We start from the raw sequence: 246348 nt of genomic DNA on the forward strand, positions 1-246348 counted from the left end.
CCTCAAATCTCCACCTACCACTCTGAGCCTCCATTTATAGCTCACTCCTGCAACAACCTCACTACAGTCATTGATAAATTGTGATTTCGATTTTCATAATTCCTTCTCCATTTATGAGCTAATATTCTATTGAAAAGAGCTTCCCCTTCTCCACTATTATTTTCCCTGCATTCATCACTGGTTTGTTAATATACGTCATCAGTATGGACTCCACTCATGGGTTTCTATTTTGCTCACTCAGTGGTAATCTGCCAGTATCATTGGTACTGGGGTACCATTGCATCCAGATGCTCAGCAGACAGAACTATGTTACATGTAAATTTTCTGTGCCACCAAAGTAGCAGCACTCGAATATAAACTTCCTCAGCAAGGCAACTTACTTCTATAGAAGGGTGTGTCTCTCAAATGGAGCAATCGTGAGTGCACAACTAAAGGGAGGGGAAGGGGTTCTTATTCCTGATGCAGGTAGCCCCTACTGCTGTGCCATTCCAATATTGGCTAAGGTTAGACCACACAGTCTAAGCAAATTCCAACTGGCTACTTTAAAAAGAGTAGGGGTACAAGCCAGAGAGGCCGGGTGGGTAGTGTGGGTAACCCCACATATAGGCACCGAGGTATGAGAGCTAAGCAGAACCCTGGCACAGTTAGGGCTTGAGGAATATCTCACTTTATAGTGTTACTACTCAGCTATTTCCTTTTATAACCATATATTAGTTTATAGAAATATGGCTCCCTTTATATAATCCTCTCTATATAATCATATAATAGTTGACAGTATGAGTGCCTAAAGAATATTTCCCTACATATATACCTATAATTATATCTTAGTTCATAATTGGAGGAATACCTAGAGTGGACACAGTACAGAGTATGAATTAAGGAATAAGCAGCTTATAATTGGAGGAATGCCTAGAGCAGACAGTGCAGAGCATGATTTAAGGGAAAAACAGTTACACCAGGACAAGAATCCACGGCCCAGGCAGCAGCGTTCAGTATCGTAAAGATACCCACCGTATGGCAGGCATGGGGGCGAAAGCAGCCACTCCTCCTGATAAAGGAGTTGTAGGACCTTGCTCCAGTTCTTGTGGAAGGCTGCCCTCTGAACAGCAATCCACCTTGGTGACTGTGAACTTTATTAGCTCTTGCTACTGTGCTGCTCGAAAAGCATCTTCCCGTAGAAGCCATTGGAAGCTGCCAGAAGGTGGCAGTAACCTTGACAGCTCTGTCACTGCTGTGTGACTTAAAGCATCCTCCTATAAATCTTCTTAGAAGTAGTTTGCCCATAGATAGAAGTATCGCACACGGCACCCTCTTCACTGCGCACGGCCCACCTTCAAGCCTCGGTGACCTAATGGGGGTGGACCCCTTACTGCACACAGCCCTTTCCTTCATGGGAACGGGCCCCTTGCTGCGCACTGTCCACCTCCTGGCCTAGGTGACCTAATGGGGGTGGACCCCATGTTTTATTGCTCACAACCCTATCATTATCCTTAAAGATGATTTCACTCGCTGCCCTGCCCCCTAACCTATACACAATAAATACTCACGCTTCTGGACATTCAGGGCCTTGCCTGACTCCACTCTTACGTGACGTGGCCCCCCGAGCCCAGCTGTATTTTCTTTGTACTTCTGTGTCCTGTCTCTTTATTTCTCGGATCCTGCGCCTCAGCACAGCATAAGGCTCACCCCACGACCCTGTGGGGTCCCCAGCCCTACAGGTAGTTTAGCAGGAAGAACAGTTAGGGAACTAGTCAGAACAGACAACCAGAGCAGGTGACTGGAATGAGTCAGGACAGAACATGGGAACAGGGGAACCGATGTGAACTACTGATTAGAACTGCTGGGAAAGCTTGTTTGCTGAAACTACAAGGAAGCTAAACTTTAAAATGGAAAATTAAAGAATAAGAGAGATGAACATATTGACACACTGAATCATAGAAGAGAAACTTGGAGTTCACTATATCTAACAACTAGAAAAATGTGCTTTTATGCACATATACCTACATACATGCGCATACACATGGAACTATCTCTCTATATATACATAATTTAAAAAATGAGTTCACATTAACACTTCCAGTTCCAATCCAATACTTCAGTGTTCTTCTTAGCCTTCCCTCCTCCATATTTTTACCTTCTCCAACAACAGGAAACCTGGCTTTCACTGTCCCCATTATATTTAATGTGCGGTATAACCTCCAAAAGGAAGCAGTGCAGAGCATGTTCTCGCACACTCCACAGTGAGACGTATTTAAGGTATTGGGGAGGATCCAAAAGCAGGAGAAGGTAGCACTTTCCTCCGAAACCAGGAAGATTGGAACTTTGCAGTTGTGCACGGGAGCACTCGGAATGACTCTCCAGAGAAAACAGCACTTTTCCTTGTCTACAGACTTTTTCTTGTCTACAAGAATGAAAGATGGAGGGGTAATGAAAGGTCACAGGAGACTGAGGGGTATATTAGCAAAAATCTAAGAGCCAAGCAGGACCTACAGTTAGACGGACACTTACAAGATTGAGCTGCTGCAGGGCCTCACTTAGGCTCTGCTTTCTGCAGGCATTAACCACAGGGAGCGGCCGGAAGCCCCAGGCTCACACAGAGGGAAGCTGAGGACACTGGGGGCTGACTGGTAGGCAACATGAGAACTTCTCTTCAATCTAGTTTACATTGTTGGGTCAACCACCGGATGGCACATGGTACAGGATTTTTTTGTGTGGCTTATATTTACGCAAGTCTCTGTAGGATGTGATCCTACAACTTCCCAGTAGAGGAAAGTTGCAAAAGGGCTCACGTTCCCTTTCTGTGTCAACAAGGCAATTACCTGCTCTTGTGTTGAGACTTAGTTTGGAATGAAAGGTGGTGTTACGAGCATTAACCGGTTGCATATTCACAATCAACACAATTTGGTGCTGTGGCAAACCACGGACTGTGAAGAGTATGAAAAGGGAACCACTCCTATCCCTTGGTTGGGGTTCACCGCCCTTGCCCGGAGTCGAGTGTTTTATCTATGTGATATAATCTCCACATACATATGCACACAAAATTATGCAGACACAGGAACTAGGGGAGAGGGACGCCTGTGTAAAGGTGACCCTGCTTCGGGCCGTTTGCTTATTCATTCACTACTTGCCAGTGTCCTACTTCGTTACAAATTCACTAAACATTTCCTTGGAACGCACCGAATATGCTCAAAAGCAGTCAAGTAGGATGTGCTTTGCTACTGTTTGGCTTGAAGTTTCCCTGAAAAGACTATAAAACAAATACGACTCACTCGATGGTATTCACCGGAAAATACAGCGATCGATCAGCTGTGTTTCTGAGTTAACCGAAAAGTGATCTCAGGAAGGACTCACAGGCAAGGCCCACACCCGTCGTCCGGAACAGCTACCGACAGCTGCCCGCCACGGGGACGCGGGCGGCAACGCCGCGCGGGGCCCGGGGCGGGGGTCCCGAGGGTCCCCGGCGCCCCCGGCGCGCCTGCCGCTGTCTGCGCGGCTCTGCCGGCACCGCGCACGGAGGGCCTCCGGGATTCCAGGCGTCTCCGGTGCCAACGGAACCGTGTCCGAGCGGCCCGGCTCGCGGCCGAGCCGTCAGTGCCGAGAGCCCCGACGAGCGGGGCGGGCAGGGCCACGGCGCAGCGCTCTCCCTCCGGAACGCGCGGCAGCCGGATCCCGCGAGACTCCGCGAGAGCCACGACCTCGCACGCAAACCACGCGACCTCGCCCGGAAAACACAAAGACTCCCGCCAACAACGCCCGTCCGCCTCCGGCGGGTGGGGCCCTCGTCGCCGGTGCTCGCGGCCGCACAGCCGCCGCAGACGGGGCCGCCGGACCCCCGGCCCCCCGCCGCCCTCGCCGCGCTCAGCGGCCGCGCACCGCGCCCCCTGCCGCGCCCACCCTCACGCCTGCCGGCTGCTCCCACAGGCGGTCGGCCTTTGGGTTTGGCGACTTCCCGAGCTTCCGAGAGCGCAGCCACACACCCGGGAGCCGCCTCGGGAGTCCCAAGACGGGGCGCGACCCAGAGCCAGAGCAGCCCGCGGGCCCCGAGGCTACCGGGGAGTGGGGAGGGTGCCGCGCGCGCCTCGAAGGCGACCCCGCCTGTCCCCGCCCCGGGCGGCCGCGCGCCAATGGACAGCGCCCTGCCTGCCGACGCCGGGCGCCTGCCCCGCCCACTCCAGTAGTCGTCGGCCCTGCCCACGGCCCGCCTCGCGCGGTGACGTCACGCGGGCCCCGCCCACTCCGGCGGCGCGCCCAGCCCCCTGCCCACGCTGCGCCCGCCCCGCGTGATGACGTCGCCGTCCCGGGCGGAGGCGGGCGTGCGGCGGAGCCGCGTCCCCTCAGAGGGGCGCCGGCGCGGAGCTGAGCCGCCCGGGATCCGCGCGAGCACGCAGCCCGCCTCGGCCGGGAGGGCGGCGCGGCACGGCGGGGCGATGAGCGGCGCCCGGGGCGAGGGCCCGGAGGCGGGTGTCGACGGGGCCGGGGGCCGCGCGGCGCCCGAGAACCCCGGGGGCGTGCTGAGCGCGGAGCTGCCCGGGCTGCTGGCGCAGCTGGCGCGGAGCTTCGCGCTGCTGCTGCCCGTGTACGCGCTGGGCTACCTGGGGCTCAGCTTCAGCTGGGTGCTGCTGGCGCTCGCGCTGCTCGCCTGGTGCCGCCGCAGCCGCGGCCTCAAGGCCCTGCGTCTGTGCCGCGCGCTGGCGCTGCTGGAGGACGAGGAGCGCGCCGTGCGCCTGGGGGTGCGCGCCTGCGACCTGCCCGCCTGGGTGAGTGCAGATCCCGGCCCGCCCTGACCCCTGACCCCTGGCCCCTGACCCGAGCCCCGGGCCGCGATCCCCCTCGTCCTGGCAGGCGCTCTCCTCCTGGCGGCCTGCCCGCCTGGGTGGGTGTAGACCCCGGCCCAGTCCGGGGCCCCTGTTCCCCACCCACCCCGGTGCAGGCAGGCGCTCCGCTGCCGCCTGGGCGAATGCACAGCCCTGCCCCGGCCCTCGGGCCCGTTCCCGCGACCTGCCAGCCTGGGTGCGGACCCCGCCCCGCCCCGGTCCCCGGCCCCCGGCCCCGGCCCCCAGCCTGTCGGTGCAGCCGCTCCACTCCCCGCGACCTGCCCGCCTGGGTGAGTGCAGACCCCAGCCCCTCCGCGGCCCCCGACCCCCTGCCTGCGAACCTGTCCGCCTGGAGCCGTCGCCCGCCGCTCCCGCCCGAGTCCTGAGCGCTTGGTGCCCTCCCGAGGTCCGAGTGGCGTCCCCCGTCTGCCTCCCCGCCTGCCCAGGCTCCGAGTCCGGGGCGCGTCTGCCCTGGCGAGGCCTCCCCTCGCCGTCCCACACATCTTCCCAGAGACCCATCCTCACAAAGCCCTCTTCCCTGTCCCGGCCCGCGGACCCCGCGGCAGGTACCGGGCATGGTGCCCCGTCTTCGGCCGCGAGCCTGCCCGGAGCGCGCGCTCTCTCTTGGCTTCCACGGGGTCTCCTTAGGGTCCTGAGCGCCAGTTCGGCTCTCGGAGCGCCCAGGGCTCTTCTCGTGCCGGTTCCCAGCGCCCTGCGAGCCTGGACATGCTCCTGTGGCTTCAGCTTTTCCTTCTCTCTGTTTTAATAAAATGTAATGACAGCTGGTGGGGGAGAAGTTAACTTTTTCTTCTAGTCAGAGAAAACTCACTCATGTCCTGGTTGTTTCTGACGCAGTTCATGGGCAGTGAGTGACTCAGGAAAGAGGTGGAGATAATACATAATTGAAAGATTGTTTCACTTTTTTGCAAGTGTAATTGTGAGACCGAGCATTTTTATACAGGGTCGACCTGAATCCAGCGTGAATCTGTGTGCGTGTGTGTGTGGCAGGAAGCTTTGGGAGAGTCATAGTATTATTTTATTTTTAACTCCGGCAATTCTCTACCTCATTTATTTATGGACTACAGACACGAAGAGTTGGCTTCATATTTTTTTTTTTTTTTTTTTTTTTTGTCATTCCCTAATTCTTAGCCATGACTTGGCGTCACATCTTCACATTGCAAGAAATGGGATTTTAATGATGCTTCCGTTAGGCTTAATGTAAACTTTGGGGTGAAGGTGGCCAGCAATGGGTTTCGGAAAGGTCATCATTTTCCCTTAGAGGAGAAAGGGTCCCTGTTTCCAGTCAGGAGACACATGGGAAGTGAGGCATGACACAATGGCAAACAAGAATTAGAAAGTAGGCGTGCCCAAGACAAGAAGATAGTAGATGCTGCTTTGTGACGGCAGATTCCAATTGGAGTAAGAATACTAACAGTAGGCCGGGCGCGGTGGCTCAAGCCTGTAATCCCAGCACTTTGGGAGGCCGAGGCGGGTGGATCACGAGGTCAATAGATCGAGACCATCCTGGTCAACATGGTGAAACCCCGTCTCTACTAAAAATACAAAACATTAGCTGGGCATGGTGGCGCATGCCTGTAATCCCAGCTACTCAGGAGACTGAGGCAGGAGAATTGCCTGAACCCAGGAGGCGGAGGTAGCGGTGAGCCGAGATCGCGCCATTGCACTCCAGCCTGGGTAACAAGAGCGAAACTCCGTCTCAAAAAAAAAAAAAAAAAAAAAAAAAAAAAAGAATATTAACAGTAAGGGGGCTTGGGAATTTACAATTCTGCCCTTGCGTGGTGAGCATGTGGGACAGTCGTATTTCGAGAACCAAAGTAACTGGCATGATACAGCTTTTAGCTAGCAGCAAGAAAAACCCAAGGGGCCTATAGAAAACAGGAAGTTTGAGGAGCCAAGGTAGGAAAAACCAAGAATAGAAGAGGTGCGCTTTGCAAATGCAAAAGGACTTTAATTAAAGTGGCGTTTCGTGTCTGTGTTACACTCAGATACATAATATTTGGAAGTAGCTAAAAACGGAGTCCATTACCATCCATTACCAAAACAGCAGCGTAATCAGTGCTGAAATTTGCAGGAAGTGATGATGCTGATTTTCATAGATACTTGGTTCATTGGCTAATATCAAATTTGCTTGTAAAAATCTTTGTGGGCCGGGCGCGGTGGCTCACGCCTGTAATCCCAGCTTTGGGAGGCCGAGGCGGGCAGATCATGAGGTCAAGAGATCAAAACCATTCTGGCCAACATGGTGAAACCCCGTCTCTACTAAAAAATACAAAAATTAGCTGGGTATGATGGCACGCGCCTGTAGTCTTAGCTACTTGGGAGGCTGAGGCAGGAGAATTGCTTGAACCCGCGAGGTGGAGGTTGCAGTGAGCCGAGATTGCGCACTGCACTCCAGCCTGGTGCCTGGCGACAGAGCAAGACTCCATCTCATACAAACAAACAAACAAACAAGCAAAACAGAACAAAATACTTTGTGAAATAGACTATTTTCTCATGATAAATTAACAGATGCAGTTGCTGCTCTATTGAAGAACTGAAAATCTTTAAAAAAAAAAAAAAAAGTACAAAAGTAATTTAGCCGAAGAATCTTCTTGAGTTCTTTATCTGTGTGACTTCAACTGATGAATCATAATGTTCATCTGATGAAGAATTTATACTTTCTTGTTGCCCAAGCTGGAGTACAATGGCATGATCTCAGCTCACTGCAGCCTCTGCCTCCCAGGTTCAAGTGATTAACCTGCCTCAGCCTCCTGAGTAGCTAGAACTACAAGCGTGTACCACCATGCCCACCTAATTTTTGTGTTTTTAGTAGAGACGGGGTTTCACCATGTTGGCCAGGATTGTCTCAATCTCTTGACCTTGTTGTGATCCACCGCCTCGGCCTCCCAAAGTTCGATTACAGGCGTGAGCCATCACACCCTGCCAAAAATTTGTATTTTCTCCAGAATGTTTTTCTTGTTTATTCCAAATTTGTACCTGAGCCCATACCACACATGGGTAGACTTCAATGTGCCTGTGTTGCTTAAGACAGTTCTTGAAGGATTCACATGTAACTTGACAGTGATTATGTTCGGAGTTTTAGAGAGGTTTTTAAAGTATCTTTTAAATTGGTTGGGCATGGAGGTGTGCAGCCTGTAGTCCCAGCTACTTGGGAGGCTGAGGCAGGAGAATCACTTGCAGGAGAATTGCTTGAACCTGGGAGGCAAAAGTTGTAGTGAGCCAAGATCCTGCCGCTGCACTCCAGCCTAGGTGACAGAATGAGACTCAGTCTCAAAAAAAGAAAAAAAAATAATTATATATATATGTATCTTTCAGTTATACTATGTATTTTATTATGTTTATTAAAAGTGTAATATATTTTATTTTAGTAATAAAACCAGCAGGTTGCATGGTCTCAAAGTGTGCCTGAAATTGTGCTGTGCCGCAGGGGTTGTGAAGGTGGTCAGAGCACATCAATGATAGAAGAAACCATGAATAAGGAAAGTTAAGGTTTCAATTATTACTTGCACTTTGGGTTTGTTTTTTGTTTTCTTCTTTCTTTCTCTCTTTCTTTCTTTTTTCTTTTGTTTTCTTTCTTCTTTTTTTTTTTTTTTTTTTTTTTTTTTTTTTGAGACAGCATTACACTCTTGTTGTCCAGACTGGAGTGCAATGGCACGATCTCGGACATCCCTCCTGGGTTCAAGCGAATCTCCCGCCTCAGCCTCCTGAGTAGCTGGGATTACAGGCATGAGCCACCATGCCCTGCTAATTTTTGTATTTTTAGTAGAGACAGGGTTTTGCCGTATTGGCCAGGCTGGTCTCGAACTCCTGACATTGTGATCTGCTCGCCTTAGCCTCCCAAAATGCTGGGATATTAGGCGTGAGCCACTGTGCCCAGCTGTTTTCATTTTTCTAAAGATGAGTTCTTACCATGTTGTCCAGGCTGATCTCAAGCTTCTGGCCCCAAGGGATCCTCCCACTTAGACTTTCTAAAGAGCTGGGATTACAAGTGTGAGCCACCATGCCTGGCCAATTTTGCTGGTACTTTGATTTTTACTGTACATACATAGATTCTTGGGGTTTCTGAACTTTGGGCTGGTGTTTTGCCTTGAACGGGAAGTGTTTGTACATTCCAAAGACGATACTCATCTTCATACTGTATTGTTGCCAACTGTGAATTCATAGCAGAGTGGAAACATAGGAAAGCATGAATTAATGAGATAGTGATTGCCAAACCTCACCTTTGGATATAGTCACTGACAGCTTTTCTTATTTTTTCTGAGTAAAAACTTATGCTGGATATGGAAATGAGATAGAGTATTAATACTTTGAGAAAAATTATATACTTTTTTTTTTTTTTGAGATGAAGTTTCGCTCTTGTTTCCCAGGCTGGAGTGCAATGGCGCGATCTCGGCTCACCGCAACCTCCGCCTCCTGGGTTCAGGCAATTCTCCTGCCTCAGCCTCCTGAGTAGCTGGGATTACAGGCACGAGCCACCATGCCCAGCTAATGTTTTGTATTTTTAGTAGAGACGGGGTTTCACCATGTTGACCAGGATGGTCTCGATCTCTTGACCTCGTGATCCACCCGCCTCGGCCTCCCAAAGTGCTGGGATTACAGGCGTGAGCCACCGCTCCCGGCCTATATACTGTTTTTTATTGAGACTATTAGGATATGAAAAATGGCTCTCACGTAACTGTGATAATTCTGTAGGAGTTTGGTCCTACAGCTTTAATATAAACAGTATTATTATTCTTCACTTGTTTTCCCATAAACAGTTATGTTGCAGCCGTTGAGGTTAAAGGCCTGGCAGGCCTTTCAAAGATGAATTGAGGACAAGGCTTTTTGTTAAGTGTCTACCCTGTGTTAATGGGCCCTGGACAATTAGACTACTTTGGATGAAGGAAGAGAAGATTTTTTTTCTTATTTATTTTTAGTTTATTTTATTTTCAAGACTGAGTCTTACTGTGTCCCCCATGCTGGAGTGTAGTGGCATGATCTCGGCTCACGGATTCAAGTGATTCTCCTGCCTCAGCTTCCCAAGTAGCTGGGATTTCAGGTGCCTGTCACCATGCCTAGCTAATTTTTGTGTTTTTAGTAGAGACAGGGTTTCACCATGTTGGCCAGGTTGTTCTCGAACTCCTGACCTCAGGTGATCCACAGCCTTGGATTCCCAAAGTGCTGGGATTACAGATGTGAGCCACCCAGTCTTTTTTTTTTTTTTTTTTTTTTAAAGAGATGTGGTTCTCGATGGATTCCCCAGGCTGGTCTTGAACTCTTGGGCTCAAGCAATCCTCCTATGTGAGCCTCCTAAGTAGCTGGGATTACAGATGCATGCCACCATGCTCAGGGCTGTACAGAAGATTTTTGAATAATTTGTATAGGGATAAATAAGGGCAATTTATCATTACTGTTTTTATTTATTTTAAAATACTAGATCTTGATAGAATAATGTCTGACTCTATTCTCCTTTTACCGTTGCCAATAAATGCTGATTCTATGGCCGCAAGTAAATACCCAAACCTGTCATGGATAATACTACTTAACTGTTCTGACAGTTGGTCTTTTATTACCCTCATACTTGGATTATTGAGAATTAAAGCATATTAGCTTCCTTGGTTATGTTGTTCTGTACTTTGGTATACAAACTTTCTCTGGGGAGAGCTTTCTTCCCATTACCTTTCTGGGAAGTTCAGGAGAATTCACCTCTAGGCAAAATAGTCTAAGAACCAAATGAATAAAAGAAAATACTGCCCTGTGGTCTCATGTAAAGAAAGGGCAAATATTTATTTTTTATTCTCAGTGTTAATCATTGACTTAATACTTTAATAAAATGTTGTGAAGACTTGTAACTGAAAATAGTTGGCACAGCTAATTCAGGAGCCACAATTTAGCTATTTTAAACGAGTGCTACTTTAGCACCTGAATCCCAGAGTGATCATGTGGTTTGAGGAAATGCTAGAGTCCTCATCGTAGATACTGCCCTGCGGACGGAGATGCTGCTGTGGGTTTCTTGTTTACACCCACACTGAGGCTGCATCGCAAAGGGGAAAGGATGTGACCGTTGCACTGCTTCAGTTCTGTGGTCTCAGTGCTTCATTCAGTTAGAACATTAATGCCCCGGCCGGGCGCGGTGGCTCAAGCCTGTAATCCCAGCACTTTGGGAGGCCGAGGCGGGTGGATCACGAGGTCAAGAGATCGAGACCATCCTGGTCAACATGGTGAAACCCCGTCTCTACTAAAAATACAAAAAAAATTAGCTGGGCATGGTGGCGTGTGCCTGTAATCCCAGCTACTCAGGAGGCTGAGGCAGGATAATTGCCTAAACCCAGGAGGCGGAGGTTGCGGTGAGCCGAGATCGTGCCATTGCACTCCAGCCTGGGTAACAAGAGCGAAACTCCGTCTCAAAAAAAAAAAAAAAAAAAAGAAAGTGTTAGGTATCTAAAAAAAAAGAAAGTGTTAGGTATAGGAATAAAAAAACTAGGTAAATATTTTTTAACTTAAACCTGATACTACTTTATTTATTTATTTATTTTCTGAGCTGTAGTCTCACTGTGTTACCCAAGTTGGCCTGGAACTCCTGAGCTCAAGGGATCCTCCTGCTTCAGCCTCCTGAGTAGCTGGGATTACAGGTGTGAGCCTTTGTACCCAGCTCTAATATTGCTTTATTTTTTAATTTTATAAATCTATTTGAATATTTTTAATACTTGTAGTAGAGCCAAGGTCTTGCTATGTTGCCCAATCTGATCTCAAGCTCCTGGGCTCAAGTGATTCTCCCATCTCAGCACTTCCAAAGTGCTCTGATTACAGGTGTGAGCCACCACATCCAGCCTATAGTATTACTTTAAGCACTGACACTGTGTTATGTTGGCTTAAACAAATACAAATTTTAATTGCATAACAATAGAAATCATGCTTCAAAAATATAAAAAATCTAAGTCTGTTTTTCTGTGAGTTATTCCAAACTCTTAATTCCGATTCAAGTTGTCAGTATATAATCATCACATATGTTTGAGTAGTTTAGCTTATGGATTGGTTTGTTTCCTGTTAGGTACATTCTATTAGAGCGTGTTTTCATCATGTATTATATAATACATTACATTGTAGTCTTTTGTGGTTTCTTGCATTTTGTTACGGTTTGGCAAGTCATGATCTTTTTCAGTTTTTGTTTGTTTGTTTGTTTTTTTGAGACAGAGTTTCGCTCTTGTTACCCAGGCTGGAGTGCAATGGCGCGATCTCGGCTCACCGCAACCTCCGCCTCCTGGGTTCAGGCCATTCTCCTGCCTCAGCCTCCTGAGTAGCTGGGATTACAGGCACGCGCCACCATGCCCAGCTAATTTTTTTTTTTTGGATTTTTTAGTAGAGACGGGGTTTCACCATGTTGACCGGGATGGTCTCGATCTTTCGACCTCGTGATCCACCTGCCTCGGCCTCCCAAAGTGCTGGGATTACAGGCTTGAGCCACCGCGCCCGGCCTCTTTTTCAGTTTTTATGACAATTCTTTCTCAGAGGAATTTTATTTTTTCATTTAAAGATCTCAGGACCCACTATATGCAGAGTATTGTGCCAACAAAAGTGTATGAAGTCATCCTGTCTTCATATTTACACTCTTCTCAGAGTAGTTAGAACAGGCATCTGGGAGGCAGGCTGTGGCAATGCCCCCAGTCTCACGGTGGTTCCGAAAAAAGGAGCAGGGAGGGCTTGATGGTAAATAAGGGGGCGTGTTATACACTTACGGACATGTTAGGGAAGGGCTGCTATTCCTATCCAAGGGCATGGCCTTGTGTTCAGTGGCAACAGCGAAATACAGAGTGCATGAGGTGGAAATCGTGGGCATGTTCTGTGGGTTGGAAGCATCAGAGCCTCGTGAGCAGCCTTGTAGAGGATGGTTGCAAAGGTGGATTTCTGAGCTGTCTCATCTGGAGGGAACTCCATGGCAGTTCTGGTAGGGTTGTAACTCTTCCACCTGGTAGGAGGCTGCACTGAGCTTGTGACTTTGGGCCCAGCAGTAAGGAATGGAAGTGGTCCCACTAGACCCCAGCCCAGGTCCCCAGGAGTGAGGAGTAGAAGTGCTCCTTCTAGATGGCTGGCCCAGGCCCTCAGGGGAGTTGTGATCTATATGGTGTGAGGACTTGGGTGTTAATACTATTATGCTTTTAAGAAAGAGTTTGGACATGATAAGGGGTGAAAGCAGTGACGTATTCAGATCTAAGCTTGTGAAATCAGAAAAGGAAAGCTACTGTGTAATGCAGTATAGTTCTGTTCTTGCTGTAGCTACCAGAAAACTCATAGCCAGAATTATTGCTGAGTTGTTGGGCCCTGTACTACTGTAATAGCTGGGAATACCCATCGCACCTTTCTTCAAATAGATGATGTTCTTTTACTCTCAATGATCTTATTGTGCCTTGAACACTGAGTCACCTCATGTTCTTTTGGAGTTGGGTGGGGCATAGTTCTTACACAGATGGTGAATATGGTGGTAGTTGTCTTTTGCATGGGATCATTTTTCCATAAAGCACGTTTTATTTATGGAGCTTTTTCCTGAGTCTTTTTCCCTGTCACTGATTTTTTTCTTCATGTATTTTTCTTAACTGTTTTTAAAGTTCTATAATGTTTGTTAAAGCAAACTATTTATTTTTCTGAATTTTTCCTGGATCACATTTTAAGAAACTAGCCCAATTTATATGTAAGGTTTAAAAATGAGTATGAATTTATGAACATTTATTAGGAATTTGCTATGTTCTAGGTGCTATGTTCCAGGTACTGTGCTAGGTGCTGGTGACACAAAATATGTGTCAGACAAGGCCTTAAACTCAGAAATTTACCAACTGGCAATAACACAACAAATCTGTTTAATCCTAGCTTTAGTTATGGTATGAATTGGTGGGTTTTTTTAAAAAAATTGTTATTTGTTTATTTTTGACACAAAGTCTTGCTCTGTTGTCCAGACTGGAGTGCAGGTGGCACAATCATAGTTCACTGCAGCCTCAAACTGCTGGGCTGTTACCCCTCCCAGGTCAGTCTCCCTAGTAGTTTGGACTACAGGCATGCACCACCACACCTCGCTAATTTTAAAAAATTTTTTTGTAGAGAGGGGGTCTCGCCAAGTTAACCAGACTGGTCTTGAAAAAGCGATCCTCTGGCGTGTACCTCCCAAAGGTCTGGGAATACAGGCATGAGCCATTGCACCTGGCTATTGTTATTCTTTAACTGATAAAAGTATTATTTTTAGTGTGTTCAGCCTGTTTTGAAAATGTATACATTGTGGAATTTGCTAAATCAAGCTAATTAACAAATGTATTATGTCACATGCTTAACCATTTTTGGTGGAGAAACACTAGAAAATCTGATTTTTCAAGAATATATGACATCATTGCCAGCTATAGTTACAGTGTTGTACCATAGATCTCTTGAATTTATTCCTCATAATTGAAATGTTCTATCCTTTGGCTGATATCTCTAGACTCTCCCCCATTCTTTTAGTAAAAGTAATACATATTCATTTTTTTAAAAAATCCGAGAAAAAATGTGTTAATACCATCTAAAATACCAAACCATCTGTAATGGTAGTTGGTGGAAAATTATAAATTGAATAGGGTTTAACGGATTATAGCAGTGTCTAGATCAAAGTATCAATACATGGCTGGGCGCGGTGATTCACGCCTGTAATCCCAGCACTTTGGGAGGTTGAGGCAGGCAGATCAGGAGGTCAGGAGTTCGAGACCAGCCTGGCCAACATGGTGAAAACCCATCTCTACTAAAAATACAAAAGTTAGCCAGGTGTGGTGGCACACGCCTGTAATCCTAGCTACTCGGGAGGCTGAGGCAAGAGAATCACTTGAACTGGGAGGCAGTGGTTGCAGTGAGCTGAGACTGTGCCATTGCACTCCAGCCTGGGCGACAGAACAACAGCAATAAAAAGAATCCCTTTCTAACATTAAAAAAAAAAAAAAAAAAAGGAGGGAAGGAGGGAGGGAAGGAGGGAGGGAAGGAGGGAGGGAGGGGAAAGTATCAGTACAAAGTAAGAAGCACAGCCCACTTGCTCTTGTGTATCCACAGCAGCAGTGTCCTTTGGGGTAACAACTTTAGTTTTGTGCCTGGTGACCGCATACTAGAATTGGTGAATAACCATACCAACAGCAGCTGTGGAAATACTAATATGATGGTTTTCATTACACTTCCTTTATGACTTGTAACATTGTTGAAACAGCTTGATTCTTTTTAAAAATTTGTTCAGTTACATAGTGAAGTCTCCATCTTTCTATTTTTAATGAACATGCACTTGTATTTTTCTTCATTTCTTAGTTTATGGCTAGACAGGTTTTAAAAACATAATTTTTCTGATTTGAGAAGAAAGCATGCTCATTGAAGAATAAGCTTTGGAGAAGAATGAAGAGGAGAAAAGTCACCTGCAATTCTACTTACTAGTGATCACCATTGGCAACATTTGGTGGATTTTCCTCATCTTTTAATGACATGTTTGGATGTATATGTGTGTGTATAGTATCCTCCTTTCTTAAATGCTGTATTATGGATATTATGTTATTCTTCAGTAATATGAGTTTGACTATTGCAGTATCATCTGCCTTGTGGAACTACCAGGCTTTATTTAAATGATGTCTGATAGACATTTGAAAAACTAGATTGTTGAGAAGAGATAAAAATAGAATTTGAGATATTTAATTTCCTACTCTTTTTAAGTTATGAATACTTAACTTACTTGAGCTATTTATTAGATCTGTGTCTAGGATATATGCATTATTTTTGAACTCATTAGACTGGCATGTTAATTTCATAAGCAAAAGTCTGGCCATGGAAGGCAGTGTTTGTTTTTGCATGGTATGATATTAAAAGACAGAAGATTTATCCCCATCGCTTTTTATCTGAATAACCTTTGGAAGAAAACATTCCCTCCATAATGAGTCACAGATTCAGATGGCTTTTCTTCCCTGTGCTGTGTTGGTATATTAAAATTTGTTAACAGTTACAAGTATTTTTAACTGCAGTGGTTTCGTGTAGTATAATTGAGTGATGGCTACTTTGAGGTTCCTGAGATGACTCGCTGATTTGGTTTGTCCTTGCCTGGATGTGACCAGTCACGTGCCCAGTGGCTGTTTGAGTGGGCTGCCTTCATCCCTGTGGGGTGTGCTGAGGCATGGCTGCTGGTGTCTGGTTAGCTTTGAGACTCCCACCGTCTCTGCAGAGCCCACAGTTGGGCCCCTAGTTCTGGTGTGTGTGGGTTCCGCCCTGAGACCCACCCCTTTCTAACACCGTGCCCTTGGGTGAGTCAGGCACAACTTTTAGAGAACCTTGTTTCCTCTCCGGTTTCATGGGGGTTGAGCCTGACTCTGTGCTGTGGTTATGAGGTGGAATGGGGAGAAGCCAGTCACACTGGACATGGGCGGACAGCAGGCAGTGAGACGTGTCCTCAGGTCAGCCATCTGAGTCACAGGCCCGAAGACGCACAGCTGTGACCGATGCTCCCCTTGCAGGCAAGTCCTGGTGTAGCCTTTGCTACCTCCCTCCCCCACTTCTGCTGAAATGGAACAGATGAGCCCTGGGGTTTTTCTTTGTTTCTGTTCCACTGTGGTTTGTTTATGTTGTTGCTAAGAATTTATCTACCATAATGCTTTGTTATTATTAACACTTGCAAGTATGTATGCCTTAAAATTTCACTTTCTCTCACTTTTTCTCTGTATATCCCTAAAAGAATATCCGAGGAGCCTACACTGTCACTTGTCTTCCTTGCCTTGATTTGCTCTGTGTCTTCATCCTTAAAACAAATACTGTTCCAAGGACATGGCTCATCCTTCTTGGCTCCACTTCCGGGAGACACCCTGATGCCATAGATAATGATAGTTAATTTTCCATTTTGTACATATATATAACATTTAATTATTCTAATATTCATTAACTTCCTTGTCCAAATAAGTGCTGGTTAGTGACTAAAAAGTGGGGTTTTGAAAGTGCACATCGTATTTCGGGGTCGGTTGTAATAGTTTAATTTTAACATGTATCATGTGAAGTTGTTTCCTTCTGTTTATGTCTGAGGAATTGATACGTTTTAAGTTTCCCAGAATAAGGTAGATCTGTAGAAATTAAATCCAGTGACAAGGGAGGAGAACATTATCTGACTTGCTTTATGCCATAAATATTATACTGGAGTATACATTATATGCTAGTTTTTGGGTATGGTGCTCACATTTCAAGAACCAGTATCAAATTGCTAAAATTATTAATCTGAATGATACTTTCACCTTTTTTTATGAAATTTTGTTACATATTTTTAAAAGCATTTAGTTTAATCTGTAAACCAAAAGTATCTGAAACAAGTCTCAATTAATTTAGTATTTCATTTTGCTAGGGTTAATGTGCCCAAGGTGGTTGACCTGTAAGTTTTAGGGAGACATAAGGTATAAATCAATACATGTAAGCTGTACATTGGTTTAGAAATGTGGGACAACTGGAAGCCGGTCTGGGGCAGGGGCGCTCCAGATCATAGCTGGACTCAAAGATTTTTCTGACTGGCAGTTGGTTGAGTTGCTGTCTAGAGACCTGGAATCAATAGAAAGGAATGTATGGATTACCTTGTGGAGACCAAGGTTTCATTGTACAGATGAAGCCTGCTACCTGCAGGCTTCAGAGAGAATAAATAGATGATAAATGTTTCCTGTCAGACTTGGAGTCTGTTGTGTCAGTCTTAAGGTCTGTGTTGATGGTAATTGTAATGAGGTGTGTCTGATGCTCCCCCCACCATCATGGCCTAAAGTAGTTTTACAGGTTAACTTTGGAATGCCCCTGGCAGAGAGGAGGGACTGTTCACTTAGTTGGGGGTATAGAATTTTACTTTTGGTTTTACTTGGTACCCAATTTGTAAGTTGTTATATAAAGCTGATGTTGACATTCATACACAATCAGAGCCTACTGAGATCATTAACTTGTTTCATTTGTGTTACAAGTCTTTAAATGGCTACTAAGTGCATAAGTAAAATTTGTTAACAGTGTCTGCCTTAATATCTGAGTGCTGGAATTTTGAAACCAAAACCCCAAACATAATCTAATACAAAGTAACAATACTATTCCTACTTATTCCTCCCTTGTTCCTCCTCGCACATATAAAGATCTTGGAATTTATCCATGAATTGATTTCATGTAATAACGAATGGTGTTGTGTGTGAAGCGAAGTTTTAAAAGAAATGCTCCGTAGATGTTAACATCATTCCTGGAGCAGTAGGGAAACGATGACATGGTCATTCTTGCTCTGTGTTAGGGCCACTGTGACAAAGTGCCATAAACTTGGTGGCTTCAAACAACATGCTTATCTTCTAATGGTTCTGGAGGCCAGAAGTCCAAAATCAATCCCCCTGGGCTAAAATGAAGGGCCGGGCAGGTCATGCACTCTGGAGGCTCCAGGGAGAAGCTTTTCCTGCTTTTCTAGCTTCTCAGCCTGCCGCATTCCATAGCTGCAAGCCCTTCTCCCTTCAGACAGAGCCGGCAGCTGCTTCCAGCCTCATAGGGCTTTTCTGCTTTCTGTTTTGTCAAACCTCTGTTCCTCCCTCTTTTTTTCTTTTCCGTAGACAAGGGTCGAGGCTGGAGTGCAGTTGCATGATCATAGCTCACTGCAGTCTTGATCTCCTGGACTCAAGAACCCCTTCCACTTCAGCCTCTTGAGTATCTGGGACTACAGGCCTGCAGATAGCTTAATTAGCAAATTAGATTAGCTAATTTGCTAATTTTTATTTTTTTTTTAATTATTATTTTTTTAAGAAGGGGTTTCACCATGTTGGTCAGGCTGGTCTTGAACTCCCAACCTCAGGTGATCCGCCCGCCTTGGCCTCCAAAGTGCTTGGATTCCAGGCGTGAGCCACCGTGCCCGGCCTGCTAATTTGCTAATTTTAAAAATTTTTTGTCTCACTGTGTTGCCAAGGCGAAATTTCCTCCCTTTTTAAGAATATTGGGGATTGCATTTAGGGCCTCCATGGGTAATCCACCACCACCACCAAAGAACTTTTATTTTATCACATCTGCAGCATTCTTTTTTGCTGTATAAGGCAACACTCACAAATTCCAGAGATTAGGACGTGACCATCTTTTGAGGGCTGTTACTCAGCTTCCCATACAACCCTGTATCTTGGAGCATTCAGGAGCCAGGAAGGCTCAGTTCTAGCACTTTTCCTGTGCCTTAACATCTCAGAAATCAGATTTATTTTACAAGGGTGTCATTGTTAATGGACAGTGCTCTTAGTGGCACCTAAAGTGTTGGTGCAGCTTATAATGGATCACATCTTGGATTCAATACTGAGGTGTTTTTTTCCCCCCATTTTTTACTGTAGCCCTGGTGCCTGAGGTTGGATGTGGTCTTTCAGAGGTGGAATAAGCAAATCCACAGAGGATGAGGAGGAGCTGTGCAGTGGGAAGAAGGATTAGGAACTGTTGGGAACTGAGATGACCACAGGAAGCAGCACCATGAGTTACACGAGCGGAAGAGTTGGGGCTTGATCCCTAGACACAGGGCAGCTTCCAGCTACCAACTAGAGGGATGTGTCCCTATTTAAAAGGGGGATTTAGCAAGATACATTTGGCAGGGATATCCAGAGGGACTGGGGGCACAGATCTAAGCATGAAGGGGAAGGAACACCCGAATCTCATGGGAATACCTTTGGGGAGGAAGGAAGATAGGTGAGTGAGCTGGGGATGGGAACAACAACCCCAGGGTATAGAAATAATGCTAGAACGATAGGAGCAGTAGTTTGAAGCTGGGGCTGGGGTGGGAGATTTAGTCTTTAATGTTGGTGTAAGAAACCCAAGGAAGTTACTAGAGGAGTCAGTGCAAAGCCAGAGCCTCGCTGGTGAGACAGGAGGCAGGCAAGGGAGAGAGGAGGAAGATTGTGTGCGTAGCTTCACAAGGGCTGACTGCACTAGGAGGAGTGTAACAGAAATCCTGTGGAGATCAAACGGGAATGTGCTTAGCACTCATTGCAGGCTGTCTTCTAAACTCTTCACACAGAAGTCATTTAAAACTCACAGCTAACCTGCCACCTTCGCTTTATAGGTAAGGAAACAAGCCCTGCTAATGTCAGAGGTGAGCAGAAGCAGCCCTTGACCTGTGAGGTCTGAGACCGCTGTGCATTCTCTGCTCTCCTCTCGATGGCAGTGGAGGAGGAACTGGGGACTCGGCACCATCCAGGTCATTTTTACAACCCGGAGAGAATTGTGTGTCGTCTCTGCTGTTACAGGAGGAGTTAAGGTCTGAGAGACTCTGTACAGTAGTCACCCCAGTAGAAGTCAGGTGACCCCGCCTGGCCGTACTCCGTGCCCAGCCTGTAACACCTGTGCTTGTGGAAGGCACCAGAGATGCCAGCGCGGTGGCGGGTTACTGTTTCCAGAACAGCAAAACCAATGCAAGTGAATGACCCGCCTCCTTGTTGGCCAGTGGGAGCTTCTCTGGGTGTTTTAAGCTTATATACTATCAGCATTCTTAAATACATTATGAGGTGACAACCAGACTGCCATATATTTTTGAAATGTTTTTGATCTGTGAGAGTGATCAGGACTAGTAACAGAAGGGCTGTCCCTAGTCTTTGTTTCTTTCTTGCTGTTACACATTTTGTCCTGGATTATTTTCCTCCTGCCTGAAGAACTAACTTTAGTATTTCTTTTGGTGCAAGTCTGCCAGCAGTGGATTTTCTCTATTTTTGTCTGGAAAGGTATTTACTTCACTTTCACTTTCTTAAATTAATAGACTTCATTTTTCAAAACAACTCTGGGTTTCCAGAAAAATTGAGCAGATAATACAGAGCCCCCACATCCCTTACAATTTCCTGTCCTACATTTGTCACAACTAATGAACCCACATTGATATATTTAACAATATTAACTGAACCCCACGGTTTACAGTGTGGCTTATTCTCTGTATGGAGCACTCTGTGGGTCTTGACAAATGGTTAATGTCACGAATTAACCATTACAGTGTCACAAAATAGTGTCCCTGCCCTAAAAAATCTGCGTTTCAGCACTTCTTCTCCGTCTGCCTGTGCTCACTGATCGCATCGTTTTGCCCATTCTAGAATGTCATATATTGGAATTATAAAGTATTGGCTTTTTCAGATTGTTTTATTTCACTTAGAAATATACATTTTAGGTTTGTGTATATCTTTTCTTTGCTTGATAGCTGTTTTCTTTGTTTTATTCTTATTGCAGTAAATTCAGATAACATAAAACCATTTTAAATGACACAGTTCAGTGCCATTTAGTACCTTTACATGAGGTGTAATTGTCACTTCTGTCTGGTTCCAAAACATTTTCTCTGCCCCAAAAGGAACCCTGTTTTGTGCCCATTAGCAGTCATGCCCCATCTCCGCTCCCCCAACCCATGGCAACCGTGTCTGCTTTGTCTCTGTGGCTTTACCTGTTCTGGATATTTCATGTGAATGGAGGCTTGTTAATATCTGTGTGATCTTCTATGTGTGGCTTCTTTCAGTTATAGTGTAGTTTTGAGGTTCATTTGCATTGTAGTGTACACCAGTGTATCATCTCTTTAAAGCTGAATATTCCTGTATGCGGCTGCACCACAGTTTGTTGATCCATTCATCCACGGATGGTCATTTGGGTTGTTTCCACCTGAATATTGTGAATGCTGCTGCTATAAAATGAGGCTGTTGTGAATGGTACTGCTATAAACATTGATGTACGAGTTTTTGTTTGAATACCCATTTTCAGTTCTTCCAAGTATACACCTAGGAATAGAATTGTTGGGTTGATATTTACCATTTTGACGAATGCCATACTATTTTCACAATGCCTAAACCATTTTACATTCTCACCATCCATGTATGAATGTGGACTTCCTCCACATCCTTGCCAACACTTGTTTTTTTCTGTTTTTTATTGTTACTGCTGTCCTAGTGGATGTAAAGTGGGATTTGTGGCTCTGGCTTACATTTCCCTGTTGATGAACTCATGCCACCTTCACGTGACTGTGCATTTCTTCCATCTCCACATTCAGTTAGATCGTTTGGTAGCTTGAAATTGGCCATGGCGGGAATATTCACACCTTGGAAGTTAGTGGTTTCAGGGAAGTGGCTATGAGCAGGAGCTGGCCAAGCCCATCCCTGCTCTGAAGCCTGTCCTCCTCCAGAGAGACTCCCGTGGCCTTTGGAAGGCAGAGTGGGAGCAGGCTGGCTTCTTCAGGGCAATTCGGAGCCCGCCTGCGGAAGCTCTGGCTGCCCCTGATCATTTCCTATCTAAAGCCCAGCCCTCCCGATGTTGTGACTCAGAATCTGCAGTGTTTCCTACGTGCCCCCTGGTCTGTCCCAACGTCAAGTTTGTGCTTTCTCAGTACAACATGCTTTTGCCAAAAGCTCTATTTTGCTCCTTGAAGGTTAGCTTCTTGCCCTGGGTAGCTTAGGAACTTAGCAAACTCCTCTTCAGAGAGTTTGTACCCTTCTTCTCGCCTCCCTCTCTCAGGGATCTGGGCCCTTCAGGTTCTGGTTGTTCAACTGACCAGACTCCAGTTCTTGTCCCGCCAGTCTCCCGAGACAGCCATCAGCCCTGCTGTCTTCTTGAAATCTCAGCCACATTTTTCTGGATTTCTCAACCTCTTGTAGCACAACCTAGAAGAACAGCCACGTGAAGTTGACTCCCTACTCTGTGGTCTCCACCTCCCCTGAATCCTGCAGTGTTCCCAGTGTTTTCAGGTGTGTGCGTGAGCTCTGGCAGGCTGTGCACGTGTGCGTGAGCTTGTGTTCATGTGCCTGTGTGCTCCTGTGTTTTCAGGTGTGTGTGGGGTTCATCTTTATGGTCTCACCAAATAGTTCTGATGTGTTTCTCAGTGTTTAACTGATTTGGCAGATAATTTGGGACTCACAGTGGAATGGCTTTGCCCCTCATTTATCATTGAGGCTGAGCCATATGCTCTTTAAGGACCAGATAGATCGCTGAGGTACCTTTGTTGGTTGGTTAAGCCATGAACAAGGAGCTCTGAATTAGGCCACTGATTTACTGCTGGTCCTCTGGCTTTACTTACTTTGTTCTGTTATTATTTGGGGAAGTATCTGACTAAAGTCAGTGGGCCATGGTAAAAGCAGTATGTGTTTTAGAGATTGAGATATTCATTTCTTTTCCTTAATTTTAATTTTCTTTCTTTTTTTCTTTTCTTAAAACAGCTGTATTGAGATATAATTCACGTACCATGCAGTCCAGCCATTTAAACCATGCAATTAACTATTTTTCAGTATTTTCTCATGAATGTGCAACCATCACCAAAATTTCTTAGTAGAACCTTTTGTCTTCCCTAAAGAAGGCCTATACCCGTTAGCCCAGAATCCTCAGACCCCTCCACTGCTCTCCCCGTCAGGTCCACACTAGCCACCCACTAATTCACTTTGTCTCTATAGGAAGGCACCTGCATATCCTTTGTAAATGAAATCTTACAACATGTATCTTTGTGATGAGTTTCTTTCTTTTTTTAAAAAAAAATATTTGTTCAAGACAGGTCTCGCTCTGTCACCCAGGCTGGAGTGCAATGACGCGATGATAGCCCATTGCAGCCTCCACTTCCCAAGCTGAAGTGATCCTTCCATCTGAGCCTCTTGAACAGTTGGGACCACAGGTGTGCACCACCGTGCACAGTTAATTTTTTTTTTTTTTGAGTTGGAGTTTCGCTCTTGTTACCCAGGCTGGAGTGCAATGGCGCTATCTAGGCTCACCACAGCCTCCGCCTCCTGGGTTCAGGCAGTTCTCCTGCCTCAGCCTCCTAGTAGCTGTGATTACAGGCACGCAAGAGATGGGATCTCACTGTATTGGACTGCTCTCGAACTTCTGGGTTCAAGTGATCTTCCTGCCTCTCAGCCTTCCAAAGTGCTGGGATTATAGACATGACACACACCATGCCCGACCCACTTCTTTCAATTACTAGATAATGTAACACATATTAGTGTTTTGTTTCCTTGTATTAACAAATAATTCTGTTGTATGAAAAGGCTGCATTTTGTTTAGCTGTTTATTAAGTAGTGATCCTTTGAGTTGTTTCTACTTTTTGGCAAATATAAATCATGCTGCTGTGAGCATTCATGTACAATTTTAATCTGGATGTGTGTTTTCCTTTTTCTTGTGTATATACCTGTGGGTAGAGTGGGTCATACGGTACCTCTGTGTTTACATATTGTGAAGATCTGCTAAATTGTTTTTCAGAGGGTTACCACTGGCAACAAATGAGAGTTTCGATTTCCCCATGTCTTCATCAAAACTTCTTGTTAAAATGAAAAGCTCAGACAAATTAAGTTTAACGTAGTTTAATTGAGCAAAGAACAATTCACGAATTGGGCAGGCCTTGAATGAGAATAGGTTCAGGGAGGCTGCAGTGCATCCATGTGGTGGAAGAACATTTATGAGCAGAAAAAGAAAGTGAGGTTCAGAAACAGCCAGCTGGGTTACAGTTCTGCATTTGCCTTACTTTGATGTGGTTTGAACAGTTGGCTGCCTGTGATTGGCTGAAACCTGATGATTGGCATTAGGCTCAGTCTGATTACACATCCAGTTAGGAAACCTTTAGGCTGAACTTAAAATAATATGTAAGGAGGCAGCTTTAGGCTGAATTTAACGTTGTCTACGTTTTTATTTTAACTATCCTAGTGGACACAAAGTGATATCTCATTGTGATTTGATTGATACTTCTCTAACTGAGAATGTTGAGCATCTTTTCCCATGCTCATTGGCCATTTTATATCCTCTTTGGAGAAGTGTTTATATAAATACCTTTTTTTTTTTTTTTTTTTTTTTTTGAGAGGGAGTCTCGCTCTGTCACCAGTCTGGAGTGCAGTGGCGCAGTCTTGGCTCACTGCAATCTCTACCTCCCAGATTCAAGCAATTCTCCTGCCTCAGCCTCCCAAGTAGTTGGGACTACAGGCATGTGTAACCACACCCAGCTAATTTTTGTATTCTTAGTAATTTTTGTAATAAGTAATTTTGTAATTTAGTAATTTTTGTAACGAGGTTTCACTGCGTTGGGCAGGATGGTCTCAATCTCCTGACCTCTTGATTTGCCCGCCTAGCAAAGTGCTAGGATTACAAGTGTGAGCCACTGCCCCCAGCCACTTTTGCCCATTTTTTAATTGGGTTAATGTGATCCAAAGTTTACTACAATAGTCCTTTCTTATCTGTGTGGTATGTTTTCCAAGACCCTCAGTAAAATGGGGTAGTACCAAACCGAATTGCTGTCAATTAGAAGAGCTGTTTTTTCTTCTACCCACAAATTTATGTGTTGATTTATTATTTTTTTTTGAGACAGAGTCTCCTGTCACCGAGGCTGGTGTGTAGTAGCGCTATCTCAGCTCACTGCAACCTCTGCCTCCCCAGTTCAAGCAATTCTCGTGCCTCAGCCCGTCCCAAGTAGTTGGGATTACAGGCTCCCACCACCATGCCTGGCTGAATTTTTTTTTTTTTTTAGTAGAGATGGGATTTTGCTCTGTGGGCCAGCGTGATCTTGAACTCCTGACCTCAAGTGATACACCCAGCATAGCCTCCCAAAGTGCTGGGATTACAGGCAAAGTGCTGGGATAGGTGTCAGCCACTATGTCAGGCCCCAGCCACAAATTGAATGCCTTTTCCATCTTAAAGTTTGACATGTGACAGCAAAACTAGCATGAAATTATTTTTCCTTCTTGAGTTTCACAGATGGAAGATTTGTTCTTACATCTAAGCAACCTCAGCGTGTGATACTTTTTCTTTCCTTAGCAAGTCAAGAACTTTTGCCTTTTCACTTAAAGGAAGCTTATGGCTTCTCTGAATTGCCAGCATCACTACTCATATATTTTGGGCCATCATTAAGTAAAATAAGGTTGACTTGAACACGAGCTCAGCAATACCACAACACTTGAGCTGATCACTAAGACAGCTCAGGTGAGGGGATAGGAGCACGTGCCATGTGAACATGCTGGGCAGAGCGGGCTCATGTCTCCAGCAGGATGGGGTAAGATTTCATCACCCTACTCAGAACAGCATGCCACTGATGAATTGTTTATTTCTGGAAGTTTCCATTTAGTATTTTCTGACCTTGGTTGACTGCGGGTAACCGAAGTCCCAGAAAGTAGCAATGTAGATAAGTAGGGAATGTCTGTAAATAGGTAACAAATTGGAGGTCAGTGGGTTCAGTTTTCAAACTCTTTAGTTACCCCAATTTTAAGATTTGGGGCATTTACAATAAAAAAAGGAATGTTTGGCAGACATTTTTCTGCACCTGGAGCTGCGGGGCCTGCTCTCTGGGAGGCCGCACGGCCCCGCCCTGCAGTGCTGTCCTTTTGCCGGTGTGCGCGTGTCCCATTCAGCGGGCAGCAAGCCCAGCTCATGGCCTGGCCTCCTGTTTGTTTTTACGGCCAATGAATAGCTTTTACATTTTTTAATAGCTGGAGGAAAGTAATTTGTGTCAGGTGAAAATGTTATGAAATTCAAATTTCAGTGACATATTAAAGTTCTGTTGGAACACAGCCATGCTTATTAGTCAACACACCACTGTGGTTGAATAGTTGTGACAGAGACCTCACGGCCCACAAGTGCCCCGTGTATTTCCTGTCTGACAGTTGATAGGGAATGTGTAACAGCAAACAGCAGTGTGGCACACAGGCTATACCCGGGAAAGATGTTCTGCAGCCTGGGTGTCAAGCATCCAGTAATGGCCATATTCAGGAAAAAAGTCCTAGTGTTTTCACATGCCTGATTATTTACTGTTTCTTCATTGTGTACAAATAAAGAATTAAAAAGAAAACAGGTTTTAGGGTGGTAAATTTCTGACTTCCTTCTCATAACGAGATAATTTACTATCTGCACGAGAATAAAGTTAAGCTCTTAGGAGATATATAAACTTATTTCTGAAAATATAAAATTCATAAATCATAAATCCAGTGTTACTTCTGAATCCATGTAGATAGATTTTTAGTATTCCTGTCACTTCTGTAATTATAAGGGATTTTATATAACCCTGTTTTTACAATCTCATATAGTTTCTCTTTTTATATGTATATTAGAATAAACTATATACACTGTATATATAGAGCGTCACAAAAAGCTGGATTGATTTTAGATAGTATACAAAATATATGCAATTCAGTGCTGCAGTTGCCCATCTATCTTTTAATCCATTCCAGTCAAAAGATAAGCATGTAAATTTGAATTAATATTCATTTGATTTAAATTTAAGATAAAAACAACCAGATTGTCTCAGGTGTTTTAGTGAAGGAGATGAGAAGACAGATTTCCTACTCTTGGGCTCGTTTTAACTTGTGTTACTGATGTAACTCGTGCTAGAACTTCAGCTTAAATCATCAAATAATTTACTTACGTGACTTTTCTTGCTAAAAGCAGAGACAGGAAAATGTCTAAAGGACTTCAGACTGTTGTGAGAATATGCTTCAAATCTTGGGAAAATACTATTCATAGGCATGTGTTTATATGTAAGGTATTAAGTCTGTCGACATTAGTGTTTTCATGAAGAGAGATTCTGTTCTGAGTAGAAGCTATGAGGCGTTCTTGTTTTGACTCTGCCATTGAATATTAGTCCTGGCTAAAATTCTCCAGTCACTTCACGCATGCATTGAAAAGGGATTTAACTCCTTTCAAAAATAAATGGATAAATGATTCTATATCAGATGTCACATGAAATTCAGGGTACGTTCAAATATACATTAAAACTAAGAATTGGATTTCAAGTAATTTAGACAGCTTTGTTATGGAAGGTATGCTGGGATAAACGTTTTTAAATTTTTCTTTTACTCTCTTTTACAAAAATAGATAATGGTCACTTGTACAATGAAGAAATAGCAACAAAGTGTTGAAAATAGCGTGGAAGCCTTCTTTCTCTAGGCCAGTACTTCTATACCGCGTGTGTAAGCACAGGCCCTGCTACTGCTCTTCTCCTTCAGCCCAGAAGAGCCGTGCGTCCCTGGGGCCCATGGTCATCACAGCTGTGGCTCAGCCATCATACCTCTCGTTGGCAGGCAGTCCTTATTTTAAACTGTTAGGAGTTTTAGGTGACATAAGAAAGCAACAGGCTGGGCATGGTGGCTCAAGCCTGTAATCCCAGCACTTTGGGAGGCCGAGGTGGGTGGATCACGAGGTCGAGAGATCGAGACCATCCTGGTCAACATGGTGACACCCCGTCTCTACTAAAAATACAAAAAACTAGCTGGGCGTGGTGGCGCGTGCCTGTAATCCCAGCTACTTAGGAGGCTGAGGCAGGAGAATTGCCTGAGCCCGGGAGGCGGAGGTTGCGGTGAGCCGAGATCGCGCCATTGCACTCCAGCCTGGGCAACAAGAGCGAAACTCCGTCTCAAAAAAAAAAAAAAAAAAGAAAGCAACAATTTGCTGTAGCCCTGGTAGACAACACCGTTTGGTTTGTGGTGAGGCAGTCAAGGAGTGACTGATCACTGCCTGTGTTCTCAGTTAAAAACTTTAGGGATATTAGTGTCTTTTCAGATTTCCTAGTGAAGTTTCTCATTAATGTAAAAATCACTGGGGAGAACTTTGAAAATGTTTTCTGTTAAGAAATGACCTTAAACAGATGGATTTTTAAGCAATGTCACTGCACCAAAGCGTTCTTTTTGGTGTATCCAGTTACTCTGTTGCAGTAATCGAAGAGAGAAAATTAACAACCTTGTGGGTTTTGTAGAAGATCAGTTGCTTTATTTACTATGTGAATTAATTGATTGCCTGCTTTTTTGTTTGTATTTCTTTTTCTTTCTTTCTTTCTTTTTTCCCCGAGATGGAGTCTCGCTCTGTCACCCAGGCTGCAGTGCAGTGGCATGATCTTGGCTCACTGCAACCTCTGCCTCCCAGGTTCAAGTGATTCTCCTGCCTCCGCCTCCCAAGTAGCTGGGACTACAGACATGTACCACCACGCCCAGCTAATTTTTTGTGTTTTTAGTAGAGATAGGGTTTCACCGTGTTACCCAGGATTGTCTCGATCTCCTCACCTTGTGATCCACCTGCCTCAGCCTCCCAAAGTGCTGGGATTACAGGCCGATTGCTTGCTTTTTATGTAGACAAGAAATAGATTAAAACGGGTGTTTGGGATAATTTCCTTTTACTATTTAAAGTAGTAATTTGACCATACTGTGACAGTTTATTACAGAATTGACAGATGTTTTTAGATTCCTGTCTACCTTCCTAACCTTGAATACTTTCTTTGCAGAAGCAGCTATTTGGATAAAGCATTCTAATGTCTTTGAAAAAAATACCATTATTAAGATTTCTGACCTGCTTTTTCAGTTTCCGTGAATACTGACCAAAGTCTCTACAAAACACAGGAGACGGGCAGTTAGGATTTCAGGATCTTGAGGAGGGATAGATAGTTTGGGAGATGAGTAAAGGCATTTGATTATACAAAGATGAGAAGGCACAGATTTGTGTTGGTACCAAATTACATTTAAGTCACTTTCCTCTGCTAACTTCAGCAGCCCAGCTGAAGGGGCGAGCAGAGATCCCACTGGTGTGGAGAGGTAACAGGTGCTCTGTCAGATCTTCATGGCTTGCAGTTCTAAACATTTAAACACCGTGTGCCTGGAAGTCTTGTCCACTGTCAGGAATTCTGTCCCGAATATTTTTTTCTCATCGTAATCTGATAATATGAAGAGGTGGTTCTGAGTTGCTTTTCCCCAGGCACCACGTAAGTGCTTCTCTCCCCTCCAGTGTAGGACACCAGCCTTCTTGGAAAGCACTGAATGGAGTCTTGGGTTTCTCATGCTCCTCACCTTTATCAGCCGTCCCGAGTCGCGGCTGCTCCAGGAATGTGTTGTGTGTGTGTTAGAACCTCAGACTCCCTTTGGTTGTGCTGCATGTGAACCAACATTTTCTGGGCAGTTGTAACTTTCTGCAAGCCTTTTTGACCATTTGCACCGACTTTACTTCATATGCAGACAGAACAATACAAAACATTTTAAATATTTAGCGTATTTAGTTTATATTTCCCTGGACTGAATTCTGTGAATGCCAGCCACGTCTGTCAAAGTAAACCTGCAGTATGCTGCGCGCTCCCAAGTCAGAGTGTGGCGTGTTGCTCGCACAAAGGCTTCTAGAAAGCAGAGTCTCCGATTTCTCTTGCCGTGTAACTGATAGAGAAGAGGCGCCTCATGCTCTTGTAGAGCCGTGGTTCACCTGTCCTCTTCGCCGTATCTATTCTGTTTTTGAGATTCTGTGGATTTCAGACAAGGAAACAAAGCTACCTGCTTAGATTTTTTTTTTTTTTTTCCATTTTATAGGCTTAAAGTAGACTTGCCACATGGTGTAGGAAGGTTGGTGTTTTCAGATGGCCAGTGAATGGGTGACCCCGTGACTTAGGTGTGCTCTGGGAACAGTGGGGTTGACGCCCACCTGTGCTGGTGGGGCCTGCCCCCGGGCACACTCTCGGATGCTGTGCCAGTGGCTCAGATTCCTTCTTCCTTCCCCTTTAGTTGTGGTCCAAGAGAGGGAAAGAATTCTTCCCTGCAACCAGCCATTGCTTCAAGTAAGAACTTTGTGTGTTTTGTTTTTTTCTTTTTAAAATAGTACCTAAAGGATTATGCAGCATTGAGCAAAGCTCAAATCCTTCTTGGAATGAGGAAGAATCTTGAGTAAATGGACTTGATTCACAAGTTCATGATTTCAGGTTTAATGGTGTTTTGTTTCTAAAAGAATCATTTTATCAGTTTATGTTTTAAATTTTAAAGTTATTAAATCAGCAGTGCCTCAGGTGTAATAGAATTAGACATAGCATCTTTGTATTTTCTCACATTACCTATCTAAACTTACTCTAGGTTTCTACTTTAGAAAAGGAATGAGTCAACAGGATTAATTGATAACCGCATGTTTCAGTGTTACAAAGCCTAATGGAATTTAAAAATTACTCTTCTACGTTCCCTGTGAAGTACCTCCTGTACCTTTTTTTTTGTAATTAAAAATGCTTACTTCGGCTGGATATGGTGACTCCCACCTGTCAGCACTTGTGGGAGGATCACTTGAGGCCAGGAGTTTGAGACCAGCGTGGTGAACATGGCAAAACCCCGTCTCTACTAAAACTACACAAATTAGCCAGTTGCGCTGGGAGGGCACCTGTAGTCCCAGCTACTTGAGAGGCTGAGGCAGGAGAATCGCTTGAACCCAGAGGCGGAGGTTGTAGTGAGCCAAGATTACACCACTGCATTCCAGCCAGAGTGACAGAGTGAGACTCTACCTCAAAAAAAAAAAAAAAAAAAAAAAAAAAAAATGCTTATATCATGCATAGGACATGGAATTTATGAACAATAAAATCCTATGCAAGTTCTAATTTTTAATACTGGTCTTCAAGGAGAGTGTTGTTGGAAGAAATACATTTATTTTATTTTATTTTTATTTTAAATGTTAGCTCCCAATTTTTTTTTTAATGTTTGGAAATGGGAAGAATATGATTTAATTGTCAAAAAAAAATTGACCGTTTATGTCAGTTCCATCCTGTATACTTCAGCAGGACATAACAGGAAGGACTCTGGAGTCCTTTGGATCTGGATATCTTTATTCTACCTGTTCCCCTGAGGCATTTTGTTATCTGTTAGATGGAGCCAGTAATTGTTAAAAGGTTCTGGTGAGGATTAAACAAGAGTTCCTGGAGCACAGTTCAATATTCTGTCTTTGCATGTTTGTTTTAATTTTTCTAAACAAAACAACTTCAGTAATAGCAGCATACTAGAATCTAAAATATGCCTTTGTTCTTTTAAAAGATAACATTAAAAGATTTTTACAGGTGGTGTCAATTCAAATATAATAGAATCTTTAATCATACAATGATTATTTCTAGTTCATAGAAATAATATAAATATAAAAATTTGTTTTATAATAAGAACTTAAGAGTTGTTTTGTTTTTTTTTTCATCGAGTCTAGCTCTGTTGCCCAGGCTGGAGTGCAGTGGCGCGATCTCGGCTCACTGCAACCTCTGCCTCTTGGGTTCAAGCGATTCTTCTGCCTCAGCCTCCCAGGTAGCAGGGATTACAGGCACCCACCACTACGCCCAGCTAACTTACACATTTTTAGTAGAGATGGGGTTTCACTGTGTTGACCAGGCTGGTCTTGAACTCCTGACCTGTCCTGGCCTCCCAAACTGCTGGGATTACCAGCATGAGCCCCTGCACCTGGCCCTGAGTCTTTTTTTCAAGTTGAAAGATAAGATTTAAAACCAAATACGTGTTCCTGTGTTCCTGTGTGACGTAGGACCGTGTTTTTTAGGATCCCTGTACGAACCAGTCTTTCTCTGTGATGTTTGTGCCACTTTAGATTCTGTTTTATGCAACATAAGCAAATGTTTATGAATATGTATTAGTGAGAAGCAGATTTTTGACTTAGTAAACAGAATTTAAAATTTGGTAACAGATTTGCTTTGTTCAAATTTGATATATATTCTGTTTCTCAATTTCTTTGGCACTTTGGAATAATCACTCATAAATTAAAACGTCAGAACTATTGAATGCCTTGATGGAATATCACTACTAAGAGGTGGCTTGATTTTCCAAACCATCTTGTGTAAATTCTAACACAGTGAGACAGTTCACTTGTATTCAAAGGTTACTTGTGCAGAGAGTTTCTCTGTTTATTCCAGAATAGAGTGGGATACTACAGGCAGCTCCTCCCATGCTCCTGCTCTATCACTGTCTCACTGCAGGCGTGGGGCCCGCTCCCCCCACGCTCCTGCCCCATCACTGTCTCACTGCAGGCGTGGGGCCCACTCCTCCCACGCTCCTGCCCCATCACTGTCTCACTGCAGGCGTGGGGCCCGCTCCTCCCACGCTCCTGCCCCATCACTGTCTCACTGCAGGCGTGGGGCCCACTCCTCCCACGCTCCTGCCCCATCACTGTCTCACTGCAGGCGTGGGGCCCGCTCCTCCCACGCTCCTGCCCCATCACTGTCTCACTGCAGGCGTGGGGCCCGCTCCCCCCACGCTTCTGCTCCATCACTGTCTCACTGCAGGCGTGGGGCCCACTCCTCCCACGCTCTGTCTGACTGCAGGCGTGGGGCCCACTCCTCCACGCTCCTGCCCCATCACTGTCTCACTGCAGGCGTGGGGCCCGCTCCTCCCACGCTCCTGCTCCATCACTGTCTCAACTGCAGGCGTGGGGCCCGCTCCTCCCACGCTCCTGCTCCATCACTGTCTCACTGCAGGCGTGGGGCCCGCTCCTCCCACGCTCCTGCTCCATCACTGTCTCACTGCAGGCGTGGGGCCCGCTCCTCCCACGCTCCTGCCCCATCACTGTCTCACTGCAGGCGTGGGGCCCGCTCCTCCCATGCTCCTGCCCCATCACTGTCACACTGCAGGCGTGCCCGCTCCTCCCACGCTCTGTCTGACTGCAGGCGTGGGGCCCGCTCCTCCCACGCTCTGTCTGACTGCAGGCGTGGGGCCCGCTCCTCCCACACTCCTGCCCCATCACTGTCTCACTGCAGGTGTGGGTGCCACCCGTTGCCTGTGCAACATCAGCAGCCCCTGAATGGCACCGAAAGCACCTGCAGAAAACATCAGCCATGATCTGATGTTCCCGCTTCCTCTCCTATTACTCCTCCCATCTCCTCAACTAGCCACAGTAAATGACTTGTAATTATTTTTGCTTAGAATATTTTCTTTGCCTAGTTTAAGAAATAGGAAAAATCTAAAATTTTTCTACTCTCACATTCAATAAAACACTTCACCTCTAGTCACCAAAAGGTGCATGGGTTTTTTTCCCCCCACACATGAAGCGTTCTTCAGCAGACCCTAACTGGGTGTCCTGTAATTCAACTGGTTTCTTATACTTTCTATCTGGAGATAGCATCAGATCCCACGGGTAAGGGTTCAGTCCCACAAGACTGTCCCCCCCTCTTCAGGTACCATTCACAAATGTAGATTGTCACCTGTACTTCTGACCAGTCGGCTCTAAAAGGGGGTTCCCACAGCCCCATCTTGGGTTTGATTTACTAGAGGGCTCACAGAACTCAGGGAAACACTTTCCTCACATTAAATGGATGATTATAGAGGTTATTACAAATGGTACAGATGAAGAGATGCATGGGAGAGGGGGGAGGAAGGGGTGTGGGCTTCTTGTGTCCCCTCCCAGATGTGCCACACTCCAGAGGTTGCCCTCCTGGAAGCTCTTTTAACCCTGTCCTTTTGGGTTTTGATGGAGGCTCTGCTAAGTAGCCATGATCGATTAAATTATTAGTCATAGGGGATCAGGTTAACCTTCAGCACCTCTTTACTTCCCAGAGGTGGTGTGTGTGTCGGTGGGGGGGGACTGAAAGTTCCACCCGTCTAATGACATGGTTGGTTCCCCTGCAACCAGCCCTCATCCTGAGGCTGTCCAGAAGCCCACCAAGGGTCACCTCATTAGAACAAAGGTGCTCCTATTACCCAAGAAATTCCAAGGGATTTAGTACTGCTCTGTGGGGAATCAGGGATGAGAGACCAAATATTAGAACAAGAGATTGTCCTAGCACTTCTACCTACAAGGGGTTTTAGGAGTTCTATATTAGGTTCTAGGGACAGAGACGAAATATATATTCCTTATTATTTCACACCTGGCCAAGCCCAGCTCACGTATGCCCTGTTTCTGATTTTTTTTTTTTTTTTTTTTTTTTTTGAGATGGAGTCTCACTCTGTCGCCCAGGCTTGAGTGCAGTGGTGAGCTCTCAGCCCACTGTAACCACCACCTGCTGGGTTCAAGCAATTCTTCTGCCTCAGCCTCCCGAGTAGCTGGGACTACAGGCGCACACCACCAAGCCTGGCTATTTTTTTTTTTTTTTTTTTTTTTTTTTTGTAATTTTAGTAGAGACAGGGTTTCACTATGCAGGTCAGGCTGGTCTTGAACTCCTGACCTCATGATCCACCCACCTCAGCTTCCCAAAGTGCTTGAATTACAGGCATGAACCACCGTGCCTGGCCTATGGCCTAAATCTTCCATGCACCTTTCCAGGTAGCAGCAGACTCTCTCTCTTCTGCTGGCACTTCTCTCTCTCCTGGTCTCCCCAAACCAACCCCTCCTCCAGCCATGACCCTCCCAAGGACAGCAGCATGAGCCTCCCAAGGACTAGCATTTCTGCTAGACCTGGAGGAAGTGCTTGATAAATAGGTTCTTCAGAAAGAACAGTCAACACGTGCAGGAGATTAAATATGGCCCAGTAACTAATAAACTCAGAACTCTCAACTGTCAGGACTTATAACTGGTGTATGACTGAGTAGTGAAACTTTATTATTATTACATAAGTATAATTCTATAGGTGATTCTGGGACTGGTATATGTTTAGCTCTATGGTGTCACTCAGGCATTAAGGATGCCAGGATGAGGAGGACTTTACTAGCATACTGTCAGACCAAATTTGAGAAATATCAGTAAACTTAGAGAAATCTAATGTTAGAGAAGGAAGAATGTTTTCATTTTGGAATATTTTTTACAGGAGTCATTTTATCACTTGATGTTCTGAGGGCCAGGTGTGGTGACTCACAGCTGTAATCCCAGCACTTTGGGAGGCCCAGGCAGGTGGATCACCTGAGGTCAGGAGTTCAAGACCAGCCTGACCAACCCGGAGAAACTCCGTCTCGACTAAAAAGTTGATGTTTCAAAAATTTTTCTTTCCAAATCATATTTGGAGTATATTACTTTTGTTGAAAGATAATCCTGTTTCCAAGTATCATTCTCATTTAATATAATTAAAATATGGTTTAATTTATGAAAATTGCACTTTCACATAATTTTGGTCATTTGTTATATAAAAATAGTACTTCTGTACTAGAAACATTTTATTAATTTTAATCCTAAATTACAGTATTAATTCATGCATACAAGGATTTCAGAAGTATAGAAATACATAGAGGGAAACATAAGGGCCAAGTCTCCTCATTACTAGTTTTGTACATATTCTTGCAAACTTCTTTTCTGTGTGTTTATAAGCATGTGTAACTTATATTAGAACATGTTTCTATATACACATGCATATGCATATGATGTTTTCAAGAATATGTGGCCTCTTAATTTTCATTGGTTGGAAAATCTGACTATATCTTGTTTTTTGGTGTTGTTTTGTTTTTGAGACAGAGTCTCACTCTGTTCCCCAGGCTGGTGTGCAGTGGTGCAATCTTGGCTCACTGCAACCTCACCTACCAGGTTCAAGCAATTCTCCTGCCTCAGCCTCCAGAGTAGCTGGGACTATAGGCACCTGCAACTGTGCCAGCTAATTTTTCTTATTTTCAGTAGAGACAGGATTTTGCTGTGTTGGCCAGGCTGGTCTCTAACTTCTGGCCTCAAGTAATCTGCCCATCGCAGCCTCCCAAAGTGCTGAGATAATAGGCATGAGTCCCTGCGCCTGGCTTGTAGTAATTTCTTATAATTTATGAAGACCTTACTAGAAAGTAGAAGTTCATCTGATGGTATTTACAAATATGGATTTGCTGCTGTGTATTTATTGGAAAACATGAGGACTAATACTTATTGCCCTAGTTGGCAAATTCAGTGACTGATCCTGTATCAGTAGGAATTCTCTGATGCTGAGAAGATGAGAGGAGGACCTCTCAAAAGGCCTGGTGTTTGTAAGAGATGGGCTTGGAGGCAGGAAGTGAGGGCTCTGCCCTGATGCCCTTGAGGAGCGTTTACGGAGTGGTGTAACCACGCTGGTCTGTGGCGACTGAAAGTCCAGGCGCTGCGGGTTGGAGGAGGGAGTGATTGGATTCGGGTGGTGTCCTGGATAAGAGGTTATCTGGAGCGGAGAAGAGCTGATTGTCAAGGAAGAACTGGCAGAGGAGGAGGGAGGAAAAAGAAGTAAATAGAGAAGAATACAGTTCTGTGTAAGGAGCCATAATGGTTTTGGTAGAATTTAACAGCAGCATAGTAAAAGTGAGATTTGTATGTTGTAAACTGGAGAAAATGTGACTTGAGGTAGTAGATCTTTGAAGATCAAGCTGGAGAAGTTGAACTGTTTGTTAAACAAGTAGAAGTTCATGGCGTTGACTAAGGTAAATGGAAATGAAATTTCTGTGTTCTAGAGTAATTGTTCTGGTAGCTAAGTTTAGTATTGTTGGGAAGCTGGGCAAGGAGACGCCTGCAAAGGAAGCAGGTGTAGACAGTCACAGCATCCAAGAAAGGGCAGGTGCATCTGGGCTCTGGGTTTACTCGGAAGTTAGAGGGAAGGAGCACATCTAGGACGCAGCCCTGGCTGTCCCCACATAGAAGGTGCTCCAGGTTTGCCTTCTGTCCTTTCTGTCTCCGTCACTGGTGGTTGGATTCAGAGGGAAAGGAGCAGCAAAGGAGGTGACCCCACAGTGACTTGCTACTTGGGCAGGACCACAGTTCAACACCTGCCTTAGTGTTGAGCAGACCCTTGGGTGGAGCCAGATCCGACTTAGAGTATTGAACTTCTTTACTGCACTGTGAAGAAATGGCAGAATTCAACTGCATGCTTGGTTTTGTGACCCAGTTTGGCTAGTCTAACAAGCCCTCCAGTTGTCTTCACCCCATCCCCACATTTCTTCCTGCTCTTTGGGTAAGGCAGCCCCCTCCTTGTACCCCAGGCCCCCCTGCTCAGAATAGGCCTCGACAGTGGCAGAGGCACCTCCCTTGGATTGGAGCAAATGCCTCTGGCAGCAACTTTTCCCGATCTCCGGCTTCTTGAATATTGTCTTTCCCAACTTTTAAGCCTTTTTCTTAATTCTGGAAAGTTGCTATTCCTTTGTTTTTTTCCAGAATGGAGTCAAGCTGACTTAATTTAGGAACAGATTCACCCTAGACCATGCCGTGATTCAAGCAGATTAAATGCTTCCTGTCAAGGAGCATCAGAGTGAGGCCTGCCTAGGTTTCTGGTCCAGAGGAGGCAGAAGCTCCAGCCTCTCCCTGCAGAGCGCTCAAGGCCAGTGAGTGTGGCCACAGGGTGCTGGCTGGCTGTAGCCAGGATGTGTGTCTTGATGATGGCCTCTGGGGGACCCAGAATTAGCTGCTGGGCCCCATTTTCTCATATACAAACATGAGAGAGGCTGAATAGGAAAGAAACCATCTTAGCAGAGAACACCCACCCCCATGAGAACATTCTCTGCCCAGCTCCTGCAGAGGCTGGTCTGGCTTCTGCAGGGCTGTCTGTCATTGGCTCAAGTACTTTGTGCTTAGGAAAGTAACTCATGGCAGTTCCACACCTCAGAACATTTCTCTGATCACATCTCAGTTACCTGTCCACAGTCGCCTGTGACCGTTGAAGCCTAAACCAAAAACGTGGTTGCCGGAGCATTCATGTGGAGTATGTGCTCTTCCTTCTTTGAAAGCTCCTCATTTGTGACCACAACGGCTTTGGCCCTCCTCTGCAAGGGTGTTTTATTTTTGCCCCAATGACAGAGAAAATATTTTCTTTCCCTTTTTTCCGGACACGGGGTCTCACTTTGTCACTGAGGCTGGAGAGCAGTGGTTCAGTCATGGCACACAGGCATCTGGAACTGCCAGGCAGAAGTGATCCTCCCGCCTCAGCCTCCTGAGTAGCTGGGACTGGGACTGCAGGTGTGCACCACCATGTCTGGCTAGTTAAAACATTTTTTTTAGAGACAGAATCTCACGAGGCTTGTCTTGACCATCTTATCTTGGACATCTTGTTGCCTAGGCTTGTCTTGAACATCTTGTCTCAAGCGATCCTCCTGCCTCAGCCTTCCAGTGTGTTGGGATTACCAGCATGAGCCAGTGTGCCTGGTCCACATTTTTTCTAAATAGGTTTCTTTTCTCCTTTCTTTGAGACAGAGTCTCGTTCTGTCGCCCAGGCTGGAGTGCAATGGCACAGTCTCAGCTCACTGCAACCTCCACTTCCCAAGTTCAAGCAATTCTCCTGCCTCAGCCTCCCAAGTAGCTGGGATTACAGGCATACGGCACCACACCCAGCTAATTTTTATATTTTAGTAGAGATGGAGTTTCACCATGTTGTCCAGGCTGCTCTCAAACTCCTGACCTTGTGACCCACCTGCCTTGGTCTCCCAAAGTGCTGGAATTACAGGCTTTGGGAGACCAGGAGTGAGCCACCACTCCTGGCTACTCTTTGCATCTTTTTTTGTTTGTTTGTTTGAAATAGACTCTCCTTCTGTCACCCAGGCTGGAGTGCAGTGGCATGATCTCCACTCACTACAACCTCTGCCTCCCAGGTTTAAGCAACTCTCCTGCCTCAGCTTCCCGAGTAACTGGGATCACAGGTATCTACTACCACACCTGGCAAAGTTTGGCATTTTTAGCAGAGGCAGGATTTCACCATGTTGGCCAGGCTGGTCTTGAACTCCTGGCTTTAAGTAATCCATCTGCCTCAGCCTCGCAAAGTGTTGGGATTACAGGTGTGAGCCATCGCCTGGCTCTAAATAGGTTTATTTCCCTATATGAACCATTTTCCAGTATCCAGGCCCTCCCTGGAGAACTGTAATGGGGATGCCTATCTGGGTGAAGGTGGGAGATGGTGTGGAGAGAAGCCAACTGAGGAAAAAATGTGTCTTGGCTAGTTTCGGTCAAAAGAGAAAAGCAAAAGGGAAGAGTGAATTTTATTTTATATTTTTTACTTTATTTTACGGAATATCGTTAATGTTGTCCAGACTAGGGTGCAGTGCTAATCACAAGCATGATTGCAGACAAGCTCCTGGGCTCATGTGATACTCTCGAGTAGCTGGGACTTACAGGTGTGTGCCACCACACTGGCCTGGAAAGGGCAGAACTCTGAGCCTAGATTTCCAGAACACAATGAAAATACTACTGAAAGATTAGAAACATGGTTTTTTAAAAAGGAAGAGGTCAATTTTTTATGATGTTTCGGATTCCAGTGACTTTCCTCTGGACAGTGGGGTGCAGGTGGCATTTGTCCACACTCGACTTTTCTGCTCATGGTGTTCTCAGGATAGAAAGAGCTGGAGTGCCATGCATTTCACTTTCCCTCCTTGGAGACCAGTGTCCAAAGCTTTAGAGCAGAGTATTTTAAAGAAGCATCATGTAAACATGGGACATAGGATGAGAATATGAAATTGCCTGCTTGATGTTTTATTTACAGTTGTTGGGAGTTAATAAGTCATATGTGTCTTTTTCTCCTAGGTTCATTTTCCAGACACTGAAAGAGCAGAATGGCTAAATAAGGTAAGAGTAGAGTATACCAAATACCATCTATCAGTGGAATTGGAGGATGAGATACCATCTTTCCATATTTGGGAATTTGCATGTTGGTAACATTTAAGCTTGTTTGTACTTTAGTGGGTTGGCTTCTGCTCCCAAAGACCTCAATCATAACTAACACATTTTTTTTCCTTTCCAGAGAGTGAGAACTGTGTCTTTGACTTGAGAAAAGTATAGGCATGTTCATATTTGTATCTCTGGCCATGTGTCTTCTTTTCTGAACAGCCAGGACTCAAAGCAGCTTTGTAATAATTGTAAGCTTTAAGAAGCATTACAAAGAAAGAAATAACTTTCAAGAAACCGAGTAATCAATAACAATTTCTTTTTTTTTTTTTTTTTTTGAGATAGAATCTTGCTCTGTTGCCGAGGCTGGAGAGTAATGGAGCAATCTCGGCTCACCACAACCTCCGCCTCCCAGGTTCAAGCTGCCTCACCCTCCCAAGTAGCTGGGATTACAGGCATGTGCTACCATGCCCGGCTAATTATGTATTTTTAGTAGAGACGGGGTTTTTCCATGTTGGTTAGGCTGGTCTCCAACACCCCACCTTAGGTGATCTGCCCACCTTGGCCTCCCAAAGTGCTGGGATTATGGGCGTGAACCACCGTGCCTGGCCAACAATCATTTTTTTGAAGGTTGTGGTTTTAGAGTAGTATGCCTTGAATGAGGTCTCTTTTATCTCTGTATTTGATGCATCTTTAGGACCACACAGTGAACTCATGTTGATGATCACTTACAGTGCTAGAAGTTCTGCTGTAGAAAAAAAAAAAAATAGGTGTTTATTAATACTCATACAGTTTAAGAAAGTTTTCAGCAACAAATTTAAACCACAGGATTTTTAGCAATCTTTAAGTGTGCTGACATACTTAAACAGAATATTTAACCAGAATAAGTAGTTTCTGCAACATACTGGTTAATCAGTTGTTGGTTTTTCTAATAACTTCTTAGAATTTAGATCATGTTGATTTTGTATAACAAGAAGATCCTCCTCTCCTTTATTTTTAAAACCAGGTTTTGGTCAGCTACGAGCGTTTCTCATGAGCACTCGTGTGTGTCATGCATTACAGCATTTTGTTTAACCTGAGTTCTTTTTCCTCTCCAGACCGTAAAACACATGTGGCCTTTCATTTGCCAATTTATAGAGAAGTTGTTTCGAGAAACTATAGAACCAGCCGTGCGGGGAGCAAACACCCACCTTAGCACCTTCAGTTTCACGAGGATCGACATGGGCCAGCAGGTCAGTTTCCTCTTAAGTGCCTTAATGTGTGCACACAGTCAGACTACGGTGAAAACATGAAAAATATTTTCTTTTCTATTCCTCTTTTTTTTTTTTTTTTTTTTTTTTTAAGACGGAGGCCTCACTGTGTCGCCCAGCCTGGCCTCAAAGTCCTAGGCTCAAGTGATCTTTCCACCTCAGCCTCCCAAGTAGCTGGGTATATCTTTTTTAAACAACTTCATCTGGGCACAGTGGTTCACACCTGTGATCCCATCACTTGGGGAGGCCTGAGCTTAAGAGTTTGAGACCAGCCTGGCCAACAAAGTGGGACCCCAACTCTACAAAAAAAATTTTTAAAGTTAGCTGGGTGTGGTGGCACATGTGTGCAGTCTGAGCTGCACGAGAGGCTGAGGCAGGAGGATCACTTGAACCCCAGGAGGTTGAGCCTGCAGTGAGCCATGATCACACCACTGCACTCCAGCCTGAGTGACAGAGGGTGACCCTATCTCAGAAAACAGACAGCTTCAAATTATGTTCTGGAGAAAACTGTTCACTGAAAAGGTCTGCGGGGTGCACCTGCAGTTCCCACTCAGGCTCTGCCTCCAGCCAGGGTGCCTTTCCTGTCTCTGTCACTCAGTCTCCACCTCCAGCCACGGTGCCCTTTCCCATTTCTCGGGAGGCCGTCCTGCTGTCTTCTTGCCTGTCCTGCTGCCCTCTCGCCCACAGTGTCCTTCCCGTCTCTGTCACTCAGGCTCCACCTCCAGCCACGGTGCCCTTTCCCGTCTCTCGGGAGGCCGTCCTGCTGTCTTCTTGCTTGTCCTGCTGCCCTCTCGCCCACAGTGTCCTTCCCGTCTCTGTCACTCAGGCTCCACCTCCAGCCACGGTGCCCTTTCCCGTCTCTCGGGAGGCCGTCCTGCTGTCTTCTTGCTTGTCCTGCTGCCCTCTCGCCCACAGTGTCCTTCCCGTCTCTGTCACTCAGGCTCCACCTCCAGCCACGGTGCCCTTTCCCATCTCTCGGGAGGCCGTCCTGCTGTCTTCTTGCTTGTCCTGCTGCCCTCTCGCCCACAGTGTCCTTCCCGTCTCTGTCACTCAGGCTCCGCCTCCCACCATGGTGTCTTTCTCCCGTCTCTGTCGGGAGGCCGTCCTGCTGCCCTCTCACCTGTGGTGCTGTCTTGGCCATGTCAGCCTCCATACATGGCTTCTCTTTAACCCTAACTTTCTTTGCATAACGTGTCTTTCTGCTGCACCTTCTTCTGTCAGCATGCCCTTTTCGGAAGCAGTAGTTTTACGTAGTCTTTCCTGTGGGAGAGTTTGATCTGTGAATTCATGCTAAATGTGCAGTAATTGACAAGCTTACGGTGTTTATCCCTTTCGGGATGTTAAAAGAAAAGACAATTAATGACTCTAATGCTGGTATGGTAGGCATAACATTAACTACGCAGGTGGAAGGAAAGACAGATTTTGTTAATGGAGTCACGTTATATAAAAAGAAAAGCTGCTACTTCCTAATAACACTTCTGGAAAAAGCCTCAAGGGTACATTTAGTTGATCATGGTAAGTTTTCCTTTTTTATTTTATGTTTTTAAATCGGTATTATATAAATAGCAATAGTCCGAGGTAACGTTGTTTTATATGCCTACAGACTCCAGACGTCACAGTTCTTGTAAACACACACACAATCCACACACGCTGGTGCACACAGCAGAGTCCACACACAGATGTCACCGCATGGTGTGCTCAGGATTATGATTGATGTGGCTGCGGGAGGAGTCTGGCATGGCTGCTGTGTGTTTGTCACCTGTCAGTGGGCGCCAGTGTCCACCCCATGCTCTACAGGCTGCTGGCCACCTTTCTCCATCAGAGCTGACTTTCTGTGTGCAGAGACTGCCCCATCTCAGAGGCAATTACTCCAGACCCAGCGCCTCCTGTGCGGCCTCATGTGTGGCTCTGCCTATATGTGCTGCTGCTCTTCCTGTGATGAGCCTGAGACGTGGCCATCCTGTGCGAGAGCCCATGTCTCTGCACAGGACACCTGTGGGACACTTTTAGTGTTGACTTTACCTTTCAGCACCTAAAATGGTAACCACAGATGGGGAAAAAAAACGCAATTAGAAGTTAAAGTGCCATGTGAATGCAAGTAAAAATCCCAGTGACAAGTTAAATGCTGTAAAGCAAGGGCTGTGTGCTGTGTCTGTCCATGGCCAGGTCATAATGTTTTAGCTCTAATCCACCTAACGTCTTTGTGGCATAATTTCCTGCTGTCCCTCCCTTTTACAGCCCTTTAGCCAGGTGAAAACCATCTTAGCTCCAGGGCTGTAGAGTCAGGTCAAAGGCTACATTTAGACTGCAGACCATAGTCTGTTAATTCCCTAAGTTACAGCATGCTCATGTTTGTGGTTATTTAAAATTCCAGCCTCGGCCTCGTGCAGTGGCTCACCCTTGTAATCCCAGCACTTTGGGAGGCCGAGGAGGGTGGATCACGAGGTCAAGAGATCGAGACCATCCTGGTCAACATGGTGAAACCCCGTCTCTACTAAAAATACAAAAAATTAACTGGGCATGGTGGCACGTGCCTGTAATCCCATCTACTCAGGAGGCTGAGGCAGGAGAATGCCTGAACCCAGGAGGCGGAGGTTGTGGTGAGCCGAGATCGCGCCATTGCACTCCAGCCTGGGTAATGAGCGAAACTCCGCCTAAAAAAAAAAAAAAAAAATTCCAGCCTCAGTCGGGTTTACTTTAGGAATAATTTAAATGTGTTCGAGTTCCCTCACACACACTTTAAGCTTGATACCAATTGAATAAGAAGCTCCTTGGTGAATAGCAAGAGTATTAAGAGGAATGCTGATTCAGTAAAGATAGCTTTGGCATTTTCATCTACTGTACCAATGTCTTAAAAATGGCAAAACCAGGCTTTCTGATGAAGGGATGGATAGAATGGCATTCAGAGTCCTGTGCAGGGTCCTTGGCCAGCCTGTGTGCTGACCGAGACTCGCAGGCGGCGGGATGGTGTTGCCTCCAGGTGTTTGTCCTTCATTAGGTAATGCCCGGTCATCTGCAGTGGGTTGGTCCCGAATCTCTATGTCATTCGGCAAGTATGTTATCTGATGCACATGATGCATGTGCCGTTTTCACTTGTTAGCATAGCTTGTTGGTTTTTTCTCAGCGCAGTCTGTACATGGCTTAGCTAGTATAAAGAAGAAGCCTGGAAACTTGGGAGCATAGGAGGTGGCTAGACTCTCAAGTAAAGGCTTAGAGTTTGATTTGACAGCTAGTTGAGAGGTGTGATTTTAATACACTCAAGCTTGTCCAAGTAAGCAGTGTACTGTAGAGGTAAAGTGTTTCTTTCTTTTTTGAGACAGGGTCTCACTCTGTCACCCAGGCTGGAGTACAGTGGTGTGATCACTGCTCACTGCAACCTCAACCTCCCAGGCTCAAGGGATTCCCCCTACTTCCACCTCCCAAGTAACTGGGACTACAGGTGCATGCCATCATGCCTGGGTAATTTTTGTATTTTTTGTAGAGATGGGGTCTTCACTAAGGCTGGTCTCAAACTCCTAGGCTCAAGTGGTTCTTCTGCCTCAGTCTGCCAAAGTGCTGAGATTACAGCTTTGAATCATTGTGCCTGGTTTTTTGTTTGTTTTAAGAGGTGGGGTTTCACACTGTTGCCTCGTCTAGAGTACAGTGGCACAATAATAGTTCACTGCAGCCTCAAACTCCTGTGTTCAAGCAGTTGCCCCACCTCAGCCTCCTAAGGAGCTAGAACTACAAGCCTGCACTACCATCTTAACTAATTTTTTTATTTTTTGTAGAGGTGGGGTTTCCCCATGTTGCCTAGGCTGATTTCAGTCACCTGGCTTCAAGGAATTCTTTGCCTTCGTATCCCAAAGTGTTGGAATTACAGACCTGAGCCTCTATGCCTGGATGTGAAACTCTTAAGAAATAAAAAATCATGAGACGTAAAGAATAAATGAAAGGAGGTTATGTTTCAAACACAGTAGTAAGGATGGAGTTGAGGGAGAGGGTCAAGTTAAATGGTAAGAGACAAGAGTAAGAAGCTTGAAAAGAGCAAGTGTGTAATGCTACCTGTGCTGGCGACAGTCAGACCTAGTGCTCGCTGATTACTGTGAGCAAGGCAGGCACTACACTCTTGACGTTTATTTTGTCACCAAATTTCACAGTAATCTTATGAAAAAGAGGCCGTTATTGTCTGCAGCTCATGAGAAGAAGCTGAGGAACGGGTTAAATAGTTGAAAATCAAGCTGCACTCTGTTTTGAAGGCAGAATTTTAATTCCTGTTGTAGTCTGAAACTTAAAGCTTGTTCTCTTTATACTGTGTTACAAGGTTTGATTTTTTTTTTTTTTTAACCTCTGTATTTTAAAATAAGCTAATTCTTATTTCAGCCCCTCAGGATCAATGGTGTTAAGGTATATACTGAAAATGTAGACAAGAGACAAATTATTTTGGACCTTCAGATTAGGTAAGTTTTTATTTGTTGTATTTGTGTCATGGTTAATGGTGTGTAATATCACTTAGTTGTACCTGTAAGGTGGAGGATACAGTGAGCATACGTCAAACCTGCTGTGGTTGGAATTCGACTAAATTCTTGTTAGACATCCAAATATTATTTCCCTTCTGGGTCCAGTTTCTAGTAGCCTGGATAATTGCCATTCATAAAATGTGTTACATAAAAAGAAGTTAAAGACACCACAAGAAAACTGTGGACCAGTTTTTATGAACATTGATTCAAAAATCCTTAACAAAATACTAACAAACTAAATTTAGCAGCATATTAAAAGTATTTTCTCAGCTCACCATGCCAAAAAATAATTTTTTTAAAAAAGGATTTTACACCATGACCAAATGGGATTTATTCCCGGAATGTAAAGATGATTCAGCACACAAAAATCAGTTGATGTAGTACACCACATTAACAGGAAGGGAAAAACCGAATCACGTGATTACCTCAGTGGATGCAGAAAAGGCATTTAACAAAATTCAGCACTCTTTCATGATGAAAACACTCAATGAACTAGGAATAGAAGGAAACTTATCTCAACATAATAAAAACCATATAAGAAAAACCCACAGTTAACATTATACTCAGTGGTCAAAAACCGAAAGCTTTTTCTTTAAAATCAGGAACACTGCAAGGACGCCCTCTTTCACTGCTTCTCTTCAACACAATATTGGGAGTTCTAGTTGGAACAGTTAGGCAAGAAGCAAAGCTCATCCAGGTTGGAAAGGAAGAAAGACATGTTTGTGAGTGTGTGCATGCGTGCACCTTTGTTTTTGGTTTTTGGTTTGTTTTTTTTGAGACAGGGTCTTGGCTTATCATTCAGGCTGGAGTAGAGTGGTGCAGTCTTGGCTCACTGCAGCTTCGACCTCCTGGGATCAAGCGATCTTCCCACCTCAGCCTCCTGAGTAACTGGGACTACAGGTGCATGCCATCATGTGTGGCTAATTTTTGTATTTTGTGTGGAGATGGGTTTCGCTATTTTTACCAGGCTGGTCCAAACTCCTGGGCTCAAGCGATCCACCCACCTTGGCCTTCCAAAGTTCTGGGATCACAGCCATGAGCAACTGCACCCAGTGGGAGGACTTAATCTTTCTGGTTACAGATGAGATGATCTCATATGTAGAAAACCCTAAAGATTACAGCAAAAAAAACAAAAAAACAAAAAAAAAAACTCTTGGAACTAAAAAATGAATTCAGCAAAGTAGCAGGATATTAAGTGAACCCACTAAAATCGGTTGCATTTTTATACACTGACAATGAACAATCTAAAAAGAAAATGAAACAGTTTCATTTATAATAGAATCAAAAAGAATAAAATACTTAGGAATAAACTTAACTAAGGAGGAGAAAGACTTATAGACTGAAAACTAAAATATTGCCGAAAGAAATCAAAGAAGATACAAATAATTAACAAAACATTCTTTTTTAATTAATGGATTGGAAAACTTAATATTGTTTAGATATTAATACCACCTAAAGCAATCCGGGATTTAATGCATTCCCTGTAATCATGAATAAGCAGTCATCATCCAGAATAGATAGAGCACTCCTGAAATTCAACAACAGAACAACCAAACAGCCCTATTCAAAAATGTAGAAAGAACTTGAATAGACACTTCTCCAGGGAAGATATACAAATGGCTAGTAAGTACATGAAGAGACACTGACCGCTAACCATTAGGCTAATGCAAATCTAGACCATAATGAAATACCATCTAACACCTATTAGAATGGCTACTGCCGAAGGAAACCCAGAAAACAACAGGTGTTGGTGAGGTGGAGAAATGGGAGTCCTTGTGCACTGTTGGTGGACATGTGAATTGGTACTGCTGCTGTGGAAACAGTTTGGCAGTTCCTCAACGCCTTAAACAAAATTACCGTGTGGTCCAGAAACTCGTCTTCTGTTGTACATACCTGAAAGAATCGAGAGCAGGACTCGAGCAGATATTTGCACACCCACATTCTTAGCAGCATTATTTACAGTAGCTAAAAGGCGGAAGCAGCTCAAGTGTCCGTGGGCTGATGAGTGGGTAAGCAAAATGTGGCCTGTATGACGTGGCCTTAAAAACAAGGGCCTCCTGCTCCAGGCTGCCACATGCTGGACTGCGAGGACCTCATGCTGGAGGACGCAAGCCAGACACAAAGGGGCAGCATCTGCGTAATTCCACTTGAGTGAGGTTCCGGGAGGAGTCAGACTCATAGACACAGAAGGAGAATGCTGGTTGCCAAGGCCTGGGAGCAGAAGGAATGGGCAGTTAGTGTTTAATGGGGGAAGAGTCTTCATTTTGCAAGATGAAGAATGTTCTGGAGATGGATGGTAGTGATGGTTGCATATTATGGATGTATTTATTACCACTGAGTTGTACACTTAAAAATGTTAATGAGGGTAGATTTTCTGTGTGTTTAATTAAATTTATTTATGTTATTTATTTGAAACTGAGTCTTGTTCTATCACCCAGGCTGGAGTGCAGTGGTGCAATCTTGGCTCACCGCAACCCCCACCTCTTGGATTCAAGCAATTATTCTGCCTCCCGAGTAGCTGGGATTACAGGCACATGCCACCACACCAGGCTAATTTTTATATTTTTAGTAGAGACAAGGTTTCCCCCTTTTTGGCCAGGTTGGTGTTGAACTCCTGACCTAAAGTGATTTGCCTGCCTCCGCCTCCCAAATTGCCAAGATTACAGGCCTTAGCCACCGTGCCCAGCCAATTTTTGGTGTATTTTAATACAGTATTTTGCATCCGAAAAAAAAATTGAAGATCTGCCAACCACCATGCCTAGCATAATAAAAATAGGCTTCCTTTGCTCCCCCGCCCCCAACTAACCCCAATAGGGTCTCACTGTTGCCCAGGCTGGAGGGCAGGGGTGCAACTGTGCTCAAAAGTGGGCTTTCCTTCTCTTTTGTCCCCATCCTTCCATGAGCTTGCTCAGGGCTTCCCGCCCTGTGTGGGGCCTCACAACACACCGTGTGGTGCGCAGTGAGTGCTGTGCACTCCGAACAACCATGTGGTATCTAGCAGCTCAGTGTTGTATGCTTTTTTAGATCCTTGACTAAGGATCATTTTATTAAAATGATCATCTTTGCGTTTCCGAAGTGTGTAAATATAGTGAATGTACAGAGTTGGTACCAGGTTGCCTTTATTTCAGAAAGAAGCATAGCCTTGCTTCAATCTAATATGAAGAAAATCTGCATCTTTAAAATAGTTGTTGCTAGGGCAAACATCATTGTCATCAGTGGAATAAAAGAAGTGTCCCATGTATGTCTCAGGTCAGGTTATGATCCAGGAGGGACTGTCCACTGGGCTGATACTGGGCTTCAGGAGGGTGGAAGCTGTCTAGTGTCCTCAGCGCCAAGCAAGTTCATCAGTCAGTGGACACCATTCTGAAGTTGAAGTCTGGTTTCATGGTTAGCTGCCATAACTTATGCAAAGTGTCCTGCTCAGATTTGTGTGTCTGAACAAATAGGCATTCTACTTTGCTCTGAGTTCTAGACGAACACTTTAACTAAATTGGCACTTTAATTGGAGGGAGTAACTGAAAAGCATTAGAAAATAAAATGATCAAGGCCGGCTGCGGTGGCCCATGTCTGTTAATCCTAGCAGTTTGGGAAGCCAAGGTGAGTGGACCCCTTGAGGTCAGGAGTTCGAGACCAGCCTTTCCAACATCTACTAAAAATACAAAAAGTAGCTGGGCATGGTGGCGCACACCTGTAATCCCCACTACTCGGGAGGCTGACGTGGGAGAATTGCTTGAACCTTGATGGCGACCGTTGCAGTGAATCATCGCACCACTGCACTCCAGCCTGGGCGACAGAGCGAGACTTCGTCTCAAAGAAAAGAAAATGATCAAGTCATAGGATGAAGAAAAGGAAAGTTTTTAAAATACTTTTGTAACAGGTTATTGGTGATTTTACCAACTAGTAGAGAGCAATTCTCAGTGAGAAGAATCTGTAGGCATTGGCTTTAACACCAGGACAATAAATATTGGAAGAAACTTATCCCAGATTCCTCTTGTAACAATTTTGCTTATCTGCGTAGACCTTCCCTTTCTAGGATTTATCAAACTTCCCCACAAACGTTGTCAGGGAGGAGTGTGACGTCCTACCTCTATGAGCCAAGGGTGGGGATCAGCGCATACACTAACCCATGCAAAAAGTATTTGACATTTCACGTTGATATTAAAAATGGATGCAAATCTTTCCTTTAGCATTATGTTTGTTTCATATTAATATTTGAAATGACTTAATCATTGAATAAAATTAAGGCCCCAAACAGATGCACTGTTTCTAGTCTTTGATGTTACAGAGGCCTGGGGCACTGTGAGATATTTCATGTTTGGGAAGCAAAGTGTGAAAGTTACTTGTGTGAAATAAAATTAAACTTTTTAATGTTGTAAGGTGAGGAAAACTACATTGCACCAAAAGACTGCTTCAGAAGTTGCACTTTGTTATTTACAGTTTCTTTTGAACATGGATATTTATATTTAGTTAAGATTTTTATACATAAGACCACCACCAACAACATTTATTTATTAATTGATAAAGAGTATTCCTCCCAGTGTCATAGCAGTGTTGTATCTGATGACAGCCTGCAGACCTGGACCAGTAAAATTCCATGATGTGATAGGCCACATTTTATGGTTTTTACCTATGATCTGATTTTGGTTGCTTTACTGTCATTGTATTCAGAGTATATATCTTGCAGGTCTATATTGATTAAGAAAATAGTTCATTTCACTCACATTATGTAATGCAGAATTTTTTCTTTGTTAGTTTTGTAGGAAATTGTGAGATTGATTTGGAGATCAAACGCTATTTTTGTAGAGCTGGTGTGAAAAGTATTCAGGTAAGTTTAAAAAAAAGTTGGTAGTTTTCTAAAGTTCTTTAAGCTATATTCAAAAAGAAAATCAAGAAGTTTTTTAGCTTGGAATTTTTCTGAAGTTCAGTTTTTAACTGTAGGTCATATCAACTAAGCCACATGCTCAGAAGTTACTAAGATGTACATGCAAACTCCTTGAGTTAAGTGGCCCTGCAGAATTGTTTTCTGTTACCTGTTTTTGTTTCCTGTTTGAGTTTAGATTCATGGTACCATGCGGGTGATTCTGGAACCGTTGATTGGAGATATGCCTTTAGTTGGAGCTTTGTCTGTCTTCTTCCTTAGGAAACCAGTAAGTCCATATTTATTTCATTTTGTTCCCCATTCGAGACAGAAATACATATCCATGGAAGAATATATAAGCAGAGAAACAAAATTTTATCAACTCATTGTCCATTTCTGTTTCATGAATCTTGTGGGGTTTTGGTATCTCTTTGTGCCTTAACTGAGAGTTTACCTCTTGATAAGCAGCTCTCTTTCCTGATTATAAAAATGTTACAAAAATTTGAAAACAGACTTCTTCAGAAGTGTAGGTCTTAGCTCACATTTTATTTAGCACCTCACTTAATGTGATTTATAGATATTTTCTCATTTAATCCTAACTATTAAATATTAATATTTCCTTTTACTGTTCAGAAACTGAGATTTTTTTCCCTTATTTTTCCAAATCATACAACTAGTAAGAGCCCGTGTACAGATCCAGTTTAGTCTGTCACAGAGCTCATGGACACTGTTGAGAAGACTCACCTGTAAACCTACCTCTTTCCCTTCCAGAGATGAGTGCTGCCATCATTTGGCTGCACCTCCTTCCTCATTTGGGGTGTGTTTAATGAACTGTACACACAGTTTTATATACAGGTTGAATATTTCTTATCAGAGATGCTTGGGACCATATGTGTGTCAGTTTTTATGCTATTTGCATTAGACTCCAGTGAGTATTTCCTTTGAGCATGATGCTAGTACTCAAAAAGTTTCTGACACTGAAGCATTTTGGATTTTTAGATTAGGGATACTGAACCTGTACTCTGTGTGTGTGTGTGTGTGTGTGTGTTGTGTGTGTGTGTGTTTTAAGTAGTTAATACTTGCTGTTTCCTATTTCCCAAAAAACCAAGACAACAGAACTGTCACTCCTACTAGACTCCTCCCTCCTTACCTGGGCTCCTGCAGCCTCTGTCTGGTGCCTCCCTTTGCCACCTTCCGTGTTCATTGTTGTCTGGGTAATCTTCTCCAGGTGCGCACTGCCCATATGGTTGGTTGTCTCTCCCGGGCAGATGAGATTGTGGTGATTTAGACGGGCTCTCCCTTTCCAGCCTGATTTCCCCCTGCTGTCCCAGTGAGCATCCCAGTCTTCACAAATCATACCCTAGGAAAAGTAGCCGCCTGCACCTCACTCCTGCCTTCTCATATCTTTTCCTTTGCTGCAGAAGGCTTTCTTTGCCCCTTTTGTTTCACTTACTTTCAGCAGTTTCTGCACAGGTATTGTTAGCTCTTTGAAAGCAAGGACCATAACTCTCCTTAGAGCAGGTATCCTCAAACTGCAGCCCGCAGGCCGCATGCAGCCCCCTGAGTCCATTTATCCGGACCCCCCCGCCGCATTTCAGGAAGGGGCACTTCTTTCATTGGTGGTCAGTGAGAGGAGCACAGTATGTGGCGGCCCTCCAACAGTCTGAGGGACAGTGAACTGGCGCCCTGTGTAAAAAGTTTGGGGATGCCTGCCTTGGAGTTTGGTAAACGATGAATTGATCTGTTTCTGAAATATCTCTTCAAGATGTGCCGTTGATGAGTCCTTTGTGGAGATACCTTCAACATCATATAATTTAAAGGAGGAATATTAAGTCATGTAATTTGATTCAAGTAACTTATTTTAAAATGTTATTTGGCTTTTAAAATACGGGTTTATCTACACCTGTCATAAACTTAAGTTTACGACAGGTTGAACTTTTTCTGTATGAAAACAAAATAAGTGCCATCACTTTCTGTTACGAATAAAATCACTGTTCTGATTTTCTTATCACTAAAATAATGAGCTTATTTTGAATCGAATTTAAGTACACAAAACATGAGACCATCCAAAAACTTCTAGGTCATCTCTGTCAAATTTTACTGTTAAAATTTCAGGAAGTTAAGAGATAAGATTTAAAATTCATGGTATTTTTTTTTTTTTTACATGTCAGTTGTTAAAAGTCCAGTATGTTTAAGAAACCACCTTCATTATTGACCAAAAGATCCCCACTAATCTTAACAAATTGCTAAGTATTTTTAACTTACTCATTTTTAGCCAGGGACATTTTTAACCAATTAGGGAAAACATTCATTTCAGAATGTAACAAAATCCAAATCTTTAAATCTTCCTTAGCATTTAATAGTACTCTTACTTAGTTTGGAACTTCTATAGATGACTTTACTTTTAAAATAACCTATTAACTTCCAAATGAAATTTTGTGCTCAGAAAAGAAGGATGGGGCTGCAAAGTTCAGAATCACTCATTTCCTTATATGGTGAGTAAAGTAATCAAACATGTGCTTCAGTGAAAAGGAAATTTTTCAGTTTCTTTTACTGGAAAATATGAGAACAGAGTTCACTGTTGGCTGCCAAGTAATTCCTCCTCATGCCAAGTAATTCCTTCTAGAAAGATATTTCTAGAAGGGTTTTTTTATTTTGTGTGCTTCTTTTTACTATCTGGATGATTTAGAAACCGTTATGAAACCTTTACACATTTTTCTACTTGTTGGTTTGTTTAACTCTTGCAATGTAGAACTTGTCAAAGAGGAAAAAAAACCATCAACATTGCTGAAGTGATGAACTTGGAGCAGAGGTGAAGAAGGGAGCACAGTGCCTTGGTTAGGTGACAGGAGTGTGTGTTGGACAGCCTGGCTTTCCACTCCCAGTTCTTTCTCTTACTGTATCGTTTGAACAACTTATTTCTCCAAGCCTCAGTTTTCCCATCTGTAAAATGGGCATGACAGTATCACACAATTAAATCTGAAAATTAAATGTCAATGAACGTAAACTACTTAGTACAATACCTAACACCTAGTAAGTCTTCAGATTAAGCATTTTAGTAAAGTCATGACACTAGAGGTGTTTGGCGTTTTTTTGTTTTTGTTTTTGTTTTTGTTTTTTTTGAGACAGAGTTTTACTCTTGTCTTCCAGGGTGGGGTGCAATGACATGATCTCGGCTCACTGCAACCTCTGCCTCCCAGGTTCGAGCAGTTCTCCTGCCTCAGCCTCAGCCTCCCAAGTAGCTGAGATTACAGGGACCCACCACCATGCTAGGCTACTTTTTTCTATTTTTAGTAGAGATGGGGTTTTTCCATGTTGGCCAGGTTGGTCTCGAACTCATGACCTCAGGTAATCTACCCACCTCAGGCTCCCAAAGTGCTGGAATTACAGGCGTAAGCCACCACACCTGGCCACTAGAGGTGAATTATAGGTAAGGAGAAGAGCTTGGATAAATGTTCTGATAAGAACTGGAGCAACTGGCATTTGCCATTGGCTGTGCATAGGGAATCACTCTCACTTGGTAGTTGTTGGGCAGTATACAGTTTTAAGGTTGTTTCAAAGACCTTAGTCTTGTTTAGATTATCCCTTGACTAGAGGGGATCCAGGGGGTCTTTCCCAAAACATCCCTTAGAAATGGTCCTAAGCAGCTCGGCATGATGGCTCACACCTGTAATCTTAGCACTTTGGTAGGCCAAGGTGAGCAGATCATGAGCTTGGGAGTTCCAGACCAGCCAGGCCAACATAGTGAAACCCCCATTTCTACTAAAAATACAAAAAATTAGCCAGGTGTGGTGGTGGGTGCCTGCAATCCCAGCTACTCAGGAGGCTGAGGCAGGAGAATCACTTGAACCCAGGAGGTAGAGGTTGCAGTGAGCCAAGATCCATTGCACTCTAGCCCGGGCAACAGCGCAGGACTCCGTCTCTAAAAATAAAAAAATGGTTCTAGGCTTACTGCAAGCATGTTCATCCAGCCACAATCAGGGTCTTCCAGTTGAATGTGGAGGTACTGGCATCTTTTGAACCACAGATGCCATTTCTTCCTCTGTAAAAATGGAAACAGTGTCTTCTGTTACGGGAAGAAATTGAATCCTATTAGCCAAGGACTCCAGAAATTGATGTGGCTTAAGCAAATGGGGTAAAAAGGAGAGGAATTTATTTAAAAAATAAATAGCGTATATTGATGTCTCATGAAACATATACAGGGGACTGCAGTTGAGTCTCAGGAACAGAATGGAACCAGGAATTTGAAAGCCTTTGAGACTGTCTCCACCTCTGCGTTCCCCTCTCCCTCTGAGACTCATGCCATCTGGTTCTGCAGTCCACGTGTGGAATAGCATGCCTGCCAGCATTCCAGAGAAAGCATTGAGTCTTCCTGCATCCTCAGCCTCTCCCCTCCCCATTCCAGCTGGGTCAGATACTGACCCCTGGACCAGCTGGGGGTAGGAAGGTGGCAGCGTTTGAACAGGGCTCCCAGAAGCCCATTCCTTACAGCTTTGCAGGTGAGGCAGGAGGAGGGATTTCAGGCTGGCCGGTGGCTCAGGACGTCAGCTCTCCCTTGTGGTCAAGAATGAAGCTCTCAGAAGTCCTGGGACTTAAAAACATAAGAAAAACATTCTTGAAGTTGACAACCCAAATCTGCGAAATAAAAAACTGGAGAAAGGTGGGAACCCTGAGTTTGTATTTCCAACGGACTTCAGGTGATTCTTGTTCTGACCGTGGAGCTTCATGCACCCAGGATGCCAGGCATGTGCTCAGCACGTGCTCAGGTGCTGGGCTGCAGTCCCGGAACTGTTAACGTTATCTCATCCGTCACAACGGAACATGGAGAAGAGGGGCACCTCTGTGGTCTTCCTGAAATGCATGGATACGTTTGTGTCCTTCCAGTTGAAACCTGACATTGTTTGATGTTTGTTGACCCTGGTACACGTTCTGCTTCTCAAAGAAGAGCCACAGCAGCTCAGAGGTGACTTCTTGTCCTTTGGAAATGGCGTGTTCCACTGGCTTTTCAGCTTCCTGAAATAGCTTCATCATCCAGAGGCAAAAGCTCCCAGCATCCTGAGGCGTGTGTTGCGGGGAGGGAGGGGCACGCTAATTTTAGTTGCGTTTCCAAAGGCGCCTTCTAAAGCCCAGCCTTGATCAGGCCCTGCTGGTGGCTTCTGCGTGATGCCCTCGTGTAGAGCGCTGTGGAGCCTCCCTGTCTCTCACAGCCATCTTGTCCTTCCCACGCACTCGTTCTCGCACACGCTTGTTCACACACTTGTCTGCACACATTCTCACACTTCACACATGCTTGTTCTCACACACTTGTTTCCACTCTTTGCACACTCATCACACTTGTTCTGACACATGCTTGTTCTTTCACACTTGTCTGCACACTCACTTGTTCTCATGCTTTCACACGTCTGCACACTCATTCACACTTGTTCTGACACATGCGTGTTCTTTCACACTTGTCTGCACACTTGTTCTCACATGCTTTCACACTTGTCTGCACACTCATCACACTTGTTCTGACACATGCTTGTTCTTTCACACTTGTCTGCATACTTGTTCTCACATGTTTTCACACTTGTCTGCACACTCACACTTGTTCTCACGCATATTCTTTCACACTTGTTCACATGCTTCCACATTTGCACACATTCTCTCATGCTTGTCCACATTCACACTTGTTCACACACGCTTGTTCTCACGTCCTCACACTTGCCTGCACACTCATTCACACTTGTTCTCACATGCTCATCCTCACATGCTTGTTCTCACATGCTCATTCACACACATTTGTTCTCACACTTGTCTTCTCACTTGTCCACATTCTCACACTTCACACATTCTCTCACTTGTTCTCACATACTTGTTCTCACACACATGCTTGTTCTCACACTTGTCCACACTTGTTCTCTCAGTTCTTTCACACTTGTTCTCATTCTCGTGTTTCACACTTGGCCTCACGTTTTCATTCTCACCTCATGCAAACACATTTTTACACTTGTGCTCACATGCTTGCTCTTCCATACTCGTTCTCACACACTTGTTCTCATGCACTAGTTCACACCCATTCTCATACTTGTGCTTTTGTGCTCTTCCCCTTCATTCCACTTGTTCTCACACTTGTTCTTTCATACTTGTGTTTTCTTTGTTCTCACTTCGTGTTCTCATTCCTTGTCATACATACTTGTTCTTTCAGTCATTCTCACTTTGTTCTCACACACTCCCACTTTCACACTAGTTTTCACTCATTCTCACATTTTCTCACTTGTTTCACTTGCACTCATTTCACACTCACACTTTATCACAGACTATTCTCACACAGTTTTCATACACTCCCACTTATTTCACTCCCGTTCTCACACATTCTCATAATTTCACATTCACACTTATTTCACACTCGTGTTCTCACACTCCTCACACCTCTCACTGTTCTCACATGCATTCATACTTGTCACATTCACACTTGTTATTTCACAGTTCTCACACTCACAACTATCAGTTTGTTCTCACATTCTCATACTTCCACATTCACACGTGTTACTCATACTTGTTCTCACACACTTATCACACTTTGTTCACACACATTCTTTTCGCTCACATTTGCACTTGTTATTTCGCAGTTACACTTGTTCTCACACTCCTCACACCTATCACACTTTGTTCTCACACATTCTCATACTTTGATATCCAGACTTTACTCTCACACTTGTTCTCACACACCTCACACTTATCACAGTTTTGTCACACATCCTATTTTCTCTCACATTCACACTTGTTACTTCACACACTTATTCTCACACACACCTATCACACTTTGTTCTCACATACGTTCTGTTGCATTCACATTTATTTTACTATCACTTGTTTTCATACTCCTCACTCCTATCACACTTGGTTCTCACATTCTCATACTTTCTGTCACATTCATACTTATTTCATGGTCATACTTGTTCTCACACTTCACACCTATCACACTTTGTTCTCACACACATTCTCATACTGTCATTCACACTGTTATTTTACACTCACACTTGTTCTCACAGACTCACACCTCACACTTTGTTCTCACACACATTGTTTCTCACATTTACACTTATTTCACTCGTTCTCACACACCTTTCACACTTGTTATTTCACTCACACTTGTTCTTAACACACCTCACACCTATCACACTTTGTTCTCACACATTCTCATACTTTCTGACATACTTGTTATTTCACACTCACACTTGTTCTTACTCCTCACAGCTATCACACTGTTCTCACACACATTCTCATACTTTCTGACATACTTGTTATTTCACACTCACACTTTTTACTCCTCACACTTTGTTCTCACACACATTCTCATACTTTCACATTCATATTTGTTATTTCACACTCACACTTGTTCTCACACCACAGCTATCACACTTTTCTCACACACTTTCTCATACTTTCACATTCACACTTGTTATTTCACTCACACTTGTTCTCACCTATCGCTGTTCTCACACTTGTTCTCTTGCACTTGTTCTCACATACATTCTATCTCACCCTCGTTCTCTTATGTTCTCACACACTCACACTCTTGTTCTCACACTTATTTTCCCTTTCACGCTCATTCTCACATTTGTTCTTTGTCCCTTTTTCTCACACAGACTCATACTTAGCCTCTTACATGATTGTCCTCTCACACCTTCTCTCTCATACACATGTTCTCTTTCTCTTCTCACTCGCTCCCTCCTTCATTACACCCTCTGGCTCTTGCTCCTTCACCTTTCACCATGCTCAGGAACAGACCTTTTAGTGCCTTCAACATGGGGACCCCTTTGCCTGGTGCCTTCTTTCTAGCCTTAAAATCTCTTTTCCTTTCAACACCGAGTCCTTTCCTTCCACGGTTCCTGCTCCTGGCTCCCTGACGAGTTTCTCTGAACTTACAGCACTTAAATGTATCACAGTCTTTTTAGCAAAAAGACATGCACACATCTCACGTGTGCATGCCCTCTGTCACCTGACAAGCTTATGAAAAAACTGCCTTGTTTTGTGTTTTTAATACTCCATAGTTGATAGTTAATATTCTTTTTGATATTTTATTCTAGACAAAGTAATGAAGTTGTTTTTCTGAAATGATTCTAAGATACGTAGTCGAAAACAGTCTCTGCTTGTTTGGTCAGTTGTGCTTTGATTATAGATGTTCCTCATCTGAGATTAAAGTGGGACAAAACTTCAAAAGTAAAAGGATAAATATTGGCTGTGATGCTTACATGGCACAGGTGCTAGTCCTTGATAGTGGTGAGAAAGATCTTCATTGCCCAAAGGGATTTCCAGGGAAGGAAGCCCTCAGGTGGTGACTGCAGTCACCATCACATTGTCTGGTGGCAGGCGAGGGGCTTAGAGCCAGCTGGCAGCTTCTGTGCATTGTCTGACTTCGTTCCCACAGGACTGCCTTTAGTCTTGTTCCCATATTACTGGTGAGGAAAAGAAAGTCCAGAGAGTGTCTTTAAAATGGAAACTTTGGTAGGGATAGTTCTAGTATTGAAATTTATTTTCTAAAATCTCCAAAATTGTATTTTAAAGTTTAGAAATTTTATTCTTTAATGATTTGTCTAGTAGGTGATCATTCTCAATGAGAGATTTGGAAATGGGTATTTAGGGTGTCAGAATAATGGGGACTGGAGCCCCTATTGCCATTTAGTGGCAGAATCCAAGATGCTGACCATTTAAATGTCCTGTGCCTGTCAGTCTTGTGCAACAGAGATTGGCCCCACTCTAGAGCCAAGAACCCCCTGTTCAGAAGCTCAGCATAGCCTCTGTAAGCAAATACCACCTGAGTCAAGGTAGCTAGGCTTAGAAGCAAATACGGGCTGGGGCTCTCTGCCGGTCATTTCACAGAGAGAGACTTCGAAGCAAGTGAGAAGTCAGTGAGTAAGATGAGGCACAGCAGAGGTAGGAGCAGATTGAATGGTTTCGAGCAGGAGGGGTCGCAGCACCATCTGCACAGCCATCCTTAAAAACCAGTCGTTTCTTCCCACGTGGGTCGAGTGAACAGATGAGGACCTCATTCTGTCCTGGGCTTATCTAGTTATGAAGATTACTTACAAGACCTACAGATAAGATTATTTACTCTAGGTCTTGGTTTTCTTAACTGTAAAACTAAAAGAAATGATTTTCTCAGTTCTAGGACTATAAATTTGAAGGCCCACTTTTTAACCTAGTTTTATATGTAATTTTCAAAGTGTATGTCTATTTGGCTTCTTTTTTTTTTTCTTGAGATGGAGTCTTGTTCTGCTGCCCAGGCTAGAGTGCGGTGACTGTTCACAGAAACAATCATAGAGTATAGTGCACTACCACAGCCTCAAACTCCTGGGCTCACAGAGTCCTTGTGCTGCCACACCTGCCTCTTTTCTTTGTTTTTTAGCTTATTCCGATAACCCTTTATGCTCTTTGCTATAAATAGAAACTTCTTCCTACATTTGATGCCTTTGATCTTTTGTTTTGATAGGCAAGAAGGCATCTTTCAGGTTTCTAGATAGCCTTAAGGAAGTTTCATCTAGATATTATGTCTACAAGAAGAGCATTAATACTACCCACTTTGGGAGATTTTACTCCAACTTTGGGCAGTTTTTATCATCTAAAATCTAGGGAAACGTTTATGTCAGTGCCCTCCCAGGCCTTTGGAGTCTTCATGTAACAGGAGGCTAGTGGTTTGTCAGCTGTAAAGTCACATCTTCTGTTTCTTTAAACAGAAACATACTTTTTAATCTAAACAAGTGGGTACTTTTCTTGGGACCATCTTAAAAAACAGTGGAGGCCAGCCAGTCACACAGTGTGATGTCACTTTTACATAACACCTTTATACACGATATTAAAAAGTAGGTTTCCTGCAGCAGCTACAACCATGTTTTGTACTCTGTGGATTCGAGTCTTGGTGAGGAACAGCAGTGCCTCCGCAAAACGCTGATGAGTCGGCTGGAGAGAGAGAGTGCCACCATTCTGGGTTGTAATTCTGATGGACTACATAGGATGTTAACACTGCTAATGGAAACATTTTTCAGATTGCTACATGGAATAATAGTATGAAATGTGAAATTTCAGGAATAGGAGGAATAAATTCTTCCATTATTTTCCTCCATCCACTTTGTACATTTTAAAAAATAGCCTGCAACTAGTTATATTTGCCATTTCCCCCCTCCCCCCGTTTTATCCACAATGCAATTAAGTTGGGTAAAGCCATTGTCTATGTTTCATGTAAATATATTAACAGGTCTGCAAACACCAACTGAAATTAGCTTTATACTAACTTTTTCTAGTTGGTCCTTGTTTCACACAACTATTTTAACAAGTCCAAAAATACCACATAGCTACGTGGAACCATATTTAAATCTTATTATAACATGAATTTCAAGTATTTTACTTTGCAGACTTCTCCTTGAAAGATAGTGACATTGAAAAATGCTGTTAGGAGAGTTGTTAATTCTGTTTCCCAAAACTTCCTGGATAAAACAATTCTGTCTTAATGCTATTAAGACCATATTAGGTGGTTTTTCTTTTAGTTATGAGACTGACGTATGTAATACGGATTCAACATTTAAGAAGAAAGTGTTCATAGGCACAGCCCACTTTATTGTGTTTTGCTTTATTGCACTTTATAGATAGTGTGTTTTTACTAGTTGAAGGTTTATGGCAGCCCTCTGATAAGCAAGGCAAGCCTGTCCATGCTGTGAGGTGAACAGCATGTGCTCACTTCATGCCTCTGTGTCAACTTTTGGCAATTCTCACAGTATTTCACACTTTTTCTTTATTACTGTATCTGTGACTGTGATCTGTGATCAGTGATCTTTGGTGTTCTTAGTGTAATTGTTTTGGGGCATCACAAGCCATGTTTGTGTAAGATGGCAGATTAGTCCATTCTCATACTGCTATAAAGATACTACCTGAGACTGGGTAATTTATAAAGAAAGGAGGGTCAATTGACTCAAGGTTCTGCATGGCTGGGGAGGTCTCAGGAAACTTATAGTCATGGCAGAAGGCAAAGGGGAAGTGAAGCGTGTCTCACATAGTGCCAGGAGAGAGAATGCCCAGGAGAAGCAGCCACTTTTAAAACCATCAGAACGTGTGAGAACTTCCTCACTATCATGAGAATAGCATGGGAGAAGCTGCCCCCATGCCAATTACCTCCTCCCAGGTCCCTTTTTTGACATGTGGAGATTACAGTTCCACATGAGATTTGGGTGGGGACACAGAGCCAAAGCATATAAAATGGCCAAGTTAATTGATAAATGTGGTGTCTTCTGACCCACTGACTGTTCTTCTGTCTCTCCCTCGCCTGGATTTCCCTATTCCCTCAGACATAACAATACTGAAATTAGGCCAGTCAACAGCCCTGCAGTGGCCTTTAAGTATTCAAGTGAAAGAAAGAGTTGCACGCCTCTCACTTTCAGTCAGAAGCTAGAAATCAGCCAAGCTTGGTGGCTCATGCCTGTAATCCCACCACTTTTGGAGGCCGAGTGGGGGCAGATCACCTGAGGTCAGTTTGAGACCAGCCTGGCCAACATAGTGGAAACCCCATCTACTAAAAAAAATAAAAATAAAAAAATAAAAAAAAAATATTAGCTGGCATGGTAGTGCACACCTGAAGTCCCAGCTACTCGGGAGGTTGAGGCAGGAGAATCACTTGAACCTGGGAGGCGGAGGTTGCAGTGAGCCAAGATCACAGCATTGCACTCCAGTCTGGGTGACAGAGTGAGACTCCCAAAAAAAAAAAAAAAAAAAAGCAAAGCTAGCAATGATTAAGCTTAGTGAGGAAGCCATGTTTAAAGCCAGTGTAGGCTGAAGGCTAAGCCTCTTGTGCCAAACAGCCAAATTGTAAATGCAAAGGAAAAGTTCTTGAGGGAAAATAAAAGTGCTGCTCCAGTGAACGCACCAATGATAGAGAAGCAGCCTTCTTGCTGATAGGGAAGAAGTTTTAGTGCCTGGACAGATGGTCAGCCCAGACCTTATGTTTCCTTAAGCTAGAACCTGTTCCACAGCAAAGTCCTAACTGTCTTCAGTTCTGTGAAGACTGACAGAGGTGAGGAAGTTGCAGAAGAGAAGTTTGAAGATGTTGGTTTATGAGGTTCAAGAAAAAACGCCATCTCTGTAACATAAAAATGCAAGGTAAAGTAGCAAGTTATCTAGAAGATTAGCTAAGATCGTTAATCAAGGTGGCTCCACTAAACAACAGATTTTCTTTTCTTTTTTTTTTTAGACAGAGTTTCGCTCTTGTTACCCAGGCTGGAGTGCAGTGGTGCGATCTTGGCTCACTGCAACCTCTGCTTCCTGGGTTCAGGCAATTCTTCTGCCTCAGCCTCCTTAGTAGCTGGGATTACAGGCACGCGCCACCATGCCCAGCTAATGTTTTGTATTTTTAGTAGAGACAGGGTTTCACCATGTTGACCAGGATGGTCTCGATCTCTCGACCTCGTGATCCACCCGCCTCGGCCTCCTAAAGTGCTGGGATTATAGGCGTGAGCCACTGCTCCTGGCCCCAGATTTTCAATGTATATTAAACATCCTTCTGTTAGAAGAAGATACCATCTAGAACTTTTCCAGCTAGAGAGAAGTCAGTGCCTGACTTCAAGGCTTCAAAAGACAAGCTATCTTGTCACAGCTAATGCAGGTGATGACTTGAAGTGGAAGTAAGCACTCATTTCTCATTCTGAAAACCCCAGAGCCCTTAAGAATCATGCTAAATCTAAACTGCCTGTTCTGTGTACCTGGAAAAACAAAGCTGCATGGCAGCATATCTATTTACAGCCTGGTTTACCGAATATTTTAAGCCCACCATTGAGACCTACTGCTCAGAAAAAAAATCGTCCCTTTGAATATAACTGCTCATTGACAGTGCATCTGGTCACCCAAGAGCTCTGATGTAGATGTACAAGATAAATGTTGTTGTTGTTGTTGTTTTGAGATGGAGTTTTGCTCTTGTTACCCAGGCTGGAGTGCAATGGTGCAACCTTGGCTCACCGCAACCTCCGCCTCCTGGGTTCAGGCAATTCTCCTGCCTCAGCCTCCTGAGTGCTGGGATTACAGGCTTGAGCCACCACGCCCGGCGATAAATGTTGTTTTTATACCTGTTGACACTTCATCCATTCTGCAGCCCAGGGATCAAGGAGAAATTTCAACTTTCAAGTCTTACTATTTAAGAAATAACATTTTGTAAGATGATAGCTCCCACAGACAGTGATTCCTCTGATGGATTTGGGCAAAGTAAGTCAAAAACCTCCTGGAAAGGATTCACCACCCTAGATGCCATTGAGAACACTTGTGTTTCTTGGGAAGGGGACAAAATATGAACATTAATAGGAGTTTGAAAGAAGCTGATGCCAACTCTCATGGATGACTTTGAGGGGTTCAAGACTTCCGTAGAAGAAGGAACTGCAGGTGGAATGGAAATGGTGAGATAACTCTAAAAACCTAAAATGCAATTAAAAAAAAAGAAAAAAAAAAAAAAAGAAGTGGAGCCTGAAGATGGGACTGAATTGCTGCTGTCCCAGGATCAAACTTGCAGGACAAGAAGTTGCTTCTTATGACTAACAATGAAAGTGGTTTCTTGAGATGGAATCTACTCCTGGTGAAGATGCTGCAAACATTTTTGAAATAACAATAAGCAATTTAGAATATCACATAAATTTAGTTGATAAGGCAGGACAGGGTTTGAGAGTGTGACTCCATTTTGAAATAAGTTCTGCTGTGGGTAAAATGCTATCAAACAGCATGGCATGCTACAGAGAAATCTTTTCTGAAAGGCAGAGTCTATTGATACAGCAGACTTCACTGTTGTCTTATTTTAAGACATTGTCACAATCACCCTAGCCTTCAGCAACCACCACCCTGGTCAGTCAGCAACCATCAAACACTGAGACAAAACCCTCTACCAGCCAGATTATCACTCGCTGAAGGCTTAGGTGATTGTTAGCATTTTTCAGCAATAAAGTGTTTTAAAATAAAGATATGTACATTTTTTAAAAGATACAGTGCTGGGCCGGGCGCGGTGGCTCAAGCCTGTAATCCCAGCACTTTGGGAGGCCGTGGCGGGTGTATCACGAGGTCGAGAGATCGAGACCATCCTGGTCAACATGGTGAAACCCCGTCTCTACTAAAAATACAAAAAACTAGCTGGGCGTGGTGGCGCGTGCCTGTAATCCCAGCTACTCAGGAGGCTGAGGCAGGAGAATTGCCTGAACCCAGGAGGCGGAGGTTGCGGTGAGCCGAGATCATGCCATTGCACTCCAGCCTGGGTAACAAGAGCGAAAACTCCGTCTCAAAAAAAAAAAAAAAAAAAGATACAGTGCTGTTTTGCACTTAACAGACTATGGTATAAACATAACTTAATATGCATTGGGAAACCAAAAAATGTGTGTGATTTACATATTGCAATATTCCCTTTACTGCACTGCTCTAGAACCCAGCCTGCAATATCTCTGAGGCATGCCTGTATAGGAAAAGTTCTTTTTTTTTGAGATGGAGTCTCACTCTGTTGCCAGGCTGGAGTGTAACCTCCGACCTCCTGGTTCAAGTGGTTCTCCTGCCTCAACCTCCTGAGTGGGATTGCATGCACACACCAACACTCCCAGCTAATGTTTGTGGGGGTTTTTTTAGCAGAGTCAGGGTTTCACCATGTTGGCCAGGATGGTCTCAATCTCCTGACCCCATGGTCTGCCCGCCTTCGCCTTCCAAAGAGCTGAGATTACAGACGTGAGTCGTGCAGGGCCGGAAAATTCTGTCTTTATTAAATAGCATCTTTGAATTGTATTCTCTCCACTGTTCTTTTAACTACAATGGCCTCACCTAGTTTTATGTAGCAGCTTACCAGCCACTGTCCTTCTCACAGCTGTTCTTCCCTGAAGTTCATGTGGCTCTTGTGTCTCATGGCTCTGCAGATGGAGCAGTCACCATTGGGTGTCCTCTGACGTTTCGCTGTGTGAGGTGCTTGCATTTTAACCTGTCGATTGCAAGATTCTGTGCTGTATCTTTGATACGTTCTTATTTCCTGAAGTAGATTTGTGATCAGGAGTGACAGCCTCCAGAACTAAATGATAGAATCCTGTTATAATGCCCTTTTAAATCTTAGTTTTCTCATAACAGGTATTTTTGTATGACCAGAATATTTTCTTGTGGCAGGGAGTACCTGTTCCTTTTTAAGGTCTGTAAGAGAAAAGAGAAGGAAAATAAGCTCTGAAATAAGCGTTTATAAATGTATTCATGTGATTTAGAATGTAGAGGTTTAGGCAGGTGGTTCAGTGGGTGGACTAGGGAAAATACACTTACTTTCAGGGGGATGATGTTTGCAGTCCAGTTCGAAGATTGGTTGCCTGTTTTTTCCTTCCTGATTTATATATATATATTTCATTTCTGTTACACTGAGAAATCTTGGTCTTTCAGCATCTTAAAAATTGTTGCCTTTTTTTTTTCCAGTTCTTTTTAGTTTTCGTCTATCCAGAAGAATCTTGACTCTTCCGCTTCGTATTTACTTACAACCACCACTTCCTAAAGGGATTTGAGCAGTTTTGTTACTCAGCTATATGGGGAATTGAGATCAGGCAATTTTACTTAGAATTTCTTCTGCAAATATAGAACACAAGTAATTATACTATGTGCTGTTGCTGTTTTGGTAGGAAAAACAGTATTTCTAATCAATAGTTTTTACCAATCCACATCTGCTTAATGGAATCTTAGCTAACCGTAAGGGAATTATTCTAAGATAAACACAGATGTCAAATGATTGGGGGTAGAGCATGGTCTGATAATTGGAAAATACAAAGTAAAACAATGATAAAGTTCCATTATTTAACCGCCACATTGGTAGGGTTTTTGTATTGTTTTTGGTGAGGAATGTGAAAAGGACAGCTTTATACACTTCTGGTGGGAATATAAATGGGTTCAGTATTTTTGGAGGGCAGATAGGTACTATTGACATTAAAAATGAGCGTTAAGTCTTTGAGCCCAAAATCTCGCTTTTTGAATGCTAGTCTGCATATGTATACAAGAACATGTATGTAAAAAGACAGTCCCTGAATCATTGTTTGTAATTACAGTAAAGAGAAATTGTCAGAATTCTAAGTGTCCTTCCATAGGAGAATAGTAAATAAATTATTTTATGATTTTCCTCGAGAAAACTGTGACTTTATCAAAAAACAAAAAGAGGCAGTTCTCCATGTACCACCAAAGAAAGATGTCCTTGGTATGTTACAAAGGATGAAGGGTGTACGTCTGTGTTTTGTTCATAAAGAAACAAGCCTTTGTGTACCGGATTTGATAATTGGAAATTGTTTGGAACTTAATATTTTGCCCTTGTTTTAAAACAGCTTTTAGAAATTAACTGGACAGGACTGACGAATCTTCTGGATATCCCTGGATTGAAGTAAGTCTCAATGTCCGGTCCCCAAGGCTTAGCCTGTCGACGGCATCTTGTGCATTTTCTGTGTCTTGACAACGGCATGAGAATGTTAAGACCTGCGTCTGCCAGGTGAATGGGTCCCTTCTCCACAGGCTGTCATGAGAAATGAGCAGAGGGCACAGGGGCTTTGTTCTGCCCACAGAGAGCTACTTGGAGGCAGCGAGCCAGGGCGGGAGGACTCTGAGTGCCAGACTGAGCACTCGCCCATCATTGGCTTTTGTTTACCACAAGGCGTCTTCCTGCCCTTGGCATTTTAGAAAAGTAGAGACCTTTTAATATTTTGTAAACCAGTTTGCAAATGTGGTTTTTAATATCTTCTCAGAAACAATAAAGGATACTTTAAAAGCAAATGCTTTTCAGCGTCTCTCCAGCCTCCAGCTACCCCACCATTTCTGCCTTTTTTTTTTTTTTTTTTTTTTTAACCTTTATTCCATTCCTATTTGAAAGGGGTTGGGGTCAGTATGGACTTCTCTAGGATTCTTGAGTGTGAAAGGTGAGGAACTTGAAGTTTCATATCATTTCAGTGGGAGTCCCTTCATTATTCCATAGCAATCTCGTGTCTAAAACAGGAGGAAAATGTTCTGTAACAAGCATCTGAGGCCCTGGAGGGTGCGTCCCTGCTCAGAGACAAGGAGTCATTCTAGTTGCCATGGTCCTGTTACCTGAAACAGAGCATGGGGCTGTGGATGGCAGACCTGTGGGTCCCCACCAAATAGGAAGTTTCAAAATTACAGCCTCCGAGTGCTTTTGCTGGCTTACCGTTTTATTTCAAAGTTAAAATGCATCACCTGTGGGTTACAGTTGTATGTTTCTAGTGGTTATTTTCTAGTATGATTTGTTTTTCCTAAAATAGTTTAGAAAATTTCAGACTATTGTTCTTTTATTCCTGCATGTTTGTTTATGCCTCTGAATTGGGCTTTCTAAAGAGTTTTGTTACATTATTAGGGAAAAATTAGGACTTTACTTATCTGAAATACAGTCAGAATAATAGTCCTTTTTAGGTGCTGTGGTTTACTGGATGTAGAAAAATGCTGTAATCTTTGAAAGATCTGTGGAAAGCAAGCACAACTTTAAAAGATTGGTTAGAGTTCATTAAGATTCTGGTTGCAAGCAACAAACCTGACTCAGATAGTCTTACATAGGTAAATAAGTAATTTTTTTTTTTTTTTTTTTGAGATGGAATCTTGCTCTGTTGCTCATGCTAGAATGCAGTGGCTTGATCTCAGCTCACTACAAGCTCTGCCTCCCAGGATCAAGCAATTCTGCCTGCCTCAGCCTCCCAAGTAGCTGGGATTACAGGTGCCCGCCACCATGCCCAGCTAATTTTTGTATTTTTTTTTTAGGAGCAGCGGGGTTTCGCCATGTTGGCCAGGCTGCACTCCTTGACCTCAGGTGAACTACCTGCCTCGACCTCCCAAAGTACTGGGATTACAGGCATGAGCCACTGCACCAAGCCGGCAAATAATATTTTTAAAAGGCAGTTTACCAGCGCCTGCCCTGAGCCAGCCACAGCTCTTCGAGCATGGGACACAGCTGTGCTTGTTTCCTGGCTCAGCAGCTGGTAAGCTGGCATGTTTTCTGAGGGGTTTCAGGTGGAGCCTGTGTTGGGCACTGGAAGGGCTCTCCCTCCCCAGCTCCTGACCCACGCAGGGTGGGCGTGTTCCTTGTGGACTTGTTTTCAGGCAGGCTCTTGCTGTGCCTGCAGCTACAAGCCTTTAGTCTGCGGACTTAGCTGCCTTTCCCACCAGGTCATGGGCTGGCTTGTCTGTGTCTGCCACCCTTGGACAGGTTCCTGTGACTCCGATGATCAGGTTCCAATCTCATGCACACCCCTGGAGAAGGCAAAGAAATAGATTACTTGCTTGGAAAAAAATCCAGTGAAAGAGGGTATCCCCCAAAGCAAAAATTTTCACTAGAAATAGAGGAATAAACAATGTGTAGCCAAACAGAACAAACATCCACACAGTTAAGAATAGAAAAAAGTATTTGATTTTGCCTTCCTTCAGTATTATAGGAGGAGTGAAATAAGACAGCATTATTGAGCATCTACTCTGTAAATATCATCATACTAATATTGGCAACCTGAAAGGGCAAAGTCAAAGACTGTGTTCTGCCCCGGCAAGCCTACCATTTGAGGAAGTTGATCCCTGATTCATTTTATTTAAAAGGCATTCACACACACCCATGTAAATACAGACATGCACATACATACATGTCTCCATTCTAATAATTTATATGTAGGCTCTTTTTATACAGTAGTCGTTTCTGGCTATTTTATTTTTATTATTTATTTATTTATTTATTTAGAGATCTCACTGTGTTGCTAAGGCTGGCTTCAACTCCCTAGCCTCAAGGGCTCTTCCTGCCTCAGCCTCCCAAGTAGCTGGACTATGGATGTGTACCACCGCACCCAGCTTCTGTTGTCTTATATGTAGATTTTATATATGTCATACAAAAGTATACTTCTATATGTATATATAGAATTATGTCATTAAAAATACTTACCTAACATAAATACACATACATTATTCAAAAAATAGGCTGTTGTATAAAAAGGAGATGTAAAAATATTTATAAGTTTATATGTGTAGGTATATATAATTTATACATAATTATACAGATTTTATGTAATACAACTATGTTTACATAAATGTTATGTACTGAAATTTAATAGATATGTATGTAAAATTGGAGCTACTAGTTCTCAGTCTTTCTATCAAATAAATCACAGCTGTAACAACCCTTAGGTTATAAAAGTGAATATTAAATAACTATGAGGCCAGGTGCGGTGGCTCACGCCTGTAGTCTCAGCACTTAGGAAAGCCGAGACGGGTGGATAACCTGAGGTCAGGAGTTCAAGACCAGCCTGGCCAATGTGGTGAAATCCCATCTTTTTACTGAAAATACAAAAATTAGCCAGGCTTGGGCACACGCCTGTAATCCAGCTATTTGAGAGGCTGAGACAGGAGAATTGCTTAGAACCTGGGAGGTGGAAGTTGCAGTAAACCGAGATCACACCATTGCCTTGCAGCCGGGGCAACAGAGTTAGACTCCATCTCAAAAAAAATAATAATGACAAGTAACTATGAACTTAACATAATGAAATCTTGTTCCAACCTTTATAAAATGTGCATCCACATGCTATATTAATTGATTACAAAAAGAAACCCCAGACAATACTAAGAATAATGTCTGAATTCCTTCACTACACCATAACTATTAAATATCCCTGTCATGTTTTGATAAGTGGCCCTAAGCCGAGTGTTGAAGGTGTAAGAAGGGCAGAGATTATGGTGGAAACAAAATATGGGTGATGAGTAGTCGTGGTTCCGAAGGACATACAGGGAACTAGTGATTCCCAAGAAAGTAATCACTGCAGGTGACTCTTCTGTGGAGGCCTAGGGGAGCAGCATCACACCCGACAGTTTGCGGACTTGCAGGTGTACTGGATTGAGAAGGTGCAGAGAGGGGAGCCCCGCCAGGGAGGTCTGTCAGAGCAGCTGTGGCCTCTGAGGCCAGGAGTCTGTGCAGGAGGAAGGTGGATGGGCCCTGCCCTGAGTGGTGAACACACAGCCGGTGTCTGTTGGCTGAAGCCCTCCGAATCTCGGAGAGTATTAACCGTCTGAGTAACTGACATGTTCATAAGTAGTTTTATATATGGTTTTTCTTTTTGGGGGTTTTAAAAGTTTTTTTCCCATATTAAACTGAAAAGTCCTTGAAGTGCTGGGTCATCACATGTGGACACTTTCTTGCAGTGGGTGCTCAGACATTGTTTGTTGACTGTTGATGATTACCACTGTCTCGGTGGGTATTTTTGTGTGTAATTACTTACGTATGTTAATAATTTTAGCATCTAAAACATTACTGGAGAGAAGTAAAGCACTTTTGCAACTTCACAGTTCAGGTAAAGGTGTTATACAGCAATGAAACTTAACGTTTATAAATGTTTTTAAAAGTGCTATCATATACACATTATTTAATTCTCACATTTACCCTAAAGAATAGGATATATGTATATATGCTTGCTTAAATAGAGATGGGAGGGGTCTCGCTATGTTGCCCAGGCTAGTCTCCCACTCCTGGGCTCAAGCGATCTTCCCACCTTAGCCTCCCCAAAATGTTTGGATTACAGGTGTGAGGCAGCATGGCCGGCCAAAAAAGATCTATTAAAAGTATATCTTGACCAGGGGTGGTGACTCATGCCTGTAATCCTGGCACTTTGGGAGACCAAGGCAGGTGGATGACCTGAGGTCACCTGAGACCAGCCTGACCAACATGGTGAACCCCATCTCTACTTAAAATACTAAATTAGCTGGGCATGGTGGTGGGCACCTGTAATCCCAGCCACTTGAGAGGCTGAGGCAGGAGAATTGCTTAAACCCCAGTGCAGGTTGTAGTGAGCCGAGATTGTGCTGTTATACTCTAGCCTGGATAACAGAGCAGGATTCCGTCTCAAAAAAGAAAAAGTACGTTTTTTCCTTTAGCCTACTCAATTTTATTCACCTTACTGATTTTGCTGTGCAGTGATGTATAGTATCAAAATTATTAATGTGTTCAGTACTCAAAAGTGTTGGATAATGGGTAAAAAGAAAGCAAACTAAGTTCTCTTCAGTGGGGGCTAGTGTACAACAGCAGAGAAATGGAATATGTGCATATGAACATGGATGGGGCCCGTGAATGTTATATTATTCTCTGTACTTCTATGTATGTTTGAAATATTTTGTTAAATTAATGAGTCATATTTTAGTAATTATGTATAAATTCTATGATGAAGTAGGAATATATGAAATTTTGTTTAGGAAATTTGATTACTTGTGCAATAACTAGAATTTTACCTTATGTTCTCCGAATAAATTCTCTATCAATAGTCATCACAGTAGTATTACAGCTAAAGTGTTGAAATGCTTTTTTTAAATACTGCACAGGAGAAATTAGATAACTCCTACTCTGTAAATAAATGGGACATTATATCATATCTGTGGTAAGTGTTGTCAAAGGTGAGGGAAGTGTTCACGTGTCTGACAGTCCATTTGTTCTTTTTGTCTCCCAACCAACAGTGGTTTATCAGATACTATCATTTCGGATATAATATCAAATTATCTGGTGCTTCCCAATCGAATCACCGTTCCTCTTGTCAGTGAAGTTCAGATAGCTCAGTTGCGGTTTCCTGTACCAAAGGTAAGCGTGTCCTGGCATCCGTTCACATTTAAAAACATCTTGGAGGCTGGTCCGGGGGCAGTGGTGTTTACAACTAAGTGATCACAACCAGTTATAGATTGCTCTGTTCCTTCTCCACTCCCACTGCTTCACTTGACTGGCCTTTAAAAAAGAAAAAAAAAAAAATCTTGGAGGCCTGCATGCCTGTGGGTGTGGCGTTGGATGTTGTGACTCTTTTGTCTCCCCAGCAGCCAGCTTGCACCTGGGTCTTGATGCATTGCCTGCTTGTCCGTCACTCTCCTTAAGATACTTGACTGATTTACGCAGACCCTAAAGCTTGTCATGGAGACAACAGGACGATTCTGTCTCCATAGCTGTGTTCTTCAAAGCGCCGATAGGGATTTAAATCTGCAGAGGTACACAGCACAGACATCTTAGTTACCTCAGAAGGCAAACACAGCATTTGTTTTTATTAGAATGGACAGCCCTCAGCAACAAGCCCCAGTTTTCCTGGCAGTCATGATGAGGCTTCATGTAATAATTTGTATATTTTCTCTCAGAGTTAGAATTCCATTGTCTCTGAAGCCATTTAATGAGTAACCTGGTAGAAGAAGCAATTATATAACAGCTGACCTGGATAAAATGGAAAGAACAAACCTAGATTTTTGTCACAGCTCTCAAGTTTAGCTGTAGCTTTGTTTTTGTGGGCACATTGTTTGGCATTCTTTGTTTTTGTGGCCACAGTTTCGTCATCTGTAAAATGGGACAGTACCCAGCACACAGCACTGAGTTGCAGATATTGAAGTCACCTTCATTTGAGCAAACTAAATAACTGCAAAGTAGTAGTCAAGAACGTGAAATTCCTCCTGATTGTGGAAGGGGTGGGTGGAGTGAAGGATCTCTCACAGGCTAAGTAAGAAGAGCTTGTCAGCAGCTCAGATGGTGGATTCCATGTCTGTTTTGTCTGTGTGGACTTGACTCCAGAAGCCAGGTGAGCAATTGTGCTATGGTGGTGTCTGTAGTAAGCAGTGCACACCACACTATTGATTTTTACTAAAACGGGATGTGGTAAGTTGGTCCCGTTTCTGTGGGTATATTGTTTTTGTTTTTGTTTTCTGAAGTAGAAGTAGGTCACCTTCTCCTGATGCCTTTTTACTTTTTCTGGTTTAATTAGATCTAAGTAATGGTACGAAAATTAACAAACATGCATAGGCATCCTTACATTTTTTAAGAGTAACAATATGCCAGTTAATTTGGTGCTTAAACTGGTTATATCGTTGGCATTCAACAGATTTAATGTGACACTGTACATTAGAAAAGAATGTCTTTTTCCCTAACTTCTGACGCTCACCTCTGGAAATGAAGGAGTCCCTTTACATGTGGACATTCTTGTGCTCCTCTTAGGCTCTGAGTGCAGGTGAGCACCTGAGCATGCCTGGATCTGGCTGCCTTTAGCTACATGGGCTTAGCAGCCAGTGCCATCAAGAGATGCGGCCAGATTATCTCAGCTTCAGACATACGAAAATATCAGCAAGAGCTGCTTCGAGTTTTTGAAGTGTGTTCATCTGTGGAGGGACATGTATTCCTGTGCTGATTGAGTCAGGAATATCACTGCGTAATTTTAAAGAAGGATGTGTGGGGGCAGAATGCTTCCTACCAAAAAAGGTGACTTGAGTATCTTTGTTTGCTTTGGAAGAAATAAGAGTGAATTTTTTTTTTTCTTTTATCAATAAAACAGTATTTTAGGGAAAGGACTATGTTTGTTTGTTTTGAGACAGGATCTCACTATCACCCAGGCTGGAGTGCAGTGTTGGGATCTCAGCTCACTGAAAGCTCTGCTTCCTGGGTTCAAGTGATTCTCTCACTCCAGCCTCCCGAGCAGCTGGGACTGTAGGCATGCGCCACCATACCTGGCTGATTTTTTGTACTTTTGGTAGAGATGGCGTTCGTCATGTTGGCCAGCCTGGTCTTAAACTCCTGGCCTCAAGTGATCTGCCCACCTCTGCCTCCCAAAGTGCTGGGATCACAGGTGTGAGCCATTGTGCCTAGCCAGGACTGTTTTTAGAGTTTATGAATAATACATATTTCAAAGTTTTAGTTTTTTCCTCTCTAAAATAAGTGTAATCACAGTATTTCATAGGATTATTCTAAAAATGGAACGGCATAATTACTGCATGTCTAGTGCTTAGTAACAGGTCTGATGGAACCTCTCATGTTATTACTCACTGTAGCACCAGGCTCTAGTAGAGCTTGGTAGCCTGTGTTACCAGCCCCCGTGAGATAAGCACGGTGCTGTGCTGGGTCCTCTGCACTCTGTGTCGCTCTGCCAGAAGCACTCTCCAGGGCTGCATAGGCTGCCCGTCCTCGTGTCTCTGTGGAGGGGCCATCCCTCCAGAAGCCCATCTCTTCTTGCCTGAGCCAGCCCCACCCGGGCATTCCTGCCTTGCCCTGCTCTTGTTTTTCTTAGCATCTGCTGCCTCCTGTACACGTTTACTGCTTTTTGCCGCTGCTGGGATGTACTCAGCTGCAGAAGAGAGCCTTTATTCCCTCTGCACCCCCCGTTCTCAAGACAGGGTCAGGCATGTAGCTATCTTCCACTCCAGTTAAATGAGCCAGCCAAGGGTCTAAACTTTAGTTTGTTCTTCTTTTCAGGGTGTTCTAAGGATACATTTTATTGAAGCTCAGGATCTTCAGGGGAAAGACACTTACCTTAAGGGACTTGTCAAGGGAAAGTCGGACCCCTATGGAATCATTAGAGTTGGCAACCAAATCTTCCAAAGCAAAGTCATCAAAGAGAACCTCAGTCCAAAGTGGAATGAAGTATATGAGGTGGGCCATGTGTCAGCTGTGTCACTGGGGTGGTGGGTTGAGCCCTGAGCGTGGTGGCCGAGCCCTCCTTCCAGCACAGTCATGTGGGAGTGTGACTGATTTTGACCATCATTTAAATGTTCTTTGTTTCATTTCCCATCTTTTAAAAAGTATTGTACCTTCTCTCCCTACTTTACAACATTCTTGTCATGCCAACAAGTAATAAACCTTAACTGCATAATGCTATTACGCTAAATGATCAGCAAAATATTTTTCGTAATGTGAGTTGTTTGTCTTTCTAAGTTTAAAATGTTACGTGAGGTTATTAATGCAGTAAATGCAAAAATGAGGTTAGTTATATACCTCCTTGAAAGCCTTTTGTTAAATTAATCAGGACATCTTTTGCAGACACAGTTGCTGATAATAAATAGAAATTAAAATTAAAAAGTCAGTTCATCTTCACATGTCAAAGAATAGAGATCCACATGGTTTTTAATAACCACTCCACTGAAAAGACACCTTCATCTGTTTACCCAGAGAGGCCTAGGCTATTCAGGTCAGCATTACAAACAGTGCTATACAAGTATGTGAGTGTCTCTTTCTTTACTCACCCAAGTTTTCCCCAGATAAAGCTCTTTAAAGTGCAATTGCTGGATGAAGAGGTGTGTATTTTTAAGGGCTGAACTGTCTTTCTAGAACTGCCCTACAGTGCAGCCATAGTAGTGTGATTTGTACTCTACCAGTTTCCTCTCCCCTACTCCTCTGTCAGTCTGGTCTCTTGCCAGTTTCTTACTCTGCGTGGTACTAAGCAGGTAACTTGCGGTTATTCCAAGGACTAGAGAGATGTGTCCCAGAGCTTTGGTCTGGCTCATGCCTTGCACCAAGCTTGGGGGTGACGTCCTATGACTTTGTTTTGGAGTGATTGAACTTGACCCATTGGGACCCAACCCAGGATCCCTAGAAGCAAACACAGTAGACTGTTACTGTGTGGCAGGTGTTTCATTGACCTCCTGTCACCAAGAGGTATGTGTGATTCAACAATAAAAAAATAAATGGGCTGGGCGCGGTGGCTCAAGCCTGTAATCCCAGCACTTTGGGAGGCCGAGGTGGGTGGATCACGAGGTCAAGAGATCGAGACCATCCTGGTCAACATGGTGAAACCCTGTCTCTACTAAAAATACAAAAAAATTAGCTGAGCATGGTGGCACGTGCCTGTAATCCCAGCTACTCAGGAGGCTGAGGAAGGGGAATTGCCTGAACCCAGGAGGCGGAGGTTGCGGTGAGCCGAGATCGCGCCATTGCACTCCAGCCTGGGTAACAAGAGCGAAACTCCATCTCAAAAAAAAAAAAAAAAAAGTGCTTTAAAAAAGGATTTACCGGCCAGGCACGATGGCTCATGCCTGTAATCCCAGCACTTTGGGAGGCCAAGGTGGGTGCATCACTTAAGTTCAGGAGTTTGAGGCCAGCCTGGCCAATATGGTGAGACCCCATCTCTACTAAAAATACCAAAATTAGCTGGGCATGGTGGTGCACAACTGTTATCCCAGCTACTTGGGAGGCCAAGGCAATAGAATCGCTTGAACGCGGGAGGCAGAGGTTGCAGTGAGCTGAGATTGCACCACTGCACTCTAGCCTGGGTGGCAGAGTGAGACTCTATCTCTAAATAAATAAATAGGATTTACCACCAGAGAAAAGTACATGGTCATATTTACTACAGTCGTCATACTCAGTGTGTGACTGTGTTAGTAAAAATGCAATTAACTACTAACCATTAATGTTTTAGGCTTTAGTGTATGAACATCCTGGACAAGAATTAGAGATTGAGCTCTTTGATGAAGACCCAGACAAGGATGACTTTTTAGGAAGGTAAACAAAACCCTTGGTGGTTATTGGAGGAGGGCCTAGGGTTGGTCTTGTTTTGTTTTGTTTTAATAATAAAAAATATGTTTTAAAGTATTTTTATATACTTTTATGTGTTAAATGGTTCTCAGATATAACAATTGTTTCACTTTAGATTTCTTAAAACATTTTTATTCCTATGTTTCACATTTAAGAGAAGAGAATCTTCTAGATCTGTGCTGACCATTACTGCAGCCACTAGCCTTAAAGTTAAGTTAAAAACTCTTCCTGAGTGGCACTCTCTTTGTTTACAAGGTTTAATAGCTACATGCAGAACCTGCCCCTGTACTGAGTTCTAGTGGACACTTCTATTCCAGGTTGCAGCAATGGGTTTTTTAAGTTTTTTGAGTTGCTGGATTAATTTTTGTCAGGATATAGTAATTTACATTGGGAAAATAAATGTTCATTTGTTCACTTCAATTGAACAACTAGTATAGCTTTAAAAATAAGCTTTTAAAAAGGTTATTGTATGACCACTATTTGTTAATGATGTCAGTTATTTCTAATATATTTAACCTAATTAAGTTATTGTTTGATTGAATTTATTGTGGCAGAAAAGATGTAGAGATTGAATACGTTGGAGAGGTTCATACCTCATCAAGAATGGCCTTGCATGTTGTGTCCTGACTTCAGAGTTTTGTAGATTTCCTAGGACAACTAGGAACAGTTGAGAGATTTTAAGCCAGACAGTGATAGATCAGCCGTGCAGTCCAGAAAAATCAGTGCGTGGATTGGGTTGTCGGGGCCTGAGCTTAGAGACTGGCAGACCAAATAGGAGAACGTGTCCTAGACCAGGACCAGGAGAAGGTGGTGTAGAAATACACTGTTGGGCGGAAGAGGCTATAAGAAAAAGGGAGTATAATCATCCCATCTAGCCGTATCTGGTGTCTGGGGATGGTGCCAGTCTTAGAAGCAGAGGAGGTTTAGGGAACTGGAATGGGCGTCTTTTCAGACTTGCAAAGTGAGAGCTTCCATTAGGCTTGAGGCAGCATGGGTCTAGAGCCTGGGAGCAAGGACCAGAGAAGGTGAGATTAGCGTTCACTCTGTGAGTGATGGAGTCCACAGCAACGTGCAACCCTACCAAGAGGACGTATAAAGTAAGAGGGTCGAGATGCTTTTAAACATTTTATGATGCATATAACACTATAGGGAAAATGAGTTGTTTTTGTTTTTTACAGCTCTAACTTCACCTGGGCCAAACGCAGTATTCTGAGCTCACAGAAACTCCACCTCACTCTCCTTTACTCTCCTGACACTGGGGGTGAGCTGGAGGAAACTCGTGCAAGAATAGTCTGTTCCTTGATAAATTACTAGCGTTTTGTTGCATTTTTGGAGTGCTTGCGCATAGACAAATAAATGCTTAAGGTTGTTTCCGGAAGAAATGTGTTTCTATGTTCTAAAGTTGTTGTATTATTATTTTTATAGTCTTATGATTGATCTTATTGAAGTTGAAAAGGAGCGCCTTTTAGATGAAGTAAGTTTCCCTGGAGTGTCGGTCTATTTACAGCTGTTGACTAAGTCCCTGCCCTGTGCTGGAGAAGCCGCGAGCCACCACTTCAGCGTCACACAGTGTAGGAATGCCAATTAATATGACATGAGCAGCATTTTCTTCACAAACACTCAGAATTTAGACCTTTTAGAAATAGCAAATGAAAAGAAACAAATTCAAGAGTCCAATCAGGTGTGTGTTGAGTACCTACCATATGCTCGGAATTCTTAGTAATATGAAGCATAAACTGACTTTATTGCAGACAAACATGTAATCCTCTGCAGGAGTTAGGGCAGGACTGTGTGAGACACCCCCTAGCAGTGGAGATTTTCAGATGGTTGGAGGGAATCATGGATAAGCTACAGTGTGGTCAGTGAGGCGTCTCATGGGAGAGATGCCTGTAGAGATGGTGGAAATCCATGGCAAGGAGACTCAACTTCCACCTTTTGTTGCTATGAGAATAGAAAGTATCAAAAAGGAAATGTTTATGGTGGCCTCTAAAAGATGGAAAGATTTAGATAAATGAAGCAAAATTAAACAGAAGCATTGAATTCTGCTGCTTTCATGATCACACGTTTCCCTCCCTTGAGTGTTCAGCATTCATTGGCCATGATATCTCCTTGTCTTGGGAGTGCCAGGCACTGAGTGGATAGTCCTGCTCATGACTTCTATCACTTAGCATTTCAGGAGCATCGTTGATTAATTATTTCGTGGCTTTTCAGCTGATACAACTGTATACTATTTTATTAATTAATAGATAGTGATATATAGTGATGAATTCGAACAAACAGATTATTTGATACTGAAATTCAGTGTTTGGAATCATTATTGTGTTATCTCTTGCCCTGTACGTTCCATTAAAGGCCATTTGGTGGGGCATGCTTGCCCACATCTGTGGTTCTAGCTGCTGGGGAGGTTGAGGCAGGAGGATCAGTTGAGCCCAGCCTGGGCAACATAGCAAGACCTCCATCTCAAAAAAAAGAAGTCCATTCATAGAAGACTTTTCTGTCTCTAGGTATTGCTAGAAAACATTTGAGTTCTTATGTGTAAAGTAGAGATAATACTACTACTTGACTTAGGGTTCCTGTGGGGTCGAGGGCTTGGTGTATGTAAAGCACTTAGAATGGTCTGCTCACCCCTGCCTCTGCCATTGTCTCCAAACGTGAGGTCACAGGCATCCACAGAGCGTGGAGCTGGATATGATGAGGCTCAGTCTTCATGTCACTGAGAACTGTTGATGCCTCACAGTTAGTGAACAGCATGTAGCATTTGTAGAGACTGGGTTGAATTTGGATTTTTGATTCAGAAGAACTTTGCTGAACTTAAGCATTTTCTCTTCAGTGGTTCACTCTGGACGAGGTTCCCAAGGGGAAGCTGCACTTGAGACTGGAGTGGCTCACGCTAATACCAAATGCATCGAACCTCGATAAGGTGCTGTGAAGGGTTTTCTCTTGAAAACTGCTCAACCAACTATGCGTCATTAACGGATATTGGTCTCTTTAAGTTGTGTTACTACTTTATTTTTTTAACAATTATAACAGTAATTTTCATTATTGTGTAATAATTCACTACAGTAGCATCAGGGATAAATTAAAGATAATGGAATTTTTCTTAAGATAATGGAATTTTTTAAATGAAATTTTATAGGTCATTCACACCTGTTTTATGAGATCTTCAGTTCTGTGCTTGTTGTATTACAGGGATTAGAGCCAGAAATCACCTGAGTGCTTAATTCAGTTGATCTATATGGAATGATAGTCTTGTTATTTAAAAGTTAGTTATTGTTTTAGTTCTATCTCTATTGCATGGATTGGATGGTTTCTCACATTTCTTATTTTTAATGTAATCAATATTCTAGAATCAGGAATCATCTCCAATCCTATGGAAACATGGCTGCTAAGGCTTTTTTCCTTTCCCTTTAGGTGCTAACTGACATCAAAGCTGACAAAGACCAAGCCAGCGATGGTCTTTCTTCTGCATTGCTGATCTTGTACTTGGATTCAGCAAGGAACCTTCCAGTAGGTAACACAGTGGTAACACATTGGGGTGCTTCCTTCCTAGCAGCTGCTCTGGCTCATAACCACTGCTTTTTGCAGCACTCTGCGTCACCTGTTCTCGTCTTGTGTTTTCGCTTCACATCCTTTCACGTCCTAGGGCAAGAGAGTGGCAGCGAAGAGGAGAGTGTTAGTGTTTGCTCTGGGAGTGCATGTATTTACATTTACATGTTTAGTTGGATTTATCCAGTACATAGGAAAAGAAGATGACTAGTGGTTAGGAGAAGATGACCCTCTAGAAAATCACTAAGTATTAAAACTTAGTTGCCTTAGGATGGAAATTGTCTCTATTTGAAATGAGAATAAAATGAAGCAGCTCTGATTACAAAATCCAGACTCATCCTGGCTGTCACAGGGCTGTGTGTGAGCTGCTGGGCCCTGGTGATCCCCAGGACATCAGGTGGCAGAATGGTGCTGCTGCACGAGCGTGCGGCCTCTGGGTGCCTGGGATGTTTCTAAGAACAAAAGGAAACCTTGTTTTGGAATGATCTGCCAAGTACAAGACACTCTGCCTAAAAGCATATACTTTTGCTTGTATCAGAATTGTTTCATTCTTAGAGAAAAACTGGAAAATGCTGTTTTATAGGTAATGACTGTAACCACAGAGAAGGAAGATCTCAGGGCTAATTCAGTCTTGGGAGGCGTAGTGTGACCTCCCGCCACCCTGCCTTAAACCCCACTGCTGAGGGCAGTGGTGTCGGCCTTCGTCGTGTCTTCTTGTTGGACGGTTCTTTGGAGTGCCCATGCACTTGCTGACGAGACACTCAGTCTTTTATTTCATCACGTCCACGGCTGCTTTTGTTGGAGGAGAGACTGCTGCCGCCGATGCAGAAGTTTCTTTCCTCCCAAAGTTGTCGGCTGCATAATTCTTCCTCCACAGTAAATACTCACCCACCCAAGGGCATTTGTAAACAAATCATCTTCCTGCGTTTTTCCTCCCTTTGTCAGTGTTTACCAGGGAAATAGGAAGGAAGGCAAAGAAGCGTTGAACTCGCTTCTCAACACACATTATGGACCTAAGTTACAGCCTTTCACCCCCACGCAGTCTCGCCTTGCCACGGTCAGACTGCGCTCCGCAGTTCACCAGATGCACACCCTTAGCTTCCTCCAGCACCTTCCACGTTCTGAAAACTGCATTTTCTTGAGCTTTGCCCAGAAACGAAGTAAATATTTGTGCATCCGTTCCTTTTATTTAAGGTTACCTACAATTAAGATATGATTGATCACTTATATTTAATACTGGGAGGATGTGATTGTACTTTTTGTTGTATGTAATTATATATATTTGTACTGTTTATTTCAATGAAGCTTTCTTGACTGATTTTGACTTCTTAAATTCTTACATTTCTCTTAAAGTATTTACCTTAGCCTTCGACCAGTCTTTCAGTCTAAAGTCTATGACTTTGTTACAATTTCAATTTGGAAAAAGTTATTTCATTAAGTATTTAATCTTTCCATAGAATTTCTATACAGTAGAATGTTTCACTTTTAGCCACAGTAATGTTTGTTATAAAGTCTTCCATAATGCCTGATGGAAGTGAATTTGCTTTCTATTTTAGGGTAGAGAGAATAGTATCAGTGAATTAGATACAAAGGATTAGGCCTCTTTAGAACTGTGTGTTTTGCCACATTAAATTGAAGTTTGAATAATGTCACATAAGAAAAAAAAAAACCCAAAGAGAATGTGTTGATCTTCTGTTAAAAGGGCACTTTGTGCATGGAATGTTCTGTGGCCATCAGAGGCAAAGCATCTTTGCAGAGCGTGCCGGGCACTGGATTAAGGGGCGTCCCCGCGAGCTGCGGGATTCTTTGGCTCTGCCTCTGCACTGTTTGTGGTGTTCCTGGTGCTCTCATTGACCACAATCCACCATTCTCTGCTTTCTCCCCCGGCTCCACTGCCCTAAGAGCATCTACGAGGGAAGCTTTGGGTGTGGCTACTTAAAAGAGAGGCGAGCATCGGGACTAGTGTTTTGTGAAAATACCACCTCAGTCTATAGAGCACTATTTGTGAGTCCTCTGGGGTTCTTTCTTCCTTTGTCTGTTTGGAGACTGCCAGAATGTGGACTGGAACTTCTAACGCAGTTGGCTGGCGGTGGACTGATGTCGCATGCTTTTATTTCCTTGCATGATTTTAATTATTGTGTGTTCATTTTGTGCTTGTTTTGTGAAACGTAACACTGTTGTAACATTGGTGAGAACATCTGACAATGAGATGAACAGCCCTGGTGAGTGGAGAAACAGCCTTCCGTTCCTAAACTGCTACCGGCTCATTAAAAAAAAGCTCTTCTGAGGAAGAAAGGAAGCCATAATGATTAAAGTTCATTTTCTTGTGGTTCATGTCAATGTGAGATGTAGATTTTTTGGTAAACGTTCTCAAAACTGTTTAAAAAACTGCTATTCCTTCCCTTTTCCCCCCACTCCTTTTTTTTTTTTTTTTAATTTGAGATGGAGAATTTGCTCTTCTTGCCCAGGCTGGAGTGCAATGGTGTGGTCTATGCCAACTGCAACCTCCGCCTCGGGGGGTTCAAGCAATTCTCCTGGCACAGCCTCCCAAGTAGCTGGGATTATAGGCACCTGCCACCATTCCCGGCTAATTTTTGTATTTTTGGTAGAAACAGAGTTTCACCATGTTGGCCAGGCTGATCTCAAACTCCTGACCTCATGCAATCCTCCTGCCTCAGCCTCCCAAAGTGCCGAGATTACAGTTGTGAGCCACCACACCTGGCCTTCTATCCCCTCCTGACCAAACACGGAAGAGTCAGAACCAGGGTTTTCTTTGAAAACCCTGCTGTGTAATCAACTCTCAGTCACTTGGGGGATGGTCATGAGAAGACAGAAATATGCCCATTTTTTAATAAAAATTTGCCTTCTCTCACAGGGTTTACCTGGAACTTCTAAGGGAGAAGAAAACTATTTAAGTTTGTGATTCGCTTTCTTTTAAAACACATAAAGAACGTCCTGGAGTGGATAATCGAGCATATCTTTGTTCCCGTCTCATTAGATGTTGCCTGTGTCTGTATGTCTGGCACCTGGACTCCTGTGCTGTTGTTGGTGACTTTGCTTCAATAGAGAGCCATTTTCACTTGCTTTAGGGTCACACGGGCCAGCAGCGTCTTAGTCATTAGCCTAGAAAGTCACTTTGCATACTTCATCCAGTAGTCAGTGAGATTCCTTTGGCCCAGTTGTCCCTTATTAGAGTAGTGATAGTGCTTTGCATTTTTGTAGAGTTTTCATTTCTGTTTCCAAAAGATTTCCCTATGCATTCTCAGTTTATTCTTATTTTGTTAAAGTAGCAGGAGGGGAGGGGGCAAAACTTGAAGAGCAAATATTTTGCCCTGTCTTACAGATGAGGAAAATTAAGACCCTGAAGGGCTAGATGAGCTGTTCAGAGTCACACCAGTAATAAGTGGTAACCATGGTCTCTCTGACTGTCTACTCATACATGTCTAAGGCCTTTTAAAAAGTCAGAATGAGGTCAGTGGTGCATAATGGCAGCACATTCTGTTACTTTTGAGAAAATAATTTTCTGCTTCTGGTAATTGTTAGCAGAACATTTCATCGTAGACTGGTATAAATGTGACAACATCGCTCCACTGTGTAAATTGTTAGTTTATCTCCAATAGCTTTTCCAAGTTGCTTTTTCCCATTCTACAGCTGCCTTTTGCAGAAAGGAAATATCTCTGAACTCAGATCAGGAGGGTGACCAAAATCAGCTTTCCTGCGGCATTATCAAAGAAACCTGATGTGCTTCATTGTTAGAACATATGCATCACCTAAGATGTCCTGTAAAATAAATTCGAACTTTTTTTCCCACGCATTGGTTTTCAAATGAAGTCAGATCAGTGCTTCCTCCTTTTTCCCCAGAAGGCTGAGACCATTTTGCTGTCACTGTAAAGGCTTTGACAGCTGGCAACCCAATGCTGTCTTATTCCTGTCGCTTAAAGTCACCTTTAATTCCAGTTCCAGAAGTGCATTACCACCAGCATTCCCCGTCTGCAAACTTAAAGGAATTTCTCCTAGGCTGGAGACGACCACTTCGTCATGTGGACTCTTAGAACTTTGCCCTCCTCCTTTTGATCAAATCCTGGGCTTTCATTTCAGGCTTTAACAAGAAGGACTTTCTCTGACTTGTAGTGGCCAGCTTTGGCATCTTAAGCCTGATATGACAGCGTACTTAATAAGCATGTTCCAGGAGCCAGGCAGGGGTCTCAGGGTGCCAGATGTTTAATCTCCAGACCCTCATTATCACTTTACAGATAAGGAAATTCAGACAGCACCAAGAACCCAGATGACGCAGACTAGAGATTCCCAGGCATGGTGTTATGGCAGAACTGGGATTAGAATTCAGTGTGGACCCAGATTCTGGGTGCTTGGCACCTCCTGTCCACTCCACCCTAGTACAAAGCAAATTTATTATCACTTTATTAAGTTTATAGGTTAATAAGTCTGTGTGTGGAATTCATCTGAGGTGAATAGTATCTGCACTAATGCCTTAAACACAGCAGTGCTAGCTGGATAATAGTCACCACTGTGGAGGGCCTCAGGCCTGTTGATGCTAGGTGTCTTGTGCGAGTTATTTTGGCTGTCATTAAAAAAAAAAAAAAAAAGACTAGGTCAGTGGCTCACTCCTGTAATCCCAGCACTTTGGGAGGCCCAGGTGGGCGGATCATGAGGCCAGGAGATTGAGACCATCCTGGCCAACATGGTGAAACCCCATCTCTACTAAAAATATATATATATAAAATTAGCCAGGCATGGTGGTGCATGCCTGTAGTTATAGCTATTCCAGAGGTTGAGGTGGAGAATGGCTTGAACCCGGGAAACGGAGGTTGCAGTGAGCCAAGATCATGCTACTGCACTCCAGCCTGGTGACAAAGCAAGACTCCATCTAAAATAAATAAATAAATAAATAAACAAAGAAACCACAGGTTGCTACCACTGCCTCCTGATGGGCAGTAACCCAAGGCCACAAGACATGTAACTCCAGAGGCCCCCTGATGGGGCACCTGCCTGAAGCACTTGCATAGTCTAGTACATCTCATCCCCAGAGCCACACAGCTGTCCACAGCCTTATATGGCTTCTCCTGCAACCACTACCCACACGCCACAGCCTCTCTCCTTGTTCTACTTCAGTTGATGCATGTTAGAATAAGTGTCTTGGGTACAGGCCATATCTATCCAAAAGTGGGCCTCAGGAAGGGTTCTTAGGATATCTGAAGAATGTCAGTCTGCGAACTTCAGGGCAGCAGAGTTCCCATCCTCACTGTACATGAGCACCTGGAGTTGTGTGAAGAATGCCCTTGTCCAGGCTCCACCCAGTGATGGACACAGTGGATCCAGGGACCTTTGAGAGCTCCACCAGCAGCTTTGGGTCACGTGGAATTCCTACCTGTCTACATGTTCCATCTTCTCTCCTGGCCTGGCCTGCCAGTCATGGAAGATTGAGAGGCTAATTATTAATCTTTCAGCATTATAAAATCTTCTGTTTAGTAAAAAAAATAAATAATAAAAAAACCAGTTAGGCTTGTCACAAGTTTGAAGTTAATTACAGTTAAAATGATAAATTACTTAATCTTGAATACTAGTCCTAGAAGGATCTTGCAAAACAACATAGTCTTGCCCTTTTGAGGGCAAGAAACGAATGAATTGAAAAAAAAATCAATCAAAGTAAACATAAAACCTATAATCATATATTTAGAGCCCAAGAAGCTTCTGCAGGGATCCAGCCAGCCTGACTCCTACCCCTGAAAAGGACGCTGGGTGTTGGGTGGGAAGGTGCGTCTCAGCAGCTTTTCCAGGACCTGACCGTGCTTGAGAGTGACTGGGACAGCTGTGCACCATTGATTGTACTTCAGATAAAACCTTTAATAATGATGGGTATTTTAGGTGTTTATTCAGGCAAAGAATAGTAAATAGAACCCTTTCCTAAAGTCTCACTCTTATATTTTTAAAACCACAAAGGATCAGGAGGGTGGGGGTAGTAAAAAATTATTAGTCATAGAGGAAAAGGAGGAGTCTTTTGGTATTTATAGATTAAAGGTTCATTCTAAGAGAAAGTCTTGTGCATAAAGAATTTTGTAGGTGGCTTTTTGGTTGGTTGTGTAATTGGTGGTTTTGTTTAAAGATTTTTCTTTGTTTATTCCCATAAATTGTCATGTCTTTAACCTTACATAAACTTCATTGCATGTTTTATTAACCCTTGGCATATTCGTTTTCTTCTGACTTGAAAGAGTAACCCATTAGAATTTAACCCCGATGTCTTGAAGAAGACTGCAGTTCAGAGAGCTTTAAAGGTAAACTAATAGTTTTCCCTTCAGGTTACAAAGTTAATTAAAACATATTGAAAGAGATGATACTTTGTCTCATAAGTTTATTGGCAAATTACCTCCCATATTAATATAGTAATTAATTGTCTAGTAGAAGAGATCCTACTTTTGTTATCGAATAATTAGTAGTTAGAACAATTTAAGTCCACTTTGAAGGTAAATTTAATAAAGTACTAATATGATTAATTATTTTCCTGTTGGCCTTAGGTAATTCTCTCTAAGGTGATTCAAATATGTCTTATTTTAATTGGATTTGAATTTGTGAAAATTGTGATGTAGAAGTTCTATTTAAAATCTTAACTGGCCGGGCATGGTGGCTCATGCCTGTAATCCCAGCACTTTGGGAGGCTGAGGTGGATGGATCACGAGATCAAGAGATCGAGACTATCCTGGTCAACAAGGTGAAACCCCCGTCTCTATTAAAAATACAAAAATTAGCTGGGCGTGGTGGTGCGTGCCTGTAATCCCAGCTACTAGGGAGGCTGAGGCAGGAGAATTGCTCGAACCCAGGAGGCGGAGCTTGCGGTGAGCCGAGATCGCGCCATTGCACTCCAGCCTGGGTAATGAGCGAAACTCTGTCTAAAGAAAAAGAAAAGATCTTAACTGATGTTTAGATCATGACTTAAAGGTATGCCTTGTGAACTGTGAATATACATTTAAATATCACCTCTTCCAATATAATGAGTTAGGGTCATCTCTGAGTCAGCAACTTCATGGCTTTTGGTGCTGCTCGGTTGGGTGATAGATCTTTTAAGAGGCTATAAACTTCATTAAATGAGGTCTATTGAAAACTAAGCTCCACTCCCTAAAATATGACATTTGCCTGTGTTCTCTGGTAAATTGGTAAACGTTTTCTTATGACTTAACGTTTTATTATTTTTTCTCTAATTTCTTTGAACATTTTAGGCTTAAATTTGGGGATGGGGAGGCCGGGAATTTTTAATGTAATTATTTAAAGAAAATTTTATCCCAAAGAAGTTGGAATCATTTTAAACCAGTTTCATCTGGCAAAATGAGTTAGATTTCAAAAGTGCAGGAGACTGGCAGAGTCTGCTTTTTAGTGTAGTGTTTGCGAACCCTCACTTCATCCTGCACCAGGGAAATAAGATCTGGGTTACTAGGGCTTCCTCCTGTGGAGTACTAGTTAGCACAGTAGTGGAAATAACTGTGCCCTCCAGAACACTGAAAGGAATTACCTAGACACTCTTCTTTGCTACCTGAAGGTTATTGACCAAGAGAGCATAACATTAAAGCCAAGGGCCCTGAAATCAGACTGGATTTGAATTGCAGCCCAGCTATTCACCAAGCAGTGTGACCTCCAACAAGATACTTAATCCACTCTGTTTTGTTATTTATGGAATGGAAGGAGTATCTTCTTCATGGAATTATTGAACACATTAAATAAATATTGTAATTGTTATGTTATTACATTAGCTCATTTGGGTTCCAAAAATGCCCATTTTGTAAATATGCATGAGATTCAAATAGAGGCAATAGTTAGGTCTCAATAATTAAGTGATAAATAGAGCTGTTTAAGTTCAAGACAGTCTGACATATGCTTATATGTTCATTATACTTTGTGCCTTTGAGTTGTACTGATGTATTTTGAACATTGCATCATGGTAGAAAACTTAATAATTTAACCTTATTTCATCGAATTGAAAACATCCATTTTAAGATGCACCATTATTTTATGAACCACTAAGATTTTTAAATGTCGTTAAGTTTTGACAGTGTTTATTTTATACATAGAGAATTTTAGACTTAGGATAAATGGAGTTTTATCATGTCACTGACAGTTATACCTAAACAGAAAATATAAGCAACATAAATCGGTTAGGGCAGTGATAACTCTCACTACTGCCAGCCTCAATATATACCCCAAAAAGGTATATATTATCATCGATTTAAGTTTCATTCTGTTTTCAGGGATGTTAGAAAGTTGCAAGAAAAGTATATATTTTAAAACTGATGACCAGGCATGGTGGGTCACACCTGTAATCCCAGCACTTTGGGAGGCTGAGACAGGCAGATCATTTGAGGTCAGGAGTCCCAGACCAGCCTGGGCAACACGGTGAAACCCCGTCTCTACTGAAAATACAAAAATTATCTGGCATGGTGGCAGGTGCGTGTAATCCCAGCTGCTTGGGAGGCTGAGGCAGGAGAATCACTTGAACCCAGGAGGCAGTGATCTTGCAGTGAGCCAATGCCACTGCATTCCTGCCTGGGCAACAAGAATGAAACTGTCTCCAAAAAAAAAAAAAAAAAAAAAAACTGATAAGACGCAGTCAATCTAAATGAGTGGCTACTTTTTCAGAGATGAAATGTTTATGTTAGTTAAGAAACGAGCTATGTTAGTTAAGAAGCAAGCTCGGCTTCTGTATCTTTAATTATAGAACTGACTTACCAGTACCAGTAATTGGTCTCCCTCTAAATTCAGGGATTTCTGGCCCGGGGCTCTGCCATGAGCTACCTGTGGCTCCAGCCCAAGGGGTGGACACAGCCTCCTATGAGGCCAGAAGTTAATTACTTGGCTGGGGCTGACTGCAAGGGAGGTTTGCAAACAAAATCTTTATTTACAGAGGTCTTGTGCTTAGCTAAAACTTGGGAATTCTAATATTAAAGGAAAAAGGAGAAAATTAACTTAGGAGGAAATTAGTATTCTCTGCCACAGTAATCTGTAGCCTTGGAAACTTTTTCAACAGTATTTATTTTATTTTGCAGAATTCATTCACATCAAAAAGATGAACCAGAAAATAAATTATCGCAGTAGGTTTGAGCTAGTAATTTTTTTTCCAATAATGATAGGATTTTGACACCTATTTCTGTCATTGCTGTAGTGTTGAGGCTTCACTCTAAAATTATGTAACTCAAAAATGTTTTTGTGACCTTCTAATTAATTCCACTAACACAGATATTTAACTGCATCTTCTTGTGGGGCTAAGTTATAAATAAACCTCATGTCACACGTATGTGCTGTTTTACTCTTCTCCTATCAACTCTCTGTGCTAATGTATACTTCTTACCATTTTTCCTTTTCCTGAATTTTTCTTCATACTTATATCTGCTTAATTTATTGTGATTCTAAACTGATGTTTATTCTTCCAGTCAAAATTGTTTAGCAGCTGGTAAGCAAGATTTGATACCTGAAAGCTTAAAAATGCTCAAACAGAAGACACTAAGACTGAAAAACTATATATCTGACACTCTGTACTATTTTTATTCCAACCAGAGAAATAATCTGAATTTTAAATTCTTTTACATTTGTCCTTTCTTGTGGTTTTTTGTTTCCATTAATTGTACTTTATTCGTTTTTATCATCTTCATAAATAAAAGAACTTTCGAAAACTGTGATTAACATTAAGAGTTTTTAGAAAATTCAGTTTTCCAAAGTAGTTTGCTTTAAAAATACAAGACCCTAACCTTTAAAATTTGTGTGTAAATGAACCTTTTCCTTAATTTATTTCATGGCAGATGTAGTTATGGTTTGGGATGTGGGTAGCATATGTTCTCCCATTACATTTTTCCCAGATGTTTCCAGAAGTATCAGAGATAAATAAAAATAACTACTAATGTAAGCCAATAATTTTGGTTTTGGTTAAGACCCATTTCAAAATGTGTTTGTTTATTTTGTCTGTTTTCTGTTTGTTTTGGGTAGTCGGGAAAGAAAATAAGCAGCAACCCAAACCCTCTTGTCCAGATGTCAGTTGGGCACAAGGCCCAGGAAAGCAAGGTAAGGTGCCGGCGGGCCTCCGCACTCAGCCTCGGTGCTTGTCACGTGGGCTCTGTCTGCGTTGCCGTCTCACCTGGGGCGTGGGGCTCCGGGCTGCAAAATGCATTCAGTTGTGTGATAGCGTGGGCGTTGAGATAATGGCTTTTCAGATCTTTTCCTTTTTTCTTGAATCAGTCATTTGATAGATAACCAGCTACTTGATTTAATAAGAAATATACTGTTCATTTTTAAAAATAACTTTAGCGGCTGGATGTGGTGGCTCACACCTGTAATCCCAGCACTTTGGGAGGCCGAGGTGGGTGGATCACTTGGGGTCAGGAATTCAAGACCAGTCTGGTCAATATGGTGAAACCCCGTCTCTACTAAAAATACAAAAATTAGCCAGGCATGGTGGCAGGCACCTGTAATCCCAGCTAATTGGGAGGCCGAGGCAGGAGAATCACTTGAACTTAGAGGCAGAGGTTGCAGTGAGCTGAGATTACACCACTGCACTGCAGCCTGGGCAACAGAGCAAGTCTCCGTCTCAGAAAACAAAACATTACATTGTTCCCAGATGTTCCCAGAAGTATCAGAGAGAAATAAAAATAACTACTAATATAAGCTACTATTATATAACTACTATCATATATATATATAATCATTTATATGTAGTAGTTTATAGTATATATATAATATTAATGAATAGTAATATAAGCTACTATTAATAACTACTAATATAAACTATTATTAGAAAATAATAGATGAATGTGCTGTTGCTTTATGAGTAGACACATGGGAACAAATCCTAAGTTTGTCTTGAGCGCTCTGTAAATATTAGAAAGATAACCAACAGTGCTTAAAATTCAACCAGTGCTGTTAGTTTCCTTACTGGAGAAGGAATGTTTTAGAAATTACCCAAAGCTATAGGCCGTCACTCACTGGGAAGTGTTAGAAGTTGAAGAGACGTTCCCCTGTGCAGCACCCTCCTCAGGTTGGAGGAACTGTCACATTGGTGCAAATGTAATTGCAGAACCGAGGCCGGGCCACACACTCAAAGCCTTTATCAGTGGACACAGGTTGGGGCCTTGTAACACACTCCAAAGGCTTTAGACTGTCTCTTTATCTTTCGAACACTTTCACAGTCTAGTTAATAGTGCATACCAGCAAATACATGTCTTGGGATTTAAAGTCATCCTAAGCTTCTAGTTTGTTGTTTTGTCTTCTTTTTATTTTTCATCCTAAGCTTCTAAACACATTAAATGAATAGCCCTTTTCCACAGAAACTATCACAGAGTTGGTAACTGGGTATTTCTTCCAGATTCGATACAAAACCAACGAACCTGTGTGGGAAGAAAACTTCACTTTCTTCATTCACAATCCCAAGCGCCAGGACCTTGAAGTTGAGGTATTTTATTTGCATTTTTTTTAACGAATGTGTTGAGAATTAATTGACTGTGTATAATTTGCCAAGTCGTGACCCCTGTATACACCTGGGAATCCATCGCCACAATCAAGAGAATTAGTAGACTGTCCCCAAGCTCCCTTGTTCTCTCTGTACCCGGACCTCCTCCCAGGCGCACAGACCTGCCCTCCGTCACTGTAGATTGCTGTTCATGTTCTCTAGGATTTTATATAAATAGCCTTACACGGTATGACTCTTGTTGTCCGTATTCTCTCGTGATAATCACTTGGAGGTTTACCTGTGTTGTTGCAGATATCCACAGTTTGCCTTTTTTTATTGCTGAGTAGTATTTACGGAAATACCACAATTTGTTCATCCATTCACCTGTGAATAAGGCATGGATAAGAGATTGGATTCTTTCCAGTTTAGACCTGTTAAACAGATAAATCTGCTCTGCATATCATGTTCAAGACTGTGTTTACATACGCCTTCATTCTCTGGTGTAAAATACCCCGGAGCAGAAAGCCGCATTCGTGTTTAGCTTATTGATAAACTGCCAAGTTGTTTTCCAAAGAGATCGCGCCACGTTACGTGCCCGCTAAAGTGAGTGTGAGCTGAGCTGCCTCTGTGTCTTGCTCGTGCTGTGTTGTTGGTGGGTAGATGGGGGTGTTTCCTGGTGATCGGTGCTTTCAGTATCATCACTAATGACGATGAGCATCTTTTTATGTTTGTTTGCAGCCTGTGTATCTTCTGCGGTGAAATGTCTATTCAGTTTTTTTGCCTGTCTTTTTTGTTAGGTTATTTGTCTTCTTAATACTGAATTTGTAAGACTTTTTGTTTTTTTTTTTCCTTTTTTTAAATTTTTAATTTTTTGTTCTTTTTGAGACAGTGTCTCTGTCTCCCAGGCTGGAGTGCAGTGGCGCAATCTTGGTCACTGCAACTCCACCTCCCAGGTTCAAGCGATTCTTCTGCCTCAGCCTCACGAGTAGCTGGGATTACAGGTGTGTACCACCACACCTGGCTAATTTTTGTATTTTTAGTGGAGATGGGGTTTTGCCATGTTAGCCAGGCTGGTCCTGAACTCCTGTGTTCAAATGATCCGCCCACCTTGACCTCCCAATTATAGGTGTGAGCCATTGTGCCCTGCCTCTTTGTTTTTGTGGCAGGGTTTCACTCTGTTACCCAGGCTGGAGTGTGGTGGCATAATCACAAATCACTGTAGCCTCAACCTCCCAGGCTCAAGCAATCCACCCACCCTGGCCTCCAGAGCAGCTGGGACTACAGGCAGGTACCACCACGCCTGGCCAATTCTTTTTTTTTTTTTTTTTTTTTGAGAGATGGAGTCTCACTTGTTGCTCAGACTGTTCTCAAACTCCTGGGTCCACGTGGTGTGATGCTCCTGTTTCAGCTTCCCAAAGTGCTGGGATCATAGTTGTGAGCCACTGTGCCCAGCGTCTCTTTCATATATATGGCTGTGTAATTGTTCAGCAGTTGTGCAGTTGTTTAATCTTTGTTAAAAAGATCATTCTTGGCCCTAATTTATTAGCTTAGCAACTTTCCAGAAGTTTAGTTGCCCATATGTGTGGCTGTATTTCTGGAATTCCCTTTTTTCTGTTCTATATGCCGGTCTTTATGCCAGTATCATACTGTCTTTATCAGTGCTATATAAATCAATCTTTATTTTTTTGTTTGTTTGTTTGTTTGTTTGTTTGTTTGTTTTTTGAGACGGAGTTTCGCTCTTGTTGCCCAGGCTGGAGTGCAATGGCGCGATCTCGGCTCACCGCAACCTCCGCCTCCTGGGCTCAGGCAATTCTCCTGCCTCAGCCTCCTGAGTAGCTGGGATTACAGGCACGCGCCACCATGCCCAGCTAGTTTTTTGTATTTTTAGTAGAGGCGGGGTTTCACCATGTTGACCAGGATGGTCTCGATCTCTCGACCTCGTGATCCACCCGCCTCGGCCTCCCAAAGTGCTGGGATTACAGGCTTGAGCCACCACGCCCGGCCTTTTATTTTTTATTTATTTATTTATTTTTGAGGCAGGGTCTCACTTTGTCACCCAGGCTGGAGTGCAGTGGTGCAGTCATGGCTCACTGCAGCGTTGCCCTCTTGGGCTCAAGCAATCCTCACACCTCAGCATCCCAATGTAGTGCCAGTGGCTGGCACTACAGGTGCATGCCACCACACCCAACTAATTTTTCTGTTTTGGGGTGTGTGTATGTGTGTGTGTGTGAAGACGGGGTTTCACCATATTGCCCAGACTGGTCTCAAACTCCTGAGCTCAGGCCAGCCTCCCACTTGGCCTCCCAAAGTGTTGGGATTATAGGCGTGAGCCATCGTGCCTAGACTGTCTTCTCTCTTCTTCCTGATAAGTCTTATAAGATGTTTATTGATTTTATTTTCTCAAGGAACCAATTTTTTGTTTAATTATCATTATTGCTTTTCTTTTACTATTTCATTGATTTCTACTATGATCATTATTATTTCAATCCCAATTACTTCGGGTCTTGTTTGCTTCTCTTTTCCTAGTTTCTTAAGAAGCCTGAGACTTTTTTTTTTTTTTAATAATGTAAGCATTTACTCCAATAAATTTCACTTTAAGTTCTGCTTTAGCTACATCTCACAAATTTTGACTTGTGGTTTTATTTTCCCTTCTTTTAATGTCCCTTTACATTACTACTATTTCCTTAATTTCCCTTTCAGTTTATTCCTTTGACCCATGCATGAGTTATTTATTGAAAGGTCTGTTACTTAGTTTCCATATGTTTGGGGATTTTTAAAAATCTTTCTATTATTGATTCCAATTTCATTTCATAGTGGTCAGAGTACATACTTTGTATGCTGTGAGCCCTTTTACATTTGAGACAGGCTTTGGAGCCCAGAGCACTGCCTGTCCTGGGACACGTTCCACATGCACCTGCAGGCTGTGTGCCTTTCTGGTATTGGCGAGTGTCTCGTGAATGCCAGCAGCTCGCAGTGGTTGGTGGCATTGCCCAGGTCCTCTGGGGCTTTACTAGCTCTCCATCTACCTCTCATTATCAGGTATGAGGAATGTGATGTTTACATCTCTGATGTACCTGAATTTATCTTTTTTCCTCAGCCTCTGTTTTTGCGTCTTGTGTCTTGAACCTTTCTGATAGATGTGTGTGAACAGCTGGGCTCCTGAAAGTGCCACAGAGACCTGGTCATGCTGGGCTTGCTTGCCCAGCCTTCTCTCATTATTCTGTATTGGTTGTTTTATTAGGTTGGTACAAAAGTAATTGTGGTTTTTGCCACTGAAGCTGCAGTTACTTTTGCACCAACCTGATGCATTTACATTCTGTTTTTTCAAAAGGATTTGTGTTTTGTCTAGCTGGTTTTTCCTTCATAAACTATACTCCTATATTCTCAAAATAATCTATGCTTACTGGAACTTGGATTTTAAAAATAACTTTTTGCCGGGCGCGGTGGCTCAAGCCTGTAATCCCAGCACTTTGGGAGGCCGAGGCGGGTGGATCACAAGGTCGAGAGATCGAGACCATCCTGGTCAACATGGTGAAACCCCGTCTCTACTAAAAATACAAAAAAAATTAGCTGGGCATGGTGGCACGTGCCTGTAATCCCAGCTACTCAGGAGGCTGAGGCAGGAGAATTGCCTGAGCCCAGGAGGCGGAGGTTGCGGTGAGCCGAGATCGCGCCATTGCACTCCAGCCTGGGTAACAAGAGCAAAACTCCGTCTCAAAAAAAAAAAAAAAAAAAAAAAAAATAACTTTTTAAGTTCTACAGACATTGTCATGGTTGATTATAGTTTAAAAGGAAATAAGCAATCAAGCTTTTAGGTTTTCCTGTTAATTTCTCTGACCATTTTTGCATAGCCTGAGAAACCTTCAGAGTTCTTACGTGATTAAATTATTTTATATTACAGCCATCTAACAGGAATAATTCCTATTGCATAGATACTGCAGAAAGTTATTATTCAGGAAAAAGAGGCTGGGCACAGTGACTCACACTTGTAATCTCAGCACTTTGGAAGGCTGAGTGTGATCTCAGCACAATGGGAGGATCACTTGAGGCCAAGAGTTTGAGACCAACCTGGGCAACGTAGTGAGATCCTGTCTCTACTTTTTAAAGCAAAGGAAAAATTGTCTTGAATTTAAAGCAAATGCTGCAAATTTTCTTTAATGTGGCTTTTGAATAGGGAAAGCCTAAAAGATACTTAGAAATGTATTGTCTCCATAAATGTCATAAGTAGAAACTTTATACAGCGTTATGAATGTGTTTCCACCAATTTCCCAGGGGTTAAAGACAGGTAGACTATTGCCTATTAACCCAGGGTTCTCCTAACTGATTGGTCATTATTGTCATTACTGCTTTTCTCATTTGTCATTATTGTATCATTTCTTTCTGTGCTTATCGTAATCTATGATGAGGAAATAGCAGATATTTTGCTTGTTAACAGTGCTTTGTGTCTTTCTCAGGAAATTTTGTACGATGTGAGTCATTATGGAAACACTACTTAAGAGAATATGGCGGAAATATGTTTGGGTTTTTTAAAATATCTTTCTTACAGACTAATACTGTCTGTGGACCTTTACATTTGTTTTTTTCTTTTCTTTTCTTTTTTAGTTTTCTCTGTTCTTCAGGCATTCGAGTTCAGCTGCTTGTTTATTTGTTTGTTTGGTTGGTTGGTTGTTTTTGAGACAGTCTCGTTCTGTCACCCAGGCTGGAGTGCAGTGGTGCAATCTTGGCTCATTACAACCTCCTCCCCTCCCAGGTTCAAGTGATTCTCAGGCCTCAGCTTCCCAAGTAGGTGGGACTACAAGCCCCTGCCTATTTTTTTTTTTTTTTGTATTTTTAGTAGAGATGGGGTTTCGCCATGTTGGCTAGGCTGGTCTCGAACCCCTGGCATCAGGTGCTCTGCCTGCCTTGGCCTCCGAAAGTGCTGGGATTATAGGCTTGAGCCACTGCGTCTGGCCCCTTTATATGTTTTCTGAGTTCGTATCTCTGAGGACAAAGGGTCAGGAGCTTAGATACCAGAACGGTCCTGCAGATATTATCCTAGTTATGCCACTGTTTCCACCCGGTGTTTTGCAGGTCAGAGACGAGCAGCACCAGTGTTCGCTGGGGAACCTGCAGATCCCCCTCAGCCAGCTGCTCACCAGTGAGGACATGACACTGAATCAGCGCTTCCAACTCAGCAACTCGGGTCCAAACAGCACTATCAAGATGAAGATTGCGCTCCGGGTATCGTGTTGTCCTGCAGTGAACACCGTAGGGGATGGGGAGGCAGATGCTGGCAGGGATGCTCGTGGGCTCTGAGCAGGAGGCAGGTGAAGAAAGCTCTGTGTCAGCGGCAGCTCTGGGCCATAGGAGGGTGCCGGCGTAGGGAGGAAATGCTTTTGGGGCACCAGAGGGCGCCGGGGAGGAGACACAGGCTGGACCCAGCCATAGAACAGGCCACGTTTCCAGGTTTCCTTAGCTGGCCTACGGCTACTCAGAGTTCTGTCCTGTGAGCCCAGCCAACCTTACCGTTACCCTTTGGCCCAAGAAGTGTTACTGTTGGTATCAACAAGGTTTTCTCCTAAGGCTAAGTTTTCAAAGGTTGTTCAGGAGAGAAAATTTAATAAAACTCCACAAGACAGTAGGACTTACAGGAAAAAAAAAATTTTTGTCCAAAATAAACCATGATGCATTTGTAAATAGCTAAGCAAATGTTGAAGGTAAAACTGGCAAACAAATGGGTAAATACTAAAATTTATGAATCAAAGAAATGCAAATTAAAATGAAGTGCCAGCTTTTTTAGAAAATTAAAACAGATGTCTTCTATTGAGGGGGCAATGGGAACAGCCTCCTTGCTCCTGGCAGAGACTGGGGGTGTCACACACCCCTCCACAGGGAGATGCAGCATCCCTGAGCCACTCATCTGAGGGTTCCTTAGCTTGTCTGACTTTTGTTTTAGTGATACAAAGTATGGGGAGACCAGGAACATAAAAATGTTCACCGCAGCGTTATTTCCTAAAAGCAGAAAAAACTTCAAGCATCACAGTCACCGCAGAGTGGAGCAATTTACAAGGTATACACTCTGCTCAAGCCAGCCTGGGACCAGCTCCTGTGCTCACACAGCTGGGAGACCCCAGGCCCTGTGGGTACCTGTACAAGGTATACACTCTGCTCAAGCCAGCCTGGGACCAGCTTCTGTGCTCACACAGCTGGGAGACCCCAGGCCCTGTGGGTAGCCCCTGCTCCTGCACTCATGCCAGGTTGTTCGGGGTGATCTTGTTGGATAGCAGCAGAGGTTCTGGACTTAATTCTTTCCTCTGGAGGCTCCACGTGGAAACCACCTATGTAGAATATGGTGGATTTGGTCTTCTGTCTAGGAAGTGCAGTTCTGGGCTTTGCAGTAAAAACATTGTCCTGCAATTGTGTAGAAATATGTGCAAATGGAAGAGACTACAGGAATACACAGAAGTGCTGTAGGGGGCTCCTTGACTGAGACGTGGCCTCGGGAGGCTGGAGGAACTTCTGCTCAGGTTGTGTGGCCACAGAGGGTCAGCTTCAGGGGGCTGGCCTTCTCTTCCACAGCAGGCTTATCACTGCTGCCACCCTCTTGCCGCCACCAGAGGCTGAAGACACAGGCATTGAAGTTGCCCCAGCTACTTGGCAGGCTGACTGGGGAGGATCTCTTGAGGCCGGGAGCTTGGGGTATAATGCGCAACAGTTGTGCCTGTGGACAGCCATGACACTCGGCCTGCGAAGCTTAGCAAGACCCATCTCTAGGGGAAAAAATGGTGTTTGCATCACAGAAGTGATATTTTGGTTACTTACACTTTCCTTTAAAAAAAAAAAGTTTTGAGCTAAGTGTTAAGTGTTTGCAGATAAAGACATCCCAAGCTGTTCCAGGGTTAGGGTGTTACCAGTGTCGCCACGTTGAATTTTTATGTTCATCTTCACCCCTAGGTGCTCCGTCTCGAAAAGCGAGAGAGACCTCCAGACCACCGGCACTCGGCTCAAGTCAAACGGCCCTCGGTGTCCAAAGAGGGGAGGAGAACATCTGTCAGATCTCACATCTCCGGGTCTCCAGGCCCTGGCGGCAGCGACACAGCTCCATCCGCACCAGTCACTGGGGGCGGCGATAAGCCTGGTGTGGAAGAAAAGGCCCAGCCCCCTGAGGCCGTCCCTCAGGGGCTGCAGGACGTGGGCAGAGGCCCCTCCAGCCTCCTGGGCTCCCCAGGCCACGTCTCGGTCAAGGAGCCCACCCCCAGCATCGCCTCAGACATCTCGCTCCCCATCGCCACACAGGAGCTGCGGCAAAGGCTGAGGCAGCTGGAAAAGTAACTAAGTGCCACCACGTGGTTTCTCATCATCAGCGCACCTAACGCTGCAGAGCGCAAGGCCGGCTTGCTTTGGGGAGGGAGCTGGGAGACCGCAGGCCCTGTGGTATTTGCTGCTTATAATAAGGACACTGGTTTTTTTGTTGTTGTTTTTTTGGTTTTTTGGTTTTTTTGAGACGGAGTTTCGCTCTTGTTCCCCAGGCTGGAGTGCAATGGCGCGATCTCGGCTCACCGCAACCTCCGCCTCCTGGGCTCAGGCAATTCTCCTGCCTCAGCCTCCTGAGTAGCTGGGATTACAGGCACGCGCCACCATGCCCAGCTAATTTTTTGTATTTTTAGTAGAGACGGAGTTTCACCATGTTGACCAGGATGGGCTCGATCTCTTGACCTCGTGATCCACCCGCCTCGGCCTCCCAAAGTGCTGGGATTACAGGCGTGAGCCACCGCGCCCGGCCAAGGACACTGGTTTTAACCTTGCGTGCTCAATTGGCGTAATCTTTTTATTTATTTATTTATTTTATTTTTATTTTTTTTAAAGACGGGGTTTCACCGTGTTGGTCAGGCTGGTCTTGAACTCCTGACCTCAGGTGATCCACCCACCTTGGCCTCCCAAAGTGCTGGGATTACAGACCTGAGCCACCGCGCCCGGCCCTCAATTGGCATAATCTTAGGGTAACTGGAAGAACTTGAGAGTGTGCTGCTGTTAGTGCTCACTGCATCTGGGACTTTCGAAATGAAACCTGCCATTTTCAAGGATTTAATCATTTAAAGATGAGAACATGATGGCATAATAGGTTTCACAAATAGGAAAGAGAAAGACAAGAGGCGGTGTCGGGACACTGCTGTGTGCCTGGGCTCCTGCTAGGAAGGCAGACGCAAAGCCAGCCTGCAGGCCTCGCTGCGCTGCCTGAGGAGCCCTGACCTCCCCTTGCGTGAGGACAGAGCTTGCTCTTCCGCACAGTCAGATCCCATCACCACTGCCCGGTCTCTCTTGTTTGTCTTCGGATATGTCTATGTGAGTTCCTGATTTAAGCCCCATGACTCATAGGTGTGTTAAGGGTTTCTTTAGATAAGGAGGAAGAAGTCATCTGTAGTTATCACAAGCTTCAGATGTTAACCTTTTCCTCTTGGTGGAAGAAGCAAAATTGACCTTTGAAATAGTTCTCCCTGTGTGTTGTTATAAGAGGTGTGTTGAGTGGTAAGAAAACGGTAAAAGAAAGGGAGGCAAAGGTGGAAGCATGTTTGCTTCTGAGCCGTTAGGAAAAGCACATGCAGACTGTGGGGCTGGCACAGCCACCCTCCTCTGAGCCACACTCACTTTTTTCTTTCATGCTTTCTCATGTCCAAACTATTTTAGAATAAAGAAAACATTCTTTCTCTCTTGCTCCAAAAGGAAATAGAATTTTAAACAAGGAACCACTTTTTCTCAGGGGCTCAGTGACAACTGGTCTTGTTCTGTGGCCCTACTCAGGAAGTAGAAATTACCTCAGGGGCCACAGAACAATACGAGTTGTCATTTCGTGGATCTGTGTTCCTTCCTTGAGCAGAGAGAAACTGAAGGAAGCGTGCTGTGGTCTCATCAGATGGAAAGGGAGCGCGTGGCTTGCATGAGGCTTTGAGGCGGGACATGCAGATTTGGGTAAGACAGGCTAGAAATTTATCAAGAACCACAGAGCTGATGCTTGTATTAAGGACACTGTGGTTCTAACCTCGGGTGCTCAACTGGTGAATTATAAGATCTGCACATTAGAAAGGAGACTGTTTCTTTATAGAGTTGCAGGCTGTAGATGAGCCAGCCTGACAGGCTGGAAAGCAGGCACCTCGGAGGAGGAGGAAGGATAGGGCGGGAGCTTGGTGCAGAGCACACGTCCTCGGCAGGTTCCAGGAGCAGCTGTGACCGCCACAGAGCGCACAGCCTCTGTAGAACAGCCAGCAGCAGTCCATGGCCAGGATCTGTCGTCAGGAGAAAGTTCTGAAAGTTCAGCCTCATGTCAGTCAAAGCTGCGTCACCGCGGTGGAGCAGGGGTCAGTGAGTCGGCGTCTGGACCAGGACAGGGTGTGGTTGCTTTAACACTGCTGCTCTCGAGGCGGGTGCTTGTTTAGCTGCTGGAGAAAGAGACGCCTTGTGCCAAGTAGAACCCAGCTTATTCCTTAAGTGTAGGGCGTGGAGCTTACCCTTGCCTGGGATGGCCCCAGGTCTTCTTTGTAGCCTGGCATCTTACCGTCATGAAGAGTGCGTTCCTTCAGTCTTCAGATCTCTGTTGTAGCATTAACGCTGGTCAGTTGTTGTGTCTAAACTGCAGAGGGTGGAGTATAACCTCCTATCCTGTCGCGGTCAGGAACTCAACGTTTAAGATTTCTCTGGGGTCCCCTGCGTCCGCTCATTAGGGGTGGGGTGGGGGCTTAGGATTTCATTTTTAGTTCTGAGGGCCCTAACTTAAAAATTGTCAGTTGACTGGGCGTGGTGGCTCACGCCTGTAATCCCAGCCCTTTGGGAGGCCAAGGCAGGCGGATCACCTGAGGTCAGGAGTTCAAGACCAGCCTGGCCAACATGGTGAATCCCTGTCTCTACTAAAAATACAAAAAATTAGCTGCGCATGGTGGCGGGCACCTGTGATGCCAGATACTCGGGAGGTTGAGTCAGGAGAATCACTTGAACCTAGGAGGTGGAGTTTGCATTGAGCCGAGATTGTGCTGTTGCACTGCAGCCTGGGCAACGAGCAAAACTGTCTCAAAAAACCTGTCAGTTTTGAATAATGAATTTATATTGAGCCTTCAAGTGAAATATTCATCTGGTTGACTCGTACCCAGAAGTTTCAGATGTTTAAGTTCATCGGTAATTTGACTTTTTTTTTAAATCAGAATGAAGTTATCTTATTGTGTACTTTGGACCAGTGAGTCACAGAGTTTTCCAGTCCCAGGCAAGCTGGTGACTTTCTGCTCTTTTCCCACAGCGGGACGACCCTGGGACAGTCTCCACTGGGGCAGATCCAGCTGACCATCCGGCACAGCTCGCAGAGAAACAAGCTGATCGTGGTTGTGCATACCTGCAGGTGGGGGCCGGATCGCCAAGCACCCACTGCTGAGCTGCTGAGTGTAGACGCTGGATAGGATGACACAGACAACTGCCTATAGCATTACCAAATAGCTATTTAGGTTTGATTTCGAAAGGACAAAGCAATCAGACCCTTAGAGCCGGTGCTTATAAAGGGTGTCACTGCCTCATGCGGCACATGACAATGTTTTGGTCATCAATGTACAGCAGTCCCCTAAGATTGTACCATATTTTTACTGTACCTTTTCTGTGTTTAAATACATGAATGTGTTATGTCACAATTGTCTGCAGTATTCAGCACAGTAGCATATGATACAAATGGGTAGCTTAGAACAGGAGGAATATATATATATATATGTATTTATTTTTTTTTTGGAGGCAGTTTCACTTTGTCACCCAGGCTTGAGTGCAGTGGTGCGATCTCGGCTCACTGCAACCTCCGCTTCCTGGGTTCAGGTGATTCTTCTGCCTCAGTCACCCAAGTAGTTGGTATTACAGGTGTGCACCACCTCGCCTGGCTAACTTGTATTTTTAGTAGACACTGAGTTTTACCATGTTGGCCAGGCCTTCTGAATAGCTGGGACTATAGGTGGAAGCCACCAGGCCTGGCTAATTTTTAATTTTTTTGTGGAGACGCTGGTCTGGCGTCCCAAAGCACTGGGATTATAGACATGAGCCACCATGCCTGGCCTAATCAGGAAAACTTTAACTTGTTCATTATATTTTAATCAGTATAAAGTCAGGTGACACTGTTGCTTTATTTATTTATTTATTTATTTTTTTGAGACGGAGTTTCACTCTTGTTACCCAGGCTGGAGTGCAATGCCGCGATCTCGGCTCACCGCAACCTCCGCCTCCTGGGTTCAGGCAATTCTCCTGCCTCAGCCTCCTGAGTAGCTGGGATTATAGGCACACGCCACCATGCCCAGCTAATTTTTTATATTTTTAGTAGAGTCGGGGTTTCACCATGTTGACCAGGATGGTCTCGATCTCTTGACCTCGTGATCCACCCGCCTCGGCCTCCCGAAGTGCTGGGATTACAGGCTTGAGCCACCGCGCCCGGTGACACTGTTGCTTTAATTGCATTTGGTTAACGATGATACTGTGGGCTTAGGAGCTATTTTCCTTTTATGCAATATTCTCTGTCCCATTAGTGGTTTAAAATGCGATATAAAAATTGGGAGCTTATAAATAGCTGTAGGAAACATTGGAAAAATTAGTGCCGTTTGGAAAGATGCTATACCTGTAGAGTTCCACAAATCACTCTTGAGAAGTTCGTATGTTCTTGCCACTAAGATAATGACCATGGAGGATACTGTTTTAGAGGAGTCTAGCAAAACAATGCCTACTGTACTTTGGATTCAGTCAGCAAGTGAAGAGTGTGGGAGCCTGTGTAACTGGCCACTTGACCATGTGTATTGCAAAGGAGGTAGGCAGCCCAGGCAGGTCTGTGGGCATCTCCTGGGGGCCTGGCTCGCTTGGCTGCGAGAGAGAAAGTGGCAGAAGCATTGTGAAAAGACAGCTGTCACTCTGTGTTACAAGCGGAGACCAGGGACTTAGAATGTCCTCCGAACTCTGGGCTCTAGAAATGGAAGCAGAAGTCGCCGCTGAAAGCCACTAAAAAGTTTGGGAGATGCCACCAGGCAGCTGTCGGGGAGGCAGAAGTGTTTCATGCATTCTGTTCTTACTTCTCGGTTTTTGGATAAATATGAAATCAGAGCTTGATAAAGCACATCTGAATGGGCTGCCAGTTCTCTCTTTCTGAATCCTAATACATAGTCTTCTCGGTTTGTGTTGTAAGAAACCTCATTGCCTTCTCTGAAGACGGCTCTGACCCCTACGTCCGCATGTATTTATTACCAGACAAGAGGCGATCAGGAAGGAGGAAAACACATGTGTCAAAGAAAACATTAAATCCAGTGTTTGATCAAAGGTACGATATTTTATCCAGCAGAGGATAGACTGCCTGGTTGAAATGATGGATCAGAAGGCCCATGACTGGAGCTCATAAATCAGCTGTTAAGAAGTTCAGTCAGAAACCAAATTTTAGCAAACATACTTCTCAAAACAAATAAGCATTTTGAACTTCATGAAGAAGCTCTAAACATAATAAATTTAAGTTATAAACCCTGCGGACAGGGAGAATAATGATTAAGTAAAGATCAAGTTACCAATGGCCCTGAATAACTCATTTTTGGGGGTAACAACTATGTTATCAATTAAAACTGAGAATTGAAGGATACATATATTTTTAATTTTATTTTAAAATAACAGTAAGCCCCAAACATCTTAAAATATGACATGCTGGAAAAACAGCTGTATTTCCAAAAACAAAAAACCTAATAATGAAAAGAATGATATTGTTCTGCATTGCTGCTAATCTCTTTAGTGGTCTGGCTTAAGAGAGGCTGGAGTCTGCTTCTGTGGTCAGGCTGATTTGGTGACCTCTTAAGAGGGTCTCAGAGACCCCCCCAAGGGTCGTTGGTCCCAACTTAAAGAGCCACCAATCTGTACCAGTTTGGTATCTTGCATAATTGTCGCCGGTGCTTCAAAACCCACCCGTGTTTTGGGAAATGATAATACAGTTGGATGGTGTTGCTGTTTGCTAATTCAGTTAACATTTCATCTGTAAACATCCTCCCCATTCGTTGTACGTCCATAGCAGTAGCTTTACCACGCATTAGAAACTGGCAGGCATGCGTCAACCCCTGATGGGAGTATGCAAAGTGCTTCTACCCATCTGAAGCATTTAAACATCTGGAGACTCCACATGCCCACCTGCATTTCCAGCACTGTGGCCTGGGGCAGGCACCCCCAGTCCCAGCAGACGCCCTACAGATGCTTTAGTGCAGCATCTGGCTGCGCATCAGGAGTGCTTCAGAGGCCTTCTCCCTCCTGCGAAGCTGCGAGCACGAACTTCTTTTATTGGAGATAGTGGAGAAAGGGTCTGAAGGCTAAACCAGAGTGACTGGAAAGCCTGTGTGAGTGGGCTGTTACGGAATGGCTGTTGTGTCAACACTGTCCCATATTTTAACCCCCAGGAAGAGTCAGGCGTGTTCAGAGATGCTCCTCACCCACTCGCAAGTAAGCCAGGGACGGTGGGACCCAAACATCTGTGGGATGCCAGAGCCTTCGCTTATGTGTGGGAAATGATGAAAAAACGTTGGTTCTTAAGTCTTCCTGAAACGCCAGATTAAAACATTTAGTAGAAGAACTGTTTTATAATAGAAAACAAACATGACATTTGGAATGGTTTCATGAGCAGAAATGACATTTTTAATTACAAGAAAATAGAGCAGAATGGTGGATAAAATTAAGTTAGGCTCTTGTTTCCTGTTTCAGCTTTGATTTCAGTGTTTCGTTACCGGAGGTGCAAAGGAGAACTCTCGACGTCGCCGTGAAGAACAGTGGCGGCTTCCTGTCCAAAGACAAAGGGCTCCTTGGCAAAGTAAGTGCTACAGCGAATCCTCCCTCAGTTCCGGCGGTTTGTAAACATTGAACGTTTACCTACAGTGTGTGTTCAGACCATATCTGTGTAAGCAGAAAGGGTGAACTTACCAGGTCAGTGCTTGCTTATAAATTGTGGGCTGTAAAGACAGTCAACTAAAACATCTGTGCTTTCTGAAGATGTTTTAAGTTATTTTAATTTTTTTACCTATTCAGATTATTGATTCATTAATTGTACTAATACCATGAACTTCTAGTAGAAGAAAAGGTGATTATTTTTAAGTATTCAAATTTTTGTTCAAGTATCACATTGAAGGGAAATACACAGGAAAATAGTCTCTTAAAATTCTGTCTCCTCAACTGGCGGCACTGCTCTTTTTCTGAAATTCATCGGCTTTATTGATCTTCCAGTCTTTGTTCATATTCACATTTAACTTTGGCACGTGGGGATAGGTGAGTTAAGAGTGAACGTAGGGCTCAGCTAGGGAAGAGGAGATTTGAGTCACAGGTGTCTTTTGTCAGCTGTGCTACCGTGGAGGGCACATGGGCCAACACACCTGTGAATCTTCTCCACTGATGCTCCATCATAGCTAAATTTTAAGACTGCTGGTTGCATGAAGGATTTCTTAGATATAGTCACCCATACAGATCACAGGTGCTCACAGGGGTAGGAAAGACTGAAGAAATAAGATCCCGGGCCAGGCATGGTGGCTCACGCCTATAATCCCAGTACTTTGGGAGACCAAGATGGGGAGGTCAGGAGTTTGAGACCAGACTGGCCAATGTGGTGAAACACTGTGTCTACTAAAAATAGAAAAATTAGCCAGGCTTGGTGGCATGCACTTACAGTCCCAAGCTACTTAGGAGGATGAGGCAGGAGAATCGCTTGAACCCGGCAGGTGGGAGTTGCAGTAAGCCGAGATCATGCCACTGCACTGCAGCCTGGACAACAGAGTGAGACTGTGTCTCAAAAATAATAATAGGAACCTCCAAAAAAGGAGAGTCCATATTCTAGATGAAGATAGACGATTAGAGAGTTGAGAAGAGGTGGTAAAAGATCTAAAAGACATTGCTTTAGCCTTTCTTTCTTTCTCTCTCTCCTTCTCTCCTTCCCTCCCTCCTTTTTCTTTCTTTGGAGGCAGGGTCTCTAGAAGTACAGGCTGAAGTACAGTGACACAATCATGGCTCACTGCAGCTTTGAATACCTGGGCTTAAGCAATCCTGTCTCAGCCTCCAGAGTTGCTGGGACCATGGTGCGTGCCAGCATGCCCAGATAATTTTTTTTTTTTTTTTTAATTTTTAGTAGAGACAAGGTTTCACTGTCTTGCCCAAGCTGTTCTCAAACTCCTGTGCTTAAGTGATCCTCCTGTCTTGGCCTCCCAAAGTGCTGGGATTATAGGCGTGAGCCAGCGCCCCAAGCCCAGGCTACTTTAACAGACTACTGTTTTTAAAACCCACAGGTATTGGTTGCTCTGGCATCTGAAGACCTTGCCAAAGGCTGGACCCAGTGGTGAGTGTCCCTGCTGCAGACAGAGAACCCCAGCCTGTAGCTAAAAATGCCTTCTGGGGCCCGGTGGGTAGCGTCCCCCACAGACGGGGCGGAACCCAACGTGCATCTGACAGACTTTTCATACTTGGCCCTGCGTGTGTCACCACCTTCCCTCACTGTCTTTCTCAGGTATGACCTCACGGAAGACGGGACGAGGCCTCAGGCCATGACATAGCCGCACCAGGCGGGAGGGAGGCACCCTCCTCAGCGGAGCACCTCCCCCTCCACCCGGAACACACCCTCTCACAGACGTACCAATGTTATTTTTATAATTTCATGTATTTAGTTATACATACCTTAATAGTTTTATAAAATTGTTGACATTTTAGGCAAATTTGACCAATATTATCGTTAAATTTTGTATGTTGGATTTCCTCTAGGATTTCGCCAGTTCCTACAATGTGCAATAGGGTGGTGATAGCCCTTGTGTCTGTGGACTCTGCTCAGCTGTGTCTGTAGGAGGCGGGTGTGTCTGTGCTTTATTATGGCCTTGTTTATACATCACTCAGTATCCTATGCCATGTAAATAGATTCTATTTTTTATAATCTTTACATGCTGGTTTAAATGCAGAAGAAAATAGATCAAGGAAATATATATTTTCTTCTAAAACTTAATAAATTCTTGTGACAAATAATCATTTTCCTCTTTGCAGCAAAAAGTTCTCAGTGACCTATTTTGTGGTATTTCTTTTTAAAAAGAAAAGCTGAAAGATAAAATGTTAGTATGTTTCTGCCCATTATGAATGATGAAATAAAGTAATCAAAATATTAACATTTTCATAAATATAAGGATGTATTATTGAGAAGTAAGTTGAAGGGCTTATAAAGAAAAATGTTTTATAACTGAGTAATATAAGATATTAAGAGAATTGTCATGGTTCATAAATTATATTGTACTAATCTGAAATTTCCTACATAAAAATGAAATGTCTTGTTTATTTTAATTGCTGTTATAAGTTACTTATGAAACAGTATACAGACACCTTGTTCTTTTCCTAAAATAGAAGAACAGACTTTCAATATTAGCAATTAAGCTACTGCCAAATAGTCATGGGCTTTGGGAATTTTCAGTGTCTTCCCAGCCTGTAGAAAACAGAAAGTGCACATTGTCCTTTTAAAGGTTGTGAGGTAGACTGGGATGCGTCGCTAGGAAATTGCATTAGAAATTGAAAGCTCGATCTCTCATTATTGTCAGGAACACGTAGTGTGACATCACACAGAGGATGTGGGGACTGTGAGCCGATGTGCACCGGCCACCACCAGGGTTGGGGCGCCACAGCTGCGAGCACAGCCCCGGCTGCTCTCAACAGCCACTTCCTAGCTGCCTCACTTTATGCCACGACTAACCTTAATGTTGGGATGGGATGCTGTTACGCAATGTTTATTCTGTTTAGACTATTGAAAGCGTGTTTATGTACTTGAGAGTCCCCCGACCTCCTTCGAGGCGAGGCTCTGCTGCAGTGCCCTAGGCTGTGCACAGTGTCTGTAGAGAAAGAATGCGCATATGTAGATGGTTAAGTGCATATTGTAAGCTCTGTGCTGAAAATGGCTTCTGCAGCCATGAGAACATCTTAAAACTATGTATAAATGTACTGAGGAAAATACAGCTTTGTAGTTGAAATCAGAGCTCTTAGCTTGTTTCATGGAACTATGTAACTTGTGGGTAACTCACATGACCAAGCAAACCAAAGTGCCTGTGGCAGAGGCTGGTGGCTGTCTCCACCTGCCTCTCCCTTCTAGCAGATTGTGATTTTGTTTCGTGTATAACTTACTCTTTGAACCGTGGGTTTACTTATAATGGAGTCTGTAGCTTTACCCCACATTTCATGTAATCATAAGACTAATCTGTCTTCTACATGATGGCATTTGACTGTAAAGCCTCTTTATACACCACTCCCAATGTTAGTGTATAGCGTTATTCGGGAAGCATATGAATACATTTAAAGACACATATGAACCTGTATGCACACAGATTTAACTATGATATTTATGGAAGATAGGTAACAACATTAAATCTAGTTGCTTTCCCATGCTATTAGAGTTTTGAAGGTTTTTAAAAAATTAGGTATGCTGAAAGTCTTCTGTCATAGTCTATAAAGAAGTGCTCATCGAAATTGTAGCAGCCAGTAATTTTTACCAGCATCCCGTCCCTCTGAGCTGTGCAGTCCCGTGTCGTCTGCTCCATGCGTAGTTTCCTTGATGGAATGCTTTGTTTAAGCACTGAGGCAGAGTGGACACAGCTGCAGGTACAAAGCGCAGAGGAAGCGGTGGAGCAGCACCGTGCCTGCCGAGGCAGGGGAGTTGGGAGAGCCGCCTCGGGGCTGGAGGTCCGGAGGGGCTTGCCTCCAGTAGCCATCCCCGTTCTCTTTAAAAGGAAGGAAGGAAGCGGGGTGATTCTGAGGCACCGAAGTACCTCCCAGGCGCTTCGCACTCCAGGATCCCAGTGACGTCAGACACGCTTGAGTTCTGAAAATGTTAATTTTCAGTTTTGATCAGTTTAAGAAAAGGGAATTTTATCTTTTTTACCTTGAGCCAAGCCAGTGAAAGGAAAGTTAATTAACTTAGTAAATTTGAAGTGTAGCTGTCTTAGCTCGTCATGTGGGTTCTTATCCTGTGCCTTAAAGTAGGAAGATGTTTCCAAGTTCATATTAAAATAGAAGCAGCCAGTTGGGTGCAGTGGCTCATGCTGAGCACTTTGAGAGGCCGAGGCAGGCGGATCACCCAAGGGCAGGAGTTCGAGACCACCCAGGCTAATATGGCAAAATCATGTCTCTACTAAAAATACAAAAATTAACTGGGCGTGGTTGTGGGCGCCTGTAATCCCAGCTAGTACTTGGGAGGGTGAGGAGGGAGAATTGCTTGAACCCAGGAGCAGATCGCGCCATTGCACTCCAGCCTGGGCAACAGAGCAAGACTCCATCTCAGTCACTAAGTATATCAATAAGTAAAGTAGAAGCAGCAGCTTTGTCGCCGTGTTCACTTACCGTGGTCGGTAAGAACTCCTTTTTGTCAGCCCTCCTTTTCAGGCACCTAAACCAAATGCAGGCCTGTGTGCAGCTGGGTGGTTACTCTGCGGTTGCCGCCTTTATTCCACCTGCAGCTGGACTCCCCACTGCACATGGAGAGCAATATTGGAGGCGGGGGTAAAACTTGGAGACGGTCCTTTCTGTTCAGCTAATTTCACATGACAGTGCATGTATTTATTCAATAAAACTTTGATGTTGGCTCACTTGTGATTTGTTTTTTGTCTTTTGAAGGGAATGTCCAGTGTGCAGTCAGCTCATGGGAAAGGAGACGTGTCCTGTTTCCATTTGCTCGCCGCACTTGCACTGTCAGAACAGCTGACGTTCTTCCCGTTTCCCGTCTCAGTCTTGACTGTCCTCTGCCTAGCACATTACACTCTGCATGTTGAAAACGGCTCTTCTAAAGGATCGTCATGAGTAGAAAACATAGACTTTAAATGTGATTTTTAACCAGGGCACTGAGAAGTGCAGCGGGGGCTGCTAAGATGTCTGAACATCTGAACACACTGAGGGTGATACTGGAGTATCCCTTACGGGTCCATTTGTTACTGGTAGTTGGGACTGATTCAGTGAGCCCTTGTTTTCCGCCTAGCGGCTCAGCATTGAACACTCTGCACCTCCTTTCTCCTTTGTAGGGCTGTTGGCCCCGCAGGGTCGTGGGGTGTCCCTTATGCTGTGCTGAGGTACAGGATCCGAGAAGTCGAGACAGGACACTGAAGAACTGGAGAAGAGCAGCTGAACTTGTGGGGGCCATGCCACCTATGAGCGGAGGCAGGCGAGGCCCCGGGTGTGCAGAAGTGTCTGTATTTATTAGGTACAAGCAGCGGGCAGGGTTGTGAGTGAGGTCATCATCTATATGTTTAGTGATAGGACATACATAATCATGGGAGTCACAAGCGAGGGGGCCACCCCATTATGTCACCTGGGCAGAGAGGTGGGCCATGAGCAGTAAGGGGCCGTGCCGTGTGCAGTAGTAGAGGGTCGTGTACAGAAAAGGGGTCCACCCTTATTAGGTCACCGAGGCAAGGAGGTGGGCTGTGTGCAGCAGGTGTCATGTGCAACACTTCTTAACTGGGGGCTGGAGACTTCAGAGGGTTTCTAGTGGAAGGATACCGTAAGCCAGTGCAGTGGGAGCTGACAGACTTGTGCTGTTCTCAAGGTATTTATGGGAGGGTGATTTGAGCTAACACAGAAGGGAGAAAAGACTGACAGGGTGTACAGCCGCCGTGACTGCTCACACCAGAGGGGTTCTTCTCCCTCGGTTATTTGCGGGATCTCAGGCCTGAGGCCTCCTTTCCACAGGAACTGGATGCAAGGTACTACAACTCCTCTATCAGAAGGGGAGGCTCTTGCTCCAAGCCTGCCATACAGCGTATGCCCTTTCAGGCAGGGACGCCACCGCCTGGGTCTTTGGTTCTTGTCCTGGTCTGGCTGTTTTCCCATGTACTGCTTCTGTTCTGTGACTGCTCTGGGCATTCCTCCTACTACAGACTACTATATGGTTCTATGGAAGGATTCTGTAAATCAGCACTAAATGTGTTGGTACAGCTCTGACTACATCTATTATATGATTATGTAGAAAGATTATATGGGACTAAGTGTGATTATATATATAAATTAGATATAAGTAATCAGTGGGTTATACTTCAGGCACTGATTGTGCCTGGGGTCTGCACAGTTCTCCTTCCTTGGTGCCCCTGTGGGTGTTACCCACACTGCTCGATCATGGGCCATCTTTCCATGGCCTCTGTAATGCTTTCATCTGTATTTTCCTTGTAAGTTATTGGGCATTTCTGAGGTCTCACTGTCTTCTGCTCGAACCAGACTCAGTATTGGTATAATGCAGATTTTTGTTCTGTTCCCTTTATATTTGTATTTGATGTTTTGATGCCATCACTACTCTGGTTTCCATATGTGTGTCACGGATACAGATGTTCTCTGAGCCCGGGACCCTTCACCCCACTGCTTCCCTGTCCTCTGTGTCACGGAGACCTCAAGGCCCACCCTTTGTCCATCTGTCTGTTTATCATCTGTCTTGGTGCTGGAGCTGAGACCTGGATAGCACGGGCCACCTCCCACCACCTCAGCACATGTGCGGATACCAAGTCCTTGAGCTCTAACTGGAGAGGGTATCCACGTCAGCTGTGTCCCCTCAGTTCAAGCCACCATTACTCTGCCAACAATGTCGACTCCCCATTCTCAGTATTTATCCCCTGCCTGCTCCATTTTCCATACAACAGCCAGGGGAATCTTTCAAACACAAATCTGCACTCATGCTCTACTGTGTTCCATTGCTCAAAACCAAGAGCATTTCCCAACTCCCAAAGCTGAGTGTTTCTGATTCTGGTAGGACCCTCACCCCCATACTTAAACCATGCTGCTTCTGTCAGTTCCACAGAACACACACATGCCCTTCCACACTACACCTCCAGGGATGCTCCTTCCCAGCCAAGCCCCTCCACACCTGCTCCAACCCCTCCAGCCCCTCCACACCTGCTACAACCCCCCCAGCTCCTCCACCCCTGCTCAAACCCTCCCCCCGGCACTTACACTCCAACCCCTCTGACCCCCCTGCACCTCCACACTTGCTCTAACCCCACCAGCACCTCCACCCCTGCTCCTCCCCCAGCACCTCCACACCTGCTCCTCCCCCAGCACCTCTACACCTGCTCCTCCCCCAGCACCTCCACCCCTGCTCCTCCCCCAGCACCTCCACACCTGCTCCTCCCCCAGCACCTCCACACCTGCTCCTCCCCCAGCACCTCTACACCTGCTCCTCCCCCAGCACCTCCACCCCTGCTCCTCCCCCAGCACCTCCACGCCTGCTCCTCCCCCAACACCTCCACACCTGCTCCTCCCCCAGCACCTCCACACCTGCTCCAACCCCCTCCAGCTCCTCCACACCTGCTTCAGCCCCCCCAGCACCTCCACACTTGCTCTAACCCCATCAGCACCTCCACGCCTGCTCCTCCCCCAGCACCTCCACGCCTGCTCCTCCCCCAGCACCTCCACACCTGCTCCTTTGGAAGCTGTAGCTGATATTATTTGATTGGTTAAAATCTTTCAGTATCTCTCCTTCTAAAAACAAAGGACCATGGATACTACAACTCAGTGTGTGTTCTTCCAGAGTTTTAGTTACAATCTTTTTCAATGCAAAAAAGTCATAATCACTTTATAGTGATTGTTAATAATATCTAAGGCATATTATTGGCAATAAGATTGGCAATTTCTGTGCTTGTTTTTATTTCTTGGATTCTATACCTTTCCTTGAGTAGACTTTTCTTCTTTAATAATTCTTTAGTGGGAGTCTCTGTGTACTAGTTCCCTTGGTGTTTTAAGGACTGATAATGTCTTTATTTGCCTTTTTCCTTGAATAATTAGCTGGCTGGTTATTAAATTCTGAGTTGGCAGTTACTTTTCTCCAGCACTTGCCTTCTGGGTATTTACTGTCGATGATTATTGTTTGTAATAATCTTCACACCCAATAATTATTAAATCATTCACACCTCATTAAGCAGTCTGTCTTTTCTGTCTGAAAGGTTTTAGGCTTTTAAAAATAGCTTAATGTTCTACAAGTCCATTGTAACTTACATAGGTATGGATTTATCTTAATTCTTATGATTGCATAGTATATAATATCAATTTTTTTTTTTTTTAACTGAGATGTAGCTTTGCTTTTGTTGCCCAGGTTTGAGTGCTATGGCAAGATCTCTGCTCACGGCAAAGTCTACTTCCCGGGTTCAAGCGATTCTCCTGCCTGAACCTCCTGAGTAGCTGGGATTACAGGTGCCAACCACCATACCCAGCTAATTTTTGTACTTGTAGTAGAGACAGGGTTTCACCATGTTGGCCAGGCTGGTCTTGAACTCCTGGCCTCAAGCGATCTGCCCGCTTTGGCCTCCTTGTAATCCCAGCACCCCTCACTCCCAAAGTGCTGGGATGACAAGTGTTAGCCACCAAGCCTGGCTACTATCAATCTTAAGAAACACAGTTTTTTCTAAATTCTGGAGAATTTTCAGCTGATATTTTATTGTATATTTCTTTTCCAGCGATTCTCCAGTTTACTCATCTAGAACTGCTTACAGAGCATATTGGAAGTTCTAAATTTATTTTCCATGTCTGTTAACCACTCTTGTATATACATATATTCCTTTTTTTAAAAAAATTTCTGTGCTGGGCTCTGGTCAAAATCCTCAGTTGTGAGTTGCAGTTCACTAATTTGTTCTTCCATTTTTCTCCAGTCTAGAGTTTATATCAACTATTAATTGTTAATTTCAACACTATATTTGTGATTTCCAAAATAAGTAATTATGTTTCCTAGCTACCTGTTCCCATTGTATTTTCCCCTTTTTTTTTTTTTTAATTGAGACACAGAGTCTTGCTCTGTCACCCAGGCTGAAATGCAGTGGCGCGATCTTGGCTCATCGCAACCTCCGCCTTCCAGGTTCAAGTGATTCTCCTGCCTCAGCCTCCTGAGTAGCTGGAACTACAGGTGCGTGCCACCATGCCCGGCTAATTTTCTGTATTTTTAGTAGAGACGAGGTTTCACCGTGTTAACCAGCATGGTCTTGATCTTCTGACCTCATGATTCGTCCACCTCGGCCTCCCAAAGTGCTGGGATTACAGGCGTGAGTTACTGCACCCAGCCTATTTTCCTTTATTTTTTTACTTTTTTTTTTTTAAATTTGAAACAGAGTTTCACTCTGTCTCCCAGGCTGGAGTGTAGTGGCACAATTGCAACCACTGCACTCTCTGCCTCCCAGTTCAAGTGATTCTCCTGCCTCAGCCTGCAAAGTAGCTGGCATTATAGGTGCCCAGCACGGCACTCAGCTAATTTTTGTATTTTTAGTAGAGACAGGGTTTCACTGTGTTAGCCAGTCTGGTCTCGAAATTCTGACCTCAAGAGTTCCACCCCAATCGTCCTCCCAAAGTGCCAGGATCACAGGTGTGTGAACCACGGCGCCCGGCCCCTGTTCTCCTTTTACTCTTGTGTTTTTTTTTTTTTTGCCTTTTATGCATGGGTGGTCAGTCCTTTATTTATCTCTTAGAATATCCCAAACATAATTATTTAGATTGTCAGAGAATCCTAGTTCATATTCTGATTGTTCATTATGTTATCTGTCTTCCTTGTTCTATTTGCTCACATGTTTTAATATGGCCGGAAGCCCCGCCCCCTTTTTTTTCTTTTGAGACAGGGTCTTGCTCTGTCACCCAGGCTGGAGTGCAGTGGTGTGATCATAGCACACTTCATTCTCGAACTCTGGGCTCAGATCTTTCTATTTTAGCCTCCAGAATAGCTGGAACCATAGGTGTGTGCCACCATGCCCAGCTAAATTTTTTTTCTTTTAGTAGAGATGGAATCTTACTGTGTTTCCCCGGCTGGTCTTGAACTCCTGGCTTCAAGCAATTCTCCTGCCTCAGCTTCTTAAAGTACTAGGATTACAGGTGTGAGCCACTGCCACCAGTCCTGGAAAGTCCCTTTTGATTAGGAAGTATCTCTCTCTGCCTCTCTCTCTCTCCCTCCCCTGCTCTTTTCTCTCCTCTCTTCCTTCCTCCTTTGTGCTCTCTCTTTCTTCTTTCTCTGCTCATTTCCCACCACCTGTTCCCTCAGCATCTGTGCAAGGGCACACATACCCAATCATTGCCATCCTAGCCCCAGATTCAGATCCAGATCTTTTTTCTTAATTTTCAAATTATTATCAATACATAATAGTTGTAGATATTTATAGGATACATGTAATATTTTGATACTGTGAATGCCAAATATCTGAGACAGGTCTCAGTCAATTTAGTTGTTGTTTTTTGTTTGTTTTGAGACAGAGTCTCACTCTGTCACCAGGCTGGAGTGCAGTGATGCAATCTCAGCTCATTGCAACCTCCGCCTTCTGGGTTCAAGTGATTCTCATGCCTCAGCCTCCCGATGAGCTGGGGCTACAGATGTGCATCACGACACCTGACTAACTTTTGCATTTTTAGTAAAGACAGGGTTTTACCATTTTCCCAGGCTGGTCTTGAACTTCTGGCCTCAAATAATCTACCCACTTCAGCCTCCCAAAATACTGGGATTACACATGTGGGCAACCACGTCCGGCCAGTCTCAGTGAATTTAGAAAGTTTATTTTTCGAAGGTTGAGGATATGTGCCCATGACACGGCCTCAAGAAGTCCTGAGATGTGTGCCCGAGGTGGTCGGGGGTACGGTTTGCTTTTATACATTTTAGGGAGATATGAGACATCAGTATGTGTAATATGTGCTTTGGTTCAGTCCAGTAAGGAAGGACAATGGGAAGTGGGAGCTTCCAGGTTAGAAGCAGATAAAAGACAAAAGATTGCATTCTCCTGAGTCCTTGACCAGCCTTCCACTGAATACACTATTGAGCCTGTTCAGTGAATCTGCATTTTTACATAAACAGTAGGGGAGCAGGAGCAAGGAGATATGCATTTGTGTCGGGAGCCTCAGAGGGATGACTTTGCACGGAATGGGAGGCAGGTGTGTCCTGAGCAGTTCCCGCTTGACTTTTCCCTTTAGCTTAGTGATTTTGGGGCCCCAAGATTGATTTTCCTTTCACGATACAGACAGTGTGTAATAAATCAGGGTAATTGGGGTATCGCCTCCCCAAGCACGTATCGTCTCTGTGGTAGGAACTGTCTCAGTGGACTTGGAGGCTTGTTTTGCCAAGGCTGAGGACACGTCCAGGAAAAGGAGACACAGGCCACCTTAGGGTCTGTGCCCCATGCTTTTTCCACAGAGGAGTCTGAGGTGTGATTGGCTTGTAACACAAAGGATGAATACCTGCAGTGATGGAAAAATAACAGAGGGAGGGTTTGAGGACTTGAATATTTACAGGGGAAAGAACTGGGCAGTGGGAAAGAGGAACATCCAGTGAGCCTTGTCTTTACAGTGAGGAGGGGGTCCATAGGCCGGGTCTCGTGGGAGGTGGAGGGTGAGTTGTCTTTTCTTTGTCCATACCGGTGAAGACAAGCTGGTAATTTACATTGTCAGGTGAGGGAGGCCCCTGGGGAGGCAGGTGGGATTCTACCTTGCCGTTGTCTGCTCGCCAACAAAAGCGGAAAGGCAGTTTTTGCTATTCTGTTCCCAGGCCTCACTTTTCCCTTTGACTGAGTGAGTAAGAGGTCCTGAGAGTTTATTTTCCTTTCACAGAACATTCCAATTTCACTCTTAGTTATTTTGACATACAGAATCAATGATTGTTAACCATAGTCATCCTATAGTGCAACCAAACACGAGCTCTTACTGCTTCTAACTGAATTTTTGCACCCATTAACCATCTCCTAAAGGACATTTCAGACTCCCACTCCTTGGGGATATTTGGGATGTCGGTGGAACAGCCTACGTGTCTAAGCAAAGAGATCTCACGTGGCTGCTGGTCAGGAGTCTGTATCGGGATCCTCCATCTCCCTGGCCCGTGGTCCCTGGAAATGTACATAGGCACCAGGTTGATGAGAGTTACCAGCTTCTCTTCCAGGACAAGCAGGGACAGCCTTGCTGCAGGCTGTGAGCCCAGACCCAGTCTTTGTTCTCCTGGAGGCACTGGAAGGCCTCAGACCCTGGGGAACCACCTTTCTACCGCACTCCTGGTCTCGGGACCCTTCCTCTCCACGTCCCTCCCGTTCCCTTTATGCTCCATGGGCCGCGCGAGGCATTTTTTGTTTTCTCTGTTTGTATCTCACCTGCCATAGCTGTTTGGAGCAGAGGAAGTGAGTGGGTGAAAGAATGCCTTTCCTGTACCAGTGCAGCCAAACATCTCAACACACGTGATATGTGCGAGCACAGAACGGGCTTCCCAAGGTCACCTGTGGAGGTGCTATGGCAGGTAACCGAAGCCTGTTCTCATCTCAAGAGGATCCTTGATTCCACCAGGTGTTGTTACAGTCACTGCTGATACATTGCTGCATTTATTTATTTTAGTTTTTTGAGAGTCTTGCTCTGTCGCCCAGCGGGGAGTGCAGAGGTGCAATCTCAGCTCACTGCAACCTCTGCCTCCTGGGTTCTAGCGATTCTCCTGCCTCAGCCTCCCAAGTAGCCGGGATTACAGTAGGCACACACCACCACGCCTGGCTAATTTTTAGATTTTTAGTAGAACTAGGGTTTCACCGTGTTGGTCAGGCTGGTTTCGAACTCCTGACCTCAAGTGATTTGCCCACCGTGCCCAGCCATCCTGTTGAAGCTTTAAAGCTTGGAGATGCACCAAATTTCATTTGTTTCTGTATAGTATTGGATAATTCTAGTTATTTTAGCTCTGTCTTATTCCAGGTAAGGATCCCGGCTCTTAGAGAAAATGACTTGCCCAAGGTCTCATGGCTGGTGGCTGAGCCAGCACAGCAGGAACTCAGCTGACCCCACCAGCCTGTGCTGTAGACGCAGCAGAATGGCAGTTACCCACAAAGATGTAAGCCAGAAGTACAGCCAAATCTAAATCCAACAAAATAATTGCGATGAAATCATCTTTAATCAGATTAAATGGGTTGATGACACTGTACTTTAGTTACTTTACAAAACTGTATCTCAGTATCACAAAAATATCTGGACCATACCTTAAATTTAATTCTCCCGGCCAGGCGCGGTGGCTCATGCCTGTAATCCTAGCACTTTGGGAGGCCAAGGTAGGTGGATCATCTGAGGTCAGGAGTTCAAGACCAGCCTTGCCATCATGGTGAAACCCCATCTTTAAAAAAAAAATTTAATTCTTCCATAATGGCTAATAATGATAGTTTCTCTATTCCATAAAGAATCATACAGGAAAACAGCCAACAGAATATTGGATAGACAGAATATATGATATAAAATTATAAAAGAGGACAGAGGGCACCTGTGAATTCGGATAAGACAAGACTAATTGCTCGGCCATATACAGTAGATGCTCTTAAAATGTATATTCCTGGAAAAGACTACAAAAGACAAGTTTGTTTTGTTTTGTTTTGTTTTGAGACGGAGTTTCCCTCGTTACCCAGGCTGGAGTGCAATGGCGCGATCTCGGCTCACCGCAACCTCCGCCTCCTGGGTTCAGGCAATTCTCCTGCCTCAGCCTCCTGAGTAGCTGGGATTACAGGCACGCGCCACCATGCCCAGCTGATTTTTTATATTTTTAGTAGGATGGGGTTTCACCATGTTGACCAGGATGGTCTCGATCGCTTGACCTCATGATCTACCCGCCTTGGCCTCCCAAAGTGCTGGGATTAGAGGCTTGAGCCACTGCGCCCGGCCTCTTTTTTTTTTTTTAAGGTTGAGTTTTGCTCCTGTTGCCCAGGCTGGAGTGCGATGGTGCAGTCTCAGCTCAGCACAACTTCCACCTCCCAGGTTCAAGCGATTCTCCTACCTCAGCCTCCCTAGCAGCTGGACTACTGACATGCGCCACCATGCCTGGCTAATTTTGTATTTTTATTTTTATTTCATTTTTAAGATGGGGCTTCACCATGATGGCTAGGCTGGTCTTGAACTCCTGACCTCAGGTGATCCATCCACCTCGGCCTCACAAAGTGCTAGGATTACAGGCGTGAGCCACAGTGCCTGGCCCAATTTTTTATTTTTAGTAGAGACGAGGTTTTCCCACATTGGTCAGGCTAGTCTCAAACTCCTGACCTCAGGTGATCCACCCACCTCGGCTTCCCAAAGTACTGGGATTACAGGCGTGAGCCACTGTACCTGGCCACAAGTCTTACTTGTAAGTAGAGAGAACATTATAAGAGAACATTATAAAAAGGGCACTGATTTCTGACCAAGGGGTCAGTGGCCGAATACTGAATAGAAATCACTAGTTGACATCATCAAATGTACCTGGCGTGTGAGTGAGCACTCTGAAGGACAGCCGTGCTCCAGAACCTCCCTCTCCCTGACCCATACACTGCCCTGTCGTGACCCCGTTTCCTCCTCTGGCTCTGCCGAACGACTCCCTCACCCAGTGGGCACGAATTTCTCTACCTGTCCATTCAATGAGCACCTGCTGCATTCAGGGTGCTGGGGTGCTGTGCTAAGTGCTGGGGAACAATGCACAGTAAGCAATGTCGTACGTAAATACATAATTAGAAGCTCTGAGACAAGTGCTGTGACCCGTCCAGGGCACTCAGAGGCCACGCTGGGGTGGAGGGGGCATTTCTGAGACTGAGGGCTCAGTATCTTGAGGGAAATTACATTTTAGCTGAGATCTGAGAGGCAGGTGAGGTTTATCTAGGGAGGAGAGGAGCAAGTGTGTACCGGGTGGGGCTGCAGAGCTCCTCAGGAGGAGAAGCTGGAGGATCTGTGGGACTTTGCGGTTGTCCAGGGCACTGCAGAGGCCGGGAAGCGGACGGGCCAGGCTGGATCGCGAGGGTCGCCACATTTGCCCGAAACCTGGGAGCGAGTGCTGACAGGCAGCTGGCAAGGGCCCAACAATGGTCAGGCTCACATTTTCCAGGTGCCTCATTTAAGAGAAGGCTGAGGAGCAAGTGGGAAAATAGATGGAAGTGTGTAGGGGTTTTGCAGTTTTAGCTTTAGAGGTGGGTTTCTGATCCATTTTGAGTTCGCTGCTGTTGTATGGCACAAGGTGGGGTCAGATTTTTTTCATATGTGTACTCAGTAGTTTCAGCACCATTAGAACATTCTATTTTCATCAACTAGCTATGACCTGAAAGACCCATGCGCACACCTTTGTTGCAGCACCAGGAGAATAGGTACGAGAGTGCTCCTGGGAGACATTTCTACACCAGGAAAGCCGGCAGGGACTTAGCATCTCACGGCAGGGCCTGCAGACCACATAATCACATGCCATAGACACAGCTCTTCCTTAGCCAGCCCCCGCCCACATGCAGGAAGAGCAGAGCAGGGCAGGCTGGAGCAGAGAGACAAAAGTTAAAATATCTTTCTTCTGCAAATTTGACCAAAATACATGGCTACCTGGACACATTGTTGGGGCCCTCCCAAGTGCCCTACCATCAGCCTTATCAGCTGCACAGTAAATCAGGTTTCATTTCATTCAAACCCTGTGTTAGTGTCAGGATGAGAAGGCACTGAAGCTCACTGTTAAGATGGCCAAGACCTCTGGGTGCCGACAGAGCTCTGAGTCTGTCCTCACGGCCCCTGCTCTGAGCATCCAGTGTGAAGGACACAGCAGGTGAGGGGAGTGTGGAGGGCAGGCCTAGGAAGGCAGGCAGCCAGGGACAGCAGCCGCCCATGGCATGCTGTTGAGAGCCTCCTTGGTGGGGTAGATCATTTTAGTGACATAGACATGTCATTTGCAGCTAGTGTGTGCTTGAGCTAACTTCATTGGTATGCATAGACATACAGTTTGTGCCAAAGGGTTCAGTAATTCTGTAATTCTTTTTTTTTTTTTTTTTTTTTTTTTGAGACGGAGTTTCGCTCTTGTTACCCAGGCTGGAGTGCAATGGCGCGATCTCGGCTCACCGCAACCTCCGCCTCCCGGGTTCAGGCAATTCTCCTGCCTCAGCCTCCCGAGTAGCTGGGATTACAGGCACGTGCCACCATGCCCAGCTAATATTTTGTTTTTTTTTTTGTTGTTGTTGTTTTTTTTGAGACGGAGTTTCGCTCTTGTTACCCAGGCTGGAGTGCAATGGCACGATCTTGGCTCACCGCAACCTCCGCCTCCTGGGTTCAGGCAATTCTGCCTCAGCCTCCTGAGTAGCTGGGATTACAGGCACACGCCACCACGCCCAGCTAATGTTTTGTATTTTTAGTAGAGACGGTGTTTCACCATGTTGACCCGGTGGTCTCCATCTCTTGACCTTGTGATCCACCCACCTCGGCCTCCCAAAGTGCTGGGATTATAGGCGTGAGCCGCCCGGCCTCTGCAACAGCTTCTCATACAGTTTGGCTGTGTCCACACCCAAATCTCATCTTGAATTGTAATCCCCACAATTCCCATAATCCACATGTGTGAAGGGAGAGGCCAGGTGGAGGTAACTAATCATGGGCGTGGTTTCATCTATGTTGTTCTCATGATAGCGGGTTCTCACCACATCTGATGGTTTTATAAGGGGCTCTTTACACTTACTCCTTCCACTTCTTGCTCCTATCGCCTTGTGAAGAAGACTGTGTTTGCTTACCCTTCCATGGTGATGCAGAACTGTGAGTCAATTACACTTCGATCCTTTTTAAATTACCCAGTCCTCGGGTATTTATAGCAATATGAGAACAGACAAATACAGCTTCCCATGTACCCGAGAGACTCCTCCCCTTCTTGGAGCCAGTGGCTCACTCTGGGACCTGTGTGGCCCTGGAGACCCCGCCTTTGGTGTGACAGAGCCCTCATAGCTGCCCTGCACTGTGGGGTTTTGCCCAGGGTGGCTTTGAAATGGTTACTTTAACTAGGATCCCGTGAAGTTCCTAGCTAATGACTTCTTGTTGGTTTAGCTTATTTTCCAAGTTATAATTATCATAGTTATAAATCTTGTATTTTCTTATACAGGCAGGGGAGGGGTTTCTGAGAAGCTGATAAGAATGGTTTCCTGCCGGGCGCGGTGGCTCAAGCCTGTAATCCCAGCACTTTGGGAGGCCGAGGCGGGTGGATCACGAGGTCGAGAGATCGAGACCATCCTGGTCAACATGGTGAAACCCCGTCTCTACTAAAAATACAAAAAATTAGCTGGGCATGGTGGCGCGTGCCTGTAATCCCAGCTACTCAGGAGGCTGAGGCAGAAGAATTGCCTGAACCCAGGAGGCGGAGGTTGCGGTGAGCCGAGATCGCGCCATTGCACTCCAGCCTGGGTAACAAGAGCGAAACTCCGTCTCGAGAAAAAAAAAAAAAAAAAAAAAAAAAAAAAAAAAGAATGGTTTCCTTTGGAGCAGAGGCCCGAGTGTTCAGGGGGGTCGCAGAAGACTCTTCTGTATACCTTCTTCTTGCCATGTGAGTTTGAATCATGAGATTGTGTTACTTGTGCAATTCAAAATAAACTGAAAACCCTTCATACCCTATGCTTGGCTCACTATGAAAGATATATTTTTATCAAAGATATTTTTGCCAAGTTTTATACCCTTTGAGACTTAGTTTTATATTGCCTTGCCATTTGGTTCAACTTTAATTCTATAAACCATTTTCTCATTAACCACATTGTAAGGTTTTTTTGTTTTTGTTTTTGTTTTTGTTTTTTTGAGATGGAGTTTCGCTCTTGTTGCCCAGTTGCCCAGGGTTGAGTGCAGTGGCACGATCTGGGCCCACCGCAACCTCCGCCTGCCAGATTCAAGCGATTCTCCTGCCTCGGTCTCCTGAGCAGCTGGGATTATAGGCATGTGCCACCACGCCTGGCTAATTTTGTATTTTTAGTAGAGACGGGGTTTCTCCATGTTGGTCAGGTTGGTCTTGAACTCCCGACTTCAGGTGATCTGCCCACTTCGGCCTCCCAAAGTGCTGGGATTACAGACGTGAACCACCACACTGAGCCTATTGTAAGGTTTTAAGAACACAGATGATCTCATGACTCATTCATTCATTTATTCAGAAAATATTTTCTTCAAGCATCTAAAATGTGCCAGGCCTTATGTCATGGATGTAGGACCAAGGACGACACAGCCCTTGACGTGGAGGAGCTAAGGAGGCCTGTGGTAGGGAGCTAAGAGATTGCATTACAGTGAGGGTCATGGGGTTTAGAAAATAAACTACTACAGAAGGCAAAGCTTGAGCTCTGTTCTAGAGGCGTGTGGCTTATTTGCTGTCAAAGGCACATTAATGCCCACTGAGTAGTGATGGCAGCAGGAGGCATACATGTTCCTAGGCAGGAAGGGGCAGGTCCCTGGTGAAACTCCACCTTCGAGCCAGGGATGGCCTGAAGCTTGTGGGCCAGGCTGCCAATTGCTGGTGAAGTCCGAGATCCAGAGAGAGAACTTCTTTGATGCCTTTCAGCCAATCAAGTGGTGATTTTTCCAGGCCTGCCCATGGGCCAATCAGCATGCATTTCCTCCTGTCCATGGACCAATCAACATGCACTTCTTCCTTTCTGAGCCCATAAAACCCCCAGACAATCAGACTCAGGACCCTGGTTGGGACTACCTGCCTTTGGGTAGGAGCTACCCGCTTCGAGTCCTCTCTCTGCTGAGAGCTGTTTGGCCAGCTCTTCCTTGCTCACCCGCCAGTTGTCTGCCTAACCTCATTCTTCCTGGATGTGGAACAAGAACTTGGAACCTGCGGAATGGTGGGAGAAAAAGGAGCTGTAATACTTTCTTGGCCAGCTTGTGGAGCTGCACGTGGAGTCAAAGCGGATGTAACACGTTCCTGGCCAGCTCACCAAGCTGCGGGTGGTTACAGCTACCAGACTGAGGGAGTGAAGAAGGGCGAGCCTTCTAGGGACCCAGACCTTGGGATTTCTCAAGCCAGAGCTATAACGGTATCTCTGTTGGTGCTCAATGCCACCCCATGCAACGGGAAACAGCAGTGGGGCCAGGCCAGCCTAGGAGCCATGGACAAGTGGGGCAGCGGGGCCAAAAGAGCTGTAACACAAATGAGGTGTAACACACTGCTCCGGAAACACGACCCCCTGCTCACCATGCTGTGGGTGATGAGAAGGAGAGAAGACCTGTGACCCTTCTGGGAGCCCAGACCTCACAGGCTGTGACACACTGTAATCCCCTTTGGGGCTCTGTGGTTCCTGGCATCTCTGAGCTTTCGGGCACCACCATATTCCCCTTGTCCAGATGCTGGTGCGCACAGTGGAAGCCACTTGTGGTACCTCTTGTCGAGCCACAGCCTCGTATGGAGCCGGCAGCTGTGAGCACTGCACTACACAGACATTTAGGCCTCATAACAACAGGCTCAGTACTTAAGTAGGTCCCATTTGATAGCTGAGGAAACTGAGGCTGTCATCCATGGCCTGTCGAAGGTCACCAGCTAGTGAGCACAGAACCAAGTTAGCCCAGGAGGTGCAGCTTCAGAGCTCATATGCGTAACTTGAGACTTCTTATTCAGAAGCAGAACCACCAGAAACAAACAGATGGCTGATTGGAGGAGAGACAGGCATAAGGAAAGGGGCAGGATTCAGGGGTGGGAGGGGAAGTTGATTTCCGTTTGGGATGCATGTCAGCATCAGCGTGGGAGAAGGCAGTGAGCTGTTGAAAATTCTGGCGTTCAATTTCTATATATATTTATATAAAAAGAAGATTCTGGAGTTCAGAAATAACCGTGTCCTACAAATCCAGATGCAGAGGGTACTGCTCGAAGGTGGCCGTTTGCACCTTGGATGTGAAGGAAATTGCTGAGAAGAATGCAGTGAGAAGGTGGGAGGGGGGCACCAAAATTCAAGGAACTGCAGGGAAGGAGATGTCTAGGTATGGGCGGAGGGGGAGGTCAGCGGTGGCTGCAGCCCGAGGATGAAACAGCTGATGCTAGATGTCGGCCACTTGTTGACAAGTGTCCTGGATTCAGCAGGCTCTGACTGGGTTTCCTCTCCCCACTGCAGCCTGCCTCGCTTCACTGTTGCAAGCTTCCTAGGAAACCAGTCCTCTACCTGCTATAATTTTATATTACTTGTTGAAATGATATTCCAACAGTACTAGAAACATTTTTTATATACTAGGCTAAATAAAACACATTTAAATATTAATGTCACCCATTTATTTTTATTTTTCTAATGTGCTCACTAGAAATTTACGATTGCACTTGTGGCTCCCATGATGTTCCTATTGGGTGGTCCTGTGCTCCCACAGTGGCAGCGGCTTCAATCTTGCCGAGACCTCCGGTTTGAGTTCAGCCAGGAAAACATGCCACACTAGACATCTCAAGCATGAAAGAACATAGCTGCAGGGAACGCCAAGTCCCCACAGAGGGATGCAGAGCACGGTGGTAAAGAGAACCGTTTTCTAAGAATTTGCTTTCAATAAAAATTGGGAACGCCCAGTCAAGTTATTCGCTGACTCAAAGTAAAACATTTGCTAGATCAGTGTGTGATTTTGACATTTAAGTCCAAAGAACTGAATGATACTGCTACTGCTCCCGCACAGCTGGGCGCCTTCCAGGGTCCCAGAGGAGGCCTCTCCCCCTCCACCCCGCGGGCAGCTGACCTGCTGGGGGCCGCACCTGCTGGAGGCGCAACCGCAGAGGAGGCACCTGTTGGGGCCGCAGCTTCCCGAGGGGCGGGGCCCTGCGGGGAAGCGCCTGCCCAGTGCGCATCTGCGGGGCGCGCCGCCCGCTGCTGGTGCAGGCTGCGGACCGCCCGGACAGGTGCCCCTCGGCAGGGAGGGCGGTCACGGGGACCAGGCCGGGGTGGGTCCTCCCGGGGATCCTGACGGGGCCCCGTGGCCTCTCCCGGTCCCGAACCTTCTCTCCTTCCTGTCCCCGTCCCTCCCTTCCTCTCTTTCCTCCGTCCCCTAGAACCGCCCGCTCGCAGCGACGCGCGACCCGCCCCGCCCCGCCCCGCCCCGCCCCGCGCCGCCCTCTCCAGCACCGGACGCGCACGAGCGCGCAGTTTCCGTCGGCGCGCGCACTGTGCACCGGGCCCCCCCACCCCGGCTGTGGCGCCGCGCGTGCGCGTTCCGCTGTGCGCCGCAGGGCACTGGGCTAAGCGGCCGAGGCCGCACCCCAGGGGGCGGGGCATAGACAGGAGGCGGGCCTGCCGGGCGTGTGGGCGGGGCGGGACCTGGGGCGGGGCGGGGCGGGGCCTGAGGCTCGCGGCGCCCAGCTCTCGCGAGAGCGGCGCTTGATGACGACAGTGAGGGCGGGGCGCGTCCGGGGCGCCGGCGGGTGCGTTTGAATCTGGTCCGAGCGCGGGAAACGGCGGTTCCGGGCGCCCAGGTGAGAGCTGCGGTGCGGATCCGGGGTTGGGGTCAGAGCAGGGGCTGGGAGCCCCTCCTGGGCGGGCCGGGGTCCCGGCCTCCGCTGTCCTAAGGAGGGGGCCGGGCAGAGCGCGGGCGGTGCTGCCTCCGATCGGACCGGACGGAACCGGGGGCCCCGGGCCCCCCCTCTGCCGACCGCGGCGACACCCGTTCTTCGTGTCCACGTCAGACGGAAATCCCAGCCCCGCGCGCGGGCACCGCCCTCAGAGAGCGACCCCTCAGCCCCGGGCGTGGGCACTGCCCTCAGAGAGCGACCCCTCAGCCCCGGGCGTGGGCACTGCCCTCAGAGAGCGACCTCTCAGCCCCGGGTGTGGGCACCGCCCTCAGAGAGCGACCCCTCAGCCCCGGGTGTGGGCACTGCCCTCAGAGAGTGACCCCTCAGCCCCGGGTGTGGGCACTGCCCTCAGAGAGTGACCCCTCAGCCCCGGGTGTGGGCACTGCCCTCAGAGAGCGACCCCTCAGCCCCGGGTGTGGGCACTGCCCTCAGAGAGCGACCTCTCAGCCCCGGGTGTGGGCACCGCCCTCAGAGAGCGACCCCTCAGCCCCGGGTGTGGGCACTGCCCTCAGAGAGCGACCCCTCAGCCCCGGGCGTGGGCACTGCCCTCAGAGAGCGACCCCTCAGCCCCGGGTGTGGGCACTGCCCTCAGAGAGCGACCCCTCAGCCCCGAGCATGGGCACTGCCCTCAGAGAGCGACCCCTCAGCCCCGGGCGTGGGCACTGCCCTCAGAGAGCGACCCCTCAGCCCCGGGTGTGGGCACTGCCCTCAGAGAGCGACCCCTCAGCCCCGGGTGTGGGCACTGCCCTCAGAGAGCGACCCCTCAGCCCCGAGCATGGGCACTGCCCTCAGAGAGCGACCCTTCAGCCCCGGGTGTGGGCACTGCCCTCAGAGAGCGACCTCTCAGCCCCGGGCATGGGCACTGCCCTCAGAGAGCGACCCCTCAGCCCCGGGCATGGGCACTGCCCTCAGAGAGCGACCCCTCAGCCCCGGGCATGGGCACTGCCCTCAGAGAGCGACCCCTCAGCCCCGGGCGTGGGCACTGCCCTCAGAGAGCGACCCCTCAGCCCCGGGTGTGGGCACCGCCCTCAGAGAGCGACCCCTCAGCCCCGGGTGTGGGCACTGCCCTCAGAGAGCGACCCCTCAGCCCCGGGCGTGGGCACTGCCCTCAGAGAGCGACCCCTCAGCCCCGGGTGTGGGCACCGCCCTCAGAGAGCGACCCCTCAGCCCTGGATATGGGCACTGCCCTCAGAGAGCGACCCCTCAGCCCCGGGTGTGGGCACCGCCCTCAGAGAGCGACCCCTCAGCCCCGGGCGTGGGCACTGCCCTCAGAGAGCGACCCCTCAGCCCCGGGCATGGGCACCGCCCTCAGAGAGCGACCCCTCAGCCCCGGGCATGGGCACTGCCCTCAGAGAGCGACCTCTCAGCCCCGGGTGTGGGCACCGCCCTCAGAGAGCGACCCCTCAGCCCTGGATATGGGCACTGCCCTCAGAGAGCGACCCCTCAGCCCCGGGCATGGGCACTGCCCTCAGAGAGCGACCCCTCAGCCCCGGGCATGGGCACTGCCCTCAGAGAGCGACCCCTCAGCCCTGGGCATGGGCGCTGCCCTCAGAGAGCGTCCCCCGAGCCCCGGGTGTGGGCGCTGCCCTCAGAAACTATTCCCCCAGCTGTGGACATGGGCCTTGGTCTCGGAGACATCAGTCGCCTGAACTCTTGCTGCTGGTTTGGTGCCTCCTGTGTCCATGAGGAAGGAGTTTGGGGGTGGAGCGGGGGTCACAGGCAGTGAGAAGGCTACAGGGATTTCTTCTTCGTAATGCCCGTCTTGGTTCAGTGCCAGAGACCTGTGCGAAGAGTTGCCTGCTCTTCGGACTGATGACTGGATGGTGAGGTGACTTCTTACCTTGGAAGTAGCATTCTGGCTGCAGGCCTGAGGTCTTATGCACGTATGGTACAGGAAACACGGCATATTGCCACTCTGGGAGATTAGAAAACTATTAAAAAATTACAGTCACTCATATAAGAGAGAACATGGGAAATATGGGAGTAAGTGTGGTAGTCTAGAGGAAGTATATTACTGTATGTTGGACTAAAATGCCAAAGAGGTACACTTGGAAATACAGCAAACAAGAAAAGTGACCACAGCTCTGAAAAAGTGGAGTGTTCACACACTTGCCAGGAGGAGATGTTTAACTGCATGTGTTCGCTGCACCTTGTTGGATTATTTTTCTAGAATCCTGAATTTGTCCTGGCCACTATTCCTTATGCTTGTTGCTGGCCACTCTCCCTTTCCTCCCCATTTTCTTTGTCAGTAAAAAGTGTGCCAGCCATGCTTGATTTAAAGAGGGAGACAAGTTGTCGTTGGGCAATTTTATCATTGCATGAGCATCACAGAGTGCACTTGCCTACACCTAGATGATGTAGCCTGCACACATAGGCTGTATTTGTATGGTGGCACCTACTGCTCGTAGAATGTTACTGTACTGAATACTGCAGGCAACTGTAACAGTAGTATTTGTATAGCTAAACATATCTAAGCATAGAAAAGGCACAGTAAAGATATTGTAATCTTATGGGACCACCGTCATATATATGATCTGTTGTTGACTGACTGTTATGTGGTACATGACTGTAGTTCATAGTTCAGCCATTTGAGTTGAGTAATGAGGTGACCAGACTTTACTGTTAACTTATGTGGGGAGTCATTACACTGAGGTTATTTTCTGCTTTGTTCAATTTAGACATTAAAATCTAGTATTATATGTTTAAGATGACTCTCTATCCCCATAATTACTGCCAGTAGTTTTTCATATTGCTCTATTTATAATGGTGCAAGTAGTTTTTATTTATTTTTAGGGTTGGGGGGGGTCCTACTGCAAATATGTTCCATCATTTGCTATTACCTCATCTTTAGGTTGATATCTTTTGAGTGGGGCACCAATAGCTCCAGGTGTTGTGAATGTGAATTAGAATTTCCTGGAGAAACACTGGCAGCGTGGGAGGTATACAAAGTCTCCTGAGCTCATTATCCCGAAGGGTTGGGAGGAGGGTGCTGTGGTTGAGCACATTAGACTAATGAAGAGTCTAACAAGATCCCAGGTGACCCCAGGGCCACTGTTCTGCATCTCACTTTGAATAACAGAATGACACTAACAGTGGGATTTTTTTTGATGGAGGAATGGCCTTTCGAAAGGGAGCATCTTCAGAATCTAGCAGCTGGGATCAGATTATTCTTTTGTTGAATCAACTCAGATCTGCCAAGACAGCATCTTGCTAAGGTACTAAAAAGGGAGAGATGGTGGTGAGCTTCCTAAGGCTATTTGGATTTCACCCTCCTTAGTTGGTAATTTTATTAACAGTTGTTGATAAAATATCATTAATGTCATGATATTAACATCCCCAGTAAAGGAAATAAGTAAATTGTTTTTCAAATATCATAACTGGTTTTATGTCAGAATATTTTTAGAAACTGTCTACCATACGTGGTTCAGAAATTTTCTTGCAGTTCTTGGATGTTAATATCAAATTAAATCTTATAGGAAAAGATATATTTGCAAGTGTTTCAGTATGATTGTGTTTTCCACTAGGGTTAAAAAATAAATGCCATTTGAACAGTTCCATCTGTCATGGAAAAACGTGAGACATTCGTACAAGCCGTGTCTAAGGAGCTGGTTGGAGAGTTTTTGCAATTTGTTCAACTTGATGTAAGTTTCATGTTTTAGTTTTGTTGTGATTTTTGACTGTGAATATGAAATATGTTCTAAAATCATTATGTCTCCAAACAAAACATAGTTATCTCAGTGAATCCTTAGAGACCAATGTTTATTTGAAAGAAGGAAACCAAACCCTTTATACTCAAATCTACCCGCTGGTGGGCTAAGCTAAAATATAAAAGATGAACAGAAGTTAACCAGTCAAAGAGGGCTGTTATGGGGAAGGACCCATCTAACCAAGAAGGTGACTCTGAGGACTGGAGAAGGCTTGTTGTGTTTGAATTTGAAGTTCAACAGGAAGGCAGAAGATGAGGCTAGCGGATAAGCTATGCGGGCCTCTACCAGATGTTTGAAGCAGGGAGTCAGCTGTAGGCAAGGGAGAAAGAGAGCAAAAGAGGAGAGAGAACTAGTGGACAAAATAGAGGTAAGGAGAAAAATACGGTTTGCTTTTTGGAAATATTCCTCTGGCTGCAAGTGAAAAGTATGTCAAAGGGATATATTTAAGAGACTAACCTCTGAGGTCCTGCTCATAAAGATGGTTGAATTAGGATCTGGAAATGGGAAGCTGCTTGGAAGTAGAGTGATGGCATTATTGGATTGATTGGATATGGGGAAGGGCACAGGCATCTGACTGTGTAATACCATTCAGCAAGCTCTTGACTGTGGGAAGAGGGCGGATTCAAGGGAGAAGGTGGTTCCATTTTAGAGGTGGTAGATGACTGCTGGTGGGATGTGCACCAACAGATGGCCAGTAGTCACACCTGCACGTCTGAATACCAGGGGAAAGGCCTGGCCTAGAGACAGGTTGGGCATGGAACCCTAAGTCGTGGGAATGCCTGCCGTTATCTCTCTAGTGTTTCAGAGAAAAGGGCCTCGGACAGAGCTCTGGAGCCAGCGTTGGAGGCACTGACTCTGAAATACAAAAGTATCTTTGGGGCAGAAGACCCTTAGCATACTTGTCTCACTTGCTCTTATTATGTGGTGAAAATCAAACTAGTGACAACAAAGAATTAGAGAAGAATCTAATAATGAATTTGTTACTAGTAACATTTAAGAAATTGGTTTTCTTTATAAGAGAAATCAGCTTATATGTTTTGGTATTATAAAATGATACCCTGTAAACTGAAAAATAATCATAAACTCACAGGCATCTTGTCACCATAGAAGTGTTTATAAGAGCAAATTAGTTAGATACGATGTAAATGTCTGCTTTAGCAGTAGCAGTGTATATAACTTGTACTGGAAATGCAATATATACACATTTTAAAGTCTAAAGATTGCTGTTGCAAAGTGCATACCATAATGTTAACAAAAGCTCAGGAAACTAAATTGAAAATCAAAGGTAAAAATAGTAAGTCAAAATCACACTGGTAGTCACAATGACAAGTGCCCTTCTGGTGTGCATCATTTCCAGCCATCCCTGTTGTGTGCCAACCAGCCTTTGCGGTGTTGCTGGGCAGCCAGCAGATATCTCAGGAGAATTCTGAATTAGTCCTTATACTAATGAGGCGTTAACTCTGGTTTATCAACAATAAGCTTTATTGACACTTAACAGTTCAGCTTAGTACCTAGTCACTGTATGGCTCTTAAAGGTAAAAATGAAAATTTGTAGGATTGTGCATCACATGGTTTCATCAAGTTGAATGACATAAATGTCATTTTATATAATTATGATGTTTTCCCATAGTTCAATTTGATAAGAACTTAAAAGTCTGAGGCTTATCAGGGAAACCTCTCCAAGTACGATTAGTTCTGCTATAATTCAACACATGCATTTCCAACAATCACTGCACTCTGCAGAATTGGTTAAAAAAAATCCCAGAGATTATGGGGAAAATGGAGGTTGAGGGGCAACACTGAAAAATTTGCCAGTAACACATTAGAAACAGATAGGAACCTAATAAAACAGTAGCATAATTTTATATGTTAAATCACTGAGAAATACATAAATACTACAGTAAGCATGGCACTTTAGCTTGAAAAATATTTAAATTCTATAGTTGGAAGTGGGTGCCTATGCTTCCAGGATATACCTGCTCCTCTGTGCGTAAGAGGAAGAAAATGAGGTAGAACAGAGGAGAAAAAGACAAACTAGGCAGAGGGAAATAGGGAGCATTAGAGAGCACAGTGGGCTTGGGAAGAGCACAGTGAAGTGGGGTGGGGCCTTTGGGTCATAGTGGGTGAGGGGCACAATGTGTGTCCCGGGTGTGAATGGACTGAGCTGCTAGGTGTCTGAGATATGTTTCATGGGATCCTCGTGGCTCCAGTCAGTGGGTGCAGTTTTCTGCATTTACCTGGTTAAATTTCTTGTCAGCTTGATGAAACCACTTGATGCACAGCAGAACTGATTATACTGTGTGCCCTTGTCCTTCTTGGAGAATCACTGATGGGGAGTGGGACACAGCACTGAGGAGAATTCCATCATTTAACAAACATGTCCTGAATGCCTTCTGTATGCCAGACACTGCACCGAGAGTTGGGGTTGTAGTACACAGAAAGCAAAGTTTCTGCACAAATGGGGATTTATGTTCTGATGGTAGAGGAAGAAAAACAAGACACATGTATAAATAATAAAGCAGGTAGAGGTTGGGTGCAGTGACTCACGCCTGTAATCCCAGACCTTTAGGAGGCTGAGGCAGGAGGATCGTTTGAGGCCAGGAGTTTAACACCAGCCTGGGCAACATAGTGAAACCTCGTCTCTACAGTAATGTTAAAAAATTGACCAAGTGTAGTGGCTTGTGCCTGTGGTCTCAACTACTTGGGAAGCTGAGGCAGGAGAATCACTTAGGCCAGGAGTTTGAGGTTGCAGTGAGCTATGATTGTGTAACTGCACTCCTGCCTGGGTGACAAAGCAAGACCCTGTCTCAAAAAAAAAAAATAGGCTGGGCGCGGTGGCTCACGCCTGTAATCCCAGCACTTTGGGAGGCCAAGGCGGGTGGATCACGAAGTCAAGAGATCGAGACCATCCTCGTCAACATGGTGAAACCCCGTCTCTACTAAGACAAAAAAATTAGCCGGGCATGGTGGCGCGTGCCTGTAATCTCAGCTACTCAGGAGGCTGAGGCAGGAGAATTGCCTGAACCCGGGAGGCGGAGGTTGCGGTGAGCCAAGATCACGCCATTGCACTCCAGCCTGGGTAACAAGAGCAAAACTCCGTCTCAAAAAAAGAAAAATAAATAAATAAATAAAACCAAAAAGATACTACTAACTACTACTAAGAAAGTAAGTAGAAGTTGGGAATGATGGAGTGGCTAAAGAAAACCTCAGAGGAGATGATATTTGATCAGAGTTGGTACAGTCAAATGATTCTTGCTGAGGATATGTTCTGAGAAATGCATCATTAGGTAATTTCATTGTTGTGTGACTATCCTAAAGTGTGCTTACATATACCCAGTTGGGAGTAGCCCACTTATACACTTGGGTTAGATGGTACAGTACCATCCCAGGCTACAAACCTATATAACACGTTACTGTACTGTAGGGCTGTTGGCCCCACTGGATTGTGGGGTGTCCCTTATGCTATGCTCAGGTGCAGGATCTGAGAAGTAAAGAGACAGGACACTGAAGAACTGGAGAAGAGCAGTTGGACTCTGGGAGGCCATGCCACCTATGAGCGGAGACAGGCAAGGTCCCGAATGCCCAGAAGCATCTGTATTTATTAGGTGCAAGCAGGGGGCAGGGTCATGTGTGAGGTCATCATCTGTAGGCTTAGTGATAGGGCATACATAATCACATGAGTCACAAGCGAGGAGGCCACCCCATTATGTCACCTGGGCAGAGAGGTGGGCTCTGTGCAGTAGGGGCCCGTGCCATGCACAGTAGTAGAGGTTCGTGTACAGAAAAGGGGTCCACCCCCATTAGGTCACCAAGGCAAGGAGGTGGGCTGTGTGCAACAGGTGTTGTGCACAACACTTCTTATCTGGGGGCTGGAGACTTCAGAGGGTTTCTAATAGAAAGATACTGTAAGCCAATGCAATGGGAACTGACAGACTTATGCTCTTCTATTAAGATATTTATGGGAGGATGATTTGAGCTAACACAGAAGGGAGAAAAGACTGACAGGGTGTACAGCCGCCGTGACTGCTCACACCAGAGGGGTTCTTCTCCCTCGGTTATTTGCGGGATCTCAGGCCTGAGGCCTACTTTCCACAGGAACTGGATGCAAGGTACTTACAACTCCTCTATCAGAAGGGGAGGCTCTTGCTCCAAGCCTGCCATACAGCGTATGCCCTTTCAGGCAGGGACGCCACCGCCTGGGTCTTTGGTTCTTGTCCTGGTCTGGCTGTTTTCCCATGTACTGCTTCTGTTCTGTGACTGCTCTGGGCATTCCTCCTACTACAGACTACTATATGGTTCTATGGAAGGATTCTGTAAATCAGCACTAAATGTGTTGGTACAGCTCTGACTACATCTATTATATGATTATATAGAAAGATTATGTGGGACTAAGTATGATTATATATATAAGCTAGATATAAGTAATCAGTGAGTTATATTTCCGGCACTGATTGTGCCTGGGGTCTGCACAGTTCTTCCTTGGTGCCCATGCGGGTGTTACCCACACTGTACTGGATACTATAGGCATAGTATTATAACACAATGGTAAATGTGTATCTAAACAGGATAAGGTACAGTAAAAATACAGCATAAAACATAAAGAATGATACACCTGAATAGGGTACTTACTATGACTAGAGGTTGCAGAAGTGGAAGTTGTTCTTTGAGTAAGTGAGTAGTGAGTAAATATGAAGGCCTAATACTTCACTGTACACTACCGTAAACTATAAACACATTATACTCGGGCTATAGTAATTTTATATAAAACATTTTTCTTCAATAAGAAATTAACTTTAGCTTACTGTAACTGTTATATTTCATAAATTTTTTAAAAATTTAAACTTTTAAAATCTTTTATAAGTTAGCTTAAAACACAAACTCATTTTGCTTTAAAAAGAACCTTTATTTTATTTTATTTTATTTATTTTTATTTATTTTATTTTATTTTCATTGTGGGTTTTTTTTTTTTTTGAGACGGAGTTTTTGCTCGTTACCCAGGCTGGAGTGCAATGGCGCAATCTCGGCTCACCACAACCTCCGCCTCCTGGGTTCAGGCAATTCTCCTGCCTCAGCCTCCTGAGTAGCTGGGATTACAGGCACGTGCCACCATGCCCAGCTAATTTTTTGTATTTTTAGTAGAGACGGGGTTTCACCATGTTGACCAGGATGGTCTCGATCTCTCGACCTCGTGATCCACCCGCCTCGGCCTCCCAAAGTGCTGGGATTACAGGCTTGAGCCACCGCGCCCGGCTATTTTATTTTATTTTGTTTTATTTTTTGAGACGGAGTTTCGCTCTTGTCACCCAGGCTGGAGTGCAATGGCACGATCTCGGCTCACCGCAACCTCCGCCTCGTGGGCTCAGGCAATTCTCCTGCCTCAGCCTCCTGAGTAGCTGGGATTACAGGCACACGCCACCACGCCAAGCTAATGTTTTGTATTTTTAGTAGAGACGGGGTTTCACCATGTTGACCAGGATGGTCTCGATCTCTTGACCTCGTGATCCACCCGCCTCGGCCTCCCAAAGTGCTGGGATTACAGGCTTGAGCCACCGAGCCCGGCTGTATTTTATTTTCATTTTTATATTCAGGGGTACATGTGCAGGTTTGTTACATAGGTCATCTTGTATCATGGGGGTTTATTGTACAGATTATTTCATCACCCAGGTTTTTTTTTTTTTTTTTTTTTTTTTTTTTTGAGATGGAGTTTTGCTCTTGTTGCCTAGGCTGGAGTGCAATAGCACAATTTCAGCTCACCGTGACCTCCGCCTCCTGGATTCAAGTGATTCGATTCTCCTGCCTTAGCCTCCCGAGTAGCTGGGACTACAGGCATGTGCCACCACACCTGGCTAATTTTTGTATTTTTAGTAGAGATGGGATTTCTCCATGTTGATCGGGCTGGTCTCAAACTCCTGACCTCAGGTGATCCGCCTGCCTTGGCCTTCAAAAGTGCTGGGATGACAGGCGTGAGCCACCTGGCCCTGCCATCACGCAGGTATGAAGCGTACTATCCATTAATCTTTCCTGATCCTTTCCCTTCTCCTACCCTCCACCCTCCAGTAGGCCGGTGTCTGTTGTTCCCCTGTGTCCATGTGTTCTCATAATTTCACTCCTACCTATAAGTGAGAACATGGTGAATTTGGTTTTCTGTTACTGTGTTAGTTTGCTATGGATAATGGCCTCCAGCTCCAGCCATGTCCCTGCAACGGACTTGATCTCATTCTTTTTTTATATCTGCATAGTATTCCGTGGTGTATATGTACCACATTTTCTTTATCCAGTCTATCATTGATGGGCATTTAGGTTTATTCCATGTCTTTGCTAAAAATCCTTTTTTTTTTTGAGATGGAGTTTTGCACTTGTTACCCAGGCTGGAGTGCAATGGCGCGATCTCGGCTCACCGCAACCTCCGCCTCGTGGGTTCAGGCAATTCTCCTGCCTCAGCCTCCTGAGTAGCTGGGATTACAGACGCATGCCACCATGCCCAGCTAATTTTTTGTATTTTTAGTAGAGACGGGGTTTCACCATGTTGATCAGGATGATCTCGATCTCTTGACCTCGTGAACCTCTCGCCTCGGCCTCCCAAAGTGCTGGAATTACAGGCTTGAGCTACCACGCCCGGCCTATTTCATAAGCTTTTTTCTCTTCCCTCCTGCCTTTTTTTTTTTTTTTTTTTTTTTTGAGACAGGGTCTAGCTCTGTTGCCCAGGCTAGAGTGCGGTGGCACTGTCTCGGCTCACTGCAACGTCTGCCTCCTGGGTTCAAGCAATTCTCCTGCCTCAGCCTCCTGAGTAGCTGGGATTACAGGCACATACTACCACACCTGGCTAATTTTTGTATTTTTAGTAGAGACGGGGTTTTACCATGTTGGCCAGACTGGTCTCAAACCCCTGACCTCAGGTGATTCACCTGCCTTGGCCTTCCAAAGTGCTGGGATGACAGGTGTGAGCCACTGTGCCTTGCCATGTATTTTTACTTTTTAAACTTTTTTTGTTAAAAACTAAGACGCAAACACACACATTAGCATTAACCTATACCAAGTCAGGATCATCACTATCACTGTGTTCCATCATAACATCTTGTCCCAGTGGAAGGTCTTCAAGGGCAATAACAGACATGCAGCTGTCATGTCATCTCCTATGATAACAGTGTTTTCTTCTGGAATTTCTCTTAAAGCACCTGCCTAAGGCTAGTTTACAGTTAACTTAAAAAAAACAATGTGAAAGGAATACACTTTGAAACACTGATAAAAAAAAATAGGTTTGTTTATACCAACATTGCCACAAACTTTAAAAGATTAAAAGATTAATCATTGCCACAAAGTGATTAATCTTTTAAACTATGATGTTTTGGTAGCCATGACATCACTAGGTGTTAAGATCAGAGATCCAAATGGGCCATGTAGAGATTTGGGAAAAGAAGATTCTAGACAAAAGGAATGGGAAAGGCTGAGACCCTGAGGCAGGGCACACTTGGGAAGCTAAGGGTGTGGACTTACCAACAAGGAGGAGGAGCGTGGCAGGGTTAGGGTGGAGAAGCAATTTCTTTCCTGTTGAAATAATTGCTAAGTTAAAAGTTGGAAAAGAAATTCAAAGGAATCATGAATACTTCTGAATCACCTATCCCCAGATTTACCAGTTGTTACCACTTGCCACATTTTCTTTATTATTCTTTGTATTTACATTTTTTAAAATCACTTGAGTCAGTTGAAGGCATTGCGCCTCTTTATCGCTAAACGTTTCAGTTTGTATTTTTCTTTTTTTTTTTTTTTTTTTTTTGAGACGGAGTTTCGCTCTTGTTACCCAGGCTGGAGTGCAATGGCACGATCTCGGCTCACCGCAACCTCCGCCTCCTGGGCTCAGGCAATTCTCCTGCCTCAGCCTCCTGAGTAGCTGGGATTACAGGCACCCACCACCATGCCCAGCTAATTTTTTTTGTATTTTTAGTAGAGACGGGGTTTCACCATGTTGACCAGGATGGTCTCGATCTCTTGACCTTGTGATCCACCCGCCTCGGCCTCCCAAAGTGCTGGGATTACAGGCTTGAGCCACTGCGCCCGGCCATCAGTTTGTATTTTTCTAAATTAAAGGTATTCTCTTATATAACCATATTAAAATCCTCAAAATGGGAAATTTAACATTGTGGATGATCCTGTTAAATAACCCTCTGCAGCCTATGTTCTCTCCTCTTGAATCTGGATTGGGCTTGTGCCTGCTTTGATGGACGGAATATTGAAGAAGTGGCCTTCAGAAAATTTGGCAGCTTCTACTTCTCTTTGGAGCCCCTGGTTGTCATGTAAGAAGTTCAGGATCACTCCCTGCTGGAGAGAGAAGAGACCACACACAAAGGCTAGAGGATGAGACGGCAGAAGGAGACCTCATTAGTGGGCACCAAAGTGCCAGACATTCAACACCCAGCTGCCTCCTTAAGCACAGGCATGAGACCCTAAGAGTTGGCATCTGATTCATGAGATACAGTAAAATTGTTGCTTTATGCTACCAAGTTTTTTTATTATACAACAAGACTTACGCTGCTTCATAACACTTTGTGCCAGTCACAAGAGAATAGCTCCCTCTGGGCATGTAGACTACAAAAAGGCACCCATGCTGGGCACAGGTGGCCAGGCACTGACATAGGGAAGAGAGGCTCTGCAGGATTTTCACCCCATTAGCCCCTCAGCCTCTACGCTTTGTACAGCACAGGGCTGCACGACTCTGCAGCCTGGTGCTAGAGGAGGTTGTGGAGGGATGCCCACAGGCAGCTCACTAGTCTGCATGTGTTCTTCCTAACTGCTGGGCTTTTGTGTTGCCCTGCCTTTGCCCAGTGTCCTATGGCCCTAGGGGCCTGGGCTGTCACTGCTAATGTAGCAGTGCCAGGCAATGACTACCCCAAGGCCACTCTGGGGAGAGGTGGAACATTTTGATATTTGAACAGCTTTTGTCCCTCATCCTTTCCTCGCCCTTCCAGCCAGCTCTCTTCTGTCATAGGCAACAGCCACTCATTTCTCACATACCCAGCTACTCATTTCTCACATACCCAGCTCCAGACAGCCTTCAGTGAAGCTGGGCGTGTCCCATTTTGTTGCTGTTGTTTTGTTACTGAAACCTGTCTCACTCTCATTTCTTCAGGATTAATTTTTCAGGAAGGAGTTAGCAGCCCATCCTAGTTTGTTGAACAGGTGGATGGGCAGCTATTTCTTTTCCTTCAGGCTATACCCTTCAGCATATACCTCTACTAGATTTTAACAGTCTGTTGGTTGTTATTCTTGCCCCTAGACTGTGAGCTTACTCAGGGCAGGGTAGGATCTGATTCATCTCTCTGCCCTAACCATCAGTCAACTAATATTTCCTCATGTAAGCATCATGAATCAGCCCAGTCATTTCACTGGTCACTTTCAGTCACCAGTTTGCCCTGAATAGAAAAAACATCTTGATCTTTGAACACAGCAGCTATAGTCTGTTACCCAGGCTAGGACCCCAGCACCCAAACTGTCCATTAATGTACTGGAAAATTACCGTTAATGGACTTAAGTGGGCCATTAACTTGTTGTTTTTGAATAATCAAGGCATAAAGAATTATTCAACTGTTCATGATTGAATGTCTTGTCTCTAGGCAGATCAAGATACTGTCTAAGGTCAAAAATTTGAGAGCTGGTCTGTGTTTGCACATGATTGACAGGCAAAGGGCTAAGGAAAAGGAAGAGGAGAAATGAAGGGGAGGAGGGTCAAGGAAACGAGAGAAGACAGGAGGTAAGAGTGAACAAGTGGAGGCAGAAAAAGAGCTAGATGAAAGATGGAGGAGTGCTAAGAGGAGAAAACAAACGCCAGTGCAGGTGAGGAGCTAGGAGAGCAGGAAGAGAGGGAGAGGGAGGGATGGAGGGCTTATGAGATATCTTTACTCTAGTTTCTCCATCTTACTGTTTTGTATGACTGATAGATTTGACGAGTGCGAGTGGCTGTTTTGTGGCATAGCCTTCATTTTGCATCTGTTGAGGATCTTATTAAATTTTAGTGTGCATTTTGTCAGGAACTGCTTAACAGCGTTAGGTCCTCGGTGCTGTCAAGATAGGAAGTTCATGGTGTGGTCTGTCTGTCCCAGTGTGGGTAGGTGTCTGCCAGGTCTCTTCTGGGAGCCTTCCTCTGTGGGAAAGTGGTGACATTGTAATGTCCTGCTGCCCACGAGGCTTCTACCCACTTGTTTTAGCATCTTCTGATAATTCTTGCTAGAGTCCATAATTATTGTGATGGCTATAAAACTGGGATTTTCTAACCCTGTATTGCATCTATAGTTATTCACTGACATTCTAGAGCGTGCAGGTGCTATTAATTAATGGTTTGCCGGGTGCGGTGGCTCAAGCCTGTAATCCCAGCACTTTGGGAGGCCGAGGCGGGTGGATCACAGGGTCAAGAGATCAAGACCATCCTGGTCAACATGGTGAAACCCCGTCTCTACTAAAAATACAAAAAAGTAGCTGGGCATGGTGGCACATGCCTGTAATCCGAGCTACTCAGGAGGCTGAGGCAGGAGAATTGCCTGAACCCAGGAGGCGGAGGTTGCGGTGAGCCAAGATCGTGCCATTGCACTCCAGGCTGGGTAACAAGAGCGAAACTCAGTCTCAAAAAATAAAAAACAAACAAATGGTTTGATATTTATTATCCGTATGCCCTCCTTGATTTTTTTCTTTTTAGAGACAGGCTCCTGCTATGTTGCCCAGGCTAGAGTGCAATGGTACAATCACAGCTCACTGCAGCCCTTTCTCCCAGAGTGCCTGGCTTGGCCTTGTTGATTCTTATTTTATTCAATTGGTTATAATCCATCACTGTCACTTTTTGGTGGTCACATTATCCCAAATTTGGCTACAGGGAGTCCCTTTAACTGGATTCTATGCCCTTTTGATGAGGGCCTCTATTCGCTCCATCAAAGAGTAGATGAGGTTATCTCAGTAAGAGGAAATGGATGTAGAGGGTTTTTGGGGGAGATCTGAAATCTTGCTGGCTAGTGGGAGAGAATGATATTGAGGGATGAGTAGGAGGTGGTGTCAAGGGCCCGCATGGGGCTGAAATCCGTGGCCACAGTATTATTATGCCATTGTTACTGAACTTTAGCCGGCTTTTGTAATCTAATTCTGAGTTTGGAGATGGTGGACTTTTGGGTCCCATTTAGGGGAGGTTTTGCTGAGTGGGTGAAATTTTAAACTCCACAGATTAGGATACTAGGAAAAGAATAGGTGGAAAATCCCCCTGCTTCTTCCCTTTTAGGAATGGGTTTTGAATACTGCAACCAACTCTTGAACTTGTAATGAAGTTTAAACTTTTAATGACATTATGAAAAGGATATAATTAATTTTTTTGTATTTGAAATGTGACACTTGCTATTTATGTTACAGAAAGAGGCCTCTGATCCTTTCAGCCTAAATGAATTACTGGATGAATTATCAAGGAAACAGAAAGAAGAATTATGGCAAAGACTGAAGGATTTATTGACAAATGTGTTGTTAGAAAGCCCGGTGGATGGGTGGCAGGTAGTGGAGGCACAGGGTGAAGATAATATGGAGACAGAACATGGCTCAAAAATGGTAGTATTTGTTTTTCAAAAATGAGCAACATTTTTTCCCTTTTTTTTTGTTAAATAACTGTTGTGTATCATTGAATTTTACATTAAGACAAATTTTGAAGTTAGAAGTTAAGAATTTTAGTTCAGTCTGTTTGTTGTAGTCTTATTCACTTTGCAACCCTACTGTTATTAATCTAATACTAAATATTGCTGTTCTTTTAGGATGATTGACTAGTATTCAACTTTAATTCTTTTTGAATAAGCTAGAATTTTGACTTGATTTTTAGGAAATTTGTAACTGAAATTTTTTCTAAAAACTGATTTTAAGTTGATGATTTTAATTCATTCGTGCTTTGATTTCTCATTTATAGAGAAAAAGCATAGAAATAATTTATGCAATTACATCTGTGATTCTTGCTTCTGTATATGTAATAAATGAAAATGAGAACTACGAAGCCTTACTGGAATGTGTTATTATATTAAATGGTAAGTTGACTTTGTTATAAATGGTATTTTTAAATGTGGGCGTTGAAATGATGCTTTGTAAAAGGAAGCTAGTTGTTTTCATGAGCATTGTTGAATTCAGTAGCAGAAGTGATGTACAGATATAGCTTTGCAGTCAAGTTCTTTTTCTTCAGTTAGAATAGGAGCGTACCTACGTAAGGACTGTCCTGAATACTTATTTATTTAATATTCTTTTTTTTTTTTTTTTTTTTTTGAGACAGAGTTTCGCTCTTGTTACCCAGGCTGGAGTGCAATGGCGCGATCTCGGCTCACCACAACCTCCGCCTCCTGGGTTCAGGCAATTCTCCTGCCTCAGCCTCCTGAGTAGCTGAGATTACAGGCACGCGCCGCCATGCCCAGCTAATTTTTTGTATTTTTAGTAGAGATGGGGTTTCACCATGTTGACCAGGATGGTCTCGATCTCTTGACCTTGTGATCTACCCGCCTCAGCCTCCCAAAGTGCTGGGATTACAGGCGTGAGCCACCGCGCCCGGCTTTTTTTTTTTTTTAAGAGACAGAATCTCGCCCTGTTGTCCAAGCTGGAGTGCAGTGGCATGATCCCAGCTCACTGTAGCCTTAACCTTCTGGGCTCTAGTGATACTCTTACCTCAGCCTCCTAAGTAGCTGGGCCCATAGGCACATGCTGTTTTTTTGTTTTTGTTTTTGTTTTTTGTTAGAGACAGGATCTCACTCTGTTGCTCAGGTTGGTCTCAAACTCCTGGGTTCAAATGATCCTCCCGCCTTGCCCTGGCAAAGTGCTGGGAATACATGCATGAGCCATCATGTCTGGCCCAATTAGTTTAAGCTCCATTCAGATGTTACAGATGGTGAGATGGGCAGTACTCAGTAACTAACTGCTATTGTTTGCAGGTTTTCCAGGGAAATCTTTCACTTACTGGACCAATGATCAAAAACTTGTTTAGAGGAAAATACCTGATTATGTGATTACCACTGCTAGATAGTGTCAACTTAACCAAGAATTTGTGACATTGAATTTTTTTCTTTAAGTATGTTATGAACATGATCTGAGGAGTAATAGTTGACTCCTAGGGGAGTTTTACTGTACTGAAATTTAAATGATGGTACTTCTCAAATTTTAACAAAACTGTAAAACTTATTAATTTAGGAGGTACATTAGTCGATAAGTTAATGAAAATATTTGATTATGAAATATATAAAAATTATATTTACAAAAGATGTAAAATATATTAATGATACTTAAGAAAAATTTTCACATACCCTCATCCCTCGCTGTGCCAGTGTAATTAATTTCATGTGACAAATTATCTCATCAACCTTCTCATTCTTAGCATCACTTGGATTTATGTATCTGTTTCATAGTACATTGTTTTATTCTGAATTCTTGAGTTGGAACACAGTGTCTTATTAAAAAATCACCCCTAATCAGGATGAAAATAGCTCCTAAATGGTTTGTGAATTTTACTATGAGTTTATTTGTACAGTCTGCAAATAACTGGTGAAATGATTAGTGCTGACACTGTAGTTGCTATCAACTTCCCAGTTAATTCAGGAATGTTATATTCGTGTAATGGCATTCAGACACCTACAGATTATGAGTATTAGTAGTATTAATTATGGAGCTTTTCTGTTAATAAAAGCACTGTAGTTTTTGTATTCATTATGGTAATTGCTTTTACTGTTTTTCACCTCTGAACCGAAATCTCAGGCCAGCACATTGAGGGAGCGCAGTGGATTATTGCACAGTAGAGCCGTCGTGGCTCTGCGTTAACAGGGTTAGCACTGGTGTTGACATTGAGGCTTGGCTAGCCTCAGCACCTGCCTTCCTGAAGTTGGAGATTTAGGCAGTATGATCTCTCGGAGTCTTTCGGCTCCAAAAATCTTTTTTCTATTGTGTCTGTGGAGTCTCTTTTTATAATAATTGTCAAACAGTTTTTTAGTTAACATTATTTGCATTTTATAATTAATGTATATAAATCTTTGGCAAATTAAACATAAACTAATATTTGCTCAGCAAAGCTGTAAATAATGTGTAAAGTCATAATACTCTAAACTGTTGAATCTGAAGTAATAAGAATTTGCCCTACTAATTGGAAAATTACTGTGCTGTATTTTAGGTATTTTATATGCATTACCTGAGTCTGAACGAAAACTACAGAGTTCTATTCAGGATTTGTGTGTTACCTGGTGGGAGAAAGGCCTGCCTGCTAAGGAAGACACAGGAAAGACAGCCTTTGTCATGTTACTGAGGAGGAGTCTGGAGACTAAGACAGTATGCTCACTTTTTTTTCTTTTTTCTTTTTTTTTAGGAACAGGGTCTCTCTCCATTACTCAAGCTGGAGTGCAGTTGGCATGATCATACCTCACTACAGCCTCAAACTCCTGGGCTCTAGTAGTCCTCCTGCCTCAGCCTCTGGAGTAGCTGGGACTGCAGGAGTACACCACCTACCTAAGACTTTGTTTTAAAATGTCTTTCTAACATTCTAAACCTGTGCTACTCAATGTAGTAGCCACTAGCCACCGAAGGCTATTTATATTTTTTTATTTTATTTTTTTTGAGACGGAGTTTCGCTCTTGTTACCCAGGCTGGAGTGCAATGGCGCGATCTCGGCTCACCACAACCTCTGCCTCCTGGGTTCAGGAAATTCTCCTGCCTCAGCCTCCCGAGTAGCTGGGATTACAGGCATGTGCCACCATGCCCAGCTAATTTTTTGTATTTTTAGTAGAGACGGGGTTTCACCTTGTTGACCAGGATGGTCTCGATCTCTTGACCTCGTGATCCACCTGCCTCGGCCTCCCAAAGTGCTGGGATTACAGGCTTGAGCCACCGCGCCCAGCCACAGAAGGCTATTTAAATTTCAAGTTAAAAATTACAAATTCACTCCCTCAGTTGCACTAGTCACATTTTATTAGCTCTACAGCAAAGTGCAGCTAATGTCTACTGCACTGTACAGTTCAGATGTATAATGTCTTCATTATTGAGGAAGTTCTTGAACTTACAGGATTTTTTATTTTTTTTCCCCTACGTTTTAAAAAACAATGTTCTGTAGCCGGGCGCGGTGGCTCACACCTATAATCCCAACACTTTGGGAGGCCGAGGCAGGTGGATCATGAGGTCAAGAGATCGAGACCATCCTGGTCAACATGGTGAAACCCCATCTCTACTAAAAAAAAAAATACAAAAAATTAGCTGGGCATGGTGGCACGTGCCTGTAATCCCAGCTACTCGGGAGGCTGACGCAGGAGAATTGCCTGAACTCAGGAGGCAGAGGTTGCGGTGAGCTGAGATCGTGCCATTGCACTCCAGCCTGGGTAACAAGAGCGAAACTCCGTCTTAAAAAAAAAAAAAAATGTTCTGTAGAGCTACAGGTGGTATTTGCAGATTTTAAAATCTGTTTTTATTTGTCATTTTCTAATCTTTGATGAATCAACTAGAATTACCATTATTTATGACATAAAATATACTTGATTTGAAATATGACTTTACTGTTCATGAAAAAAAGTATAACATTTTTTATGCCATTCCTAGGGTGCAGACATATGTCGGCTTTGGCGTATCCATCAAGCTTTATATTGCTTTGATTATGATTTGGAGGAAAGTAGAGAAATTAAAGATATGTTACTTGAGTGCTTCATAAATATTAATTATATCAAGAAAGAAGAGGTAAATAGGTGTTTCTTTTTTGGTCTGTTTGTGAGCTACTTCTTAATAGATATTTCTCCTGTGTTCACATGGTTCCTGTTTGTACCACACTTGGTGTTGCCGTGAAAGTCAACTTAGCTACCAGGAGCTATTATATTTACTGCACATCATTTTTATTGCACGGAAGTACTAGAGCAAACATTTTACAAGTCTTTGCTTATTTCATCATTAAATTGGATGGTAACAGGTGGTTGTGTGAATCCTGGGGGAGCCATAATTGCGTTTTAAATTAAGAATGATTAAAAACAAGGTTGAGAAAGCACTTGTCTGTGAATGAGATCTGGCTTTCTGCCCTAATTCCACTTTAATTGGCATATATTCAAAACTATCATCCCATAGTATCCTCCATTTCTTTCTTCTGCCCATCCTGTAAATCCAGAGAGGCTTCTGGCCTGATGCTGCACTACCTGTCCTAGAGTCAACTCCCATATGTGACTACTGAGCACCTGCAATGGGGCCCATGTGAACTGAGATTAGCCATAACTATAAAATACACATGGATTTGAGGAAAGAAATGAGTATAAAATAGTTCATTAACAATTTTTGTTTTATACTTAATATAATACACAGTTTTAGATATATTGCTTTACATAAAATATATTATTAAAATTAATCTTCTTTTGTTAACATGACTACTAGAGAATTAAGAATTATAGAAAGGCTCACATAGTTCTTTTTTTCGGGACCTTCTGCGGTTGTTTACTGAGTTTTGGCTATATGCCCAGGCAGGGGTCAGTGGAGACTAGAGCAAGCCTTTGCTTTTGGGCACTTATGGTGCAGCAGGTACATATCTGAGTCAGAAGGAGGAAGTCACCCCTCCTCTCTGAAGGAGGTGGAGAAGGTCTTCAGAGGAAGAGGAGGACCAGCTCTGAGATACGGAATAAATTTCCTCCAGGTCTCACAGCTGTTCAGTGGCAGAGACAGAACTGGACCCCGGCAGGCCGTCTGCAGTCAGCTAGACAAAGGGCCATATGATTGGAACTGAGACCTTCAGCTCCTGGGGTCCTTGTTTGTTCTTGGTCAGGCCTTTCAGCCTCAGTGTTTTCTTCTGTAAAATAGGAGCAAGTTACTCCTTCACACGATTGCTGTGAGAAACAGATGAGGTGATAGGGATCAAACCACAGCCCAGGTGCTGATGGTTAAGAGCCCTTGGGGTGGGCTGCCCTGTGCCATCGTTGTTACAAAGATGCTGGACCACAGCCTGTGCCCCACACATCTCCAGGATTGTCCCCAAATATGATGGATTCAAACAATAAACTATTTTATGTTGACTTACACATAAGCAGTTGTTGAATCATACTTGTCATGTATGTGTGCAGGTATATAACATATGCATAAATATACGTATGTGTTACAACCCCTACTGTCTTTAAAAAATTGATGTGCTCCTTTGAATTTAAGATATCTAAACTTAGTTTCCTAATTAATTATTAATTTGGTCAGGTCAGTTTTCGGTCATTCTGAGTAAACCATAAACATCTTGTACTGTACTGACAGATTACTTCTAGTGATATTATTATTATTATTATTATTTATTTATTTATTTATTTATTTTTTACCTTGCCTGTTGTTTACCCTGGATTTGAATAAAAATGTATTGCATTTCTGTAGGATTCCAGTTCTGTGCAGTGGTGTGCTGGTAAGAGATAAAGGTGCTATTCACTGAGATAATTCTTGATAGATGTAGTTTATGAACTCTATAAAGTGTAAATATTCATTCTTTTTAGGTTCAGATGTATAATATAGTAGCATGCATGTAATGTATGCTACTACAAATATGTTATGTACTATATTATGTACTACATACATAATACATCACAAATTATGTACTACATACATAAATACGTCATAAATACCTGATGTATTTATGACTTGAACACTGTGTATTTCGAAATTCTAGCTTGGCAAACACTTAGCCTTTTAACTATATGAGTCCTCAGTTTTCTCATTTATACCTGAGAAGGTGAAACAAAACGAGATATTCAACTCCATTCTCACCCACCTACTTAAAGCTTTCTTTCATTTGCGATTATGTAGCCATCCACGACAGGGCCAGAATGAGATGTTTATGGACCCGTGGTTATTGTCTCTGGTCTCTCTCTCTACACCTGTGGTCCTTGACGACAGAGGTGCTCAGTGTAGTGGCTGCTTGGCCCTGGGGGAGGAGGCTTGTATGGCCCCCAGCTATGCAGGCCCCACAAACAGTTCAACTTGTGCATGTGCTGTCAATTATAATTACATGTGCCTTCTTTTTAGCAATAGCAATGTTTAGCTTACTTGACGTTCAAATAATTGTTATTTGGAACTTTTTATTTGGTGGCAATTTAAACATATCCCTTTTTTTATTTGTAGGGAAGAAGATTTCTTAGTTCTCTCTTCAACTGGAATATAAACTTTATCAAAATGATCCATGGGACCATTAAAAACCAGTTACAGGGATTACAAAAGTAAGTATTAAAGGTAATTAAGATTTTGTGCTGTCTTCATCTGGTTTTGAAAGATTCCATTTGCTCCAACTTTTTAAAGTTATAGTAATAGATTGGAAGCTTTAGAAATATGTTATTTATTATGTACTATTGTATCAATGGGTAGCTTTTTCCTTCTATAGGAAATTATTATTTTCCAGTGGTGACCACTGAAATTAAGGTTTTAATTTGTGGTAGTTCTTTAAATAGTTAAAATAGTGTCCAGTTGAACCTTAGCCTTGCTCATAATAAAACCATGCCAATGGTACTTTGAATGCAATGTGTGCTTTTTGGTTGCACATGGCCTGTCCTGTATGGCTTCTTGGAAGAGCCTGTGGACTGTGCAGGAGCAGCAGGGAATGTTGCAGTCCTGACTCTCTCACTCCATACATGATGGAGATGTCAGGTGGATGCTTGCTATTTGCCAGGCACAAGGCAAAGTACTTCATTTGCTCTAGTGCTGAGTACTTAGTCTGCATTTTAAAATTTAATCCTCGCAACTCTCTTTCGAGGTAGGCTTTGGTTACTAAATTTCCCAATGTCAGGCAACTGTATAAATACCAAGTTGGGATTTGATTCTGGATCTCTGATTACAGTGCTCCTTTTGTATACTAGATTGCTTTTTTATATTTCCGTATCTTCACAATATTTGAATTGAACTAATAGATTTCTAAAGTTATGATTCTTAAGTTGGTACTGGTATTTTAGGGCTTCTTGAACCTGAGGAATTGATAGCATGAAAAGTCCAAAATGACTCCAAGTTGACAATTTGTTTATATTTAAATATTTTTGACTTTAGAATTGGACTTACACACTCATGGTTTCACAGAAAATAATAAAGTTCTAGGTAAGCCTTGACTGAGAAGGAGGAAATGGTTTGTCACTTCGGTTTTCCTTCCAAAACCTTTTCCGTTTTCTACTTTTTGCCCAGGTAGATAACCTATTTCTGTAGATAATTTGCAAAGCACTGGTTTAATCTGAGTTTATTTTTCGCTATGGTTAGAGAGTAGCTGAAATGATACATGTTGAAAGTATAATTCTTTAAATTTGCATTAAAACTATTTTGATCTTTTTAAATAGGTCTTTGATGGTATACATTGCAGAAATTTATTTCAGAGCTTGGAAAAAGGCTTCAGGGAAAATACTGGAGGTATTTTCATTTTATTAAATGTTAACACTTATTTTTATTATAATTTAGTTACTAAATAAGTAGTCAAAGGAGGGTTAAGATCTGTGTTTATGCATCCTGTCAAAATAAAGCCAAATAATTAAAATCTGTTTGATGGGGAGTCCAGTCGCTTGCTAAGATCTGTGGTTTGTGGGTGGTAGGACTGTGCTCTATCAGCTGGGAGGGAGCTCTGACCCTGATCCTTCCAACCACATGTGGTCACTGGGCATTTGGGATGTGGCCAGTCCAAATCGAGATGTGTTGTAAGTGTAAGAAACATACCAGATTTCAAAGACCTGATATAGAAAAAATATGAAGTATCTCAGTACTTTTTAAAAATGTTGAGTAGATGTTGAAATGATAGTCGTTTGGATGTATTAGGCTAAATGTAGTTGACCTTTTGTATCTGTGGGTTTCGCATCCATGGATTCAACCAACCAAGGACAGAAAATATTTGGGAAAAAAAATGTATCTGTACTTAACATGTACAGCCTTTTTTTTTCTTGTCATCACTCCCTAAACATGTAATGTCACAACTATTTACATAACATTGACATTGTATTAAGTATTATAAGTAATCTAGAGATGATTTAAAGTGTGCAGGAGATGTGCGTAGGTTATATGCAGGTACTACTCCACTTAATATGAGGAATTTGAGCATCTGCAGACTCTGGCATCCAAGGGAGGTCCTAGAACTGATCCCCTATGGATACCAAGGGATGCCTGTGTAATACTAAAATAATTTTTCCTGTTTCTTTTGTCTGTTTTTAATGCAGCCACTAGAACATTTAAAATTGCGTCTGTGGCTTGCATTCAGTTTCTATTGGATAGTGCTGTTCAGGAACTTCAAGTCACCTCTTTTAGTTACATTATTTTCGAAAATTTGAAGGTATTTTCTTCGACTCTGGGTAACTCTGGTGACTACATAGTATTTATGTTATGAAGATAGGGCTATGTAATCCACAAACCCAACCCAACATCCAGACACCCTTTTGGACAAAAGAAAGTGTCTTCGTTTTCCATTATATTTTTCTTGTACTAGGTTTTCAATCATTTTTCTTTTACTCTGAGAATAAAATTTTTACTCTAAGTCAGAAAGGAGCCTCTCACTACCCTGTGTTCTATCTTGACTTTTCATTCCTCTTTGGAGAGCAGGCCCTGCACTGATGGGCAGAGAGAGGCACTTGCAGGGTGGACAGAGGCTGCCCCACGTTTGGAGTTTACTTCTGTCCTCTCTGCTCCTCTGCACAACTTACACTTGATTTATGTTGCCAAGGTTTATCACTGACTTCTAGAAAATAAAAAAGAGGCCAGTCACGGTGGCTCACACCTCTAATCCCAGCACTGTGGGAGGCCGAGGCGGGTGGATCATCTGAGATCAAGAGTTTGAGACCTGAGTTGGCTTGGCCAACATGGCTGTCTCTACAAAAAATAAAATAAAAACTATTTGACTCGATGTATACAAAATTGATACCAACAACATGTATTTCTCAGTCTCACTCCCTTCCTTTCTGCTCTCCCTCTCTTTAAGATTTTCCGGCAAATTCCAGACCTGACATTTCATTTCTGTATACTACTTTATTCGTCTCTCAAAAATGTGGTTATAGAATGCCATTGTAAGACCTAAAACTGAGAGTAAATCCTTGGTATTTTTAAAAAATAGTCAAGCCACATTAAAATTTTTCCAATGATCTCAAAGTGTTTCCTTAGTTTTTTGAATTAGCATTCAACAGGTTTCCCCATGACAGTTGCCTGTTATACCATTAAAATTGCTTATTCTAGAGCCTGCCTCCTTCCTTTTCTTTTTTTTTTTTAAAAACCTATGCATTGGCATGTGAGGAAATTGGACCAATTGTCCTATAGAATGTAGCATTCTGGTAGTTAGCTCTAAAGCAGGCATCCCCAAACGACGGCCCATGGGCCACATGTGGCCCCCTGAGGCCGTTTATCCGGCCCCCCACCGCACTTGAGGAAAGGGCACCTCTTTCATTGGTGGTCAGTGAGAGGAGCACAGTATGTGGTGGCCCTCCAACGGTCTGAGGGACAGTGAACTGGCCTCCTGTGTAAAAAGTTTGGGGACGCCTGCTCTAAAGGTTTGGATTCAACTTTTATGGCACAACTAATTTCCCAGGTAGTGCTGTGTATCTCATCTTGCATTGCAAGTCAGACAATGTGTGGTTGTCCCACATTAAGTGATGCTAAGTGTCTTCAGGTGAAAAATATTTTCAAATACAATGGAGAAGAGGAACTTGAGCATCTGTAGAATCTGGTTTGTATTAGTATTAACCCTAGAAGGGTTTCCTTAGGTCCCTCCCTAAAGCCATAGAAATCTCACACGTGTGAGGGCAGGCATAGAGTACAGGTGCAAACCATGGGGTCCACTGGGGTTTTTTGCTACTCTTACAGGCTAGGCCTTTCCCCAGTTGCTGCACTCTGAGTACCATTAGTGCATGGGGCTGATGAGGGGCTTCCTACACCTTCCTTGCTTAGCCCTTCTCAATGTGGCCCTGAAAGATCTTTTTTTTTTTTTTTTAAGATGGTCGATATACCACCTCAGAACATGCCACATTAGAAAGATCTTATTTACAGCATCCACTGTAGAGGTAGTTCTGTTTTAATTCTGTGGAGGCTGTTGGAACAAATCCCATCTTCTGAAGGTTGTCCAGGTCAGTGTCGAGTCAGAAGAGGGGGCTTCCCACTCAACATGCACCCAGTCTCTGGAATTTGTCTGATTTGAACTAGCCTTTAGTGGTAGGTGGAAGCTTACCTTGCCATTTGGCACAGAGTTGACATTTCATCAAATAAAAAGAAGCTAAGCATTCTCCATATATGAAAACCACAGGAATTCTAAGAAACATGGACTTGCAGTAAGAAAGCTTGGACAAAAGGATGCAGGCTTTTTCCTCATGAAATGTAAGATGGACAGATCAGACTCTTCTTGTATTCGGAGGCTACACTGCTTGTCAGGTCGTCAGTAGGACTCACACACACCAAGTGCTTTGCATTGCATTTGTTATTTCAGACAATTGAAAATGATTGCATCCAGGACTTCATGTTCCACGGGATACACCTTCCAAGGAGGTCTCCAGTGCACTCCAAAGTGCGGGAGGTAAGATTGTGAACAGACTGTTTTTGAAATAATGTTTCCTCTGTTTTGCTTTTAGATGATTGTTTCGGTTAAATTTTAAAATTAAGTTAAGCTTTCACAGACATCAGTTGGGATTTCTCAGGACATTGATATTCGATGTCTGGCAGTTTTATTCCTGCCACCAAAGTTTTAATGAGGAAAGCAAAGGTGCATTGTTGTTGAGATGGTCAGTATTGTATTTGAATGACCTTAAATTAACAGTTTCTAATGGCCACTATCATTTTTTTCAAACATCTTAGAGAGTATTTGAAATTACTCTTTATTATTTTACATATTAAATTCCAATTTTGCTGTTCTGCAAACCAAATGAATAAATGTTTTGATTATTTCTTTTGATATTTTGTAAAGGTAATTTCAGAATTAAGATATGAACTTTACCTTTATATTAATAATTATAAATTGATTAGATAAGATTCTATCATCAGTGTCATTACTACACTGATAGGTGTGTGATGGATCATAAGGATCCTGGCAGGAGGAATGGGAAAATCTGGTTTGCTGTGTTTGGTTAAATTAAGCGGTTACTGTTGATCAGTGTTCTAACCCATGAGATGCCTTGTTTGCTTGCTGTTAGTTTTGGCAATCACATAAGAAACCAAGTGAATGAAGACTACCCATTTCTTTGTTTTGTTGTATAGTGAAACTACTGCATTTATAGAATAAATATGCTACTTAATTTTGAATGTATAAGAAAATGTTTCTTTGCATTATTAATGATTTAAGTTATACAAGGATAAAGAACCCAGAGATTTATCTAGACCAAGCTTTCTAGAGGATTTAAAAATTGTGATTGCGTATATTTAGGATAAATATATTCAAGGAACTTCCTGTCCTACCCCCACTACCCTATCCCCAGTCTCAGTGTGGCTTTATTTAGTTGTAGTCAGTTTGGGTTATTTCACATACATGATTTGGTGTTTCAGATTTTATTTAGTAGAAAGAATTGCATCATATTAAACTACATATGTTTATGTAAACTGTATATTTATGTTTATTTAAACTATATGTATAGTTTATATGTAAATGATGTACATTTCAATATGTTATTTTCTGCCATGGTGGTCTGAGTAGTTAAGATATCATAAGAATAGATATCACTATTTGGTAAATTTATGGAAATTATGCACAAAAAGAATTTAAAGGGAGAATATTAGATTTCACTCAAGTGAATTGTGTTACTCAACTCCAAGTAATTGTTTTATCACTGCTTATAACACATTGTAGTTTCTTCCTCAAATTGTTTTTATTTGATAAATAATAAATTTATCTGATAAATCATTTTATTGATATTGAAAGGTGGTGCTTCACACATCATTTGAAATTAAAAATCTCCATATTGTTGATGAAAATGTTTTAGAATTATAATTATATAATTATAATTAATGTTATAATGGTAGCAAAGCTCTAAATATACTGAAAGCCACTGAATTGTTTTCTTTAAAAGAGTGGATTTTATGATATATGAGTTAATTCTTAAGCTGTTTAGAAAATCTTTCTATGAAGCAAGTATACTGTTGATATCAATACTTAATAGTATTATACACGAAAAGCAAACTATAGAGTAATTTCACTTAGCACTATCAAAAAAACCTCCAAAATAATAATCAGAAAAAAATAATCCCCATACTGTAGTTCTTCTAGGGTAAAGTTGATACAAGCTCACTTAAAGTATAGGCTATTTTTTTTTTCTTTTTTTTTTTTTTCTGAAACGGAGTTTCGCTCTTGTTACCCTGGCTGGAGTGCAATGGTGCCATCTCGGCTCACCGCAACCTCCGCCTCCCGGGTTCAGGCAATTCTCCTGCCTCAGCCTCCTGAGTAGCTGGGATTACAGGCACATGCCACCATGTCCAGCTGATTTTTTGTACTTTTAGTAGAGACGGGGTTTCACCATGTTGACCAGGATGGTCTCTATCTCTCGACCTTGTGATCCACCCGCCTCGGCCTCCCAAAGTGCTGGGATTACAGGCTTGAGCCACCGCGCCCGGCCAAGTATAGGCTATTGTTTTACAGCTTGTTTAATTTTGCAAAAATTTCATTTCTCAGTAGTTAAGTTTAGTCCCAAAAGGTGTGAATAGGGAAGTAAGGCAAAATTGATTGTTGTTAGGGACATGACTCTACAAAGAATTTTGGGAAGATTCTGACTGAAAAAGAATTGGGTAGGAAAAGAAGAATGAAAGCTACAAGAATGATCATTTTCTGATTTTTCCTAAGTTTTGGGAGGAACCTGATACCTAAAGTAATCTTGTATAGTGAAGGGTCACCTTGTTACAAAGTCATGGAACAGTTACCAGGTGCTGGTAATAAAGAGATTTAGTTAGCCTTTTGGTACAAGCATGAGCTCTAAGAACCACTCGGGAATCTCCTTTACGTGCTCCCCTTCTGCGTTTTATCCTGAAGGTCAGAGGTGTAAACGAGTCTTTTTTTGGGGGTTATGTGGCTGTTGGCAGAATAGCAGAAACTGGAACCCAAACCGTTTTATTGCCCAAGGCCGTTAATCTTTTTCTTTCAGCTGTGGATTTCTTTCTTGTGATTGACTGCATTTAGTACTGTCCTATGTCCATTGAAGTTACTCCTGCTAAAGAATTTTCATGACATGTGGGTGCCAGCCAGAGCCTACTTGTGGTGAAGAGAACAATTCTCCCTGTTGCTCTTTTCAAATGCTTTTGTTGTTGTTATTAATGCCTTCCTTTTCCGTTTTTTTTTTTGGTCCTTAGGTTCTGAGTTACTTTCATCATCAAAAGAAAGTTCGGCAGGGAGTGGAAGAGATGCTTTATAGATTATATAAACCCATTCTTTGGAGAGGACTAAAGGTATAAATTTTAAGTAGCTTATCGGTGTTTAGAATGTACTGCTTGAGCTTTTGAATGCAGTAAACTCTAATTCAAAATTGTAATAAAATAGTAAAAATAAGACTAGAGACTGAGTGCTTTGTGAAATTTTTGAACAAATGTTTTTTTCTCTTATTACAAGCATTTCTTGGTTCCGTTTAACTGGAAATCTGGCTTGGTTTAGTGCTAACTACACAGTTATTTTGAAGTAACCATGTTTGGGTAAGGAGGTTAGAGACATGCCATAAAGCAAACCAGTTGAGGCTGCGGGTGGTCTGTAGTGCTGGCCTGGGCTGTCCAGCTCCTGGAGATGTAACAAACACACATGACTTTCAATGCAGACACCTGGTATCTTTAGTGAGGATGTGGGGTGACCACTTCTTAGTGACATGAAGTGGGCTTTGAAGTGAGGAAGCTTGATCTTTTCTTACTATCTATTGACATTGAACTGAGCCAAGTTTGGTCAATTTAAATATTATAATTGTTTGTAATTTGAAAATAAATCTGTATCAAAATAATTAAAGTCTTGCTTTGGGAACACTGTACTCAAGTCTTTGTGTGTTAACTCTTTGGGATTTTGAAATACTCTTCTTTTATTATTATAGGCCAGAAACTCTGAAGTTCGATCAAATGCTGCATTGTTGTTTGTTGAAGCATTTCCTATTAGGGACCCAAGTTTTCACGCTGTTGAAATGGACAGTGAAATTCAGAAACAGTTTGAAGAGCTCTATGTACGTACTTCAGGTGGTCAAGCTTCTTACAGATACCAGCTTTGTCCAGGCTACGGCACGTACTGCTTGTGTGTCCCCACCTCCCCTGTAACAGCCGGAGCTCTGCTCCCATAGGGTATGGTTTCTAAACCTGGAGTATTCTTCAGAGAGATGCCAGTTCTCCCTGGGGCCTTCTGCAACAGTGTGGACCCATGGTGTCTTTTTCTGCTTTTGAAACATTTAATTATTTATTACTGTCTGCGGTTTTAAACATTTTATGCATGTGTTTATTGTTTCCCCAGTGGAGAGATGATGTCATATAGTGGGTAAAGCACATGCTCTGGTGTCAGCCATGTCAGCCACCTGCTCTCTGGGGTCAGATTTTACCACTCTCACTTAATAGGTGTGTAGTTTTGGGCAAGTCACTTAACTTCTCTGTGTCTTTCTCTGTAAGTGGAATCGGGATCTTGCCTATCATAAAGGTGTTGAGTGGCATAATGATCAAACAGTGATTATATTTCGGGGCAAGCTTACAAATAATGACTGTGGCAGTTGGTTTTTCAGATGAGGTGTTAGGATGTTAAGATGTGGCATTTATTTCTAAGGGGTATTATGAATTCTTTTCATCTGCTTAGTCTGTGTTTCCTAAAACAGGGTAAGCAGTGCATATTATTTACTGTCCTAAGTAGTAATGTTTTAGGAAACAGGGACAGCAAAATGCTATTGTAATGCTGTTGCCTGTGCTTCTGAAATGCTCCCTTTTTTTTATTTTCTAACTTACAGAAAAACTGACATGTAGAAAGTTGAAATAATAGTATATTAGGCCCTCATGGTGGCTCACACCTGTAATCCCAATGCGGTGGGAGGACTATTTGAGGCCAGGAGTTCGAAACCAGCCTGGGCAACATAGTAAGACCTCATTTCTACAAAAAGTTAAAAAAAACAACAACAAAAAAAACAGCCTGGTGTGGTGGTGCATGCTTGTGGTCCCAGCTACTTGGGAGGCTTCAGCCCAGGAGGTCAAGGCTACAGTGAGCCATGATTACATAACTGCACCCCAGCCTGGGTGACAGAGTGAGATCCTGTCTTACAAAAAAAGTGTAGTAAATATCTGTATACTTCTTTATGCACACACACACTCACACACACACACACACACACACACACCCATAAATGAAGTCATTAGTATTTTGCTGTGTACATTATGTATATTTATCTACAATTCCTTTTTTTTTTTTTTTTAAGATTCCTTACTTAAAATTTTTATTTTATTATTATTTTTTAGAACCAAAGTTGTGCTCTGTCTCCTAGGCTGGAGTCCAGTGGCATGATCATTACTTACTGCGGCCTCAAATAGGAGGATCACCTGAGCCAAGGAGGTCAAGGCTACAGTGAACCATGATTATACCACTGCACTCCAGCCTGGGCAATAGAGCGAGACCGTGTCTCTTATTTCAAAAAGATAAAAAAACTGTGGACAACAAAATTTTAATTTCATGTAATTTTCGCGTCATAAAATGATAGTTTGTTCATTTTTTCCAATCATTAAGAAGTATGAACCATTCTTAGCACTGTAGGCTGTGTAGGAGCAGGTACCGGCTGGGTCTGGCCTGCAGCATTGTTCCCCAAAGCTGGCTGAGAGCTCCTGTCCTGGATGCTGCATCTCTCAAGGCTTTAACTTGACCTTTAGATGGATATTAGGCTCTTTCATGAGGAGACTAAGGAGGCGATCTGATAAATAAGTAAGAGCTAATCTGATAAATAAGTAAGGTGATCTGATAAATAAGTGGTTATTTCCTGTGTCTTCCGTGTACCTTAACTGTTCTCTCATGCTTTGTGCTCTATTGGTATTCCTTAAACCTGAGTAATGTGGAGAAACTTTTTTTAGAAAATAAAAAAGGGTCTAGGTGCAGTGGCTCACACCTGTAACCCCAACGCTTTGAGAGGCTGAGCCGGAGGATTGTTTGAGCAATCCTGGGCAACATGGCAAAACCCTGTCTCTACCAATAAAAATAAAAATGATAGCCTGGCACTGTGGCGTATGCCTTTAGTCCCACCTACTCGGGAGGCTGAAGTGGGAGGATCGCTTGAGGTTGGAAGTTCAAGGCTGCAGTGAGCTGAGATTGTGCTACTGCACTTCAGCCTGGGTGACACAGCAAGACCCTGTTTTAAAAAAGAAGAGGACTCAATGTTTGTAAATAGAGATGTGACAGAAACAGCATTGGAAATCGTGTGCTATCATTTTGAGTGATTATCTGGTAATGGTGTAATTGCAAACGGATATGGGCACTGAGCCCAGAGAGGATGTGGTTGTAAGGTGATTGTCCAGAATATCTTTTTATTTTTAAAGATTATTATTGAAAGTAATTCATAGAAAACAAAATACATAAAAACTTCTGAATCCCAAGGACAAGCCCTGAGATTCCTAAAGTTATTTTCTAATTTTTGTTTTATTTTTGTCATCTTTTTTTCTTGCTGTTTGCTTTTTCTTAAATGGCTGATCATCTTTTCCATTTTTTTTTTTTTTGAGACAGAGTTTCGCTCTTGTTACCCAGGCTGGAGTGCAATGGCACGATCTCGGCTCACCGCAACCTCTGCCTCCTGGGTTCAGGCAATTCTCCTGCCTCAGCCTCCTGAGTAGCTGGGATTACAGGCACGCGCCACCATGCCCAGCTGATTTTTTGTATTTTTAGTAGAGACGGGGTTTCACTATGTTGACCAGGATGGTCTCGATCTCTTGACCTCGTGATCCACCCACCTCGGCCTCCCAAAGTGCTGGGATTACAGGTGGGAGCCACCACGCCCGGCTCATCTTTTCCATTTTTATTTTTGGATAAAGGATTGGGTTGGTAAGATAGTTAGCAGGTGTTCCTCTAGTTGTGTAGACTTGTGTCTCAGGTTTGCCTAAATGAGCAGAGTCCAACAGCAGGTAGGTAGGCTCTCCTTCGTTTCTGTGGAGAAGGAGCAGGCACGCAGGTGACTCCTTGCTACCTAAGTACAAAGGGCCCTTTCCTTCTGAGTGGCATTGCTCTCCCTTCTTTTCCATTTTGGAAGCTTAGAGTTATTGCTGGCTCTTTATTTGTTGTTCTTTGTCTGTTGCCCAGTATTTATTTCAGGAACTCTTCCTGGCAGATTACACACTTTGTTTAGAAACCATTTTTAAGTCTTAGGCTGGGTGTGGTGGCTCACACCTGTAATCCTAGCACTCTGGGAGGCCGAGGCTGGCAGATCCGTAGGTCAGGAGTTTGAGACCAGCCTGATCAACATGGTGAAACCCCGTGTCTACTAAAAATGCAAAAACTAGCTGAGTGTGGTGGTGGGCACCTATAATCCCAGCTACTCAGGAGGCTGAGGCAGGAGAATCACTTGAACCCGGGAGGCGGAGGTTTCAGTGAGCTGAGATCAGCCCACTGCACTCCAGCCTGGGTGACAGAGCAAGACTCCATCTCAAAAAGAAAGGAAGACTTTATCCTGGGCAGGCACATCCTTGCTCCTGAACTCCTGCTGGCCTGTACATCTCATCAGGAGTTTTTTGCAGCCCTTGTCCCAAACACCTCAGCCTCTCTTCTCTATAACCTGGACTCTGGGTTCGGGGCTGATGTGAGCTCTCTGAGGTAACAGCCTCCTGTCTTTAGAGCACCCTCACTTAGGAATGTCTAGGTTACAAACTTTTATGCTCTTTTCTCCATGAATCTGTTTCTTATTCCCTTTCTTTCTTCCAGAAATTTCTTCATGTTTTTGTTTTCTGTTATTGCTAAGAACTTTTCTCTATTATTTGTCATTTTGGTCAAATTTGGGGGAGGAGACGGGGTAAATGATTAATTTTAACTTGAAGCATTTTCTAATTTAAAAAGTAGTAAGAAAAAAGAAAGTGGTAAGAATTCTGTTGTGTTTTTCAACATTCCTAATAGAAAATGTCATGCATAATAAAAAAAAGACTGGAGTAATAACCCCTGTGTGCCCACAACACAGTTTTACTCATTGCTGACTAATCCCAATCCAATTTCTTCCCGTCTTGAAACATTTGGGACACCCATCATATCATCTCAGCTCTAAATGGGTCAGAATGTTTTGGTAAAAGGTAATCTTTTTTTAAAAATCATGCCGTGATCAAAGCTAAAGATAAATGAGCCGGGCGCGGTGGCTCAAGCCTGTAATCCCAGCACTATGGGAGGCCAAGGCGGGTGGATCACGAGGTCAAGAGATCGAGACCATCCTGGTCAACATGGTGAAACCCCGTCTCTACTCAAAATACAAAAAATTAGCTGGGCATGGTGGCACGTGCCTGTAATCCCAGCTACTCAGGAGGTGAGGCAGGAGAATTGCCTGAACCCAGGAGGCGGAGGTTGCGGTGAGCCAAGATCGCGCCATTGCACTCCAGCCTGGGCAACAACAGCGAAACTCCATCTCAAAAAAAAAAAAAAAAAAAAAAGATAAATGAACAATGATTCCTTAATGTCTTGGGGTACCCATTTGTTGTTCCCATTTTCTCATTTTGTTTGAACGTTTCTCTAAGGACCATGTGCTGCGACTAACTGACATACGGCTTAAGTCTCCTGGACCATGGGCTCCCTCGCCACAATCTTGCTGTGTTTTGTTTTCTTAAAACTTGCTATTTTTGTTGTTATCGAAGGAGCCAGATTATTCTATGACATTTTCAGCAGTCTGGATTTTATAGAACCCATTCCTGTGATGCCATTAGTGTGTTTCTTTGCCCTTTGTGTTTCCTATAAACTGGTGGTTCAATGAGACAGTTGATCTGATTCATGTTTTTCTTTGGGGTTTTGTTGCAGACATTATTTCCTGGTGATGCTGAGTGTTCCCATTGGGGTGCTTACTGCCTCATTGTCTACTTTTGAATGTTTAGTGCCACTGATGATCGTGGTCTGGATCAGTTCATTACAAGTAGAATTATTTTATTCTGGGCTCTAAAATGCATTACAGCATTTTAGAATTCAAAAGATGGTGTACGTGGGCCATGCCTAATCTGAACACCTGCCATGGTCAGCTGAGTCTGCAGATCTCACTGAATGACAGAGCTGGTTTTGAGGCCCTGCTGTCGGGATGTGGCAAATAAGGAATCACATGTTTCTAGCTTGATCTTCTTAGATACTCTGCTTTAAAAGTGACAGCAAGTAATTTCAGGTCTAGGAATCCATATGTGTCCAGTGTTTCTATGCTCGAAGTTTCTCTGATTAAGTTACAAATCCCCAAGTGCTCTTGTGTGAAGCAGATGTTGAAATGAAGGGAATTAAGTCAAGGTTTTTAAGCCTTTCTCCCCTCCTACTTATAGAGCCTTTTAGAAGATCCTTATCCGATGGTCCGTTCCACAGGGATCCTTGGTGTTTGTAAAATAACTTCCAAGTACTGGGAAATGATGCCCCCGACCATTCTTATTGACCTCCTGAAGAAGGTGACTGGAGAACTGGCATTTGACATGAGCTCAGCTGATGTTCGTTGTTCTGTCTTTAAGGTAAGATTTTTAAAATTATGTAAGGAATGTCTATTTATTGTAGAATAATTAGAACAGGTGTCCCCAAACTACAGCCTGCGGGCTGCATGTGGCCCCCTGAGGCCATTTATCCAGCCCCCCTCTGCACTTCAGGAAGGGGCACCTCTTTCATTGGTGGTCAGTGAGAGGAGCACAGTATGTGGCAGCCCTCCAACAGTCTGAGGGACAGTGAACTGGCCCCCTGTGTAAGAAGTTTGGGGATGCCTGAATTAGAAAAACAGAAAAAGAAAAAGATTAATATAATACCTGTAATCCTACTCCACAAAGATAACATTTTTGACATTTTGTTTTATATCCAAAGTAAGGTTTTTAAAAACCAAATTAAAAGTGTTTTCTACAAAAAATGACTACTTGAACTAATAATTTTTAGTGTTAGGAGGGAAGGGATCCCAGTACCGTTGAATTTATTCTTTTTTGTCTCTTTGTGCAATGTCTTGGAGAAATGCTTTGCATAGAACCTTGTACATAGACTATATTTGGATTCACTTGAGTAATTTTTTAGTATCTCCCACCCATCACCAACACCAATAGTAGCTCAAACTTTGCAAGAGGAACTCACGTTTTATTTTCTAAGCAACTTGAACTGTCTTAGGTTTATAGAAATTATAATATGTATGTTAGATGGTAGTGAGGTGGCCGTTGATCTTTTCTTCCCCCTAACTTTGGTGAGAAAATGCAAGATGGCTGGATGTGGAATGAACCAGAGGGAGGGGGCTACCCAGGCTGCAATAACAAATGGGTTTGGAGAATCTGTAAAGCTCTCAGAGAGGCCAATTCAGAGAATTTCGTAAAAGCCTGTGAGATGACCTAAGAAGAAATGATCTCACTTTCCCACTACTGGAATCAACTGTTTAGAAGCTCTGACTCCGCTGAGCACAAAGCAGGTGACTTCTTCTTCTCTCATGTGCAAAACAGACATTTTCAGAGTGGCTCTCTGGCCTTACAGCCATGACCCAGTGGGGGCTCCTGTGGATCTTCCTCCCCACTTCTCAGGAACCTGCTTGCTTATTTTCTGTATTTGAAAAGTTTTCTGGGCTAGGTGCAATGGCTCACGCCTGTAATCGCAGCACTTTGGGAGGCCAGAGCAGGTGGATTGCTTGAGTTCATGAGCCCGAGATCAGCCTGAGCAGAGTGGCAAAACCCTGTCTCTACAAAAATACAAAAAAACAAATTAGCCAGGCATGTTGGTGTGCACCTGTGTAGTCCCAGCTACTTGGGAGGCTGAGGTGGGAAGATGACTTGAGCCTGGGAAGTGAGGTTGGAGTTAGCCGAGATTGTGCCACTGCACTCCAGCCTGGGTGGCACAGCCAGACCTTGTCTCAAAAAAAATTTTTTTTTCTGTGCATGTTCAACCTCTTCCTCTCAGAAGTATCCTTCCTATAGGTTTGTAAGCATGTTCACATCTTCATCTGAGGCAGAGGCTGCTCTAGATCTCCTCATTGCGGAAATATATTCTGAGGAGCATGTCTGTGTTTGCTGAGTGATCAGACATTTGGGCTCATGCCTATTGCTCTGCCGTAATTGTTAGGAACAGCCTTCTTACTCTCAAGAGAGTCTTAGTTCAGTGGTCCAGTGGTCACCTAAATGTTCTGTCTCCATTTCCTGCTATTCCCCAGTCCACTGTAAAGCATCTTTTATGTCCACTGTTACAGTAAAGCATTTCTAGCCAAGGTTAATTTCATGTGACCGCTTCACTAGACTTTTGATCTCTGAGCAGAATTCATTCCTAGAACATTCCTTTGTCCTTCTGGATGTTGTTGTAAACCCACAGTCCCTCTTCTTCCTCTTTGTTTTTGGTTGAATGCTCTTATTCTTTAAGTGCTGGCTGAAGAGTCAGGGACCCATGTGCTTCTTGTACCCACCTTGCTCTGAGTGCAGTTTACATGAGGCTGGTTCCAGTTTACAGACAAACGTCTTCTTGAGAGCTCTGCTCAGGTGACCAAAAGGTAGCTCTGAGATTAAGATTATCCACAGCATGCATATGAGGAAGTGCTCCTGGGATGCGCACCTGTGGAAGGGAGGGTACTTCAAGCCATGACACACCCTGGGAAGGCCTCGTGCAGACCCACAGGCAGCTCTGGAGCTGGCACAGCAAGCCCTTTAGCCTGGGCCCATGCTGATCCACCATTGCATACTGGCTGCCCAGGAAGAAGGCATTTTCTTCAGGAGGCCATCCCCAGGCATTCTGATGGCAAGGGCAGCTCAGCAGCCCCAGGACAGCTGGGGTGAGTACTTCCTTTCTGGTAGAGCCTTGGTGGCATGTCATAGCAACCACCCTGTCTCCTCTGCTGAGTTACTTCCCATTTTTTCCAAACCTGCTGCCATCTAAGAGTTTTATTTATTTTCCTCTCTCCCCCTTGCTCCTCTTTTTCTCCTTGAAGTAGTGATGCCGCCTGCTGAGTTGCTCACTCGCATGCTGTTCTTGCTTCCTCCTCCTTCACCCAAGTCCTGTCTTTCCGTTCCTGGAGTTCTCTGAAGTTCACCTGCTCCTTCCTGTGGTTGTCACCCAAAGCGGCTGCAGCTCCCTGGCCAGTCTTCTCTTGGTCCTGATCTTATGATCACAGTCTGCTGCTTTCATGCTTCTGAGGAAACCCTTGCAGGGCCCAGATGGGTTGCCTGTTAGGAAAGATTGGTGGGCTCTGGATTAAAGGAAGAGTTAGCAGAGAATCTACAGAAGAAAGATTGCAGGAGAATTAGGAGAACACAGTGTTGTAGCAGGAGCCACAGGGGCTGTGGGATGTTGGGGAGCTGGCAAGGTAGGTGGTGGCCAGTGGCCACTGGGAGGGCAGGTCAGGGGGAGACTGTGGACACAGCTGGAGCAGGTGATTCAAATTAGACTGCCCTAGAGCACAGTGCTTTGGAAGAAGAGCTGTATTTTTAAAAAATGATCGTCATTAAAATATATGTTTTTGGCATGCTGTGTATACTTTTAACAAAAACCTGTGAAAACGTCCTTTCTCCTGAAACTGGACGGAGAAGGCAGTAGAGCTTAAGCAGTGCTGGAGCTCAAGGGCCCAGTCTGAGCCTTGGCCTATGGAGAAGCACCACCTGTTACATGGGTACTATAGTCAGCTGAGAGAGCGTTCGAGTCACACACGCTGGTTCTGTCGCCTCCCATCCTCATGCAGTATTGAGTCAGGAAATGTAGAGTTCTTGGACCTGGTGCCTTTGGAGACCATGTGACCAGTAGGCATTCTGTGTTTCTTTCAACTCAAAAATCCTCTAAAATTTAGCTAAGAGAGAGCATCGAAGATTTCTTTTATAATTGATTTAATCTTATTTGAACAAAATGATGGATGGACCAAATAGCAGTGGTTGGAACTATACCAGTTCGCTACAAGTATGCCTTTTGGCTGGTCCGGGTGCAGTGGTGTTTACAAGTAATCGATCACAACCAGTTACAGATTGCTTTGTTCCTTCTCCACTCCCACTGCTTCACTTGACTGGCCTTTAAAAAAAAAAAAAGTATGCCTTTTATATGAAATAGTTCTAGAAAAAATGTTATTTTCTGTAAGTACATTTGTTTAACTAGTAGTTCCAGTAAAGATGGAAACAAATGTTTTCTTTAAGTTTTCCCACCTGAACCTTTCATTGGCATGTTCTGATTTTGAACTGTTTTCTTTCTGTTGCAGTGTCTGCCAATGATATTGGATAACAAACTGAGCCACCCATTGTTAGAGCAGCTCCTGCCAACTCTCAGATACAGTCTCCACGACAATTCGGAGAAAGTGAGAGTGGCTTTTGTGGACATGCTGTTGAAGATCAAAGCTGTGAGGGCTGCTAAGGTAGGATGAACAGGGTTTTCTCATTTAAGACATGAAATAGGGACATGTGTTCATCAACAGAAAGTAAGTAGTTTTAATTCCACATTTTAAACTGATAACTGATATTCTTTGATCAGTTGTCTCTGTCATAAAATTTTGTTTTTGGTTTTTCATCAAAGGTTCTAGAAATATTATCAATGTGCATTTTCTTTTTGAAAGACTTTAATGTAGGCGCCCCCTGCCTTCCATTATATATATATATATATTTTTTTTTAATTTTAATTTTATTTTATTTTATTGCATTTTAGGTTTCGGGGTACATGTGATGAACATGCAAGATTGTTGCATAGGTACACACATGGCAGTGTGGTTTGCTGCCTTCCGTCCCCTCACCTGTATCTGTCATTTCTCCCCATGCTCTCTCTTCCCACTTCCCACCCCCCGCCCCTCCCCCATTTCCCCCCAACAGACCCCAGTGTGTAGTGCTCCCCTCCCTGTGTCCTTGTGTTCTCATTGTTCAACACCCGCCTATGAGTGAGAATATACGGTGTTTGATTTTCTGCTCTTGTGTCAGTTTGCTGAGAATGATGGTTTCCAGGTTCATCCATGTCCCTACAAAGGACGTGAACTCATCCTTTTTGATGGCTGCGTAATATTCCATGGTGTATATGTACCACATTTTCCCTATCCAGTCTATCATCGTTGGGCATTTGGGTTGGTTCCAGGTCTTTGCTATTGTAAACAGTGCTGCAATGAACATTCGTGTGCACGTGTCCTTGTAGTAGAATGATTTATAATCCTTTGGATATATACCCAGTAATGGGATTGCTGGGTCAAATGGGATTTTCATTTTAAACTGATAACTGATATTCTTTGATCAGTTATCTCTATCATAAAATTTTGTTTGTTTTTGGTTTTTCATCAAAGGTTCTAGAAATATTATCAATGTGCATTTTCTTTTTGAAAGACTTTAATGTAGGCGCCCCCTGCCTTCCATTATATATATATATATATATATATATATATATATTTTTGTTTTGTTTTGTTTTTGTTTTTGTTTTTTTGAGGAGGAGTTTCACTCTTGTTACCCAGGCTGGAGTGCAATGGCGTGATCTCGATCTCGGCTCACCGCAACCTCCGCCTCCTGGGTTCAGGCAATTCTCCTGCCTCAGCCTCCTGAGTAGCTGGGATTACAGGCACACGCCACCATGCCCAGCTAATTTTTGTATTTTTAGTAGAGACGGGGTTTCACCATGTTGACCAGGATGGTCTCGATCTCTTGACCTCGTGATCCACCCGCCTTGACCTCCCAAAGTGCTGGGATTACAGGCTTGAGCCACCGCGCCCGGCCCTTCCATTATATTTTTATCGTGTATGAAGGTTTTCACTGAGATGCTTCGTGTGATATTTGGATACCTGGCAACTGTTGAGTATGAGCCATCTCCCACCCCCCTGCCCCCACACAGAATGATGGAAGGAAATACCTGCTTTATGAGAGATATGTGTGTTGGTGTTTTATAAACTACTGAAGTGATTGTTCTCTTTCAGCTCTAGTTCTGTGCAGCTTTTGGCTGGGAATGTTGCTTATCATGTTCTTGACTTCATTATTATTTGATACCATTGTGAGCTTTCTTTCTCCACACAGTATTTCTCAGAAATTTACTTCAAAAGCTGTTCTGCTTTGGTACGGGATCCAGAAACAGCCTGACGTGGCAGAATGTAGGGTCAACCAGACAGATTTGTATATTCATAAGAGAAGTGGTGCTGTGTGGCCATAAAAATAGTAAGGAAGAACTTTTTGTGGGGCTTCTTTGGAAAGGCCTCTAAGATATAGAAGTATAAAAGCATAGTGTAGATGTGGTTCTAGTGTGCTACCAGCTGAATAAAATGGAGACATATGTGTATGTAAGTATTGCTCAGATATGGGTAAAATATGCTTTGAAGAGAACAAGAATTTAGTGTCAATTGCTTGGGGTAATGAGGTGAAGGGGAGACAGGGTCTCACTCTGATGCATAGGCGAGACAGGGTCTCACTCTGATGCATAGGCTAGAGTGTAGTGGTGTGATCTTGGCTCACTGCAACCTCAAGCCATCATCATCCGTACTCAGCCTCCCAAGTAGCTAGGACTACAGGACTGTGCCACCATGTCTGGCTAATTTTTGTAGTTTTTGTAGGGATGGGATTTTGCCATGTTGCCCAGGCTGGTCTTGAACTCCTGAGCTCAAGTGATCTGCCCACCTTGTCCTCCCAAAGTGCTGGGATTACAGATGTGAGCCACCATGCCCAGGCAATTATGGGAATCTTGTAGTACATATTACTTTGTGTGTTTTGAGTTTTGAACTGTGCATTTTTTTGTTAGAAGAAAACAAAGAATATTTTGAGTGATCAATGTAGTATTAATACCCAATGTCATATCTAATTGAGTTACTTTGATGCTTTTGTTGAAAATCGTTGACCATGTGTGTGGTCCTTTTCTGGACTCAGTCCTGTTCCTGTTGATTCATTTGTTCTGTGTGGATTTTTTTTTTTTTTTTTTTTTTTGAGACGGAGTTTCGCCCTTGTTACCCAGGCTGGAGTGCAATGGCGCGATCTCGGCTCACCGCAACCTCCGCCTCCTGGGTTCAGGCAATTCTCCTGCCTCAGCCTCCTGAGTAGCTGGGATTACAGGCACGTGCCACCATGCCCAGCTAATTTTTTGCACTTTTAGTAGAGACGGGGTTTCACCATGTTGACCAGGATGGTCTCGATCTCTCGACCTCGTGATCCACCTGCCTCGGCCTCCCAAAGTGCTGGGATTACAGGCTTGAGCCACCGCGCCCGGCCTTTCTTTTTTTTGAGATGGAGTCGTGCTCTGATGCCCAGACTGGAGTGCAGGGGTGCAATCTCAGCTCACTGCAACTTCTGCCTTCCGGATTCAAGTGATTCTCCTGACTCAGCCTCCCAAGTAGCTGGGACTACAGGCACACACTGCCATGCCCAGCTAATTTTTTATATTTTAGAAGAGAGAGAATTTCACCGTGTTCCCCAGGCTGGTCTCGAACTCCTGAGCTCAGGCAATCTACCTGCCTCGGCCCCCCAAAGTGCCACAATTACAGGCATGAGCCACCGTGCCTGGCCTTCTGTGTGGATATGACAAAGTCTTACAGTGCATATTCTCCAGCTTTGTTGTTGTTCTTTCAAAATTCTTTGGCTACTTTAGGTCCTTTGCATTTCATATAAATTTTAGAGTAATAGCCAGGTGTGGTGGCTCATGCCTGTAATCCTAGCACTATGGGAGGCTGAAGTGGGAGGATCACTTGAGCTCAGAAATGTGAGACCAGCCTGGGCAACATAGTGAGATCTTGTCTCTTAAAAAAAAAAATAGAGTAAGCATGTTAATTTTTGTTGTCGTTGTTTTTGAGACAGAGTCTTGCCCTGTCACTCAGGCTGGAGTGCAGTGGTGCAATCTCCACCTCTCAGATTCAAGTGATTCTCCTACCTCAGCCTCCTGAGTAGCTGAGACTACAGGCATGTGCCACCATGCCTAGCTAATTTTTTTTTGTGTTTTTAGTAGAGACAGGTTTCGTTATGTTGGCCAGGTTGGTCTCAAGCTCCTGATCTCAGGGTGATCCACCTGCCTTGGTCTCCTAAAGTGTTGGGATTACAGGCGTGAGCCACTGCATCTGGCCAATCATGTCAATTTTAATAAAAATACTGGCTGCAATTTTTTAGTCTATTAAAACTGTAGTTTTGTGCTTTGACTCTGTTGGTTAGAATGTAAATTAGTTCAACCATTGTGGAAGACATTGTGGCAATTCTTCAAAGACCTAGAGGCAGAAATACCATTTGACCCAGCAATTCCATTACTAGGTATATACCCAAAGGAATTCAAGTCATTTCATTATAAAGATATATGTATGTGTATGTTCACTGCAGCACTATTCACAATAGCAAAGACTTGGAGCTAACCTAAATGCCCTTCAGTGATAAACTGGATAAAGAAAATGTGGTACATATATATTATGGAATACTATGCAGCCCTAAAAAGGAATGGGGTCATATCCTTTGCAGGGACTGGATGGAGCTGGAAGCTATTATCCTCAGCAAACTCACATAGGAGCAGAAAACCAAATATCGCACGTTATGTTCTCACTTATAAGTAAGAGCTGAATGATGAGAACACATGGACACATTGTAGGGAACAACACATACTGGGACCTGTTAGAGGGTGGAGGGTAGGAGGAGGCAGAGCATCAGGAAGAATGGCTAATGGATGCTGGGCTTGATACCTAGGTGATGAGATGATCTGTGTAGCAGTAGCAAATTACCACGGCACACATTTACTTATGTAACAAACCTGCACATCCTGCATGTGTACCCCTGAATAAATGCTGGACCAGAAAACAAAGTAGACTTTCTGGCAATTATTGGAGAAAAACAACTTTCTGTGAATATTTTTAATTTTTTTGTTTTAATTTTGAATTTCGAATTTTCAAACATATATAAAAGCAGAGACACTAATATAGTGAATTAGATGTACTCATCACCCAGCTTCAACAATTACTGGTAGGTACGATCTTGTTTTATCGAAACCTTATCCAGGCCATAATGCCAGACTATTTTGAAATAAGTCCCAGATGTTATGTTGTTTCCTTTGTATTTCAGAATGTATCTCTACAAGATAAGCACTTAAAAACCACTCTACCATTATTTTGCAAAAAGCAAATGAATAACTCTTTAGTAAAACAAAACAAAACTACCTGGTAGTAGGTAAGGAAGGCAGAGGGACACAGGGTCTCTGGCCAACCAGGGAGTTTGAGTGTCAGAGCAGAGAAAGAAGGCATAATGTTTGCATTTTGCATTTCAGTCCTTATCTCTGCAAGTGCAAGGCAGAGAGCCATTTGTTCATGAGGTCTCTGAAAAGGTTTGTGATGGGCACGCAAGCTGATTTCCCTTGAAAAGTTAAGGTTACAGAATGACATGCGTGCAAAGAGGCAGTCTGACTGGCTAGAGAGCAGCTGTTGGAGCTGACTGGAGGGCATTGTCTATGGGCACGAATGACCTGGCAGCGTGAAACCAGGCTGCTGGGCCTGGTGTTCACACCTCAGTAACTGTTGTGTTGGCCCAGTGGGGGGTCTTGTATATGCAGCTCTAGAAGGAATGAGAGTTACACCGTCTCTTTGTTTCCTTTGTTAGCTGTGGTAGGCCTGGGATGCTGAGCTGAGCCCAGTGGTCCAGGAGATGTCAGCACTCTCCCTTCAATCCATTGTCCTCTTTTAAATTTTTTTTGAGTCTCACTGTATTGCCCAGGCTGGCCTCAAACTCCTGGCCTCAAGCAGTCCTCCTGCCTTGGACTCCTCAGGTGCTGGAACTACAGGCGGGAGCCACTGTGTCCAGCCAGAGTCTACTTCTACTTCTACTTCTACAGCAGTGTGTGGCCCGTGCAGCTCTGATCCATGCATTTGTATGATGCTGAAAGGCAGCATGACAGACTAGATAAAAGTGCTATGGTCTTGTGCTTAATCACTCTAAGCCCTGCTTCTTACCTGGAAAGTGGGGATACTAATATCTGTGCTGGGGGTAGTTACAGAAATAGAGTAAATAGTGGCTCAGACATTTTGTTCTATGCTTGACATACTCAGGCATTTCCAGAAAGGTTGGTTGCCAACAGCACTGTACTTGCAGGCCTGCTGATGCCATGTTCAGGGCTCAGTATCTCACTCTCAGAAGTAAGCACCTGTTAGGGCTGGAGCCTGTGGCCAGGAGGCTTTTGTGTGTTGGGATGGGCAGAAGAGGCCCAGGGTGGAGGTGGACAGAGTTGTTTGCTGGTCATAATGTGAGTCCTAGTGTTTTTCACTTTCTTGTTCTCTTAAACCTTGACAGCACAACCTCTCACCCTTAGATAACAGGTCTCCAGTCCCTTAATTTCCAAGGCTTCAATCAGGTTTGGCAGAAGATTCTTGTCCCTGTGGCTGTGGTTGAGAGCTGCAAACCTTGGCTCTGGCTGCTTGAAGTACTGGGGTAATGCTCAGTTCCAATGCTAGAATGTGAGGAAAATGCCCAGTGTGGGATTTGGGGTTATCGTCTTTACTATAGTAAGTTTTTCAGAAATACCAAGAAGTGCCTGAGTGGAATTATCTCAGGGGCACTTCAGGAGGCAGTAATAATGACAGTGTTGGATACTGCAGATTTTGTCTGAGTTGAGGGCGTACATATGTCTATTTGAATTTGCAGTATGTGATCATGACCTTGGCAAACAGCTTCAGTGAGGGTGGACTGCAATGTCCATGGGGCAGGAGGTGGGGTCTGGAGGTGGAGGTGGCGTGCAGGCACACTTAGGAGCAGGTCGGTTGACAATGGGAAGGGAAGGAGGCGGGAGCCATGAGATGGGAACCTCAGGTTGAGTTTTGCATGTGGATTTTTGTTCTAAGAGTTGGGATGATGTGAAAATACTTAAATGCTGATGAGAAAGATCCAATTGAAAATACTAGGGATTGGGCTGGGCGCGGTGGCTCACGCCTGTAATCCCAGCACTTTGGGAGGCCAAGGCGGGTGGATCACAAGGTCAAGAGATAGAGACCATGGCGAAACCCCATCTCTACTAAAAAATACAAAAATTAGCTGGGTGTAGTGGTGCGCCCCTGCGGTCCTAGCTACTTGGGAGGCTGAGGCAAGAGAATTGCTTGAATCTGGGAAGTGGAGGTTGCAGTGAGCCGAGATCGCACCACTGCACTCTGGCCTGGTGCCTGGCAACAGAGCGAGACTCTGTTTGAAAATGAAAAATAAAAAGAAAATACTAGGGATTGGTCCTTGGAGAAGGTCCATGAGAAAAATGCAAGGTCGAGGGTTTCACCTGCCATGCAGGTAAGGAACCTGAGGCCGGGGCTTGACCTAATGCCTTTCAATTTTGCTTTGTCTCCTTCTGTATTTTTCTCTTGTCTTGAATTTCTTGTGCAGAAGATTGGTGCTTGCTTTCTGTAGGTGCTTCGAATGCTTTTGAGAAGAGGGACACTGATCAGTTCTGATTTTTGCAGGTTGTCTGGAGGCTGCATGTGAGATGGGTTGAGTGAGATGAGACTAGGCTGTGGGGGTCCATGATGATCTGGGCAGGCTTATCTCAGAGGAGGAGCCACTGTGCATGGGACAGGCAGCCTGGGGGTTCAGGAGTGATGCTCCTGCCTCTCAGACAGGAGATGGAGTGTCCATGTCAAAAACTTCACATATGTTTTTACTCACTTTTCACATTAGTGGGCCAAAAGTTAAGGTACTTTAAGAAATTTTAAAAAATATTAATTGACAATCATAGCTGTCATTGGAGAGTTTCCTGTATGTCAGTCGTGGGGCTAAGTAATTTTAATTAACCCTCTCAGCAACCTTATACTTGGGTACTTTATATAATAGTACTTTTAAAAACATAGGTTTGTTAATTCTAATTTCTCTACAGAAAACTCACAGATTCTGGTGTAGTCATTTGAAGTGAATTTTCTTGAATATAAAAAAATTAGTTCCTGCCGGGCGCGGTGGCTCAAGCCTGTAATCCCAGCACTTTGGGAGGCCGAGGCGGGTGGATCACGAGGTCAAGAGATCGAGACCATCCTGGTCAACATGGTGAAACCCCGTCTCTACTAAAAAATACAAAAAATTAGCTGGGCGTGGTGGCGCGTGCCTGTAATCCCAGCTGTTCAGGAGGCTGAGGCAGGAGAATTGCCTGAACCCAGGAGGCGGAGGTTGTGGTGAGCCGAGAACGCGTCATTGCACTCCAGCCTGAGTAACAAGAGCGAAACTCCGTCTCAAAAAAAAAAATTAATTCCTTTATTTGTTATGCTCTGGAAATTTTGCTTAAGCTGTTTTTAAGGTTATAGGCACAATTGATTATTTCCTTCAGCATATGTGCTTTTTGCAGTTTTGGAAAATATGCCCCATGGAGCACATTCTGGTTCGTCTGGAAACTGATTCTCGACCCGTGTCTCGGCGCCTGGTGAGCCTCATCTTTAATTCTTTCCTGCCTGTGAATCAGCCAGAGGAGGTCTGGTGCGAGCGCTGTGTCACCCTGGTGCAAATGAACCATGCTGCTGCCAGGAGGTTTTATCAGTATGCCCACGAACAGACTGCCTGCACCAACATAGGTAGGAAGCACTGCTGCTTCTCCGTTCTCGTTATGTTTCCCCAAAGGTATAATACAACTTACAGAGTTCAATATTTGTCATTTTAATAAGCTTCGTATTTAACACATTTCTTAATGATTTCCCTTAAAATAGTATTTTTAACTAATTGGGATTATAATTTCACTACCTTTGTAGAAGAAACACATCCATTAATTTTTGTTTATGTTAAACATTTCAGCAAAGCTGATTCATGTTATTCGTCACTGCTTAAATGCCTGTATCCAGAGGGCAGTGAGAGAGCCTGCGGAGGAGGAGGAGGAGGAGGAGGAGGAGAAGGAAGAGAAGGAGGGGGACGGAAGGGAGAAGGAGAACGTGAGCGTGAGTAGAGCAGGGCCGGGCCGGGCAGATGCTGCATCAGTAGCATCACTCCTGTGGGCTGTGACGTTAGGAATACTCCTGGTTTTTCTTTTTTCCTTTAGTATTGTTAATTAAACAAGTTATTTTGGAAGGTCATAAATAATGTTTTTGAAAGAACTGCTATGTATCCTTTGTAGTTCATTTTGGAGCTCAGGTAGGACTTAATATAGAAGAAAAATTCTTAACAGTCACATCTTATCCCAGATTTTCTTTGCCATAAATGTCTCTGTGTTTCAGTTCAACCCTGGGTGTAATGTGGCTGGATTGGATTCTGAGTACTCCCATATTTTTCAAAGTATAATTTAAAGGGACAATTTCTTCAGAATCCAAAGTAACCAATTATATTAGAAGAAAATAATGTTTAAGACTAGACATACTTGTTACTTATAAGCATTATCTTAAGCTTCTAAACTCTTCTGCTTGTGGACATCTAAAGTAAGATTTTGGGGTCATTTTGCAATGCCCAGCTATATTAAGAAACTGGACTTTAAAAGAAAATCACAGAACACGGTTTGCCTTGTGCTGAGGCACAGTGCTGGTGTGCTCCTCTAACAGCTGGTCCTGAGCCAAGTGCTTCTGGGTCTGGCCCCATGGTGGCCTACCTAGCAAGGGCAGCAGACGGCTCACCCAGGCTCTGCTTATGCCCCATGGTGCCTTCTCCTCCATCTCCTGCCACACCCTGATGGGACACCAGCCCAGCCCCTCAGTCAGTTATGCTGGGTTGATACTGTTCAGAAGGAACTTACCGAAAACATACGGGAAATTGATGTGAAATAGAGAAACGAGTTCAGCGAGAGGGAGGGCCACTTCCATCTTCACAGCCATTGGACAGGCCACCTCCCTGGGCTCACTGCACCCTCACTGCCAGTGTTCAGAGCTTCAGAGCTGGTTCTGCTCTTGGGTTTGGTAGAGTTTGAGTTTCTTCTCTTTAGGGCTTTTCCCTCAATATACGTTAGTTGTATGACAGGCCTCCACAGCAGGGATTGTTGGCAGGTCTGGCCGTGTGTCTGTGCTGGTGAGTGGGCATGTCCGCTTACTGGCATGCAGCCACTATGCACTTGTGTGTGTGGCTTGCAGTGTTGACAGTGTGGGACTGCTGGCTCTCGGTAGAAGAGGAATTTGTTAGAGTGCGTTTGTGGTTTCAAATGAACATTCAGGTACGCTACCGACATATGTTCGGGAAAATGTAAGTAGGTCTATTTATTTTAAAACAAACTAAAGCCCATTATCTCGTGCTAGTCGATTATAGTCAGTCATTATTCCAGCCTCTCAGGCTGTGTTCTGCCTGCCTGTAGGGTGGAGTTGGCCAACCAGACTGCATCCTTGCTGTGACCTGATAGGCTGGGTTTTGGCGGCTGAGTTTCAGTAGCAGTCACCTTGGAGGAAAGTAGGCTTTATCATTCCCTTTTCCCTGCATGGAGATTTCTGGCGAAACGTGATGTCTTTCAATAAAGCAGAACAGTGAAAAAGACATGTTTTTTTTTTTTTGAGACGGAGTTTCGCTCTTGTTACCCAGGCTGGAGTGCAATGGCGCAATCTCGGCTCACCGCAACCTCCGCCTCCTGGGTTCAGGCAATTCTCCTGCCTCAGCCTCCTGAGTAGCTGGGATTACAGGCACGCACCACCATGCCTAGCTAGTTTTTTGTATTTTTAGTAGAGACGGGGTTTCACCATGTTGACCAGGATGGTCTCCATCTCTTGACCTCGTGATCCACCCGCCTCGGCCTCCCAAAGTGCTGGGATTACAGGCTTGAGCCACCGCACCTGGCCTAAAAAGACATGTTTTTAAATGTGGTGTTATGTTCCTATATGGAGACAATAATTCATATGATTTTATTTTTAGGGTTTTCTTCATATAAACTGTTTATTTAAAGGATATAGAGTTAGTTTGGAATTTATAACCTGGGTGAGCATTTAAAAATAAATTTACCTCCCTAGGAGATTCTAAAGTAGAGAATAAAAGACATGAAAATAAGACTGATAATCTTTACATTTTTGCGTGAGAGCTGTAGTTCCTAGATGCTATCTTTTAATAGTTGTTGTGATTAGATTCTTTCACAATAAAATTATTTTTATTTTAGGTTCTGGACAAAACACTGTCAGTAAATGATGTTGCATGCATGGCAGGTTTACTAGAAATCATTGTGATTCTCTGGAAAAGTATTCACAGAAGTATGGAAAATAATAAAGAGGCCAAAGTTTACACCATTAACAAGTTTGCCTCTGTGCTTCCCGAGTATCTGAAAGTGTTTAAGGTAAGTCTTGAACTATACTTGTAAGCAAGATATATTAAGGTTATTTTGTTTAGAATTTAGCAAAAGTTCTCAAACATGTTTACCTCCCTGGATCTGTTTTCTTACCTGTAAAATGAGAGTGTTGGACTAGTGCTTACCTTGCAGTAGTTAATTTCTCTCACTCCTCTTGAGGGTGGAGACCTTATGTCTCTTTCTGCTTCCATATCCTCAGCACCCAGAGAAATGTCTCAGGTAAGCACTTGATTCTTCTGCCTCCAGTGGTCAGCGACAGTATTTCAGAATTAAATTTGATTTGCAGGGGTTTGAGAAAGAATTTTGTGAACATGGAGGGACAGTAGCACCCAAGTTTTGTGGGCAGTTTTACTTAGGCACCTGAAGGCACCCAGTAAGCAAATATGTCCTTGGAGTATTTGAGCTATGTGTGTTATTGGGGCAAACAGTTGTTTGTTTTTCTTTTTTAAACAAAAGATTATTTATTCATTTATTTTATTTTTTTTATTTTATTTATTTATTTTTTTTTGAGACGGAGTTTCGCTCTTGTTACCCAGGCTGGCGTGCAATAGCACGATCTCGGCTCACCGCAACCTCCGCCTCCTGGGTTCAGGCAATTCTCCTGCCTCAGCCTCCTGAGTAACTAGGATTACAGGCACGCACCACCATGCCCAGCTAATTTTTGTATTTTTAGTAGAGACGGGGTTTCACCATGTTGACCAGGATGGTCTCGATCTCTTGACCTCGTGATCCACCCGCCTCGGCCTCCCAAAGTGCTGGGATTACAGGCTTGAGCCACCGTACCCGGCTCATTTATTTTTTGAGATGGAGTCTCGCTCTGTCACCCAGGCTGGAGTGCAGTGGCACAATCTCGGCTCATTGCAACCTCTGCCTTCTGGGTTCAAGCAGTTCTCCTGCCTCAGCCTCCTGCGTAGCTGGTACTACAGGCCCACGCTGCCAGGCCTGGCTAAGTTTTTATATTTTAGTAGAGACAGGACTTTGGACCACCTAGCTTTTCTAACCCTGTTTGCATGACTGTCAGGACTCTGAGCTTCATTCTGCTTTCTGACGTGAAAGTATGACCTGTCCACAAAAGCAGATCATCTCAGTTGTTAAGTTATATTAATCTGTTTTCATGCTGCTGATAAAAGACATACCTCAGACTGGATAATTTTTAAAGAAAAAGAGGTTTAATGGACTCACAGTTCCATATGGCTGGGGAGGCCTCACAATCATGGTGGAAGGCAGAAGGCATGTCTTACAAGGTGGCAGGCAGAGAGAAAATGAGAGCCAAGCAAAAAGGGCTCTGATAAAACTATCAGATCTTGTGAGACTTATTCACTATCAGAAGAACAGTATGGGAGAAACCACCCCCATGATTTAGTTTTCTACCACCGGGTCCCTCCCATAACAAGCGGGGGGTGGGGGGGGTGGAATTATGGGAGCTACAATTAAAGATGAGATTTGGGTGGGAACACAGCCAAACCATAATTTACCAGTAAATGGAAAAGCTCATTAGCTGGGCGTGGTAGCTCACACCTATAATCCCAGCACTTTGGGAGGCCAAAGCAGGAGTATTGCTTCAGGCTGGGATTTAGAGAACAGCCTGGGTAACATAGCAAGACCTCATCTCTACAAAAAATTTAAAGAATTAGCTGGGCCTGGTGGCATGTGCCTGTGATCTCAGCTATGTGGGAGGCTGAGGCAGGATTGCTTGAGCCCATAGTTTGAGACTGCAGTAAACTGTGATCATACCACTGCACTCACTCCAGCTCTGGCAACAGACTGAGACCCTGCCTCTTTAAGAAAAAAAGGAAGAAAGCTGAAATAATGACCTGGGGCTGAGAAACCAGCATTATTTCAGAATATGAACAGACGCCCATATAGAACACCAGGTGGGTTGCCAGGCAGGGCAGCTGTGGCCTTCGGGTCTTGGAAACCCTCAGAGTGTCTTGGATTCAGTTAATTCTGAGTATGTCTGGTAAGAGGCCTCTCCACCACTAGGGAAAATTGCTTCCTTCTCTAAGTAAAGAGATGATGGCTGGGCCACACAGATGGAATTGGCCATCATTATCAGTCTACTTGTAACATTGAGGAAGTATTTTCTCTCCTATTGTTAGTTGGGGGTAAGGGTGGGATCACTGTGAATACAAATTAATTTACTAATCAAATTTTGATTTTGGTCTGTTTCTGTTTCATGTATAGTTTCAGGGAAATTATTATTTTTAGGATCCACCATGTCCTCATTCTCCCAGCCAAGAATATCTCTGGAGTGTTCTTGATGAAGGCTGAATGGACCCCTATTTACCTATTGTTTTAATAATAATAATAATATAGCTGCAATTTACTAAGCAGTTAGGACACTGTAGGTACTATACAGGGGTTCTGTGTGGTGCAGTTCACTTAGTTCTTCCGATATCCCCATTATTTGTTTTGCAAAGGAAGAAACTGAGTCTAGAGCTTGACTGTTCTCCTCTGTGCTGTCGGCTCTGGGGCTGTAGAATCTGACTCGGTCTAGATTTGGCTCAGTAGCCTCAAAGCTTACATTTTTTTTTTTTTTTTTGGAGACGGAGTCTTGTTCTTATCGCCCAGGCTGGAGTGCAGTGGCACAGCCTTGGCTTATTGCAACCTCTGCCTCCTGGGTTCGGGCGGTTCTCTTGCCTCAGCCTCATAAAGTAGCTGGATTACAGGCATGAGCCACCAGTGTTGGCCAGGCTGATCTTGAACTTCTAACCTCAGGTGATCCTCCTGCCGCAGCCTCCCGAAGTGTTGGGATTACAGGTGTGAGCCAGTGTTCCTGGCCCTGTACTTTTATTTTGTTGTTGTTAGATGTAATTTGCCCTGTTGCCCAGGCTGGAGTGAATGAATGCCCACTGTAGCCTCTAACTCTTGGCCTCATGCAGTCACCCTACCTATGCCTCCCAAAGGGTTTGGGATTACAAGCGTGAGCCACCACGCCCTGCTGCATTTTCCATTGAACTATATTGTCTTCCTAAAGAATTCTGATTTTGTTTTATAACATTTTCTCTGAATAGTTTCTTTCTCTTGAGATTTATGTTCAGGATACCAAGTATATAGAGTTAATTTTTTTCCCTTTTATCAGTGTTGTTTTTTAAAGTAGATTCAACTCATGACAGCATATGATTTTGTTTACTCTGCTTACTGGCATATTCCCAGGGTCTAGATTGGTACTGGGTATATAGCAGGTGCTTAATCAATATTTGCAAAATAGTAAAATGTTATATAGAATTTCCATAACACTTATCAAGTAATTTTCTTTGCCTCTCAAACATGAGGCTGGTTTGTTTTTCCTTTGAACATGGAAAGGACTACCATGATTCTTCTTGAGCAATTTTAATAGTAAGTTATTAGGAATTTATGTAGAGAGACTTTCAGAATTTATAGTGTTTACAAACCCTGTTTTGTTTTTCTTTTTATGCTCTTAGGATGATCGCTGCAAGATCCCTTTATTCATGCTAATGTCCTTTATGCCGGCTTCTGCTGTCCCTCCATTCAGGTATTTGCTCTATTTTTCAGTACAGTGGTAAAGTAGGAATCCTGTCCATTGTTGTGCTGAATTATTAAGTCATGCCAGCAGACCATAGCATTTAGCTTTCAGCTTACTGTGGCTTCTTCTGCCCTTCCCTCTCCCTGTGGTAGGGAAAATATCAGGATGTGATTTTTAATGGGCCCTAAGTTGGTACATAATGAAAGACGAGACTGCATGGAACTGAAACTATGACTCCACTTAAATCTGGGGTTATTCTTAGCACTCGGTGTGGCAGGTTCTGGAGCACAAATCCACCGTTGGTCACATGTGGCTCTGAGCACCTGGGCTGTGGCTATCTGAGCTGAGTTGTGCTATGAGTACAAAATACACATGGAGTCAGCCTTCGTGCAAAAGGAAGAATATGAAATATTGATTACATGTTAAAATCATATTTTGGATAGTTTGGATTAAATAAGATTATGTTATTGAAATTAGTTTCACCTGTTTCTCTTTGTGTTTTAAAATGTGGTACTAGAAACATTTTAATTACATTTGTGGCTTGGCTTTTGTATCTCACATAATATTTTTTATTAGAGCTCTACAGTGTTGTCGATTATCTCAGTAAAAATTATTTTTATTCATATTTATGGAAGAAAAAATATTTTGATATTAAACAAAAATTGTTCTTCAAGGGTAGGAACTCTTGCTCTAGAATCTGACAGATGGCACAGAAACAGAAAGATGAGGGCTTTGTGTGGCTGTAGGCCCTGCTCCTTCAGCGTCCAGAGCTGGTCCCAGGTCTTGTGGTGGGATGCAGCTGTGCAGCCATTGTTGGAAACTGTATTTATTCCTGCATTTGAGAGCATGGGATTGCTAATGTATTAACAAGGGCTTATGCACCTCAAGTTTTAGCTTCTTGATTTTCTTCACCTTTTGAGAAAGTGGGGGAGTTTCTGATGAAATGCTTGATCTGATTTTCCATCTGACATTTTCAGCTGTGGTGTGATTGCCACTCTGAGAAGCCAGGAGGAGGGCGCTGTGGACAAGAGCTATTGCACTTTGTTGGATTGCCTCTGCTCCTGGGGGCAAGTGGGCCACATTCTGGAGCTTGTTGACAACTGGCTGCCCACAGAGCATGCTCAGGCCAAGGTAGGTTCACACCATGTTTCTCTAAAATTGGGTGAGTGAGGATAACTGTGTATTAGAAATTATATGCTTTTCTAGGGACGTGTTTTTCATTATCTGATGATGCTTTTCATGATCAGTTTCTCTCTCTCTCTCCTTTCAGAGCAACGCAGCTTCTAAACGTAGGGTCCGGATCCATGACACACGCCCAGTCAAACCTGAATTGGCGTTGGTCTACATTGAGTATCTGCTGACACATCCAAAGAATCGTGAGTGCCTGCTCTCTGCGCCCCGGAAGAAACTTAACCATCTTTTGAAAGCCCTTGAAACATCAAAGGTAACTGTGCCCTGACAGTTGAGTGGTTTCCTATGATAGGTGTGTGGTAAATCAAGATGTGAAGCTATCGTATTTACAGTGCTATACGAGCGTTCTGGCTGGAACAGACTTGAGAGTGATCATGTCACCTCATTGAGTTGGTACATGGCACTGAGCCTGGCCGGGGCAAGGTTGGGAGTCAAGTCCCAGTTGACAAGTGTCCAGAACTCTCGCATTTCTGTTGCACCTGCTAGGGTGCTAGGACTTGGGAGGATGGCCCGAGTTTCTCAGAACACATCCTTTGTAGGAGACATGTCACACATCCTTCCATGTGAACACTCAACCCCTGCAGTCCTTGGTAGTTTTTTCTGGTAATGTTTGGAGGGCATTTCTTGGGAATCCAGTGTGTTCCCAGCTGTCCCACAGAGGCTGTCATCTCTTTCTGTCCTCCAGGCGCCAGACCTCTGAACACCCTGTTATGCTGCCCTCAAGTGTGACTGTACCAGAAGCAAAGCGTCAGCAGAGCAGGGCCAGGCAGATGGGGAGGATGGGGCCTGGTCATGAGGCATGGAGGGGACAGGTGGTGCTGCGTGCAGGGCAGGGGCTGTGGATGGTGATGTGAGCCTGCTTACCTGGCGGTACATTTTCCCATGCCACCCAGCAGCTCATGTCCAGGTGCGGAGTGGTTCCAGCCTGCCTTCCCATAGTTCTTGCTGTACAGGGTGTGGTGGTGCCTTGGCAGTCAACATGTGGTCCTTGGGTTTTTTCCATTACAGGCAGATCTAGAGTCATTTCTGCAGCTACCAGGTGGGAAGCCTCGTGTCTTCAGTGAAGCGGCTGCTCTGCGAGCCTTTGGTCTTCACTGTCGCCTGAGCATCCATCTTCAGCACAAGGTGCGCCTGTTCCTGGCCCTTTGTTAGGACGATACACAACGCTCTTTTTGTTACTGATTTATCTTCTTGTTTTTGGACAGTTCTGCTCAGAAGGAAAACTGTATTTGTCCATTTTGGAAGACACTGGCTTTTGGTTAGAAAGCAAAATTTTATCTTTTATTCAAGATCAAGAAGAAGACTATCTGAAGCGTCATAGAGTCATTTATCAGCAAATTATTCAGGTTAGGGGTTTTAAGAAACAGAAACCTTTCTCTTTACCAAGTTTCTTTTGTTTCAGGATTTCATTTTCTGCTTTAGAGTGGTAATTTTAGACATTAATGTTACTCTTCTTAACAACGTACAGTGACATGTATCTAACTCTCTAGAGTGTATCTTTTCGCAAAGCATAAACTGCCTAATTTTAGTGTAATTGTACACATTACATATAACAGGTGTTATGTTTGTGGAATTACATAAAATATGTCTCTAGATTTCCTATGAAAACAATAAGAATTAGTGTATCTTTATGAAAATTCCTTTATAAAACATCTTTGTAAAATCTGCTGTATGAGATAACTAGCATGTGGCTAGGAGAAGCTTTGTGAGGCTGGATTTATTCCTTTTTTTAAACAACCTTTGGGCCTGGGCGTGGTGGCTCACCCCTGTAATCCCAGGACTTTGGGAGTATCGAGGTGGATGGATCACAAGGTCAGGAGATCGAATTCATCCTGGATAACATGGTGAAACCCCACCTCTACTAAAAATACTGGAATTAGCTGGGTGTGGTGGCATGAGCCTATAATCCCAGCTACTCGGGAGCCTGAAGCAGGAGAATCGCTTGAACCCGGGAGGTGGAGGTTGCAGTGAGCGAAGATGGTGCCACTGCACTCTAGCCTGGGTGACAGAGTGAGACTCTGTCTCGAAAAAAAAAATAAATAAATAAAATAATAATAAGAAGAAAATAGAATAAATAGGCTTTGTTGCTAAGTTGTGTCTGTTTCTTACAGACCTACCTGACTGTATGTAAAGATGTTGTTATGGTAGGCCTTGGTGACCATCAGTTTCAGATGCAACTTTTACAGCGGAGTCTTGGGATCCTGCAAACAGGTACAGTAAGGGGTGTTTTGGAGCAATAAATACTCAGAGCCAGTCCTTCCCTCCCTTCCTCCTTTACTGTGTAACTCAGAACTTTTACTTTTAAGTGACTGATTATAATGCAACCTAGTATATACCAAAACAAGGGTTTGTTGGGTGATGCAGCCAGGAAATTCAAAGATGTTTCTGTGTCAGACACGATTATATCCAGAGTTTGTGACAGCGTTCTTGGGATTCTGCCTCTCCTTGTGGTCAGCTGCATTGCCAGGCTGACTTTCCCTGTGGGTTGGGCCAGTGGCCATTTCCTGGCATCTGTGTGGGAAACCATCACCTTTTGGCTCTGCTCTGGCCACATGCTCCTGTGGGTGGGGGTGTGAGTCAGGAATTGTCAGGTGATACCCCACCAAGACCCAAGGAGAGGGTTAGCGTAGGGTAACCCATGGCAACAGTGAGTGAGAGGACAGCCTTGGAGTCCCGTCAGATGATGATGGGAAAGGGTGTGGGGCCAATCCAGGGGGAGTGCACCTGGGGCCATTCCATATCTCCTTGGCCTTGTGATCACAGTCTGGTAAAGAAGAGTACTGCTGAGCTGGGCCTCTCGCTCCTAGCCCATATTCCCTAATCCCTAATGGCCAGCCTCCCACCCCACTGCTTCTGTGGTGTAGCTGACTCCTGCGTAAACTTGTTTCTGGTTGGTTTTTAAATCAGTTTCCCAATAGCCCAGTGCTTCATTTGATTCTCACTGAGATCTGTAAAAGCTTCAACATTTGATGTTGACATTTCTTTTCTTTCTCTTTCTTTTTCTTTTCTTTTCTTTTTTTGATGAGGTCTTGCTCTGTCACCCAGGCTGGAGTCAGTGGCACGATCTTGGCTCACTGCAACCTCCGCCTCCCGGGTTCAAGCGATTCTCCTGCTTCAGCCTCCCGAGTAGTTGGGATTACAGGCATCCACCACCACGCCCGGCTAAATTTTGTATTTTTAGTAGAAACGTGGTTTCACCATATTGGCCAGGCTGGTCTTGAACTCCTGACCTCGTGATCTGCCCACCTTGGCCTCCCAAAGTGCTGGGATTACAGGCGAGCCACTGCACCTGGCCTGATGTTGACATTTCTTTAAGTCTAGTTATTGGCTAGAAGAGATTGAAAATGATAACATTTAGTAAATTCAACATTAAGTTTTAAAAATTGGATTAAGTTGGTAGTCCAGTTTCTAGCCGATCCATCTGTAGTCTCTTTCACATAGCCTTAACTATCTTCATGGCAGACTCCAGAGGGGTCTGTGTGTGTGGTCACCCCCAGTGTATCTCTCTTCATGATACTGCAACTGAAGTAGCTGCTAGGACAGCACTGGAGCCAGGATACTGGGCGATGTCTTAGTTAACCTGACGGGACTCCGAGGCTGTCCTCTCACTCACTGTTGCCATGGGTTACCCTACGCTAACCTTAGTTAATCTTTAATTATAAGCAAAATTGTACGCCATTTGTTTAACAGATCTAAAATTTAAGTCTAAATATTAAATAGATCAATATTATTTGCTTTAGCTTTCTTAACTCCTGACCTCAAGGTCCGCCCGCCTTGGCCTTTCAAAGTGCTGGGATTATAGGCATGAGCCATCATATCCAGCCTGTTTAATCTTTATAATTTACTTCTGTTGTGAAATCAGCATTTTATACTTAAGCTTAATGATTGAAACAGTCAAAATTATTTATTTTTTAAACTTATCATTTAGGAATTATTTTCCCATAAGGAGCAAATCTACTTTTATTATTTATAAAATTTACTTTTCGAAGGAGGTAATTGTAAATAGAATTCTAGATTTCCAGTGTAGCCGCTTCATTATATAGGTACATCTGTTCTCCAAAAGCGAAAGAGAACTGGCAGCACTGTTCTCTAATTCAAGTGTTAAAGGAGACACACTGCTGAACTTCTGCATGTTCACATGTGCAGTGAACACAGTTTTTAGTTTAGTGACTGAGTCTAATACACTATTACTGTTACTGAAGGAAACAGTTTTATACTTAATTTGAACAAATATCACATTTATTTATTTATTTACTTTGGTTAGAATTTAGGTTAACCTGATCAACCTGGCTTTTGGTATTGGCTCACCAAATACCAAAGAATAAGAATTCCTTTTATGTTGCCATCACATACATGTGTTAAGTGGGAAATGTGTAATGATTTCAACAAACTCGTGGATTAGAAAACTGATGTATTCCAATTTTCTTTCCAGTGAAAGGATTTTTTTACGTTTCATTACTTCTTGACATTCTGAAAGAGATAACTGGAAATTCCTTGATTCAGAAAACAGATTCAGATGAAAAAGTAGCAGTGCTGTTGGACACAGTCCAGAAAGTATTTCAGAAAATGTTGGAATGTATCGCACGAAGTTTCAAGAAGCAACCGGAAGAAGGCCTGCGGGTACTCAGGTCTCCCCAGGACGGGTTTGCTAGATGGGCTTTTCAGGGCTGGGTACACCCTTGCAGATGCATGAGCTCTGGCTGTGCTGTTCATGCTTGGGTGATGTACAGTGTTAGGTGGGCGGTCCCTGGTGGTGAGGTGCACTGAGAGAGACGGAGCCCGGTATGGGAGTCCCCTGTCGGGAGGTGCACTGAGAGAGATGGAGCCCAGCGTGGGAGTCCCCCGTCGGGAGGTGCACTGAGAGAGATGGAGCCCAGCGTGGGAGTCCCTCGTGGGGAGGTGCACTGAGAGAGATGGAGCCCAGTGTGGGAGTCCCCCGTGGGGAGGTGCACTGAGAGATGGAGCCCAGTGTGGGAGTCCCCCGTGGGGAGGTGCACTGAGAGAGATGGAGCCCAGTGTGGGAGTCCCCCGTGGGGAGGTGCACTGAGAGCTGGAGCCCAGTGTGGGAGTCCCCCGTGGGGAGGTGCGCTGAGAGAGATGGAGCCCAGCGTGGGAGTCCCCCGTGGGGAGGTGCACTGAGAGAGATGGAGCCCAGCGTGGGAGTCCCCCGTGGGGAGGTGCACTGAGAGCTGGAGCCCAGTGTGGGAGTCCCCCGTGGGGAGGTGCGCTGAGAGAGATGGAGCCCAGCGTGGGAGTCCCCCGTGGGGAGGTGCACTGAGAGCTGGAGCCCAGTGTGGGAGTCCCCCGTGGGGAGGTGCACTGAGAGAGATGGAGCCCAGTGTGGGAGTCCCCCGTGGGGAGGTGCACTGAGAGAGATGGAGCCCAGTGTGGGAGTCCCCCGTGGGGAGGTGCACTGAGAGAGATGGAGCCCAGTGTGGGAGTCCCTCGTGGGGAGGTGCACTGAGAGATGGAGCCCATTGTGGGAGTCCCCCGTCGCGAGGTGCACTGAGAGAGATGGAGCCCAGTGTGGGAGTCCCCCGTGGGGAGGTGCACTGAGAGAGATGGAGCCCAGTGTGGGAGTCCCTCGTGGGGAGGTGCACTGAGAGATGGAGCCCAGTGTGGGAGTCCCCCGTCGCGAGGTGCACTGAGAGAGATGGAGCCCAGTGTGGGAGTCCCCCGTGGGGAGGTGCACTGAGAGAGATGGAACCCAGTGTGGGAGTCCCCCGTGGGGAGGTGCACTGAGAGATGGAGCCCAGTGTGGGAGTCCCCCGTGGGGAGGTGCACTGAGAGAGATGGAGCCCAGCGTGGGAGTCCCCCGTGGGGAGGTGCACTGAGAGATGGAGCCCAGCGTGGGAGTCCCCCGTGGGGAGGTGCACTGAGAGAGATGGAGCCCAGTGTGGGAGTCCCCCGTGGGGAGGTGCACTGAGAGATGGAGCCCAGTGTGGGAGTTCCCCGTGGGGAGGTGCACTGAGAGAGATGGAGCCCAGTGTGGGAGTCCCCATGGGGGACACACTGAGAGAGATGATGACCCCTGTGCATGGACTGGAGGCTGGAAGGGCAGAAGCTCTATCTGTTAGATTCTACCCAACCGTCTTAGAACAGGATCACACAAGTTCAGGTTGACCAGACGGCAGGGCAGGAAGCAGAGGACTGATTGCTCTAGCTTCTGAGTACACAATTATTATTTCACAGTATTTTCCAAATAAAATATACTTTATTTTGAAAGATGCTAATTTTGATACTTGTAGAGTGAGAGAAACCTTGCCATGTGAAATGCTAATTTCTGTCATGAGTTAACTCCCCATCCCATGTTAGACTTTTCCAGGTTGGAAATGAGAGTCACAGACCTTGAAGGGGGCCATGGTTTCCCTTTGCTGGTTGAAAGCTGATGTGAATTGAGATTACTGTATAACCCCTTCATTTAGAAAAACCTGTATGCCTTATTTGCTTTACCCTAAAAATAATCTTATGTCAGTTCTAGCACCACATGATACTGTTATCAGAGACAGCTATTACTTTTTTCTAAGTAGTAGCTTAAAAATATCAATGAGCTATTTTTTTAAATGAAGACTTTTAAAAATGTTTAAATGGGAGGCTATTTGTGAAATATTGAAGATTCAGTGTCCTTTGCTGATAGAGGTCATTGAAGATTGTTAGCCATACTTTTGCTAGTCTATTTCAATTCAGATTAATTTGAAATGTTCCTGTTTTTGATGAATTCAAGAGTCTGTGATCTTTAATGTAATTTGTGCCAAAATCTTTAGTTTTCCCATCAAACTTCTGTAGCTTTAGTCAGAATAGATTGCCTCATAGCCGATGCCTTATTTTAATGTCATTGATATTTCACCTCTCTCCCTCCTCATTCCTGAGGGTTTTTCTTGGCTTTGGGGAATGAAAGGCAGTGAGAACATCAGGGCAGTTCCCAGTGGGCTTTGGTCCCGTCTGCCATCTTCCGGCCATGCTGTGTAGGAGGTTTGAGTCAGCCAAGGAGTGGAAAGTGGTGGGCAGTGGCAACAGGCAAACAAGATCAGTGACTCCTTGAGTCCCAGGGTAGGATAGTGAGAATACTTATTTTAAAGTGTCTTTTTGTTTTTTTCAAAACCATGGTTTTTAGTTATTAAAAATGACATGTGTTTTCTTGTAGCTGCTTTATTCTGTGCAGAGGCCTCTTCACGAGTTCATTACCGCTGTTCAGTCTTGGCACACGGACACCCCTGTGCACCGGGGTGTACTTTCTACCCTGATCGCTGGGCCTGTGGTTGAGATAAGTCACCAGCTACGGAAGGTGAAGTGCTTTAATCCGGAAACTGCTGTGCCTCTCTTTGACTACACAGATACTGTTTCTACTAGTAGCACATTCTTACATTTCTCCAAGTATTTTCTAAGAATATTCAAACCTGAGTGAGTGGCACACTTTCCTAGCAGCTATGCCTCAGAGTTTGATAGCTAGTTAGTATTTTAGACTCATGTGACTGTTGTAAAACAGATAGCAAGGATGTGATTGTTCTTGATTAAAACAAATATAGTCCTTACATTTGAACACGTTTTTATGCCACATTCAGGAGATTTAAATGAGTTGGTAAGTTTCTTAAGGTTATTTTCCCTCTTTAAAGGTTAGAAGTAGTTGTACTCCGTGGTGAGCAGAATGCCAAGCTACTCTTGGATTGCTTTTGTGGAATAGTTGACATATCTTTGCATGTTATCTTATTGGCCTCCCCATCTTTTTTTCATTTTTAAGCATAGGATATTCAACATTCTAATATCAGTTTAAACAGATAATTTATTCATTATTAATGACTTTTATTTTCCTACCAGTAGCTGCAGATGAATTGAAGATTATTATTAATACAGAAGTTATTGGCCTATTTGGTTAAAGAGTGCTATAATCAGGATGATAATTGAAGCCAAAACAAAAAGTGGTGTTTTCCCTCATGGAATATTCAGGGTGTTCTCTTCCTTTTAACCTCTTAAGAAAGTAATAAAAATCATGTTGGGCTTTCTCAAGATGAAAAGATAAAATTTGATAGGAAGGTCATTGAATTATATGCATTTTTAATATTTATATAAATCATACATTTTGTAATATAAAATCATGACTAATAAAAAGATGTTAACTAAAAAGATGTTAACTAAATTCTATGTCTAGTTAACATCTTTTAACTAGACAAAATAACAACTAGGATTTGTTTATTCTGGTGAGCTATATAGCTAAAACCTATAAAATTATAAAAAGTGTTTGGCCTGTGGGCCACACCTGGCTCACCATCTGTTTTTTATCAATAAAGTTATTGGAACATAGCCGTGCCTATTTGCTACACTTTTTGTGACTACTTTTGTGCAGAGTTGAATAATTATGATAGAGACCATTGCAACTCTGCCCACAAAGCTGAAAATATTTATTATTTAAATATTTACTATTTTGTTACTTAACAGAAAAGGTTTGCTGACTGCTTTTCTGTTTCCTTTCTAATATTGTCTGCTTACTCTATATGTGATTGTGGATTTGTCTCTTTTTTCATTAGTTCTGTCAGTTTTCTTGTCATGCATTTTCTTGTATTTGGGAGCTTTTTCTTTTTGATGAATTGACTCCTATTATTGTGAAATATCTCTAGCTCCCATAGTACTTTCCTTATAAAGACTACTTTGATATTTTCATAGCCAAAGCAGCTTTCTTGTGCTTCATGTTTGCATAGCATATCTTTTTTTTTTTGAGACGGAGTTTCACCCTTGTTACCCAGGCTGGAGTGCAATGGCGCGATCTCAGCTCACCGCAACCTCCGCCTCCTGGGCTCGGGCAATTCTCCTGCCTCAGCCTCCTGAGTAGCTGGGATTACAGGCACGTGCCACCATGCCCAGCTAATTTTTTGCACTTTTAGTAGAGACGGGGTTTCACCATGTTGACCAGGATGGTCTCGATCTCTTGACCTCGTGATCCACCCGCCTCGGCCTCCCAAAGTGCTGGGATTACAGGCTTGAGCCACCGCGCCCGGCTGCATAGCATATCTTTTTAAAAAAACCCACCCCCACATGGGTAGAGTTTGAAAATCTAGTCTGACAACCTCTGACTTTTATTTGGGGTGTTTATGGTCTATTCTATTATTTTTTTTAGTCCATTTGACTTTAATGAACTTATTGATAGGTTTGCGTTTAAGTTAATGTTAATGTTTCTTTTCTCTGAGTCTGTGTGTTCTGTTAGTCTTTCTGTTTTTTTTTTCTTTCCTATGACTTTTTTGATGAATCAAGTGTTTTCAGTATGCCATTTTATTGTCTCTGTTGACTTTATATTACTTTTTTGTGTAATATTTTTTGGTGGTTTCTCTAGAGATCTCTGCATGCATATTTAACATGTCTCAGTCTGTCTTCAGAAATTATGCTTGTCCATTAAATGGTAGGAATCTCCAGTTGTGTTGTTCTATCCTTTATGCTGTTGTCATGTTTTACTTCTACATGGCAAAAATCTCTAGATGTATTTTTATTTTAATCTGTCAATACTCTTTTCTCACTGTTTAAGAAATGCGTTTACAACAATCACTTTAAGATGTAAAGTATTTTCATGAGAAACTGCTATTTCATATGTAGTGATGATTGACTTAAATATTCAAATTTGTATCATAATACTAGCAGAGGAAATATAGGAAGACTTATTGGAAGTGCTGTCTAGGCCAGGTGCAGTGGCTCACACATAATCCCAACACTTTGGGAGGCCTAGGCAGGAGAATCACTTGAGGCCAGGAGTTTGAGGCCAACCTGGGCAACATGATGAGACCCTGCCTCTGCTAAAAAAAACATTTAAAAATTAGCTGGGTATGGTGATACATGCCTGTAGTTTCAGCTGCCCAGGACACTGAGTCAGGAGTTCAAGGCTGCAGTGAGCTATGATTTGTGATTGCACCACTGCACTCCAGCCTGGGCAACAGAGTGAGATTGTTTCTTAAAAAAAAAAAAAAAAAAAAATTGCTATCTAGTCATGCCTAAATGAAATCCCCTAGGATAGTCAAGAATTGAGCCAAACACAGAGGTGAAGAGATGCAGGGGTGGGATAGACATATTCCTGACTCAGCTTCTACAGGTGGAAAACAAAGGCATAAGCTTCCACCTGGAGCAGGAATTCTGCACTTGGACTTTCTGAGGAGCGTGTGGAATCAATCATTCCTCCATGGTGAATGGCTGATTGAAGCTCACAAGGCTGACAGTTAAGAGCACAGGTCCAGGCAGGTGCCCTGGTGGCTCTAGACTTACAGTACTTCACTATGGGGTTCTGCCCTGCAGTGGACAATGCGACGTCTAGGAACATTTTTGTTTGACACAACTGGGTAAGGGGGTAGGCAGTGTGCCCCTGGCATTGAGTGGGTGAAGGCTAGGGATGCTGCTCAGCCCTTACAGCACCTAGCACAGTCCCCAACTCTCCCAAAGAATGAGCCAGTCAGGTTAGTAGTGCTGAGATTGAGAAACCCCAATTTAGACAGGAGTAAAATGTTAAATTTATTTAGCATAAAAGCACATTATTTACAGTAGATGATAACAAGATAAAGACTCTTTGACATGGGCCGGGCGCGGTGCCTCACGCCTGTAATCCCAGCACTTTGGGAGGCCAAGGCGGGTGGATCACGAGGTCAAGAGATTGAGACCATCCTGGTCAACATGGTGAAACCCTGTCTCTACTAAAAATATAAAAAATCAGCTGGACATGGTGGCGCGTGCCTGTAATCCCAGCTACTCAGGAGGTGAGGCAGGAGAATTGCCTGAACCCAGGAAGTGGAGGTTGTGGTGAGCCGAGATGGCGCCATTGCACTCCAGCCTGGGTAACGAGTGAAACTCTGTCTCAAAAAAAAAAGACTCTTTAACAAAAGGCTCATTGAGTGACATGTCTGTTTTCCTTTATTTTTGTTTCACTGAATAAGCATCTTCATTTATCTTTTTTATTTATTTATTTATTTATTTTCATATTGAGACAGGATCTCACTCTGTCACCCAGGCTGGAGTGCTGTGGTACGTGGCTCATTAAAGCCTCAAATTCCTGGGCTGAAGTGATTCTCCTGCCTCAGTCTCCCAAGTAGCTGGGACTATAGGCGTGTGCTACCATGCCCAGCTAATTTTAAAATTTTGTTATAGAGGCAGGATCTTCCCATGTTGTTGGGCCGATCTCAAACTCCTGGCCTCAAGCAATCCTCTTGCCTAAGCCTCCCAGAACGCCGGGATTACAGGTGTGAACAACCATGCCCAACACACTTATGTTTATAATAGATTATTCATAATTATTGTAGACATTTGAACAGTTAATAACAGTAATTGTTTTGAATTTCTGCAAAGTGTTTCTTAGGTGTTGAAAAAAACCCAAAGCAATGTAATTTACAAGTGAGTAGCCTAGTCTCTATTCACACCTTGCTGATTTGGGACTCTTTTAGGTTTCTGACATAGAAGAGCTTACCCCTCCAGAGCATCTTTCTGATCTTCCACCATTTTCAAGGTGTTTAATAGGAATAATAATAAAGTCTTCGAATGTGGTCAGGTAATCGATTTCTGTTTACTGTCCTGAAACGATCATCATGGCTGTAAGATCCAGCAGCATTGCTTCTATTCCTTTTACTTGCAAGTTTCAAAGCTACACTTTTTACTGTCAGAAGAATGTTTCTTATAATTTTCTCTCCATTTTATCAGTAATTAGAAATATTTACATTAGGCCGGGCGCGGTGGCTCAAGCCTGTAATCCCAGCGCTTTGGGAGGCCAAGGCGGGTGGATCACGAGGTCAATAGATGGAGATCATCCTGGTCAACGTGGTGAAACTCCGTCTCTACTAAAAATACAAAGAATTGAGCCGGGCGCGGTGGCTCAAGCCTGTAATCCCAGCACTTTGGGAGGCCGAGGCGGGTGGATCACGAGGTCAAGAGATCGAGACCATCCTGGTCAACATGGTGAAACCCCGTCTCTACTAAAATACAAAAAAAATTAGCTGGGCATGGTGGCGCATGCCTATAATCCCAGCTACTCAGGAGGCTGAGGCAGGAGAATTGCCTGAACCCAGGAGGTGGAGGTTGCGGTGAGCCGAGATCGTGCCATTGCACTCCAGCCTGGGTAACAAGAGCGAAACTCCGTCTCAAAAAAAAAAAAAAAAGAAATATTTACATTAAAGTTACACAAAGAAAAGTTCTAACTTTCTGTATAGAATATTCATCTAAATAGTCTCTGGTTAGTTATGCTTCTCATAACTAAAATTCTGTTAAGGGAGGACATAGAATGTTAATGTTTAGTAAAATACTTCTTACCAAGTGCGCTTTCAAAACACTTGACAAGGTTAAATACTGGTGCCATTTTCAGGGAACGCACAGCTCCTACTCATTTTCCAGTCCATATGTCACTTGATGAGAGTTGCAGGGGTTGCTGTGTCACATGCATGGTTGACAGGTTACAGAGAGAACTGCTTTGCAGATGTCTGTTACCTGTCAAATTTTAATAACAGATACATTCAATGAAAACTTTTAAAAGCACCATCTTTAGCACCTATGAGTCATCTTTCAACAACATAATTACATCTTTTTTATGTGCATTGAGGATGTACAGAGTAGCCTTTTTCACTCAGCACAGCATCCCTGTTCTCATCAGCATCCTCTGGTTTTAATGTCTCACTGTACAGTCTGGCACACTCTCCATGAAAAGCATGGGGCAAGTTCAGTCAGCTTCCCATGTCCCCTGCAAACTGGAGTTGGTGGTTGTGGTTGAACCTTGGCTGTACTTGTTTTGCTATTAAGTATTAATATCTATATGATACAGTAATTTTGATGTTTGTTGACTTATTTGCAGGTCATTTTTGGATGAGTTAAAGGCGTGTGTGGCTTCTGATGATATTGAAGGCATTGTGTGCCTCACAGCTGCTGTGCATATTATTCTGGTTATTAATGCAGGTTGGTTACATTTCCCCTGTCAACTGGAAGGTGGCTGGTGCACCTTACAGGTGGTGTCATGGAGTGTTGGGGATCAGCCCCGGCACTCGGCCACTCCTGGCCAGCTCAGGCGTCCCCACCCTTTCTCCTCTCTGCCTTCTCATGTGCTGGACACAGTGCTCTCCACCTGGGCCTCCTCTCCTTAGCATCTGTTTTTATATCAACTTGCTCACTCTTCAGTGGTGCAGGTCCTGCTCACTTTCGCCTTTTGACCCCTGGACCCATTAAGCATTCCTTTCTGTGCCTCAGCATTGAATTTCCACTGATTTGATGTATTACCTGTATCTTAGAATCTGAATTTATTTTGGTTGACGGTGGATGTTCTGGTGTTAATATCTGATCTATCTACTGTTTCTCCTAAGCCTTAGCCTTGCCTAGTCTGAATATTCTAACCAGTTCAAATAGTACTGGTAAAATAATTGGAGATATGTATAGCATGCTTAGCTCAATATAAAATGTAGTAAGATTCCTGCACGTTGACTGCCTTTACCTTTTTGTATTATTTGCTCAGTTTTATTAATGTTGAAATTATCTTCAAAGGTGATACATTGTAGATAGGGAGTACTGCTATTGAAAGAAACTCTCCCCGTAAGTCTAAATGCATAGGATATCTGCAGATTGGTAAGAATACTTCTTAACTAGTTTGTCCAGGTTGGGTATAAGAAAGACTTCCCTAAGGGACTCCCCCTGCATGGAGAACCTCCCCAGGAGGATGTTAAGGATGGATGTTGGATGCTGCCAGGGCCCTGCCTTTAATACATCCTTAAACACCTGCAATATTTAAACAAGGGAAGGACTCTGAAACAGGATTGGTTTGCTGGCATGGACATAATGCTTCCTCTAGTGGCCTCATGGAGTGATGTCTGTATGAACTCTTCTTCCCAGTAAATGTTTGTTTGCTCTTTACAACATCCCTGTAGAATGGAGAATTACTATTCCACAGGTCAGTATTAGGTTACCTCAAAGGGAAGGATAGGGAGGCTCAGCTTAGGGAAGTTGTACCACAGAGTGTTTGTCTTTGTGTAGTGATGTTAAAATATTTTCTGTCTTTAATATAATTTTCTCAGGTAAACATAAAAGCTCAAAAGTGAAGGAGGTTGCAGCCACTGTTCACAGAAAACTAAAGACGTTCATGGAAATTACTTTGGAAGAGGACAGCATTGAAAGGTAAAGCAGAGATAGTCACCAAATGCAATCATCTAAAACTGCTCATAGTTCTTTGGGTCTGCATGAGGTTGTGTTTTCATTTCTGCTGCCTACAGCCAGGTGGTTAGGAGACTGGGAACTGTAAGGAGAGAAACATTTCTGTCGGCAAAGACCTTTAGCTTATGTTTAATTTGCTTACTAATTGTGTCTTAAAAAACAAAACAAAACTGTCGTTTGCAGAATTCTACAATTTTGCAATTGACATTATAGAAAATCAAGGGCATACAAACTTATTTTACATGGTTTTAAAATCAGACATTATTTTTGGTGGTTGCTGCATTATGGAAACCTGGGCATTTCCCGAGAATAGAAGACTAGCGGACAAATACCCACATGGGGTTGGGTGGTCCCTTCAGAGCCTCTGAGATGTGTGTAGATTCCCCCTTGCTGGGCAGCCCATCACTGTGCACAGCCTGCAGGCTACCAGTGTGTTCGTCCGGCTCCTTTCCAGCTGGGTGTTTTTGCTGCTGTGTGTTGTTTAGTATGCTCTGCATTCTGCTATAGACTGTTTTGAATTGTGTTTCACTTTTAGATCAACCACAAAGAATGTTTTGTTGCTATTTTATGAGCTAAATAGGTGAACCGTTGTGAAGCTCTGCATTGGGAAATTCAGCTTTGCCTGGAAAACAAACCACTCTCCATAGCTGCTGCTTCTGGAGAAAGGCTTTCCAAATCCGAAACTGCTAATTTGTGAATAAACTTCCAAAGTGTGGCTTTTTATAGACTGTCGACATGTTCTATAGACATAATACTCTTAATGCTCACTTTACGAGAAAATTTGGTTTGTAGGCTGAGTATGGTGGCTCACGCCTGTAATCCAGGAGTTTAAGACCAACCTGGTAAAACCCCATCTCTACTAAAAATACAAAAATTAGAACAGGCATGGTGGCTCATGCTTGTAATCCCAGCATTTCGGGAGGCCAAGGAGAGTGGATCTCGTGAGGCCAGGAGTTCGAGACCAGCCTGGCCAACATGGTGAAACCCTGTCTCTACTGAAAATGTAATAATTAGCCAGGCGTGGTGACAGGCACCTATTATCCCAGCTACTTGGGAGGCTGAAGCAGGAGAATTGCTTGAACTCGGGAGGTGGAGGTTGCAGTGAGCTGAGATTGCGCCACTGCAATCTAGCCTGGGCAACAGAGCAAGACTCCATCTCGAAAATAATAAGTAAATGAAAATACAAAATAAAAATACACAAATTAGCTGGGCATAGTGGCATGCTTCTGTAATCCTAGCTACTTTGGAAGCTGAAGAGCTTAGTTAGCCTGGCCAGAGGTTTATCAGTTTTTATTGATATTTTCAGAGAACTAGCTTTTGGTTTCATTTATTTTTATTTGTTGATTTTTTATTTTCAAGTGTATTGATTTATTGTTTCTGTCTTTTTTTTTTAGGATATAATTTGCTCATTTTCTGTTTTCCTAAGGTGAATGTTTAGATAATTGACTTTTAGATTTTTCTTCTTTTCTAGTATGTACTTTCGGTGCTATAAATTTTCTTCCAAGCACTGCTTCATCCCACATTAATTTTTTTTTTTTTTCTATTTCTCTTTTTGTCCTTTTTCCTCCCATCAGTTTTTGTTTTGTTTTCTTGTTTTGAGATGGGTTCTTGCTCTTGTCGCCCAGGCTGGAGTATAGTGGCATGATCACAGCTCACTGTCGCTTTAACCTCCCAGGCTCAAGCAGTCCTTCCACCTCAGCCTTCCAAGTAGCTGGAACTACAGAAGTGTGCCACTATGCATAGCTAATTATTATTATTTTTTTTTTTCGGAGGCAGGGTCTCACTATGTTTGGCCCAGCTGGACTTGAACTCCTGGGCTCAAACAATCCTCCTGCGGCATCCCAAAGTTCTGAGATTACTAGTGTAAGCCACCGTGCCTGGCCTTTCCATCATTCTTACTTTCATCTTATTCATCCCACATATTTTCGATAAACTGTGCTGTCACTTTTATTTAGTTCAAAATATTTTTCAGTTTCTCTTGTGATTTACTCTTTGACCTGTTTAGTTGTGTTGTTTGATCTCCAATTGTTTGGGGATTTTCCCAGCTTTCTGTTACTGATTTCTGTTTTAATTCCATTGTAGACTGAGAGCAGACATTGTATTATTTCTATTCTTTTAAATTTGTGGAGGTGTGTTTTATGGCTCAGAATGTGTTCTCTGTTGGTGAGTGTTCCATGTGAGCATGAGAAGAATGCTCATCCAACAGTCTACAGCTGTTGGATGAAGTAGTCTGTGTAGAGCCCCACAGGGTCGTGGGGTGTCCCTTATGCTATGCTGAGGTTCAGGATCTGAGAAGTAAAGAGACAGGACACTGAAGAACTGGTGAAGAGCATCTAGACTCGGGGGGCCATGCCACCTGTGTGAGCGGAGATCAGCGAGAGCACCAAATGACCAGAAGCATCTGTATTTATTAGGTACAAGCAGGGGGCAGGGTTGTGAGTGAGGTCATTATCTATAGGCTTAGTGATAGGGCATACATAATCACATGAGTCACAAGCCAGGGGGCCAGCCCATTATGTCACCTGGGCAGAGAGGTGGGCCATGTGCAGTAGAGGGCTGTGCTGTGTACAGTAGTAGAGGTTCGTGTACAGAAAAGGGATTCACCCCCATTAGGTCACCGAGTCAAGGAGGTGGGCTGTGTGCAACAGGTGTCGTGCACAACACTTCTTATCTGGGGGCTGGAGACTTCAAAGGATTTCTAATAGAAAGATACTGTAAGCCAGTCGTCCCCAAACTACAGCCCGCAGGCCGCATGCAGCCCCCTGAGGCCATTTATCCGGCCCCCCACCGCACTTCAGGAAGGGGCAACTCTTTCATTGGTGGTCAGTGAGAGGAGCACAGTATGTGGCGGCCCTCCAGCGGTCTGAGGGACAGTGAATGGCCCCCTGTGTAAAAAGTTTGGGGACGCCTGCTGTAAGCCAATGCAATGGGAGCTGACAGACTTGTGTTGTTCTCTTAAGATATTTATGGGAGGATGATTTGAGCTAGCACAGAAGGGAGAAAAGACTGACGGGATGTACAGCCGTCGTGACTGGTCACACCAGAGGGGTTCTTCTCCCTCGGTTATTTGCGGGATCTCAGGCCTGAGGCCTACTTTCCACAGGAACTGGATGCAAGGTTCTACAAATCCTTTATCAGAAGGGGAGGCTCTTGCTGCAAGCCTGCCATACAGCGTATGCCCTTTCAGGCAGGGATGCCACTGCCAGGGTCTTTGGTTCTTTTTTTTTTTGAGACGGATTTTCACTCTTGTTACCCAGGCTGGAGTGCAATGGCATGATCTCGGCTCACCACAACCTCCGCCTCCTGGGTTCAAGCAATTCTCCTGCCTCAGCCTCCCGAGTAGCTGGGACTACAGGCACGCACCACCACGCCCAGCTAATTTTTGTATTTCTAGTAGAGACAGGGTGTCACCATGTTGACCAGGATGGTCTCAATCTCTTGACCTCGTGATCCACTCACCTCGTCCTCCCAAAGTGCTGGGATTACAGGCGTGAGCCACCACGCCCAGCCTGGGTCTTTGGTTCTTGTCCTAGTCTGGCTGTTTTCCCATGTACTGCTTCTGTTCTGTGACTGCTCTAGGCATTCTTCCTACTATAGACTATTATATGGTTATCATAAATCAGCACTAAATGTGTCAGTACAACTCCGACTACAATACCTATATGATTATATAGAAAGGTTATATAGAACTAAGTATGCTAGATATAAGTATTAAGTATGATTGTATAAGCTAGATATATGTAAGCAGTAAGTTATGCTTCAGGCACTAATTCTGTAAACTAATATATGATTATATATAAAGGATTATATAAAAGAAATAGCTGAGTAGTAACACTATAAACTAAGATATTCTTCAGGTACTAATTGTGCCTGGGGTCCAGACAGTTCTGCTTTCTCGGTGCCCATGGCAGGTGTTACCCACAAGTCTGTAGATGTCCGTCATATCCAACTGATTGGCAGTGTTGTTGGGTGGGACTATGGCCTCCCCGATTTTCTACCTGTTGGATCTGATAGAGGGGGTTATAGTCTCCAACCATAATTGACTCATCTTTTACTCTTTGCAGTTCTGTCAGTTTTTGCCTCATTTAGTTTGATGCTCTGTTGTTAGGCCCACACATTGATGATTGTTAACATCTTTTCATTATATAATGTTCTTCTCTATCTCTGATAATTCTTCTTACTGTGACTTCTGCTCTACCTTAACTTAATACTCCTCCTCCTCCTTTATTTTGATTAGAGTAAGCATAGTATGTCTTTCTCCATTCATTTTCTTTTTCTTTTCTTTCCTTTTTTTCTTTTTTTAAGATATGGAGACTCACTATGTTGCCTAGGCAGGGCTCTAATCCTGGACTCCTCGGCTCAATCTATCCTTCTGCCTCAGTCTCCCTATTGACTAGGATTGCAGGCACATATCAACAGACCCAGCCAATTTAATTTTAATCTATATGTGTCTTTATATTTAAAGTGGGTTTCTGATAGACAGTATGTAAATGGTATGGTTTTTTAATTTTTTTCTAACAGTCTGTCTTAAAATTGATGCATTATACCATAGTCAAAGTGATTATTGATATAGTTGGATTAATATCCACCGTATTTGTTATTCTATTTGTTGCCCTTGTAATTTGCTCCTATTTCCATCTTGCACTCTTTTTCTGTCTTTTGTGGTCTTAAATGAACTTTTTTTTTTTTTTTTTTTTTTTTGAGACGGAGTTTCGCTCTTGTTACCCAGGCTGGAGTGCAATGGCGCGATCTAGGCTCACCACAACCTCCGCCTCCTGGGCTCAGGCAATTCTCCTGCCTCAGCCTCCTGAGTAGCTGGGATTACAGGCACGCGCCACCATGCCCAGCTACTTTTTTGTATTTTTAGTAGAGACAGGGTTTCACCATGTTGACTAGGATGGGCTCGATCTCTTGACCTTGTGATCCACCCGCCCTGGCCTCCCAAAGTGCTGGAACTACAGGCTTGAGCCACCGCGCCCGGCTAACTGAACATTTTTGATGTTTGTTTTCTTTCCTAGCATATCAGTTACACTTTTTATTTTTTATTTTTATTTATTTATTTTTTTGAGATGGAGTTTTGCTCTTGTTATCCAGGCTGGAGTGCAATGGCGTGATCTTGGCTCACCGCAACCTCCGCCTCCTGGGTTCAGGCAATTCTCCTGCCTCAGCCTCCCGAGTAACTGGGATTACAGGCACGTGCCACCATGCCCAGCTAATTTTTTTTTTTTTTTTTTTTTTGAGACGGAGTTTCGCTCTTGTTACCCAGGCTGGAGTGCAATGGCACGATCTCGGCTCACCGCAACCTCCGCCACCTGGGCTCAGGCAATTCTCCTGCCTCAGCCTCCTGAGTAGCTGGGATTACAGGCACGTGCCACCATGCCCAGCTAACTTTTTGTATTTTTAGTAGAGACGGGGTTTCACCTTGTTGACCAGGATGGTCTCGATCTCTTGACCTCGTGATCCACCCACCTCAGCCTCCCAAAGTGCTGGGATTACAGGCTTGAGCCACTGCGCCCGGCAAATTTTTTGTATTTTTAGTAGAGATGGGGTTTCACCATGTTGACCAGGATGGTCTCGATCTCTTGACCTTGTGATCCACCCGCCTCGGCCTCCCAAAGTGCTGCGATTACAGGCTTGAGCCACAGCGCCCAGCCTCTTTTATCTTTCTTAGCGGATGCTTTAGAGTTGGAATTTTCATTTATAACTTATCCAATGTCACTTTGAGATGACACTATATCCCTTTGCAGGTACTGTGAGTACCCTACAAAATAATCCTAATCCTTTCCTCCTGTCCCTTGTATTATTGTTGTCATTTATCTTACTTAGGTATAAGCAGACATAAGCATACATAATTGAATATGTTGTTGCTATTATTATTTTGAACAAACTATGTCTTAAGTCATTTAAGAATTTAAAAAAGTTTTTATTTACCTTCACTTATTCCTTCTTTTATGCTTTTCTTTCCTTTGTATTGATCCAAAAACCTGACCTATATTCTTTTCCTTCCCTCCAGAGAACTTTTAATGCTTCTTTCAAGGGATGTCTACTGGCAATGAATTCTCTTTAATTTTGTTTTTTCAGAGAGTCTTTTATTTCTCCTTTATTTCTTTGCAGGGATAATGTTGTATAGTTTATAATTCTAGGTTGGTGAATTTTTTTCTCTCTGTACTTTATTTAATTATTATTATTTTTTGAGATGGAGTCTTGCTGTGTTGTCCAGGGTGGATTGCCATGGTGTGATCTCGGCTCACTGCAACCTCTGCCTCCTGGGTTCAAGCGATTCTTGTGCCTCAACCTCCCTAGTAGCTGGGATTACAGGCACATTGCCACTGCACCTAGCTGATTTTTGTATTTTTAGTGGAGATGGGATTTCACCATTGTTGCCCAGGTTGGTCTCAAACTCCTGATCTCCAGTGATCTTTTCACCTCAGCCTCCCAGAGTGCTGGGGTTACAGGGGTGAGCCCATGTGCTTGGCTACTCTGTGTACTTTAAACATTTTCCTGTACTCTCTTCTTGGCTCATGTGGTATCTGAGAAGTAAGATATAATCGTTTTTTGCTCCTTAGTAGGTAAGGTGTCTTTTTCCCCATCTAGGTTCTTTCAATACTTTTTTTTTGTTTGATTTTCTGTAGGTTGAATATGATATGCCTAGGTATAGTTATTTATTTATTTATTTATTTAATGCGTTTATTCTATTCAGTATTCTCTGAGCTTCGTGGATAAATTCTCAGTTATTGTTGTCTGAAATCTTTCTTCTGTTCCTTTCTCTCTTCTGAAATTCTTACTGTGCACATTAATACCTTTTACAGTTGTTTCACAGTTCTTGGATATTTTGTTCTATCAAAACAGCTGCATTTTGGAATTCTGTTTGCTAATATTTTATTTGAAAATGTTTGCATTAGGTTTCAAGTAAGATTATAGGGTTGTTTGTTATTTTGGTTTGTAGTTATTTATTTATTTATTTATTTATTTTAGTAGTACCTTTATCAGTTTTGCTCTCAGCATTAGTTGATAACTTCTTCCTTTTCAGTGTTATGCAATAGTTTAATTACATCTGATGCTGTGGAACAACATACCTCCCAGAATTCTGGGATGACTTTTCCCTATTTCTTTTATGTTATTAGTTGGGTCTGATTTTCTATTACTGCCTGAATAAATTTTGGTAATTTATAATTTCTAGCATTGATCTAGATTTTTAAATTTATTAACATAAAGTGGCTTCTGTTTATTCTTTCATTGTTTATTAATTTTAATAAAATAGGAGTTACTTATTGAAATATACATATGAAAAGAATGTAAATAATATGTGTACCACTGAATTAGTTGTCATAAAATGAAGTCAAGGCCAGGTGCGGTGGCTTACATCTGTTATCCCAGCACTTTGGGATGACAAGGCAGGTGGATTGCTTGAGTCTAGGAGTTCGCAATCAGCCTGGGCAAAGTGGTGAAACCCTGTCTCTACAAAAAATACAAAAATTAGCTGGGAATGGTGGCGCACACCTGTGGTCCTAGCTACTCAAGAGGCTGAGGTGGGAGGATTGCCTGAGCCCAGAAGTTTGAGGCTGCAGTGAGCTGAGATCACACTACTACATTCCAGCCTGGGTGACAAAGCGAGACATGGCAACAAAACAGGTCAGAAAATGATTTTGATGAACTGACAGAAGCAGGCTTCAGAAGATAGGTAATAACAAACTTCTCTGAGCTAAAAGAACATGTTTTAACCCAATGTGAAGAAACTAAGAACATTGATAAAAGATTAGAATGCTTACTAGAAATGCTAACTAGAATAACCAGCCTAGAGAAGAACATACATAACTTGATGGAGCTGAAAAACACAGCACGAGAACTTCGTGAAACATACACAAGTTTCAGTAGCCAAATCAATCAAGCAGAAGAAAGGATATCAGAGGTCAAAGATCAACTCAACGAAATAAAAAGAGAAGGCAAGAAAAGAGAAAAAAGAGTGAAAAGAAAGTGACCAAAACCTCCAAGAAATATGGGATTATGTGAAAAGACCTAATCTGTGCTTGATCAGTGTACCTAAAGAGGATGGGGAAAATGAATCCAAGCTGGAAAACACTCTTCAAAATATTATCCAGGAGAACTTCCCCAACCTAGCAAAGCAGGCCAACATTCAAATACAGGAAATACAAAGAACACCACAGAGATACTCCTCAATAAGAGCAACCCCAAGGCACATAATCATCAGATTCGCCAGGGTTGAAATGAAGGAAAACATGCTAAGGGCAGCCAGAGGGAAAGTTCGGGTTACCCACAAAGGAAAGCCCATCAAACTCACAGTGGATCTCTCTGCAGAAACCCTACAAGCCAGAAGAGAGTGGGGACCAATACTCAACATCCTTAAAGAAAATGTTCAACCCAGAATCTCATATCCAGTCAAACTAAGCTTCATAAGTGAAGGAGAAATAAAATCCTTTACGGACAAGCAATTACTGAGAGATTTTGTCACCACCCAACCTGCCCTACAAGAGCTCCTGAAGGAAGCACTAAACACAGAAAAAAATCCAGTACCAGCCACTGCAAAAATGAATCAAATGGTAAAGACCACCGACACAGTGAGGAAACTGCGTTGACCAATAACGTTAAATGTAAATGGCCTAAATGCCCCAATCAAAAGACACAGACTGGCAAACTAGGTAAAAAGTCAGAACCCATTGGTGTACTATATTCAGGAGACCCATCTCATATGCATAGACAAACATAGACTCAAAATAAAGGGATGGAAGAAGATCTACCAGGCAAATGGAGAGCAGAAAAAAAAAAAAGTAGGGGTTGCAATTTTAGTCTCTGATAAAATCAACTTTAAACCAACCAAGATGAGAAGAGGCAAAGAAGGACACTACATAATGGTGAAAGGATCAATACAACAAGAAGAGCTAACTATCCTAAATATATATGCACCCAATACAGGAGCACCCAGATACATAAAGCAAGTTCTTAATGAACGCAAAGAGACTTAGACTCCCATACAATAATAGTGGGAGACTTTAACACTCCACTGTCAACATTATACAGATCAATGAGACAGAAAATCAACAAGGATATACAGGACTTGAATGCAGAACTGGAACAAGTGGACCTAATAGACATCTACAGAACTCTCCATCCCACAGCCATAGAAGATACATTCTTCTCAGCACCGCATCGCACTTACTTTAAAATCAAACACATAATTGGAAGTAAATCACTCCTAAGCAAATGAAAAAAACGGAAATCATAACAAACAGTCTCTCAGATCACAGTGCAATCAAATTACATCTCAGGATTAAGAAGCTAACTCAAAACTGCACAACTTCATGGAAACTGAACAACTGGCTCCTGAATGTTGACTGGATAAACAATCAAATGAAGGCAGAAATAAAGATGTTCTTTGAAATCAATGAGAACGAGGACACAATGTACCAGAATATCTGAGACACATTTAAAGCAGTGTCTAGAGGGAAATTTATAGCAATAAATGCCACATGAGAAATGAGGAAAGATCTAAAATCGACCTAGCATCAGAATTGAAAGAGCTAAAGGAGCAAGATCCAAAAAAAATTCAAAAGCTAGCAGAAGACAAGAAATAACGATAAGATCAGAGCAGAAATGAAGGAGATAGAGACACAAAAAAAAAATCTTTCAAAATCAATAAATCCAGGAGCTAGATTTTTTGAAAAGATTAATAAAATAGACCACTAGCCAGATTAATTAAAAAAAGAGAGAGAAGAATCAAAGAGCTGCAATTAAAAATGATAAAGGGGATATCACCACTGATCCCCCAGAAATACAAACTACCATCAGAGATTACTACAAACAACTCTATGCACATAAACCAGTAAACCTGGAAGAAATGGATAAATTCATGGACACTTGCACCCTACCAAAACTAAACCAGGAAGAAGTTGAAACCCTGAATAGACCAATAACAAGGGCTGAAGTTGAGGCAGCAATTAACAGCCTATCAACCAAAAAAAGTTAAGGTCCAGATGGTTCACAGCCGAATTCTACCAGATGTACAAAGAGCTGGTACCAATCATTCTGAAACTGTGCCAAACAATACAAAAAGAGGGAATCCTCCCCAGCTCATGTTATGAGACCAACATCATCCTGATACCAAAACCCAGCAGAGACTCAACAAAAAAAGAAAACTTCGGGCCAATCTCCATGATGAACATAGATGTAAAAATATTCAGTAAAATACTGGCAAACTGACTGCAAAAGCACATAAAAAAGCTTATCCATCACCATCAAGTAGGCTTCATCCCGGGGATGCAAGGCTGGTTCAACATACGCAAGTCCATAAACGTAGTCCACCACATAAATAGAACCAAAGATGAAAACCACATGATTATCACAATAGATGCAGAGAAGGCCTTCAACAAAATTCAACAATAGCCCTTAATGATAAAAACTCTCAATAAACTAGGTATCGATGGAACCTATCACAAAATAATAAAAGCTATTTATGACAAACCCACAGCCAATATCATACTGAATGGGCAAAAACTGAAAGCATTTCCTTTGAAATCTGGCACTAGACAAGGATGCCCTCTCTCTCCACTCTTATTCAATATAGCATTGGAAGTTCTAGCCAGAGCAATCAGGCAGGAAAAAGAAATAAAGGGTATTCAATTAGGAAAGGAGGAAGTCAAATTGTCTCTATTTGCAGATGACATGATTGTGTATTTCGAAGACCCCATTGCCTCAGCCCAAACTCTCCTTAAGCTGATAGGCAACTTCAGCAAAGGCTCAGGATAGAAAATCAATGTGCAGAAATCACAAGCATTCCTATACACCAATAACAGACAAACAACCAAATCGAGAGCGAACTCCCATTCACAATTGCTACAAAGAGAATAAAATACCTAGGAGTACAACTAACAAAGGAGGTAAAGGACCTCTTCAAGGAGAACTACAAACCACTGCTCAAGGAAATAAGAGAAGACACAAACAGATGGAAAAACATTCCATGCTCATGGTTAGGAAGAACCAATATTGTGAAAATGGCCATACTGCCCAAAGAAATTTATAGATTTAATGCTATCCGCATCAAACTACCAATGACCTTCTTCACAGAACTGGAAAAAGCCACTTTAAACTTAATACGGAACCAAAAAAGAGCCCACATAGCCAAGATAATCCTAAGCAAAAAAACAAAGCTGGTGGCATCAGGCTGCCAGACTTCAAGCTATGCTACAAGGCAACAGTAATCAAAACAGCATGGTACTGGTATCAAAACAGAGACATAGACCAATGGAACAGAACAGAGGTCTCCGGAGCAACACCACACGTCTACAACCATCCGATCTTTGACAAACCTCACAAAAACAAGCAATAGGGAAAGGATCACCTGTTTAATAAATGGTGTTGGGGAAAATTGGCTAGGAATGTGCAGAAAGCAGAAACTGGACCCCTTCCCGACACCTTACACTAAAATTAACTGCAGATGGATTAAAGACTTAAACATAAGACCTAACACCATAAAAACCCTAGGAGAAAACCTAGGCAAAACCATTCAGCATGTAGGCATAGGCAAGGACTTCATGAGTAAAACACCAAAAGCAATGGCAACAAAAGCCAGAATAGACAAATGGAATCTAATTAAGCTCCAGAGCTTCTGCACAGCAAAAGGACAGTCATTAGAGCAAACAGGCAACCAAGAGAATGGGGAAAAAATTTTTGCAATCTACCCATCTGACAAAGGGCTAATATCCAGAATCTACAAAAAACTAAAACAGATTTACAAGAAGAAAACAAACAAATCCATCCAAAAGTGGCCAAAGGATATGAACAGACGCTTTTCAAAAGAAGACATATATGAAGCCAACAAACATATGAAAAAAATGCTCATCATCACTGGTTATTAGAGAAATGCAAATCAAAACCACATTGAGTTACCACCTCACGCCAGTTAGAATGGCGATCATTAGAAAATCTGGAGACCACAGATGCTGGAGAGGATGTGGAGCAATAAAATCACTTTTACACTGTTGGGGGGAGTGATTAGTTCAACCATTGTGGAAAACAGTGTGGTGATTCCTCGGGGACCTAGAAATGGGGATTCCATTTGACCCAGCAATCCCATTACTGGGTATATACCCAAAGGAGTATAAATCATTCTGTTATAAAGACACATGCACACGCATGTTCATCGTGGCACTGTTTACAATAGCAAAGACCTGGAACCAACCCAAATGCCCATCAGTGATAGACTGGGCAAAGAAAATGTGGCACATATACACCATGGAATACTATGCAGCCGTAAAAAACGATGAGTTTGTGTCCTTTGTAGGGATATGGTTGAACCTGGAAACCATCATTCTCAGCAAACTGACACAAGAACAGAAAATCAAACACTGAATGTTTTCACTCACAGGCAGGTGTTGAACAATGAGAACAGTTGCACGCAAAGAGGGGAGCATCACACACTGGAGTCCGTTGTGGGGGCTATGGGAGGGATAGTGGGAGGGAGGGTGGGGGAGGGATAACATGGGGAGAAATGTCAGGTATAGGTGATAGGGGGATGGTGGCAACATACCACCTTGTCATGAATGTACCTATGCAACAGTCTTGCATGATCTGCACATGTACCCCAGAATCTAAAGTAGAAAAAAAAAACTCAAATAATGTTGTATGTTAATGTTGTATGCTAATAAATATTGATAGTTATTGAATCTGAAAAAAAAAATGCAGTCACTATCTAAATCAAGGAATACACCTCCTGAACATGGCCCATCTCTCCCTGTTTGAAGATATCAGCCCACCCCAACACCTCAGTATAATTTTCAGCATTGTCCAAAGAAACAGCAAAGTGTGTGTGGTTTTACACTTACTGTGATGTTTATGTTTATTGTGGCTTTTAGCACCATTTCTTCTTTATCCTTTTTTTTTTTTCTTTTTTTTTTTTTTGAGACGGAGTTTCGCTCTTGTTACCCAGGCTGGAGTGCAATGGCGCAATCTCGGCTCACTGCAACCTCCACCTCCTGGGTTCAGGCAATTCTCCCGCCTCAGCCTCCTGAGTAGCTGGGATTACAGGCACGCGCCACCACGTCCAGCTAATTTTTTGTATTTTTAGTAGAGACGGGGTTTCACCATGTTGACCAGGATGGTCTCGATCTCTTGACCTCGTGATCCACCCGCCTCGGCCTCCCAAAGTGCTGGGATTACAGGCTTGAGCCACTGGCCCAGCCTCTTTTTCCTTTTTTATCATACTTTTGAGACTGCCTCTGTGGCTCACACATAGCATTTGTTAATGGTTTACATAGAAGCCCACGTTCTAGCGAGGTGGAGTGCCACCTGAACAGTTCATGTTTGTTAATTGTGTTACCTCAACTTTTCTATGTATTTACTGATTTTTTTTTTGTTACTTACTCTACAGATACTTGTGTTAAATTTCTCATTATGCTTGTGAATTTGTCCAAGTATCCTATTTAGGACTGTTTTTGCATTATATATTTTATTTTGCTGTTATTCGATGCATATAAGTGTAGAATTGCTGTATCTTCTTGATGAATTGACCCTTTTATTTTAATGAAGGGTCTTTCATTAGTAATGCTGCTTCCCTTAAAGTCCACTTTGTCAGGTACTCATAACAATGTTGGCTGGACATGGTGGCTCACGTGTGTAATCCCAACACTATGGGAGGCTAAGGCGGGCAGATTGCTTTAGCTTGGGTTCAAGACCAGTTTGAGTAACACAGCGAGACCCCATCTCTACAAAGAAATGCAAATATTAGACAGGTGTAGTAGCACATGCCTATAGTCCCAGCTACTTGGCAGCTGAGGTGGGAGGATCACTTGAGGTGGATGTTGCAGTGAGTCAAGATTGCACCACTGCACTCCAGTCTTGGCAACAGAGCAAGACTTGTCTCAAAATCAGACAAAAAACTGTTTTTCTGTGTGTTTGTCAGGTTCCAGGAGGAGACCAAAACTACGCAGTGATTCGGATAGGGAAAGCTCAGTGTCAATGATTTTTTTTTTTTTGTTTGGTTGGTTATTTTTTGAGACAGAGTCTCCCTCTGTCATCCAGGCTGGAGTGCAGTGGCGCAATCTTGGCTCACTGCAACCTTTGCCTCCCAGGTTCAAGTGATTCTTGTGCCTCAGCCTCCCGAGTAGCTGGGATGACAGGTATGTGCCAGCACGTCCAGCTAATTTTTGTATTTTTAGTAGAGATGGAGTTTCACCATGTTGGCCAGGCTGGTCTTGAACTCCTAGGCTCAAGTGATACATCCACCTCGGTCTTCCAAAATGGTGGGATTACAGGGGTGTGTCACTGTGCCTGGCTGAATGTCAGGGATTTTTATAGGGACTTGGCATGATGGATTATTGGCTAGTGAGAGTTAAAGAGAACTCTAGAGAATACAGGAGTAGCACATGAAGAGAACACCTCCAACCCTAGGTGAGTGCTCTTAAGGAAGGAGCCGCCACACCCCGAGGGAAACCTGGCTCCCTACATGGAAGAAATTGCTAGCAGTCCTCTGTGGCACGTGATGACATCCACTCACTTGGGTGGGTGGCTGGTAGAGGGATGGATATGGAGCCTTCCCAGGGGAGGTACCAGGGGAGCTGCTGGAGCCAGAGCTAGAAAGCTTGCTCTCTCAAGTCCTCCAGGCTCCTGTGTATGGCTCGTATCAGGTTGGGACTTGGAGGGGTAGCTGTCTGGTGTGCTGTCAGAGTCACTTGGAGAAAGCCCTTCCCCACACTTCTTCTAGCACTCTGTGGTGATAGGCACTAAAGCAGGTGGGTGGGTTTGGGGTCCTAGCTACTGAGTGAACAAAATGCATTTAATTATGTACTTTATTCTAAAAGTGATTGAGTGTCCACTATGCTAGTTTTATCAGGTCAGACTTTGCAACAATGTGTTTTAAGAAGAAACTCAACAAACTTGGTTTTAGGAGCTTGTTTTTAGGGCAGTGGTCTGATTTGGGGATGACAGAGGAGCACTTGTGCATTTCAGAAAATAAGTGGCAGTGTAAGTGGTTCATCAGACACAAAGATTGAACAAGGAGACCAGAGTTACCAAGTGTAAGAATGTTAAATTGTTTTCACAGGATGTAACAATCTCAAAAGTCCAAGCATTTTTTCTTTGTTAGATACAGTGTTGCCAAAGAAGGCTTATTCAGATATAGAAGAGTGTACACTATTCTGAAGATGAAAGGGAAGAGGAACATTGGTTTCTTGCTAGGAATTACACGCAGTTTCAGGTTAACTGCTTGAACTGTGTTACTTGCAATGAGAGAAAAAAAGACCTGAGAACTTCAGAACTTGCACTGCGGAAAAGGACATGAACGGAACACTGGGGATGGAGCCTTTTGTTTCTCTGTTGTTTCTTCACCTGCATGCCATCTTCTCTGCTAAGCTGACACACCGATGAAAAAAAAGAGCTCTTCCTTTTGAGAAGGAAACATCCTAGAAAATAGGTAGGGACTTTGAAATATTGGCTTCTTACTTAAATATGCAAGAAGCAAACTGTAGAGAAACCAGTGTCTTTAAAAAAAAAACAACCTGACAAAAATTGATGAAACAAGAAAAATAAATCTAATGGAAGATAAACAATTAGGACTTAAGACTATATTTTAAAATATTTCTGATTTAATGTTATACTAGAGACATTAAGGCAAGTAAACATCTTGAGGACTCTGGGAACCCCTTGCTCTGATTAATATTTTAGGCAATGGAGCTTGATTTAAAAGTGAACTTTTTTTTTTGTTTTTTTTTTGTTGTTTTTTTTTTTTTTGTTTTTGAGACGGAGTTTCGCTCGTTACCCAGGCTGGAATGCAATGGCACGATCTCGGCTCACCGCAACCTCCGCCTCCTGGGTTCAGGCAATTCTCCTGCCTCAGCCTCCTGAGTAGCTGGGATTACAGGCACGAGCCACCATGCCCAGCTAATGTTTTGTATTTTTAGTAGAGACGGGGTTTCACCATGTTGACCAGGATGGTCTCGATCTCCTGACTTCGTGATCCACCCGCCTCGGCCTCCCAAAGTGCTGGGATTACAAGCTTGAGCCACCGCGCCCGGCCAAAAGTGAACGTTTTCTTAACGACTGATCTAGTTTTCTCTCCAGCAGGGTTCGTATTCTGTTGGCTGGTCTGTTGGGTGCTAAATGAAAATTGGCATCTCATTGCATTTTAATTGCCTTACCCTATATAGCATATTGTAAAGTGGACGTTTTCTGAGGAGAAACAACATGCATTTGCCAGTGCACTGGTGCATTTAAATGTCAAGTATGTTGAATTTGTAACTTTGATAAATAGCATCAAGATAGTAATAAATTTATAATTTGAAATAAATTACAAATATAAATAATGTATTTCTTAAGGTTTGTGTTACCTCATGAATTTTTCCCACTAATCATATTACAAGCAAATTACTTGACCATATTAATCGTGCCTCTACTCTCAGGCAGCTTTAATAGCGCAATAATGTAGGTGCCAACATTAAATCTTTAAGGGAAAGAATATTCCCTGAAAAAGTGGCCTCTCTTTTGTTATCAAATATTGATAAATGAATATCAATTCATTTTATTCTGCTTTAATTTTAACAGCCCCTTTTTTTTTTTTTTTTTGAGATGGAATGTGGATCTTTCGCCAGGTGCCAGGCTGGAGTGCAGTGGCGCAATCTCAGCTCACTGCAACCTCCGCCTCTCAGGTTCAAGCAATTCTTCTGCCTCGGCCTCCCGAGTAGCTGGGATTACAGGCACATGCCACCACGCCCAGCTAATTTTTGTATTTTTAGTAGAGACAGGATTTCACCATGTTGGCCAGGATGGTCTCGATTTCTTGACCTTGTGGTCCGCCCTCCTCGGCCTCCCAAAGTGCTGGGATTACAGGCATGAGCCACCGCGCCTGGCCAACAGTTCTTTTTTTAAATGAATTTGGGGCTGGATGCTTTTTATAGCTTATTTAGTGTTATGTTTCTATCATCCATACCCAATGAACTTGGTATCATAATTTAAAACTATTCATACAGTAAACCACCCTTTGATAAATACATGCATTGCCTTTTAATCTTACTGTTTTTCTCAGAAAATTGATTCTGCCTGCCTTTCTTACGGCTGTGATCACCAACACATGTCCCTAACCTGACATAGACGGAAGGAAAGGTGGTGAAGTTTTGAGTCCTCCTGTTTGACGCATTTTACAGATGTTAGTACTGAGGGGACTTGCACATTGTCTGGTTTGTGTGTCTTGTTACATATGAGGAGAACCCTGGCCCAAGGAGCTTTCTGTCTAAGCTTTTTGTCACTGTCCCTTCCAACTTTAAAATTCTTTCATTTTGTTTTCTTCATTTTGTTCTTTGGTAGTTCTTATTTCTCTGCTTTACATAGTATGTTCAGTTCTTTCTCCAGGTGATAAAAGAATGAGTAAATTTGAAATATGCTGGAATATCTTTTTTTTTTTGAGATGGAGTCTCACTCTTTGACCCTAGGTGGAGTGCAGTGGCACCATCTTGGCTCACTGCAACCTCTACTTCCTGAGTTCAAGCGATTTTTCTCCTTCAGCCTCCAGAGTAGCTGGGACTACAGGCACACGCCACCACACCTGGCTAATTTAGATATATATTTAAATATATACACACATATATGGCTAATTTATGTATATTTAAATATATACACACAATAATGTATTTATAATACATATTATAAATATGTGTATATATTTATATATTAAATATATACACATCTAATATATATTATAATGTATATATTATTACAAATACATATATATATATATATATTTTTTTTTTTTTTTTTTTTTTTTTTTAAAAGACAGAGTCTTGCTCTGTCTCACAGGCTGGAGTGCATTTGCACCATCTCGGCTCACTGCTACCTCCACCTTTCGGGTCAAGCAATTCTCCTGCCTCAGCCTCTCAAGTAGCCGGTATTACAGGCACCCGCCACCATGCCTGGCTAATTTTTGTCTTTTTAGTAGAGATGGGGTTTCACCAATTTGACCAGGCTGGTCTTGAACTCCTGACCTTGTGATCCACTAGCCTTGTCCTCCCAAAGTGTTGGGATTACAGGGGTGAGCCAGTATGTCCGACTAATTTTTGTATTTTTAGTAGAGACGGGGTTTCACCATATTGGCCGACCAGGCTGATCGTGAACTCCTGACCTCGTGATCTTCCTGCTTCAGCCTCCTAAAGTGCTGGGATTACAGGTGTGAGCCACTGGGCCTGGCCAGAATATCTTTTTAGTGTTCCAGTAGTCAGGAGAAAAATGACCTGGATTTAAACCCAAACTGCTCTTCCCAGCTATGTGGTCATGGGCAGTTTGCTTTACCACCTTTGCGTCAGTTAGCTTGTCTATTAAAGGAGAATGATAGAGAGTCATTCTTGTTGCCAGTCTAGACTTAGGTCAATGTGAGTAGCTATTTATTTACTACCTGGTAAATGAGAACACTTGACCCTTCATATCTATGGGTTCCATGTTCATAAATTCAACTAACCATGGTTTGACAATATTTGGGACAAAAATGGATGATTATATCTGTACTGAATATGAACAGACTTTTCTCTGTCATTATTCCCTAAACAATATAGTATAACAACTATTACCATAGCATTTACATTGTGTTAGGTATTGTAAGTAGTCTAGAGATGGTTTAAACCATACAGGAGGATGTGTGTAGGCTATGTGCAAAAACACCATTTTATATCAGGAACTTGAACATCTGTGGATTTTAGTATCTGGGGATTCTTGGAACCCATCCCCCACAGATGGTGAGGGTTAACTGTACTTTTAACATTTTTCTCGAAAGTATTTTTAAATCATGCTCGCTTAAGGAGACAATATTATTTTTGAGTAATTAAAAATTAATTTTAGTCCAGGTATGGTATCTGTAATCCCAACACTTTGGGAGGCTGAGGCAGGCAGATTGCTTGAGCTGTGTTCAAGACCAGCCTGGGTAACATGGTGAAACCCTATCTCTGTAAGAAATACAAAAAAATCAGCTGGATGTGGTGGTGTGCAGCATACTCCTAGCTACTTGGGAGGGTGAGCTGGAAGGATTGCTTGAGCCCAAGAGGTCAAGGCTGCGGCAAACCGTGATTGCACCACTGCACTTCAACCTGGGTGACAGAGCGCGACCCTGTCTCAAAAAAAAATTAATTTTAGATTTTGGAGGGTTCATGACTTCCTGGGCATAGTTCCCCTCTGTCTTGACTCTGACTGTACTGCTGCTGAGCCAAGTAGTTGCTGGGCTGACAGGTGGGTGGAACCTGGGGTGTGGACAGAGAGCGTACTCTTTTCTCCTGGGGAACTCAGGGAATGGGCAGGAGATCCCGAGGCAGCAGGTCCAGTGGAGGCCCAGGGAGGCTGGGAGAGTGAAGGAGCTGTGGGGCACCCGGAGTTTCCTGTGTCACTGCATGGCAGCCTCCACAAAGCTGTGCCTTCACTCCTAGTTCAACACAGACAGAAATAACCACACACAGTATGGGTGGCCCAGGAGTTTCCAGAGTGATGGTGGTGGGTGAGTAATAAGAGTCTTTGAAGAAAAGTCAACTGTGGCCCCAAAAGGACAGTCTAGAGCTAAAGTGTCACAGGTGCACTGCAGAGATGGTCCCTGTTGATAGTCAAATTCCAGAAAGGTCAAGTTGGAGGGACGTGAATGAATACTTAACGATGATGGAGATAGATTTGGGGGAAAGGGCCCGAGAGACCTCTAATATCAAGGAGAGGCAGTGATTCAGCAATAATAGGAAAAAATTCCCCAGAGCTAAAGAAATATATACAGATTCTCTTTTTTCTTTCACTGAATTCTGGATTGATGAAAAAAAAATCAAAGCTAAGTAATTATGGATAAAATTCCTAAATTTCAGGAATAAAGAGAAAAATCTTAAAATGTTTCTAGATTCATGCAGGCCAGTACAGTGGCTGCTGAACACATTAAACCTGGTGGGTTAGTGCTGTGTGGCCCTCGTGTAAAGTGCCTGCAGGTTCTGAAGACAGTTTGGGAAAGAGAATGTGAACTATGTCACAAATAATTTTCTATTGATTACCAGTTGAAGCATTTTGGATATATTGGGTTAAAGAAAATATATTAAGATAAGTTTTGCTTAAAAAAGTAAAAAGAAACAAGATCTTGATCCATTGTGCTCTTTGATCTCTTTCATTGTGATTACTGGAAAATGTAAAATGACACCTGTGGCTCGCATTTACATTACAGGGGGCTGTGGTAGACAGCAATCTGTATCCAAAGGGTGAAGATCAGGTAGACACAAGTCTCACTTGCAATGCTGGACACAGGAAAACAGTAGGATTGTAAGAGTTTTAAATCTCACTGAGATATCATCTGGAGTGAAAGGTAGATACTCGTGTCTAGGCGGAATTCAGAGATTAGTTTATGTGTATTCCCTGTCTGAGGACACTACTTGGGAGTGCACTATAACTGAACAAGCATGCATTGGAACCACATAGGAGTTATGGGACAATAAAAAAGGGAAGTCATGGTGAGCCATGCACTTGTACGTACGTGTATTTAAAAGAACAATAATATGCTACCTGCCTAATAATGATTCTTAACGTAGGCACACTGCCAGGGAAAGGAGGACAGTGTCTGGGAAGGAAAGTACTCAGTGATCCCAGCCAAAGCTGTGACCTAGGTGGGGCTGGGGAGGAGATGAAGAGGAAGAGTCTCGCCTTGAGGGACAGGGATGCAGGGCAGTGGAGTGGGAAAGTGGGAAAGTGAGGTTATTGGAGGTACTAGGTAAATGCCATAGTAGTGGAGTATCTTGGTAGGTCACATAGTTTTCGTTTATCTCGTTTTCTTGTATAATAGAGAAATAGCCTCAGAACTGTGGATTCTGGAAAGGAAGGGCACATGTCCTGTTTCTCATTGGCTGTGGATCTGACCAGTGGGTTAGATCCTCATATACAAGAGCTCACCAGCACAGCATGCTGTCCAGTGAGCATATTTCACTGCCTGGTAGTGCTTGGCGTCCACCGTCAACCCAGGCCTGTGGTTCAGTGCCCTGTGTTGTGACTCCTGTGGGGATTCGGACTCCATTTTGTGGAAGAGAAACAATTAATGAAACATTTACAGATTATTTCAACTTTGTTTTTAAATGCATCTGGTTGCAAACCATTTTTAGATTATATTTTTGAAAATGTACATTTGAATAATTTGGTCCCTTTTTTTCTGTAGCTAAATATTTCTTTATTTGTGTTTCAGGTTTCTCTATGAATCATCATCAAGAACTTTGGGAGAACTTTTGAATTCATAACCCAGCCAATATCTCCAGACATGTAAAAGTAGGGAAAAGGGACTCAAAATGAAATGCCTGTGTATTTTTCTATTGTTTTTATTGTTAATAACTCATATGATAGGGAAAGGGTAGGATTTTTTGTGGGGGTGTGGGAGGGTGGAGATTGTGGAGTAGAGAACTCAAAACTTCTTCAATTTTTGTCCAGTGCCTGTGTAAATAATATATTTAATATAAAGGACTCCAGGTATGAATGGTGTAGAAATCCATGATTCGAAGAAAAAAAAAGACACTTTTCTAGCAAACCTGTTTGTTTTTAAAATGACTTTTATATATGTGATATTGCTTGGAAACTATGAGTAATAAAGCAATGACAACATCCATTTGTGTACTTTATTTGAAAGCATTAGGGGCTGGGCACTGTGGCTCACACCTGTAATCTCAGCACTGGGAGGCTGAGGTGGGCAGATCTCGTTTGGTCAGGAGTCCGAGACCAGCCTAGACAACATGCTGAAACCCTGTCTCTACTAAAAATACAGAATTAGCTAGGTGTGGTGGTTCATGCCTGTAATCCTAGCTACTCAGGAAGCAGAGGTTGCAGTGAGTTGAGATTGTGTCACTGCACTCCAGCCTGGGTGAGCAAGACTGTCTCCAAAATAAAAAAAAAAGTATTAAAACCCACCTTTATGCCCAGGAGTGAGGTGCTGTGGCACAGGGAGGGATGCCAGCATGCGCCCCCAGTGGAGAGCACAGGGCAGGGCCCACAGCAGTCTTTTGTGTCCAGCGTTCATGTTGCATCTATGGGGTATTGAGATGGGTCCTGTGGCTGTGAACGAGAGCAGCACAGACACCAAGTAGCTCAGCCGAAAGGCAAACTCCTTTTACTCTTGTCTTTTCTTTTTGAGAGCTGTGCTTGTAGCAGTGGTATTGACAACCTCTGTGCCACCCTGACCTCTTGCCCACTTTGTGGATGCCAGTTGTTTCTTGGCCCCATGCTCCTGGCCCTCTTAGTCAAAGATTCTATGTCGTGGTGGGCCCTCCTGGACCACCTCTTAGTAGATTTGAAATTAGTGCAGCTTAAATTTCATGCTTGTTCTTTGCTCAGCTCCTGAGCAAAAAAGTAAAAGAAATCCCAGTGTTTCTGTGCCTGTATTTCTCTGAGAGAGTACAAGAAGTAGACTACTTACTTACTATAGCTATGAGCATTCAGGGTAAGGCTTTGCCAAGGGATCTGAGAAATGGAAGGTGTGAGCAGAATGATATTACAGCTTAATTCACATAATTTTGAAAATATTTTCTAGACAGCTGACTACAGCATATTCTGTATTCGTAAATGACACTGATAATGGAAATACAGTTTTATCAGTGTTGATAAAGTGACTTATTTGGAAGGGTTTATGCTAATTTAAGACTAATTGAGTATGTGAGGGAGAGATTGCTGGTCTCTCCTGTTACTTATTCTTCTCTTTTTCTACAGAAATTGATTTTGTCGCTGGGTACATGATCATCCTGAATAAAGACCACATTCACCAGCCTTGCTTGTACCTACATGTAGGGCATGTGTCCAGGTGCTTCCAGTAAGATAATAGTGAAGTTGTCTTGGGCGCCTTGTAAGTTATCTGTGTATCTTTACCTTTCTAACATTCTGCATGGAGTGGGATCGTGATGGCTGGAGCCCTCACTGTCATATTGGACTGTGAGGATCTACATCTACAGTTGTTTTTTTTTTTTTTTTGAGACGGAGTTTCGCTCTTGTTACCCAAGCTGGAGTGCAATGGCGCAATCTCGGCTCACCGCAACCTCCACCTCCCGGGTTCAGGCAATTCTCCTGCCTCAGCCTCCTGAGTAGCTGGGATTACAGGCACGTGCCACCATGCCCAGCTAATGTTTTGTATTTTTAGTAGAGACGGGGTTTCACCATGTTGACCAGGATGGTCTCGATCTCTTTACCTCGTGATCCACCCGCCTCGGCCTCCCAGAGTGCTGGGATTACAGGCGTGAGCCACCGCGCCCGGTCTACATCTACAGTTCTGAGCTACACTTACGAGCCTACATTGTTTAAGTCCTCAGTGTCTTTGGGGAAATAGAGAGCCAGTCTTGACAGTTCAAAACCATACCTCGCAGCTAGTCTGAGGATGAGTCTGTGATTGCCACCAGGCACTTGACATTTTAATTAGCATTTCTGCTCTCAGAATCCACTTGCAGTGTTCCAATCCCATTGTCACTTCTGCTCCCATAAAGCAGGTAGGGAGAGGTTGGGAGCTGTCCTGCCCCTGCTGTGGCACTCACTCCTCAGCCAAAGACTGGCAGAACCCCGGCCATGTGGCCAGGAAGGCAAATACTCACCACTTTAGACATTTAAGTATTTTGTGCATCTTTACCCCTCGCTAAGACTCAGGTGGAGAGATCCCAGAACAAAAAAATAAATAGATGCTGGGTGATCAAAGATAGTAATAATTTAGTTTAAATTGTTCTGGTTGTCTAGATGGTGGTTTTCAGGCTTTAATATGCATCAGAAACATCCGAAGATTGTTAGAACAGCTGCTGTGACCCGGCCCCACACTGTCACAGTCTTGAGATTCATCCACACTGTAGTGGCTTATCCATTCACCTACTGAAGGTCATTTGGCTGTTTATCCATTCACCCGTGATGGCTGTTTGGCTATTTACCCATTCACCTGTTGGTTCCCCTTTGGCTATTTATACATTCACCTATGGACCATCGCTATTTATTGGCTATTGTAGATAAACTTGCTAGGAACCTTCAGGTATATAAGTCTGTGTGGGCTTGTTTCACTGGGTCAGTTTCTTGGAGTGGAAGTCCTGGTTGATATGTTTTTTTGTTTTTCTGGGTTTTTTTTATTGGCCCGTCTTCTGCCTGAGGTTGATATGTTAAGTGTACAGTTAACTTTTTAACAAATCTCACAAACTGTTTTCCATAGTTGTAACGTTTTATATTCCCATCGGTATCTCCACACCCTCCCCAACGATGGTTATTTTCAGTGTTTTTATCTTAATTCTGTTGGTTGTGTATTGGTAACTCACGGTGTCTTTAATTTGCACTGCCTGACGACTGATGCTGCACACTTTGCTTGCATGTCTGTGTTGGTGAAATACCAGCTCAAATCTCTCGTCTGTTTTTGTTGTATTATTGTATTGTTTGTCTTATTGCGTTGTAAGCCTTCTTTAGATGTTCTGGATACCAGTATTTTATTAGAGTTAGGTATTACAGCATATAATTCCTATTTTTATTTTATTTTATTTTTGAGACCAAGTCTCACTCTGTCGCCCAGGCTGGAGTGTAGTGGCCCAATCTTGGCTCGTGCAACCCCCGCCTTTTGGGTTCATGCAGTTCTCCTGCCTCAGCCTCCTGAGTAGTTGGGATTACAAGCACACCACCACCATGCCTGGCTACTTTTTTTTGTATTTTTAGTAGAGACAGGGTTTCACTATGTTGGCTAGGCTGGTCTCAAACTCCTGACTTTAAGTGATCCACCCACCTCAGCCTCCCAAAGTGCTGGGATTACAGGTGTGAGCCACTGCACCTGACCCTATTTTAATTTTTTTAAATGGTGTCTTTCAAAGAGGAAATTGTAATTTTGAAGAAGTCCTGTTTATCAATTATACTCTTGTAGTTTGTGCTTTTTGTGTCCTATATAAAAAGAAATGTAAAAAAGCATGTTTTATTTTTTGTATGAAATAACATGTTTTATTTTGACCTGTATAGTTAACTGATCACAATCTTACTGTTATTTCTACCTTGATGTCTCTGGCTGCTTTTATTATCTACTTATTGAAAGCTATAAGCTCTGCTCTTATGTTTGGGTCTGTGATCCATTTTGAATTAATGTTTATGTATGGTATGAGGTAAGGATTCATTTATTTCTTTATACCATACGGATACCTAGTAGTCCCTGCACCATTAGAACATAATATTTTTATTTTATGGTATGAGGTAAGGATTTATTTATTTATTTATTTATTTATGCTGTATGGATATCTAGCAGTCCCTGCATCATTAAAAGATAGTATCTTTATCAAGGAACTCCATGATACATCTCTGGACCTGCCCTTCATCTAGACCAGAGGGGCTCAGCTGGGCCATGAGTTCGCCTCCCTTTCCGGCAGTAGCACAGGTGTCTTGGCAGGCTAGGTTGCCACAGATGCCTCAGGTAGAAGGCACAGGACAGCCCTTGCAGCAAGGAGTCATTCCAGCCCAGAGGTCAGTGGTGTGATGTGGAGAAGCTCTGCTGTACAAGTTTATATTTTAGCTCTTATGATTAGCTCTATAATCCATTTTAAGTTAATCTCGGATGTGGAGTCTAAGTTCAGCTTGTCGTTTTTGTGTTTTCCGCATATGATTATTCAGTTGTTCCTGCACCCTTTCATTCTCCATGAAATCACCTTGCGTCTACATCAAGATGCAGTTGGCTGTACATGTGTGGGCTCTTTCCGGAGTCTGTTCTGTGCACTGACCTATGGCCATCCTTAACGCCAATTCCCAGGGTCCTTTTTATTTGAGCTGTACCTATGTCTTAAAATCGTGAGTTGCAAGTCCTCAGTTGGCTGTTTTTCAACGTGGTTTTGGCTGCTCTAGCTCCTTTGCCTTTTCATATACATCGTAGAAACAATTTGTCTATTTCTACAGAAAAAAAAACATGCAGTACAATTTTGATTGTGATTGCACTAAATCTACAGAACAAGTTAGGGATATAACTCACAAAAAGAGTTTGGCCACTTAATGGAAATAAGGCAAAATAGTAAGTTATGAGACAGAGTGATATTCCTGTATTATTTGTGCAAGGAGAAGAGCAGAGAGCAGTTCTAGTCTTCAGTTTGTGGAGGGAACACAGGGATTTTTATAGAAAGGGTTTAGAACACAGAAAAGGCAAGGGGACTAGGAGATGCCAGGTGGCGTGACTTGCTTCAGTGACCTTTGAATTACTGTCCCATTTGGTGAAGGGGCCAGTGCCATTGTGAATCCTATCAGGTTACAAATTAATCACAGTCAATCTTGTAGTCACTCTTCAGCTGGGAGTGGCCTTGAAGTAATCTTTTGTTGGAGAGAGAATTCTGGAGCTCTACTAAAAATACAAAAAATTGGCCAGGCATGGTGGCACACATCTGTAATTCCAGCTATTTGGGAAGCTGAGGCAGGAGAATCACTTGAACTCAGGGGGCAGAGGTTGCAGTGAGCTGAGATCGCACCACTATACTCCAGCCTGGGCACAAAGTGAGACTGTTACAAAAAATAAAAATAAACATGAAAGTGGAGGTTCGCGACACAGTCCAAGGCTGTATATTTCAAGATGAAAGGTAACACATAGGCGGCTTGTCTCAAAGTTATATGTTGAGACTGGGAATGGGAAGAGAAAAGGGAAAAGAAACAAAGGTTTAAAACACGGTTTGAGGCGAGGCTGCTAAGCTGCTCGGGTGCAGGGAGAACTGACACTCGGCAATGCTGAGTCCAAGGATCTGTGACCGTGGTCTAGACCGCTTTTCAGACGTTTAACTTCGCCCACTATTTTGTCATTTTCATAATATAGGTCTTCCATACGTTTTATTAGATTTACCCCTAAGTATTTTGTGTTTTACAGAGCTGTTGTAAATGGTAGTATTTTTAAATTTTCAGCTTCTGATTGTTCATACTAGAATAGAGGAAGACAGTTTCTTTTTGTATGTTGACTTTGTATTGTACTTTTCTAAGCTCATTTGTGAGTTGTGGTAGTTTATTTATAGATTCTGTCGTATTTTCTACTCAGATGATCAGGTTACCTAAAAATAAACGCCATTTACATCTTCCTTTCCAGTCTGGATGCTTTTATTGGTTTTCTTTTTTGTGCCAGCTAGAACCTCTAGTAAAATGTAGACTGGAAATGGTGTGAGCAGGCACTCTTGCCTTGTTCTGGTCTCCACAGCAAAGCATTAAGTCTTCTGCAACTCAGTAAACTGTAGGTTGTTTATAGATGCATTTCATCAGGATAGGAAGTGCCTATCCCTAGTTTTCTGAGAATGTTTTTTAGAGATGGGGTTTCACTGTGTTGGCCAGGCTGGTCTCAAACTCCTGACTTCAGGCAATCCACCCGCCTCAGCCTCCCAAAGTGCTGGGATTACAAGCGTGAGCCACCACACCCGGCCTGCATCTATTAACTAATGTATCCACCTTCAAACACTATTGTCTCCCTTCATGAGTTGCACACAAATTTAGCAGCTTGCCTTCATGTCTCCTTCTGTTCACTGTGCCATCATTGTCATACGTTTTACTTCTACATATGTTATTCCCCAAATTCATTATCATTATTTTTGCTTTAAACTGTTAATTGACTTTTTAAAAATTTAAACATTAGAGAAAATTGTCTTTTAAGTTTATCCACATCTTCACTATTTCTGGCAATGTTCTCTCCTTTGTGCAGTTCCAGATTTCCATATGGTATCATTTTCTTTCTTCTAAAGAGCTTTCTTTAGTATCTCTTGTAACATATTTGCTAGTTACAAGTTTTCTGAGCTTTTGATTATCTGGAAGAGTATTTTGCCTTCATTTTTGAAGGTTTAAAAAAACCTTTTTACAGACAAGGTCTTGCTCTGTCACCCAGGTTGGAGTGCAGTGGCGCAATTATGGCTCACTGCAGCCTTGAACTCCTAGGCTCAAGCAGTCCTCCTGCCTCAGCCTCCCAAGTAGCTGGAACTACTGGCGTGTACCACCATATCTGGCTCTTTAAAAAAAAAAAAAAAAAAAAAGACAGGTTTGGGTGTGGTGGCTCACACCTGTAATCCCAGCACTTTGGGAGGCCGAGGTGGGCAGATTGCCTGAGGTCAGGTGTTCAAGACCAGCCTGGTCAACATGGTGAAACCCGGTCTCTACTAAAATACAAAAATTGGCCGGGTATGGTGGCAGGTGCCTGTAATCTCAGTTACTCAGTAGGCTGAGTCAGGAGAATCACTTGAACCTGGGAGGTGAAGTTTGCAGTGAGCCAAGATTGCACCATTATGCTCCAGCCTGGGTGACAAGAGTGAAACTTTGTCTCAAAAAACAAAAAGAAAGGAGTTTGCCATCTTGCCCAGGTTGGTTTCTGAAGGTATTTTCGCTACAAAGAGAATCCTGGGTTGATATTTTTCTCCCAGAATTTTAAGCATCTTTTCCTGTGGCTTGTTTGGTTACTGATGAGCGTCCTACTGCCAGTCCTATCTTTGTGTCTCTGGCTGCTTTCATGACCTCTTTATCGCTGTTTTTTTGTTGTTTGTTTTGTTTAAGACGGAGTCTCACTCTGTCGTCCAGGCTGGAGTGCAGCACGCAGTCTCTGCTCACTGCAACCTCTGCCTCCTGGGTTCAAGTGATTCTCCTGCCTCAGCCCCCGGAGCAGCTGGGATTACAGGTGTGCACCACCATGCCTGGCTAATTTTTATATTTTTAGTAGAGACGGGGTTTCACCATGTTGGCCACTTGATTTGTTTCTACCTCCTGGCTATTGTAAAGAATGTTGCAGTGAACGTGGGTGGACAGATGTCTCTTTGACATGTGCTTTAAATGTACCCAGAGGTAGAACTTCTGACCTCAAGTGATCCACCTGCCTTAGCCTTCCAAATTACTGGGATTATAGGCGTGAGCTACCCCGCCCAGCCTGTCACTGGTTTTTAGCAATTTGATTAGGATGTATTTGGGTGTAGTTCTTTTCATGTTTCTTCTACTTAGGTTTCATTAGAATTCTTGAATATGTTGGGTTTTAGTTATTAAATTTGAATAATCTTCACCCATTATTTCTTCAACAACCTTCCCCCTTTCCTAGTTGTGATTACGTGAGTGTTAGCCTCCTTGGTGTTTTTCATGGCTTTTTCATGCTCTTTGTGTTTCTTTCCAGTTTTTTCTCTTTGTGTATTTTTCATTCCCAGGAACTATGTTTGAGTCATTTTAATAGCTCCTCATTAAGTTCGTGTTTTTTTCTACCTTTTTAAACTATATATTACATATTTACAATAAGTGTTTTAATGCCCTTCTCTGCTCATTCAGTCATTTCTGGTCTGTATCTTTTCTGTTTTCTCCTTTTGGTTACTTTTTTTTTTTTTTTCCTTTTCTGTGTTTCTAGTAATTTTTGAATTTCTAGACATTTTTGAATAGATTATTGAACAGTTGATGGACATCATAAATTTTATATCATGGTTTGCTGGCTTTTATTATATACCTTTAAAGAGTGTTCGAGTTTGTTCTGGCATATAGTTAAGTAACCTGGAATCAATTTGGATCCTTCTGAGGATTCCTTTTAAGCTTTGTTAGTGTCGGTACAGAGCAACCTTTACTCTAAGGCTAGCTTATTCCTGCTACTAAAGCAGTACCCTTCTGGGTACTAAAGACTGGCCAGCTATCCCATACATTGCGAGGTCCTTCCATTCTTGCTAGTGAGTATGTAAACTAGTCTTAGCTCTGTATGGTTTCCAGGAACTATTCTGTCTACAGCAGCCTGGTGATTCTTTCCCTGGTCTTGAGTTGTTTGTGTCCTGTTTACATATTTCAGAACTCAGTCAAAGACTCAAGTGAACCCCTCTGCAGATGTTGGACTGGCTCTCTTCTTAGCTCCCTTTCTTGGGTGTCCTACCCTGCAGATTTTATTCTCTTGACCTTCCCAAACTCCATTCCGTCTCTCTTTTCTTAACATCATGAGAACACCAGACCCTGCGTGTCTCCTCCTTGCCTAGAAACTGCCTCAGAGAGTACCCGATGTGACTGTACGACCCGCCTTGTTTGTTTCGTCCCCTCAGGAACCTGAGTCCTACTGCCTGTTATCCAATGTCAGAAAACCCGTTTCACTTACTTAATTTTGTTTGGCTTATTGTTTGGTAAGGCTGGAGGGTAAATTCAGTACCTGATACTTTACCATGATGTGAAGAGGAAAAATATTGAAAGTAGATAATTCTAGTAATTTTTTTTATTAGATCATTATGAATGTTATATTGTTGAATAGCTGTGGGCTTTGTTTTGACAGGTAGTTATATATGAATCAGTTTGGTTCATTTGAGGCCCTTTTTTGTATTAATAAAAAGTATTTATTTTTAAAATGTGGTAGAATATTTATAACAGAATTTACTATTTTGCCCTTTCAGCTCAGTGGCATTAAGTGCATTCACATTATTGTACCATCATCACCACCATCCATCTCTAGAACTTTTTCATCTCCTGAAACTGAAACTCTGTTGCCCTTAAACACTAGCTCCCATCCCCTCGTCCTGAGCCCCTAGCAGCCACCATTCTACTTTTTGTCTCCATGAATTTGACTACTCCAGGCACCTTATATAAGGGGAATCATAAAACATTGGTTCTTTTGTGGCTGGCTTATTTCACTCAGTGTAATATCCTCAAGGTTCATCTATTACAGCACGTGTCAGAATTTTTTTTAGGGCTGAATAACATTTCACTGTATGGCTAGTCCCCATTTGTTAATCCAGTCAGCCATCCATGGATACTTGATTTGTTTCTACCTCCTGGCTATTGTAAATAATGTTGCAGTGAACATGGGTGGACAGATGTCTCTTTGACATGTGCTTTAAATTTTGGAGGGTATATACCCAGAGGTAGAATTGCTGGATCATATGGTAGTTCTATTTTTAATTTTTTGAGGATCTGCCATACTCTTTTCCACAGTGGCTGTACCATTTTACATTCCCACTAGCAATGCACAGAGGTTTAAATTTCTCCATACCCTTTCTAACACTTGTTTGTTTTGGGGATTTTGTTTTATGTTTTTGGTAACAGTCATCCCAATGTTTGTGAAGTGGTATTGAGACCTGTTTAAAACATAACTGTCGGGTCTAAGGCAGCCATTACTCCAGCAGAAGTTCAGCTCTACTACTGAGGTGGGACCCCTGTATTTTTAGTAGATTCAGGGTTTCACCATGTTGGCCATGCTGGTCTTGAACTCCTGACCTCAGGTGATCCACCCGCCTCAGCCTCCCAAAGTGCTGGGACTGTGGGCTTGAGCCACTGCACCTGGCACATTTCTGTGAGTTCTGATGTTTGTCTTACAACTTCCTGATGGTTTTGTTTTATTTTTCTAAAATCTAGCTTTTACACAATAATGGTCTCTTACCCCTTTTCAGATTCTTCAGCTCCTTTTCTCCCCAGCTTCCTCCTTTTTGAGACTCTGCTCTGCAATTCCAGCCACCTCAATATCCCACAAACTTGGGTCGCCATCTCCTCAAGTTAATGAGACCTTCAGGCTGTGTTTGTGGTCCCTCTTGCTGTGTCCATGGCCCAGAAATGCCTCTGGTTGGAAGCCAGGGTGAACATGGGGCTCACAGTCCTCCATGCTTGTACCCAGTATCTGAAAGCAGCTATTTAATTGTTTTTTTCATTGTTCTAGTTAGTCACAGTAGGAAGTTAAATGGAGTCCTTGTTACTCCATCTTGAACAGAAGCAGAAATTGCTTTTCTCTTAGTTTATCTTTCTTGGATGTATGTCTTTTTCTTTTCTTGGTTTACTCCCTTGTTTTGGTGGCACACATGGTCCACTCACTTCCTGAGAAATGGGGTATATGACAATTTAATTTTGGGAAATCCTTAATATACAAAAATATGCTATTAACATACTTGTTAGTTTATCTGGGTATAGAATTCTAGGTTAGAAATAATTTTTCCTCTTACTTATGATGGCATTGTTTTATTATCTTTTTTTCTTTCAACAGCTGAGAATTTTAATGCCATTATGATCATTGATCTTTTCCCCATCTCTTTATCTGGAACTTTCAGGATCTTTTTCTTATACCCACTGATCTGAATTTCCCTGAGATGTGCCCTGAGGTGAGTCTGATTTTCAACTTTGTGCAGGTCACTCAGTGCCCTTTTTCACATCTTTGCATTCTAGGAAATTTTCTTAAATTGATTCTCTGATTTCCTTACCACCGACTTGCTTTCTGTTTTTTTTTTCTCTTCATCTGGAACTTCTGTTTTAGTCTCATTGCTTCCATGTTCTCTTTTCCCAGCTTGTATTATATGGCCTCTCTGTTTCATATTAGAGGCTTTTCTTGAATATCTGGTCATCTTTGTTCATTTTTTTTTTTTTTTTTTTTGAGACGGAGTTTCACTCTTGTTACCCAGGCTGGAGTGCAATGGCCCTATCTCGGCTCACCGCAACCTCCACCTCCTGGGTTCAGGCAATTCTCCTGCCTCAGCCTCCTGAGTAGCTGGGATTACAGGCACGCACCACCATGCCCAGCTGATTTTTTTGTATTTTTAGTAGAGACGGGGTTTCACCATGTTGACCAGGATGGTCTCGATCTCTTGACCTCGTGATCCACCCACCTCAGCCTCCCAAAGTGCTGGGATTACAGGCTTGAGCCACCGTGCCCGGCCTCCATCTTTGTTCATTTTTAAGATCAGAGCACTAAAAAGCAGATTGAAAGTCTTGATCATGTGAACTGTATGGTCATAATAAGGTAGCCTGGTTAGATCTTTTAATCAGAAATCGCTTCATGTTGGAAGTTTTAGGTCTTTTCTCTTGGGCTGGCCAGATTGTTTTTGTTCCAATCTCCTGCCTGGTGAGGTGTCAGCCTAGCAGCCAGTATTCTGGGTGCAGAGTGAGGGGAAAGAGGTACAGGCTCTTCTTACTCAACAGTGTCAGTGTTTACTAACCCTCTGTTTTCAGCATGGTGCTGTACCCTCAGTTCAGAGAGCCTCTATCTCATATGCCCTGGAAAGTAAATCTCTAGTTGCCTACCAGAGAGAGCATGGGGATCTGAGGCTCTGTTTATGTCTTTACTTTCTCTTAATTTTATTATGGTGGAACACTTATCAGCTGCATGACAGATTTATTTTTACCCTCATCCACTGCCCAACCCCTGGCTGATTTTGAAGCAAGTCTCAGATATCAAATAAAATCACAGCCACAGTACTGTTTTACATCTAGAAACAGTTATATAAATAAGATGTTAACTATGTTAGTAGGCAGTTATGATAAAAATTGTGTAATATCATCCCCTGTCTCAAATTCTTCAGTAAATATCGTTCTTACAGTTTGCTGGCTTGAATGGGATGCGAATCAGGTTTGTGTACTAGGTGTCTGAGTTTCTTGTGGATCCCACTCCGTCGTTCGTTCTAAAATATTGCTGGTACTTGTTTTGTACACTTTTGTGTGTGTCCTCTGGGCTTGCAGAGATGCTGATTGGACCCTTGCAGCCTCGTTTAATACATTTCTGTCTCTGTTTTTTCTGGCAGTTGTCATTAGATCTTTTCATAGTTTGTAGTTCTCAATTTGATTAAATTCAGGTTTGTGTTTGTTCGACAGGGTTCCTCACAGGGAATATTGTCTCCTCCCTTAGGATGTACCCACTGTCCAACAGCCTCTCTCTTTGTGATGTTATTAACTATTGATGGTAGTTACCAAGATCTATTAATTCATAAAGGTTTGCAAAAAATCATACTCTGAGTATTATATTTTTCTTTTATCAGCTGGAATATTTGGTTTGAGTGCTTTCTTGTATAGATTGTATGGGAAATGAGGGGAAAGTGTTAGATTTTCCCCTTTATTTACCAGTATTCAAAAATAGTGAGCATCTTCAAAAAGCTACTGATGAGAATTGTTAGAATTAGTATCGTTTGATGAGTTTTAGTCCATGGTAGTTATTGTCCTTTTTGGAGCCCACGTTTTCTGGCCAGTGAGAGCTCCTTCAGTTTGGGCTGTGGTCCTCATTATGTGACCCAAGCAGTTTTGGGGGTGTCCCTGCTTCCTGGTATGTTGAGTGCCCAGGCTCCACTTGTACATTTTGTGCACTAGACCTGGAATTAGCTGTTTCTCCAAGGACTTATGGTTTGTCTGAATGGAAAATGGTAGTTGGAGACCATGATCTGGCCTCTAGGAGTGTTTTTGCTAATGGGTTGGTCATTGGCAATTGTTTCTAGGCCTTTTCGGTGAAATCAGAGCTAGAAGATTATATAAGTATACATTTTAAAAGTATATATATATATATAATTATACATATAATTGTATGCATATATTTTATGATAATTATATGAATTTTTTTTAGGATAAACGTGAGTTCATAAAGATCATTTCAGTGCAAATTTAGGACTTCAGGATTTTAATTTAACCTCATTGGTCTTATGTGTTTATATCCTATTAACTGAGCCAGAAGTCTAAATTTCAGTGATACCAATGTGATTACTCATTTGCTTCAGCAGGACACTCACTGTAGTCTAAGAGTAACATTGCGAACACTGCCGCCATCAATGTGCTTCTTGAAACAGTTTAAGATTTTGTCGCAGTTTTTTCTTTTGACCACAGAGGTGTATCCTCCTAGGGAACACAAGCACAGCTCTTATGTATGGCTGTTATGCCCCCAGCTGGGTACATAATCAGATGTATTTGTTTAATTTTACTATGAATTTGTAGGCATTGTTTATTAAATCTGTCTATATTTTTATATTTACATGGCAGCAAACATTAAGTTTTCAAAAAGGCATATTCAAATAATATATATTTCTGAATTTCCAAAATAGGTAATTTTTTTTTTAATGTATGGTTTATTCTTCTATTAAAAAATAAGCAGGCCAGCCAGGTGTGGTGACTCACACCTGTAATCCCAGCACTTTGGGAGGCCATGGCAGGCGGATCACCAGGTCAGGAGATTGACACCAGCCTGGCCAACATAGTGAAACCCCGTCTCTACTAAAAATACAAAATTAGCCAGGAGTGGTGGCGCCTGCCTGTAATCCCAGCTACTCTGGAGGCTGAAGAAGGAGAATCACTTAGAACCTGGGAGGTGGAGGTTGCAGTGAGCCGAGATTATGCCACTGCACTCCAAAAAAAGCAGTCCAGGCACAGTGGCTCATGCCTGTAATCCTGGACTTTGGAGACCGAGGTGAGTGGATTACTTAAGCCCAGGAGTTCAAGACCAGCCTGGGAAGCATGGTAAAACCCAGTTTTACAAAAAACTACAAAAATTATCCAGGTGTGGTGGCATGCATCTATAATCCCAGCTACTTTGAAGGCTCAGATGGATGGATCAATTGATCCCGGGAGGTTGAGGCTGCAGTGAGCCATGATGGTGCCACTATACTCCAGCCTGGGTGACATAGTGAGACCTATTATACTGAAATCCTTTGTTAGACAAATGGAAACATACCAGAAACATTTTATTTTACCTTTTTTTTTTTTTTTTTTAAAGTTTTTAGCTTAATATATTCTGAAAACATCTTCAACCTGTTAAGATAGCATGGAGCTCTCATTTCTTCACGGTAGCCTGGTGTTCCCTCACGTGCATGAAGCAATTTTCCGCCCAGTGCTTGCAGAGACTTTGGGTGTTTTCACTTTTGCCTTTGCCATAGTACCACAGTCAACCGCCTTGTGCGTATTTCTTCTTAGGCCTTCACTGGTATACAATTGGGATAGAGTCCTGAAAGAGATTGCTAGAGGAAAGGGAGTGGATCTGTGATTTTTGCCTGATTACCCAGTTCCTGTCTCTAGAGGTTGCACCATTTTGCCTCCTGTCAGCTGTGCATGAGAAGCCTGTTTCCCTCAGCCTGGCCAACAGAGTATGTCATTGAGATTTGGGATTTTTGCCAATCTGATAGGTCAGAAACGGTATCTCAGTGTAGTTTTAATTTGCATTTCATTACAAATGAGTCAAACTGCTTCAACAGACTCAGTGATTTTTTTCCCTTATTTGCTACCATTCTCAGCATAGCTGGTGCTGCCCACTTCTGTCCCTGGGGCCTGCGGACAGGCTGGGTGTGTTTTTCCTTGTGGGGTTACTTCCCCAGCTCAGGTCTTTCCTTGAGCATGTAGAGACAGAGCCTACTCTTTCTGACTTCCCCTTTATAATATGGGTACTGGTATCTTTTCTCCAACTTTGTTCTTGTGGGTCTATGCCTTTTTAAAAAATACGTTTTGTGTGTTACTGATACTATATTATGTATTGGCAATGGGGATTTCTTAAAGTTATTCAATGTGGAATGTCAGACCATCAATAAAATTGTCACTGTCTATACCCCTAAGATCTGTCAGTGGACCTGCACCTCGAGTGGATGTTTTACTGTGTGTGGTTCTGTAACTCTGTTCATTGGGAAAGTATTGGTTGCCTGAGTTATGCAGCTCTTCTAGATGTTGACACATTTTGTTATAAAATATTTTAAAATTGCATTTGTTAATGTCACTACTGATCTCAGAAAAGTATTTAACTTTTGGGAATCTATCAAGCTCACATCATCAATACGTGTTTTCCAAAATGTCAGTTTTTGCTTGAACCTCAGTGTTATCATTAGCAACACAGACTGTCACTTGCTTTTGAACTCAAGGACTTTTTTTGTTGTTGTTCTGAGACAGAGTCTCACTCTGTTGCACAGGCTGGAGTGCAGTCGTATGATCATGGCTGCTCACTGCAGACTGGACCTTCTGGGTTCAAGTGATTCTTACCTTCCTGACGTGTTCTGTCGACCAGAACCTTGATTGCTGACTCTCAGAACTTCATGGATGCAAACCCACCTGGAGCCTGGGAGCACAAGGGGGCTCCTCAGGGCAGTTCACAGGAGAATAGGAGCCTCTGTCTATACAATGCTGCCTCTGAGCTCAGCCCTGCCCTACAAAAGGGATGTTTTGCAGCAGAGACAGAGTCTTTGGTCTTACTGCCTGGGGCTGGTTCGCACTTTGGTCTCACTGCCTAGGGCTGGTTCCCACTCGATGCTCAGGACTAATGAGAAGCCCATCTATGGAACTTACTTATGTGCCCAGCACCTTTCCCACCAGTGGAACCCCACAATTGCCCACAAAGTCAGTGCCAGCCCACGGGCTGCCTGGCCGAGCTCACACAGAGCTGCCCCCTGGCCCAAACTGGCCAAGTGTGTGATTCCTGTCTTTGGAGGAAGGTCATTGTTTTGAAAATCATGATTTTAAAATTACATGTGATATTTTCTTCAGGAGAGCCTAGAGGAAGCCTTGTGTTTTCAGGCTGCAGCGGCCATTAACAGGTACCTCCTGGGATCATCGAGATGTTTGCAAAAACGTCATGGATGAAGGATGGCAACACAGTGATGGCCTTTATTCTGTGTCTGTGTGGAAACTCCAGCCAGGAAAAGGCTCCGAGTGCTAGGGGGCTTCAGGCCAGAGAGGGAGCTATGCAATGCTGCCTCACTAATTATCTGGGTGTGTAGCACATTCTGGCCTTAAAGGAGGAGGAGGCAGTAGTTTCCGAGGCTCAGAAAGACTCCCTGCCCCCCAGTTTCTCCCTTGCCGATGCCTGAAATTCTTTGTTAGCAACCTATTGCTCCAGTCTAAGCATGGCCGTCTGTCTTAGGTCTCCTTTGACAAATGCAGTGATTCTGAGAAAACACTGAGTGGCTGGAGCTTCTACTCAACAGCTTAGTCAGCTCCTCATCATTTCTGCACTAGGAGAAGCCTGGGTACCAGCTGGCACTTGGGGTACAGCCGGCAAGGTAGGGTGAGTGGGGACCCCTGCCTGGTGAAGGGCAGACAGTGTGAGCTCCAGATGATGGGCTTATGTTCCAAGAGAAGACAGAAGCCTTAAGTTTTGTTTGAAATCTTCTGAATTTTATATATTGGTAACTATTTTTTTTTTTTTTTTTTTTTTTTTAGATGGAATCTTACTCTGTTGCCAACCTGGAGTGCAGTGGTACAATCTCTGCTTACTGCAACCTCCGCCTCCTGGGTTCAAGCAATTCCTCTGCCTCAGCCTCCCAAGTAGCTGGGACTACAGGTGCACACTACCACATCCAGCTACATTTTGTATTTTTAGTAGAGAAAGAGTTTCACCATGCTGGCCAGGATGGTCTGGATCTCCTCACCTTGTGATCTGCCTGCTTTGGCCTCCCAAAGTGCTGGGATTACAGTTGTGAGCCACTGCACCTGGTCAGTAACTAATTCTTAAAAACTCAAATCCCAAACTCCCTGCAAGCCCCCATGAGAACTTCCTGGACTGCAGGAAATGCAGGAAGAGCTTTCTGAGAGAGCAGCACCAGAGAAGGTGCCCGACTTACATCCTGAAGCACTGTGACATGCGGCCACACACCACCACATGCTGCCATACGCTGAAACCTGGAACACGGAACCTTTGTGGGCGTAGCCCAGACTGATGGATAAGGAGGGCTCATGTGAAAAAATGCTTTCTTCCCGCTGAAGGATGAGGGGCCTGCCAGGGGAAGAGAGTTCCAGAAGCAGGGGCAGCCTGAGGCACCCTTGGCAACTGAAAGCCTGTCCTGCTGAAAGGCGTCCGAGGAGCACATCTTAGTGGGGAATGTGGGGAAGCTCTGGCCAGGCTCAGCTCTTCATCCAGGGACGATGAAGCCTGCATGGCCGAGGCAGAGAAGAGAGGTCCCCTGGGCTTCTCTGGGTGGGTTGCAGGCCTGGGCCAGACCTCCAGCTGAGCCTTGGAGACTTTCAGGGTGAGCTGGGCTCTGAGCTGCAGGACGGCTTCTGCCACGCGGGACATGGGGAGTTGAGGGGGAGCAGGTGGGTGTGGGGCAGAGGCGGGAGAGGAGGGATGGGTGGAGGAGGGGGCAGAAACCTTCCCAACGAGGGGCAGACCTTGGGGTACTGAGGTGAGGCCCCTCGGCCACCAGGAGGAGTCTGGGCAGGTGTCATTGGGAAGTGGACCCCTGAGGGTGGGAGAGGCATGCTGCAATTTCAGTGCTGAGAGAGGAAGATGAGGAGAGGGCAGCCTGACAGGCGTCCTGTTTGGCTCGAGTTCTGACACTAAGCCAGAGCATCATAACCGGAGACAAGACTGCAGCCTGCACCACGACTGCTGGGAAAGTGAGTAGTTTCTAGCGCTTTCTCTTAACTGGGATAGAAAAAATAATTTGTTAGATTCTTAAGTACAAGCCTCATACCAGGGACTGTACTGTGTTAATTTGTCCGGTAAGAATCCCAGACTGGAGGAACGGTGGCCCTTGTATCCACCACCTGCTCCCGCAGTGCCAGGTGAGGCGTTCTCGAAGACACACGGGCCAGGCCAGTGATGGGAATCTCCACTGGCAGCATTTAGTCATTGGCAGGTGTGCAAATTCCTGAGATACTAGAAAAGTCAACATCCCTTGAATAGTAATTTATATCATAAAATACACTGATATTAAGCGTGGTTTGATGAGTTTGAACAGCGTATTCATCCACATAACCTGTGCTCCAGTCAAGATAGAGAACATTTCTGCCACACCAGGAAGCACCCTCCTGCCCGTTCCCACGCGAGGCAGCAGCGTTCAGGGTTCTATTGCATGGGGGAGTTTTGCCTGTTCTTGGGCTTTGTGTACGTGGAGCACACAGTAGGCACCCTCATGTCTGCTTCCCTCACCGGCATACTGCTGTTAAGATTCACCCATTTGTTGCACCCATTAGTAATTCATTTCTTTTCATTATAGAGTAATATTCCATTTTAAAAAATGCACCACAGATGGCTTATCCACAACAGATTGCTTTTAATATTTAAGTAGGGAGGGAGAGCTCTAAGACTTCACTTTGCTCTTCCTGCCTGATTAGGTGTTATTCTATGGTTGGGGAACTGAGAGGTCGTTCTGCACAGTACTGAGGATCAGTATTCCAAGAATACACCTGGGTGCCTGAGAAATCATGTGGCAGAGGCTTGGGGGCCCACTGTGACTGGGGACATCACAGTGGGCTGGCTGCAGAGGCTGGAGCTAGGCTGTGCTCATTGTCCTAGATTCCCCGACACCCATCATGCCAGCCTGCCCAAGCCCAGGCTCTCTGGAAAATTGCCACATACCTTTGGGAAATGGAGGGAGTTAAAAGAGCACGTGCTGGTGAGATTATCCGTGTCCTCCCTGAAGCCCCAGGCTCTGTGTGTTGGGTGATTCCTTGGGAAATGGGTGAGAAGCTGTAACTTCATCGTTAGGTCCAAGTCAGACCTCACTTGCCAGGCCTGGAGTTGTTCTGGTTATATTGACCAGGCAGGAATGTAGCAGACTGTCTGGCTAGTTAGGTTCTTGGCCCCAGGGCTGGCGAGTAACCGGTGGAGACTCCTGTGGGTCCTCTTGGCTGTCAGCTGTCCGTGTTCTCGCTGCTGCGGTGGTTAGTGGTGAAGCCTGGTCTCTGGGCTTCGGAGTCTTCCTGTCCTTGTTGAAGCAGCGTTTCTTCAGCGTCTGCAGCACCTGCTGCCCAAGGAGAGCGAGCACTGGGCACCTGCTGGGGACAGCTCTTTGCTTACTGCTTTATTTCACCAAGTTTTATAGCAAGAGTGTCTTCTGGGTGCCCATGACATACCACCCTGAATGCCAGCTTTCCCATTGCTATCCCAGCAAGGCCCAGACCCCGTGGGCTGAGAGCGACCCGCTGCCTGAGTCCCGGGAGACTCCTGGCCAAGGGCTTTACCGTGTCGGCCAAGGGTGTATTTGGGAGAGGTTAGCTGAACACCAGTAGATAATGCCCTGAAGGGAATGTGATTTCCTCTGCCTTACTCATTTGGCATTAGGAACATGCCTCGGACTATTGTGGCTACTGTAAATATTCTGTTTTTAGGGCAAAACAGATCTGCAGGAGCTGGGCTGTCTGACCGCTGTGCTGGTTCTCCCACTCAGTGGTAATGTGACTGTGGGCCTGTTTGTGAAGTGGAGGTAATGATGGCACATCCTCCTTGGATTGCTGCAAATATTAAGTGAATTAATATGTAAATCGTTCAGAACAGTGTCTGCACAGAGGGGTCGGGTGGAGATATCAGCTCCAGTTCCCACTTTGTGGTTGTTCATACTGCGTGTTCGTTAGTAATTCCTGGGGTGCACAAAAGCTACCACTTTTTGCATGTGTTTTGTATCTGAAACATTATGGGATGTGTGTACCAAATTAAGAAGCATATCATCTGCAAATATGAACCTTGGGGCCATGCTTCCTACTGATGGATGGGGAAGCATTTCGGAGTGTCCATGTGTCCTCATGCTGACTAAAGTTGTTTCTTGTAGATACTGTTTTTCAGGTATCTGAAGAGTTTATATTGGAAAGCTAGCTAAATATCCTTCAATAATGGAGTACATAATTTAAACATAGTCTGCCTATACTAGGGAATATTATGTAGCCTTTACCTGAAATGAGGCAAACATACCTATCCTGATACAAAAACATCTCTAAGACATATGCAAAATAAAATTTTTTAAAAAGACAAGTCAAAACAGTACAAAGAGTATGATGTCATTTCTTTAAAAAATGACATTTGAGCATAAGTAACGTATGTGTTTGGGTGCAACTGCTGATGGTTCTGACTTCTGAGAGAGGACGGGAAGTGGGGACAGAAGTAAATGAGCTCTCACATTTCCTCTGTGTGTTTCTGTACGGACTGAACATTTTCCAAATGGGAATGCAGTAATATTATTTGTGTAATAAAGAAGAATTGAGCATTTAATTCAAGAAGCAAAAAATAGGAAACTAAAAAGGGAAGAAATGAGTAAATATGTGAGAATACATTTTTGAATTTAAAACCCAAAAGATATAATAAAACAACTAGAAAACTTCTGGAAAGTCTGGCAGAGAAAAGAAAAAGAACACAAGTAATTAACATCAGACATGAGGGAGGGAACGTCCTCCCATACAGAAGAGAGGCAACACGAGTGGATCGCCAGGAAGAGTCAGAGGGGGTTTGCACTACCCAGTATTGAAAGGCATATTAAAAAGCTATGGTATGGAAGTGCTTAGGAATAGGCAAACAGGCCGACAGAAGAGAATGAGAAGCCCAGAGCACACACACTTAAGTGGGACATAGGTGTATAACGAAGAGCCATCCCAAATTAATGGGGAATTACAGGTTTTTGCTAAGAAAAGTTAGTTCCCTACCTCATATAATACATAAAAGAAATATTTCAGATGGAATACAAATCTACATGTAAAACTAAAACCAGTAAAATATAAAAAGATAATAATTTGACAAGTGAAGGGCTTGGAAGTCATCGCTGCTATCCCCACAACAGGAAAAAAACTGAGCAAATGGAAAATCAACAGCTCTTCTCAGATCCATCAGAGAAATGAGGGCATGGGCAAACTGCTCTCCTGAAAACTGGAGAGCCAGACAGGCGAAGGCAGAGAATCAGAACTTACCTGAGAAGCCAGGGCCAGAGGCTGCTGCTGGAGCCAGCACATTTGCCAGTTGGCCTGTGAATGTCCATTCACAGGCCAACTGGCAAATGTAATTAGCATAGAAATGAGAAGCCAGGTGTGATGTGCACCTGTAGTCCCAGCTACTTGGGAGACAGGGGCAAGGGGAACTCTTGAGCCCAGGAGTCTGAGTCTACAGTTATTATTTTCAATTACTAAAGCAGTTTAAAAGTATAATACCCACTTCTGGAAAACAATGGTGTAGTTGGTATATACTGCTTTGGGACAATATTTAATTGGTTTACATTAGTACCTCATGACACTGAAATATATATTGATATATATCAGTTGTCATAAAAATGTTCATACCTATTAACTGAAGAATCTCAGTTTAGAGTATTTTGTCTAAAGAAGATAAACATGTTTTAATATTGCAATTGTCTGAGTATAATTTCAGGGTTTGGGGTTCTGGGAGTGTTGGGATGGCTTGAAGCCAGGCTGAAGTTCACATGGGGCAGCTTTATGGGACTGTTCCGCCCATGCCTGCGAGAGCTCTAGACTCCGACCCCTTCATTCCCAGGGTCACCATCCCAGGGTCACCACTGAGGCCAGGAAACACCACCTTGAACAAAAGCGGCCCCAGGATGGACGTGCTTCTCTGGATATTTCATCTTCTCCTGAGTCTTAGAGTGATCTTTAAGTATCTTGTACGCTTTTAAAACTTTTAGGATGATGTACTTTATACTGCTAGTGCTCGACTTACGACCATGATTGGTTCCAACAACCGGTCGTAACATGATTTGATCGTAAGTTGAGTAGGCTACATGTACAGTACTGTGAAATGATGTTATAAAAATCTTTAAGTCATATTTTATCATAATTTTCTTTCATTATTGTTATATATCATAATTTTCTTTGTTCATTTTATGCCATTTGTATCATCTGTACACCATTTTGTTTCTTATTTTTACATTCGTCAGGTTGAAGTAAAACACTGCATTACCAGTACAACTGGTTTAATATTTGCAAAACATACAAAATTACAAAATACAGGTGCATACAATAATACAAAATACAGGCGTAAAAAATACCATAGGAAACATTTTCCCAATTGCAAAACATATCAAAATATATAAACATGTATGAAACATTTTATTGGTCGCTGGTGCTTGGCTGCGCATCGTTGATGTCGTCATCTGAGGCAGCAGTTGGGGTTACCGGAGTTGGTTTTTTCATAAACATGGTGAGCTTTGTCTGAATTGTATGTTTCTTTTTTTCTTCATAAATTTCATGATATGGACGAAACACATCGTGTGCCATCCGTTCAATCCTTGCAAACTGTTCGATGTTTGGGTCCATTGCTTTGAAATGTATAAGAAGTTTATTCAGTAAAGATAAACCGTCTCATAATCCCTTAGTGGTGAACTTTCTCTCTGGCTCCTCCTCTTCTTTCTCTGCTTCTCTTCTTTCTTCTTCCGCCACTCTTTCTTCTTCCAGTTCAATTAGCTCTTCATTTGTAAGTTCATCAACATTGAAAATCTGTTCTGCTAGATATCCCTCATCTGTAATTAATTCATCCAGACTATCAACAAACTCACGTGCTCCTTCCTCATCCGCACTCGCTGCTTCTCCAGTCACTCGAACACTATGCATTTGGAATCTTTTCTTGAATCTCAGGAACCAGCCAGTGCTTGCTACATATTCTTGACTGTGATCTTCTCCAGCATGCTCCTTCAGAGTCTGAAATAGACTTCTCGCCTTCATCTGCACAGTAAAAAGACTTAATGGTGTCCGTTTTTGAATTTGATCTTCCATCCAAATATATAGCAATTTTTCCATTTCGTGGATGGGCCCGCTTTGTTGCTTTGTTATAACTGTTGATCGCATGGGTGCAGAACCTTTCACAGCTTCACGAATTCTTTCTTTATCTTTCAAAATCGTCGACACAGTCAAGTGTGATAACTTCGTATCACGTGCGATCACATTCACTTTCTCTCCTCCTTCGTACTGCTTAATTACCTTCATTTTCGTGTCCAGATCGATGGCCTTTCTTTCCTTCTTGGCAGGCTGAGGCATAGACAGACAATTTCTCTTGGTAGACATCTTGGGAGGGGTTTGATGAAAACTATCCAAGACACAAAACACAAATTGCTGTACCGAGTCTGGGATAACAGTTGAAATGGTGCACACGGAGATGGCAGTGCTGCCGGAAGCTGGTCCGCACTGTCGGACGCCCAGCTGGGCAACGTTGGCGCTGCCAGACGCAGAGCAGTCGTGGCTAGCGATTGTGGTCGTAAAGTTGCATAGGTCGTAAGTCGATCAATACCTGTAGTTGGTTCCATTCCGTGAATCATCTTCAGCAGGAGGATGGGTGTGTCTGAAGTTCTAAGTCTGCCGTATCCAGAAGCAAAACCCCTCCTGTGGCTTCTCCCCCATGTGAATTTTAGTTTACCAAGTTCTAGAAAATCCCATGCAATTTTGATTGAGATTACATTAAATTTATAGCTAATGAGGAAGAGGAGGGTGGTTTTTACCTTAACTTCCCAGCCATGAGCATGGCATCTCTCTAATTCGTTTTTTAAAAAGATATCCTTCATGGAAGTTTTCCTTTTTTTCTCACGAATGTCTTTTTATTTTTTATAATGTTTATTAAGCATGTAACAATCAATTCTTTTTGTTAATGATTTTTTAATCTTGTGTTATCTAATTAGCTATTGCTATTGAATAGAAAAGTTTTAAAATAAAAGTTTCTTGAGACAGGTTCTCACTCTGTTGCCCAGGCTGGAGTGCAACGGTGTGATCACAGCTCACTGCAGCCTTGACCTCCCTGGCTCAAGCAATCCTCTCACCTCAGCCTCCCAGGTAGCTGGGAATACAGGCATATGCCACCATGCCTGACTAATTTTTTGTGCTTTTTTTTTTTTTCCTGAGATGGAGTCTTACTCTGTCGCCTGCGCTGGAATGCAATGGTGTGATCTCAGCTCACTATAGCCTCTGCCTCCCGGCTTCCAGCAAATTCTCCAGCCTCAGCCTCCTGGGTAGCTGGGATTACGGGCATGCACCACGATGCCTGGCAAATTTTTATAGTTTTTGTAGATGGGGTTTTACCAGGTTGGTCAGGCTGGTCTTAAACTCCACCTACCTCAGCCTCCCAAAGTGCTAGGATTGCAGGCATGAGCCACTACACCCGGCCTAATTTTTGTACTTTTTTTTTCTTTTGAGACGGAGTCTTGCTCTGTTGCCCAAGGCTGGAGTGCAGTGGCATGATCTCGGCTCACTGCAACCTCTGCCTCCCGGGTTCAAGCCATCTCCTGCCTCAGCCTCCCAAGTAGCTGGGACTACAGTTGCACACCACCACGCCCCGCTAATTTTTATATATTTTTTTAGTACAGAGAGGATTTCACCATATTGGTCAGCCTGGTCTTGAACTCCTGACCTTAGGTGATCCACCTGCCTTGGCCTCCCAAAGTGCTGGGATTACAGGTGTGAGCCACCACCCCCAGCTCATACTTTTTATAGAGATGAATTTTCATCATGTTGCCTAAGCTGATCTTGAACTCCTGGGCTCAAGTAATCCTCCCATCTCGGTCTCCCAAAGCGCTGGGATTATAGGCATGAGCCACTGCACCGAGCTTAGAAAAGTTAAAAATCTTTTTATGTTGATTCTGTATCAAGAAAAATTATTATTATTTTTGAGACAGAGTCTTGCTCTGTCATCCAGTGCAGTGGCGTGAAATCAGCTTACTGCAGCCTCAGCGTCCTGGACTAAGTGATTCTCCTGCCTCAGCCTCCCAGGTGTCTAGGACTATAGGTGCATGCCACCACACCCGGCTAATTTTGTATTCTTTGGTCAGGGTTTTGCCTTGTTGCTCAGGCTGCTTCAAACTCTTGAGCTCACACCATCCACCTACCTCGACCTCCCAAAGTGCTGGGATTACAAGTGTGAGCCACCATGTCTGGCTTATTTTTAAATATATTTTTAAAATTAGAGAAAATAGTACAACCAATCTCATTAATCCTCACCTTTTGTTGTTTTTGTTGCTAGAATATTTTATAGGCAGCCGGGCGCGGTGGCTCAAGCCTGTAATCCCAGCACTTTGGGAGGCCGAGGCGGGCGGATCACGAGGTCGAGAGATTGAGACCATCCTGGTCAACATGGTGAAACCCCGTCTCTACTAAAAATACAAAAAATTAGCTGGGCATGGTGGCGCGTGCCTGTAATCCCAGCTACTCAGGAGGCTGAGGCAGGAGGATTGCCTGAACCCAGGAGGCGGAGGTTGCGGTGAGCCGAGATCGCGCCATTGCACTCCAGCCTGGGTAACAAGAGCGAAACTCCGTCTCAAAAAATTTTATAGGCAATCTTAGACTTCATCTAATTTGACCCACAAATACCTTAGTTTGCATCTTTAACAGATTGTTTTTAAAAATAAAACATTTCAACTTAGCAAAAGGTGAAAAATTATCACACAACAATTTTCTGTTAAATACTATATCAAGTATAAATAATAGGCTGGTGTGGCCCTGCTAGAATCCCAGCACTTCAGGAGGCCAAGATGGCCAGATTGCTAGAGTCCAGGAGTGACCAGCCTGGGTAACACGGTGAAATCCCGTCCCTACAAAGAAACATGCAAATTAGCTGGGTGTGGTTCACATGCCTGTAGTCCCAGCTACTCGGGAGGCTGGCGCATCAGGCCGTGTTTTGGCCATGGGTCGTTGCCTCCAGTCCTCAGAGCAGAGCTGGCTGGAGAGCTGATAGGAAGTTCCGCAGTGTTTGCTGTGGTCTGGAGAAGAGCCTGCTCCCACGCAGGCTGGATATTTTCTTCCTCAGGCTTGGTGGCTTGTGGGTGTAGGAGGCACGGATGCGAGCTGGGCAGTGGCCGGCCACCTGGGGACTCGCAGATGATGGCGTGGATAGCCAGGAGTGGGGGCAGCTCCCAAGACTCTGGCTTGGTTTTTCTCGCTTTGCCAGGAGGCCTGTGTATACACCATCTAGAACATTCTGAGAAAGCCCCATAGAATAAGAATGTCTTCCAGCAGATTCATTAACCAGTTTGCCGGGAGTGTGACTTTTGCTAAGTTGCAATGCTGGTGAGGTGAGATTAACACGTGTTGCTTCTCTCTCCCTCTGCCTGACTCAGTAAAAGAAGCAACACTGATTTGATACGCAAACACCTTGGATGCCAGACACCTCTGTGCCGACACCCTGCATAATAGTCACCTCCGGGCTGAGTGGGCTGGCTGCCCTCCCAGCTAGGGTTAGGAAGTCTCAGAAGTGCTGGCATCAGGCTAACAGAATCCACAAATGGTGAATTTGGTGAACTGGGACGGCAAGAATGAGACCCTGAACTCTGGAGTAAGACCGAGTGGATTTGAACCCTGAACCCTGAACCCACTACTCACTAGGTGTGGGAGTCTTGGGAAGATGATTTAGACCTCCTCATGGGCCTGAGAATGGCACCTAACTATTGTCTTAATCACTGGGACCTAGTCAGTGCTTTATGGAGTTAGACGTTTTTCTTATGACCAATGGCTGATAACTGTGTATTAATGACAGACTGAGATCTGCCAACTTACATAGGTCACCAAGTCTCTTAATGCAGGTGACTGGAAGGGTCTGGCAACTGGGCCCCCAAAAGACTTTATTAGAAGGTAGGGAGCCCCCAGAGTCAAGAGAAGATGTAATGCAGCCTGGGCACAGGACCCCGGCCTCAGCACTCGTGGGCAGTAACGCTTGTTGGATCTGTGTCCCCACCCAGATCTCCTGTCGAATTGTAGTCCCCGGGGTTGGAGGTGGGCATGGTGGGAAGCGCCTGGATCACGGGTTGGTTTCTCTCGGTTTAACACCATCCCCCTTGGTGTGGTTGTGAAACAGTGAGTTCTTGTGAGATCGGGTTGTTGTAAAGTGTGTGGCGCCTCCCCCATCTCTCTGCTCCTCCTGCTCCAGCCATGTAGCCCGTGCCTGCTCCCCCGTCATCTCCCACCGTGATGGGAAGTTTCCCGGGGCCTCCTCAGAAGCAGAGGCCACCTTGCTTCCTGTGTAGCCTGAGGAACTGTTAGTCAGTTAAACCTCTTTTCTTTATATAAACTTCCCACTCTCAGGTATTTCTGTCTAGCAGTGAGAACGGACTAATACAGGCAGGCTTGGGTGCTGCTGCAGGCCTGAGGCAGCTCTGGTCATCTCCTCCAGTGCCACTCCACGCGTGAATCACATCTGAGGGAGAAAGCGTCTGCTGACTTGTGTATGCCATGGGCCTTTACCAAGTGGCATGTCCTGAGGGACAAGGGTTCAAGAGCAGAAGTCCCACAGGGGAAAATGGGAGTGGTGTTTGCCCTAAATGGGAAAGGGTGTGTGCAGACAGAAGCATCACCACCACTGACACCTCCATCACCACGAGCTCCATTTCTGTTACCATAACTTCACCATTATCACCATAACCACCATCACCACCTCTACCACCTCTACCACAACAGCCTCCACCAGCAGCTTCACCACTAATACCTTCACCACCACCACCAGATTTGTCACCACTAACACGTCCACGTCCACCACCACCACAACCACCTCCTCCACAATCACCTCTACCGCTGTCACCAACAGCTTTACCACCAGCAACACGTCCACCACCATCACAGCCACCTCCTTCACAATCACCTCTACCGCTGTCACCACCAGCTTTACCACCACTAATACGTCCACTTCCACCACCACCACAGCCACCTCCTCCACAATCACCTCTACCGCTGTCACCACCAGCTTTACCACCACTAATACGTCCACTTCCACCACAGCCACGTCCTCCACAATCACCTCTACCGCTGTCACCACCAGCTTTACCACCACTAACACCTCCACCACCACCACAGCCACCTCCTCCACAATCGCCTCTACCGCTGTCACCAACAGCTTTACCACCAACACCTCCACCACCACCACAGCCACCTCCTCCACAATCGCCTCTACCGCTGTCACCAACAGCTTTACCACCACTAACACCTCCACCACCACCACAGCCACCTCCTCCACAATCGCCTCTACCGCTGTCACCAACAGCTTTACCACCACTAACACCTCCACCACCACCACAGCCACCTCCTCCACAATCGCCTCTACCGCTGTCACCAACAGCTTTACCACCACTAACACCTCCACCACCATCACAGCCACCTCCTCCACAATCGCCTCTACCGCTGTCACCACCAGCTTTACCACCACTAATACATCCACTTCCACCACCACCACAGCCACTTCCTCCACAATCACCTCTACCGCTGTCACCAACAGCTTTACCACCACTAACACCTCCACCACCACCACCATCATTATGAGTCCATTCTCGTACTGCCATAAGGAAACCCCTGAGACTGAGTAACTTATAAAGAAAAGAGGTTTAATTGGCTGATGGTTCTGTAGGCTGTACAGGAAATGTGGCTTGAGAGGCCTCAGGAAACTTACAGTTACGGTGGAAGGTGAAGGGGAAGCAGGCACCTTCCACGTGCTTATAGGGCCAGGAGGAAGAGAGAGAAGCAGGAGTGCTACACGCTTTTAAACAATCAGATCTCATGAGAACTCTCATGAGAACAGCACCAAAATGGGAATCTGCCCCCATGATTCACCTCCCACCAGGCCCCACCTCCAACACTGGGGATTTCAGTGTGGACACAGATGAAACCATATCAACCACTATGACCATCTCTGTCACCAACAGCTTCACCACCGCTAACATTACCACCTTTAACATCACCTGTACCACCACTCTCCAGCACCGCCACAATAACCACTACCATCACCACATCACCATATCAACCACCATGACCATCTCTGTAACCACCAGCTTCACCACTGCTACCATCACCTTCTCCATCACCATCAGAACCACCACCAGGATTACTGTCAATATCAATACCACCACCATCACCCTCACCACCACCAACACAATATCAATGTCAGTACTACCACCACAGCAATCATCAACTTCATCAACACATCCACCACCGAAATCACCGTCATCTCTACTATCATCACCACCAAAACCACCATCAGCAATACTGCCAGTGTCAATATCATCACGTGACATCACAATCATCACTGTCACCATCAGTCACTATCTCTGTCACTGCCTTCAGCACCACAATAACCACAACTAACACTGCCAATATTAATACCATCACCACCACCTCCAGCATTCTTTACTACCACCACCAATGCTATACATAATCACCACAATTACCACCATCATTCCTAACTACCACTATTGCCACCCCTATCACTGCCACCATGATCACCACCATCCCACCACCAACACTGACATCCTTAACATCAACACCACTATAACAATCACTCCTACCATCACCTCCACTTCCACCACCACCACCAGCCAAGATGGACAATCCAGACTTCCTCTCTCCTTTATATTGTCTGCTGACTGGCAAAATATTGATAATACAATAGCATGCTAAGGCCAATTCTTCAGAGGTTTGG

The 246348-nt window shown here is 43.7% G+C and overlaps 2 protein-coding genes across 7 annotated transcripts; both read left to right on the top strand.

Moving 5' to 3' along the window:
• The first annotated feature begins 4303 nt into the window (after window positions 1-4303).
• ESYT2 (extended synaptotagmin 2) lies at window positions 4304-110396 on the top strand. Of its 4 annotated transcripts, none has more exons than XM_039472752.2 (23): window positions 4304-4757; window positions 39861-39902; window positions 41039-41173; window positions 45554-45630; window positions 50443-50515; window positions 50748-50837; window positions 66871-66926; window positions 72020-72140; window positions 74772-74948; window positions 76711-76793; window positions 78252-78300; window positions 79657-79746; window positions 80238-80333; window positions 86600-86662; window positions 90354-90428; window positions 91726-91812; window positions 96880-97029; window positions 98743-99116; window positions 102071-102169; window positions 103973-104104; window positions 105514-105619; window positions 107079-107128; window positions 107297-110396. In XM_039472752.2, the coding sequence occupies exons 1-23, from the start codon at window positions 4428-4430 to the stop codon at window positions 107340-107342; spliced, it is 2601 nt and encodes an 866-aa protein (XP_039328686.2). In that variant the 5' UTR covers window positions 4304-4427; the 3' UTR covers window positions 107343-110396. The 4 variants fall into 4 exon arrangements, with proteins under 4 accessions (XP_039328686.2, XP_039328687.2, XP_074234938.1 ...); XM_074378837.1 differs by lacking the exon at window positions 4304-4757 and adding an exon at window positions 4943-5104; XM_074378838.1 differs by lacking the exon at window positions 4304-4757 and adding an exon at window positions 14838-16306.
• A 16438-nt stretch (window positions 110397-126834) lies between these two features.
• NCAPG2 (non-SMC condensin II complex subunit G2) lies at window positions 126835-217226 on the top strand. 3 transcript variants are annotated; one of them, XM_039473001.2, is made up of 28 exons: window positions 126835-126919; window positions 130540-130656; window positions 142105-142293; window positions 142643-142757; window positions 144872-145026; window positions 146284-146418; window positions 148810-148904; window positions 150003-150072; window positions 153113-153199; window positions 155953-156048; window positions 156672-156797; window positions 162070-162249; window positions 165921-166073; window positions 173936-174158; window positions 174376-174515; window positions 176636-176809; window positions 180247-180317; window positions 181286-181439; window positions 181579-181752; window positions 182508-182624; window positions 182705-182845; window positions 183611-183710; window positions 185932-186119; window positions 188644-188784; window positions 192905-193008; window positions 194299-194399; window positions 195506-195605; window positions 216817-217226. In XM_039473001.2, the coding sequence occupies exons 2-28, from the start codon at window positions 130579-130581 to the stop codon at window positions 216866-216868; spliced, it is 3459 nt and encodes a 1152-aa protein (XP_039328935.2). In that variant the 5' UTR covers window positions 126835-126919; window positions 130540-130578; the 3' UTR covers window positions 216869-217226. The 3 variants fall into 3 exon arrangements, with proteins under 3 accessions (XP_039328935.2, XP_074234941.1, XP_074234940.1); XM_074378840.1 differs by lacking the exon at window positions 126835-126919 and adding an exon at window positions 128510-130230; XM_074378839.1 differs by lacking the exon at window positions 126835-126919 and having other exon boundaries at window positions 130240-130656.
• Window positions 217227-246348: the final 29122 nt, after the last annotated feature.

The sequence above is a fragment of the Saimiri boliviensis genome, chromosome 10 (assembly GCF_048565385.1).
Source record: "Saimiri boliviensis isolate mSaiBol1 chromosome 10, mSaiBol1.pri, whole genome shotgun sequence".
Classification (NCBI taxonomy): domain Eukaryota; kingdom Metazoa; phylum Chordata; class Mammalia; order Primates; family Cebidae; genus Saimiri; species Saimiri boliviensis.

Excerpts from the sequence above, each read along its gene's own strand:
- ESYT2 (XM_039472752.2), top strand. The coding sequence starts at position 4,428 with ATGAGCGGCGCCCGGGGCGAGGGCCCGGAGGCGGGTGTCGACGGGGCC. Across the intron at positions 45,631-50,442 it reads ATTTTGGACCTTCAGATTAG|TTTTGTAGGAAATTGTGAGA; the intron begins GTAAGTTTTTAT and ends TTTCTTTGTTAG. Across the intron at positions 78,301-79,656 it reads AGGAGCGCCTTTTAGATGAA|TGGTTCACTCTGGACGAGGT; the intron begins GTAAGTTTCCCT and ends TTTTCTCTTCAG.
- NCAPG2 (XM_039473001.2), top strand. The coding sequence starts at position 130,579 with ATGGAAAAACGTGAGACATTCGTACAAGCCGTGTCTAAGGAGCTGGTT. Across the intron at positions 183,711-185,931 it reads TCTTGGGATCCTGCAAACAG|TGAAAGGATTTTTTTACGTT; the intron begins GTACAGTAAGGG and ends TTTTCTTTCCAG. Across the intron at positions 186,120-188,643 it reads AACCGGAAGAAGGCCTGCGG|CTGCTTTATTCTGTGCAGAG; the intron begins GTACTCAGGTCT and ends GTTTTCTTGTAG.